Here is a 225,015-nt window from a genome sequence, read left to right on the forward strand (position 1 = left end):
GGGGCCATGACTCAATGGCACTCTGTATGTACTGTATTTGCATGCAGGTTCAAATGTGAGATCTCTCTACGTTAAAAGGGCCTTGGGTAGCAGAAATGGGAAAGGCTCCCCATGAGAGTCACATCTTGGAGAGTCACATGTGGACTGAGCCCACTGACCTTTCTAGCTCAGTAAAAGGAGCTTCATGTCTGCTTGACGGCTAGAAGCCTTATTTTCAGTGGGGAGAGGATTGCTCTTCTCCCCCATGGTACCAATGTTAAAAGGGGAATTTATGCATCCTTTGCAGGTTCTGTTGTTCATCCTGCCTCCATAGTTGTGCTTGGCCTGCTATATTGAAGGTACAGTGGTACCTCTGGTTGCGAATGGGATCTGTTCTGGAGGCCTATTCGCAACCTGAAAAGATTGCAACCTGTGTCTGCGCACGCACTGGTCGCGATTTGCCGCTTCTGCGCATGCGTGACATCATTTTGCGTGTCTGCACATGCACAAGCGGCAAAACCCAGAAGTAACCCTTTCCAGTACTTTTGGGTCACCATGGGATGCAACCTGAAAATGTGCAACCTGAAGCAAACGTAAAATGAGGTATGACTGTAGTGAGACATTGGCAGTGTCTGTTAATACCTGTGTTGTGTTGTGTTGCAGTTGCACAAAACACATTCCTGCATACTGTACCATGGAAAAGTTTGGGCACCCTGCAAAAAAGCATTTCAGATTCCTTCGTCATGTTTTGGACAGGAGCTTTTCTCTGTTCTTCCCCTAAAAGTAAAGGTAAAGGGACCCCTGACCATTAGGTCCAGTCGTGACTGACTCTGGGATTGTGGCACTCATCTCACTTTATTGGCCGAGGGAGCCGGCATACAGCTTCCGGGTCATGTGGCCAGCATGACTAAGCTGCTTCTGGCGAACCAGAGCAGCGCACGGAAACACCGTTTACCTTCCCTCTGGAGCAGTACCTATTTATCCACTTGCACTAGGTACAAAAACTCATTTCTCTTTTTTCCAAAGAGAAATTGTGTGTACACCAGGCATAGGCAAACTCGACCCTCCATATGTTTTGGGAGTACAATTCCCATCATCCCTGACCACTGGTCCTGTTAGCTAGGGATGATGGGAGTTGTACTCCCAAAACATATGGAGGGCCGAGTTCACCTATGCCTGGTGCTGGCCCTGCCACTAGCTTTCAAGCATCTTGGCTGTGTGAAGCAGCTGCAGTAAAAATAATAACCATGACGATGGTGAAGGTGGGGGCTGGGAATTCCACAGCTTAGGGGCTGCCGCAGGGAATGCCCTCACCCGATTAATAAAGCGCCTCTTCAGTTCCTGAGCATGTGCAGAATGCTGTGAGTGACCCACAAGCACCTCCCACCTCACAAGCAACAGCGAGGAGATCTTTCAGAGGCGAAACTAGGATTTCCAGAAGGAAGGACGGGGCTGTACCAATCCTATTTGGCGGGGCTTGGGCGGCAGCTGCGCAAGGAGACGCCGCCCTCCTGAGCGCAACATCCGCGGAGGGCGCGGCGATTTCGGCGCCGCGCTCCGCCCTTTCTCCTCCAGCCAGGGGGCGCGGGCACCGCACACCTCCAATAGGGGGCGCTCTTACGCCTCACAAGCGCCCCCGACGGCGCGCATGCGCTTCTACCTAGCAGGCGGCGCGCTTGTTGAATGGCGAGGCGGGGGGGGGGGCAGCAGGGGGCGGGGCTTGCGCTTGAACTGCTGAGCAGGCGGAGCCCCGCCGGAGAGAGATATATAAGGGCTCCGTGGGTGCCGGCGGCGCTGCGGCTGAGACGGGGCGGCGGAGGCTGCTCAGTGGCTCCGCCCTTCTCTGAGGAGGTCGCGCGCGGGGACCTTGCAGGTATTGCATCCCGTCCCTGGTTGGAGTTGGCGGTGGGTGAGGAAAGGGAAAGTGATGTGGCTTTTCTGGGGACTCTGGGGTGACATGAGTGCCTCTTTCCCCACATATCCCCACCCCCTTCTCCATCCCAGTCATGCTTTAGGTCAGATGTGAACGAGAGTTTGTGCCTCTCGTCACTCGCCCCCCGCCCTTCGTACTTTCCCTTTCTGTGTTTTCCCACGCGCTTTTCTCTCTCCCCCCGGCTCCCCGTGGGGCAGGAGTGTGTACTTTAGGAAGTCTCCTGGGTGCCCCCCCCCCCTGTTCTTTTTTCCATAGGGACGTCCTCTTGCCGTGGGGCTGGGGCGTGCCCCCTAGCCGTGCGTTAGCGGTGTCTCAGCGAGACTAGCGTGTTGCTCATGGCACCAGGATGTAACCGTCACCCTCGGTTTCCTGCGGCGGCTCGGAGCAGGGACGTCCCGTTTCGTGGGTGTGATGGCTGGTAGGGATCCCCTCTTGAGCATAGGGAAGGGCTGGTGCTCCCGTCGCAGTGGTGAGTCTCTCCCGGGGCTCCTCGCCGTCAAGGGTCTGAACCTGGGCATGCATGCGCCGGCACACGTCCCTCCTGCCTCCCCGCTCTTCTTCTGGACGTCTATTCTCGTCGTTCATCTAAAAGTGTCTCTGAGCTGTAACTTAATATTGCAGCATGTCCAGGAGGTCTGAATTCCAGAAGGGCTGTGAACAAGCATTGCGCCTGCGGCAGTCAGTGTCGAGATGGCACAAGTATGGCTGTTTCTTCAGTGACTTTCATAGGCTTTCTTAAAATTATGGGTCGTGTTCCTGATAAACTTTTTTTCTGTGTTATCAAGCGCAACTTCAAAAAACCCACATGAGGTGCAGTTGGCCCTTGAGCTTGGTGGCCTTGTTTGTGAAGATTTGTGGAAAGCATTCCACAATAGAAATGTTCACTGGGAGGGGCAGATTTTTCATGCTTTTTGGGCTTCCAAGTATATTTGGCTGGCTGCTGTTAGAAAGAGGATGCTGGCCTTGGTCTGATCCTGCAGGGCTGCTATCAAGACCACCTAGAAATTCTGTGAGAGTTTGCTATTAACCTCCAGACTTCTTCTGTGCATATATATGGAGCAAATGTGTTTAATAATGAAGGGGGCAGACATAACCTGTCATATTTATCGCAAATCCTTGCCTGCTTTGGATCATGGAGTAAAGACCCAGCAGCACCCGTTACTGATGTGAAGGGATGCTTCACACAAGCCAAGGAGGCAGGCACCTGACTTTATTTCACTCAAGGCTTTTATTTGATGACCCTCTTCATTGTGTGAAAGAAAAAAGTGGTGGCAGGAGGGATGGGGGGGGGGGAGCAGGAGGACTGAGGGAAAAGAACTTTTCCAGGAGTTGGGGAGAGAGTGAGTGCAGCATTTTCCCGCTGGTCTATTTATTGCTCATCCAGCTCTTTCCTTCCTTGAGGGCTGCCAGCTGAATCCACAAAAACAAAAAATAAACTTGGTCATCATCTGGTGATATGCGCACAAGGGGCAAAAGGGGAGAAATGGAGCCTGGTGCATCCTCCATTCCCATGTGACGTTATCCAGAGAGGGTGAGGACAAATATCATGAGGTTTGCCAGGTGCTGGAGGTTTTAATATGGCAGCCTCCTTGGGTGGAATTTGCTTTCCCAAAGTCCAGGAAGAGCTGTTGTGCAAAGTGAAAAAAGTTTCCGCTCAGTGTTTTTCAGCAGTGTGATGAAGTGTACTTCTGATTCCTTTTGTGCCTGGGACCAGTATTTTTCTTTTAAAACTTGCTTCCTTGTGGATAAGCGTTCTTTTAGTATTTTAATTCTGCAAGAGAATTGGCAGCTGCTTGTTAAAAATGAGAATTTGGCAAACTTTAATTTAGTGCTGGCAAATGTGTAGAAGTGTATCCGGATTTAAAACGACAACAACCGCAGCAGGTATTCTTGCTGTGCCGTTTTATTTTGCAGGGTAGTCTTCGTTTCAAGAATGCATTTATTTATTCTTGCCGCCCTGGCTGTTCAGTTGTCTTGTAATGGGCTATCTCCTTTCCTTGGTTCTTCAACTTAATGCACCTCAGCCCTGCCCTTCCCCTGTTATTCTTGCCTTCTGTCAGGCACTTCCAGGAAGTGCTTTATCAGTGCATATAGACTTATCCGGCCAGATGGGCTCCTTGCAGTCTAGTCTGGTCCCTTAGACCTGAGCTGGGTAGGGGGCATTAATAGGCAGCAGCGTGGCACACAACCTTATTCTGCTCACTAGTGATCTTCTGAATTCAGCTTGGTTTCTGTTTCTTTTTCACCATGCCTTGGCTTTTTCCAAACTTCATTTACTTATCCTGAGAGCAGCTAGCTGTTTTCCAGCCCAACGGGAATCTCTTGTGGGCCACCTTCTGAGGAGGGGGACATGCCAGTGATGGGCAGGGCTGTGGGCAAAAGTGGGCAGAGCCCAGTGGATGTTTCTCTACACTGGGCTCTGTGCCAGCCGTGCGCAAGACAGAGCGGTTTCTGCATTCCCACCCACACCATCTCTTCGTCCTGCTCCTGGGCAGCCAAGAAGCGTTGCAGCTCAAGGAGGGCGTGGAGCAGGACCAAAGGGGTGTGTGGTTTCAATGGGGGGAGGCATGGGATGGAGAAAGTCCCAAGGGCTGGATAGAGAGCCATGCAGGATTGCATTGGGACCCTGGGACTCAGGCTTACAGGCCACACAGCATGTCAGCTAAGCCTTGTTTGCTGTGTCCTCCCTGGAACTGCTTGGCTGAGGTTGCCACGGGTTTGTAGATGCTGTGTGGAAACTTCAAAGCAGGCAGAGCAACTCCTGAGCGAGCTCTCACTGTGAGAGCAGAGGCCCGAGGGGCTGTTCCTGCAGCCCTGTGGCACAAGGCTCCGTCCAGGCATGTTTTGCCGACTCAGCCTTGGGAGGAGGAGGAGGAGGAGGAGGAGGCTCCCTGCCTCTTCCTAGCCGAGCGCATTCCTTTGCCATTCCCATGGAGAAGGAGATATTAAGCTGCTGCTGAAATCCCTCCAAGCTGAAGTGTCCCATCCTGGCAGGGAGGGATGGTACAAGCTGGTACTCTGCCTGTGAGGGGCTCCACCTTTGCCGGTCTGGCAGAGGGATCTCTCTGAGAAGGCCCTGCTGCATCTCTTTCCTCTGTACTGGATGGGAAAGGGTGTCCTAGATCCCAGCCCAAAATAACACTGTCTTCCTGGGTTGTGTTTCTGTTTTTCTCTCTCTCCCTTCCCTTTCTCCTTTCCCCTCCTGAATTGTCCTGATTTCCTCTGTTTAGACCCAGCCAGGAAGTTATGTTTTCAGCACTCATTTGCATCTCTCCCTGTCCTGATGAGCAACCACTGGAATATGGCAGTGCTGTCTTGCATGCCTTATATAGACAACAAACTGCCTGGGGAGAATGGGAGGGGAGGGTGAAGGGAGTATTTTGTGTCCAGAAGGCAATTTTTGATTGCTTTTGCTATATAGTAGGGGTGCGTTGACTGGGAAATGCCAAAAGCAGTGAAGTGCCATAGCTGCACCTAACAAAAGCCATCTCTTAAGTAATTAGGAACAAATTGAAGGCTTTTCTTTTGGTGCCTTGATCAGCCAGCAGCTGCCTAAAACACAAGGCATAGGAACAGAGCAATTATTCTGTCTTTCCATCCTAATCCCTGGACCCCCCCCCCCATACTTGAATGTTCATATTATCAAGTTGGAATCTCCTATGTCAGCTGTAGGGAATGCATTTATTTTAAAAAATGGCACTTGCAGACCCTACGAGTACTTCATGAGTTGTTACTGATTGATATGAGTGGGGTCAGACTCTGTCTTGTCCAGATTAAAATTGTGCTAATGGTCTCTATTTGAGGATGGGGGGATGATAACTAATTCATATCTGTTTTTTGAGTGAGGGCTTAAATTGGGTTGGCCTGTGGGGAAGCCATTTAGACTCTGGTTGTGTGAATAGGTTTCACATGGCCATTCTAGTGGCTGGATGTGGCAAGTCCATTTACACAACTACTTCAAATGCTTATATTGATTCAAGCTAACCAAGCTCAAAATGAGCCCACCCAAAGACGAGGTGGGATTTGCCCGGAATATGCATTTCATATGTGATTCCTGCATACAGAGGTTCTCGGTTTTACATATATTGTCAAAACGAGGAAAACAAACTTTTCTGTGGTATTGGTAGGCCGAGTCCTTGGAAAGGAAATGCTTCCTCGGTATCTTTGTGTGGTGCTTCTGCCTCTGCCATTTATTGCCTGATGCACTAGGATAGCTTTTGGGAGTTTAGACTAAAGACAGCGAAACATATTCTCTGACATCTCTAGGTAGGTCTGGGAATCTGAAACCCAGTGGAGACCTGATTCCAGTCAGTGTAGACTAGATGTGGCCCTCTGGATGTTGCTGAATTACAACTCCCATCATCCCTTGCTGGGGCTGAGAGGAGTTGCTGTTCAGCAATGTGTGGAAGGCCAAAGGTTCCCCACACCTGGTGTAAACAATACTGAGCTAGATGGACCCAATAGTCTAATTTGGTATAAGGCTGCTTCCTTTGTCCCTAAAGGAAAAGCTGAAGAGCATTGCTGTGGGGAGGAGACAGGGATGGGCTGGGGTAGGATGAAGGGCAGTGCTTAGGCCTTGGTGCCAACTTCCAGGGATGGAGCTTGCACTTCCCTTTGCCCCCACTTGGGGCAGCCAAGGCTCTACTGTGTGAGGCGGATGTTTCCTGTTCTTCAGTTGTCCTCTCCCAGCTCTCCTGTCCCTCGCTGCATCACTTTTAAAGCTAATAATCTCTTCTCCTCCCCAGAAATGAGTGACATGGACTCATACAAGGTGCTGCTGGATGGGCCGGCGCCATGGGGCTTCAGGCTGCAGGGTGGCAAGGACTTCAACATGCCACTCTCCATCTCCAGGGTAAGTCATGAAGAAGCTCTTTCTCAGGGAACTATGCTAGTCCTTGCTGGTCAGCCATGGTGGTTTTCTTCCGTTGCTTCCATTCATTTCCTAGGCTCAAGCACTCTCACATCTCTGTTGTGTGCTGGTCTCTTTATCACAAAGGAAAGGAAAGGCATAAGGTCTCCCCACACCCACCCCGCCCAGAGCTGCCAGCCTTCTTTGCACTCATGATGTAATGAGAAGGTCCTCAGCATTCAGCCTGTTACTTGATCTTGGGCTCCTTGGGGCTCCTGCGCTCTATTTTTGGATCTGTGGCAATGGCTCTTGCCTGTGGCTGGGTGGAGCTAACTTGGGGTTTGTGGTAATGTGAATATGATATTCCGGCTGTTCCAAGAGTGATGCCAAGGCGTGTAACTTAGTCGATCTTAATGCCAGCTTCTAGGGGGCAGCAATCTGGCTTTGACTTGTAGTTGGCAGCTGATTCTGTTGGTACCTAATCAATCAAACCTCTCTGTCCAGATGATGCTTTCTTTAGGCTCCCCCTTCTTCTTTTTTGCATATTCATGAATCTCCTGTTTGGGTGAAGTGGGGCCGACTTCTTTAGGATGAGAAATAAGGCACACAGTCTCTCCCCTCTGGGCGGCTTCTGTGGATCTCCACCCACTCTGTGCTGGAGCAGAAATGAAATTCAACCCCACACTCCTAGCCCAGGCACCAGGGGATGCCAGCAGTGTTTGTTTCATCTTCTAAATGCCTTCTGCCAGAACGTCAAGAGCTGACCTTTAGCCCTGGATAGTGGAGGGCAGAGGACGGCCAAGCAGGCCCTACTTTTTCCTGTGCTGTCAATGAGGCTCAAGGTCATGCTGGACCACTTTCTGGTTGACACTGGTTCGAATCTCATCACATCCATAAACACACAGAACAGTTTTAAGGCTTGCGGCTGGATTAGAGCCTTGGCTTCCCACCTGCAATATAGGGGCCTACCTCACAGGGTCGCACTGAGGATGTGTGTGGAGTGCTTCCGGCACTTGAGCACCTCGTAGGCAAGCACTAAGTATTCTACTTCTGTTGTTTGAAATTGGCAACACCCTGCCGCTTAGTAGTAATAATAAGGACTCTCTTGATGCTCCCCATTCTTCTTGGAACTGGTATACCCCAAGGCTTTCCTTCTGGGCTTGAAGGAGCCCCTGCTCATCCTGGACTGCCAGCCCACGAGAGCCACTCCTGACCTGAAACTTCCCCTCTGGACTGGCTTGGGTGCTCACATGCTGGACGGCTTGCAGGCAACTCCTGCTCCGCTTGCCTTTTGCCTTATAAGCCTTGGAATGCTGAGTGCAGCCGCTGCTGCTGTTGCTGACGCTTGCAGCCGCTTGGCAAAGCGGAATGTTTCTCTATAAACGAGAAGCCCCGAGGGCTGGAGAAAGGCACCAGAAAGCCCCCTCTCCATTGCTCCACAGCCAGGCACTTTCCCCACGCACATGCAGTTATAGTCCACATCTTTTGCAGCACCATCTCTCCCCCCCCGCCCCCCCCTTATTGGTTTCCCCATCAGTTGTGTGCTGGAGGTTTTGTTTGTACTTTCTCTGCTGCTCTGTTCCTAGCTATTCTTCCCAGCCCATCTCTGGGGACGCTCTGCTTTCCTGCTTGGAGGGCTTTGTGCTGAGGCAGCCTCCGCTGTTTTTGTTCCCTCACTCTCTCCCTTTTTTTAAAAAAAAAGAGTTTCTCCTGGCTCGTGGCCAATCCTTAGCAAAGCCCCTGCCTAGACAGGGGAGAGCCTCTGCAGAGAGACCCCAGCTAGTGCCTCCCGCAAACATACCAGAGGCTAGAGCAGCAGCAGCAGCAGCAGCAGCACCCTTCCCCTCCTTTCCCCTGTGCTAGCATGCCACAGCCCATCCCTCTTGCAAGAAGTATGAGAGCTCCTTTGTGGCCAGGCCTTGAGAAAGACTTTCCTTCCTGTGCTCTTTGGGGAGGGTGGCTTGCTGCGTTTGGCTGTGGCTATCACAGCCAAGGATGGCCAGGGTCTCACTTGTTAGGCCATTGTGCTTCTGCTCAGGCAGCTACAGGTGGCTACAGTCAGCCAGTACTCCTGTGGTTTGGCTGTAGGCTCTCCCTTGGCAAGGCTCCTGGCAACTGTAGCAGCTTCAGGGGGAGTGTTGTGCAATGTTCCCTGTCCCACCAAGTGAACTGGAGCTTAGCTGTTCCGGGCTGTTGTGATGGCATTTTAGGTTCCAGCCACCACTGGCTGTCATATTTAACCTCATTTTTCTTTTGCCCAGGTGCCAAATGGCTTCTTAAACCAAGGTTGCAGTCGCCAAAATGGAATGTCTTCTTGCCATTTTGGGGGCAAGGTGGCTAAAGTCTTATTTTCTCAGTTAAACATCTTTGCTAGATCAGATGACAACCTTCAGCTAGGTTAAGAACTTTAAGAACTTAAGGAAGAAAAGTCCCTTTATCCAGGGACAGTCCACATATATACTGGCCTATTCCCACCTTTTTTTTCTTAATGGGGACACAGACCATTCATAACGTAAGAATATTCTTCACAACTGTGAGCAGGGCAGTAGGGTAAGTGAAGATAAACTACAACAATTAGCTATAACATTGGTCACTGCTCCTGCTCTGGTGGCACAGAAAAAGCATTTTGGTTCGTGCAATTCATTCTGATTGTACAAATAAAATATAACATAGAATTCTACAGGATGTGGTATTAGCATGTGAAAACAGTACAGATCCATTGATCTCCAGGTATGCACCTCCAGGTGGTGGAGATGTCAGGCATCATCCTGGCACCCAGGCATCTTCACTTGGTTGCAAGTCGCTAATAGCCAGGTGCAAAATGCACCTGATAACCTGGCTAATTTCAAACACTGCTTTTGTCCTCCACTGTCCCAGACCTTTGGGGGAGCGGCGGTTTTTTTTTTACCGTGCAATGCACTTTTCTCTTCCTGGTTGAGAGATGTGGGATTTAGCATTCCCATTAATAAGAAATGCTAAACTTTTGCAAAAGTGCTTCCTTATTTGATGCTGCATGCCAGATGTCAGCAGACAGGTGTGAGAGAAGAAGGCAGGGGCTTATAAAAGTAGTGAGAATTGGGTAGAAAGGTTTCTCTTCTGCTAAAATAATTTGCTAGGCCAAAAATAAAAACTAGTGAAGCATATGGTTGCAATCTATATGAGATATATAAGGGGGGGGAGGCAAGGAGAAAAGCTCTGGTGGTGGAGGGAGGGCTGTTGAGTAATAGGTAGGAAGCACAGCAGTGTGAAATGTCTGTCTGGGTGTCTGATACAAATGCTTCTCTCTCATGAGATGAAAGGTCTTGCATGGAAAATAAACAGGAAGTAGGGCGAAAACAGACCCTGCATTTATTGGGACTGAGCCTCCCCCAGTGCAAATATTAGTAACAGACCTTGTAGAGCTGAATACACCTTGAAACTGACTGCCATCTTCAAAACTGCCAGCAGGGTTGACTCTTAGAAGGACCTAAATAAAATAAAGTAAGCGTTTTGGAAACACTTAATACAATCTAGAGGATAGTTGATTTCATCTCCTAAAAATGGAAGATCAAATGTTTACAGCAGAATACCTAGAAGAATGTGAGCTTATGTGAGCTCATAGCTCCTTTATGCTCGTTCCTGTTAAAACATTAGATTCCTTGCAACTTGGTAATCTCAGAAGGTGCAGGGGATAAAATGGCTTCACTGTTCCTCCAGAGTTGTCTGAAGACTGCCTGGGCTGTGTGATGAGGATTGTCAACACTTGGCTTCTGTGCCAAATCTGTTCCCGTGAGGGACGATACTTGGCTCCCGCAGTTGTGAACCCAGAAGCAAAGGAGGGATGTAGAAGAGGAGGCAAAGCTGCAGCAGTGGGACTTGCCAGAAAGCCACTGTAGGGAGTTTGGGTTGGGCATTTGACTCACTGCACCCCTTGCTCAATGGAGGCCTCTGGAAAAACTAGTTGCTGTCCAGGGTTCTATGTTAAACGAATTGGTGGCATAATCTGCAGGAGTGGCTTCCCCATACCATACAGTGCACCTCTTAATAAACAGGATGTGGAACATATTTGCATGGATGGGCCACCCAGAGCTGGCGTGGGGAAACTGTGCCCCTCCAGAAGTTGCTGGACCACAGCTCCCATCATTCCTGACTTGGCCTTGCTGTCTGGGGCTGATGGGAGCTGTGGTCTAATAATCAGGAAGGCTGGTCTGGAACATCCCCCTTGGGTCGAAGCAATGGAGGAAGCTGTGGAACAGGAATAGAGAGCTTAACACTTGTCCAGCTTTAGCGCCTCAGGGTGGGTATTAAATAAACGTTGGCTAGTTGCGTTAGGAAGGAAGCTACTGGCTCATTAGCTCAATGCCTCCGAATTAACGGTTCATGGGCTGTGTGACCGCTCTGTGCTGCCAGGCTTCCTTGAGCTCATTGTGAACTTGTGACTTCTGCATACAAGAAAGATGTTCTGTGAGTCACACACTGGCAAGTAGGTGAAATATCTGGGGTGGTGATGCAATTGGGAAACCGATGTGTCAGAGTGGTCTTCCAGTTCATGTACAGCCTTAGGAACCCACATTATTTTGGTTTTATTCCTGCATATTTGGGACAGGACAAGCTGTCAGGCCTAGAGCAGTGTGGGGTGGCTGAGGACTGATGGGGAGAATGACAGTCCTTTGCTCAGGTTCCTAGCTGTGTCCATTACAGCCAGAAATGACCTGCTCCTTCTGTACCGAATGCCTGTGTCTTTAACTTTTGGAAGATCCTTTGAAGAGCCACCTAGAGAAGAGTGACAGGGAGGAGGGTATTGCAGTGGGCACACATTTCAGGTGCCTGCCGTGGTGGAAGGATGAGGCCATGATGGGTGATAGAAAAGAGCAGGTGCAGTGATTGATGCCTGGCTGGTTCAGCTGTCCCAAGGCTGAGTTCTGAAAACCAAGCAGAGCTGCTGAGGTCAGATGGAGAACAGGATAAAAATACACTCCTTGCTGTTAAAAGAGGGATGGAGCAAGGTGAGCATTGTCCAAGGAAGCCCATTGGCTGGGCCCAGAGGGGTGTCTCCCCCATGTACTGCAGCTTGGCTGTACCTTCAGAGGCACTTGTGCTAACTTGCCAGGGAACTGAGTACAAGGCTGTAATTTCCTTGGGATTTTGACGTTTTCCCAAAGGCCCCGGTTTGCTAGGATAGATTCTGAACACTCGCATTTCATTTCAGTACAGCTGTATGAAGAAGAAGAAAATGCAGGTTTCCATAATAGCTGCTGCAAAGCAGGGCTGTGTGTATTCTGTACTCAGAGCAAAATCCTTCACTTAAAAAGCAGAATTCTAAATCGGTGATGGTGAGACTCTAGCTGCCCAGATGTTGTTGGTCTACAGCTCCCATCATCCCTGACCATTGGCCATGTTGGCTGTGGCTGATGGGAGTTCGGAAGGCCACAGGTCTAAAATCATGCAAATCGTGCAATAATGCATTATCTTTGCTGCTTTGGTTAGTCATGATGGGGGATGAAGAAGTCCTTCCTGACCACTCTGCAGCTCCATGGTAGAGCTCCTCCTTTGCATTCAGAAGGTGGCAGGACCAGGTTCAGTCCCCAGCACCTCCAGTTTGGGTTTGGAAAGACTCCTGCCTGGCTTGGAACCCTTGAAAGCTGCTGCCAGTCAGTGTAGACAATACTGAGCCAGATGGACCAATGGCCTGTCTCGGAATAAGGCAGCTTGCAATGTTGACTGCAGAACACAAACTACTTTAAAGCAACGAAACTGTTTTGCAAAAGTAAGTTGTCAGCTCTCTGTGCTTGAGAGCTGGTGGCTCTGTGATTGCTGAGCGGGGGAGTCTGTGCCTTCTTGTTCCCAGCAACAGAGCTGGTTATGTTTGCTGGGAGTGAGTTGGCTCAGGTTTCTAAAACTGAGCAGCAGCAAGCAGGTGTGGGCCGCCCCAATGTGAAGGTCATTGAAATCAAGGGAAGAGGAAAGGCCAGAGGGGTGGAGATTGAAGGAAGGAAACTGCTTCCCCCCTTTGGTGAAAACCAGACCCTTTTTGATGCAAGTTGGCTCCAGGATTGAAACCCCGCCACAGGCAGGAAGTGGGGAAGACATGCCTGTTCCCACAGTGACCAGCCACCCTCATTTTTTTCTGTACTGGTGGGGTGGGCAATGGGGGTGGAGGAGGCCAGCTAAGCTTGCTGGCTGGGAATAGACTGACTGTCCTCTGGGGCCAGGGAACTGCAGAGCCCCGAACTTCCTGCCCAGCCTGGATAAATGCACACACAGCGCCAAAGGGGTGGTCGTTTTTAGACTTGCTCATGTGTAATAAGGCAGGAAGGAAGGAGGGAGTGGATTTGACTGTGCCAGAAGATGGAAATCTAGAGCATTTCTGGATTAGCTGTACTGCCCAGCCTGACGTGTTGTGTTCTCTCTTTCTGACCATATAACTGCTGTGGAATGACCTCTGTCTTTTTATCCCCTGCGATTTCAGATTTTGGGATTGTGGGGTTGTTGAAACTTGTCCTAATCTCTGGATGTGCTCTTTGTGTCATGGCACTACCATGTTAAAAAGCAAATTAAAGATGCAGGATTTTGCAAAGAAAGAAAGGAAGAAAGGAAGAAAAGAAGAAAGGAAGAAAGGAAAGGAATGAAGTGTTACATTGGTGAACCAGATTTAAAACAATAATAGTTTCGGTGTACGTGTGGAAATGAGGAAATCCTCCTTCTATTTGAATAAATCAGTTTGCCTTACCCTGGCCTTGCATTGTTCAGCCTTCTCCAACCTGGTCCCCTGGATGTTGTTGGACTACAACTCCTATCAGTCCCAATCTGGGGATGATGGGAGCTGTAGTCCAAAATGTCCAGAGGGCCGCAGGTTGGGGACTGGGCTTCTCATCCTCCTTAGGGGGAGCCATTCGCATGCCGGGCCAGACACCACCTTCACCCTGAACAGTGAAATGGCCTGATCTCTAGACTTCCCACTACCTTATGCCTGGGAAGCATTTTCCTCAGACTCCCAGGGAAAAGGATACATTGGCACCATATATAAAGTTGGTGGCATTGTGCCCGCTGGGCAAGGCCTGTCAGAATTGCCTGGTGGGGTGAACTGAACAGGTTGGGAGAAGGTATATCTTGGTGCACATCGACTCCAGCTGTCATTTCCCCCCATTTGAAAGATCAGACAAATTTATGATCTGCCTGCTCCATCCCTCGGGGGACTTGTGCATTCCACCTAAAGTTGCACACATTCCTGCGCTTCTCCCCCTGTGTATGGCTCTGTCCCTGGGATTCTTTCCATATAAAAATGAAAACACAGGAGCTGCCTGGAGCAATAGTACCATAAGCCTCTGGCCACAGCAAGTTCCTACATAAATGTCCCTTATAACATGGGAGCCATATATAGCAGCATGTGGTTTTGTTAGTAATTTATCTTTTGTTGCCGACAGCGAATTTGTACTGCTAGGGGCATACGATTCGCTCTATTCCTGCTTCACCAGGGGTAACACTTTGGCAGAGCTCCTTTCAAGTTCCACCCATTTAGGGTGCTTCTTTTCCAGCTCTCCTAGAGCATTATGTCCTCAGTATTTCACACAAGTCTCTTGCAATGGGCTGTCATGGTGTTGGTACAAAGCCCGGATTTTTCATCCGGAGCCCTGTGTCAAGGAAGCGAGAAGTTGCTGCTGGGCTTTGCAGGAGCGTTTGCCAGCCCTCTGAGTTGCCTGGAGATCTAGCAGCAGACACAGATTCTCCTTTTATGTTCATGTTGAGCTGGACTTGGAAGAATACTTGGGCTTCCTCCAAGTGCCAGCAGATCTTCATCCCAAGTGAGCAGGGATGGTTGAAAGTTGTATCACCCCTGGATGCTCTTAACCCCGGATGCAGTAGTTTTCTGCCCTTTCATACAACTAAGAGGATGTATTAGCTGAGTTGGCAAGAAGAGGGGAGAGGTTGGCTGGAGTGACACTTGAGACATTTTAGTGATGTGACTAAGTGGCTGGTCCTTATGGTGCAGCAACTTAACCTAAACCCGTGACTGTTTATTTGCCACCATCCTCAAGTCAGGAGGCAGATGGTTCCGGGGGGGGGGGGGGAGAGAATAGCTAGAGGATGTTGCCCAGAGAAATGGTTGCACTGTCCTCAGGAGTAACTGGTCCTGCCCCAGAGAAAGCTGGTAAAAAGGTAAAGGACCCCTGACAGTTAAGTCCAGTCGTGGCCGACTCTGGGGTTGTGGTGCTCATCCCGCTTTATTGGCCGAGGGAGCCGGCGTACAGCTTCTGTGTCATGTGGCCAGCATGACTAAGCCGCTTCTGGCGAAACCAGAGCAGCGCACGGAAACGCCTTTTACCTTCCCACCGGAGCGGTACCTATTTATCCACTTGCACTTTGACGTGCTTTCGAACTGCTAGGTTGGCAGGAGGGGGCACTGAACAACAGGAGCTCACCCCATCGCAGGGATTTGAACCGCTGACCTTTCGATCGGCAAGCCCTAGGCTCAGTGGTTTAGACCACAGCGCCACCCATGTCCCTGAGAAAGTTGGTATTAAACCAATAAATCAGAAGTGGGAGCACATAGTGCTTCTATTCCAAGCGGCTTCTTTTTGGTTCTGGACAAAGTCAATTTTAGCCTTTAGGGGGTTAGGCAGGCAGGCAGGCAGGCAGGCAGGCAGGCAGGCAAGCCCTTAGTGCAGCTTCTCCCTACACATTTGGTCATGGTGTTCAATTGTCCAGTGATTGTTTTAAAACATTGTTTATTCATTTGTCATTTGCTCCAAAAATGTATCTCGAAGAGGCTTACAATTTTTTAAAAAAAGCTTAGAATACCAAATTAAAAATAAAAGATAAAATACCAAATTAAAAAATGATTTGTTTTAAAAATTATCCACTAAAAGTGCTCATCTTACAGCAAAACTAAAAGGACACATCCTGCTCCACTCAACTAAAAGATGGCCATCAGTTCAGCACAAAATTATTGGGTGAACAATATCTTCACCTCGCGCCTAAAGGCTGATGATGATGGCACCAGACACATCTCTCTGGAGAGAGCATTGCACAGTCAGGGAGCCACCACAGTCATCCAGACCATCCCTGAGGCCAGGCACTGGTCTAGTGCATCCACTAGAGTACCACCTACTCCCAGCTTAGGACAGCCACTCTAGAAGAAAGCCAGATGGTATCAAGAGCTGCTAGATCAAAGGGACTCAAGAGGGTTGCACTTCCCCTGTGTCTCTCTCTCTGTTGACCAAAGGTTATCATACTGGACAGCCAAGGCAGTTTCCAGCTCCCAAAGCACTGTAAGAAGAGGGTCCCTACCCTTAGACGTACAATTTAAAAGAGAGTGGAATGGGAAGGAAGCGTTACTGTGTGGGGAGCAAGCTCCAGAACCAGTTCTCATACAGTTATTGCTCTTATAATGACCAGCTGAGATGGAAGCTGTCCAGGTCACCTGATGGAAGGGTTGCCATTAGGTAGTAGCTGAGGGAGGGCCAGAGGCTCCTGGTTTCTTAGCAGAGGCAATGGAAGAGTGTTGGGGGGGGGGGAGCCCTTTCCTTTCTCACCAGCTGCATGCTGGCCCCTGACCCACCAACCACCGTCCCATGCATTCCTTGGGGCAGAAAGGCTGGCTTCCCCTGCTTGAGCTTGTCCAGCAGTGACCATCTTTGGGGTGAGAAGGTGGGGGGGGCTGAAAGGGTCATGTGAGCCACGCTCTGCTTCCTCTAGAGGCCCCCTTCCCACTCAAGAATTGCCCTGAGGGGTCCTGCAAATTACATACTTAATTTGTTCTGGAGGTCCATTCTTAACCTGAAACTGTTCTTAACCTGAAGCACCACTTTAGCTAATGGGGCCGCCACGTTGCCAGAGCACGATTTCTGTTCTCATCCTGAAGCAAAGTTCTTAACCTGAGGTACTATTTCTGGGTTAGCGGAGTCTAACCTGAAGCGTATGTAACCTGAAGCATATGTAACCTGAGGTACCACTGTACCTGGGACAGTCTTCCATTTCCCAGTGGGGAGGGCCTCCCACAGCAGCAGAGGAGGAAAGAGCACCACTGCCTTTTGCATGCTAGCCAAGGCTTATCCTTGGCCCCTCTGGTGGTTTCCCCTCGGCCCATCCATGGGCTTCAGCATGCACCTGATGGCGCTGACACCAGGCCCATGGGCGTACGCAGCCAAGGCAGAGTGGGGAGGGGCAGCTGCCCCCCATCAAGTAAACAATAGAAATGCTTAACCAACTGACCAATCACGTTGGTTCTGGCCCCTCCTAACAAAAGTCCTCCCCCCCCCCCACAAAAACCCCTGGCTACGCCCGTGATCCAGGCCTGGTCTGGAAAATTAGTTGAATTCTCCGTGCTCTCAACAGGCTCAAGTGCTTTTTCTGTTTTAAAAATCAACCCTGCCCTAAGGAAGCCACATGGTAGCCTTCCAGTTGCCAGCATGGATTGCTGTAGCCAAAACTTCTAGCATAGCCTTCTGCTGACCCCTCCCACAGGCAGCCATGATTGCGGCTTGAGTTTCTTGGACACAGCTAGCTCCCTTTTGGCCAAACGGTGCAATCATGCTCCGCGTTCCCCCTCTGCTTCTTTCTGCTTGGGACTTGTGGAACAGGAAGACTCTGGGTTAATTAATGCCTCACTGCCCCCAGGGTGGGTATTGCGTTGCTGCTGATGAGCTAATGTCTCTGTCTGCTGACAGAGGGAGATGAATGAGATGGCTGGGAGAGGTGTTCCTGCCGAGAGAGGTGGGCTGCTTGCCTGCCCCCATCTACTCTCTAAGCAGACATACAGGCTTGAGGAATTTCTGTGGCTTTGTAGCTCCGAAGGGGCCGTGAGTGTGACACATGGATTGCGTTATGGGAAAGGCATTGATTCACTCCAGGCTCCCTCCTTCAGAGCCCTGCTCTCTAGTAAAGTCTGGAGAAACCCTTGGGGATGCTAGAGCCAGTCACCTCCTCCCTCGTCCCCCCAGTCCAGAGATGGGCTTGGGATGAGCGGTGGAGAAAAGAGCACAGGCTCCTTGGATTCCTCAAAACCTGCCTGCTTCTCTCCAGCAAAGCTCAACACTAGGTCCTTTCACCAGAAGCGGGACAGGTTTCTCTTGCATTTGGGGGCTCTGCATGCAGTTGGTGCCCAGTGCAGGGGTGCGGGGCACATGGTGGCTCTTCCCCTCTTTGCTGAGTGTCTCAGTTGGCTTACGAATAGAGAAAAGGAATGGGAGGCTGAACGGTGCTTTTGTAACGCTGGGAACAGGCTGGCCCTGTGCCATGGGGGTTTTGCAGAAGCACAACAGGATGACTGGATGGTGGGTGTGTATGGGTAGTTATTCCACAGTTAGCTCCAGCGCAAACTTGTTAAAATGGAGATTGGATGATCCAGCACGTGCAGGAGACTCATGTCGTGAAAGCTGCATGCGCATAGATGTGTGGAGATGTTCAGCTGTATGAGGAGAGGAAAAGCTTTGGTAGCGTGGATCCTCCTTTGGTTGTTTGACCCGAAAAATGCCTTTTTGAATCGTGCTGAGTTGAGAAAGAGCCTGGGAAATCAAAGTTATTTGTGGGGGACATTGTCTCCGTGAGTGGTAGGCAGGAAGGCAACATGCTTTGCATCTGGAAGACATATTCAGAGGATCAGTGAGTGCATGCAGCAACTCACAAGTAACCATCCAGCATGATCACAAAATATCCAGGCCACTGATAAGGGAACTCATATGGAGGGTGGTGATAGTGTTGTTTGTTTCTTCGGGGTGAGGGAATAGATAGGTGTATGTAAAAAAACAAACAAACAAAAGATGTAGCTGCATGCTGCACATTGAGTGTAACATGTAGTTTGGTTCTCAGCCGTAACTGAGTGGCAGAAACAAAACCTACAAGCTGCAAGACTTTTGTGCATTGTGTCAGAAGATGAATCTGCAGAAAATCCCCTAAAACTGTGTTCAGTTGCAGACCAGAATTGTGCCCCTTGGGCTGAACTCTGGAAATCTCAGCGTAATGAACGATTTTGCTCATAGTGGCCTGATGATAAGTTTATGAATAACTGGATTTCCCTACACAGTCTCGCACTCTTCTGTACTGTGTAAAGCAGGCTAGAAAGACTTCTGTGTTATCTACAGACTCCTTTGTGTTTAAACTTGTAAATATTTGACCATCCAATGCATACCAACCCCCCCCCCCAGGTTCCTGAATGTACCAGCTCTCAGGTTGATTATCTAAACAACATTTGCATTAATGCAGTGTGGAGGTTACTCAGATAAGGGTTGGCTAGGTCTTAGCTGCTTTCATCATAGGTAGTTTCATATTTGTCATTTCCTCTCCCCCACCCCCTTCTCCTTTCTTTCCAAATAAAGAATAGCACCATTTTCTATTAAGTTTCACAGGCTGTTTCATTAAGATGACCAATTGCCCTGTGGCATCTAAAATGCTATCTAATAGCAGAATGATTATTAGTAAGTTGGAGCTTGCATCATCACCTTCGCAAAACATGTGGCCCAGCGCAGACTTGCTGTTGCGCAGGGCTAAGGGGTCAAGGGTCAAGCTGCAGGATCATGTCTGCCTTCTCCATGCACTTCCCACGGTGTGGATTGTTACACCTGCCTATTCCTACCTCTGTTTTAAAAGCCACTTGGCTGATCCTAAAAGCTCATTCCCACAACAGCCTTGATCGCATGGCCCTCTTCCAGCCCACTGCATATCAGGATCAATCCCTGGTTTCTTCAGGGCTGGGAGAGACCCCTGCCTGACACCCTGGAGAGCCACTGCCAGTCAGCCTAAGCCGGGCGTAGCCAATATGATGCTATCTGGATCTTGCTGGACTGTAACTCCTATCACCCCTGACCATTGCAGATGCTGATGGGGGCTGATGGGAGTTGGAGTCCCAACAGTGTCTGCAAGGCACTACATTGGCTACCTTTGGTGTAGGTAATACTGAGGTAGGTGGACCATGGTCTGTATAAGGCAGACTCCTGTGGTCCTACCACTTTGAAGCATTTGCATCTACGCTGAGGCTATGTATATTGGGTGTCCTTTGCTTATCAGTGATTGGGGTAGGGGGAGAAGAGGTGTGCCATTTCCAAGTGGGATTGCTCATTGCATATGGACTATACCAGTGTTTCTAAAACTTGGCTCTCCAGCTGTTTTTGGACTGCAGTTCCCATCATCCCTGACCACTGGTCCTGCTAGCTAGGGGTGATGGGAGACTTAAGTTTGGGAAACACTGGACTATAACATGGGTGTGAGAGTGGGTGGTTTCAGTAAGACTGCCTTGTTGGGTGCTGCAGATTTCTAGAAGTTCACATTTGAATTAGGGTTGTCTTATTTCTTTTTGGTTTGCCTGGCAATTGTTTAAAGGCACAGTCCAACGGGTGGAGGGGGAACACACACACACACACACACACACACACACACACACACACACCACCCATTGGTAACACTCTACTTCTGAACGAATAAATGTGGCCCTCTCCCGTACTTCCAGTTTTTCATAGAGGCTTCTCAACCCTGGGGAAAGGGAGCACCTTTCTTCCTCACTGTCAAGTTTTCAGCCTATGACTGCCTGCCGTTGCTGCAAGCAACATCGTTCTTCAAAGCATCGTTCAGAACTTTCCCCTTTTCTGAGATGCTCCCAAATACCGGTAGTTTTGAAGTGGTGTGGCTTTGTGGGTGTGGGTGCTGTTCGCTTTGTGGAAGATTATGACTGTCCGGCAGTCCTGAGTGTTTCTGAGAAGATTCCAACCAGTACTAAACATATCCAAATAGGGCAGAGACAGAAGTGGGTTTGTGTGCAACAGAGAAGCCATTCCCTGCAGGCGGTCAGGGTGGGTGGGTGTTTGCTCAAAGCCTGTTAGCGCCTGGGCATCTTTAGACAGCATGTGGTATTAAGCAGCCGCTCATGCCTGCTTCTGAAACTTCTTCCCTGCAGATAACCACACCAACCTGGGGTGGGGTGGGTGAGGGCGACCAGCATGTGCATGCCGGGGGCAGGACCCCAAGCATGGCCTCAGTCCCCTCAGCAATGTCTGAGAGGGAACTAATATGCCAGGAGCCGGCCCAGCAGTAATTGCATGGGCAATGTGTGAAAGGAGTTCTAGGAGCACACTGTCCCAGATTCCCCCTCTTCACACTCAACCTTGTGTAGGGCTGTAGCTTAGTGATGGTGGTAATAATAATAATAATAATAATAATAATAATAATAATAAATAATTTATTATTTATACCCTGCCCACTCTGGGCGGCTTCCAACAGAACACTAAAATACAATAACCTATTAAACATTAAAAGCTTCCCTAAACAGGGCTGCCTCAGATGTCTTCTGAAAGTCTGGTCGTTGTCTGGTAGGGTGCATGCTGTCCTAGGTTTAATCCCCAGCATCTCTAAGTAGGGCTGGGCATTGCCCCCTCTCTGAACCTCTAGTGAACTGCTACCAGTCAGTGACTGAGCCAGACAGACCAGTTAAGTCTGAGGCAGTGCAAGCATGGCAACTTCCTCGGTTCCTAACTACCACTCAGCCTCCCCTTCTTTTCTTGTTCCACATATTAGTGCAAAGCAGCCCTGGGAAACTGCTGAAGGGTGTGGTATAATTCAAATAAATAAAAACGGGCTCCTTGTACTGCAATGCTCTTCTCCCAAGGCTCAGCAGGCAAGATGGTGCAATCAGTTGCAATGCTGCGTCTCTCTCTTACTTCATTTAGCCTTGACTAAGGTTGTTTCTTTTCTTTTTCCTTTTGTCTGATCACCAGGAGTGAATTTCAACACCCCCAGCTACTCATCTGGGGATCCCTGAACCCCCCTCATCCTGTGTTGTGTGTGTACTGTATATTACAGGTATCGCAAGAAGACAACAGTCCGGTTAAGACTGACAGTTTGGTGCCCTTTTGTAGAAGTTAATTCACCACCGTAATCTAATGGTGAGAACCTGGGCGCAGAGTTCATTCAATCAGACTTCTAATCTTGCCTGCCCAGGGAGCACTGTGCGCTTCTGTGTCCACAAACACAGCAAACATGAGAGGAACGCCAATACAAGCAGTAGGAGGGAAGTGGAGGGTGGAGGGGATGGTGGAGAGAATGCGTGTTGCTAGACAGGGCTTTTCACCACCTGCTTCTAAAAGCTGAACGACAAGAGTATCGGCAGGTGCAGCTTCACTGGCTGCTACAGCATTGTGGTGGGAATTGCCATATTCCAACTCAAAGGGCCAAGGAGTGCACTTTGGGTCAGCAGCCAGGCAACTGCAAAGTTATGTTTGGGCTGTTCTGTCTGGTCTGCTGCATTCATCAGCAAGTCTAAACTCTCCCGTAGGCCCTGGGCTCTTCCAGATAATTTGTTTTTATTGCACAATAAATGTGCAGTCGTTGCTCAACTTCTCTGCAGTGGATCCAAATACGGTGACCGGACGCAAAGCGGGACAGGGCTCCTCTATCGCCAAGCCAGGAGGGAAGGAATTTCTGCAAGATGCGGCTTGCCATGCATGGGTGAGAAAAGCTGCACCTCCCTGAAATTCCCACTTCTCTACAAGTCTTAAAGCTACAGGAGCCTGGTCATTCTGTCCTTTTTCTTCCCCTCACCCACGTGGCACATAAAATACATTCTTAACCCCTTACTGAATTAGTTTTATGCTGTTTAGGAGCTAGCTTTTGTATTGCAGGTATCAATTTCCCCCCATAATGCTTTTTTCTTTTTCTGGGAACACATATTATTCTTCCAGCTTTGCTTCCTTTTGCCCACAGGTGTGGGCTCATCTACATGGGAGTTCAATGTGGTTTTGCAACTTTTTGTGCCTCAATATTTTTTTTTTTGGTATTGCCCACATAATGGCCTCCTCACTCAAGTGACAAGCCAGATGGGCAGGGTACAAATAATAAAACTACTGCTGTTACTATTATTATGCTCCTTCCACCATAAAATTATTATATATCTCCAGCCTTGGGGATAATCTGATAATGAAAGTATATCCAATATGAAATTACATCTGGATATACTGAAGCGCATTGTGTGGGGGCGTATTTTTACATGTGTCATTACATCTCACTCATTGCTGTCTGTCACCACACCCTCTACTCCCAATTTACTTCTGTCAGCTCAAATGAAGGGGCATTAAAAAATAATAATAATAAAACTGCTAAAAAATTTTGCAGAACAGCTATATCAAATGTAAAAATGAAATTTGCTTCGTGCCTGAAAATGAGTGCCCATGGTGGTGGGCGATGAGCCATCTTACTGGCAATGATTATGCAGGTTGCAGAGATGTGACCAATTTCCAATTACTTGATTGGTGAGAGTGGCTGGGGAAACCCAGCCAGATGGGCACAGGAATGAATAATAAAATTGTTATCTAAAGATGAAGCAGGGCCCCTGCTTTCTTTGCAAACACGCACACTTTCTCAATGGAAACAGATTGGAGGTTCCTGTACACCTACCTGCCAGGCCGTTCTTTATCCTTGTACGGTGCTCTTCAGAGACCTACTGGTGGTTCTGGCCATGACATATCATTTAATAAAAAATATTTTCGCTTGCTATTTGTGCAAATCTTGCAGATCTCTCCTTCTATAAAGCATGCTTGAAGCACTGGCTTTGGCAGAAGTTTGTTGTAACACCATTCCACAGATAATTATTTTTTCTTTTCTTCTCTTTTTTAAAAGGTGCCCGTTTGCCATTGCATGCATGCCCGGAATGGATGCCAGACCTCACAGAGGGTTGGGGGATTATTATTTATATTTATGTCTCTGAATCGCTTTGCTCACGACAATGACTCAGGGTTACTGACAGACACAGGTAGGGGGGAGGGAACAACAACACACAGCAGAAATAGATTCCATCAAGCACCGCCCACTTATGCGGGTAGGAAACATCAGCATAGGTTTTGGAGACATAACATTGAAGGCACTTGGATGTGAGCAGACAGACACACGCCTGGCACCATTCATCTACAAACTCATCCATGCCCCAATCTGTGGACATAACCAATGCAAAACATGGGCAATGTGCCACTGGAGCTCAGTGAGTGATGGCAGTAATGCAGCACTAAAACTAAGAACTGGGGTTTGGAAAGGTTTTGGGTGTGTCATGATGCTCGGCAAATTTAAGCTAATCCAGCTTTGTTAAGGATGGCTGCAGGGCCTACGAGAGGAATTTTATCAGGGATCAAGCTTCCTCCTCTCCAGCGCCCTGGATGGCTGTGTTTGCTTGTGGGGTTGTTGTTTTGGGGGGGGGGGTGTTGAATGCTATGGGACAGTGTGAATCCAAACCAATCATGCATACGATTGTTGGCAATTTAAATGTGCAACTATATGGTTTTGTGGAGAGCAGCCAAGGCATGTTTCAGAGGCCTCTTTATATTACCAGAAAATGATATGCTGATCAGTGTTCGAAATTCTCCAGGCCACTTGCGACCAAGCAAACATGATGTCTCCACCATCTGGAGATGCATGCCTGGGGATCCTTGGATCTTGACTGTTTTCACACACTAACAACCATCCTGTAGAATTGTGTCCGTGATATTTTATTTGTGCAATCAGAATGAATTTCAGGAACCAAAAGGTCGTATTGAAAAATACAGCTTTCGAGCCGTCTGGCCGCTACATGGCAACTAGACATTTCGTTTTGACAACTGTAACCCTGGTTTAAGGAGCAATTTGGCACCTAGCTTATATATCTAAGTTTCTAACACTGATCATTGCTGATCAAAGCCAAAGACCATGAGTTAGGCAAGAGGAGCCTCTTTGGAGGCCAGCATGTGTGGTGTTGGTGCAAGTCGGGATCTCCTTTTAATGGCTGGAGGAGAGATGGGACAGCAAAGTCTTATGCAGTGAAATATGTCTCATTCATAAATTTGTACCTGTCTCTTCCTCTATGCATTTTGCATCATCCCTGGGAGGCAGGTTAGACTGGAAGATAGCTGAGTGGCCTTGTAGTTGCCCTACCTGCTGGGTTTGAATCTTGGTTTCCAACTTTCAGGCCCATCGGTAAATCAGTTCCAGCCACTTTGAGCATTGTTCTCTACAGTGCTATCACCTTTGGAGCACGCAACAATTATACACTTTGTTTAGCGGAAGTTGTGGTGGAAACAGAGGAAGACAGGATTGGATCTGATTCCACTACTCCAGATCTTGCTCCACTAGACATGGTGTAATGCTGAGACCCACATTGCTTGCTTCCTGCCTTTGTCTCTTCATGTGGGTAACTATTCTGTGTCACCGAGCCCTCTTCTTCCTCTCCTTGCAGCTCACCCCCGGGGGCAAGGCAGCCCAAGCAGGTGTGGGAGTAGGTGACTGGGTGCTAAGCATTGATGGAGAGAACACGAGCACCTTGACCCACATTGAAGCACAGAACAAGATCCGTGCATGCGGGGACAAGCTCTCGCTCAGCTTGAGCAGGTAAGAGGCTCTTGGTGTGAGTTAAGATACTAGGAGCATGACATGCATTATAGGATCGAGAAGTGGTTAAAGCTGACATACTCCTTGCACTCAAGCCCAGTCCTCAAAATAACAACTCACTGGTTCTCAAACTTTTTTCTCTGGGTCACACTTCCAGAATAAAAACTTGCTCACGCCACGCCATTTTTTTTATTGATAAGAAATACATTGGAAAGCAAAAAGAGAACCAACTAGCAGTGCTTGATCCAGAAAGTATAGAACAATGCAGCTACATAATAACATGTATCATTCGCAAAATATAATGATCAATGAGCCTCTTACGTATGTACTTTAAGCATGTATACAAACTGAATGAGAGGTGTGAGCTTGCTTTTGCTGGTAGCTTCATTTATATTAGGTCTAACTTGAGTCAAACTCTCATCAACACAAAGAAGCCTTTCTCTTTTCTGATCTTTTGCATTTGTCAGAGTTGAATATCCCTATTCACTACAATGTGTCGTGGGACTGCAGAATAGCCAATGCTGCTCTCCAGCACACTGTTCAAATGGCAATCCTGGATCACAACTTGATGCTCTTGCTCTTTTTGAAAATATACCTATCCATATTCTGCAATATAGATAGATACTACACTACACTGAAATATTTAAAAGTTTCTTTCTCCTTGAATCTTGGTGCCACGCTTTCCATCCTCTCCTGCCGCACCAATGTGGCATCCCACACCCTTTGAGAAGCACTGTCTTAACTCATAAACATAGCAGTAGGCTAACTAGCCTTTCACTTTGGTGAACTGGAACCGCTTCATAGCATATTTATACCCACAGTGATCTTGGCTGCATCTGAATCACTGGAGAGTGGAAGAAAGCCTCTCTGACTCTCCAGGGGTCCTTATTCAGCCAGCCAGAGTGATGCTTATGTGAGTGTGTGAATGAGTGGATATTAACACAGAGAGAGGCCAAGGGTGTGCTCTTAGGACAGAGGGCTTTTAGCCATGCCCCAGAAGAGTTTTCTCCCAGGCAACCTAGGCAGGACCAATCCAGTCACTGGATCTTCCATGGCTGAGCTGTCACCACTATCTTCCCTCATGGTGTGAAAGGGAGCAGGCTGCTTTCCTCATGTTGCTGTGGCCCTGCTCTCTGAGCATAATCTCTGCTGTGAGGTGCAGCTCTGTTGCTGCAAGTCAAAAGCACCAGCTGCCACCTCTTGCCTGTTATTGCTGCCCCAGGAGAGCCCCTGCCCGGCAGTGCCTTTCTTCTCGTTAACGGCAGCTTTTCTCTTGCAGAGTCCAGAATCTCCTCGGCAAGCCTCAGAAGGTACGTCTTCCTCCGCTTCCTCCGTGGTGGGTCTGCTCTCTCACAGACCTCGCTGGGCACCAGTTCTGCCGCTGGTCTAGGGGAGCTGTGGGATAGTTGAGGAAACACAAGTGCCTGAGCTTGTTTGACACTCCTTGAGTTAAGTGCTTGATGTAAAAGCCAAAATAAATAAATGAGACTGCAGTGGGGTGTGAAGAATCCATTCTGAATCTCAGGATAATAACAAATTCCAATGTGTTTTAGGCTGCACAGCCCTTCTCCAGGGGGCTGTTTGAGCTACACCGATTGTGCTACATCTGTGGGCCAAACTCTATGGCTATGTCTGCCATGTGCTTATAAGGCTTTCAGAGAGCTCTTTTCTTAGTCAGACATTCCTACTGCATTCACCATGCCCTCAAATAAGTGATGTGCAGCTTGCAACTCCTTGGCATTTTGATTATTTGAAGTTTCCAAGCAAGCAACTTTTGTATGCATCCATTGCTATCTTCTTCCTTTTTACACCTGGTTTTGGTGGATTCTTCCCCCCTCGGCAGCTCACTCTTGGAGCTAACCAGGCACCGTAGCCTGAACCTTGGTGTGCTGGAACTAAAGGAGCTCACTGCTGCCTTTTCCCCAGCCCTCCAAATCTATGGCAGTTTATTTTCTTGCTGTTCAGTGGAACTCCTCTTGATTGCACCCATAAACCTTCAGAAGCTAGAAACTCGAAATGGCCACCACAGTATTGAATTTGTTTGTGATCATCAGAGGTCAGGTGGAGGATGAACCGGGAGCTGCCTGCCTTAACTGGGCTGGAGCAGCAAATAGAGCCATTTGCTGCCCTTGCCTCTATGTTCCCTGTATAGGCTAACCCTGTATGAATGTTTATCCTGGAGTATGAGGCCTTGCCTCACAAAAGAAGTGCTGGGCGGGGGTGAGGGGACTTCCAGGCAGTCAGGCTGTGGAGGGAAACAGCTTCTCCAAGATTGTGGCCAGGGCTGTCTTCTAGTTTCCCTCTCTGCTTGGGCGTATCCCTCCTCTGTTTCCCTTGTGGTTGGAGGAGGCAGGGAACAAGATGGAGGGTGTAGAAATGGATATGCATGGTTCAGTTTTGCTACAACACGTGCCCACGCTGAACCGCCTCACCTGCTCTCCAAGGCTCATCCCGGGGTCAGTTCTAGAGCGACCACATTTGCCCACATAGGGTGCTCAACAAAGTTGGCTGGCAGTAGGCAACTGGGCACATACAGGGTGTGTTTGCTTGTGTCTTGGCTACTGTTAGCCAGGAATTCGGCTGGCTGGCTGGCTGGCTGTGGTTATTGCCCTGGGACTTGAGGAATGCCCTTGTGGCCAGAATCTGGCCTGGCTTCCACCTGGGGCATGGTGGCCTCTGGCGTTGCCTGGCAGCGGGGGGTGCACTTGCATGCTGCCTGCTGTGCCAGCTTGGGCGTCTGTGTGTTTTGTCTTCTGCTCAGGATGCGCTCCCTTCCTCTGAGCGCCCGAAATATAACTTCACTCCCAGCTCTGCCCTCAACAAAACGGCCCGGCCCTTTGGAGTCAGCTCTGCTCCAAACTCCCAGCCCGGGCTGGTGACGAAATCGGTGCCATACACTCCCTCTGCGTCCGTCTGCACCACACAGCACAATGGGTATGTCGCTGTGTTATTTAGACACCCTGGGGAGTTGGGGGGGGGGAGTTTAGTGGCCTCACTGTGGAGTTCTGCCCTGTGCTGTTCTGCCCACACACTCGCCTGTCTGCCCGCACTGTGCATGTTGGGCTCTGCCTGTGTGGCCTTTTTATGGGTGGGCAATGGCTGGGTGTGGGCGGCCCTCCCCCGCCCCCCTCTGTACCAGAATCTGTGCTAGAATTTAAGACATCTAGTGTTGCAGTGACCCCTGGTGGCTGGAGCTCATATTACGATGCCTAGATCTGGCAGGTCTCTTGTGTATTCTTCATTCTGGAATGCCTAATTGAAAAAGCCAGACCGTTTAGCGGCCTGCATTTCATCATCTTTCACTTCTTTCAAGCCCTGCAATCTTCTCTCCTGGGCAAAGAATAATAATAATGCTATTGTAGGTGGCAGTCAGGAGCATGGGGCTGCATTCCAGGAACCCCAGCCAGTAGTTCTCTCGACTCACCCACACAAAGGAATCGCTAGATTCTTTGGTCTGAGCAGCATTGTGCTATGGCGAGTGATCTGTATCTATAGGTACGGTGCTATCTGCTTGTGGTTTCTTCTGTGGCTGACTCACTATGGCAGGAATGAATGTCGCTTATGGATCCCAATGTAACTTTCCATCCTCACCGCCTCCCTAGCAATCTAAGCTACAGTTAGTCTCCAGACTGTTCATCATTTACTAGGTCTCAGATCCAGTATCTTCATTTATAAGATTTCTTACCTGCCCTGTACCGTAAGGTCTCATCACTGGGCACAATAATATGATATGCAAACTTAAAATTACTAAAAGAAATTATGCATAAAGCTGTCCACCCCAGATAAAATACTGAGTAGCTGACATCAAGCCTTTTGGCTGAGTTTCCAATTCTGCTCATCCCAGCATAAAATTCCCGTACTAGTGTAGCTGTTCTCAGGCATCCTTTGGAAGGGAGCAGCACTATGGTAAATCCAGATTTCTAGTTTATTAAGGAAATGACTTGGGTGAAATTGTACACCGATTAATCTATACTTGTGTCGTGACTACTTCATTTTTTCAAGCCCGAAACTGGCATCTTCTGACTGCTATCTTCCCGTGTCTATAAATGCAGCCCTAAATTAATTCTGTTTATTTTGTTTATTAATCACCTGCCATGAAACATCCCAAAATGATTTTAACAGTGCCTGGCTGCATGCAAATTGTGTCCTGACACTCTAGGCTTTGGATGCTGCTTCTTTTGAGGTGATTCCTTTCTCGTTTGGTGCATTGATGTGTCCCTGGCACCTTTGTTGGTGGGGACGGAAAAGCTTCTATCTGTGCTAGATGCGGTCCTGTACACCTCTGACCACCCCTGTGTCTCTCATTGGCCTGTGCGGGGTCCCCTGCCAGTCAGGTGCCTTAGATGGGACCAGTTGTGGGACCATGGTGAGCGTAGTCTACATGCTGGCAGAAATGCTGCTGCTGCTCATTTCTTTCATACTCCTGCATTCCTTATCCTATGACCTAGAGCACTGGACTTCAACTGGTGGGCCAGGACCTGCTAGGGGGCCGCGACCTGATCCAAGGTGGGTCATAACAGGAGCACTACCACCATACAAATATATGGTGAAATATTAAATGGGTCCCCAAATGTGTGTTTGGGTGTTCAAAGTGGGTCCAAAAGGTTGAGGATCCATGACCCAGTTAGGATAGCTGTGCATGGAATCTTGGCTATATTCACCCACAGTAGGCAGGAAGGGAACCATGTTTTTTAAAAAACTTTGTCTAATGGTTCTAACATGTCCTTCACTTTCCTGACTGTCTTTTTGCTCTTTTCCCTTCTCTCTCTCTCTCTCTCTCTCTCTTTCTCTCTTTCTCTCTTTCTCTCTCTTGCAGGTGCAGAACACTGACAAGTCAGTAAGCCTTTGCCTGTTCTGTAACTTTAATGTGTATTATTGCTAACATGCATGACCTAAACATAATTCCTTTTCAACACCTAAAAACCCTCCTCATTCCTTGCCAGTTTTTTAGTTTGGATTTTTTTTTTCTTCACTGACTTTTCTACCCCCTATCCTACTCTCCCACAGGAGTGTGTGGTTATGGTGGGTTATATCCCCTCATAAAAAGAGATGCTTGAGGGACATGTTTGCGAGTCGGGGAAGGGGGAGAACAAACGACATTAGTGTAGGAATTGGGACGTGGAGGTCCCCTTTCTTACAATATGTGGGGCAACATTATTTGTGTCCTCTTGACTTCTTGGGTTTGCGTTGGAGCCTGTCTGAAGGACTCGGTGGCCTGGATCCCATGTCATGCTAAGCTAAATCATGGCTTAGCCTGAATGTGTGGACTCTGGGAGAGGACATCACAACCTCTTTGGTCCTTCCTGGTTGTTTTTCTGCTGAGCCAAACCACACTTTGGCATAGTGTGTTAATTAAGCCTATGCTCATAGTTCAGCTCTCTCTTGGACAAACCGTGATGCGTAACCCACATGATAAACCTTGGTTACAGCTTGTGATTAGTCTGGAGACCGCTAGCTTCAGACAATATGCTAAACCAAATGATGGCTTAGCTCAGTATGACGCAGCAGCAAAAAACCAAAAAGTCCAAGATATTCTTTCCAGGAGGCCTCACATACGCACTAAACCATGGTTTGGCTAAGTGTGTCATGTGAACCAGGCCTGGGGGCTAATCTGAAGTGAAACGGCCAGTTGGGGGCATGGTGGCTGCCCTGAGGCTTTAAATGTTGGCAGTTTGGCTTCAGGGAAACTTCCTGATGCTTCCAAGGGAGTGGGATGGCCTGCTGTGACTCTTCAGGCTGTGCTGACAACTGTAGCAGTAACTGCCTGACCCAGATAAGGGAAAGGAAGTGGTGCTAAAACTGGCAGGGAGTTGTGTGTGTGTGTGTGTGTGTGTGTGTGTGTGTGTGTGTTTTCCACTGCACAGTCAAGCTGCTGTTACCTCCAGTGGCGCTGGCTGTTCCCTCAGGAGATGTGGCCTTTTATTTGTGCGGTTGTGTACTAGGGTGGCATGTCTCACCTGACCTGTCCAATCTTTTCTCTTATTCTCTCACTTTTCGTGGCTTCAGGGTTAGCGCTCACCCCCCTGAGGTGAAGGCTCCACCCCAGAGCAACCCCCCACCTGATTATGGAGATTACTACCTGGAGGACCAGTAAGACCTGGGAGAGGTGGGGGAGGGGAGGGGAGGGTAGAAACTTTCGGACAGATGTTGCTATGTCCCTTGTATGTTGTGTGCTGCTGCTGCTGCTGTCATCCTGTTATAGCGTGTGAATATCCCTTTGGTGAAGTTGGAATAGCGCTAGAAGCAGTAACAGGGCTTCCCTCAACAAGGATTCAAATTTTTCATCAGTGAAAAATCTCCTTTGAGATGTTCCCCAGAGCAGTGCTGAGGAACTGGGGGCCTTCCATGCAGCTATTTATTGTGGACTTGGTGCTGCTCATAAATGCACAGGCTTTTTGCAGCATGCATACATCGTCCTCATCCAAATGCTGTCTCGTGTGTGGTTTTAATTATCCAGGCAATTCAAATCATAGAATTGTAGAGTTGTAAGGGACTACAAAGGTCATCTAGTCCATCGCCCCTAGATGCTGGAATCTTTTGCCGAATGTGGGGCTCGAACCCACGACCTTGAGATTAAGAGTCTCATGCTCTACCGGCAGAGCTACCTCAGGCCTGGATAATTGGCCTAGATGGGGGAGAGGGAACAGAAGGGGCTTCAGGATCCGTTCTGTGTGTCTGCAGGGCAGGTTACTTGCGATCTTCAGAATTATGAAACTATGGCCATGTCCTGATTTGTGCCTCATGGTGGTTTATCCCCCCACCCTACCCCCACCCGCTTGATGCAGTTTCTTGTGTTTGTGTGTGTCATGCATGCCTGGCAGATGCTCATCTCAGTGCAGCCCTGGCTGAGTGCCCTTGTCTATTCGTAGGCATTCTCTGCGGCTGGCAAGCCTGCCGGCCTTCCTCCCCAATGACTCCAGCAAAAAGAGGCTCATTGAGGACACAGAGGACTGGCGACCGCGGACGGGCACAACCCAGTCCCGTTCTTTCCGTATCCTGGCCCATCTGACAGGCACGGAATTCAGTAAGTGCCTCCCTCCCAGGGGGAGCCACTCCAGGTTGGGGGTGTTGTTGAGAGCTGGCTAGCTGGCTGGCTCCAGCCTGGGAAGTGGCAGGGAGTCACAAGGCATTTGGTGCCACTGGCGACAAGGCAAAGGTTGCAGAGGCACCTGAGCTTGTTCTGGGACAGCTCTGGTCACCTTCCACAAGCATTCTGGACCTGGGCCAGTTTGGGAGGGCTCTGCTGGCAGATTGTCCTACAGCAAGTCCCAGGAGGATCCTCTCTCTCTCTTTCGCTCTTCCACTTGTGATGCTCTGCTGACCTCATTCAGTCTATCTCTGCTCTGCAAAGAGCTCTGCAGGCACCTCATTCTGTTTCCCGCTCATTATTGTTGATGCCCAGGCCCTGTATCCTCCAGGGAATGTTCTTATTTTGTGCCTAGTCTCTCCCTGCCCACCCCCCCTCCAAAAACAAAAAAAAATCCACTTCTCTTCTCAGAAAACTAAAACAGCTTGACTGGCTCAGACCATGATATTCTCTTTCTCCTTTTCCCGCTGCCAGTGCAAGACCCGGATGATGAGCATGTTAGGAAAGCCAGGTAAGAAGGTCCCTTTGATAGGGCCAGGAGAGTCAGTGGGTTTCCACCTGACTTCTCCCCACTCCCAAAGTGCCAGGGGCTGGGAGCTGAAAGTGCAGAGTCCAGACTCGCTCCTAAGCTTTGGCAGACACCCAGGGCCACTGTCCCATTCCCATCTGTCTGGGGCGGAGGGGATGAAAGCCTTCTTCCCACCTTGTTCTGGTTCCCTTGACCTTGCATGCCTGGTATGCCCTTCTGGTTTTCTCCTTCTCGGTCTCTGCTTTCTCCTCCCATCTCTTCCTTGTGTCTCTTTCTCTTTCTCTCTCCCCTCCCAGAGAAAAGTTTGTCTCGGAGCTTCAGAGCCCCCGTTACACTCGCCTGCGCGACTGGCACCACCAGCGATCGGCTACCTCTCTGAACGTGCTCTCCTAGGCTGCCTGCGATGGGCCGGCCTTTCTCTTCTCGACTCCGCTCTTCTCTATTGCATGCCGATGTGAATGGGAAGGGCGTGTTTCTGTCTGTCTCCTTCTAACTGGTTGAACAAAACTTTTAAAAAGCAAAACAATCCCCCTCCCCCCCCCAAACCCCCCACTAGAAATCCACAGCAACTCCTGGAAACGTAGCAACTGAACTGTGTTGGGGAACGACTTGAGCAGGGCGGAACCTGAGAATAGTCAGGAGTCTTCCACATTGGTGGCTGCTTCTCTTTGAGCTTCATGTCACACCTCCAGCTGTGGAGGGGATGGAAGAGGGTTCATGTTGTTGGGCAGGAAGCTTGACTCTCCCAACTCTAAGCAAGATGCTCTGGTACTACCAGGAAGCTGTTTCTGAACTGTGTTTTCTCTTCCCTGACTGAAGAGATGTTGGCTGTGGAGACCTCTGTATGCTCCTTTCTGGCCTTCATACTGAACCAAGGAGGCGGGGGGGGGGGGAAGGGAAGGTTCTACCCAATGCAATATGGCATTGCACTGAGACCTCTTTCCTTTGGGACCTGCCGCGTTGAATGAGCTGCCAGTGCTCTTCTTCCTGGCCGAGCATTTCAGAGAGAGGGAAGAGAGGGAAGTCGTTTCCTGACATTCATATCTGGAAGGGCTCCTTTTCAACCCTCCTTGGCTGCATGGGATTTTTTAAAAACACTGTTCTTGGTAGTGGCTGATCGTCCCCTTCCCTCCTTTGTCCACTGTTGAGTGCTGTTTCTCAACCCATAAAACTTCTTCTCCTAACAGGCCTCTCCATTTTATTTTGCCAGTGAATGGTGAATGCACATGCCCTTAGCCCCTGGTCCTTTCCCCATCATTGTTCTATGAGTGGCTGGTTGTGGCTGCCACTTTGAGGAAATGGCAAGCATTCCTCTTCTAGATGCCTGATAAGGTCATGAAGGCTTGCAGAACTTGCCCACCCACAACGCTGTGATAGAGGGATTCCTTCTCTTCCCCAACCCCTCAATGGTTATTAGACTTGTCCTCCTTGCACTTGATTAACTCCATTATACCTCAGTTTTTCCAAAGGCTCTCTGATTTGGACAAGACTTAATATGGCTGCTTGTGTTGGGCTTGGAAAAAAAACCCTAGGGACTGGGACTTCTGGCTCTTCAGGTAACCTGCTTCTACAGCAGGCAAGTCCTGTTGCTCGGTGGAGGAAATGCTGTGTGCCCCTTTCTCTAGAAAGAGTGTGTAATCATTGTTTTGACTGCAGGCATGACACTAATTCAGCTGCTATATCTGTATGGTGCTGTAATCCACCCACCCCCTGAGCTGCCTGGAGCCGATGCCCAGGCAGGGGTTTGCAATCTAGTTGGAGGCTGGCTTTACTACCTTTCATTTTGTAGTAAAATAAATGCTCCTATTCTCGTAACTGGCTCCTGTCTTTCTTTCCTTTCCTTTTTAATCTATGCACACCTGAAGTAGGGAGGCTGTGTTCTTTCTTAGAGAGACGACTTGTTTTCCAGCTGAGCATAAACCCAGCTGTCCTCTGTAAGGTTGTTTGGGAAGCTGAGCAAAGATGCAATGCCTTTGCCCACCAATGACTTTGGGGTGCTTTTGTGCCCTGGTTTTCTTCTGGGAGCAGGAGCCTGACTGGCAGGCCAGCACTGAGTTCTCTCTCCTTTTCTTAATACTCTTAATTCCTTGGGATAAATATGGGGGATTGTGAACTTCTCATCCCAGGCCCACATCACAGGACAGCAGGCAAGGACCAGGGTGGTGAGACAGGAGACTGCCTGGATCTCACCACCTCTGCCTGCATGATGCACTGAAACAGCTGTTATAGTAATTTACTATACTCTTTTTCTTCTTCTGTTGATTGCACCTTAGGAAGAGTCCTTGGATAGGTTGGATGAGATGTAACATGCACAATGGAATTAATTAATGAACACACACACACACACACACACACACACACACACACACACACACACACTCCTTTAGTCTGCAACAAGCCTTGTGTGCAGAATCCGTTTGCTCCTGTCTGGGATAATCACATAGTGCAGCTCTTGATGAGCTGTATCCTTTCTCATTGCAGGTGGAGAATCTCAGGTTAGAATATTTTCCCTGCTACCCTTGTGTCAGACACTTAGAAAATGAGCACAATGAGAAGAGAGAGCCTAGTCTACCCTTTCCCGACAAGATTGCTGCTTCCTATGTACAGGAAGGAGGTGGTGTGGGGGAATAGGTGTACCCTGTGCCCCTGCTTGGTCTCTTCTTCCAGCCTCTCAACTGGTTGTCCAAGGGGACCTCGGAAGGGGGAAGGAAGGGGTTCAACAACGGCAGGCTTTATTTCTCTTCCATTTTCAAGCTTGCACTTGGAACAGCTCAAGACACCCTTCTCCTTTATTTGCAGCTCCCCAAACCCCACACATCTCCCATTCTCCTCCCCGCCTCCTTCCTTGTACATAGGCTTCTACTCCTGAACAGACTGTAGTTTCTTGCTCTGGGCTAGGAGTGTTTGAGTCTCCTCAACTGACTGCCTACACAGCTGGGCTGCTGTTCCTGCCATATCACCAGGTTCCCCCTCTGATCTTCACACTCTTCCCCTGCCATGGATCTCATTCTTGCATCATGTGACCTTGGAAGTTATTCTGAAGCCCACACTTCTTTTGATGGTTCATCTTGAAGCCATAGGGCTCTCTCCCAAGTGAAAAGCCTTGAATATGTGGGGTGAGTAGCATGGTCCTGTTGCCCTGAGCTAGATGGCCTTGGGGCAATAGGCTCTCTCCCTGGGACCAAGTTGAGGTGTCATTTGTTGGAGCCCTATGTGAGGCGACCTGTCTGTGGGTGTGCTTCATGCCCCTAATATGACGTTGTCTACACCGCACCCCCCGACACACCACATAAACCCTTTGAAATATTTAAAAGGGTCTTGTAGAGAAGAGGACCTTCATGGTAACCTTCAGAGGAAAGAATGGGAAGCAAAATGTTTACTGCAAGAAGGTAGGGTTGGGGTTAAACATATGGAAAAGCTCCTACCTGAAGCTTTAAGGAAGTGATTTAGCAGGCAGCACAAGACGGCTAAGGAGCTGATTGGGGCACCTTGGCCTTTCCGTGCTTTCCAGCAAAGTTCCAGCAGGCCTCTGACAGCACAAAACTCTGGACTCCCATTGGAACAGGTGGTGGAATTTGGCGGATGTGAGAGAGAGAACAGCATGTCTTTCTAGTTTGCTGTCTTGTGTGAATCTTATGCCAAGAGATGAGCACACAGCCCCTCAGGTTTCTGCGGATGCCAGCTACTAGTGCTGAGCTGTGTGTCCGATTGCAAAACAGGCAAATTGCTCCCACTGTTACTCCCTGGCCACAAGTGCATTTCGTGGTTGATAACGCCTCGTGTCCTTTTTCTGCGGCATCACCTGTCTCGCCACAGGAAGCTGATCATAGAATTGTAGAGGTGGAAGGGACCACAAGGCTCACCTAGTCCAACCCCCTGCAATGCAGGGATATTTTGCCCAATGTCCACGACCCTGAGATTCTTCTGCCCAACGTGGGGCTCCAACCCATGACCCCAAGCTTAAGAGTCTCATGCTGTACTGACTTAGCTATCTCAGCTGCCTTATACTGAGGTCTAACTCTTGGTCTATTGAGCTCAGTATTATCTTTGCCGACTGGCAGCAACTCTCCAGGAGTTTCAGACAGAGAATCTTTTCTGCCCCTTGCCTGCAGATGCTGGTCAACTGAGCCTGGGACCTTGCTGCCTGCAAAGCAGATATTGTACCCCTGAGCTAAGGCCTGTTCCTCTAATGCAGACCTGCCCTGCAGCCTGGGGCTGGGAGGCTTTGAAAGGCTGTGCTGTTCCTTCATGCTGATATTATCACAGTGCTTGTCCTCACACCATTGCCCAGTTCGGGATCATAGGAACTGCCCCAGGTATGCCAGGAAAGCAGGCACTTGCTGTGCACAAGGAAAGGAACACTTCCTTAAATGAATCCTGCCTTCCGTTTTCCATCTGCCTCTGACCTGGCTATGCTGTACAGTTAACAGGAATGCTTTTGGTGCTCCTGTGCAGAACCTGCTCTGGTGTCCTACTTTTTTTTTAGGAGAGCAAACCAGGCCCAGGAGTCTTTGTTCTTTATCCTCCATCCATGCAGGTGGTGGCTGCGGTCATTGTGCTTGAGAGGACAGCATGATGCATGTCCTCTCCTCCTCCAGGACTTGTTTGAACTCCTCCTTTAGAGAAGGGAAGATGAATGCTCCCTCTGCACATAAACGAGGAGAATGTCTTTTGTGTTGGCTTGTCCTCGCATCCTCGGCAACAGGCTTTGTAGCCTGGGCTTAGCATAATAGGACCTGTTTCTTCTTAATGCTGGTCACTCTGGGCAGCAAAACCACCAGCCAATAGGGGTCACTGCTACACTGTGGGTATGGGCATATTTTGACTGCACACAATCTGCTCCAGTGATGCTCTTGTGTGTCCCCCAACTTCATTCTTCCAGTGAGCCCCTTGAGGTCTGTGAAAATATTAAAAACAGGTATCCCCAATACATTGACTTGCCATACCTGGGCCATGGTAGCAGCCTCTGCTGGAGTGGGTGGGTAATGGGCCCAGGTTGCCTGGAACTAATTGGTTATTCTGTAGCCAGGTCTCCATACCGGATCTGTCTTCTGCGCCAGCCTTGAAAGTGGAGCCTGGATATGGTAAGCTGGGAGCGCTGTGCATGCGATGAAACCTCTGGGCAGGAATGCTTGCTGGGGAAAGCTTTGCATACTGGCACCTGGTATCTTCCACAGTGTCTACAGCAAAACCTGTTGTAGCTTCTCGCTGTGAAGCTGTGTTAGCTTTAAATTTTTGAATGTATGTGTGCATGAAAATGAGCAGTGGCCAGTGGCCTTCCTTTGGGAAGGAGGGTCTGTCCACCCAAGTCCAAGGGCAGAGATTATGCCCAGTGAATTGCTCAGACCCTAGATACAGTGCCAATGCATATGTCATGCAAGCTTCAGATCTTAAGTGGGTTGCTGTTTAGAGATAAAGTGCCATTGCCTTGTGTGTGACTGTTCCAGGCTCTGCTGCTCCGAAGCCTGCACCTGTCTCCGGCTCGGCCAGCCGCCCACCCTGGGCTGTGGATCCTTCCTTTGCTGAGCGGTATGCCCCAGATAAAACCAGCACGGTCCTGAGCAAGCACAGCCAGCCGGCTACGCCAACGCCGATGCAGAACCGCAACTCCATTGTGCAGGCTGCGCAGCAAGCCCCTGAGAGTGCCGACAAAACACCCATCTGCTACCAGTGCAACAAGATAATCAGGTGAGAGTTGCAGCAGTGCAGAGGGATCGTTCTCCTCCTACCCCCCCCCAAATTATAGGAAGTGGTTTGTACACACGTACACCTGCACCTCACTTAGTCTGTTGCAGCCTGGAATACTGGCTTCTGGATGGGTGCACCGATTCCACCGATGGATATTGTGTGCAGAGGTGACCTGGAAGTTCGGTGCCTATACTTGCAGTGGCTTGTTCGCAAATGCGAGTCCCTTGCTTGATGTTGGCATGCTGCAATCATAATGTGCGGACCCACTGGCATAGCGTGAGTTGCCAGTGCCCAGGGCTGTGTGGAGGAAGGGAAATGGACGGACGACACACGGACATTCAACTGCCTAATGGCATCCGCATCACCCAGGAGTTTGCAGCTGCAGAAATAAGAAAAGAGTTGTTCTGTTGTCTGGAGAGGTCACTTCCTGGTTTGCATGGAAAATCTGTTTTCAACAGAGTGCCAGCAACAGATGTGCGAAGTTGTATTGAGGCAGCACTGGGTGCTGAAATTTTGCACCCTGGGCAACCGTCCCCCATGCTATGCCGCTGTGCAAACCAGCCCTTGGAAGTGTTCCCTTCCATGTACTGTAGACTCATGCTTCAAAACAACAGGTAGAATTGTCTTCTGGCAATGGAAGGGGAAAGACCCTGGTCACCTGTCCTTTCCCCCAATAGGCAAGAGGCCAGGCTCATCACCCACCTCAAAGCTAACCCTTCCTCTTTTTGTTTTTCCACCAGAGGGCGCTACCTGGTGGCCCTTGGACGCTACTATCACCCTGAGGAGTTCACTTGCTCGCAGTGCAGGAAGGTGCTGGACGAGGGCGGGTTTTTTGAGGAGAAGGGCTCCATCTTCTGCCCCAAGTGCTATGACATACGCTACGCCCCCAACTGTGCCAAGTGCAAGAAGAAGATCACAGGGGTGAGTTTGGTTGGAGCGCAGCCTTCGGGGAATCAGGCCTACTCTCAAGCATGCTGAGTCGGGGGGGGGGGCGGAATCTGTGCACTCCAAGTGGTTCTGAACTCCGACTCCCATCATCCTTCACTATTGGCTGTGTTGGCTGAGGCTGATGGGAGTTGGAGTCAGGCAACCTCTAGAGAGTCGCAGGTCCCACATCCCTGATGTTGAGATTTCCATTGCTTAGAAGGAGGCAGCCATTGCTGTTAGCCCTTTCCACTCAGGGGTGATCCTCTCTAGTTCCTTATGTTAACTCAAGGGCTGATGCTTTAAAGCAGGGCTGGGGGACCTCTGGCTGGCCTGTGGGGCCATTTCTCCCCAACCATGCTTGTGGGTCCCCCATGTGTGGGGCTGGTCTCTGCACAAAGCAGTTTTACCAGCCCTGTGGGTTCCTGAACTGCAACTCTGAAGTGGCAGACAACCAGCTAGCTATTAAGTGCTTGGGAAATGCTGCTCAATGGACTTTGACTGGTGTGTTGTCCTACTCACCTGTCACAGCTGACCCTTGGAGGTGTGGACAGATAAGGATCTGGACAACTGAGCCAAAAAAGTTCCCCACGCCTGCTCTTGCCATATAGTACAAGCCTGATAGACTTGTCTTGGTACTATATTTGAGGCTGGGGACTCCCAGACTCTGGCCTGCTCCAGAGAGCAAACATAGCACAGCAATGAGCACGAGCTGGAACTCTGTTTCAAATCTCATATTAGTCATGAACTCACTTGGCAGGCTAGAGCAACCTGCTCTGTATTCCGGCCTTCTTCACCCTCCCCAAATCTGTGGAGGCTAAATCCTGGCCTCCCCTACCAGGTTGTTGGGATGGTTGAAATAATGTATGGCTGGCATGTGGAAAGTTCAGTATTGCCTATGTAGTGTGCTGTCTAAATACCCTGCATTGTTGGCAAAGGACAGCCGTACAGTAGAGTGACTCGCGTTCTTGTGTTTCTTTAGGAAATTATGCATGCCCTCAAGATGACCTGGCACGTACATTGCTTTATCTGTGCTGCCTGCAAAACGCCCATTCGCAATCGTGCCTTCTACATGGAAGAAGGGCAGCCCTACTGTGAGAGAGGTATGGATAATACTTGGCTGTGGTACCCACAAAGTAGTGGGTCTTTCTTAGAAGTCTTTTAGGTAGCCTTTAATTAACATTCTGGATTTATAAAATTGGAAGCATATGGGATGTCCCAAGCTCCCCCTGGAATGGGAGCAGCAGCCAGCACCAAAGCAGCCTTCCTTGGAAGAGGTGGGGGGATACCCCACAGAAACAGTTCCTAGTACTGACCTTCAGTGGCAGGGAGAGCTTGGGCAACAAAACACTTGCAATGGCGTCCTCCTCTGACCCTGGTCTGGCTGCCCCTTGGTAATGGTTGCCGGGCAGCGCCCGTTCTGCCAGGTTGCTATGGAGATCAGTAGAGTAGTACCTGCATCACGTAAGCATGCAGCAAAGCATGCTGGGAAGTGTTGTTCTTTTCCTTTCATTCCAGTCCTGTAAACACAGCCCTCTCTTGGAATATTCCATTGGGAGGAGGTTTCTAGGGGGAGAAAGGCTTAACAAATGGAGTGGCTTCCCTCTCCACCCCCACATTATCTGATGCTGTGAAAGAATCTGGAATTCTCCCAGATGAATGAACAGCTGCCTTTCATCATAAGCCGGGTGGGGTGTGCAGGGCTCTTAACAGCATGTGCAGCTTTGCTTGACATGGCTGGGACGGTTGTCTGCCATCTCTTCACAGAGTCTTTGGTCTTCCAGCCAGCCCAACAGGCTCCAGGGCAGCATCAGAGCATCTGTTGCTTAGCTCAGGAAGGGCTCTGGTCAGAGAAAAGCAAATACTGGGGAGAGGACAGGATTGTGGGACAGAAGCAAAGCTACAGAAACAGAAGGGAACCTAGAGCAGGAGCAGAGAACTGTGGAGCAGAGGGGGGAAGGCACTGGTAGCTGAGATCACTGGGGCAGTAATCCAGACATTAGCAACCCAGTCTGTAGCTCTGTGGTAGAGTGTGTGCTTTAAATGCGAAAGGTCCCTGGTTCAATTCCTGGCATCTCCAGGTAGGGCCGGGGAGGACAGGACTCCTTGCCAGTTGATATACAGACAGGCTTGGTGTTAAGGCAAGTGCCTTTGATCCTAGCTGCTCTTTGAACATGGTTCTGCAATCAAAGCAGCCTCCCTTTGCCAAGCGGGTGAGTGGGATGGGTGGTGCTGTGGCAATGGCTCATGTAAGCAGCGGCGCTCTTCTTCCTAGCTCGGCCTCCAGATTCTGAACACCTTGGGCCTAATCTCTCCTCCCCCTTCTCTCCCTGCCTCAAGACTATGAGAAGATGTTTGGAACCAAATGCCGTGGCTGTGACTTCAAGATAGACGCTGGCGATCGATTCCTGGAGGCGCTGGGCTTCAGCTGGCATGACACTTGCTTCGTCTGTGCGGTGAGCACCTCTTTCCACCACCTACCACTGGTCTAACTAACCCTTTCCAGCCTTTGCTCCAGGAGCATTCCATGATAGAGGGACATCGCTGGCAGGCAGGGGCAGCAATTTGCTAGCATGAAGCTTGTCAGATGTAGCTTCTGAGCTTGGCTTTTTCCCTGGGGGTGGAGCTGTCTGGTTTAACCTTTCGTCCTTGCTTGCCTTTGTGGCAAGCACTCTCGGGTGCCTCCTGCTGACTGGCAATGCCTTGGGTCTAGCAGGGCAACGACTGTTGGGGGTGAAGCTGGGCAGCAGTGCATTGGGTGATTCCTGTGGCTTTGCCCTTCCTCTTTTGTCCCTGTGGATGAGCTGAAGTGGGTGGTGGGCCTGTGAGCGTGGAACTGATGCTTGCCTCACTGAGTCCTTCCTCCCTTCCTTCCCCCCACAGATCTGCCAGATCAACTTGGAAGGAAAGACATTCTACTCTAAAAAGGATAAGCCCCTGTGCAAGAGCCATGCTTTCTCGCATGTGTGAGGAGGAGGAGGAAGCGGGTGGGGAAGAGGAGATCTGACTGCCCAAGCTGCTGCTCGCCCAAGCCCTGCATTCCTCTTTCCCCCACATTTTGCCCTGTCCTGTCCTGAGAAAGCTGCCCCCACCCCCCACCCCCCACCCCAAACCCTTCACTTGACAATCATTCCCAATGGGGGAGCTGCAGTGCTCAGATTTCCCTTCAGTACTCTGCAAGGATTCAGGTACCTGGATTTAGAGTCTGAGCTTTAGGCTGCTGCTCTTTTTCAAATAGAATTCCATTCTGCACCAGCACTGAGTGACAGGGGCAGAATCACCACCCCCCTTCTCCATGCTGTGAAGCCATAGTGTCGCCATATGTCCAAAGGATTTGCCCGTGCCTCTTGTCACTTTTGTGCCAGCTGCAGCCAAAGAGGTGGAGCCCCAGAAATGTTACTTCCTAGCTGAAGGATCCCATATGTTAGTGGCTGTTGCAAAGCAGGCAGAGTTGACACTTGGTCTTACCTAGGAGGTCCGTTATCTGCCTCAGGTGTATGTGAATACTTGCTGCCTCGCCCTCTTGGGGCGATAGCTTTTCCCAATGCCAGGGTAGGGCTCCTTCTTGTGACTTCTTGCCTCCTTTGTGTTGTAACTACCAACTTTGGCTCCTTTCTGCCTTTCCTTCCTTGAGAAGGCATCACAAGTGATTTCTGTGATCCAGGCCTGGCTCTGTCCTGCCTGTTAGTATGTATTTCCACTTTCAGTGATGGAAACTCACCTCCACGTAGACATGTGGCCCTAGTGAAATTGGGAAGAACCAAGTCAAAAAGAAAAAAGAAAAAGAAAGAGCTTTCTTTCCCCTCCCAAGACTTAGCCACTCCTTTCCTAGCGCTGGAAACAGACTACCTCCAAGGTGTGTAGAGCCTTGTGCTATAAAGTTGCAACAGACCTCAAGCAAAGTAATTTTAAAATGCCATGGAGAACAGAGTTGTCACAGGATCCAGCCCTCTTCTCCACACCAGCAGAAGCTGCTTCTCCTCGCACCATGAGATGAACGTGTGATTCACTCCCCAGCCATACAACGCTGCGTTTGCTTGTAGCGCACAGCCCTGGGCTGGATGTGGCCCCAGAGCATCCCTACCAAAGAGTTATTATTTCTGATTTGCTCTAAGTGTGTTTCCCAGAACCGTGCTGTCCGGCTGGGAGTCTTCAATTCTTTGCCACCTTGGTGGTGCTTTGAATGCCTAATAAAATATGTCTTTAATTCTTTTGTCACATATGTGAGCTGTGCTGATTTCTTTAAAAGGGCAGTGTGTTTCTTTAAAAGGGCAGTGTGTGGTTCTACTGGAAGGGGGTGAAAAATGGGTGAAAAATACAGGTGCGGGTTATATGGTGTAACAGACACTCTAGAAACTAATATTAGTCCTACTTGGGAAGAAGCAACCTGAGCCCTCCTTATTATGCTCAGAGAGGGAAAGCAAAAGGGAATAGTTTCATGGAAATACTGTGCACGCAACTAAGGAACTCAGCATTGCTGAAACTCAATACGGTCTCTCTGTTGAAAAGTGACAGCTGCAGAACAACTTTCAGCCGAGTGGTAACTTTTCATTTCAGAAAATGCTAGCAACAGTGGTGCAGGGAAAGCTTATCACTGCCCAACTTAGCAGGAACTGCCTGTGATATCCTGTTGGCCGGGAGTTTGATTTCATACCTGTATTGCTACTGTAAATGTTTTAATGGAAAATCAGGCAGTCCGGGAGCAGATTGGGCGGTGTGGTGTGCAAGGCTGCCTCCAGCATAAATAAGCAAAGCCCTTTTGCGGCAGTGGCTGTTTGCAGGTTAATGTGAGTGAAGGAGAGTATGGTCACAGTGGGCCTAAACAGAGGAAGGCATCTGCATCGGCAAAACCATATATATGAAGCTTCATTGGTCTAAGTTAATGACTGGTCCCAAAGAACACGGCACCTGCTTTAGGGTAGCATAAAGATTGCCCAGAGACCTGTTGGTGACTGAGAATGGCTTGAATTCAAGGACTCATTTTCAGAGATAAACACAGTTGGCAACTTGGAGAAGTATTTTGTGCACTTCCTTATTTGCAGCCTTGATGCAGCTTATGCCTGCTGTGTGGCTGTTTCTGTTTGGCCGGCTATTCCCCCGTGCAGCTTGTAGCATTTGTGCTTTCATTCCAGCTTCTGCTTTAGTGGTTACTGATCCTATATTTGGCGAGAAACTTCCTGGATGCTTGCAGTTCTTGTTGTAGGGAACTACTTGGTTTGTGCTTCCTGCTAGCTTTGATTTGTGTCTTGCAAGGGGGCGTATGTTACACTGTCTTTGGGGTCACTTGCTTTGTTTTATGCAGGGAGAATGGTTTTTCTTCTTACGGGGATGTGGGTGTTTTCCCTTTTTTTCTTAAATGGAACAGATTTTTCCAGAGAGGCAAAGCATCATCAAAGCCACAGGCTGGATGAATTCTTAAAGGCCATAATCACAAGGAACGTAATTAGCTGATAATCTATAAGCAGAGCTTTAGGACAGATGGAAACCCCAGCTTGACTCCATTCATAAATTGCTTCTTGAAAATAGGGAGGCCTTGTGGCATGTCACGACCAGGATTTCTGTTTTGGGGAGAGGTTGCAGAGGCTTAAGCCTTTCCCATTGAATTTTGGGAGTGCCAGGCAAGTACTGGTAGACAGTGACAAAAGCAACAGGGTTTATTCTGTTGTTGTTGTTGTTGTTATAGAAAGGCTTCTCTATCACCTAGACTAGGTCACCTCCACAGTAGCTCAAGTCTGAATTGCATTTCTGCTAGAAACCACTGTGGGCTTTGCTTTGAAGTGCCAGGTGACTGAGGAAAGAAATGCAGCGCTAAGAGGAAAAAAACACCTCACACTTGAAGAATGTTGGCACCTACTTCATAAGGTGCTATGGTGGCCCAGATGCTGCCCACACTGTATGGGAGTGAGATTGCTTTTCCAGGCCACTTTCAGAGAAGACCTTAAAGTCAAGAGGCAAAGTGGGATCCAGAAATCCTTAAAGTGCTCCTCCGGATTCCCCAAAGAGCCATTTGAGTAGGGCTATAAAACAAGTGGTGGTGGTTAGGCTTGCTGAGAGGATGCTAAGTGTATATGAAGGTTCCAGACTGGCTTGTGTAGAGGCATCCTGGGTAGAATGAGATGTGCTTGAGATTACTACTACAAAACCATGAGGTTCTGTTTGGCTGGGTATTGTCAATCACTCAAAGTTTAGTCATGATTGCTATATAGCAAACAGTGTGCTAGCAACAAAATGGGATTTTTCACACGGTGCCACCAAGTGTCTCCCCCCCCCCCCCAGATCACAAGAATGTGATCTGAACTGCAGTAGGCAGCAAGACTTCGCTTTCTATTGAAGTGCATGAGATGAGGATGAGTCAGTTCTGACTGATGCTACAATATCGATGCAACTGGAGGTTTGGTGTAGATCACTGATGCTGAGCCTGAGGCTGCATCCCAGCTCAGCCGGCACCTTAGTCATTTGAATTGCCAGCTCAGCTGCCAACCGTGTAAAGTTGCAATGAACGTGAGTGCCTCTGAGCGTGCGCAGAGTGCCCCTTTCTCTGGATCTCTCTGCGCTGCCGCAGCAACTCTGAGCTTTAAAAAGTGTGAGGGAACTTCTCCTCTGTGGAGCTCAGGTTTTTGTTGCAAAAACTTGGGCCCGACGGCGCAGGTGCCTCAAGTTCTAACTTTCGGCTCTCCCCGTCCCCTCGGGCCGAATGTAAGCGGGAGCCGCCGTTGCACATACGTGGTGGTGCCTGAAGTGATCCAGCTCAAGATGGCTGATCCCAGGCAACCCACATGTGGACAAATCGAGAGGAGGTGGGCGGCGGCGGCGGCGGCGGCGCTGGAGAGGCGGCCGAGGGCGGGAGGGGGATGCTGAGCCGCGGCCGGCGCTAGGACCGGGTGCGCCAGCAGGCGGAGCCTCCTCGCCTCTCCGCGCCGCCCGGCTCCCTCCCTCGGCTGCTACTGCTGCAGTGTCTCCGAGGCAAGCAGGCAGGCGGCCTGTCTCCATCCGAGCGCGGCTCCCTCGCTGCCCCTCCGCCGACGTCCCGGAAAGCAGCATCCCTCTCTCTCCGCCGCCGGCATGGCTGGCGTGAGCTTCGGCGCCAACCGCCTGGAGCTGCTGGCCTCGTACCAGGAGGTGATCGGCGAGGACAGCCCCACCGACTGGTAAGCCCCCCCGGGGGAGCGGGCTCTTTGTCCCCGCGGTGGGGAGGGGGGCGCTGGCTGCTGTCTCTGCTTTGTGCAGGGGGGCGTGGGCGGCGTCTGCCTGCCCGCTTTTCTACGGGGAGTCACCAACACCCCCCGCCACCCTCCCGCTCCCCATAGAGGCGATCCAGGAGATTCCTCGCCTCCCGGACCTGGGACATGGCTGGGGGGCGGGGGGGGGGAGAAGCCATTAGCAACCCAAAATGGTGCATTGGCAACGCGCGGCCAGGCCCGGGATCTGGGGCGAGGCCTTTTTCTGTGGGGCGCAAGGAGGGCACAGCCCGAGGATGCTCCAGCAGCCTTTTCAGAGTCCGGGGCGGAGGGGGGATATTGAGCGGCGTCCCGCCCTGGAGCCCCACGGAGCTCTTTTGAGAAGGGGAGCAGTTCAGAGAAGTCCCGAAGGCGTTTTCCACCCCTAAAATTGGGGGGTCGGAGGCGCGCCCCAGCCCTGCGGGTGCCACCTTGGTTTCAGGACGCGCCCCCTTTCTTCCCCCCACCCTCCCGCAGTATCCTTCCCCGCACCCCATCCCCGGGCGCATCGCTTCGGATGCGGCGGGGGCGGGTCCGCGCGGTGCCTCTTCCACCTGCTCGTCCGTCCGCGGCGCCCTCCCGAGCCAGCCCGCGCCGTCCAGCTCGGCGCCCGGTGCCCATCTGTGCTTATCCCGCGCCTCCGGGTACCAGCCTCTCTTCCCCTCCAGTTTTGGGGTGAAAGTTATCTGGCAGAGACGCGCTACACAAAGGAAGGTGGGGCTGGCGAGGGGGAGGGGGAGGAGGGGGTCTGGAGGCTGGAGGGGAGGGGCTGGTGGGCTGTGAGGAGGAGAAGAGGAGGTGGGGTTGGAGGGGAGGAGAAGGAGAGAGGCAGAGAGGAGCCAAGGGGGCCCTCCGCAGGCAGCCATCCCCGCGCAAGGAGGAGGCGTCGAGGGCCCCCAAGTGCCGCATCCTTTTCTTTTGGGCTGCCGAGGCCTGGCTGTCCACAGGCCGCCTGTCTCTTTGGCAAAGGGGCTCTCCTTTCTCTTTGGAGCTGGTGGTGGCAGCGAAGGCCCATCCCTGCTCTCAGGGGCTCTTCCCAGAATAGACTTGGGGAATGTTTTCAGCACAACCCTTTATTTCCAATTTTCTGGGCCTGCTGCTATGGGGAAGCCTTGATTTGAAGGCTGCCTCCCAAGATGAAATGGGAGCCATCTCCTACAAAGCCCCAAACAATAGACATGTGCTCCATTTCTGCAGTCACCCAATTGTGTGGGGGGGTGTTGGGGGTTATTGTTAATGAGGCCTGCATACTTGGCGTTCCCAGCCAATGAACGTTCACACTTTGTGAGAAGCAGAAGGTTCTTGAGAGACTTCATGCGAGGTTCCTTTGCCTTCCTCATGCCTTGAGACTTCCCTGCAGGCGATGAAGCAGTCCACCCATGTCTGCAGCAATGGCCCAGACAACTGAAGGTTTCTCCCCGGTAGTTTAGTTTCTGGACCTTGTTTTCTGTTTGAAGCAGAATTGCACAGAGGGCTCGAGTGATGCTCCCTAAACATAAGATAGCAGGACTCAGTTGCCAGGAAGCACTTGCCACGTAGTCTCCTGTAAGATTAATTCACCCAGCAATTATGGAGCACTTAATCTGGTCCTTAATATGCACCACAAGGGGGACTAATTATTTACAAGTGCTCAGACCTAGGTTCAAAACAGTGGCCACCTATAGCCTCTGTGGGATGCTTTTGAACAAGTCACTTTCTTTCAGCATCCGTTCCCCATGTGTAAAATGGGAATGGGAGACCGCCCATACCTTGTTATGCAGATGAGCTGGTTAAAGAATAATGGAAATCACTTTGTCCTGTACATGTGCTTGTGTGTGACTGATAATAATTGGAGCCACTATAGGCTTCCTGGTTTGTTCCAGAGCAGCTCTTAGAAAATGCTTTTGCTTTTTAAAAACCTAACTGACAAGTACTTTATGCTTCTTAAAGAAACCAAGTCCATAGTGTGCTTGGAGAATTGTTGTTTTTCCCTTCTCCTTCCAGAGTTGCTAACCCAGAATTTGAATTCCTGTGAGATTTCTTCTGCCCTGATCCTCAATTTCTCAGTCTGCATTGACATGCAGTGTTTTCTCTCTCTGCAAATAGTTTCTTACATCTCCTGGGTCCACTTCATACTATCCCTACCACACCCTGCCCTTTCTGTCTGCCAGGAGCTGTGCTCTCTGTATCGGCTGTTGTGGTTTTTCTCTTCCCACTCAGGTTGCTGAAAGCTCATTTGTCTCCGGAAGGCCAAAATGAAAAAAATGAAAAAGCGCCCTGTGGATGTGAAAGTGCTCTTCTCCCCGTGAGCCACCACTTTCACTGCCAAGGGCCGTTTCTGACCCCCTTCTTTGCTAACCTGGGGTGTGCAGGTGTGTGGCATCCTTCCGAGGCAAGGTCTTTTCAAACGCTAGTGGCCTTTGGGCGGCATAAACCTCCTGGTTCAGAAGCTGAAACCCATCACAACTGCTTTCCTTTCAGCCTCTCCTTTCACAATGGTGCTGGAGCTGCCCACATCAGCAGCACATAGATTACAGGGGGACAGAGGAAGGAGGCAGTGGTCCTGGTATGCCACTTACTAGCTCCATGTCAGCTTGTGGGGAGTCGTAGAGCTCGGTTGCTCTCTTTAGATAAAGCTTCATCAGTACTCTTACCTGCTGCAGCCTGACAATTTATAACCTTGCTAGTGCAAATGGAGTAAACTCTGCACTGCTATCAGTTTTCCTCCCCAGTGCTTTATTTTGCAGTTGCTTCTTTGTAGTTTGCTCTTCCCCACCCGGTTCCTCCTCTTCCTTCTAGGCCAGAAGGTCTCCAGCTGCTCCTCTTTGCTTGCTTCCTTCTCTTTCAAAGCCCAGGCACTTCAGACACCCCTCTCTTGTTTCCAGCTTGCAAGCCAGGCCTCTTGGTCTGTTCAGCTGGAGACGTATCCCACAGATGATACACACACACGCAAACAGAAAGGAGTGTGGCTGGTTAGTGGGCACATAGTATGTGTGGTGTTTGTTGTAGAAAGTGGGACACACACACATGAGATGACAGTGTGGGTGGAGGGGTGCAGTTGTGTGCTCAGAAAGGCATGAATTTGAGAGGTGGGAGGATAGGTCACCCTCAAAGACAAAGGCAAACTAAGGAAGGCAGAGAGTGAAGAGGAAGTAATCTCCCCACTTTCAGACTTGAAAATGCCTAGAAGCAGGGGTCTGTCTTTCCTTCCTGCCCCCCCTCCCCACTGTAAAATTGTCAGTATGTCAGGGATATATTTTTGGCCCTTCAGATGTTGTTGGACTACAACTCCCATCACCCCTGGCTATAATGGCAATGCTGGTTGAGGCAGATGAGATCTGGAGTCCAAAAATGTATGGAGGGCCATAGGAGTACAATAATGGTTTGGTTATCAATGATGGTGCATAGGAGATTATTGGGGATGATTGAGAAGGAAGAGCCAAGCAAAATTAGTAGCACCCATGCTGAGGCACCCGAATCTCCAGGACAATGGACTGTCATTGTGGGATGATAGACAGTGAGCGGCAGATGTCGGCCACAGGTGATGGGAAATCAGTACTGCTGGCAGGGCCTCAAACGGGGGAGGGGGGATCTCTTGAATGGAAAATGGGGTCGCTTCTGCAGTGGTGTCTAGTGCTCTGAGTGGGCTGAGTGCTCTGGGTGTGCTAATGGATTTGTCTCCTGGGCAATGTTTTCTTGACTTAAGGAGAAGAGAGCACAAAGGGAATCCAGCCTGAGTGGAACCTAGTGCCCCCTTGGTGAACTGCTCACCAGAGGGCTGCCCTCAACTCACCTGAATCTGATCCTTTCTGAAAAGATGGTGCCTGTCTGGCAATTGCCAGGATGAGAATCTAGCCTTGCAGCCAATAAGATTCTGCGGAGTAAATGTCCCCAGCGGTTTAGCAGTTGGTCTACTAGCCTTTTATGTCTTATTTAGTCTCTAGCCCCAGTTTCTGAGCGGCTTGCAAAAGAGATATTCCGAGTGAGCAGAGAAAGGTTTAGAGGTTCAGCATATCTTGGATCCGAGTCAAAAAATATTCCTGCCAGGGAGCTCTATAGCAGTACTCTGATTTTAGTGCTCTGCCCTGTGTCAGTCTGAAGAGGAAGAAGCTAAACCACCCCCACCGCCTCCACAGATGCAGGATATAAATTACTATGCTGCAAGCTGGCCAGAGACTAGATAGAGAATCTAGCCCCCTAACCAGCTTTGACTGTTCAGACTCACTGCACCCGCTAACTTTACACCTCCCTTGTGAAAATATTACTAAAATCTCTCCTACTATGGATCCCAGATTCCCCCCTTCCTATAATTATCATTCCTTTTTGTGACTTTCCCTCTGCTCCACTGTTGTGCGACCTATCTCTATTTTATCATATTTAGGCTATTTTATCCCATGCTTCCTCCAAAAAGCTTTCTGTGGCATCCTTGGTTTTCCTTCTCCATTTTATCCTCATGACACAACCCTATAAAGTGGGTTAGAGAGAAGGTGGGGAGAAGGAGAAAGAGAGACTGGCCCAATGGCCTAGCTTAGTGGCTAGACAGGGATTCTAGTCCTGAGCTCCCTGGTCCTGTCCTGACCCAGGGAGTCAGTGTGGTGACCCCCGATGTTGCTGGACTTCTGCTGCCATCATTCCTGCCCATTGATTGTGCTGGCCGAGTCTGACAAGAGTTGGAGCAATATCTGGGGAGGATCACGTCTGCTTCCCCTCCTCTGACCGCTACACTGAATTGGTTCTTACCTCCTACTGGAGTCTCTCTCTGCCTTCCTGGCACCTTGAAATAAATTTAAAAATCGTGTGCGTGCACTCGAAAACTTATATCCAGAACAAACTTAGTTGGTCTCTTTATTTTGACTGCGTCAGACCAACACGGCTACCTACCTGAATCTAGATTCCTGGCACCTTGTGTGTGTGTGTATTTTTGCAACTCAACTACCCTGCCACCGGGATCCCGTCTCTGCTGGCTGGCCTTGCTGTGTCTGCTCCTGCTTCCTGCGCAGCAGAAGTGCTTGCATCAAGCTGGCCTTGGGAGAGAAAGGAAGTCCCTTCCGTCTGGTGTGGGGTTGAAGGGGCTTCCCACCCCCCTCCCATGCAATGTGCTCTTCCAAGGTGTTTTCTCTCTCGTTGTGGTTAGAGGTTGTCCCCACTTTGGGGGCCCAGGGCAGGCCTCTGATCCATTAGCTGTGCCCAGATCTCTCCGTGTGAAAATAATTGATGGCAAAGAGAAAGGGCAACTGCATCAGTGAGGGCCAGAGCAGAAGAAGGCTGAACTCTCAGCAGGAGAGGGTTGGGAAGGGTATTCAGTGGGACCAGGAGATGTGAGCTATGGAAGAGGGAAGGTTGGGCTGCCCTTTGGAGCAGGCCAAGTCACTGGGTGAGGTTTGGGAAGCCATGCAGCTGAGGAAATGTGTAGAGGGGACCACTGGGATTTGAGCCTAGAGTTGGGAGAACAGGATTTGAAGGGAACAAATATCAAAGGCAAACCTTGTGCAGTCGCCAGGGTCCCACTCCTGCTCTCTAAAGCATTGCAGTTGAACCCCCAGTACCTTGTCCTTAAAACCGTCTTGCAAGTGGAGATTTCTGGCTGCCTTTGACTCTCTTTTCTGGCTCCCTCTGAGTCGCTTCTTCATTTCTGAGAGAGTTTCCCCCAGCTCCAGTGTGGCTTGAGCTCGCAAGAGCTGTGGCACGTGGGTGGTCTCTGTAGGTCTAGGGTGCAATGTATGGGGGCGGGGAGCTCTGCTGCTTTGGAGAATAAAAAATCTCCAGACCATCAAAGTGGCTAACTATGATCAGACTGTGCAGAGACATAGCATGAAAAAGCTCCGCCCTGCGTTTGCCCTGTATGTAATTTCTAACAATTCAAAGCCATGCTGCTTCACTCTAAATGTGTTGTTGGGCCGAATAAGGCATAGGGACGACACATGGCATACGCACAGAGGCATGTTCCAGGATTCAGCTCTGGCACTTAAAAATGAAATCTGGGCTTGAACTTTAGCACAAAGGAAACCCTGCCCGGGCTTCTAGGAAATGGGGTGAAGGAGCCTGCTTATCCCTTCTTCTGGGTCATGTTCCCTGGCAGGAGCTGTGAGAGGCAGCTGGGGGTGAGGAGGTGGGGTGGGGCTGAACAATAACTTCTTTATGTGGGGAGCCCCACCCTGGTGGGCCAGCAGCTGTCAATGCACCAGTGCATGTGGTCTGAGAAATCCAGGCTCCAGAGAAATCCAGGGGGGCGGAGGAGGGGGGGGCACCTGGCCAGCTCCTGTAGCTCAAGGTCATTGGGGTGAGACAGCCTGCCTACCTTTGTGGGGAGCAGTAAATCCCCAGACAGGCAGCGCTTGCTTACTGGGCTGTGGGGCATCCATTCAATCACCTGGCAGGAGCGACTCCTGATTGAGAACCACCAAAAGTGCTGAACATGGCAGGAAAAAAAAAACAGCTGGTGGAGGAAGGACAAAGGCCTCTCTCCCTCTCTCTGCGCTGGGTGGGTGGGGTGGAAAGTGCTGGCTCGGCTCTGGCACTGCTGCTGCTGCTGCTGCCTCCCATCCACCTGTGACCTTCTACAGGACTGGCCCACCAGGGCGGTGGCAAAATAGCCAGCCCTTGAGGAAGCAGCCCCATCTGAATTGTGCTTTCTGGAATCGCCAGCTGTAGGGATGGCACATGTGGGCCTGCTTGGAAGCTGGCGCCCAGAGAGCTAGCAGGGAGGGGGGAGGTCCTGGGCTACGATGGGGGAAGTGTGTGTGGGGGGGAGTGCTTAGATGTGGACCTTGGATGAGAGGCAGCTGCCCACATTTTGGTTTTCCATTGCCTTGGGATTACATTAGCCCATGTGCTCTTTGTAAGGCATGCTCCCTGTTGCGCAGGTGTGGATTGCATTGGAGCGCAGACCTGCAGAGGCTGCGGCCTAATACTGGGGAATCCAGAGCAAGTTGCGCAGGAGGCGGGGTGCAGATCCAGAGCTGCGATCCGCCTGATGACAGTTAGTCCTTGCTTTCTCAGAGAATCCCTAAATGCTCTCCCCATCTTCAGGCCAAGCTTTGTTTTCCGGCCTTGCCCCTTCCACAAAAGGAGGAGGTTTCATGTGCTGCTTTCCTCCCTCCCCCTCCCCTTTGCGGAGGGTCTGGTGGTCCAAGCTGCCCCTCCCCCATGCGGAGGCTGCTGGGGCCCATTACTCGATCAGAAAGGAATTTGGTGCCGTTTTTTCTGCACACGGGTTCCCTGGGGCTCGCGGTGCATTAGAAACACATGTGCATGGACCAGGGGCTGCACAAGGGGGGTGGCGCTGGGGGTGGGGGTCTGCTCCTCTCCCTTTCCACTCTAGGGCTGGGGGGTGGGGGGCAGGCAGCAGGGATTGGTGTCTTGTTCCTGCTCTGTCTGCAGAAACCTGGTGCTATTGGTGGGCTATGCAGCAGATGCTTGCAGTGGCCCCGGCTGCGGACGGATGCTTGGTTGGTGGTTCAAACATTTTTGTTGCCTGATGCATTCAGCCCTCCCGTAACTGCAGGCACTTGGGATAAGCCAGAAGCCATAAGTACAGAAGGCTTCCTTTTGGAATTGTGGCCTGGTGGGAGAAGGTGTAGCGAGGGTGTCTCTTTAAACACAAGCTGGTCATGTTTTGAGTATTGTGTGCATGCGTGATTTATTTTTACTCAGAGACAGAAAAGTAAAATTGATGACTGCTGTGGAATAGGTGAGCTCCCCCTCCAAAGTGTGGGTGGGTGGGTGTAACTTATCTCCTTTTAGGAGAATTTCATGCCCCCTTTCACATTGCAGGCATTAGGAAACTCTGGAGTCAGTAAGGATCCAGGTGCTCTTGGGTGGAAGTTCTTCTCTGCTGCTGCCACCTCTCATTTCAGAACATCTGGCTTGGGCAGCTCCTCATTGCCCCACACTCCTCTCCTTTTGACTAGCCCATGGTGGGATGATCCAGAGCAGAGGGTTAGGGCTGGCCTTGCAGCTTCACTCGTACTAAGAAGCATGCTGCAACCCACCAGCTCTGCAGGAGGAGTGAGGACCAACACACGGATCATTGGACAAGATCATGGCACTACAAACTACAGAGCTGGCTGGGAGTGCAAGAAAAAAGGCAGCCAGGGTGGTGTAGTGGTTAGAATGTCAGGCTAGGACCTGGGAGACGAGGGTTCGAATCCCCCACTTGGCCACGATGCTCACTGGGTGCCCTTAGGAGGGCCAACCACCAACTCTTAAGCCTAACCTACCTCAGAGGGTTGTTGTGAAAGATGATAAGGGGAGAGCCATGTACATCACCTTAGGCTCCTTGCAAAGGTGGGGTATAAACACAATAATAAATAGCGGGAAGGGAAGCCTGGGCTCACCTGCTGCTTGCTGGTGGCAATGGTGGGTTGTGCCGCTGGGAGGACCTCAGTGGGGCTCTGTTTAGTGAAAGGAAAACAGCTGCTGCTGATCTCCTTCCATTCCCACCCGTGGGGAGCAATTATATTCCGGGGAGAAGTTGTACGCAGCCCCTGCTAGCAGCCTAATTGCTCGGTTTGGAGATGGGGAATTCAGAGCTTTTCTGCCCCATTCGCATGATAGGGCTGCCAGACATCCCTGTCATTTGTGAAAGGCTCTATCTCTTCCTGTCCGCTCAAATTCAGATGCCTGCAGGTGCCCTTGGAAATGTTTGACTCCAGCTGCTAGCTTGGGGCAGCTGCGGGGTGGGGTGGGGGTGGGCCAAACTAGCAGTGGCTAAAGACTACTAAAATTAGCTACCCATTGTTTGAACGGAGGTGAGTGTGGGTGACTCTGCTTTTAGTGCTAGGCTTGGCTGCTCCACAAGGTCACCTGGGAAAAGGGGACACAGAGCCGCTCTGGATTCACACAGATAGCTAACCAGTTATCCGCTCCATTCATTCCAAAGGTACCAATTGTGTTATGCGACTTCTCTGCCCAATGCAAGGCAGCCCCCCTTCCCCACCAGAGGCCATAGCTGGACAGCTCAGGCAGGAACACAACATTTTGCAGTGTGGTGGGAAGGTTAGAGTGTTGCACTGAGGCCTGGGAGACCCAGATCTTCGCTTGACTGCGATACTTTCCAGGCCATGTTCGAAATTCGCCAAGCGCATTTTGCTACTGGTGCGGGTCCAGTTGCAACTACAGTACGTGGAGATTTCTGGGCGCCAGTTTAAAATCCTCTGCCTTAGTCCACAGTCAATTCCATTTCCACTGTTTGTGTTTCTCCTCCTTGCATAGCGGGAAGAGCAGATTCTTGTAAGAGCAGAAGCTACTGTCAAGCGGACGTAGTCGAGATCATAGTATCAGTGTTGGAAGGGATCCCAAGGGTCACCTAGTCCAGCCCCCTTGCGAACAGGCATTCCATTGTGGCAACCATAGCCTAGATTGAAGGTGCAATGTGGTGCCTAGCTTATCTGAGTTTCTAACACTTTCCAGGTGACCTTGGGCCGTCTTCTAGCCAGCAGCCCAAAGTGGGAAGGAAGGGGCACATTCCCCAAGCTCCTTGTTAAAGGAAGGGATGCGTAAAAACACATTAGCTAAACTTCCACTCACTTTCTTTTGGATGCCATGATGTAGAGATCAAAGCATCCTTCCTTCTCCCCCTCCCCTCCACTTGCTTTTCTGATTTGGGCCATTTTTCTCACTGTTTTGTTTTTTAACTGCTTCCCCTGCCCCCATCTCCTTAGTGGAAGCATTGTGGCCATCCTTGATGCTGCTGCTGCTATAGCATGACAAACCCCGCTGCCGAGGATATAGACACTTTGTTAGATTCCAGAAAGTCTATTTCTGGCTCTTTCTATTTTTATTTGCTTTTTTTATATAATAAACACACACACACATAAGGATGCAAATGCATTTCAGCCCTAAGCAGAGGCAGTGTGCAGTAGTCATATCTTAAAGTGAGAAGGGGTGGGGGGACAAAACCATTCAGTTGGAAATGGTGGGTAATGTCTGCAATGGAGAGGAGAGAAGGGATACAGGTTTCCTGTTTCCTTCCTCTCAGACTGTAAAACTATAGCAAGCACTCCCTGCTGCATTGGCACAGGGCGTTTTGCATCTGTAGAAGTAAAAAGAAAAAAGAAACTACAAAACAAATAATTTGTTTTTAAAAAATAGAATACCAAGTGTTCTTGCTTGGGCTCTGAGGATGTCTCACGGTCCTTTGGCAGCTTGTCCTCAAATTCCTGTGAGCTGGTTTCTACTTCCCTGCCTCCTGTGTCAAGAAAACCCCCTTTCCCAGCTACTTAGAGGGGCAAACAAGGGACACCAGTTCTGTAAGTAGTAAGGCCATCCAAAATTGATAAGCCCGTGTCAGTCTCCCCCCCCCCCCAAGTTTCAAAAATGAATGTTTCTCTGCTAGACAGAACACTAGGCCAGATACCAGCTGGGTGAGACCATTTCTAGACAGCAGAACTGGGTAATGCCATTTTTAGAAAGTAAGCCCAGTTCAAACACTAGGCTCTACTAAAATGCTAATGCCTTCTCTGTGTCCTCATCCTCAAGATGAAGGAGACCAGAACCTGCCTTTCTCTTTGTTCCAGCGCAACCCTTCTGCTTTGTCCAGTCTTCTGAAGTTTTGATGGTTCTACCAAATTTTAGTTTCTAAACTGTTTGCCTCACTGTGTGCTAATCTTCCTCCTGCTTCTCTTCCAATACACATTTCAGCCAAGGTAAAGCGAGTGGGTTGTTAGCCCAGCCCTTCTGCCCCTAGATGTCTTTGTTGGCACTGAGATTTCCTGGATAAGGAAATAACTCATTTAATCCACTTTCCAAACTGGGTTACTGCCTGGATAACAAGGTTGGGTTTTCTCGTTTGTGTTTTGGAGGATGACATAAGTACACAATGTGGAGTCCAGCATATAATGAGGAGTGCAATAGATCATGTCATGGGCAGTAACTAATCACTTCCCCCGCTACTCCTGCAGCAGCCACCAAACGCACAGTACTTTCCAGTGCAGTCGGTGTGCTTCCCCGGGAAAAGAATCTCAGATTTGTAGCAGTTGAACTGAGTGGGTTGAGTTCTGGGGAACTACAATTCTTCCCTACCTTCAGTAAGAGATACTCTCGCTGGGGCAACATCATCTGGCAGGAGCCCAGTAAATTAGTAAGCAGAACTCGTTACCCTTCTGAAAACCACATTGTCTGGAAAGCCCCTAAATCCTCTTGCTTTCTGATGCGCTCCCACCCCGAGCTGCCCTGCCAGCCCCTGTCCGTTGTTTCTTCGTTCTGCAATGCCACATGCGTCGACATGCTCTTTGTCGGTGTTTAGCTGCCTATGTTGGTTCAGCCTCATTGTTCCCCTCAAAACGGCAGCGACTTCACGGCTGCGAGGACATTCCGCCCAACTAATCTCTGGCTTTTGATTCCATGTTTGTGTGTGTAATATATAGTATAATTTGCGGGCTATATATATCTCATTTGTAAGCTGGAGGCCAACATGAAATAATACGGCCCAGGCTGAGGTTGAAGGTGTTCTTTCCTCTTCTCGATGGGCTGTGAGGACACTCTAAGGAAGGTGAGTTGGCCCCCCCCCCCAGGTTGCCGTGGACTGTCTTTCACAGTGCTGGACCTTCCATGAGCCCTGGAACCGCAATCACGTAATGTCCCTAAGGAACCTGCTTTCACAGGGCGTGTGTCCAGATTCCAAGAGGAATCGGCAATGTGCATGCGAGCTAATGAATTCTCCAGGGACAGAATAATTCATGCTGATAAACCCTGAGCACAGATTGATGTGGTCCCCATCTCCTAAGCCATATAAATTTAGGTAAGAACCCCACAGCCATTTTCTCACTTGCTATTGACCCTGGTGAATATCCGCAGGACCACCATTAGGATGCTAGAGGTTCCTGAGCATCAGAATACCCCGATAGTTCCTTAACCAGTGAGAGATAACTACACAAGACAGATATTATACAGGAAATCAAGGACATCCTCGTTGCCTTTTCTTAGCTTCCTCAGCCCTTGTTGGCCTCCAGTCCCTGGCATGTTTGCTGGCGCTGCCTCAGCGCCTGCATGGCCTGGGCCAGTAAGACATGTGCCCACCAAGGGGACTCGAGTTCACATCCTGCCTTTGTCGCTTGCTGGGCCCAGAGGTGTGCCTGATCACAAGGTCTTCTCCGAAAGCAGCTGCGGCTATATTCCCGGAAAGAGCCTGGTTCTGAGCTGCCAATTAGCGGATTTGGCTTTTTGGATTAGAGTCAATCTCATTTGTGCCATTATCTGTGTCCGGCTCCCTGCAGTGTGGCTGTTGCCTTGCCTCGCCAGCCATGGGAAGGGTGTTGCATGGCACCATGCCTTCCCACTATGGGGATGGTGGCTGTACGACCCTTGCAGGATAAATTGGGTTTGGTGTGAGCCAGAAGCTTAGCATCCCACTATTAAGCTGCTTTATATGTTGACACCTCTTCTTCAGTCCTCTGCTATTCCCACTTGGGCAGCTTTGTTGCTCCTTTTCCATGCCAATCCCTGCCCTGGCTGTGCCACCCACAGTTCTCTCCCCAGAGTTCTTCCAGGGAGGCATGAGCTTTGCAGAGGCTGAAAAGTATGACCATGAGTGTGTTAGGTTCTCTTGCCAGTGGTTAACTCATTAGATTTTCTTGTCTTCATACATGAGGGGCTGAGAAGGGATTGTCCATAGCTTGTTTCCCTTCTATCCTGGCTTGGGCTGGGTGCAGTGCCTACCTAACACAGAAATGCTTAGCCAGCACATTCTCCTTCCAGTGCGCTAGTTGGTGCTGCTGCAGCTCTTCTGGTGCATTCACTGACGGTGGGGAGAAGAGCAATGGGGCGTTGCACCTTTTCCAACAGCACTAGCACATGCTTGTTCCTGGATGGGGGGAAGAACCCACCAACTCTGAAGGCTTTGGATCATGGATGGGGAACATGAGGGCCTTCCAAATGTTCCAGGACTCCAACTCCCATCAACCTCAGCCAGAATCACCAATGGTCATGGTTGATGAGAGTTGGAGTCCAGGAACTTCTAGGCAGCCACAGGGTGCCACCCCATGGTTCAGTTGCTACAGTTTGGGGTTAGGTCTTCTATAGCCCCCTCTCTATATAGGTTGCACCTGGAGATTTCCCTGTGAATCTGGTCAAAGGTGGAGCTTACGGACGCCACACATTACTTCAACAAAAACCTGTTTCTCAGATGTGCATTTGCAAAGGTAATGCAGAGGGAGCTACAGTGGTACTTCGGGTTACATACACTTCAGGTTACAGACTCCGCTAACCCAGAAATAGTACCTCGGGTTAAGAACTTTGCTTCAGGATGAGAACAGAAATCGTGCTCCGGTGGCGCGGCGGCAGCAGGAGGCCCCATTAGCTAAAGTGGTGCTTCAGGTTAAGAACAGTTTCAGGTTAAGAACGGACCTCCGGAACGAATTAAGTACTTAACCCGAGGTACCACTGTATTTGTAAGGGAGAAACAGCTGGGGGTGGGGGTGCCGAACGCTAACTGAAGATGCTAATTTCTCCCTATATATACCCTGGGGTGCTGGATGGGTTGTTTCTCTTCCAGCTGATTTTCTAGCCTCTGATGTGGAGGAAAAAGCAGGGGGGAAACTGTTGGGGGCAGGGGCAGAACTGGCTCGCGTCGCGTTGGCACTGAAACACCAGTTTGCAATGGAGAAGTGATGTTGGCCCCTACCAATTCTTCCCTGAAAATGCCCCTACCTCCTGAAAATGAATGTTACAGGGCAGAGACCCCAGTGTTTGCCTTGCAGTGGGTAGTTTCGCTCTAAATTGCTTTGCAGCGTCTCACGATGGATGGTGCTATGTGCACTTGATACCAAAGATGTATAAATTATATTGCGTGAAAAAATAAATTATGCAAATCAAACTATTTACATTCTTCTATTTTGCATAGTTCCCCTTCTGCAATGAGCAAGTTCTGAAAAGGATTTAGAGTCCTCGGGCAAGTGCTTGGGTGGCAGAAAACAGAAGTGGGAAGGGATCTGAGAGAAGGGGGAACAGGGGGCTTGGAGCAGGTGGGCGGAGTGCAAGGAGGTAGGTGGCGCCATTTTGATATCCTGCACACACCACTAATCAGCAGAAGTGCAGCCTGACTATGAATATCAGACTCTGCCGACGTCATTCCAAACGTGTGTCTACAATCATGAGAGCTAGAAACTTTTGTTATTCTTAAAAAGCAGCTTGCTGGCAAATTCTGCATATGTGCAGAACGCACATTATGCTCTCGTACCCAGAGTTTACAAAACCCAGTATCCCAGTGATGGGGTGGTTCTGCTAGATGAAGCAGAGCCAAGTGCTGTGCACACACATATGCCTTCTTTGTTTTGGGTCTAACATCTTAAAATGTCCTACTGATGAACCATTCATCAGTTCCTGCTTTCATCAGCCACCACCACCACCATGGCAGAAGCTGATCACCCTTCTGCATAGTAGGGTTTGCCTTGGGTACATAGATGCAGGAATGTTGAAGGGCAAACCAGAGTGCTATATAGCTCCTGGTGCATTTCCTGTTTTTTCCCGACAGATCTGAACTTACTTGCAACAATAATCCCAAGCAGGAGAGAAACTGACAAAACCATTTAAAGCTGGGTTAGGGAACCAGACTCCTGGGGATGGCGTGTGGTCCTTGCCCTGATTTCAGGCAGCATTCAGCATCCTCCAGCCCTTCTGCCTCCTGAAGCCCCTCTTCTGTTCTCCAGCACACTGTCCATCTGTCCGCCCCCATGGCATAAAAACCCTGGCATTGCTTCCACTTTGGAAAAGGTAGAGTGGGAATGGGGTGGTACAAAAAGAGTGCTATGCCTTCCTGCAGACCCCACCCACTCTTGATGATGGCTCTGCCCACCACTGGCTGTGGCCCCTGTTTGACTTTTCATGTGACCCAATGAACCGTCATCAGAAGAAGGTTCCCCACCTCTGATTTAAAGTAATGCACTGGGCAGGCAAATCATATTGGGTCTCTGCTCTCCATGTCCCCATTGCAGATGTTCCACACTGTTTGTACTACGCAGGAAGCTGGTAAAGTTTCCAGAAGGCAGACTATTGACATTCTGGCACAGGATTTAGTCAAAGAGACATGCAAATTTAGGGCACTTTCTGTTTAGAAAACAAAAAGGGTTTGTTTGTTTGTTTTAAAAAAAAATGCTGACAGTTGTATAATTTATCAAGTTTTTGTGTCCCACTTTTCCTCCAAGGAACTTTGTGTACAGCAGAGGCTGGTCCATAAGAGTGAATAGGGCTTTGCCCCACTAATCTCAGTCTGGTCTCAACCAGACCCAAAGCTCTGGTTCGATCTACTGTTGACCACCTGTCCTTTGCCCTACCCATCTCAATGGGCATCAGCCTCCATTGTCAGTGTGGTATATGGAAGGTTATCCTATTTAATCCCCTGAGGTGTATGAACAGTGGGCAACCCCAATTTGCTTAGGATAATATGGTGATAAATAACAGAACAGTGTAGTTCAGCCTTGCCAACCCTGTCACCCTCCAGATGTTGTAGACTACAATTCACATCAGCTCAAGCCACAGTGACTGATGGGAGTTTTAGTCCAAAACATCTGGAGGGTGCCAGGGTTGGCAAGGCTTGTATAGTCTCTTCTGTTTCTGAAATTCTTGTTATCTGAAGGTATAAAGTGAAAATCAATGTTGGTAGCATTGGGGGTTGAGTGCTGGGCTTGGATAAAGGAGACCTGGGTTCAGATCCATATCCAGCCAAGCAGCTCATTGGATGGGCTTTAGCCAATCATCCTTACTTGGCCTGCAGTGTCTCTACAAATTCGTTAATGAGGATAGCACCAGATAGCTCACATATAGGCTGCATGAGCTCCTTAGAGAAGAGTTGTGGAATCTGACCATTCTTGACGCACCAAGGGTTCCATTTTGATGCCAAGTCAATCTTCAGATACCACTCATTGACACTAACGGATAAGCAGAAGCATAGGGTTTAATTCTGCAATGGCTGAGCAGTTGCCCCTGCATGGCTGTGTGAAGGGGTTTGCCTTTAAATCCCTGCTAAAACAAAAAGAGGGGTAGAGAATTAGTTACATTTTGCTGCTTCCAAGGTGAAATCCTGACTTGGGTACTTCAAAGCACCAAATCACCCAATGACATACAATTGACAGGTGGGCAGCCGCATAGAGCCAAAAAGGTCATCCAGCTCTGCCTTAAGAGTTCAACCTGGGATCATCTGTGTGCAAAGCATGTACTCTACAGGAGTGTCCTTCAACCTTGGGTGCCCAGATGTTGTTGGACTACAACTCCCATCGTCCCTGGCCATTGGCTCAGCTATCTGGGGATGATGGGAGTTGGAGTCCAACAACAAATAGGCACCCAAGGTTGAAGAACACTGCTCTATATCAGAAAGCCATGGCCCCTGCCTGTTGGAATGAGACAGATAGATAAATAAATTCAGTGTATGCTTCATGTGACTCCATATCTGCATAAGCCATAGTTACCAGACGTCCTTTGTTTCAAGAGATGACCTTTATATCAGAGCATCATAGCTGTATTGAACAGCATAGCATTGGCACGACAGTCCCCAAGTCTCTTCTCTTGCCTCTTAAAAAAAATTCTTTGGCAAATCAATTGCAATACTGTTTATAACATCATTCTCATTTAATCTCATCCAAACATTTGAGTGTCCCTTCAGGTTGTTTGGGTAAAAATATGCTATTCTAAGAACCAACAGGCAGCTTACTTTTAGCTGACGTGGGTGCTTTCAGCACACAGATGAACTGTCTAACCATTTGCTGTTCGAAAGGCAGCAATAGCCAGTAATAAAAATCTGCTTATAATGCTATGAAATGCTGATGGCTTTGGAAGGCTAAAAAGACCCATAGGCAAATATTCCCTCCCAGTTTTATGAAATCCATAGGTGCCCTCTTTCATCCAGCTCCATAGATGTGTAGAAAAAGCTTAAAAATTGGGTTTCTTTTTCTGTAGGTTTCTTTTCCAACACCCCCTTATTAATATACATGTAGTATGAGCTTAAGAATAGTATTCTTCCTCTCCCCCCGCCCCCCAATCAATTTGGCTGAAGGTACAGTCAAACAACAGATGTCATGTTTTTTCCAGTTTGGTCACAGTAAAAAGTAAAGGACCCTTGGATAAGTCCAGTCAAAGGTGACTCTGGGGTTGCGGCGCTCATCTCGCTTTCAGACCGAGGGAGCTAATGTTTGTCCACAGACAGCTTTCCAGGTCATGTGGCCAGCATGACTAAACCGCTTCTGGCACAATGGAACACCGTGATGGAAGCCAGAGCAAACTGAAACGCCGTTTACTCTCCTGCTGCAACTATACCTATTTATCTACTTCCACTGGTGTGCTTCAAACTGATAGGTTGGCAGGAGTTGGGACAGAGCAATGGAAGCATACTCTATTGCAGGGATTTGAACTAGCTGACCTTCTGATCGGCAAGCCCAAGAGGCTCAGTGGTTTAGACCACAGCGCCACCTGCGTCACAGTAACCCTCCCCAAGTCATGAAATAAAAATGCTGAGCATCCTCTATTCTTACTATGGCAAAATAAAGACCTACCAATCAGCAACCTCAGCCCAGATACAAGACCAGATGTAATCAGTGGGAAAAGCCCCAGGGAGGGGCAAAGCTTACTCCAAGAAACATGGCAGCATCGTGCACAGTGATTGGGGAAAAGGAGTAAGAAGGCAGGCTTGTAGTTTCAACATTACTGAATCAGGCCACAGGCCTATCTGGACCAGCAGCCTATTCCCCACAATGGCCAACCAGATGCCTCTGGGAAGCCCTTAGCAGCCCACCCATTTTCCTCAGCAACTTTAGAGTCAATTTAGCATTAGAAATCGGGATAGCAAAGCTAGGATGGCTCCTAGAACCTGGGTTGTGGGCGCCAAAACAGAATGTCTAGTCACCTTTGGGGGGGGGCAGCAACACCTTTTATTTATTATTGTGATAAGCATGAAGTAATGCGCAAGTCACATAAGTGACAACTAGTTAATATCATATGTCTAACATAAATTGTTAATACGTTTCTAATTTGGTGTTTAAATAAAAATATTGGTACCATACTTCAGTTTTCAAAATATTCTATTCTTTATTGTTACACTCCTTATATTGTCTATCCTTAACATATACTTCAAAGCTTCAAAGCACATACATTTCAGTAATCCTTGAGTGTCAGCCAGGCACAAAAAAATGGCACCCAGACTTTTTGAGGTGCTCGCAAATGGAGAATCGCCTGGCTTCCTGCTAATTTCGAACCCTGAGAGTCATACTGCCTCTAATATGGGATCCCATTGGTAGCCTTATCACCCATGAATTTGTCTAATCCCCCTTCAAAGTTGGTGGTTGTCACCACATACTGTGAATCCCACAGTTTACCTATGCGCTGTGTGAATCAGAACTTCGCTTTTGTCTACCTGAGCCGCCTACTCTTCTGCTTCATTGGGTGGCCCCGAGTTCTAATATTACGAGAGACGGAGAAGCTCTTTCTCCACAGCATGCATGGTTGTATGCCCCTTCATCCTGTTACACACCCACCCTCTGCTTACTGCCTTGATCTAGCTAAAATGTGTGTGAACGTGAGATGGGGAGGTTCGGGCAGAGCTCCAGCCTCCCTTGGCAACTGTTCACTCCCTTCAGTCGAAGACAGTCATATGCTGTGAACAAAGTGTCATCTGGTGGGGTGTCTCTTCTGTCAGTGGGTTGGAGGTGGGGGCCTTGCCTGGTTGCAGTGGGCAGCCCAAGAGCTGCATTCTTTTCTGTGGACCCTTCCAAGGCCTACATGCCAGCAGTAGGCAGTTTACTGTGTGGAAACTACAAAAGTAAACACATCCGACGTTATTCTCCGTCCAGGCAAGCAGGAGGTGTTATCAGCACACAAAGACACATCTCTGCCAGGCAAAAAACACACTGGGGGTGCAGAAGGACCAGAAGGAGAGGCCTAGAGGGCTGCATTAGGCCCACAGGCCTGAAGTTCCTCACACCTCCTAATAGGTTGAGGGTGTTGTGGAAAACTAAAAAGGTGACTGTATTCAGGTGCTTGGTGCTGAGCCTGATAATCTTTAAGGCGAGGGCTCATAAGCAGTAATCAGGAAGAGGCCTTACCAGGCTGCTAGACCCTGGCAGGATGCCAAGTGCTGATGCCAGCCTTGCTCCCTCCTCCGATATCAAAGGACTAGACTTATCACAGAGAAACAAAGAGATAAACCGATGGTGTAAGCAACTTCTGCTAAAGCCAATATTGTGATGAGATGCGGCTGTGGAAGGTTTGGGGCCAGGGAGTAAAGACAACCAGTTCATGTTGTGAGTTGAGAACATGTGTCAGGCCTGCTGGATGAGGCCAACAGGCCCATCTAGTCCAGCACCCTGTCCTTGCATGCCTGCGAGCGGGTGCCCTCTGCCCACCTGCGATTCCCGGCAACCAGCATCCTTCCTCCTGCCAACGGAGTTCCCCTTCTGACTCTAGCAGGATTCTGGCCCAAGGAACCGAGGTCATATGGCGCCCCGGCCTTTACTGGAATGCAAACAGCCAAAGAATTTGGCAGGTCAGCAAATGGAGCACATGATGCCCAGGAAGAGACACAACTCAGCAAACTCCCACTGTAAGCTGTGGAAAGGCCGGGCAGGGAAGGCACCTACCAATTTGCCATGAGAGGATGGCGGTAGGTGCGCACGGGAGGAGCAGCATTTGGGGCCAGCTGCCAGTGAATACCTCCCCCCTCCCTCCCCCACCCCCACCCCCACCCCCACCACCCAGCCTCCCCTGTAAATCACCTCCTTCCTCCTCATATGAACTGTGTCCCAGCTGGATGGCAGTGTGGTTGCCATGGTGACACAGAGATGCTGGTTGCTTTGATAAGCTGAGGGAGTCTCCCCCCCTTTCGGTCTCTTCGCCCACACAACCTGGACCAATTCTCCGTGCTCCTTCCTTCCCCCTTCGCATGAGGTCTCGAAATGAGGTTGCGAAGAGAACAGAACCCCCATGTGCTCTCGGCTAGGGTGTGAAAGCCTTTGGTTGTGATTTCTGCTGGCTGATTGGCAAAGGATGGAGGGAATGGCTATACCCCGCCAGAGATGGAAGAGAGGGTGGTATCTTGGAGACGGTTTCCATGGAGGCCCCTTCACACAAGCCCTGATGGCTCATTGATATGCTGCTACTGCTGCTTTAATTTCACTATTTCTCCCTCTCCGCCTCTTAACACCCCACCCCACTCCACCCCTCACATTCTTATTGGGCAGCAGGCAGTTCACTGCCAGAAGCGTGAGTGGGTCTTACTCCCCAGGTGGGCAACAATTATACCATCCTGGAGGGGTGAGGCCTCTGCTGCAGCAGTGCATTCATTTCTCCCCATTTAGCAGAAGCTCCTCCCTCATCCTTTTGCATGTGGCCTGCGGGCACATGCAGCATTGAGGAGACAAGGGGATATGGGCGGAGGGGATCTCTCTCACTTGAGCACAAAGCACCTGGAACTGATACCAGCGAAGCATCTTTCTTGCGCATCAACGAGAGAAGAGGACAAAGGCAGGTGCTGATTTGCATTTTTAAAAACCGTGTTCTAATAGTTTTGTAGGGAAGCAAATTTAGAAGTAATTCAGTATAATTTGAATAGAAATACAATACAGGCGACTCCCCATTTACGCAGGGGTTACGTTCCGAGGCACCACGCATTTAAGTGCAATTGTGTAATGAGAACACAATTGAAAAAGCCTGCAAATGAACGCCACAATCGCTCCCTCCAAACCTTGCTCAAGCTCCCCACAGGCCTTGATGCAAAGGCTTGTGGGGTTGCTAAGCACTGTTTTGTGCCATTTTTGTGCTTCTTTAAGGCTATTTTTGCCCCTTTTGTGCCACTTCTGTGTTTGCGGTGATTGTGCCTGCCCAGAGGCATAGCGCAGGGGGTGGGGCACACTGGGCACCACACCGCAGGGAGTAGCACTTACCATGGAGCCTGCAGCACGCCCGAGCTACACATCTCTCCTGGGAGTGGCGCGGTGGCTCAGGCACCTGCAGGCTCCGCGCTGCCCAAAAAAGTAACACGGGCCTGCTGGGCACAGGAACAGAACATGGCTTGGGCTCTGGGATTCTGGCGCACCCTGCCCCATCCCATCCTGCGGGCACCACACCCACCCACATACCATCTTGGGGTTCTTTCGTCTTTCAATCAGGCCTAGACCTAATGACCTTTCTAGCAGAGGATCCCCTCAAACAGAAGACTGTCCCCCGTAATGTAGGAGATGTTGTACATCCTCTCTTCATCGCTCTTCCCTGCTGTTCCTCCTCTGGAAGTGAAGTTGGGGTAGATGTACCAGCTGAAACCTTGGGGAGCGCCTCTCCTTATCACAGCATTGCCAGACAGAATGTAAAACAAAAAGGGCGGGCAGGGTTGGATGGTGGCTTTCTTCTAGGCAGGCTGGAGGAGCAGCCATGTTCTAGAAATGCTTGCTCTACATCATGGGTAGGCAAACTAAGGCCCAGGGGCCGGATCCAGCCCAGCCCCAATCGCCTTCTAAATCTGGCCCACAGACAGTCCAGGAATCAGCGTGTTTTTACATGAATAGAATGTGTGCTTTTATTTAAAATTCATCTCTAGGTTATTTGTGAGGCATAGGAATTTGTTCATTTTTTTATTTCAAAATATAGTCCGGCCCCCCACAAGGTCTGAGGGACAATGGACCGGCCCCCTGCTGAAAAAGTTTGCTGACCCCTGCAGTCTACATCATGTTGCGGGGGACTGGACCCACTAGGGGCCACTTGTCTGTGGAGACTGAGCCCACCAGTGTAGGGAACTTGCCTACACTGGTGATATCAAATATGGCAGCCTGCTTGCTTTACCTACACAAGTTGACAGGAGGAACGGAGAGCCCAGTCGGATCCTGCATGCACAGGCCAGTCCTGGGTTGCATCTGTTTGGGTGAGGAACTTTAGGCCCCATGGCTAAATGCAACTCTTCTAGGCTTCTCTATGTGGCCTTCGTAGCTCTCCCTGCGCCCTCACAGGCCCTCCTTCCCACCCAAGTGCTTTTGCCTGGCTGGAATGAGTCCTTGAAGCCTGAGAATGCCTCTTGCTAGTCTGGGATGAGTGTTTGGAAACAGGCAACCAGAGTGACCAGGAGGCTGGAGAAACTCCCAAATAAGGAAAGATTACAACATTTGGGTCTGGGGCTCTTTAGCTCTTTAGTGGCAGAAAGTTCAGAACAGACAAAAGGTCTGATTCAGCAGAGCTTTTCTTAGGAAATCTACTGAAAATAGTTTAATTCAAATGACTCTATGTCTGTGCATGCACACAAACCAAATAGCCCATCTGGGAATCACACATGAGACAGGCAGTTTGCTGTTGCTCAAGGGCATTTTTAATTTCTCTGCTCCAGGCATGCTCCAGGAGGCCTGGTCCTCTGAGGGTGCCTGCTGCCCAATATACATGCTGCTTTCTATAAATAATTCTCAAATTTGTGGAATGTGCATCTTTGGGGGACAAGTGGAAGGAAGAGCAGTTTCAGGGGTGATAGAATAGGATCCTAGAGCATGCTGTGGATCTTCCCTCACTAACCAAGACACTGGTAGATGTATCACCCTATGACAGTGAACATCATCTTGGATTTGTGTGGGTGAGCCCATCATTTCTTCCCCTAGACTCCACATGTGATTTGGAAGGAAGCAAGTTTGGAAATATCTGTTGCTTTCTTTCTTTTTCCTGGGGCACGGCTTTCAGAGGGGTTGAAATATATTATGTTGTAATGCAAGGCTTTCCCTGGAATGAGGGGCATTCTCTAGACATGGCATTGTTGTCCTTTACTCAGAACTGTGATTATTGTGCATCATGTGCAAGCACCACACAAATACCAAATTCAGCATCCTGAGGGTCAACTTTCATTTTATTAAAATAGTATTTATTGTGTTGGTCCATAGACCATACCAGGAAACTTACGTTTTATTTTAAAAATCAAGTTTGTAGACCTTGGGGGCTAAGAAGAGTGTGTATGAAGGCCACCAAGATCTCTGAAGTCCTACAACTGCAGTGACTATGTGGTTGGGCTTTGTGGTTCTGTGCTGTTTGTCTCCCTGCTACTCGAGGGCTACAGGAGCAGAACCAGTTCGGCAATAAATAAGCCAACATGTGCAAATCTGCTTAATCCAAGCCCTAGCCTCCAATTTTACCTAGCACTATAACTGCATTTCCTCAGTGCAAGAGTTAGATAGTGAAGGATTTGCGCGGTCCTGCCCTTATCTGTACATGCTTCTCCGAACCTGTTTGTGTGATTCTCTGACTTGCAGGGCTTTGTACACTTACGAAGATGACTCCGATAACCTGAAACTGGCTGCTTCGGGAAGTGAGTATTCCTGTCCCTGCCCTTGCCTCCTTGCTGGGCAACCTTATGTTGCTTAGCCGATCCAGTCCTGGCAGTTCTCAGTGCTCCACCAAACTTCCCTCTCGTAAAACAAAAACAAAAAAAAATAAATCCCCTTTTTTCTTTTTAAAGTATATTTTTTATTAAGTTTTACATAACAAATTTAAATTCAAACACATCATTCACCTCTTCAATTAGGATTCTCTGAATCCCCTCCACCCTTCCATGGTTACCATTATCAGTCTTTTTCCCCCCTTCTGCTTATCTTATTTTCTTTAATTTGTTAAAAAAATTAGTAATTCATTTTTCCATAGTTTTTTGTACATTACAAGCATTACTCAAATCCCACCAAAGTTTTTAGTTGTTTACAGTGTTCTCTTAAGTACATTGTAAATTTTCCCCATTCCTTCTTAAAATTCTTCTCTTCCTGGTTTCTGATTTTCCCAGTCAGTTTCGCCATTTCGCCATAGTCCATCATCTTCATCAGCCATTCCTCTCTGGTTGGAACTTCGTCTTCTTTTCATCTCTGGGCCAGTAGTATCCTCGCTGCTGTCGTCGCATACATGAATAGACGACAACTAAAAATCCCATTTTTTTCAACAGGGTTAGAGTTGAAGTGGCATGGGGTGGGGAGGTAAATGGCCATGAGCAGTGGCAAGGGCACACCCCGTAAGTTGAGAGAGTAGTCCCTTTTATCATGTGTTCCTCTGTCTACCCACCTGAAGGGCCGAAGTTCAGTGCTGTGTCATCTGCTCTGCATGCAGAGGTTTTTGGTCCAGTCTCTGGCATCTCCAGATACCAAGATTCCCTGCTTGAAACCCAGAGAGCCTGCTCCAATCTGCACAGACCATACTGAGATAGATGAACCAGTGCGCTGGCTCTGTGAAAGGCAGTGCCCCATCAGGTCCCTAAGGGAAAGAGCAGTGTGGTCTGTGTCCCATAAAATCTGTCTCTTTGCTTCTTCAGCTGGCGGCCTACAAGAACTCTCCAGCCATTTTGAGAACCAGAAAGTGATGTACGGATTCTGCAGTGTCAAAGACCCTCAGGCCACCCTCCCTAAATATGTCCTCATTAACTGGGTAAGTCCAACAAGAGTCTGGGAGGTAGCTTGCTCTGTGCTGAAGGGGAGCAATATTAAAGTTGACTGGGCCACACAAAAAGAGGCCCTTGGTACTGCATGGGAAGGGAATGTTCCACCAGTTCAGCTTTTCCTCCCACTATGGTGAGACAAGGAGAAATTCAGCCTTCTTTATGCACAGGAATCTTCTTGGCATCTGGAGCTGGCAGCCCTGTTCAAACTAGGGTGGAGAATTCAGAAACAGCCAAGTGTTTCTCAAACCTGGGTCTCCAGCTGTTGTTGGGCTACAACTCCCATCATTGCTAGCTAGCAGGACCAGTGGTCAGGGATGATGGGAGCTGCAGTTCAACAACAGCTGGAGACCCAGGTTTGAGAAACTCTGAATGGCGAAGGCTGATGGTAGGTCCCTGGTGTCTCAACCGTAGGGCCTAATTGTGCACAGTCATTTTCTACCTAAAGATAATCTCTGTGTAGGAAAAAGCACCAGCCCATCATTTGTGAAGGCTGGCATGAGTGCTGTTTGGGCTGTGAATACAGGGGCACATAAAGCTGGCTGGCTCTGAAGAGGCCTGCAATGTGGAGGTTGATCTTTCTAGCAGAACCCTTGCTGACTGCTGGGTTTCCATTGATTTGTCTGCACTGCCCTCTAGTGGAACAAATTCCATTTCCTTAATGAATCTGAAAGGGTCGACCACTCTGACACATTGGGCTGGCTCCTTCTCCTTCCCACTTTCTGTCCAGACTTGCTTCCTATCCTACCTGACATATCCCAGCTTGTGACAATCTTTAAATACTGCTTTTGTGGACAGTTCCTTTCACTAGGCCTTTTAAAAAAATGTCTTTGTAGAAATATGGGTTTAACAGTCTGAACCAGCCGCCTTTGGCCTGATGCCCTCCAGACATTTTGAATAATAATATTATTAACAATATTTATTTATTTATTTATTTATTTATACATACATACATACATACATACATACATACATACATACCCCATCCATCTGGCTGGGTTTCCCCAGCCACTCTGGGCGGCTACTGACAGAATATTAAATACACGATAAAAATTCAGAATTCTTCTAAAAGTCAGATAGTTGTATATTTCCTTGACATTTGATGGGAGGGCATTCCACAGAGTGGGTGCCGCTACCGTGAAGGCCCTCTGCCTGCTTCCCTGTAACCTCACTTCTCGCAGTAAGGGAACCTCCAGAAGGCCCTCAGAGCTGGACCTCAGTGTCCGGGCAGAACTACAATTTCCAGCATCCCTGTGTATTGGCCATGGTGGCTAAGGCTGATGGGACTTGTAGTCCAAAAGCATCTGGAGAGAACCAGGTTGGGGAAGGGTGACTTAAAAGAAGAAACACATTACAAAGTGCTGCCCAGGGGCAGAAATGAACAACAAATATCCAGCCATTTGGAAACCACTGAATATCGCTGCTAGCCCTAGCAAGACCCCCTTCGCAAGGGTGAGATCTACTGTAAAGGAATATAAGATGTACTCTCTGTGTCATTTCCCAGTCCTTAACAAAAAGACCGCCAAAAAACCTCCTGCCAAGCATTGATGCTCCAGGACTTAGAAGAAGCTGCAGATTTAGGCATGTGGGGCAGTGTTTCTTCCCTACCTTGTTGGCACAGTGATATGTCTGGTCTACATCTCATCCAAAATTATCAAGGAAGACCTTTCTGCAGAGAAAATCCTTGCTGCTCTTGCTTTCCATTCAAAAATCCAGAGGAATATCCCGTTTTCTTGCGTGCTGGTGCCGCCCTTGTCCTCCTCCTTCTGAGCTCTCAGGATGCTCTCCCAAGTAGCCTGTGTCTCTATGTGCATGTAGAATAAGATGCTGCCTGCTGCTGTCTCACGAGAGTGGCATCTTCCAGCACTAACCTTCCCCGTCCCTGTGCACCTTTATGCCTGGCAGGTGGGAGAGGATGTTGCTGATGCCCGCAAGTGTGCCTGCGCCAGCCATGTGGCCAAAGTCGCGGAATTCTTCCAGGTCAGTGGCAAACTGTTTGGGGAAGGGTGCGCAGGTGGGAGTGCCTATGCAACAGTCCGTTCTCATCTTGTGGAAAAGGGATTTGGACTTTGTGAAAGAGGGAACATGGTTCTCCTGCAATGCAGGGGTGGAAAGACCTGTGGCCCTCCAGTTGTGGACAGAGAGTGTAGCCCAATAACATCTGGAAGGACACAGGCTCCACATCTGGGATGGGCAAGGAGTTTTGATTGTGAGCTGTTGGCAGGAGACCTGTGTCAGCTGCTGGGTCTCCGCTGTTGTCCTCCAGGGTAGCTGCCTTAAATCCTCATCTGACTTCCTGCTCAATGCAAAATGCAGTTTCAAGTGGGGTGGCAAACCTGAGGTCAGGGGGCCAGATGTGGCCCTCCAGGCCTCTCCACCCAGCCCTTGGGACTCTTCTTAGTCCTTGCCCCTCACCAGCCTAGTTTGTGGCTTTCTAAAGTGCTTTTGCCTGGCTGGTATATGTTCTTGAGCCATGATCATGCCTCCTGCTTGCCCAGTTTAGGTAGGCAGGTAGCGGGTGCACAGGTGGGTGTAAGCCTCTGGCTTTTGTGTGGCTGGAGTAGAGCCTGCTCTACAAAGGTAAATGTCACACATCCTTTGCCCTGCTTGCTTTTGCCTCTGGCGCTGCCCATCACTGGCAAGCAGCCCCCCACAAAACTACCCAAGAGGGAATGCAGGCTCTTTCTGAAAGGGGTTCCCCGCCTTTGAAGCTACAGTATCCCTGATAAATCTGCTCATCCATTGGAGGAGAGCCCACCACCTCCCAACACAGTCTTTGTCTACTGTCTAGCAGCTCTCTTCCCAATAAATAGGAAGTGTCCTCTGGTGCTGAGCTGAAATCTCTTTTCCTGGTCCTAGTCCTGCTCCCTGGAACCTCAGAGGACAGACAGGTCTATGTCATCTTCTCCAGCTTGGTGGCCGGACCTTCATTTTTCAGTGTGGTTTGAATGTCTCAACAGGGTGTGGATGTCATTGTCAACGCTAGCAGCGTGGAAGACATCGACCCAGGAGCCATTGGGCAGCGGCTCTCCAACGGCCTCGCCCGCATTGCCAGCCCCGTGCTGCACCGTCTCCGCCTGCGTGAGGATGAGAATGCACAGCCCGTGGTAATGCTCCTTCTTTGCCATGCCCCCCTTTCCCCTTGTTGGGGAGAAGCAGCACCAGCCTCTTCTGGGCTTGGGTGTGGCTGGTCTGCTGAAAGTAAATTCTACTTAGGGCAGCCTTCCCCAGATTTGGACTACAGCTCCCATCAGCCCCTGCCAGCATGGCCTGGGACTAGGGGGAGATGGGAGCTGTAGTCCAACACCATCTGCAGGCACCAGGTTTTGGAAGGCTGTTGACGCAGGGTAAGAAAGATGGTTACAGTGGAGTGGACATTTCAGTTAGCAATAACCTCAGATTAACCTCCCTGGCTGCAATGGGTGCACTGCAAATCCTCCAGCATACGTTATGAACTGCCTTGAAGAATATTCTGGTCAGTTACCCCCATGCTGTTACAAACCATTGTGAAACACACCAGGGCAGTGAGAACCTGGCAAGTTCTCTTGTTATCTGTGTGTGCTCATTCACACACATACACGTCTCTCTCCTGACCTGATTTGATTTTTTTGTTTCAGGGCACCACCTACCAGAAGACTGATGCTGCTGTGGAGATGAAGCGACTCAACCGGGAGCAGTTCTGGGAGCAGGCCAAGGTAGAAAAGTTTTACCAAGGAAGCCCTGTCCCTGGGCAGGTCAAGTCTGTGATTAGCTATGACTATCTATATATCTCTATCTATCTATCTATCTATCTATCTATCTATCTATCTATCATCTATCTATCTATCTATCTATCATCTATCTATCATCTATCTATCATCTATCTATCTATCTATCTATCTATCTATCTATCTATCTATCTATCTATCTATCATCTATCTATCTATCTATCTATCTATCTATCTCTATCATCTATCTATCTATCTATCTATCTATCTATCTATCTATCATCATCTATCACCTATCATCCATCTATCTATCTATCTAGCTATCTATCTAGCTATCTATCTAGCTATCTATCTAGCTATCTATCTATCATCTCTATCTATCATCTATCATCTATCTCTATTATCTATCTATCTATCTATCTATCTATCTATCTAATCCATCATATCTCTCTCTCTCTCTCTCTCTCTCTCTCTCTCTCTCTCTCTCTCTCACACACACACACACACACGTATGTCTTTCCTTACCTTCATCCCTGTTCCAGCCCTTCTGTGTGAGGTGCAGCACCTACCCTCTCCCTCTTTTCTGTCCCTTGCAGAAAGAAGAGGAGCTGCGCAAGGAGGAGGAGCGGAAGAAGGCCCTAGACGAGCGGCTGCGTTTTGAGCAAGAGCGCATGGAGCAGGAGAGGCAGGAGCAGGAGGAGCGAGAGAAGCGCTACCGGGAGCGCGAGGAGCAGATTGAGGAACACAGGCAAGGGGCAGCCGGGAGGGTCTGGCCGTGGTGTTGTCTGTCTGGAAAGGGAGCCAAGGAGGCAACACGGGTGGTTCCTTAGCAAGCCAAGATGGGCAAATATCGGTTCGTCCAACAGGTGGGAGAGGGCTCTTGTGCTCTAATCCTGCTTGCAGGCAAGGATGCCTCTTCCACGTTGCTTCCTTGTGGGAAGCAAAAGTGGCCCTGTTTCATTGGCTGCCCTGTTGCTCCTCCCTCTGTTTGTATAGGCCTAAGTGCCTCTTGGTCCTTCCTGAATGTTATGCTGCCAGTACTGATGGTGGTGAGAGTCTGCTTGAACTCAGCATGATTATTTAGTGCGGTTGGAGGTATATATCAGCCTCACCTCTTGCTGTTTTCAATTTAATTGCTCACAGAGTCATATACAGTCATACCTCGGGTTACAGACGCTTCAGGTTGCGGTTTTTTTGGGTTACGGATCGCCGAAACCCGGAAGTACCAGAATGGGTTGCTTCTGGGTTTTGGCGGTCGCGCATGCGCAGACGCGCCAAATCACAACCCATGCATGCACAGACACGCCACTGTGGGTTGCAAACGCTGCGGATTGCAAACGTGCATCCCGCCCGGATCACGTTCGCAACCCAAGCATCCACTGTACATGTTTATTGAATGTATTGCGCTGGTAATAGCTGTTTCCTCCAAAACATTCCTAGGAGGTAGGTTCAGCTGGGAGGTAGCGGCTGACCTAAAGTCATTCAGAGTGCTTCATGGGTGAGTGGGAATTGGAACCTCCCCAATCCACATTCTACTTCCTCTCTATAATACCAGTGGTTTTCAAGCTGTGTTCCATGGCATCTTGGGGCTCTTTGAAAGCCAGTGAAGACCATTAATGGCAGGCAATTCTCCCTGAAAAATGGCTTGCCCACCACTGCTGATTGTTCTCTGCCATGTTATGTTGGAGCACAGTCTGGCACTTCACACTGAATAGAGATGAGACCCCAAAGTCCTGGCAGAAACCTGAGTGTGTTCTTCGGAAAGATTTCATGGCAGATTTGGGGGGGGGTGGCTAAGCAGTTGAGTTTGGAAAGAGCTCTTTCCTGCAGTCATGTGTGGTTGAAAGCCACTGCACAGCAGCACCCTGGCACAGTGCCCTTTCCCAGTTGTTTGTTCTCCCTTGTTGTTGTAGGATAATCCAAAGCTTTCAATTTACAACAACAACAACAACAATTTATTTATACCCCACCCATCTGGCTGGGTTTCCCCAGCCACTCTGGGCAGCTTCCAACAAAATATTAAAATACAATAGTCTGTTAAACATTAAAAGCTTCCCTAAACAGGGCTACCTTCAGATGTCTTCTAAAAGTCTGGTAGTTGTTTTTCTCTTTGACATCTGGTGGGAAGGCGTTCCACAGGGCAAGTGCCACTACCGAGAAGGCCCTCTGCCTGATTCCCTGTAACTTGGCTTCTCGCAGCAAGGGAACTGCCAGAAGGCCCTCAGCGCTGGACCTCAGTGTCCAGGCTGAACGATGTTTACTTCTTCTGATGACAGAAGGATTGGCTGCTTTGGTCAAAGCCATACCACTTGCCCTGTGTCTTACCAGAATAGATTGAAGAAACATCTGAAATTATAGGTCTTTCCCACCTCCTGCATATTCATTTGGGAGCAGAGGGAACCATGCAACAGTAGCCAATGTGCCTTTAATGGTTTCATATTCCATATGTGCAATAAACAGTCCCTGTTCTGTGATTTCCCAGGTTTATCCGGACTTCTGCAGCTCTTTGAAGGGCTGTGTGTGTCGGATGGCAGTGCTGTTTCATAACCGCTGAACGATTATGGTCTCTGAAGTGAAGCACTTAAATCATTTTGCATTTGCATGAGTGGCAGTGATGAAATTTTAATAGAGAGATAGATTGGACCCAGCCTGGGCAGGACATATTTGGGCATACTTTCTCGTGTTGTGGTTTATATCCAAACAGCTATGGTAGGCTGGATTAAGAGTACAAACACATTGTCGTTTTCATACACAACAGTGGTTCCTAGGTAGGTGAACATGCAGCAGACAGAATGCCAAGTGGTAGGATAAGAACTTGGAACACCTTGGTGAGCTGACAAGGTATGAAATGCAATAGGCTAACATGTCAAGTGTAACACCTAAGAAAGGAAGCTCAGAAGGTAACCGTTTAAAGGTGGGAGGCAGAAACAGGATGGGATTTGGAATGGGACACACTTGCAAAACGCGGAGCGACAGGAGGCATTTAGCAGAGGGGCTCCCAGAACAGAAGGCATAATAGCCCCTCCAAATGTTCTTTTTATCACACAAGCATGATGATCTGTGCTCAAGATGGTATCAGGGCAGCTATACGTGATTCCGCTTTCAATGTGGTTTGGGCCTGCGAAAGTTCAGAGGTGGATCTGCTGCTTCCTTTCCAGCTGGTGCATGCCCCACCGCTTCCTGCTGAAATCCTGCAGCTTCTGGGATGGGTGGGTTGTCCTGCTTTGGCTGTGCTATAGCAAAAGGGTGCCCCTCCCTCCCAATGGCAATAGTGCAGCAGCACATGCAGTAGCATTGCCAAACAACCCAGAAAGCGGGATGAGGTGTGGGCTGTCCAGTGTAAATCCACGGCTAATGCGTTATTATTGCATCAAAGACACATTGCAGAAAATACCCGCAGGAAACAAAAAAAGGCCATGCTATCTGGAGGTGCCCAAGAGATTTTCCTGCTTGCTGGCAAAATAGGCACAGAACAAGCTTTAGAGTGGGCTCTAGAGACCAGTGAAAATGATTTAAGAGGCCTTGAAATAAGAGCTAATGGGGGAAATGGTGCATAATAAGGATTAAGTGAAGGTGCAACAGAAAATTTCAAATATACACAACTTTGGAATAAAGTTGGAAGTCAGACGGTTCTCCATGGTTCCTGAATGGAGAAGGCTATCTTTTGACTGATTGGCTACTTCCTGCTGCTTTGCAAGGAAGGGTGGGGTATTATTATTATTATTATTATTATTATTATTATTATTATTATTGATGTTAAATGTTAGAAAGCCAAGACAGCCTGCGGCCTGTCCTACCCAGGCCCTAGCATTCCAGTACCAGGATCTCTCAAGCCTTCTTTTCCTCCTCCTTCTCCTCCTTTCCCTTCCCACCAGGCGAAAGCAGCAGACCCTGGAGGCGGAGGAGGCCAAGCAGCGGTTGAAGGAGCAGTCCATCTTTGTAAGTGATGCTTCAAGAGCTTGGGGGAGGATTGTCCAGTTGTGCCACTGGCTCCCCCAAGGAGGTTGGCAGAGGTAGGGATTCAGCACCAAGGCTGGCTGGTGACATTGGGGACCCACTCTGCAGCCAGGGTGAGGACGCCTTGCTGCCCAAGAGCTCTTCCTCTCTCCAGCTTTGTGCTAGGCCAGGAGAATAACAGTAAAGCAAACAGACAGACAGACAGACAGACAAATGTAGGTCTTCTGGTGTGGTTGAGGTGCCCTGGGGCTGACGCTGACCTCTCTCCCTAGGGGGAGCAGGAGGACGACGAAGACAGGCAGCAGCCCAAAAAGTCTGAGTCAGAGGTGGAGGTGAGTGCGGCCCCGGGGCACAGCATGCGTTGTGTAGGCAGCAGGACTCTTGCTGCATGAGGGTTGTCGCGTTTGTGTGTGGAGAGTTTTGGCGGGGAGGGGGGGCCTTCAATTCTGGCGACTGTTGTCCTGTGGAGAAGCTGGAGTGTGCTGTTGATGAGCGGAAGTCTGTGCTTAAGCAAGGCTGGGCATCAGTTCTCTCTCTGGGGAGCAAGGCGGGATCCCGGCTGTCCTCGTCTCTCCTTTGCTTACATACATGTTCCATTTTGTCAGAAGAGGAAGACAGATTGTAGTGCTGTCACTTTTCTTCTCCCCCCCCCCCCGTCACTGTGTGCCATTGCTGCTGCTGGGGGTGGGGTTGGGGCATGGGGTGAGGGACACTGTTTGTGTGTGGCACGTATCATGTTTTGTCACTGTTGCCCTGGCAACTGCATGGGGAGGTGCAGCACTGGGTGTGAGGGGGTTCGGGCTGGGTTTATGACGGGGTCTGTGTGGGCCTGTGGACTGGGCTGCCCTTGACCGTCCTCTCTTGCCTCTTCCCCTCGCATCCTGACAGGAGGCGGCTGCCATCATTGCTCAGAGGCCCGAGAACCCCCGCGAGTTCTTCAGGCAGCAAGAGCGAGTGGCTTCGGCCAGTTCAGAGACAGCCCCGCCCATCAACAGAACAGGTAGAGAGCCCTCGCCGGCACTGCTTCAGGCAGGGAGTACAGAAAATGGGGGAATGAGGGTTGGTGGGGAAGCGGTCAGGAAGATTTCAGCAACCTGGTTTTTGTTTTGTTTTTGTTTTTGAATGGAAGGTGGGGAAGTATAAATCTCAGGGCAAGGCAGTGGGCATCCAGACACTTGGAAATGTCTGCTACGGATGATATGAGCAGATGGGGGGGTTGTTTAAGGAAGCAAAGGCAAAACTCAAAAACATGACCAGAGGTCAGTTGAACACAGAATGAGGTGCAGAGAAGAGACATTCCCTGCTGCTGAGTCTCACCATAAGGAAAACAGCCAGCATCCTATGAAAGCCTGAAAAGTGGCAAATACCTAACTATAACAAAAGACTTATGTCCTTTCTTATCACATATAACCAAGTTTTGCGTCCAATAATTTGATTAGGTGTTGTTGTTGGATATATATACAGTGGTACCTCAGGTTACATACGCTTCAGGTTACAGACTCCGCTAACCCAGAAATAGTGCTTCAGGTTAAGAACTTTGCTTCAGGATGAGAACAGAAATCATGCTCCGGCGGCGCGACAGCAGCAGGAGGCCCCATTAGCTAAAGTGGTGCTTCAGGTTAAGAGCGGAGCTCCGGAACAAATTAAGTACTTAACCCAAGATACCACTGTGTTCTAGTTCATATCTATTTCATTGTCCAAAACAGCAACAGTTTCATCAGTTTTGGAGAACAGTAGAAATGAGATCTTCAGGGTTATACTACATCATTATCCAGCACATGGGGCTTAGAGTGAGACATCTGTGGCCCAGGTTGTCCTGCCTTTCTCTTGCTCAAGGCTCACAATATCACTCCTGGATCAGAGGTTGCTGCTGATGCCAACGCCACACAAGGCGTGTGTTTCTGGGCTGTGGATCAAATCTAGCATAGCTTGATTTTCAAGACAGGGTCTGGGGGATCATCTGTCTTTGAGGACACTATAGTGAACCTCTCACCCTTTGAGAAATTAAGGTGGAAGCAAAATATCATTTATCATGTAGTCATTGATGTAGAAAACGTTCCATTCTGGGCTAAATCTGAATTGGCAGCCCGTCATCACCACACCCTGCTTTCATGGTGTCTGGATCTTGCAGACAATTGGCTTCCCTGATGGGAAGTTTCCAAGTGGTGTCCATGCAGCAAAGTGGTCCTCCATCACCTCAGTTGCATCATCCCAGTATGCGAATGGGTCTGATGTTAGCTAGGCAGCAGGAGCTCTCAGCTGTTATTTATCGAATTGGCCAGCCTTGGGGGGATGCTCCGGCCTAGCAGCCTGTTTCTGCCCTTGACAGTGCTGTCTGAAGAATGGTACTGCTGGGGTGGGCAGGTGAGCAAAGGGACACTAGGAATAAGCCAATGTAAACAAGACAGAAATCCTGCCACAGTTTTTATTTCATCAAGCAAGACTGTGTCTCTGTAGCTAGGAGGGAGAACCTATGACCCTCCAGGAGGCGCTGGGCTCCTTCAGCCTCATCCAGCATGGCTGATGATCAGAGGAGATGGGATGTGTAGCCTGATATTGTCTGGGAGGCCACAGGTTTCCCTATGGAAGGAACTGGACAAAAGAAAGCAGGGGCAGCAGCGGGTGAGATTTTCTCTTGTGCTCTCTCCCACCTCAATTCCTGGCTGCTGCTTAGGACACACTTCTTGGCTGCGTGTGAGTTTTGTACAGCCCACCAGACCTGAGTAGGCTGCAGAACCTCCAGGCATTGTTTTGGCAAAGAGGCGCAGAGACTCAGCGCTTTATTTGCAGCAGCCTCCATGGGTGGTTCATGCTAGAGAACTCCTTTGCACCTCTGCTGTGGCTTTTTCTGGCTCCTTGGGCTGCCCACCACAGAGGATGGCGCAGCTGTGACTATCCCTGCCTCAGGGCTAAGGCATGAACTCTGCTCTCTGGAGCCCTCTGCATTACGGCTTTGGGTTCACACTTCTATGTGATAGTTTAGGTCGACTCTCTATTGGGGACCAGTTTACGTAGGGACCTTGGCATGAACTCGTCTTCCCCGGCACCACTTGCGTATCCTGCCTCCGAGCTTCCTCTTTCTCTCCCGCTTCACTTTCTTGCACTGCCCAGCCTTCCTGATGCCATCCTGCCCCCTCCACACTGCTCCAGCCTGGCCCTCATGCCCCCCAGCCACTGCCTTTGCTTTTCCCCAGCCCCCCACCCTGCACTGCTGCCCCCAGGAGCCTCCTCCCACCCTCCTCCTTGCCTTTGCAGAGACCCGCCTCCCTCACAGTCTTCCCCTGCCTCCCCAGCCCCTCACGTGGGCCTTGCTTGCCCAGTGGCATGAGCAGGGGGGCGGGCGGGAGATGGAGTGGGCAGCTGGAGGGGAGACTGATCATTCTCTTCTGCTTTCTCTGTCTCCGTCCGTCTGTCTTGTCTTTCTCTCAGCAGGTCGTCTGCACTGTCCTTTCATAAAGACACCTGACAGTGGGCCGCCTTCCTTCTCCTCCTCCTCCTCCTCCCCTCCACGGACTCCCTTCCCCTATATCTCTTGCCACCGCACACCAAACCTCTCCTCCTTCTTCCCATGTAGGTAGCCAGGCCCCAGCCGGGCTTTGGGGAGTCGGTTGGGGAGGCAGCTGCTTCGGGGGCCTTGCCCACCCGCCCCGCACCTTGTATCTTTGGTCACGCACATTCTCACTCTGCAGGCATCTCTGAAAGGAAGGACTAAGAGTCCATGAGTGTCCAAGAAACACTGGCCCCACAGACTGGACCAGGGAAGACTCAGGGCACGGTCTGCTCTCTCTCGTGTTCACTGCATGGCAGGAGTGTAGCCCCAGAAGAGCGGAGAGGGGCCTAGCGTTATGCTTCAGCAGCTACCACCCTCGGGAGGGCTGGCTTTTATATAAGACGGAAACTTCCCCTTTGGCACCCCACATCTATGCCCCCGTCTGGTTCACCTTTTAAAAAACAGCTTCGGTTAGGTATGCCGCAACAGGGACTTCTCAACATCAGTAGCTACACCGTAAATCCAAGCATGGATTTGCAGGCCAGTGTATTGATGCCCTACAGGCAGGGTGGAGGCAGTGAACAGAGAGCCTCAAATGAAAACCAGTTAGGCTGATTGTGACTGTAGAACAGAGCATCTGTTTCGCCAGATTAGAAAAGGGGGAGCCAAAATCTATGCAAACAGAAGATGAACCACACACACATATACACACACAGAGAGAGACAAACAGTATGCACACGGGCACACACACCATGCTGCAGGGGGCAGTTGCACTACAGAACAGGGGATGTCCCTGAACCAGGGTGTAGGGTGGATATACTGAGCGAACTGGGTTTGTGATGGAAGTACTAAGTCTGGGACAGAGACGACCTTCTAAAGTTGTCCCTTCACCTGATGTTTGCAGTGGGGAGGAGTGTTATTTTTTCCTGTAGACTCTGCTTCCAAAGATAGTAAAAAGGGGAGGATATGTCTTACTCTATAAAGGAGGGGGTGGTGAAAGCGGCCTCCCAGTGTTGCTGGATTACAACTCCCATCATCCCTGACCCTTGGCCATGATGGCTGTGGACAATGGGAGCTGGGAGAGCCACGGTTTCCTCATTCCTAATTTTAAGTGCCATTTGACATAGAGAACTTCAGGGCCCCCATGGTTGTACATGACACAAGAGTTCTGCCTCCACCCACCACAAAAGAGGGCTTTTTTCCCTTCTTCACTCCTTCAGTTTCCAACACATTTGTCCGCAAAAAGCAAAGCGAAACCTTTATGCCATATAACTTGCTGTAGGGTTAGGGTCGCTTAAGGGCAGCCGGTTAATTTTGTCGACTGGGTAAGTTGGGGAAATGGCACATTTCAGGAGGAGTCGGATCTTGGTGCCTTGTTGCCGTCGCTGTTGTTCAAACGAAGCTGCCCTGCGTCCTTGGGAGCGCAACTGGCGGGCCCTGTGGCTAGGGGGGTGTCGTGGCCTTTGACTTGTGGGCTCCCCACCTGAGTGCCCATGTGGCTCCTTCACAGGCAGCCAGTCGGAAACGCACAGAAAGGTCTCTGCCTCCGCCAGTAGCCCCTGCGACTCCAGCACAGCCTCGACGCCTGTTGGGGAGCAGATTGAGCGGGCCCTGGATGAGGTAACGCAGCAGGGTGCATTGAAAGGTACGTGCAGCCCCCTCGCCCCTATGGCTTGCCCCTCTCCCGGGTCCTCGGGCTGCGGGCTCCCTCCCTCCAGGTCTGCTGAGGAACCTCCTCTCTCGCTTCCTCCCCTCTGCAGACTCCTCCAGCCCCAGCAGCGACGAGACAGCGGTGGCATCCGCAATGAGCTGGGCCCCTGCCAGCGTGGAGCCTCCGATGGAGAAGGCCGAGGAGCCCCCTGTGGGGGCCACAGCCTGGCAGGCAGCAGACTGGGCAGAGCCGCAGCAAGGCGGGGCTGGCCCCACGGAAGACCTGGGGTTTCCAGAGCCCAAAGACGAGCCTCTGTTCCCAGATGCCCCGCCTCCCAAAGAAGAGCCTCTGTTCCCAGCAGCCCCTCTGCCCATGCAGAGCGAAGGCGCCCTGGATCTGGGCGAGGCCTTTGGGTTCTCCCAGCCCCCCGCCCCGCCGTCAGAGAACATCCTCGACCTGTGGCAGAACGACAGCGCCGCTGCCGAGCCCACCCCTCCCGACGCCTGGGAGCTCCAGGGCGGGCCCCCCACCCCAGCCCCGTGGGACCTTCACGACGGGCCGCCCGCCGCCGCCCCCATGCTGGTCGAGGTGGATGCCCCCCCAGGGGCAGTGGAGCCCCCACCCTCCGCCAGCCTCCTGGAAGACAACCTGTTGAACTTCAACGACCTGCCCGAGCCCCCGGCCACCTTCTGTGATGCTGAGCAGGATGAAGAGCCAGCCAGCATCATTGCCATTGAGGGGCTGCACCAGATGACCCTCAGCTACCAGCACGCCCTGCAGGAAGCTTCCGGGGTGCACCAAGAGCCCCAGCTGCTCACCAACGGGGAGACTGCCCAAAAGGAAAGCACGCAGGTGAGGAGGGGGGTGCTCAGGCTGGCAGCAGGGCCTGGGGAGCACTTCTGAAAGCTCCTGGCCCTGCCTTGCAGATCAAAACAGGATCATGAGGTACCACAGCTTGCTGCTTCGTGTTCATTTAAAGTGTGTCTCCTTTGGGCCCTGCCACTGGAGAAGTAATAATAATAATAATTTTGTTATTTATGTGCTGCCCAACTGACTGGGTTGCCCCAGCCACCCTGGGTGGCTTGCAACAAATTAAAACACCAAGCACAGTAAAACATCAAACATCAAACATTAAAAATTTCCCTATGCAGGACACATCTTCTTTCATGTCTTATTTATACACACACAGACAAAATATTCCTTTATTTATTAATGTTGAAGAATGATGATGAACAACTTAATATGTGCACCTTGCTGCAGTCTTTAGACCATGCATGTTCCACAAACTTTTGGACCCTTTCACACGTGCTAGCTCATGGGTAGCTTGAGCATTTTACTCCTCAAGCCTTCGTTGTCTGAGAGTACAAAACCAGAAAGTGATTGTTGCTCTGGGTTAACTGGGAAGGGAAAGAATAGGGACACCTTCCAAAGCACAGCACATGCCACGTTTTGCTTTTCTCTTCCAGACCAGCGAGGGTTATTTCAGCCAATCACAAGATGAAGACTTTAACCAATCAGAAGAACCATCTGCTAAAGCTCCTCCTCCAGTGTTCTACAATAAGCCTCCAGGTGAGGATCAGGGATGGATGGGCAGGTGGGAGGGAGGATGGGAAGATCCACCTTTGCGCTTCCTCTTCTGGGGACCCCTAGAAGAGCGGGCTTTGGGGACCACCCCTTTTCAAAGGGGGGAAAAGAGCCAGCCACCCTCCCTCACAGGTCATGCATTTGATTCCCCCCTCAGAGATTGATATCACCTGCTGGGATGCGGACCCAGTGCCAGAAGACGAGGAGAACTTTGGGGGCAGCGTTTAAGGCCAGCTCCCCTGCCCGACTCCTGTATCCTGCACCCAGCGAGCCCAGCGAGTGCAAGCCTGGAGCAGCCGCAGTGAGGGCCTGGTGCCTGCTTGCTCCGTATTGTAGCCCTGCGGTCCAGGGCCTAAGATTGTGCCCCAGCCAGACAGGATATTCTCCATGGTACTCCGGGGTAACTTTTTCCAGCTCTCTTTCTCTTTCTCTCTCTCTCTCTTCTCCCTGTTTTTCTAATGTTGTCAAATAGGAAACGTGTAAATCTGCCTGGTCCCCCTCTTTGTTGGTAGCTTCCCTGCAGATCCTTCCCCCTTCCAATTGCCTCTTAGCCCATTGGGTTTTTTCTGACACTCCCCCAAATGCCATGTATACCATCTGGGTTGATCTCCTGTGAGTGCTGCTCTTGGGGGTGGGTGGGGAGGGTCGCTTCCTCCTCTCAGACTCTGCCCAGAGTTTTGAGTATTTTGCACGAATTTAAAATAAAATATGGCAATAAAATGGCCCTTGTCTGGGCAAGGCTCTGGCTCCCATCCCCCCACTTCTCTGTTTGGTCCCCCCAACACACACCTGAGGCACCCAGGGAAGCAAAGGAGAGCCCCGTCCATCTCTGGGCTCTAGCAGCAAGGAACTTTCCCCCCTCCAGAGTTCTGTGCCCCAATGCCCCTCTTGTTTCAGAAATAAGCCCATTTCAGACCCTTCTCCTTAGGCCTTTATTTGCCCTGAGAGCCTGGGACAAGGGGAGACTCTGGGTGGGCTCTTCCCCCCTCCAAAAAAAACCCTTTCCTCTTTCCCTACCCTCTTTCCTCTTTCATTCCATGCTTGGTTTCCTTTCTCTCACGTACAGTAATTGTTTTTTTGAAAGCACAAATTCTGTAACAGCAATGTGCTTATGTATGTTAATAAATAAATTGATTCCAAGCAGGGCAGCTGGCTTTGTAGTACAGGGTGCCTTTTTTTGCTTTCAAAGGTGGGGCAGGATTAATGAGGCAACGCAAGACCACCGGGTGGTCGGGTGGGCATATTCCACAGGCACAAAACGGCTGATCTCTTATTCAGAGTTTTTTCAGTAGCTGCTTTTAAGGGCCAAAAATGTACTTTGATGGGGTAGGGGTATGAAAGCTGAGGGGAATTATTATTTTAAGCAATTGGAACACTTTGAACGTGGCATTGTGTGGTCTGTAGTGGGCCCTGCATGAAGTCATAGCCTGAGCAGGAGAACTCACCACTAGATGTCGCTGCCAACAAAGGTATGTGTTTCTGGAACATGCCTAGGCCTCCATCCTCCTAATTCTGTGGCATTATTTAGGAATGGGCTTGCTTCACTTCCTTCCACAGTGCACATGGGAATCTTTAAAAGCACAGCACACCCACCATTTTCGCAGCACCGACTCATCAACCACCCAGCACCAGGTTTGTAATAAATCAGGTTCCACAAACTTTTATTATTTTCAAAATGTAACAAACAAAAAATAGGAAACGAACCCAAAGGCCCCCTTGCAGTCAGCACCAACAGAGCCTGTAGCGGGCCCAGAAAAAGGGAAGTGGGCGAGATGGGGAGACCAGCCCCAATCTCACCCTGGCCAGGAGGTCAAAGAGCAACTGGGGGGGGGATCTTTGCACTGCGAGGGCTCATGGCCCAGACATGGCTGGAAGGCTCGGACTGAGAGGCTTGGTGGCTCCCGCAGACCAAGGGAACAAACAGGCTGCCGGGATCCTCCAGCTTGTGTGCAGCAGCAGCCACAGTCCACCCTAAACTGCAGTAGTCCTGCCAAACAAAGGCATTGAGACCGGCAGGTGCCAGGGCCCCGGCTCATAGCTGTCTCTGGCGCTGAATTCTGAGTCTGTCCAGCTGGGGAAGATGCGCTGCGAGTGCTCAGCCTCCAAGTAGAGGTTGGTGCAGGTGGGGCCCCGGCTGGCTGTGCTGGGCAGGTGGAGCGCTGAGCTGTAGCCCCGGTCCAGGAAGAGGGGCTTGTAGCTGGGCGGCTGCTCCTGCTTCTCCGGCTGCTCGTGGCTCAGGAAGGGGGTGGTGATCTTGCGGTACAAGCCGCGCGTGTCCGTCAGCACTTCGCTGTAAGGCGGCGGCGGCTCGGCCATCAGCACTGCTTCCTCGTAGCAAGGTGGCTTGGATGGATCTGGTTCTGCAAGCAAAGCAATCACAGTGACCGAGTGCAAGGAACTGATACAGTTAAGCGTGCCATCAATCCATTGCCTGCTCTCTTCCCCCCAGGCATACAAAATACAAGCTCATCTGTCCCGAGCAAGGTTTGGGGAGAGACAGAGACCCAAACACCCTAAGCTCTATTATCACAACCCAAGAGCTGGCTACAACCACAGACCTACACTTCACAGACAAGCAAATGGGATCAGGGATGGTGCAAGACTTTGGATACACAGAATGGGCATTCTGACCCCACCTTCCTCTTAAATAAGCCTCCTGAGATCCTGCCCACTTCCTCCCTGCTTCTCCACCCCCATCATTCAGCCCAGACACAGGTCCAGCTCTAAGGGCCTTCTGGCAGTTCCCTCACTGCGAGATGTGAATTTACAGGGAACCAGGCAGAGGGCCATTTCTGCAGTGGCACCCACCCTGTGGAACACTCTCGTGTCAGATGTCAAGGAAATAAACAACTATCTGACTTTTAGAAGACTTTGCCCAAAGCAATGTTTTCTTTCATTCCTTCATATTTTGTTCGAAGCTGCCATTAAGCTGAAACTTTGCAAGCTCTGAGTGAATAGCAGTTTGGTCTAAAGGCTGAACCCTTAAGCCTGCTGGAGGCAGCTTTGGCTCCCTTAGCTGTAGCTCAGGGGTGGGGCATCTGCCTTGCATGCAGAAGGTTGCAGGTTCAATCCCCAGCATCTCCAGAGAGGGCGGGGAGACTCCTGCGTGAAACCCTGGGGAGCCCCTGCCAGCCAGTGCAGCCCGTCCTATGCTAGATGAAACAACGGCCTGACTTCCTGTTCTCGCCAGCCAGCTACCCACCTGCAGAAGCAGCGCTCCTCCCAAACGCGACCGTATTCTGCACCAGGAGTGGGCTCAGTCCCCTTCGGGTGCCCTTACCATGCCTGCAGCTCCACGGCCTCGGGGGTGGGAGGTGAGGGCGATGGGGCTCGATCCGGAGTCGGTGAGGTACCGCGATGCCCGGCGGGTTCCTGATGTACCCGCCCCCGTAGCCGGAGCCCCCATAGGCAGGGCCCCCATAGCCCTCGTAGTGGAGGGGCTCCATCTCCAGGGTGCGCAGGTGCTGCTCTCGCAGCCGCTCCTCCTGCCGCCGCTTCATGCGCCGCCGCAGGTAGCTGCAGAAGCAACATAGCAACACAATGAGCCCCCAGATCAGCCAGAAGCCGGCAAAGCAGGTGAGGAAGGTGTAGGTGCCGTGGGACATCACCATCTTCGCTCCGGAGGACTGGCAGAGATTTCGCCCTACGAGCTTTGAAGCCAAGGAGTTTATTCAGTTCCAGCTATGGGGGTGGCGGGTGGGCAGGAGACTTTTTCTCTCTTTCCCCCACTTTTGGGTCTTCTGCAAAAAGGCAGGGACTAGGCTTAGTTCTGCGGGTGCCTTTGCCTGCTCTGCTTCCTCCCTTGCTGCCCAGTCATGTTGAGGGGATCACAAGCTTCCCCTCAGCTCTCCTTGTACGTCCAGTTTCACCTTTTCCCCAAAGATTGTGTAGGGTGCTCTCTTTCAGCCACAGTACAATCCAGGGGCCACCACCAACAAGGCCCTGCTTCAGTCAAGGCAGTGGAAGCAAGGTCTGCAGCAGCTCAGCCCCTTGTGAGTTACGCGGCCTCCTGGAGGTGCTCCACAACTGCAGCCATGGAAGAGGTTGGCCGGAGACTGGGGCGCAGGCTTGGGCCTTTCACGGAGAGGGGGGAGTTCTGGCTCCTAAAGGAGCCCAAGGGAGGAAAGGAGAGTGCTGGGAAGGCTCATGGGCACGGCCTGTGCTCTCTTCTTCAAACGCCTGAGTTCTTGGATACTTGGGGTAACACGACCAGTAACACCAGCACCCAGCCCAACTTCTTCCCATTGCTGGCTCGGGGCTTTGCAGGGCCAACAGCACTTCCGACAGGAGCTTGCTCCCTGCAAACAGACAGACAATGCCATTGATTGGAGGAGGGGACAGACAAGTGCTATTTTGCAGAACCCACCCTGCCTGCTCTAAGCCCCTCCCCAGCTAACGAGCACAAGCCACTGGTGGTCCAATGAAGGGGTGTAGAGCTTAGACCCTGACTGCAAACACTGCCCCTCCCCTTGAGCACAAAAGCCTGCGGCTTGGCTTGGCTTCCCACCAGTTGCAACTGCAAAGTAGAGGGGAGGAAAGCTTTTGGTTAAATTGGGTGTATTGTACAGCCTCCGACCCCTGTCCAGCAATCTAAGCCTGTGACTACCAAGTGAGCATGTGCCCCCTTTCATGCGGCCACAGTACCGCCCACACACTCACCATCACATGCACCCACTCTCATTCATGCACTGAACACTCACAGATCAGGCTGGGCTTATGGCATTCAGGCATGCTCCTTGCACAGGTTGCAACCAAAGCTGTGGGCCGCCATTGCCCTGGCCATTTCCGACTGAGGCAATAAACTGCCAGGGATGGAGCGAACCCAAATTCCAGACCTGCTGCTGCTGCTGTGGCAGTGAAAGGGAGAACTCACAAAACAGCAGGGCACAAAAGCACCAGGAGAGGCCAAGAGAAGACAAGTACCAGAGCACTACCTCACTTCTCCTCTTGATGGCACTGCTAGCCCAACAGCACTCCTCTGCTCATCCACAAACCATCACAGAAGCCTCCTGCCCACACATGTCACAGCTTCACCCCTCAAGGGACTGCTCTCCACATGGCACATCACACACCACTGCCAAGATGTGTGCTGATTCCTCCTTCTCTGCCTCCGCTTACCCCCTACCCCCAGGTAATGGATGCCAACCAACAACCTCCCATTCATAGCAAAGCTGTTTCCAATGCAGCTTAGGGACCACTAAGCGTGAAGCAGGTCGCCCTGAGCTAAAACTGAACTTTGACACTTGCATCAGGTAAAGGCCCCACCATCAGCTACACCTCCACCCTCCTCCCGCCTGCTTAGTTCATTGCTTGTTAGTTCTGAGGTCTGCCAGTAGCTAGGCCACCATAAACCAAGGCAAGTAAGTACGCTATTCCCAGGATATTTCATAAATGGACTCATCCTAGAACCCCATTTCAGGAAATCACAATCACTTGAGAGGGAGAATTCCTCCTGCATGTATACTGCAGTGGATCACAAGCTGTGGGGATGAGGTGATCTGAATCTTGCCTTTGTACACTTAGGCTGCATTCTGGACAGGCACACATGCAGCAAGAGGTATTCCACATTCCACCCAGGCAAACACACTTAAGGAGGCTGCAGAACAGGGCAGCAGGGGGCGTGGCCTAGGCAGGGAGGCTGCAACCAAGGGCCAGGTAGAGAGGCCTGTTGTTGCCCACTTTTAGCTAGTGTGCACCCTATTATTTAACTTGGGAATCTCTGTAAGCACCATTCATAGAATGGCCTTTCAAAGTGTCATCATAACTTCCCCAAATGTTAACAGGACCTATTTGGGATTAGACCTTTCTGAGTAACTCTGTACTGAGGAACAACTCCATTTCTCCTTTAAAAGTATCTCACTGTCACCTCAAACACAGCTGAGAGGGTATTCCCCACCATATCAAGGCGTTAAGAGATAAGCCTGCAAGCTTTTATTATTGCTTACACTAAGCCAGCCTTCTTATCAGAGCCCAAACCAGCCGCTAAAACTTAAGAAGTGGGCTGAGCTTCAGCCTCCTGTCAGCTGCCAACCCTGTTGGTGTGTTTTAAATGTACAGAGCCAGAGTGCATGATCAGCAGCCATTAACAGTTAAGGTTAACAGCTAGCAACTAAGCTGTGTTCCTGGATCTGTTCTCTTGCTTCACATCAGGTCAGATCAAGGCCAAGCGTTCTTTGTAAGAAGCCCATCAGTCAACAAGCACTGAGTGCTCTGTCAGAAACAGGGACCCTGGTCTGAGTAGGCTGCTGTTTACCTTCCACCTGCCTGCCATACATCATAAGGCAGGTGCAAATCAATACCAGTAAGCATTAAACTATTTAGTTAGAAGAGACACCACAGGCCAGCCAATCACAGAAAATGCTTGAAATGTCAGTCTTCTAGCCTCAATACAGTTGGCCACTGCTTAACGTCTTCCTCATAATGGCCCTATACTAAAGTTTTGGGTTTGAATGCCACCTGTGTGGTGCTTGTCTGGATCCTTTCATTTGTTATTATCCATATAGTCCCAAAATATTCCATCTGGGACTTAGCCAACTGAACTATATATTACCTTGAGCTATAGGCCTTCTGAATGTTTGACAAGGCACATAAATAAGCCTTTCTACTTATCTATGTGCAGGCCCATTATTAAAAACACAAGTTACATTACGACTGTCAAGTTTACATTCAGAAGTGGTGGCCACAAGTTAGAAAAGGAAGTGTAACTGGGTAAGCAGGTGGGTGGCTGAATCCACACAGGAAATGAAGCAGCCCGTGAAACATGGGTTGAGTGGGAATGTCCTTTGTCCCTTCTTTGAATGCACGTGTCCCAGTTGGTGGCTCCATCAAGGAAGTGTGACTGAGCTAAAACAAGCCCAGGAAGAACAACTTTGCAGCTGCCAATATGGCAGCAACAGGGGAGATTGCCAAGATGAAGTCAAGCTCCCCCCCTTCCTCCCAGTTTACTCTCCCCCAAAATCTGCTAATTAAAAACAGGATTTTCTAAGGAACTACAAAATTTCTGCGTGATTAGGTCAACAGCAAGCTGACATTAACTAAATGCCCACAAAAAAGGCTGCAAGGGTGAAATTTGTTAATAGGCACTGAATTCAGCTTTCCGGGAAGACCAGATTTTATGTTTAAAATATGTTTCTAACCTTTATTGCCATGAAGGCAGGCTTGTAAGGTTAAGCAATGTGTCATGACAGACTGGTTAAGTGGTTAGAGTACTGGGATAGGATCAGGGAAACCAGGGTTCAAATCCACACTCAGTCATGAAACTCGCTGAGTGATCTTGGTTCAGTTACTATCCTATAGCCTAGCCCAGCCCACTGGGTTGTTGTGAAGAAAAAATAGCAGAGGGGCAAGGTATGTGGTTCTGAGTAACACGGAGGAAAGCAGGGAAATAAATGTAATGAATAGACGGGGGGGGGGGGAATCTGAGAAATTTCAAAAGCCACAGTGGGAGATGAACAGGATATTCAGTTGCCAGGGAGAAGATTTACAGGGTTGTGCATAGCTCTCTGCACCTTCCCATTGGTTAGAAGAAAGTATAATGCAAAATGACCCAAAAAAATCTCCCAGGATATCTAAAAAAAGAAAAATGGTAATAAGAAAACCACTGACAATTTGGTTCCCCTTGATGGTACCTCAAAATATGCCATCTGAGAGAGCCTACCTCATCTTATCCAATTTTGGCTCACCTGGGTGCTTGCTTTGATTTGCCTAATTGTACAAAGCTTCAGCTTTCCTAGAATTAACTGAGTGCAAAAACACATACACACACACACAACCTGTGTCCGAAGAAGTATAGAATTGCAGACACTTTCTAAATGCAGAGCACAGAGAACTCTGTAACAAAGACAAGGTCACAGTGCCAGACCTCCACCTGGGACAACCTTGGTACTCGGTGAGATTGCTGGCTGCTGGCCAGAAGGAAGAGGTCACAGAGCTGCCTCGATCTCCCTGAATATTCTGCTGTACATGAGAACAGTATAATCCCAGCAGAGACCAGTGCAATATTCATACATCTGCAGGACAAAAAGCTCCAGTTACAGGTGGCCATAAACCAGTGACCAATAAATGCCTCTGCTGGGAGGCAACAGCGGGAGAGGGGTCTTGCCCTGATGTTGTGAGCTTCCCAAAAACAACTGGGTGGCTACTGTGAGAACAGGAAGCTAGAGTAGCTAGGCCTCTGGTCTGATCCAGCAGGGATCTACTTGTGTTCCAAGTGAACCTACTATATGACCCTGTCTTACTGATCCCACGGTCCTCAGTACCAAGGTCTTCTCAAGGCAATGCCTCCACCAGCAGCCTTAACATCCTGTTTAAGATACTTAATAAAAATCGTCCATTCCAGCAGAGAAGGCAAGGATGGTTCTTGCAAATGTAGCTCATCTTTACCTATAAATATCCTTTCTGTGTGTGTTTTTAGAAGTCCCTAATAAGATGAGGATGGGTATGGAGACATGCACTTCAGTATGTGATTGAGGGTTTCTGCATAGAAAGCATTGCAACTGGTGATGCGGGAGGGAATTGCAACAGGGCCTGTGCACGGCTCCCTGAGACTCCAGTGCCTCCCCTCCTCCTCAAATAGGAGAGAACAGCTACGCCTGTGCTGGGCAATGCAGATCCCAGCCTCAAATCACGACAATAAATGTCAAAGTAAAGACTTAGCAGCACCTTGGCAAGGACTCCTCCACAGCATGAATCTGGCCTCGTGCAAGGCTGGCATCTACGGGACACTGAGATGACTGGTGTGCTGTGTTGGCTACGGCTGCTGGAGGGTTGGGGGTTGGGAGGGAGGGAGGGAGGAGCACTGCATCAAAAGGACTAGTCCACCTTAAAAGCACAGGCAGCCAATCCATCCGGAACAGGGACTGCTCTGGCCTGCAGCTGGAACCTCTGGCGATTCTGGAGCACTGGGCTTCCTTGCCTCTCCAATGTCAGATCCACCATTTGTGGGCATGAGGCCTTCCCTTCCCCATTCATCTTCAGACATATGCTCAGGACACATGTTGGCTTCTGAAGATAGGGTGCCTTTACAGGTAATAAGTCCCTACCAGGACTGTTACAGGCTGTGGCTTCTTCTTGCACACCAGCTTTGCTCATCCATGCAGATGACACCAACAGCCCTTGTGCACAAGTAGGCTACATACATTCCTGGGCAGCAGAGTGTGTGTGTGTGTGTGTGTGTGTGTGTGTGTGTGTCCACATTGAATGGGAAACTGAACAAGCTCTCAATTATTTTCTCTGATAGCACAGAGGGCACCTCAAATTCAAGGCAAGCACTTCTTACAAAGACATTTTCCTACCTAGCCACCACTACAGAAGCTCCCAAGCTTAATTTAAATTAAAACTGATACACATGAAGTCAAACAGACCACTGAGCATGTCCATCTGACCCTCTGGCAATCCACAGCCATGCACGCATCCACTCCTAAAGTGGGAGTCCAGGAACCACTATGGCTTCCAGGGGCACTTAATTTCTGCTGTCTCCTGCCTGATAAGCTTTACCTGTTGCCCTAAAAGACCTGACTCCTGATAGTGACCACGTGAGGCAGCCTGCAAAGGTTAATAATGTCCTGCTTTTCCATCTTATGGTCCAGGATCAAGATGCAGCCTAGAAAGCAAATTCCAGGGCTGAGCCCAGGCATAAATTAAACCCTGGAGGTCAGGTTTAACACACTGACATCTTTTTAGCCACTGCCTGTCACCCAAAGGAAGCTGCCTTATACTAAAATCAGACCACTGATCTGGCTCAGTGTTGCCTTCGCAGACTGACAGTAGCTAAAGTTCCTTGGCCAAGTGTTTTGGTGGGGCACAGAAATTAGTATCAGAGCAAGAATAACTGGGGAACAAGGACCATGGCCTGATCTCTCAACTGAGCTATGGTGCCTCCTTCTCTTGAAGGATGGGGAGGGGGGCCATTTATCTGGGGTTTTTTTTTTTCTAAAAGGCCGATTAACCCTGTCCACTCAAAACACTTAAGCAACCTTCTGACGCTGCTTGCATTTGGGGAAACCCAGTGGGCCTATGCAAGGCCCTCCCACTCTCCCCCGTCTTGGTGCATGATGATCTCCGGTGCTTACAGCTAGCTTAAGATGCTTCCCACCTCTCGGAATAGCGTCTCTCCCGTGGCAGTGCCCATTATCATCCTCCCTACCCCGCAAACACAGCGACTCCAGCCAACAGGAGAGGCACCGATCCTGAGCTGAATGCACCTACCAAGCTGGCGTTGCGAAGAGGCGGCTTTTGCGCGCGCGCGCACACACACACACCAAGCGCACACACGCACACCCCACAGCGCAGAGATGGGTGCGCGCTCAACCCAGGCAGGCGAGAGCGCGCAGGACTTCTCTCCTGCCCCCCCCCCCCGCCTTCCTTCCCCAACCTGCCAACCGCCTCCTAGCAAGTCCATTGCCAGCGCCGGCTGACGCCGCCACGTTCCCCAGCTATGCCAAGTCCCCAGGTGCCCAAGCAACAGGAGGCGTCGAAGCTGCAACCCCGGAGGGTCTTCCCTGGGGTCGCCCCGCTCGCTTGGGGGCGAGCAGACCATCAGTCCTGTCTGCTGGCACCTTAAGGGGCAGCTGCACGTGGGGAGAGGGGCGGCCGGCCGGGCCCCTTCCACCAGTTGTGGGCAGCTGTGGGGTGGGGAGAAGAGAGGAGGAGACAGGCAGCTAAGCGCAGAGGAGCCTCGGTTGGCAGGTGGCTGGTGCTGCCGCCGCCTCCTCGCCTCGATGGGCCCCCGGTGACTCCCACAGGGTCTCTCGCCTTTTTCGTCCTCACCGTCACTTCCAGCGCCGAGATCAGGGATCGCCCGCAGGAGCCCCATCTCGAGAAGCCGGCAGAGCCATCCCTTCGGCTTCGGTGTGGCGTGGAGCGGGGCTGGGGCTGGGGCAGGCGCGGCCAGGAGAGCGCGGCGTCAGGCGGGTGGGCTGCCTCTCGCCTTGCCCATTGCCCGACGCGGCAGCTCCACGCGGGCGGTGCCGGGCTCTCCCTTTGTCTCCGCCGCCGCCGCCGCCGCCAGCGCTCGCGCGTCTCTTCCTTTCTTCTTCCCTCTCTCTCCAGCTCCTGCCTCGCTCGCTCCCTCGCTTGCTTGCTCTGCCGGCCCCGCCCTCTGGCTCCTCCCTCCGGCGGCGGCGGCGGCGGCCCTCGCCAGCCTCTTCCTGCCCACTTCGGGGGGCCTGCAGCCTCGTGGGGACGGCGCGCGGGTCTTTCCTAGGAGAAACCCCGGGACTCCAAGGCCGTCCGGAGTGGGGTGCAGTGGGGGTCGTCGGGAGGGCGACCTAACTAGCGTCAAACAGCAGTGGCAGCAGCGCCTGGGGCTCGCTGATCTTGGGGGCTCCTTTGCTTGCTTGCTTGCTTGCTTTTTTTTGCTCCTCGTTGGAATTTCCTGCCGGGATTCGCTTGGCTCCCTCGCTGTCCTTTCCGATCCGGGCGGGCTTCTCCCTCTCCTCCCGACGTCACGACTGTAGCCTCGGCACGTCAGGGCCAAAGCGGAGGGCGCAGAGGTGGGGAGAACGCCAGGCAGCAGGGAAAATCCGGCAAAAGCACCTCCGAGGCCCCCCCAGCCCTCCGAAGAGAAATCCGTGATCTCTCCCTCCTCGCTTCCCGAGCCAAGAATAGTCCCTGGAACCGAGGCCTTGATTCATAGCCTCCTTCCCCCCACCTCCGCCACCCTAAGGCACACAGACGCAAGAGGAAATCTATTCCTAGGCTCTTGTCTTGGTGAGCAGCAACACAGCAAAGCCTCAAGAAAGCAGAAAAGGCTTGGGTCGGGGGAGACCCCCCCCCCCGGGTTACCTAAAACCGCACGTGCCGCGCTGAGGTGTGTGCTGGGAAGACACGCATGCTGCAGATCCCCTGCTATTCTCAGATCTGGGTTCTGGAGGCCCCCTGTGGATAGGCAGATGCCTTCTTAATGTGGCATGGCCTTTCCTTCCTCTTCTGGAATGCCCAGTGCAGGTGTCCCCCAGGGGACCCAGTTAAGTGAGGCATATGTCGAAAGGCTCTCCTTAAAATGGTGCAAGATAAGGGTTAACAATGGAAAGCCCATGCCCAAATTTGCCCTTACCCTACCTGGCCCCCTCTCCTTCTTAACCCAAATGTGAAGGGTGGGTATGAAAGGAGGGGTGGGTGTAGCCAAGGGAGGCCTCCAGGGGAATGTGGCATGGCTTGGCCAGCAATCCGACACCTTGTTCAAGAGAGGGTGCTTCCCAACTGCTGACGGCTTTTGCGGTGGGATAATCACACACTGTACTGGCACAAATCCCAGGTCATACATGGAGGTCTTGTACAACAGATCCACTCCCCGCAAAGCTGGTGACTTATTGCTATAAAGAACAAGTCAGGAATTTCAATAACCCTTGCTTTGTGGTTTTCAGCCACCATTTCTGCCCATTGTCTAACCTCCCTGCAGATCGTCTGGGAGGTGTGAGGGATATTTACCAACTAGGGGTTGTAAAGTCTCTCATCACCCCTTACAAACACCCAACCTGCCAGCATGGCAGATCCTGGCCTTTAACCACTTGCACACCATCAAGCACAGAGGTTTTTAAATGTTTGTAAAGACCCAATTAGCTGTTTGGAAGGATCACTGCACCACACTCCCTGGGTGCTCTGTTCCTCATTTCTGATGCCGGCTGTGTTTTGTGCTAGGCGCTTTCACCTCATGAACCAGAGAGGGCTGGCAATAGTGCCTGGAAGGGCTGCCTGGGTCATTGTTACTGGAGGATTTGCAAGGAGCCCTGCGGAAGAGCCTGGGGCTGGTCAGCAATGCCTCCTCCCCTCAGCCATGTGCTCTCTGCAGAGCTGACAGTTGTCATTCCTGACTGCAGAGAAGCAAGCAGGGTGGGGTGCGGGGGGCGCACACACACCATGGCAGCAATAATGCAGCCTGCAGGCCTCTCTGTGCTGCTGTCATGGTGACAGAGCCGGGAGAAACACGAAGCTGCCACTCAGTAGTAGTTAATGAAAAGTGTCGTGCCAGCCTGGCGAAGCCTGGGGAAGGGGAGCTGTGAGGAGTCCTGTCAGGGAAATGTAAGTGGACAGATAACCTTGTCACCTCACTACAGGGTAGGGGCAAAGCAAGGGTATTGGGACTTGGGGATGGATCGCCCTAAAGGAAATGGCGAGGAAGGGAGACAGTGGACACACATAGGAAGCTGGCTTGAAACTTGAGTCAGGCCATTGTTGCTCACTGTTGACTGGCAGTGGCTCTCCAGGCTTTTAGATGAGGGACAGTCCCTCAGGATGCGAGGAATTGAACCTGGGGCCTTCTGCATGCACAGCAGATGCTCTTCCACTGAGCTGCATCCTCAAAGTGGCATGACCACTTGACAGACCCACAGGATGTGCCTAGGCAAGCATGCTGTCACATCACCCAGGTGGCCACATTGTCCCAGTCTGAGAGAGCTCACCCCAGGGCACCTTGGGCACCAATCTGAAATCTCTCTAATGTCCTGCTTTCTGGTGCTGAGAATGTTACCACCTCCCTGCTGCCCAAGGTGTCTGGACAACATGGGTGTGACAAAAAAAATAATCCCTTGCCACCTAGCAAGACGGCATTGGCAAGCAGCTTACCAAGTGCAGCATACCGGGCAAAGTCAGCAGCCATGTTGGGCATGGGAAGCTGTGTGATGCAAGAAATAGATGTCAAGTGTTCTCAGTTGCTAAGGGTCCTGATGTACCTACTTGACTGCTCCCTTTGCTACAGCAGAATGAACACTCCTTGCCATCACTGAGTTGTCCAGCAATCTTCACTTGCATCATGGGATAGACTCCGAGAGAGCAAACAGTTACATGTCGTGAGTCAGCTCTGTTGTGCTGTGGCTGTTGCCCCCTGTGGAATGTGACCCAGAATGGCACTTCCTGTGTGTGGGTAGGAACTGGGACTTACTCAGCGTTGTGCATGGAACATTGTATTCCTACTGGAACAGGCCACTTGCGGATGCCCATTCTTCAGCAAAAATCTACTGAACACCGGAGCCTTCTAGCATATTTCCCTGGTTTTACTAGCATACTTTAGTTATGTTAGACCCTGCATCATATCGGAATCAAAAATAAAATTGCCAGTATCATAATGCCGTTATACAAATCTATGGTGTGACCATATTTGGAATAATGTGTACATTTCTGGTTGCCTCACCTCAAAAAGGATATTGTAGAACTGGAAACAGTTGAAAAAAGGGCAACCCAAATGACCAAGGGAATGAAATGGGGGGGGGGGTCATGGCAAAGGTTGCAGCATTTGGAACTTTTTAGTTGAGTGAAAAAGCGAGTAAGAGAGGCGACATGACAGAAGTTTATAAAATTACGCATGGCTTAGAGAAAGTGGATAGAGAAAAAACTTTTTCTCCCTTTCTCACAGCACTAAAACTCATCAAATCCAGTAAAGCTAGATGTTTGACAATTCAGGAGAGATAAAATAAATTACTTCTTCACATATCACAGGCCACCAACTTGGATGGTTTAAAAAGAGGACTGGACAAATTCATGGAAGAGAAGGCTATCAATGGCTGCTCCTCGGTCAGAGGCAGTAATGCAACTAAATACCAGTTGCTTGAAAGCCACTGGAAGGGAGAGTGCTCTTGTCTTCAGGTTTTGCTTGCAGGTTTCCCACAGGTGGGAATGGGATGCTCCCCACCATGCCTCTCAAAATATTTTTATTCACCTGCAATTTCTTCCCTGTTACACTTGTACTATATCTGCCACTCTTTCATTCCCTGTCCTTTTACATTCACTTTTTCCCTCATAAGTTTTTTATGTCCCCATTCTTTCGACCCCCCCCCCATTTCGTATTATTCTTAAACAGAAATTAACCTTTTATCTCTCTTAATTTTGTTCAACAACATCTCTGGCCTTCACCCCTTAAAAGAGGGGCCCTCCCTTCCTCACCTCTACACAGTATGTGGGGAACTGCTGGTGCTGATATTGCTCCAGGTCTTCAGCCAAAATATTACACCACAAGGAATGGGCAAGTGAGGGAGGCACCGAGTAGATGGTGGCACTGAGGCCTACCTGGAAGTGGGCAGATCTCCACTTGGCCCTGGCCTACTGTTTGAGAAACACTGACACTGAGGGAAGATCACACTAAGGGCTTATCCAGACTTCTACGTGTCCCAACATTTTCCCACAGGGAAACTCGATTTTTACCACTCAGTCGGAGCAAATGTCAATCCGGTTTTCTGTGGAATGACATTTGCTCCAATTCAGCACCAAAGAGTGGATTTTAATGGGAAAAGTGGCAATGCAAACAGAAAACTGCTTGGATGGACCCCAGCTTCCTCGAAGTGTGCACAAGCCCCAAGACTTTGGGAGCCTGCAGATGTGCCATACTGTAGGGTAGCACAGTCTCATAATGCTCTGGACTTGGGCACACAACACTTGCAACTGCAACTCCACCACAACCCAGTTAAAAAATCAGGTTTGCTGCTAGATTCTTAACTGAACAGGTCATGGCTAGAATTGAGAGAAAGGAGGGAGTATCCAAAAAAGCTGCTGCCATCAGCCGCGTGTTGTGCCGAGTGAGGAGCTGTTTCCTAGCAACAGCTAAGAGCGCTGCTCACCCTGAAAAGAAGCCTCCCACAGTTCATCCCAGGAAAAGAAGCAGGACATCAGGTTGCTGCAGGGATAAGAGGGTAGCATAGGCCCAGTTTAATTGAGAGTCAAGGGAAGGGGAGCTTGGTTTTAAAATACCTTTATGGGAACCATATTGCCAGGCCAGCAGTGAACAGTTGGGGGGGGGAGTCCATTGGCTGGGCTTGGAATAAAGCAGATTTGGGATCTGGGGGACATTTTGAACTCTCCAGATTTCCAGTTTTAGCATTGGGATTCTAACTGCAGTTTTCTGCCTCAACATTTAAAGCGTGGCAGATTGTAAGAGCTTTCAACTGTTGAGCAGTCTCTTTAAATGGTTGTTGTCAGACATTTAATAGGCTATTTTGTAAGTGGCAATCTAATCAATAAATGGTAAACCCTCTGGCTATGGATGTGGAAGAGCTTGCATGTATCACCCCGTCTGTGGTAAAGAGAGGTGTAGCCTTTTCTATGCTTTGCCATCATGTTTACACCTATGGCTGCAACAATAAAAAGATAGGCTTCTCCACATTTGGTGCATTCAGTTAAGAAGTAGCTTGTTTCCAAACAGGACCCACCCACCCATGAGGCAAGGTGAGGGGACCGCATCAGGCGGCAGGATCCAAAGGGGCAGAGAATCCTGATGTAGATCTTTATTCCCCCTTTGTTCCTGATGTCAATCTTCACTCCCAGTTTCTACCCTGGTGGGGAGCAGGGTGCCATTTTGTGGTTCACCTCAGGTACAAAAATGTCTTGGGCTGGCCCTCTTTCACAATTACCACTGCTATGTTGACAGCACATTGTTCTTCATAGGGCAGGGATGGGCAACCTGTGGCCCACAGCCTAATTTCAAATGCTCTTTGCAAGTGAACACTTCAGACCTCAGGCGCATGACAAAGGGGTGACAGAAATAAAAGGGGCTGCTCGGTTGTGGCTCTGTCCCTATCCACAAATTATCTCTGAGGGAATGTATCTTGTGTCCTAGGGCTTTTGAGTGAGACTTGTACTTATTCCATTTTCAGGCAGTTTTAGTTTTCTAAGTGTACTGTGTCAAGAGCTTGTCTCATTTTTGCACATGTTGCTATCTCCAGGTGTCTTGTTAAAGAGAAAGCTGTTGCAGCACTCCAACCCAGGTCATTAAAATATCTATTTGTTTATTAAATTTATATCCCACCCTTCCTACCAAAGAAGTTCAGATAATTTTTTTCTCCATAGTGAACTATATATTTTGGACAGAAAAAGTATGTGATCTGCATGGAACTGCCTGGGAGAATAGCAACTTAAGGGGCAATTATATCATATTGGAACTTTCTAGTGCCTGCTAAGTAGGACAAATTTACTTTTATTCCTCTCTTTTTTTTGTTGATCAGTCGTTTGCCTTTATGAATTCATGAACCTTGTAGAAAATGTATCTTAGTAAACAATTCATGTCAAGAACAGATAAAAAAATGATTGCAATATTGCAAAGAATTAACTGAACTCCTTTGGAATGTAGATTTTAAATATGAACGTATGTAGATAATTGTCAACTGATGTTGACTATCAGCTATCAAATGATGAACATATAAATAGATATATTAATAGTGGAGAAAATTATACAAAATTCTTATTTAGATATCATATACAGATCTATATCATACATAGATATAGATTTATATATATCAGATACCACTGATAATGTCTCATAGGCTATGTTAGTGAAAGTGAAATCTTAAGCAGTCTTCTGCAATGTGTCCAATAGTTGGAATCAACTATACTGTCAAATCCTGACATCCAGTGTTAGATATCAAAAATCTAGCGGATATCAAAGCACACCGAGTTGCTTCTTGGTACAGTTTATGAGGACAATTTTATTTTAGCTCTAGCTTTCACCTCTGTTAGACTGGTCCTGGTTAGGTTCATGTACGAGAGCTGAAGGATAGTTTCCTCTAGAATTAGGAGCAAGTAGTTAATGCAATATCACACTTGGCTATTCTTTTCAGGATTCACTGCTAGATGCTGCCCTCTTTTCATCTCATGAATTCATAGGCTAACCGTGATCTCCAGCATTTCTCACCATTATTTTGAGACCTTCTGAGGAGGTACTGTTCCCTTCAAAAAGAAGGCTTAGGCCAATGAGGAGCAGGGCCCATTCCCTGAAAGTAGAAACCTCATTGGGGAATGATTTGCCTAAAGAAACTCACTTGGTCAGTTGACTGAGCCAATTTAAACCATTTAAGAGGATGACATTTGGATGAATCGCCCATTGGATAAATGGTCCATTGCTACTTCTGTGATTTCCTTTTATTGCTGTCAAGGTTTTGTGATTCTTGTGTGTTATTTACGTTGAATTTTTTGTGTGTTTTAACTTGGTGTCTATTAGCTGACACAAGAGCCTTTTGCCTGAGTAGCAACATTTGTTGGAAAAAATGACCAGTTCAATGCATACTTGACATCATTTGTAGAACTGGGATCAAAAAGAGAAGATCAAGGCTTGGGGAGGAGGGGGGACATGTCCCTCTCTAAGGCCATAGAGAACTGCCAGTCAAGGTAGACAATATCAGTCCTACTGGTTTGCATCAGTACAAAGCAGCTTCATATATTTTACCCCATCAAGTATTAAGGCTAGTGCAGGTGTGATATTATGGCTGTCCAGGGAGTGGGAATAAGTCTATAGAGAATGAATAACAATGACTGATGGAACACAAAGATTGCCGTGACCCCATTTGCAGGCAACTCCCTTCCCTATTTTTGCTCCTGCTGTGGATGCATTGTGCTTCTCCAGGAGACCAAACATCCAGTGTTGGACCTCCTCTCTAGGACTGAGAGTTTGGTTCTGCTGAGTTTCCTCAGTTAAAATATTCGAAGGGATTTTACCCTAAAATGCCCCCTTTTCCTGCTGGCTGGGGAAAAAAATCCATCCACCTCCGCCTGTTTCTATGGCAACTGTTCCCAAGATAACAAACGGCACTCACCAGTTTCATGCAAAGCACTGCAGAAAATGTAGCTGGGACATGGTTCTTAGAATTGGGATCAATCTCTCCACCCCCCCACCCAATCTCAGACAATTGTTTGCAAGGAGTTTCAGAACTTCAATGGCCCCATCCTCAAAAGGAAGCCCAGTTTAGGTGTCAGCTCATAAGGCACACTCCAGCAAAGGTTCAGCTCATCTAAACCCAATTGTGTTGAACTCAGCTGTTTCTCTCCCATTAACTACAGTGGAACTAATAGCTTGACCTGCTCTGTTCCTTGAGCAAAGTGTGTTTTTTGGGGTGCCATCCTTGCAAACTGGGGTATTTTTGTTTAGTTGCAATTTGAAACATGTGTACTCATGTGAGGTAGATACCAGGTAAGAACTCTGGCAGAAGTAAAATCAGCTAGGTGAGAAGCTGTTGGGATTTACTTGAGGGGCAGGGGGGAAGACAGTGGACAGCAGAAGGATTAAACACTCCCTGCCATTCACATTGCAAAGCATCTCCTCCTGAAGCTGCTTTGGAATGCAGAAGATGTCTTAGAGCTTCTTTACCTGTACTTGCAGTGAATGAGGTAGCTCCATGAACATTGACAGCCTAAATAATTGGACCTACAGCCTTCAAGTGTCCCTACACCTGTGCCTTTTTGAAGCTCATCAAATTTTGGAACACCCTTTAAAAATGGCAATCTGAAACCAAAATTCCCACTTAACAATGCTCAACGAAAGGGGAGGTGACAGTGAGCTTCTGTTTCGTTCAGAAACATTTGTGATTGAAAGCACCATGCTATTTCTCCTCTCCCCCCCCCCCCCGCAGCACTCCTCTAGAGCAGAAGTAGGCAACTACAGCTCCCCTCATCCCTGACCATTGACCATGCTGGCTGGGTGCTGTTGGGAGTTGGAGTCAAACAAGCACAGGAGAGTCATAGCCTGGTTAGCCACTACCTTAGAGGTTCAAGTACGGTACTCTTCACTCAGCTATAAAAGGGAGCTGGTTTTTGTTTTGCCTTTGTGTAAATTACAGAGCAAGAATGGCAAAGGGGCCTTCATCTTTTTCTCTTCTCTCCCACAGCGCCCCCCCTCCCCGTCCTTTTGCAGCCGCAGTTGGCAGATCTGAAGTCAGTGTAAATGATTCCAGAATTAGGCAGACAGCCTTCCACCCCACATACTGTTCCCGATCGGAGAGGCGGAGCTGTCACTGGGAAGGAAGCGGAGTTGCTAAGCGCCGAGGTAGAGAGATGTCTTCAAATGACCCAGCCAGCGCCAGCCTCTTCCTCCTCCTCTTCCTAACCTCACTTCACCCTCCACTTTCCCTTACAGCAGGGGCAACCCACAATCACCACGTATAAAGGTACAGTTAAGGAAAAGACAAGCAACACCACGAGGCACTCTCCAAAGAAGCAAAAAGGGAAAATAAAAGGCTCTTCCTGTTCCATCCTGGTTGGATAGATCGGGGTGGGGGTGGGGGTGGGGGTAGAAACACAATGGTTTTTATCACCGTTTCCAAAAGACAGGAAGCTAGATTCTGAGTCAAGATTAGGAAGAACTTCGTCAGGACAAGGGCATTTCAACAATGGAACAACAACGGCCTTTGTGAGCTTGCGAAATGCCCTTCTTTGGAGATTTCCAAGACAAGGCTGGGCGGGCGTCGACCGTGTGGAGCCCCGTCCGTCGGAGGTACAGGACGTCCCGTCGCCAAGGCAGGGGGCGGGGCAAGAAAGGGGAAGGAGCCCCCCGCCCCAGCTCCGGCAGTGGCGCGCCAATCGGCAAGGAGGAAAGCACTCCTCCGCAGCCGAGGCTGCTTCCTCTCCTCCTTTTTAACGCATTTCAGCCTCCCACGTGTTTACTTCCCACCCTTCCCCTTGTGCAAGCAAAACCCGAGTTAAGGGGCCTGTCATGTCGAGACGACGAATCTCGTGTAAACAAGATGAGCCTCCGAAAGAGCAGACAGAGCCAGCGCTGCGCAGGTGCTGGAAGTGCCGCTTGCAAGGATTTGAGGTGAAAAGACTGGGTGGTTGTGCGTGTTAAAGCAGATTTTCCAAAGGCACCAATTCCCCCCTCCCACCGGCACCGCACAATCAAAGCAACAAAAAATGAATACGAAGCATGCTTTGCTCCGTGTGGTCGTTTCTCCACAGGAGTTAGGAGATCTTACCTACTATGGTCACTGACAAGACAAATCTAAGGGCCCTTGCATCATCCTGAAAGTTATCCATTCCTGCCCCCTCATCAAACTTGTGCTGCCAGAACTGATACCTCTCAAACACTGGGCTTCTTCAGCAACACTGCCTGCTAAGCACAACTCAGCTTGTGGTCCATTTTACACTGTGGTCAGTAGTGCCTGCAGTGCAGACTTTCAGTATGGACTGCAGTTAGCTTAGGGAAGAAGCAGGACACCACATGCTATTATTGTTTGAGTGTTTGTAGTCTCAGGGATGAGGGCATAGCTGTCAACCGTCCCTTATTTGGAGGGAAACTCCCTTATCCCAGCGCCGTTTCCCACTGCTGTCCCGGATTGATGATGTCCCTTAAATTTCCCGGGTTTCATGCTCACCCGGCTCAGGAGGGAAGCAGCGGCTCGGGGTCCTCCACCTCGAGAGAGCGTGCGCATGAGCTGCCGTGTCTTCATCTCTCCCTTTTCCCCCTCAGGGGCGCGTCGTGAGGAGATGGGTGGCGGCGGGTGGGCAGGCAGCCCCTCTCTTGCGAGACTTCTGCTGCGCTGCCATGGGAAGCCGGAGGCAGTGGCGGCGGCGGCGGCTGAGGCGGTGGCCTGAGGGAGGAGGAAGAGGGGGGGAGGGACGCAGAAGGGCGGCGCTTCAGCGGCCGCAGCAGCGCCGCAACTGCCTCATGCCGGGCCCGCGGGCGAGAGTCTCTCTCGGTTGGGGAAGGGCCGATGGAACTCCTCGCGCCAGGACGACGGCAGCCCCAACGTGCATAAGCTAAGCAAAATCCCTTATTTTGGCTGCTGATCCCTTATTTTCAAACCCCATGCTTTTTAATATCTATATGAAGCCGCTGGGAGAGATCATCAGGGGGTTTGGACTGGGTGTTCATCAGTATGCAGATGACACCCAGCTCTACCTCTCCTTTAAATCAGAACCAGTGAAGGCGGTGAAGGTCCTGTGTGAGTGCCTGGAGGCGGTTGGAGGTTGGATGGCGGCTAACAGATTGAGGTTGAATCCTGACAAGACAGAAGTACTGTTTTTGGGGGACAGGAGGCGGGCAGGTGTGGAGGATTCCCTGGTCCTGAATGGGGTAACTGTGCCCCTGAAGGACCAGGTGCGCAGCCTGGGAGTCATTTTGGACTCACAGCTGTCCATGGAGGCGCAGATTAACTCTGTGTCCAGGGCAGCTGTCTACCAGCTCCACCTGGTACGCAGGCTAAGACCCTACCTCCCCGCGGACTGTCTCGCCAGAGTGGTGCATGCTCTAGTTATCTCACGCTTGGACTACTGCAATGCGCTCTACGTGGGGCTACCTTTGAAGGTGACCCGGAAACTGCAATTAATCCAGAATGCGGCAGCTAGACTGGTGACTGGGAGTGGCCGCCGGGACCACATAACACCGGTTCTGAGAGATCTGCATTGGCTCCCAGTACGTTTCCAAGCACGATTCAAAGTGTTGGTGCTGACTTTTAAAGCCCTAAACGGCCTCGGTCCTGTATACCTGAAGGAGCGTCTCCACCCCCATCGTTCAGCCTGGACACTGAGATCCAGCGCCGAGGGCCTTCTGGCGGTTCCCTCATTGCGAGAAGTGAGGCTACAGGGAACCAGACAGAGGGCCTTCTCGGTAGTGGCGCCCGCCCTGTGGAACGCCCTCCCATCAGATGTCAAAGAGATAAAGAATTACCTGACGTTCAGAAGACATCTTAAGGCAGCCCTGTTCAGGGATGTTTTTAATATGTAATGTTGTATTGTTTTTAATACTGATTGGGAGCCGCCCAGAGTGGCTGGGGAAACTCAGCCAGATGGGCGGGGTATAAATAATAAATAATAATAATAAATCTGTAAGTTGACAGCTATGGATGAGGGGCATATATATGGGGGGCGGGGGGCAGGATATATCCCCCTGCTAAATATGTCCCCTTATAGTTTCAAACAGAGATCTTGGTTTGAGCATATCCTAGCCAGCAAGGAACTCAAAACCTATCTCCAGCAGCTACAGTTCCCCTCTGCCCTTGAGCGCTTTCTTGCTCAGCTCTTCAGCCCCAGCTCTGCTAAGTTCTAACAGAGATCATTAACTGCTAGTTCTCTCAGTTTTAAATATATATATATATATATATATATGCAGGTTTTGGTGTCCTCGGGTGTCTTCCCGTGTAAAAGTTGGGGTGTCTAGGCGACGTTTCGACGAGGTCTCACTCGTCATCTTCAGGCTGGTGCTTTCGGCTTCTTGTTACTGGAACAGAGCAGGATCTCAGTGTTTGAGTTCCTATAAATACTGTAGAGGGGGTGTGGTGTATAGCCTCCAATGTTCTGGGCAGAGAGGAAGTTCCCAGGCTAGTGTGCCTTTTCTTCTTTTGTTCCTTAATTACGTCGCCTAGACACCCCAACTTTTACACGGGAAGACACCCGAGGACACCAAAACCTGCATTCCTGTACCCGTGAAAATCTACGAAAGCATATATATATATATATATATATATATATATATAAACTCTTTACAGGGCCCAACTCTTTCTTCAGGCCTGCAGATTCCTCCTCCCTCCTTCTCTCAATTTACAGCACCTGCATCACCAGCTCAGAGAAACCCCCATACTGACAGCTACTAGGCCCAACAGGCTGAACTAGCTAGGCCGAGGCACAGAGAGCCCCCAAAACGAAGGATATAACTTTATTGCCACGTCTGCTATAACCTCAACAGATCTACTGAAACATAGACCAACCTGCTGCTTGAAAAACACCTTCAAATGAGGCAAATCTACTGATAGTTGATCTTACACGACTCTTTAAAAGTTTTATAATCCGCAACAATGTAGCAAAACTCTTAAAAGACTGAGGTGTGTGGCCCAAAAATAAAGCAACCCCTTTTTGTTCCATTCGATCCCAGCCACAAAGGAAAGCTAAGCATGTTTCCTGCATAGCGACGTAGAATACGACGCACGCTGCCGAAGCCCTCAGGAATCCCATGTGCTATCAGACTACCTCGCGTGCTGCGCACCACCGACCTCCTTCCCCCCTCAAAATAGCCCTCAGCCGCAGTTTCCGCTCAACCCCCATCTGCCTCCATCCGCGGCGCAACCCTTGCAAGCAACAGGAGGCTCGAGCGGGAAAGAATCACGCGCCCCCTAGCGAGAGCGCCGACTGCTTCTGCTTGCTCAGCTCACCCCTTGCTCCGCCATTCTCATCGCCTTGGAAACGTCGTCGGGGAGAAACAGCAGCACGGAGATCGTGTCTCGCTCCTTCTTGGCAGGGTGAAAGAACAGGGAAGAGATCTCTCTCTCCCCCCCGCTCCCAGCCGCTTACAGTGAGGATTCTTGATAACAGCTATTTAACCAAAACCTTGGGCCATCCTTAGTCTCTTCTGGGAAGAGCTCCCACCTCCAAGAACTGTCAAGACCAGAGCCCTCAACTAATAGTTGACTGGCATACATGCCCTGGAAATACTTTTTTGGGGGTGGGGTTCATAATTAGGCAGCTGCATAAACCTCCTCCTCCTCCTATCTCATTATCTGTGCTCCATTGCCCACCCCATCCCTGCCAATCCCATTTTTGCCAAATTAATCTGAACCTTGCATATACCAAAAATAGTGCAATACTGACATTATGCAAATTAATTAGTTTCAGGATTGACGTAATTTGTTTTAAGCACAAAATGCAAGTTTCCCTGGCACAGAACGTTGATTTTTCTCTTCTTATTTTTAGCTACAGTCAGCCCAACAGAGAGCACTATTACACACCCTCACAATGACTTGTTTTAACATAAACTAAATGTTACCCTGTTAAGTGATTATGTTATATATGGCAGCAGGCTTACATGCCCATCATCAACCTCTCTTCTGAAGCTGAAATGTCAAAAGCTAGGCCTGTCGGGGAAATACAGTGTAAGATGTTTTACCTGCTAATCCAGGTATGAAGGTATGAGGTATGAGAACAAGCATCTGTTGCAGCATAGCTGTACAGACACCCAATGGTATTAGATGCTAAGCTCTGCAGAGGATTAGAAAATGTAAAGTGAACCCAGACTTTAAACACAATAAATGTAGACAAATTATGCAGTGATTGCAAAAGGGTGCAGGTTATGTTCATCAAGAGCACAGGCTATCCAGGCTGAATCCGAGAACATTCAAACTTGGGGTACTATTGATTAAAGGAACCGCAGACTCAGTCATACAAATCACAATTTTAGCAGTTAAGTCTGCAAAAGATTGGTTCTGAGAAAAAATAGTTCTGCAGAAAAGATTAGCTTGTTTTTAGATGTGTCGCAGGAGGCATCATCTTAAACGAGGCAGTTCATTTTCTCTCACCTACAAGGCAATACCTCTTCTAAAGTGTTGCTTGCCATATGCAGTTTCAATTAACACTGTTAGACACTTCTTTTAAAAAAAGAAGAGAGATAACATCTGCCAACTGATTAAATGGGGATCTCATTTTAAGCCATCAAAATGGTTTCCTTCTGATCAATTGGCCACACATTGCAGCCCTAATTAGAAGTTATGCTCCTGCAGCTGTAGTGAGTGAATAAACTGTCTTGGGCAGAAAGGGCCTGGGTATTAAAGGCCTATCTATTGTGGGTGTCTTTCAGCTCCAAAGCTGCTGCTTTCTCAACAGCTTGCTACTCCTTCAGTTGCAGCCTGGAGGTATTTCCAATGGATTCTTTTTGCTAGCTAAACAAAGAAAGCTGAATCAACATGTACGATTTATCCAATTTTAATTTCAGAGAACCTTATAAGTTCAGTGGCTCACTCTTACCAAGAAGAGTGACAACACACCATAAATCGCATGGGCCCCAATTCAATTAACCCAGTGTCTGTGCAAGGAATCCTGCTAGTGAAGAGTGCAATGCTGAATTCCCACCCTGGATTAGTGCTGTTAAGTGCAAAACACCAGTTCTCCTGTTAGGCAAGAACTGGTTTTGAGCAGCTTCGGCTCCTTTCAGTTATTTCACACCTTCTATGCTGACCCAAGTAATATGCTTTAATAGGTGCCTCCAAGTCAGGGGTCAGCAACCTTTTCCAGCTGTGGGCCGGTCCACCGTCCCTCAGACCATGTGGTGGGCTGGACTATTTTTTTGCGGGGGGATGAACAAATTCCTATGCCCCACAAATAACACAGAACTGCATTTTAAATAAAAGGACACATTCTACTCATGTAAAAACATGCTGATTCCCGGACTGTCCACGGGCCGGATTGAGAAGGCGAATGGGCTGCATCCGGCCCCTGGGCCTTAGGTTGCCTACCCCTGCTCCAAGTAGTGACGGGCTGGATGAGGGCCACAAAGCACATGCAAGTCCTTGGCTACAGCAAGTGGGCCTGCCTGCATTGCATTACAAAGAATTCAGGGGCTGCTCAGGGCCAGCCCACCAGAGGCTCAAAGAAGCGACCACAAGGGCAGCGAATCCCAACGTTGTTCTTTATTCCCTCCTCCCCTTGTTCCTGATGTCATGCTTCTTGCCTGGTGAGGAGGGGCACCACTTTGTGGTTCGCCTCAGGTGCTAAAATATATTGGGTCAGCTATGGGGATTCCCCTTGTGGTTGAGCAACAGATTCCCACACATCCCTGATGGTAGGGCTAAGAAATCAAAGCTCAGCCCAAAGACAGACTGGTTGTGAGTAATTGATCTGACATTGATTAGATGCTTACCCTATTCAAGGTCAGCTCAGGCTTCCAAGAGTAAGCTTGCTGCCTCCTGTACTTTGGTACCGGCACAATCAGGGCAGTTACAATTTAGACACCGTGATACATGCCATAATAATCTCTGGATTAGGTTACTGAAATGTATTCTACATAGGGCTGCCTCTGAAAAGTTTTCACTAGTGCAAACTGTGACTGTTCCCAATACCTGTTGTCAGCAGAGAGAAGGCTGCATATATTTTGTAATATTTGCCATGGGTGTCTGTGTCTTCTGGTTCAAGTCCCAAATCAAAGGGTCTGGGTCCCATAGTAGTTGAAGGAATCCCTGATCTTAAATATACATCCCTCTTGTCTCTTTAACTATTCAAATCTCCAGAGATACCGTCTTTCTTAGGAAGGCCTTTGAATCGTAGAAACAAATGGCACACTCTTTTTAAACCAGGTTGATTTGGGTTTTCTAATTTGCATATTCTAGAGTATATCCTTTTATATTTTTACTGTTTAAGTATTTTATGTGAATCTGAGACATTCAGAAGCCTCTGGGTTAAGTGTTTCACGAATAGCAGGGATGCTTTCTTCTATCCATACTATTTATTGAATTTTAAGGCATTAGGGTTTTAAGGAAAGTTAAGCCAGCCCTAATTTTAATACACAACAATAAATTGATACTTTATCAAACTTACTCCATTCAGTGCCTTAAAAAGAGGGGAAGGTAAAAAAAATAAAATTACTAGGCTATCCCCTCAATAATAGCCTGTCATTTCCCCCCTCCCCGCCACAATTTTCTGAATAGTATACACTGCTCTTCTCCAGCACATCTGTTGTTTAAAAGATGAGGGAAGGCCAGCAACAAGTTATTCCTCCACAAGCACTATGACTTCTCTTCCTGGTCCACTGCCAATAGCAAAACTACTTCTACCCTGCCATTTTTCATAGGAAATGCAATAGTGTGCTTACTGAAGAGGCCCAGGGCTCATGAAGTCCTACAAGGCTAAATATTTGAGGGGGGGGCAGGGGGTAGTGCAGATGCCAACTTGCACTGGAATCACAACACTGTGTAAAACTGTTCTAATGTGTTCTATAGGCTTCAGCAATGCCAAGCACATTCAGTGCTATCTTTAATCTACAGCTTCTAAAATATGTGCGGTCGCATAAAATGTGGCAGTTGAACTCTTGTGCATTTCACACATACATATCTGTGAAGTTATATCTTACAGATGAAGGAAAGATATCAGACCCCCTGATACAGCTACATCTCAGTTAAGATGGCATGTACACTAGAAGACCCTGGAGGTGATGCATTTCTACCACAAATACTGTGGGATGAAAGTTGCAATAGTACATTTTGAGCCATATTCACAAATCATGTTTCTGAGTGCTATTGCAGTTATGAATGAGGCACACAGCAGTAATTTTGAAGGAGGTCCTTTTATTCCTGGATTTCCATAGGGTAAGGGGAGACAGAGACACCCCCCTAAAAAAACAATTCCAGAAACACTCTTGCCTAGGCAACGGCAGTACATAGTAGCATGTCCAATTTTCAACTCTTTTAGTGGGCGTATCTCCAGCATATACATTTTATAATATCACAATTTTATATCTTTCATACATAAGTTCACTGCCGCTATGGAAAAACAAATCAGACAGGAGTTAGGCTAGAGAAGAATTGCTAACAGACTGTAGCACAGACCTGTTAAGACAGAAGAGAAACAAGCAAAGGCACAAACTTAAATTTTAACAGGGATGGGGTGGAAGAAAGAGTCAAGGCAGAAGCCTATCCTCAAGAGGCAGGGAGAATGGAGAACAGACCCAGGCCAACACGTCAGACCAGGGTTTTGGCAGACACAAAGGACAATTCTGAAGTGCTCATAGAACTGAGCCCAGATGCTCCTGACCTTAGAAGTATATTGCTACAGCCATAGTTTTGAATTTGAAGCCAGAATAAAAGGAGGAACACTCAGTTCTTACACATAAAACTAGGGATGAAAGTCACCTAATGAGTCCCATAAGCATAAGTCCTGCATGAGGGTTCTGGTTTGCATAACAGGGCTTTCCCCCCTGCCTTCCTCCCATGCTCCTCAAAATTGGCTTGGGAGTTGGGAGAACCCCCACAGCAGCACTGGTGTGCAGGACAAGAGGCGGAATTGTTCTGTCTCACAAGCTACAATACTTGCACTGATGAGACATTCACCATAGTACAACCCTGAATTCTACCCTAGGCCTTGATTTAGGCTGCAATCTTCACCCTACTTACCTGGGAATAAGCTCCATGAAATAGGACTTACTTCTGAGTAGACATGATTAGAACTGCACTGCTAATCAAGCAAGCTTTTAAAATACGGGGGGGGGGGGGAGATTCTTAATTAGATTAGTTGCCAACAAGGGAAGATCTGTTTCTAATTGGTATGCTGGAAGTCCCAGGCCCATTATCTAGCAGGTCTCATGAAAAACAATTGAGTAGCAGGTGCTGGGAAGTTCAGGGACACCTTTCTCTGCCTGAGAACCTAAGAAAGTCACTAGCCAATCAGAGTAGACAATACTGGTCTAGATGGACCATAATCTGACCTGATGCAAGGTAACCTACCACCATACAGATAACTGGAGACAATTAACTCCTTCTTCCAGATTTGATGAAGAAAAGATACTTGAAACTTACATTTCTTTCTCTCCACTACTTCAATTCAAAAACCAGAACACAAAATTTGCCACTGTGTTTTAACAACAATAACTACACTTAAATATATATTTATAACACTGATGGAACATGAACTTTTACTTCTTCTTTTTTTAAAGGGTGTTGTTTTTGTTAAGGAGAGAATATTCTATATTCCCAAATTTGATTAAATGTAAAATATTAAGATGACATTTTCTACTGGCAATAAGTAGCAGATTTTATTAAATCATATAATCTTACACCTAAGGGAAACTGTCCTTTTTATTAGTCTTTTGCATTATGTACCTATAACAAGTCTTAGGGATGTCATGCTTAAACATTACAAAAAAGACTCAAGTTTAAATGACAGAACTACAGGTTTCCCTGTCAATTGTGAACAGCGCACAGGAGTTTAAAAAACATGGATTCCCTGCAGTAACATCTGGAACTGGGACTGACATCCATATTTATTGCACTGAAATCTGCCCATGTTCTATTTACAGTTGCAGTCCACTTTCCATTTTTAAACTCTGCCTTTCAGGTTGCGTCTACAAATGTACATCAGCTCTAAGATATTATGTGGGATGAAGTGACTAATGATATTCTCAGACAAATTTTCAGATGATCAGAAATATTTTTCAAAAGTATTTGAAAGAGGCAGAATACAATCAAAAGATAGGGAAGACAGGGGAAAGACACAATGAAGAAGTCTGTAAATAAAATATCACGTTCAACTGGAGTTTCTAAGGAAAGGAATGAGAAAGGCTCACTGAATTGCTAGCTGGATGTTAACTGACAGGCTGCAAGAGGCACGTGAGAGTGTGTAGAGCAGACAAGGATGGAAGGCAGTAACAAAAGATCTATTTGCCACGCAGAAAACAATGAAGAGAAGCTGCTCTTTTCTAATTCAGGGACATGCTGACTGATGCTCCACATTCAGGAGCATCAGCATGAAACTGCCCAGCACCTGGCAATGTGTTCACTGCATCCACTTCTGTACCACAGCAATGAATCATCAGGACATACAGTTAGCAAACAAGTTCAAAATAGTTCCAATATAAACTGGCAGATGAGGTTAACTGCCCAGGAGCAAGGCAGATATCACACACACACACACACACACACACACACACACACACACACACCACTCACCCACAATCTCCAGGTTAGAAATAACTGCTGGGAGACTGAAGAAGTGCACACTAGATATAGAATAAGGGGAATTATTTGAGATTGGAAATCTTTAGTCCAGGCAATAAATAGGTCTACTTATCAGAGCTTCATGAAGGCACAAATGCTGCTCTGTGGGTGCCTTGGGCTCCCAGCCATGGAAGACTGTGGAAGAGATTCCTATGGAGAAAGATGACTAGGACTTTCAGCCCAGTTACACCAGACAGAAAACATATACACTTGAATCTCCTAATGTTTTCTGAGCTCTTCACCAAAAGAGCCAAGCTTTACCTGGACAAAGCTGCTTTTTTTCTACTCTAAGGCTAACAAGCAGCTTTGAGGTATGATGTGATTAGGAAAATTGTGCAAGGGAAAAAGGTGAACCCTACACTTTCAATGCTGCTGTTCCAAAATCAGAGAACTAGCACCTGCTTTACATTAAAAATGAAGACACCAGGAGGTTTTATTAGAGACCTCTCACTTTTCATGACGTTTAACCCTTTGAAAAAAGTGCAGAGGGCTCAAGATTCTAGGCTCGAATCCATGCATGCTCCCACATTGGCACAGTTGGCAGGTGAACTCTTTAGAAAACATTACTAGGACAAACAACAGAATCACATCATTTCTTGGGGGAGAAAAATAGGGCACAGTGGTCCAGAAAATAAAATAAATAAAAATACAGACTCAACTTTTATAGGTTCCCAAGGTAAATGACAAACCCTCCCCAGCTTTCCTTGTCAACTCATACTGGCCTTATTGGAGTTTCAAGAAAGAAATTAAAGCTAGAAACCAGTATGCTGCCACCAGCTTCCATTTAACTTGTGTGATCACAGCTTTATGTGCTTGGCCAAAGAAAAGGGGGCAGCAGGGATAAATGTCAGAAGGTGGTGGAGAGGAAACATTGGCAATCCCATCAACCATTGCACCCACCCTGGGAGATTGTTTGGAGGTGCGGGGAGAGTCTGTAGCAACCTTGGGAGAGAGTGTGCAGGCTTTAGATAGAATGTAGAGGTGGTTGGAGAGTGCTGGGACATGCCTTTTACTGTTTTTAAAGGGTTGTTTTGATTATACATTATTTTGGCTTTATGCGATATCCCCGGAATGAAACCCCTGTGTAAGCTGAGAGTCAACTGTAATGCTACTCTAGTGTTTGAAAACTTCCTTACTTCAATTAAGCCATGTTAAAAACAAACCAACCAAAAACCCACAGCCTGTCATCTCAGAAAAACCTGCAGGTATTATCTTGACATGTCTACAAGCCTTAGCATCTCTCCATCACTCTCATTGTGCATTATGGGAACAAAGCAAGGCATCTGGGGGAAGTCCTGGACACACACAGGTTATCCCAATTGTGTCCCTGCAGACTAGATATGCCAGTGGAGGCTGCTCTTGCATTGCAGCTGCCATTCCTGAGCTTCTCCTACTACCCATTTCCACCAGCAGAACAGATTGGTGGATATTCCACAAGGAACATTAAAAGGATCCATTGCTTGGGGAACAGAGCTGCTTACTTGTTTCTTAGAAGTTACTGGTGCACAGTGTTCACGAGGGTGAAGCAAGGATGCTAGGGTAAGGAAGAGAGAGAGAGATACAGAAGGACCTCCATCCCCAACAATTAAAAATGTACATATGCTATATACATACATTCATAGATATATCAATATAAATATATAAAACAAACTCCAGCAGGTGAGCAGATGGGAGGCCAAAGACCAGGATCAGGGCCAGCCCTGGAATGTTTCACTAGTTCCTGCCATCATCTCTCCACTATGGAAAAGGTGTGGCAGGATGATCCCTCGGCAGTACACTGAAGACCTTTGCAGAGGTGTCTTCTTTTCCCCGTCCTGGAGCATTTCCTCTGTAGGGTGGAGTCTGCTGCCACCCTGAAACGATGATTCCCACACTCATACAGCTAGCATGTGCGCTGGGTTGTAAGCCAAGCCAGTGCTAAGCCAGTACCATCTCTTTTGTTGAGTCAGCTCGCTGCTTGGCCAGGCTCATAGAAATAATAGGCTGGCGGGACCTATAGGCGAGTGGGTTCCTCTTCACTTTCACTGCAGTTCCCACAACAGTCCTGGAGAATGAAGGAAGGAGGAGGCGGCAGGAGGAGGGGGGAAGGGTGGGGGAAAGCAAGGGGAAAAGGGAGAGCACACAGCAAGCACAGAGTGAGTACAGTTATTATTCAACACGCAGACATGCCACAGGATTCTATTCCCAGTCCCCACAGAAAAAGAAACCATCGCTTAGAAAAGAACTTTGGGGCTCAGCACCCAAACCAAATCTGCTGGTGGAGCTGCTTGCAGTCAGTGCTCTCTGGCAGCCAACCTGCAGGACTAGAGAGGGAGAGAGAGAATATCATGCTGGACCTCCTACCACACTCCCTTATTCACAACCAGACTGTGCCTTTTCCATACCCTTTCCATGCCTATTTATGGGCTGTGAGGAATCTAATTGTACTTGGCCATGGCCAAGCACAGAAGCAGGAACGGAAATTATTCTATGTTAGTGAGCCCAGGACAACAGTGGGGTCTTACGTAGGCCTAGTAAAACCACAGCAGGAAACAGATAAACACAGAAAGATGAACCATTACTTCAATGGAACAACTGCAATAAGATAGGAGCATGGCCTAACTGTAGAAAGCAGGACATGTCTAGAACATCAGCAAGCTCTCAAAAAGTGTGCGGGATTCTTGGGTACGTGAGGGAGAGAGAGAAAACTTCCATTCTTAATAGCAAGGCCACATAAAGAAGGCATGGGAGCTGGAGAAAAGGGATTTTTAAATAATAATCCAGCTGCTTCCATGGCAAGGGAACAAGGCAAGACATTCATGATGCTTTGCAGGAAGCAGGATTAGTGGCTTGAAGAACTATTAATGAACAAACAGCATATTTTGGAGAGGGGGGAGAGGGGGAAGGAGAGGGAGGCACTGAAGAGGTAGAGTCCTCATCTCCTTGTCTTGTCATGTCCGCCAAGGGAGTTTGGGGCACCAGGTAGTCATTTTCCTGAGCAGAGAAGAGGTTGCTCACCTCTGGAAAGAGAAAACATGCTGTGAGAGCCCGGCCAGAAATAGCCATGCCCTCTCCTAAGGCCTCTCCCGGCCTACAGGGATAACTACCACCAAACACAGCAGCCAGAGCAAGACCCAGAGGAACTGCCAAGGTGAGGGATACTGAAAAATGATGAGCCCACAGAAAGGAGGGAAGATGCCAATTCAAATGGGCTCTCATTCACACACACCACACCACAATAAGGTCAAGCTCCTAGCACTGGGAGTGAACACTTTTTTCTAAGCAAAAAGCACCGCAAACACATGTGCTGTGCAAGAAGCTATATTTCTAAATCATGAAGACATAAGGGGGTTCAGGGACTAGTTTCTGAGAACAAATGACACTTTATCAAGTCTTTCTCTCCCACAGCTGTCTTAGAAGTTTTGGGATGGGAAACAGCCAGGCCATGACAAGAGGCATTTGGGTACATGGGGGACTACATTGCTTTCCAACTATTTGTCCAGAGCCAAAAGCAGCAAGGCTGTCTAAAGCCAAGAATTATTAGACTTTGCTTCCAGCCACCCACAAATCCATGTCAAGTATCACACATACAAAGCTAGGGACTCTTGGGTACCAAACCCCAAGACGTCCTTCTGGTTATTCAGAAAGAAAGTTGCTCTGAAGTGGGAAGTTACATCTGGATAGTTTATGGAGCTTATGTTAGTAAACCGAACTAGCTGAGCTCGAGTGCCACTACAGGAGCTGGCCTGCTAATGGGTCTGAGGTGTAGAGGTAGAGAAAGATCTGTGGTGCTAGGACTGGCATAAGACATGGTACCACTTGAGGAAAGCTGCTACCCTCTCCTCTCACACCTTCACCCCTCCTCCACCACCTCTTCTCCTCTTCTCTCTCTTTTAATGTTTTGCTGGTGGTAATACAGCAGCAGCAGCAGCAGCATGCCTCCACCTCCTCTCTGCCTCAGGAAAACAAGGAGGCCCTTCCTCAGAGCAAGACATACTGAGAGAGGTGGCATAGGAAAGTGCCTGTACCACTGCTGTGCTTAAACTTTTAAATAATGTTAAAAGACCACCCCAGGAAAGTGGCAGTGGTGCAGGCACTCTCCTGGGTTGCTCGGAGGAAGGACTCCCCTACCCTTCCTAAATGCAAAGCAGAGAGGAGGGAGATGCTGAGCATGCTGCCACCATGTAAGGAACAGCAAAACATGGAAAGCCTGGGAAGTGGGGGCAAAGAAAGAAGGGCAGATGAAGCAAGCAGGAGGCACTCATTTACTGCCCCATCATCAGACAATGCTTCCTGAGAAAATTCCTTCATTTTGCCCCATGGATGGGCCAGCCCTGTGCAGTGCAAAGAGAGGGCAGAGAGCATCCCAGAACTGGTTTCCGATCCCCATGTCAAGACAAACCTGCTTCCCACATTTCAGGCAAGTTACCTGTCTGCTGAAGAGACGTTGGAGGAGACCCTTTTTGGGCTGGATGGGTTGCTGTCCCTTCCAGTCCAGATCAGGCGGTATGGCTCCATCTGAACCAAAAACATTCAGCTCTTTGAAACACTCTGTGTCTATCATCTAGGGGAGAATAAAAAGATGACGAGCTCACTATTGGTCTTCCCTGCTCAGGTCCTCATTGACAGGGTGTCTCCATGACACTTGTCCCAAATTAGCTACTTATACAATACCTCAGCCAGTCAGTTATGGAACAGCTTTGCACCCCACCCCCAGCAAGTGCAGATGACTCAGCGTGTCTTCCCATCAGAAGCAGAAATTCTCCTGAAGAGTAGAAGAGCACCTACCTCATTCTGCCAGGGAATAGGGACGCTTCCTGTTGCAAACTTATGGTAGAAGTCATGGTCGGTGGGCTCCAGCTCTACCCCCTTGACTGTAGAGAATTGTTCAATGTCCAATACATCCTTGCAATAAATAGCCTGGGGCTAAGAATGCAGAAAAAGGAGAGCAATGAAAGGGCTATTCTCCTACACCTGAACACAACCAACAGATGGTACGAGGAAGACTCTGCTACACACGTGCATTCTGAACTCACATCGGGTTTGAATGGTGGGTCGAGCATCCCTGCTTCCAACCGCTTGAAATTCAAGTGTTTAAAGAGAGAGTGCTCTTTCACTTCCTGAGCACCAGCACCTCGACATCCCAGCCGTTCCAGTGGGTCTTTACACAGGAGCTGTAACATAGCACAGGGTGTCACACCAAAGCCTCTGTACTGCCAGAAGGCTTTAGCTACAAAGGGCAACAGGCCCAGCTTCCAGGAAGATGAAACAAAACCTAAGCTGAAAATTGCTTAAAATGTTACTTTTGAACAATATTCTGGAACAGAACTTGAACCATTATTGGTAGAATGGGGTTCTTTTCAACTGAACCCGAAACACAGCTTAAGTTACTGGTTATGAATAAATGAATAAAAGCTGATAGAACATCAGCTCTTGACTGCACTATGGCCTTCTAAATCCCCACATATGACAACTCTAAAGTAAAAAGACATCAAAATAATCTGGGAGGACTTGTTTTAATATTATGCTCAGGTTTCTCAGCCCTTTCAAAGGTAGTAAACAGCAAGAAGGATCCCTGTTGCTTTATTTCTGAGACTTATACCCTGTTTTCCACTAGCCTGTCAGAAATCCCATGGCTTTAAGACAACAATCCACAGAAATTACAATACAGAATGAATGTATCTTGTCCACTGATAGACAAAAGAAGGTCGCTGGAGGGGAAGGGTCTAGTCCAATAGCTGCATTCTAGGGTATCCTGGATAATCACAGGAAGCATGGATTATTTTAAACATCAATCTGCATATTGAAGGACATAAAAGTTTCTTACATGAGCAAGCAACCTCCCTCCCAACCATTGCTTATTCAAGCCTCTTGCAAGATGCAAAAACTCTTAGCTATGTAAAGTGAGTTATAGTGTGGAGGAAAGAAGTAAATAAGGCTTGCTAATTCTTCCAAACATCTGAGACTGTTATGTATGCAACAAGATTGATGACTGGGACACAGCACTCACATGATTTCATACCCCACCCTTAGTTCTTCTACCAATCTCTTTACATTTACTCAAAAACGAGAAAGGGTTTTTGAAACTATTGATGTGTATTTAATGAGACCTTCAGAGACCTCCTGCTTGAATGAAACCCTCTGCACTGGTTATGATTGAGGTTTCCTTCAATTGCTTAAGCTTCAATAAGCTAACAGAGAATAAATTAACAGGATGGGACAAGGAAAAGCTTAAAATATTAAACTGCTTGATGCCAGGTAGGTAGGTAATCTAGGAAGGGATCTAGGATCATGTCACAGTTGCAGCTAGGCCATACTGCACCATACCCTACTCTTATTGCAAATACAAATGTTCCAGGAGCCAGGTTGAAGAGGAATGAAGAACTAGTGAGTACAGATGAGACGATGTTTTCTGAGTCTGACACTAAACTGCTACCAAGCTACAACTGCACTGAAGAGAAGTATTTTTACAATTTTCGTTCATTTCACAAAGGTACATTGCCTTGATTTCCTGGCTGCACCTGGCTCTGGAGAAGTCATACACACAAAATGAGATCTAGTAGCAAAACAAAAGTTATGGTGTACTGCACTACTCTGAAGTTAGTTTCCAGTGAGCAGGTACAGCTTTCTCAACGTACACAGAGCCCACTTAGAAGTGAGCAGGCACCCCTTTTAAATGCTAAAAGGAGGGTAACTAGCTTAAGGATGAGACAATATATGTACCATAGAACAGAGAGAACGGGAAGCAGGTGAGAACTTCTCAGAGTACTCTTCCTGCACATCCTTCACCAGGCGTTCTACTTCTTCGCGCTTAATCTTCTTCCTGCGCTGCTGAAATGGAGACTGGCCTTCAATCATCTCATATAGCAAGCATCCTAAGGCCCACCAGTCAGGGCTGAATGTGTACCGCTCATTCTTCACAACTTCAGGAGCTGCAAAAGTAAGAACCATTTGAACAGGCCTGTGGATATTCTTCAAATGCATGGTGCTGAGTGTTAAGGGAAAGTTTGTAGCTCAGTGAAGGCGAACACAATTTGCACACAACAGGTCCCAGATTCAGATCCTAGTATCTCCAAGTACAGCTGGAAAAATCTAACTCTAGTGAGCCACTGCCCGTCAACATAGATAATATTGAGCTAGGTGGACCAACGTTCAGGCTGCTAGCTATGAGCTCAATAGAACTGGTCAGACTTATGCTTGTGTTGCCAAGTGCAATTCCAAATCTCATGTTTAATATAGTGGCAGTGTAAAGTACAGTACTTGCAACTGCTTTAAGAAGCAGCAGCAGCAGGAAAGGGAATGCTTAACAGTCCCCAAGCTAGGGTTCAGTGATGTGCCACAAAGAGGAGCCATCTCATCATGTACACCTTTGTAATATACTTTAGTCTTTGGCAGGATTCACCTAATGATTCCCCATAAGCAGAAGCCCTGTGCAAGGTCTTCCACTGGGTAAAAGTGCTCCCCCCCCAAAAAAAAAGAATCAAGAGTCGTAGCTATGGCGTGGTGGCGGTGGCTAGCCAGGTTTTTGCCCCAGGTGAAGCCTCCAGAGAGGCGCCACCGAGGCTTCCAGTGTTGTGTGTGTGTGTGTGTGTGTGTGTGTGTGTGTGTGTGTTTTCACGCGCGCAAATGCATGTGGGTGTGCCAAACTGGGTCTTTGACCTGGGTGAAATAAAGCCTAGTTTTATCCCTGCCCAGGCACTCTTCAAACTTGGTGGGAGGAGGAGATGGGAGAACCCCCAGAACAGAGGAGGTTGTTCCATCTGGCAAACTTAAAAGGTTGTGCAGATGGAAAGTTCAACAGAGCATGATGTTTAATTCCTCCCTTCATCCTTCCACACTGCCCAACAATGTCTCAAATACCATCCTTTTTTCCCCTCCAGCCAAACAATGCAAGGAAGAGTCAATGTCTGTAGAACATCTACCAAGATATACTAATTAAGTGAACGTAGGCTAACTGGCACCATACCAATACTGTACTTTAACCACCACCAGGTTTTTGGCTTGCAGTAACAGGAAATAATTTGTACAGAACATGGCACCACAAGTCAACAGCAACACTGAACTCTGCTTGCTTTGCCAGTTCTACCCAATCTAAAGCATCCTTGTTCTGACACCTTGAAAGGGGTGCCAATTCTTGCACAATTTTGTTATCTAGACTGCTGCTCTTTGGACACCAGGAAAATGTTAGTCCCAAAGAGTACAAAATTACAGCTTTGCAGAAACAATAGGAGCTTGTTTGTTTTATAAGCACTGTAAATTCACCTCCATCTAATTTCCTACAAAACTTAGGGCCCAAATGTAATTGAAGAGAAGGAATGCTTAGGATCAAGTAAGGTATTGCCAAAATAGAAGTAGTGAAATGGATTACACAGCAATGAAGACAAATGCACTTTCTGAGTCAAACTTAAAGATTTAACTGATAATTTAACTTCTTAGGAGACTAATATCTTACCAGAATGTCAAACTTAGGGTTTAAGTCTCACTGGATTTCCAACATACTACAATAGCACCCACCATTGTTCTGAACTGCAAACTTTGACAAGATATTGCTTTTACCCAGTGTCCTTGGCTGCTGCATTTCATGGTCTCCATGTTGAACCCAGTCAATTCAACAGGACATTTCTTGCATACTCACCCATGTAGCCAACTGTTCCCACCCGACCTTTTATCGTCTGTCCCTCCGGAACATAAACTGCGAGGCCCAGGTCAGAAATGCGGATGTGACCTTATCAAAGGAAAGTGAGTCATGCAAGTGTGCAGTTTGCAGATTTCCCTCAACCCAGAACAAAATCTGATATAAAAACTGCAGATAGCAGTGAAGCCAGAGTGTTTAGAACAGACATTTACTCACCATGGTCATCCAACAATATATTTTCTGGCTTCAGGTCCCTGATGGAGGAAAATAGATTGTGTAAGACATAAACCTCAATGGGTTGCTTCTCCAGGACTAGCAGAGGAGAAGCACCATAAAACATATAAGCAAGAATTAGTGATGCCAATATCACAGGCAAATATGAACTATATAGCCATACCTTTCACATATGGGAAATTTGTGAGGCAGGGCCACTTTCCCAGTACCAATTTTTCCCCTTCTTTCTTCCACTTGGGCATTAATGAGAATCTGATATGTTTTGGATTCTCAGCTTGGAAGGAGAATGAAAACCTGTGCTGGAGAGTTCTTGGAAACTAGTCCTGCCTCAGGTTTCCTTGCTAAATTCTGAACAACTGCTTTTACAATATAGTAGCAGTGCTTAAGATACTACACAAATCCTTGTTAATATAAAACCCCAGTGTGAACCCCAGCTACACCTGGGAGAAAAGACTGTTCTCACCTGTACACTATCCTCTCATGGTGGAGGTCTTCCAAGCCACAGCAGATTTCAGCAGCGTAGAAAACAGCCCGTGGCTCCTCAAAACCGGCTTCTCCCATGTGGTAAATGTGGAACTTCAGGTCCCCTCCATTCATGAGAGTCAGGACCAAGCACAAGGCATCTTTTGTTTCATATGCATAGGCCAGACTCACCTACAACACAAGCAAGCCAAGTCAACCACTAGAAAAGCAGAACAGCCTCGCACAGCGTAGCACCTACACACACCTGGCACAATTCTGCACCAGCTATACACAACAAAATAGATGCTCAAAGGAAGATGCAGGATAATTTCTGTATCCTGTACAGGAAGAGTTAACTTTGCATGAAGCTTTTTGGGTAAGAGGTGAGGAGGAGCTGAAAAGTATGGAGGGAGTAGGGTTAATAGCGATGGGACTCGACATGATAGTGAGTTGCAGATGGAGAGAACAAAGAATGGCAGAGCTACAACTGCTGCCAGGGCACTTTTCAGCCATTGGAGCAGCCTTCCCCGACTCAGTAACCATCAAATATTTTGGGCTACAATTCCCAGCATTCCTGATTAGCAAAGGGCTGATGGGAGTTGTAGCTGAAAAAATATGGAGGCCACCAGGCTGGGGGGATATGCACTAAATGAAGCACTATTCCCTTATTACTCTCGTCCCCTTCAGTGAGACAGACAAATCCAGCCAGACCCCAGAGTAATGTACTTTTATTATATCATCTCAATCCTTTCATAGACGGGTTTCCCATTGTTTCATGCCATACAATAGGAATATTTTGACAGGCCAGCATTATGTGAGCAAAGCCAACTGTGTAGGTTCCTCCCTCCTGATAGCTGCCTGGCTAGAAGAGGCAGACAACTGAGTGGGAAAGGCCCACAAAACTGACCCTGCTCATATGACTATAATTTTCAAGTGTTGCAGTGGCAGTGTGAGACAAAGCCATGGAAAAGCAGCTATGGCACATTTGTGGTCATGCATTAAAGCTTAAAAGGGAGAGAAAGTTTTCTGCATAATATTGTATGAAAAAGAAAGATTCCCTGTATCTTCCCCACAACATCCCTGGTAAGTGAAGAACCTGCATGAGCTGGTTATTACTAAAGGGATCTCCATACAGCCAGATCCTAGTCTGCTTATGTGTGTGGTACGGAAGCTGTACTACCCAGGACAGGATGGGGTTGTGCAGAGTTGTGAAGGCAGCAGAGAGCATTGTTGGCTGCCCACTCTCCACCTTAGAGCAGATTTATGCCACAAGGTGCCATAGGAAGGCACTGGACATAGTAAAAGATCCATCGCATCCTGGTCACTGTCTCTTCGAGCTCCTGCAGTCAGGAAGGAGATACAGGACGATGAAGACAAGAACGAGCCGTCTCAAGAACAGCTTCTTCTCCAGAGCGATCTCGGCCCTGAATGGGAAACCTGGACTTTGAAAGTTATCTAATCTTCCTTGCTGTATTATACTGTATTGTTTTAATTAGTGTTTTTATAGTTGTTCTGATTTTGTGTGGAGTGCCCTACCTGGGTGGATGGAGCAGCCAAGTAAATTTCGTTGTCCCTGAGAGGGAGCAATGACAATAAAGATATTATTATTATTATTATTATTATTATTAAATGCAGTAATGCAGACTTATGGCCCAGAAATGTAAGTCCAACAGCCGTATGCTTTTCTTGCCATCTGGGTAAGATTCCACATACTGCAGTCCTCTCCTGAATTAGTCAAGATTGCTTCACCAGGGTGAGACAGTCAAAGACATGGCCACGTTCTGTCTCAGCCTCAGTGCAGAAGTAAAGCAGTTCCTATGTACTTACTACAAACCTACTGTTCACTTTCTCCAGTATTTGCTTCTCATTCAAGGCCATGGCTTCCCCCTTCCGCTTTTTTATCCGCTTTTTCTCAAGCTTCTTGCAGGCGTACATCTTTCCAGTGGCCCGCACCTGGCAAGCACAAACCTTGAGGGAAGGGGAAAAAAACAAATAAATGACAATAGGGCAGGTAACTTTTGGAGTATATAAGTTCTGATAAGGGGGTTATTGGATCCCGAAATCATTACTCTCACTTTGAGATACTGAAAGCAAAAGTGATGTGGTACCATAGAGATTAAGTAAATGGTTTATTGCGGCACACCATGAAAGCCCCAACTTTCACTGGAAAAATTGGTTCACAGTCATGTTGCTGTAACAAGAAGGTGACAAACTCAGAGCTCAGAATCAATTCCAAAATGAATGGTTGAAGGACTCAGTCCTGTTGAATCACTCCCAAGTCACACCTAGTATTCTCCTGCTTGTGAAGCGCTGCATGTAAAACCTAGGAGCATAAAACATACTTAACACAGCAGTGAGCAACATGCCACCCAACATTCAGCTAATATTTCTAGATATCAGCATCTTAGGTGACCAAGAGTCCCTTCTTATAGGACTCATTCTGTGAGAGAAAAATATGCCATGCTCTATAGATTCTTGAAAGCAGACGTGGGGCTACCTTCTCTGCATTGCTCAGACTACATACCTCTCCAAAGCCGCCCTTTCCTAGTACGCGATACTGGCGGAAAGTGTTCTTGGTCACATGCCGCCTAAGAAGAGAACAGAGGAAATGAGAATGAACTGAAAGTAGTCCACTAAAAACAGTAAAATGGTTATCCTGTTCCCCCATGCACTCAGTGTAAAACTGCTTTTGGGCAGAATCCAATGTGGTGTGAGCAGACTTCTGTCAACCCTCTGGAGCAGATTCTGGGGGCCTGCAAAGGAGAGGAGTCAAGAAAGAGCAGAGGAAAGTGAAGTCTCAGTACACAAGCATATATGTTTCACTCACACATGGAAAGTGCTGGATTCAGCCCGTTGTTCTGCAGTTTATGCAAGGCATAGCATACACACAAGCTTGACAAACTAGAATACAGCATGGGTTAAGACTACATGGTCAGCAAGTTTCAAGGCTGACAAAATGAAAAGCAAAAACTGATCTTGAAGAGGACTTGTTCTCACTATATGACCAGGAGTCACCGGCTAGCATTTTCTCTTTCACTTATCAGTGAAAGTATCAAGGGCATGAAATGTGTTCTTTACAATGTGCAAAAGGGTATTAGGTTGAAAAGCAAAGCTACACCTATCTCTGACCCCATAGCAAAGTGGAGGTTTACCTTTCCAGATATTTCCATTGCAGGAAACGGTTGAAGTAGATGCTGTCAAGGTAGTCAGCAAAAGGCGCCACACTAAGGTAGTCATGGATGAGCCTAGAGGAAGGAAGCGGAACCCATCAGAAACAGTGAGGTTTCCCTATGCCACCAAATAAAGAGAACAGAACCTGAGGCACCTCTGGGAGAGAAAAAAGCTGAAAGGAACATCAAGTTTTAAAGCTTGAGACGCTTCAAGGGATTTGACAAGCTCTTGGATCATAAGGCGAGGAGACTGCCAGAGACAGCAGACATTGAGAAGGCTCAGGCAACATACTATCCAATCTGGAGAGCAACAGGAAGGAATATGATGGTTACTTCCCTTTTCAGAGGCTGCCAGAGAAAGCAGGGCTCCAGATCAGAGGCTCTTTGTTCATACACCGCAGCCACGTAGGTCACTGCCAGAGCTTTTTGCACAGCTGCAGCAGCAAGACTTGGGGCCAGAAATCTGAATTATATGGGCAAGTGCAGCAAGATGAAGAGCACAAAGGCAGGGAACTCTAGGCAAGGCTCACTTTTAAGAAAATTCCTTTTGATACTGCCACAGCTTCCAAGCACCACCACTGCCATTAGTACAAAGTGCCACCACAATGTTATCTGCAATCATCCAAGCCTGGTCTGATATTTGCTGCCAAGCTAGTGAGAGATGTTTTCAAGGTAGGTCTTACTTATTTAAACCCTGCCTTTCTTCCACTGAAATCAAGATGGCATACATATGGCTCTCAGGCAGCCAGTCTTCCATCTAAGTATTGACCAGATAATACCTGCTTGGCTTCAGCAAAGGCTACTGCATCATGTGCCTTCAGACTATGCCCTGGGACTTCTAATGAAAGTACATTGTTCCCAAGGGAGATAGAATACAAGCCAAAAGGAGCATCACAGGCTGGGGTGACTCCTTTTCCATTCACCATCAAGGGCAGCGTAAGCGATCTAGCAACTCAAATATTAATATTTATTAAGCCTTATAAGCCACCTATACACAACATGGCACCCACTGGCTCTCCTACAGCAGGGAAATAAACAGTACATGAATTCCAAGCAATGAATTCCAAGGCTTGCTGGTGACAACCCACTTACAGATGCAACAGGTTGTATGCAAAGTTAGCCCCTACTAGATAATCAGTGACTACTGTCCTGGGAAATGTGCACATCATGAAACAAATTCCTCCCAATCCCCCCACTCACTTGGTAGATTCCTTAAAGAGCTCTTTACCCGGTTCCTGCTCCAGTCGCTTAGAACACAGATTTACTAGCTCTGAGGGCACTTCAGGCACATGATCCACACCCTGAGGATAGACAGGATCAGACAGGAAAATCAGAGTTCTGTTGTTTTTAATACCTATGAATTTATATCCTGCCCTTCCCATAAATCCCAGAGCAGGTAACAACATTATTAAGCCAACCAACAATACAAGAAAACAATGAATAGTGAGAACAGATAATCAGATCCAACCACAATAATTACACATTCATTATTGCAGCAACTAAGTATTCATTAATAATAATAATAATAATAATAATAATAATAATAATAATAATAATAATTTTTTATTTATACCCCGCCCTCCCCAGCCAAGGCCGGACTCAGAGCGGCTTACAAGCAATAATAAAAACAAGTTGAATGATTACAACTTAAAAACAAAAATAAAATACAACATTAAAATAATGGAATATTAAAGTATTAAAATGTAGCCTCGTCACAGGAGGAGAAGGAAAAGAAAAGAAAAAAGAGAGAGAGAGAGAGAGAGGGAGGGAGGGAGGGAGGGAATCAAATTGGCTCCAAGGCAAAGGCCAGGCGGAACAACTCTGTCTTACAGGCCCTGCGGAAAGAAATCAGATCCTGCAGGGCCCTGGTCTCATGACGCAGAGCGTTCCACCAGGCCGGAGCCAGAGTTGAAAAGGCCCTGGCTCTGGTTGAAGCCAATCTAACTTCCTTAGGGCCCGGGACCACTAGGGTGTTGTTATTTATGGACCTTGAGGCTCTCCGTGGGGCATACCGGGAGAGGCGGTCCCGTAGGTACGAGGGTCCTAGGCCGTGAAGGGCTTTAAAGGTCAAAAGCAGCACCTTAAATCTGACCCTGTACTCCACCGGGAGCCAGTGCAGCTTGAAAAGCACTGGGTGAATATGCTCCCATGGCAGAGACCCCGTGAGGAGCCTCGCTGCAGCATTCTGTACCCGCTGGAGTTTCTGGGACAGCTTCAAGGGCAGCCCCGCGTAGAGCAAATTACAGTAGTCAAGCCTGGAGATGACCGTCGCATGGATCACTGTGGCCAGGCCGGGGCGGGAAAGGTAAGGGACCAACTGCTTGATGCGATGCGGCGAAGGTGGAAAAATGTCGCCTTGGCTGTTGCTGTAACCTGCGCCTCCATGGAAAGGGAGGCGTCAAGGATTACACCCAAACTCTTAACGGAAGGCAATGGCACTAATTGGGCCCCCGCAAGAGAAGGGAGTTGGTCTGGAGAAACCAGGAAGGCCAGAGTCTGACCCTGGAAAGTCAATGAAGTTAGCACCAAGTGCCCCTCATGAAAGAAGCTGTTCCAAATTTGGGGCATCACCATGGAGAAGGTACTACTAATGGACTGGTAGAGTCAAATTCAGCACCAGGTTTGAAGGAGGTCCTGGGCAAGGTGACCCCCAGTGAGCTTACAGAGTGGCGTGGGTGGACAGCACCAGGGGAAAGTGGCATGGTGTGGCTATGGCAGCTGCCCGGCCTTGTGCTTCTCCTTCATCACCAGGCCCTTAAAATTTAAAAAGATTGTAATAATGCCAAGCTTCCTGGGGGGTCAGGTTAGCACTTTGGGGAGGCAGCAGTGCTGGCACAAATAATTTGTTTCTTCCGAGTACCTGGCAGTGAAAAGACAAGTGCTGGACAGATGCTGCCACTACTACCTTTCCTCCCAAATGCCTCTGGCTCCAGACATAGTATTGCTTTATTATGGGGAGAGCCTGTGGGGCATGGTGGATGCTTCTTCTTCTTGGTATTAGCTCTTGGAGTGCCAGGCACTTAAAATTAAACCTGGTGTAAGTCCTAGGAGGTCCTCGGCCCCCCACGCCTGCTGGGAGCTAATGCCAGACCTAGGTACCAATGTTTACTCCCTGTTGGTAATATTTAGGCATATCCTTGACCCAGTTTAGTCTAGGGCAAGTGCAGCTCTCATTAAGGCAACTTTCCCTCTTTTTAGCTAATGCAAATCTCACCTTAGGGGTCAAATACGTCTCAATCAGGAGCTGACCACACTCTTTTAGTTTTTCATCAGGGGTCACTTCATACTCTGCCTATGAGGATAAGAAAGCAGTATTCAATTATTCTACATACTACATACCTCTCCCAAGAATAAAAATGCAGAAATGATGCAAACCAACCAAATATTCTTGTATAGTCCAAGAACCACCACCACCTATTCCAGACTCCACTATGAGCAGAATATGAGTACTGTGAAAGTAATGAGGCAAGAATAAAACCACCTCCATACACTCGAATTTGCAACAGGCCACGTGCCAGGATCCCTTCCTTCAAAACTTACAGTTAATCAGCTCCCATGCTTAACCCCCAGGAAGGGGTTCTCACATAGGTGTGCTTACCACAGCATCCAGGAACTTGACGCAGCGCATAAGCTCAAGCCGTGTTTCACAAAACAGTCTGAAAAGCAAACGGCCAATGGGCTGCTTCTCACACAAACTGTGGTAGTCCCGCTCTGGAAAGAAAAGAAAAGAAGCATTAGTCAACGGCTACTAACCCATACCACAATCAGGGAACATTTAAGAGAGGAGGACACTAAATCCATTTTCAGAAGAATTTACTTGATCTGAAGCAACCCCTTTAGCAATCAAAGATAATAATAATAATAATAATAATAATAATAATAATAATAATAATAATAATAATTTTTATTTATATCCCGCCCTCCCCAGCCGAAGCTGGGCTCAGAGCGACTAACAAGATTAGGAGAAGGGTCCATTCCAAGTCCTGAAAGCTATTCAATGGAGCAGATAACCTGTGTGTCTGACTCATTTTAATTCCCAGCCATAAGATCTTCATGTTAAATCTTTATCTTCAAGAATTTAAGTGCTCTCTTGAGTAACTGACATTTCCTTCTGGCCACTGCACAGAACTATTTTTGCAAAGTCACTCAGCTGTTTATCTGAAAGTTTAGGAACCTGCATGGCCACAGCTGAATCATGGAGCAGAGAGTGAATTTCCAAGCAATATATCTGGTAACTCATATGGCAGGAATGGGGAACTTGTCGCCCTCCTGATGATGTTGGACGCCAAACCCCCATCAGCCACAGCCAGCATGGCCAGTACCAGAAATTATGGAAGTTGTGGCCCAGCAACATCTGGAGAGCCACAGGTTCCCCACAACTATACAAGGGAATATTAAATCTCTTTGAAGCAGGATGGAAACATCCACGGACGCATATCTTCTCTAGCAGGATATCAATAAACCTTTTTTTTTTCTTTTTCTATGTGACAGAATCACCACAACTCATTGCTCCCTAGGAAAGTGCTGCTGGTATTTTAAATCAAAGTACAGACTATTTAACACTTGTTCAGAAGAGGAGGGGAGATCTTATCAGGCGCCAGCTTAAGGCTTGCTTCTTTTCATGTTTTTGCCTTTTGGGGCGTCATAGGTTTGTTTGAGTGGATGAGGGTGTGTGTGTGTTCCCCCATTTTGGCTATAACAATAAAGACAGGTCAACTTGTCCACCAGAGGAGTTACTTGGCACAACCACAAGTCAGACATATCAAGTCCCCAAATTTAGGTTAATTTTTCATGGCTTGATTTTATGCTCTCAACCTGAAGTCTATATACCAGAGGTGTTGTTCCCTCTCCTTCACATTGCTGACATAATTGGAGGGAGTAGAGAGAAGAGGAGTGACATTATTTTTGAAATTTACATTTTATTGCTTTCAATTATTCATACAGAAAGACAATGATCAACAATTTTACTCTCTCTTTCTCACCACAGGAGGAACGACATTATTAAATAATGTTAAAAGGATTCTGCCCTCTTCCCCTGATCTGGGCATGTCTTCTAATCTGAAGGGGACAAAGCTAGAGAAGTGACATCAACAGCAAAGCAACAGGTCAGCCTCCTCAGGGTAACTTAATTCAGCTGTATTAGGTATAACTGAATGATTAGTTCACACAAGATGCAGAGCTATGGCAGAATTAATGAGCAGAGGCTAATAGAAGGCAGCGAGGCCAGAACAGCAATATCATGCGGAGAAGCAGTAGGCCGTCTCCATCTGTAGGCAAGTGCTTTGGGTTCGCAGAATCCTTTAATTATTAATTTCTTGAAGCACACAGAAAAACCACAATAGTTATGGAGAGGTAGGTTATGGCTGTGGGGTACAGGCTGACTAGTGTAGCTAATGATCCCTTTCCAGGGCCCCCAATTCTCCTTCTAATCAAGATTCATGCTCAGATCAAGAGGCGTGTGCAGAAATCCAGGAACTTGTAACTTTGCAAGAAAGAAACAAGCCAGCTATGCTTCCATGCCTATGTTGGAGGTGAGGAACCTCAAGCCCAGGTGCCAATACAGCCTACCAAGCGTCTACCCTGCCCTCAAGATTCTCCCCGTGTCATGCCCCTTCCCCATCGCTGCTCCACACCGTCCTGGAGTGCTTTTGCCTGGCTGATTGATGTCTCTGAACTGTGATGATGCTTCTTGCAGTTTATGGGTTTGTTTATCTTCCACAGCTGGCAATATTTTGAATGAACCTGGCAGTACTTTGTAGCTCCACCCATAGGTGTAGCCAGGATTTGGGGGGGGGGCAGGCCTTTTGTTAGGGGGGCAGAACCTCAGTTAGCTATGTATTTTTATTGATTTTTATTGATGGGGGGCAACTGCCCCTCACTGCCCCCCCCCCAGCTATGCCCACGGCCCCACTCACTGTGGTGGAATTAAGTTTAATTATCACTTCCCAGGAAGCCGTTCTTCTGTAAATCACCCCACCCCAACTCTCTTACGGAGCATGTTGTAAGTGTTCTCTTCTGTGCAGCAGTTGCTCTAAGGAAGCTGTGGTTTCCTGATGTAAGAATACAGTCGAAGAAAACAAAGCCAATGCAGAAAGTGTGGAGAGGGGGGGGGAAGGGGCCATATGCAAACTGCACCATTTCCTTCTCTTGCAGGAAATGAGTGTATTGAATGAAGGAAGGTGAAGGGGTCAGAGCCTGGCAGGATTAGAGGATTCTTCATAGCTCTGTTGGATAATGGACACTTTTTGCAGAAAAATTATTTTCTACCCAGGCCACATAGAGGCAAGAGCTTTGCTCTAGGCTAGCAGCTCTGTGTTAAACCAACCTGGTCCAATGTCTCCATAATGGGAGGGAGGAAAGGAAATTAACGCACAAGAAGTATAAAAGAGTAGGGAATCTCAAGTTTCCCCCATTCTTTCAAAGGGAAAGAAAGTCCATAGGCAGGGATGGAGAACCTACCATCCAATTAATATTGTACTTTAACTCCCAGAAGCACAAGTCAGCAACATGAATGGTCAGGGTTGATGGAAACCATCGTTTAATAGCATCTAGAGGGCCACAGACTCCCCTGGAATAGGACTTCTTCATACAGTTACTAAGAATTACAGACACACAAAATACACCAGACAACCAGCAGCTCCCTAGTCAATGTACCATGTCCAAAGTTATTTTGCTCAAACTATGACAGAAGAACGTTCTGGCAAGCTGCAAAGTAGACACTATAAGGAGATAGAAGGAGGACAGGGAAATACAGTGGTGCCTCGCAAGACGAAATTAATCCGTTCCGTGAGGCTCTTCGTATAGCGGTTTTTTCGTCTTGTGAAGCAAGCCCATTGACAGCTTAGCGGATTAGCGCTATTAGCGGTTTAGCGGTTTTAGCGGATCAGCTGATAAGCGGCTTATCAGCAGATCAGCTGATAAGTGGCTTAGGGCTTAGGAAAAGGGGGGGGAGGGGAAAAAACCCGCAGGAACTCGCAATACATTTCGTCTTGCGAAGCAAGCCCATAGGGAAATTCGTTTTGCAAAGAGCCTCCAAAACGGAAAACCCTTTCGTCTAGCGGGTTTTCCGTCTTGCGAGGCGTTCGTCTTGCGGGGCACCACTGTAACAGGGACTTTTCCCAGAGCAAAGATAGTGAAAGAGAAAAATGTTATCCAAACAAAGCCAGGCCAACTGAGTTCAAAGTGGAAAAATGGCTAGGCTATAAAGGAAGAATGCGAGTTTCAAGAGTCAGCACTAGAATACTGGCAGATAACCAGCAGTGATTTTTATCTTCAATCGAACACAAGATAATGAACATTGTAAGGAAATGGAATATTAAAGTGAAACCACTTCACAACTGGGCATTATTGTGGACAACACAAGGAAACCCTGACATGGTCCAGCTTGGATCAACAAGGGGGAGGGGAAGTATACAGGGAGAGAAACTGAAAAGGAATTGAGCTGAAGGGACACATTAAGCTCTTTCAGGGAAAGGATCATAGTGAAGCGGTAAAGCACATGTTTTTCATGCAGGGGGTTCCAGGTTCAATCCCTGATATCTCCAGGCAGAGTTGGGAAAGTGAAACCCCAAAGAGCTGCTAAGTCTGTGTAGTCTAGACAATGCTGAGTTTGATGGACCAATAGTCTGAATAAGATCCAGAAATCAGTATTCAGAGTCTTATAAATAGTAGCCCAGAAATCAGCATGACCAGGGTGTAAGCAAATCATCGAGTTTTTAATGGAATGAGTTTCTCTCACTCATCTCAGTAACCTTTTATGGTAAACCCATAACCTGATGTTATAAATTTGAAAAGTAACAATGTTACTATTCAATGTTTATTAGAATTAAGGAACATCCTTCTACAAAAAACCCCCACAAAAAACAGTACCACGTAAGACCTATTCAAATTGCCAGTTCTTCTTTAAAGAATCTATAGTGCTAGAAAATAATTTACACCATTAGTCCATAATAAAATAATAATAATAATAATTTATTTATAGCCCACCCATCTGGCTGGGCTTCCAGAAATAATCACCACCAAAAGAAATCCAAATCTAACAGATAAATCTTGATTTAGAGTAGCATTCAAGTCATCTATAAAAGGCCTCTTTTTAAATAATTAATGGTACTGCTGTATCAAGGCACATGATCTTGGGAACAAGAACCACTGTTGTCAACTGCAAGGAAATCTGTACAGCTACCATACACCCGATAGCAAAGAGCTTCTAATGCAGCCAGGCTGAGCAAGTTCTGTCAGTAACAAGAAACTCTGTGCAGCATTCTTTTCTGCACCTTGGGCTATTTTCACAATTTTGTCACTCCCAAGAATTTCTCTGTCACCAATAATTTGAAGCATGTCTGGAGAACATGTGCCTCTCCAACTTCCATTAGCCCTGGTCAGCATGGTCAACAGTTAAAGAGCAGAAACATCTGGAGAGTTGCAAGCGCCCCAGGCTTGATTTGAAGGGATGCTCTACAGAGAAAGTCAACAACTTTCCCCTTGGATAGGTCTGTGGGCTGGCATCCTGATAGTGAAAGAGGTCCCAGCTAGCATTTAAGAAGAAATTGCTTTAATTGCAATTCAGAAACCAAGCTTAAGCTAGAAGGCTGCATGATTTCAACTTGCCAGGCAACAGTTCAAGTTTTCCCATACCACATCTAACTGCTCACAGCCTTCTCAATGAGCATTTTTTCTTCACTATAATTAGAGATGAAGAGCTGTACAGTTAATAGGTGGAAGAAAAGAAGCAAGCAGGCCAACTTGGAGCAGGAATACAGACTCTAAAGCAGGGGTAGGCAACCTAAGGCCCGGGAGCTGGATGTGGCCCAATCGCCTTCTCAATCCGGCCCACGGATGGTCCGGGAATCAGCGTGTTTTTACATGAGTAGAATGTGCCCTTTTATTTAAAATGCATCTCTGGGTTATTTGTGGGGAATAGGAATTTGTTCATTCCCCCCCCCCAAAAAAATAGTACGCCCCACCACATGGTCTGAGGGACAGTGGACCGGCCCATGGCTGAAAAAGGTTGCTGACCCCTGTTCTAAACTAACATGCAGTTTTCCCCAATAATTCATAAGCACTTTAAAGGGATCAGGGAAGACATGGCTGGAGTGCCCCAGGAATGATTAAGCCAGTAGAAGTGGGAGAGGAGACTGCTTGGATTTTGACACAGCTGGAATAAAATCACTGGTTCCCAGGGGAAAGCAAGTGGAATTAAGGAGAGCAGTAAAGTAGCTGCTTAAAATGAGATCAGGTAAACTTTATAAGAGGAGAAAGGCATCCCTGAACTTATGCAGATGCCTTGTACCAAGTCTGATCACCGGTCCATCTAGCCCAATACTGCCTACTCTTGAGTAGCAGCTGCTCTACAACATCTGAAGCAGAGGCAGTTCCCAGTTCAGATACCCAAGACTGCATCTGGGACTTAATGCATATAAAGTAGATGCTCTATTACTGAACTAGAACCTCTGACAATGCTGCCAGAGGGTCATGGTGATGCAATACTAAGGCAAAATAATTGCACAGGAGTGTTTGGTAATGACAATGCTACCACCACAAAATCCTGCATCATCAGGCAATCATATGAACAAGCATAGCTTACCATAGGGTGAATGTACAAGATCTTATGCCAAGCACTCAAGGCTTCTTTGTAACCCAGCCACTTCCACTCCACACACAAGAAAGCAGGGAAGACAGCATCTCTCCAATGCAAGCATGCTCCTTACCCAAAGTATGCCGAAGATCTTCACATTGGCTGATGTGTGGGAACTGTAGCATTTGGCGCCATTTTTTACTCTTGCCTTTTCGGTTTCCTCCTCCACCTGCATGACACAGAATTGGGGGGGGGGGGGAATCAGCAGGAAAACCAAGAACAGAAGCTGATCAGTATGTTCACCCTCTGATGTTCTGTAATTAACATTTCAGTCATATCAGAATTCCTTTTAAAGGTGGCCAGGAAATAATTGGCCAAATTTGCTCCAAGGTTTTTCTGAGCACTGTCCACATCACCATTTCAGAAAAGTTCATATATTCAGGTTAAGAACTTGGTTAAGGTCACAGATTGTCTCCCTGTAACTAACCTTCAGTTGGCTGGATATACAATGCATTGAAATATGATAATTCAGAGTGTCTTCCATACCACAGTTACAGGTATGCATTACAGTCAAGTAACCAAATGCCAAGAAAGAAGAATTTTTTAAAAAAACTTTATTCCAAAACTGAAAAAATTACAAAATTATAAACATCAAATTCAAAATCCATATTCATTTTGTAACATAAGCCTATTACATAATTGACTAAATTAAAATATACCTAATTGCCAAGAAGGAAGAATTTATTGACACAGCCATTCCTAAATTTCAACTTAAGTGCTGAAACTGATTCAAAAGTTAGCCATAAGTTAACCACTTCAGTCTGAAACAGTGCATAAGGATATCTATCGCTTTAGTTCTTTCTTCCAATGAATAAAGGGATAATTAATTAGCATTTTGAACGAAGGAGGCTAACTGGCACTGCAGATTTTACCATGATAATAGGAGGTATTAGGGCTAATTGCCCAGGCCTTCTAGCTTGCCTTCAGGCACTATTGTGCTTGATAAGATTTAAGGATTGAAAATACTGCTTGTTCTATACATACCACCTACTTCTATACACACCACATACCATCAGAAGAAAAAGCGAGCCTACGGGGAAGCCACCTCCTTCCCACCCAGCAAGGTCACATAATTAGGCCTTTTTAACAGCCCTGAGCAAAGACTTCCAGACTGCATGAGACTACTTAGGTCTCTTTCCCACACTAACAAAACTGAATTGGACAAGCATAGTTCTAAAATCTGCAGAGCAAAGGGTCTAGAGGCCTAGAAACAGTGACATGCCAGACTACCCATTAACTTCCTAACTGAAGAAAGATTTAAATCTGCATTTGCCACATACAATTCCAGCATTGACTCACACTTCTTACTACGATTACTGCTCATATATGAGCAGGACTGAAGTTTGCTAAGCTGTTCAATCTACAGTATACATACCTGTCAGCAGTACAACTAAAACAAGCCAGCCCTCAGCAACATGGTTAAACTACAAGTTGCCAGCCTGGTTTATTGTGTCTACTTACTGCCACTACAACAGACTATTCAAATAAGGGTAGGGGAAGTAGCCAGCTGCATATAATATAGTGCCTACTACATCTTAGTACTGTACACGGGTTACTAGCCTCCTAAAGGGTTAGTAATCTGTATTTCCATGCTTATGTGCGTGGGGGCCCAGAACGTAACCCCTATGTAAGGGGGGGGGCACCTGTATTCGCCTGAATGGAATTCTTGATAGCCTAGACTGAGGGAGGGGGTGTTTTTCAATGCAAGGGACACCTACCTGTGTGGTGAATGGCAGCTATGGTCAGACAAACAACCCTCTCCATCCAAGCAAGCAAGCAAGAGGTATTGTTGCAGTTCAAGGACACAAAACCACTATAGGAAGATGAAGTGCAAGGCCAGTGAGGGGTGTGACCTGGGGAGGAGGCACTGCATTGGCACAGACGTGAAGGCTAGATAGAGGTCTGAGGGCAACTTTTGGCACCTGGGTCTGAGGTTACCCACCCTCAGCCAACTTATTAAATAAAGGCTATATTCACTACAGCTCCATTATAATCAACAGAAACTGGCTGAATGGGAGGAGATAAGCACTTCTAAGAAACATGGCTCCAACATAACATTATTATATGGAAATAATTGCCTGAGTGCTGTCCATTAGGCATATCATTTAAGACAGAAGGGACAGTGGCTTTGAGACAAGTTCTACTCTAAAATATTTTACATTGGCATTCTGCTGTGGGGAAGATAGGGGCAGAAAGAACACACATGCATGGTCCATAGCAATTCTTGTCTATGTCCCCTACCCCTCATAAGAAAAGACGCATTGCCTAAAAGAAGCTAAGAGTTGTGCCATATTATTGACGGTACAAATCTAGGAAGGAAGTGAATCAAGGCAGTGGGCTGCACAATACTTTCTCACTGAAGGAAGGTAGGTGGGGCATTGAGAGATCTCTGCTGCAAAAAAAGTCCCCAGCTTCACATCTCAACAAGGCCAGAGCTGAAAGTCCACCCCCCCCCAATTACAACTCAGTACAAAGGGAAAGAAATAAAACAGTATCTCAACCACCACTCCATGCAATTTTATCTCTGCTGGTCAGCGCTACTGCAGCAAAAGCATTTTTAAAGAGAAAAGGCAGAGGGAGTACAGTATCTTCTCCTGAATCTTCTCTTCTCCTTTATCACCAGTAAATATAGCCAGCCCCTTTCACAAGTATTTGAACATGGGATCCACTATGTATATAATTCATCCTCCTAAGAATTTCAGCATTTAAAATATAAATAAAAGAAATGGTTAGATGCTGAATTATTCCTTATGGTTTAAGACTGGCTTCCAAGGTTTTATGTCATTTTTAAACCAGAAGCGGCTTAGCAGGATTTCCAGTTGCCCATGGGGGCTGCCTCGGGGTCATATCTGGTTGCTTCTTCCTTTGACTAGCAGAAGCAAAATGATGTAGCATCAGTAAACATTAATTACTGACATAGGTTGTTGAAGTCAGAATTTTCTTGGTATAGTTTTTTTGGCTAGCTTAGAACGGTATGTTCATTTACATGACAGTACATACAGCTCTGCACGTAAGCTTACCATCTCATAGGGATCTGTACAATTTAAGTGAATAATATATTCAATTCCCTCCTAATTCTGCTGTTATTACCATAAGAGGATTGCCCTAAAAAGTATGAGAATCTGTTAGTCACAGCCCCATAAGTCAGCAGTGAGCCTGCAGCCTGAACCAGAATATAGTTGTTTTAGCAAGCAGTAATAATAATAATTATTATTATTATTAACGCGGGTGGCGCTGTGGGTAAAAGCCTCAGCGCCTAGGGCTTGCCAATCGAAAGGTCGGCGGTTCGAATCCCCGCGGCGGGGTGCGCTCCCGTTGCTCAGTCCCAGCGCCTGCCAACCTAGCAGCTCGAAAGCACCTCCGGGTGCAAGTAGATAAATAGGGACCGCTTACTGGCGGGAAGGTAAACAGCGTTTCCGTGTGCTGCGCTGGCTCGCCAGATGCAGCTTTGTCACGCTGGCCACGTGACCCGGAAGTGTCTCCAGACAGCGCTGGCCCCCGGCCTCTTGAGTGAGATGGGCGCACAACCCTAGAGTCTGTCAAGACTGGCCCGTATGGGCAGGGGTACCTTTACCTTTAATAATTATTATTGTTATTTATTAAATTTGTATTCTGCTATACCCGTGGATTTCAGGGCAGTTCACAACATTTGAGTTGCAGAACATTTCAGTTTGGAATAAGCCAAGGCTAGAAGTACATGAAGAGGCAATATACTGTGGTGTGAGGTGCTGCTTCTCCTGTAAGTAGCTCTGAACAAAGGAAGATTGGGCAACTTGTTCAGCATCAAAGGCTATTTCAAATGAATAGTTCCTAGTCACAGTACTCCTATGTAAGACCACACAAACAACCAAGTGTATATCTTTTTGTACACAAGTTGCTAAGTGGGTTTCAGTGCATGTACTGAAATATTTGCGTGCTAATAAATGCATGTGTAGCACATCTTCTGTAGCAGATCTCATCTACCCATGCCTCCATTTCCCTTCCTCCATTGCTTCCCTATGTTTATTTTAGATTGTAAGTCCAACTAGGGACCTTGTTATCTATTTTTTGTGAAGTGTTCATATGGTGCTAGGTTAATCATCATCATCATCTTGAATGTGTACAGGCACTTTCCTTTCTGTTTTCCTGAACAGAAGTGTTTTCTATATAGAAAAATTGTCACATTTGGCTTTAAGAGGGCATGCTGGAAATGTACAATGAGCTCAACGGCTTCATCTAATTTACATAACTACCGTACTTAAACTCTATTACAAAACAGTGCATAAAAAATTCATGGAAATGGTAGTTCTTAGTGGCTATTGTATATAAAGCAACTTCTCAAATGCTACCATAGCCATTTCTGGGTAGTTACATTTCCTTCGATGAGATAGAACAACAATCTATACATGGCAAACTTTTATATGCCTACTTAAAATCAAATGACTTTTCTTATTGATTTTAGTCTTCACAGGCTCACCTTCCTTGAGGCTGTATACCCAAGAAATAATTCCTGACAAGCTAAAAGGTCAGGGGGAGGGAGAGAACTGAAGTTTTACACAAGCTAAGCTTTTCAGCCACCTAGCACAATCAAAAACTCCAGCCTGCTTAGCTTCATATGTTCACAATTATGAGCAAGCCCATCACTTATTATATGGATTCAGAGAGACCCAATTCACAAGATCTAAAATTGTATATCTTATTGTTCGCACATTGAAGACCTAATGCCATTAAATTTTCAAGGTATATAGAAACTTACTTTTAAGAGTTAAAGCAGATGTCTTCAGGACCTTAGAGCCCATGTACAATACAGAAATGTCTGGTCATCTTCTATTGCCCAGCCAAATGTGAAACATTTAATGGATATTTAAATTGGACCCAATTCCATTTGGACAAAAACTGAATAGAAGAAATGATGGGGAACCCTAAACTCTTGCCAGAAAGCCTTTCAGGCCTAATAGCCTGGCAGCTTCTCTTAAAAACAAAGGTCAGCAATTCATGGCAAGGAATACTTAGGCCTCAGTATCATATACAGATTTCATACAGCCTTACGTTTATCAATGCTGAACTCAATTTTTATTTCTCATAAAAAAAAAAACATTCCTCAATTCTCTCATCCTAATCTGATGAGAGAAAGAAGCTGCCAATGTTATTTTTGCTTCACAACCTACTTCATAAAACTTCGTATAAATCAAGAACTCCAATTTTAATCTTTCACCATATTCTTACTCTTGGCTTCCCATGATTCAGTATATGAATGCTTTAATCCATGGCAGTACAAAACCCTGTGAATTAAGTACTTTGAATATACCAGGGGTCAGCAAACTTTTTCAGCAGGGTGCCAGTCCACTGTCCCTCAGACCTTAGGGGGGGCAGACTATATTTTGGGGAAAAAATGAATTCCTATGCCCCAAAATTAACCCAGAGATGCATTTTAAATAAAAGCACACATTCTACTCATGTAAAAACACGCTGATTCACGGACCATTCGTGGGCCAGATTTAGAAGGCGACTGGCCCGGATCCAGCCCCTGGGCCTTAGTTTGCCTACCCATGGAACGTACATTTGCTGTAATTCTAAGGTTTAGGGTTTGTTTCTTTTTTTTAACAAGGCCTTTAACAAGACCAGTTCTTAGAAATTCTAACTTTATACAGTTTCTGTCTGTTGAAGTTACCAAATGATCAAGAAACACCTGTTTCTCTGGATGAAAGGAACCCAGATTCATTGCCAAAGAGCCAGAGAGTACAAAGCTCTTAAAATCTCTTTTGATTAGCATTATGTTGTAGCTCTTTCATGCTTGGGCCACTTCCACTATAAAACGTTCTACATTTAAGACTCGCACGACAGTTTGGTTGATTTACTTTCATTTCACACAAATTATGCATTTAGATGTCTGGTGTGGGGATGTACGGTATATACCTGTATAATGAAAAAGCTTTTAGGAGAATGACATGTATGGCTGAAAAACCTAGGGTGGCAAGCTAAGAATGGACGGTGATGGTTTTAATATTCACTGTCTTTAGAGTGAAATAAATGCCAGGACAACTTAGGCAGCCAAAACCTTCAGCAACACAACCTCAGCTAGCAATAATTTTGCATTAAAGGCTGAGTATCGTCTGGCTGGAATGAAGATATTAATTAGGCAGTGTGTTTATAGCATACTGTGAAGTAGGCTAATTGAAAACTATGGGGTAGGTATAATCTACTGTGCTGCCATAACATTACACAGAATTTGGTTCTGAGTTGAGAACTGAGCAACTGAAGGCACCCAGTTTTCATTTACAAGACATAAGTGCTTGGAAGTCTCAAGAACTAAACCAGAGGGGGATAGGACTTCCACATTCAGGTGGTGTGACTTCAGTATTCTCATGCCCCTTCTTACTGACTAGCAAAAAGAGGACATATACAATGGTACCTCGGGTTACAGACGCTTCAGGTTAGACTCCGCTAACCCAGAAATAGTACCTTGGGTTAAGAACTTTGCTTCAGGATGAGAACAGAAATCGTGCAGCGGCAGCGGGAGGCCCCATTAGCTAAAGTGGTACCTCAGGTTAAGAACAGTTTCAGGTTAAGAATGGACCTCCAAAACGAATTAAGTTCTTAACCCGAGGTACCACTGTAATTCAAAATAAGCGGCTCTATAGAGATTCATATGCAGCTACAAAGACAGTTCTACCAAGTCCTGCTGTAAAGGTAAAGGACCCCTGACAGTTAAGTCCAGTCGCAGGCGACTCTGGGGTTGAGGCGCTCATCTCGCTTTACGGGCCATGGGAGCCGGCATTTGTCTGCAGTTTTTCTGGGTCATGTGGCCAGCATGACTAAGCCGCTTCTAGCGCAACAGAACACCAAAACCAGAGCAGCGCACAGAAACGCTGTTTAGCCCAAGTGGCTCAGTGGATTAGACCACAGCGCCACCCCTATGAGTCCCCAGATCCTGTTGATCTACAGCTCCCTTCACCCTCAGCCAGTATAGCCAACAGTCACAGATTATGAAAGCTGTAGTCCAACAATATCTGAAGACCCAAAGTTGGGAAAGCTGCCTTAAAGACTATCATTTTTACTATGGAACAAGCTTTTGGGGACTAGAATATAGTCCACAGAAGCTTATGCCATAATACGTGGTATTTAAGGTGCTACAATACTTTATTTTTTGTTGCAACAGGTGGTTGTCCCTCTGGAAATTGTCAAGTGGGGTTCTACTTGCTAAGATCTGCAACTTTTCAAAATAAAATAGTGGAAACAAGAGTAAAGAAATCAGAGTTGAGGAGCAAACTAAACTGACACTTGTGCTCCAGGATGGTATCTAAGACTGTGGAAAGAATGTATTCTGCAGTAAGGGAAAAGGTTGCTTCATCTTCTTCCTCATTCATTTTCTTCTCCATGTGCAGATGATCAAAAGAAAGACCCTGATAAAAGTTGCTTTCACATTTTACATTACCTCATTAGTGAGATGTGAACCCTCTGTTTTTCAGACTCTTAAATATAAGCCTGTGTCTGGTTATACACAAAAATGACTCACTACTACAAAGCCAAATTGTTCCCTTAAATTTAAGGCTTACAATTTTGACACAGAGGAAAATATCTAGTAGCAGAGTATCCCAATAAAAAGCATTGCCAAAGTCTGCTAAAGAAAGTGGGAGAAGATTCCAGCACTCAGACCTGTGTTTTTTAATGCAGCAGTCCCTTATGGAATCTCATGCACATATGCCAAGTCAGAAGCCAATTCTAGAACATCTCTGCTGCTCTATGGCAAGAGAACATTGTTCCTGTGAGGAAACCCATTCAAGAGAGGCACTACTACTACAATATTTTTTAAAAACCCAACAACTTCTGATGCTCCACCTAGAGTTAAGTAGTACAATGCGTAGCATGCCTCTGACTCTACTAGCATCCAGAATCCTGAAGACTTCCAAATCGTGTCAATTTATCAGCTCCTCTCAGTCTAGGGAGGTGAGATAGCAGCCCTATATTTGGGCGAGTGCTTCTTATGAGCGTTTTTGGAGAAGAGTGCAAACTTTCACTGATCTCTACATCGGTTCCGGGGAACAAGAACAGTTCAAAGCCTTTATCAAGAGGAAGCTGCCAGATACAGTAAAAGCAACGAACCGTGTCTGCAGAAAGCATCATTCGGCCACAACCCACGTCACTACGTTCCTCGGTCTTTTGTGAGGCCTCTATAAGCATGTGCTGGCTGGTCCTTAACTCCAAAGCTCCGCAGTTTTTCTACTTTCGGATATACACCCCCCCCCAGCACACAGGGAGGGAGGAAAGAGGGGTGGGGTGGCGGGGGGAGGAAGAAGAAGGAGAAAGAGCTGGCGGGCCGGGTCATAACACGCAACGCCGCCTCTCCGCCTCCCTCCCGCGCCTTTGACAGCGGCCACCCATCCCCACCCCACCGCTGCCGGGCACTCAGCGCCGGGCTCCGAAGGGCTCCCTTTCAGCAAGGGGAGCGCGCTTCTCGCCTCGCCCAGCCCGCGAACCTCTCTCGCTGCCTCAGGCGCCGCCGCTCCACGCGCAGCTCGGCTGCTCGTGCGAAAGGGGTGACCCCAAGCAGGAGGGGAGATGCCCGGGCCGGGAGGGCGCCGCCATGCCCTCGCTCGCCCAATGGCACCGGGGGGCTTCCTGGGTTCCTTCTTCCCTCGGTTTCCCTCACGCGCTCGCCCCCTGCGACCCCAGGCCGGCTCCTCACCCTCTCGCGCCTTGAGCAGCACCGTATTGGCCACGATATTCTCGAGCTCCATCGGGGCCCGCCCGCCCGCGGCGCTTCAGCCGTTCCTGCTGCTGCTGCCGCTGCCGCTGCCGCCGCCGTCACCTCTTACCACTCAGGCTCGGATCCCCCCCGTTCCCACCCCTCGCTCCGCCCGCTGGGTCCGGCACCTCAGCAACCTCCAACGCCTACCTCCAGCATAGCTCCGCCCACTGCCTGCAGGCCCCGGCCAATCCCCGCTCCAGCACGGCCCGCATCGGCTCCCGGTTGGCCGGGCGGGCCCCCCTCCGCCTCCTCTCTGCCCTTCTTTTTCATTGGAGGGGCAGGAGGGGCGGGCCGGGAGCGCGGAGACCCTCCCTCGCGGGGCGATTGGCTCCAACGGCCTTTTTGGAGGTGGGGTGTGGCGCGGGGGCGGGGGGAGTCTTGAAAAAAGGAGCGGCCAATCGGGTCGCTTGCAGGGAGGAATTGGACGGGCTCGAGTGGGGCGCTCGGCTCCACGCGCTCGCCCGCCCTCCCTCGGCTGGAAGCTTTGCCCGTGCAAATGTGTGATTGGGCAAGAAGTTGTTCGTCAGTTATGGTGGGAGGTGCCACGGGCACTTTCGGAGGGCGTGAAGTCCTACATGTGGTGCGCGTGCAGAGTGCAGAGGAACAAGGATGGGCTCTTTTGGGTTGTCGTTAGGAATAAGGTTGCAGGTGAAACGTATAGGTAGGCCAGGAACGGCCCGATGCTTTATACGTTCCTTGGAAGTAAAAGCCCCATTGAATCCAGTGAGAATTACTTAAACCAGAATGGATGTGTATTTAAGTCTTCCAAAGAGAAGGAATGGAAAATCTCCCAAAGAGAAGGAATGGAAAAACTATCTCCCACACCTCCTTGAACTCTGAACCAATCTTCATTAACTAGTCCTCATTATAGCTAGGCATTAGCATTCTCACAGGGCAGGCTATTTAATTTAATTATTTAGATAATACTTCACCATGCCATCATAGTAAAACAGAATACATTAACAAAAAATAAAAAGTAAAGTAAAAGAGCTCCAGTGTGGTGTAGTGGGTAGAGTGTCAAACAAGAACCTGGGAGATCAGTGTTCAAATACCTACACAGCCATGAACTTGGGTGAAGTTGGGCCAGTGGCTGCCTCTCAACCTACCTCTCAGTTTTTGTGAACAGACCTCACAACCCTCCTGAAGGACTGCCCATTATTTTTTGCCCAGTCCCAGAACTCCAGCCAATTGCCACACTAATGCTGTGCCCACTCCACTCTTCAAAAAGGAGGCCCAGAGGGCATAGCTTTTGTTGGATCAACTTCTTATTTTGTGTTTAGCCATGTATTTATGCCTCTTATATACTTGCTGCACTGTGTAACCTTGCCCATGAACAGTTCTGAATTATGCATTAAAACCTTTGGCAGAAACCAATATGGGAACTCTTCATCCAGCAGTGAGGGCTAGGACACATTCTGGGGTTCAGTTGACTTATGGAGGCTGCAGTCCTACACCTGCTTATCTGGGAGTAAACCCTATTGAATTCAGTGAGCTTTCGTTCTGAGTTGTCTGTGAATTGTAGGGACAGCTAACAGTTTGTTTGGCATGTGGATGAAGGAAGTGTTAGTGTGGAATGCTAATACATAAATCGCCTACAGGTGAACACTTTCTGACTTGACATATATAATGGCAAGAGATGAGGATGTCAGAAATCCTGTGGGTAAAAATTCAGGAATTGGAGAAGCTTTCACTAAATGAGAGTCCCCTGAAATCAGCCCTGAGTGCTCAGTGGAAGGACAGATTGTGAAGCTGAGGCTCCAATACTTTGGCCACCTCATGAGAAGAGAAGACTCCCTGGAAAAGACCTTGATGTTGGGAAAGATTGAGGGCACAAGACGAAGGAGACGACAGAGGATGAGATGGTTGGACAGTGTTCTAGAAGCTACCAGCATGAGTTTGACCAAACGGTGGGAGGCAGTGGAAGACAGAAGTGCCTGGCGTGCTCAAGTCCATGGGGTCATGAAGAGTTGGACACAACTAAACGACTAAACAACAACAAAAAGGAAGAATCAGGGCATGATGAAAAGGTGAAGGAAAGGAAGAATGATCACAGATGGTTGAATGATGTGGATAGAGACATAAGGAGTTCTGGGATTCCATTGACCTTGCATTGAACAGACCTTTCAGCATGAGGGCTGATTCATACTTTGATTTTGACAGATGAAAAACATTTTACATATGCAAAAATGTAATGTGTGTGTACAAGAAATACAAGTACATAAGTAGGAAACTGGGTCTCCACCTGGGTATCCAGGAACAATCTCAGAATGAGAAGTACCCTCAAGATAAAAAGGAGAAATGTAACACACACAAAAACCACCGCCCCACATCAAGAGCAGGCAAGTCTATTCTAATCCCACATCATTAACTTCTCTGTTGTATTCAACTGAATTCAGTGGGACATATTTTAAGTAGGCAGTTGCCACAGACGTTTTGGGAAATAATGGGCTCCCATTACAATGTGAATTTACCCAATGCATAATGCAGAAATATGTTACTAGGCAAGCTCCTTTGTCCCTGAAAAGGGTGTTCTGATCATAATTTAATCAGCATGTGACGAGTTTTATGTGCCTGCGCAATCTGTATTGCCAGGACTAGTTGCTCAATAAGGCAGTTGCTGTGCTGGTGATTGGCACAGGTTCCTTGATGACTGAAACCGACTTGAACTTCTTTAAAATGCGTATGTAATTTGCAAAACAATACTTTGGCTTCTGAGTTCTGGACTTGAGCAATTGTTATGCCCCAAAGGGCAGGGCATGCATCATGTAAATGCTACATTTACAAAAGCAAATCACAAGTCCAATTGTTGTGGAAACAGACCTCTGAGTCTTACCATTTGGATGAGAGGGGAAACTTGCCTAATTAACAATAAATCTACCAACGTTGGTTTTTTTTAAAAGCAAGACAAACAGATAAAATGGTTTGCATTCCAATTGGTATAGGTGACATGCAACCAAGTGCGGGATCATACAATCAAACTGTAGAGTTGGAAGGAATCCCAGAGAGTCATCTAGTCCAATCCCCTGCAATGCAGGAATCTCAACTAGATCATACATGACAGATGGCCATCCAATCTCTGCTTTAAAATCTCCAAGGAAGGAGAGTCCACCGCCTGTAGTGGGAGTCTGTTCCACAGCTCTTACTATCAGAAAGTTATTTCTGATGTTTAGTGTAATCTCCTTTCTTGTAACTTGAATCCATTGGTTCAGGTCCTAGCCTCCGGAGCAGGAATAAACAGGACAGCCCTTGAGATGTTTGAGGATGGCTATCATATGACCTCTTAGTCTCCTCTCTACCAGGCTAAATATACATAGAGCAAGCTGACAAATTTCAAAATCTTGCATCATAGAATGATAAGGAGTTGGAAGGGGCTTTGTAAAGTAGACCTTTAGTCTCTATCTCTGATTGAGGTAGAAAATCATGCTAGAGCATCTTTGTCCAGCTCCTGCTTAAAGACCTCCAAGTGAAGAAGAGCCCTCACCCCTCTAGGTAATTGAGCCTGTTATTAAACCCGTTATTAGCATCAATATGTGTCTCCTAATGTTCAGCTGAAATCTACCTTCTTGTAACTTAAGCCTATTAAATCTAGTCATTCCTTCTGGAACAGGAGAGAACAAGACTTTGCCCTCCTGTATGCGGCAGCCCTTTGGGTATTTGAAGAGTGCCAGCATGTCCTCCCTATGCTTGCTCTTCTCCATACCAAATTATTTCTCCTCTCAAAGGACTTGTTTTCCATATTCCTCACCATCTCCATTACCCTCCTCTGAACCTGTTCCAATTTGTCTACAGTATCCTTCTTCAAGTGTATTTACAACTGGATTCATGAGATCTGAACTGCGTAGGATTGAAGAGCAATCATTACACTCCATGACTTGGAACCATGGATCTAACAATTCAGCCTAAAAGCACATTAGCCATTTTTGCAGCTGCATCCCTCTGCTGACTAGTGTTCAGTTAGTGATTGACTGCAGCTCTGAGATCATTGCCACAATTGCACACTTGTGTTCCACTGGTTTTTGTTTTTTTTTTGGGGGGGGATTTACACAGCACCAAAGCTGTGTGTGCTCATTCTCAGTCCTTGGATTTTCTGACTTAAGTGCACCTTGCAGGTGAAGGTGGGGCTGAAAGGTGGGGCTTACCATATCATCAATCTGCAGTACGGTCTGGTATTTTTGTTATTGCCATATTGCAATTGGAGTGTGCCAGGAGTTCCTTGCAACAGCTGTGCACCATAGCCATCAATTTATTCTAGTCACAGCCCACCCACAGTACAGATCTCAAGGTATTTCAAATCAGGTATCCCACCCATATAACTCCTGTGCTTCTGGAAACCCGCCTTGCCTATAAGTTCTGGCTCCACTTCTGGTTGGGAAGAGAACTCGTGGAGAAGTGCAGCAAAGGAATGGTGTCACAGCAACCACTTCTCAGTGGCACCCACTACCCATAAGGCTGGTGACACTGCTGCCAATCACGTCTCTGCCGCCTGTGGATCCACTGCATCCTCATGCCTACGGACATGTAGCAAGTACCAGCAGCCAATAATGGCACAAGTGACAGTGCAAGTGGAATGGAAGGGGGCTTTGCACAATTGCCTAGGAAACATGTTTCTTTCCCTGCCCTCACTGCAACACTTGAGCATCAGCACACGAATACACACAAACCAATATGCAGACTGATTTTGAGCTCTTGGAGAAAGAGAGATTTTCCTAAGCATTCTCAGGCTACACTTGTAATTAGAATCATAGAATTCTAGGATGGTAGAGTTGGAAGAGATCCTGAGGATCATGTTGTCCAACCCCATGCAGTGCAGGAAATGGATGAGTCAATTGTCATTTGAATTGATCCATCACTACTAGGATTGGACCACACATTTGTTTCCTCTCATTTGGTCATAATTCTCTGCAAAAACCTGTCCAGTAAATTCACTGGACAGTTAAGCAAAGCACTGAACTCCACGTCTGAGCCCTGGCCATGAGATGCAACTTAGGGCTTATCCACACTTACCTTGCTCAGCATTTCTAGGCACATATCCAGGCTTTCCGGGTTAGTATCACTTTTTCTCCCTTTCCCCCATCCCATGAAAACCTGCTCTTTACCACTGAATCAGAACAAATGGCAATCTGCAGAAAACTCAAATTGCCATTTGCTCCAATACAATGGTAAAGATTGGGTTTTCCAGGGCAAAAAAAGAGAAAAAAGTGTGTGGACACACACTGGGAAAGTGCAGACCTGTGCCTAGAAAGCACAGGGCAAAAAGTATACGTGGATAAGCCATAAGTATAAATATGGGACATGGCTGTTGTTAACAGGCCACACGTGGGAAGTGGTTTTGCTACCTGCATCTGCTTTATACTGGGTGAATCGGTACACATACCTATATTCCCACTTATAATTGCATAAAGCCTTAACAGTAGGCTTGGTCTCATATCTCCAGATGAATCTAGATGTGATAATGGAGATGTGTGAACGACTCTCCATATTTTAAAACTGAATATGTTGGATCTGGATTCAGGACAGAGGTGTGGGGTTAACCCTTTTTTTCAATGAAAATCAGACCTCTAGGTCTGCTATTTACCCCCAGTTTAGGGAGGGGGGTGTACAAATATGTTTTTCCTGCTTGAGTAAACAGCACCTTTAGGAGGAAAATTTATCTTTGGGGGCAGGGAGCACAATAGTGCAATGGGAAAGGGCTAAGCATACCACCACCACTGTTGTAATCTGGGTTCTCTCAACCACAGCTGCTACTTGCACAATGTTTCTAAAGTAAGGTTACCAGACATCCCTGTTTCCCGGGGACAGTCCCCGGATTTACAAATCAGTCCCCATACAAAATCTACTGAAGTTGAAAAGTGTCCCCGGATTCATTGAAAAAAATATATATCTGGTAACCTTATTTTAAAGACTGAGATGCATCCAAGTATCTGCATGGTCACGCCATGTAGAGTCATGAGCTTCAGAGAATGAGACTTCTCAGGGATAAAAGTCAATGAACTATGGTGTTGTTTCATGCTCTGGCATAGCCAGAGCAGCAGGTGGCACTGCAGGAAAACAAAAAAGGCTGCTCCAAGTGGTTGGCATATCCTTTTCTTGGAACTCCAGAGCCTCCTGCCTTCTCTATGTTTAGTTCCCATGTATGCAGCTGGGATCAGCTGTTTGCTAACTATATGCTCAGCATTATTGGTCATGGCTTATCAGAGGCCCTGCAGAAGGGCTGATGTGGCAGGAACAGGAAGTATTTCCTTTTCAGACAAAGGTTCCTCTTGAGAGATAAAAACTTTTTTACAGAGGTGCTGGCAAAAAGGAAGATGATATGTGATTATTTTAATTCTTAAACAAAAGGCATCACTGAACAGGAGTACAGGGTGAGGCAAGGCAATATGATGAAGTATATTATACTACTAGGGAAACCAAAACGATGTTACAGTGCTGAACCCAAACTATATTTCTCTCTAGCATGGGTGTTAGCATGGGTGGAGCAGGAAGCAAAATGGGGCTTTTTGCCTTGGACTCACATTCCCCTCCTCCTTGAGAGATTTTCACGTTGATTATACATTCTGGTATCTGATCTGAGGGCTGGAGGAAATGTGGGCCAGCCAGGAAAGGGGTGAAGAGGCCATGCTCTTGCTTACGGAAGTGCTTGTCACACAGATAGCATGCTAGGGTCTGGGCAGAGCACTCTGGGAAGTGGTGCTTTTCCAGGGACTTGTCTAGCAGGACTTGTCACTTGGCTTCAACGTAGCCAGAAGTCACACACACAAGTCATGCGTACAAGCATGGTTTTATAAGAACAGAATTCAAAAGAACAGCTAACCACCAGGGCAGGCCCACCCATGAGGTGATGTGAGGTGATTGTTTCGGGCGGCAGGATTCACTGGGGCAACAAATCCCACTTTTGATATTTCTTCCCCCCTTGTTCCTGATGTAGATCTTCCCACACCCCTTCTTCCCTGGCAGGGAGAACAGGAGCCATTTTGGGTTCTGCTTCAGGTGCCAAAATGTCTTGGGCCAGCCCTGTTAACCACACAATTCTTTCCTCAAAAAGCCCACCCACAACTGGCCAGCACAGGAACCCATGCATATACTGTCACTTTGATAAAAAAGCAACCAATAAATTTAATTTATAAATAAAACAAACAAAATGCAAACATTGCACTAGTATCTTGCACACTGCTCAGTCTTGTGGATATTCTTTCTGATCTAATTTGCTGAATCCAGAAGATCAGAGGCCTTACTCTGTGTAAATATGGGTGAAGCTGAGTGTGAACATTAGAATGAACTCTAAAAAATGAAGGTCCAAGGCTCCAAGCTGAGTCTTAAGACAGCAGAGGCAACAGTATTCAAGGGCTAGACCAGGAGCATACTGCCACCCCTGACGTCATGAGCCTCATAACCATGGGCACCCAAAATAAAAATTAATTCTTAAACTGCGCAAGTCTAGGCCAAGAACAGGAAAAAAGGACAGGCTGATAGGGGCACCCACACTTTCCTTCCTGAGCAATTTCAACTACATCTCTCTCAAGTTCCACAGAACCACCAGAGGAGCAAGCATGTCTCTGGATGTCTGACACACAGAAGGTATGAATGACATAGATTTCTGGGGCTAGCCATATTTGGATTTTTGGTGTTCTGAACAGCAAATAACAGGACCGGCCCTACCATTAGGCAGAGTGAGGTAAGTGTTTTGGGTGGCAAATACTGGGAGGGAGTGGGGGGCACCCTACATTTGTTTCTCCTCAGCCTCCTGATCATACCCTTCTGTTGGAGCTGTGTTTGCCATTTGGTCTGTCCTGAGCCCCCGGAACTAGCCTGTTGCCCTCAAGTACAGTGCAGGATACTAACCCATTGTCCGTACTGAAATAAGACTTAATCACTAGTCCAGCTGACTTCCAAACATGGAATGTTGGGTGTATATTCTTGGCCTTTGCTCCAGGCAGCAAAATATATTGAGCCAGAGTTCCTGGGGCTGATGAGCAGCATGGGAGCAATAGCACTAGCAAAAAAGATTCCCTAGCACTCAGCACAAAGGGATACTGAACTCTGCAAAGGCCTAAAGTACCTACCCAGAAGTAGGATGTCAATGGGTTGTGTAGGAAGGAGGGCTGGAATATAGTTTGCTGGATGAGATGGAGGCTAAGGATGAGAGCAGCCAGAAGATATCCTTGAGGAGGACATCTAGGTCCCCCAATGGATCAGGTGATTCCCTTTTGAATCCTTGGGATGTGCAGATTCCTTAGAATGTCAGTCACTGAGGGTGTAGTGCTGCACACAGGGGCAAATGGTGCCCTTATCAAATAGCTGATCCCATCATCTTTCCCTTGGGACAGCACTGCCACATGTCTGAGTGTTCTCCAAGATGTAAACTTAGGGGCTTCCTGAAAGGGTTCCAAGAATAGCTGACACATGCAGGATTAATCTGACCCATGGATCTTCTCTTCGCTTTGCAGATGTGGGCAAATGGCACGAATCCCCTAGGTGAGGCCTTCCCTAACCATTCAGCCTCTTTGCAGTGTGCTGCTGAAGCCCAGTTCCAGCACCTGCTCCTGCCCATCACGTACAGCCTGGTTTGCGCCCTGAGCTTGGCCTCCAACACTGTAGCCTTGTGGAGCAGCTGGGCCACCCGGGCCCAGGCACCCCCGATCATGATTTTCACCTACAACCTCATTGTCATCGACCTGCTGTTTGCCCTGTCGCTGCCATTACAGGCTGTGTACCACGCCAGGCGCAACGACTGGCCCTTTGGCGAAGGCCTGTGCAAGGCCACCAACGCCCTCTTTCTGGCCAACATGTTCAGCTGTACGCTTTTCCTGGCCTGCATTTGCCTGGAGCGCTACCTGGCCGTCATCCACCCCATCCTCTACCTGCGCCTGCGGTGGCCCCTCTACCGTGTGCTGATCTCTATGGCTATCTGGTCCGTGGTAGGGATCGGGCTGCTGACCCTCTTCTCCAAGAGCACCGTGACCTATCGCTTCCCCAACGGGAATACAGCCTGCATGGAGCACTTCCCAGCTCGTGTCTGGAGCGAAGGCCTGGCCGCCATGGTTTTGGCCTCCTCAGTGCTGGGCTTCTTCCTGCCTTTCCTCACCATCGTCATCTGCTCCGTCGTGATTGCCCGGCGCATCGTGAACCTGAGACGTGGCTCAGCCCAAGGTTCTTTGCTGCGGAGGAACCCGCTGCATACCCTCCTGATGGTGACCACCCTGCTCACCGTCTGCTTCCTGCCCTTCCATATCATCCACATTCTGCACACACTGGGCCGGATTGGGGTTCTGCCTGCTCCGCAGCTGCTGCGCTTCACTTGTTCAGCCCAGCGGGCTGCCATGGCCCTGGCTAGCATCAACAGTGCTCTTGACCCTCTCGTTTACTACTTCAACATGAAGCCTGCCAACTGGAGGCTGCCCTGCTGTGGCGCAAGCAGCCAGAACCTCGTGGATGCAGGCAATCTTGCGGTAGAGGGCCTCAGGAGCATGAGCTAGCTGGAGGTCCTACCTAGGATCCACAGCATTGTCCAATTTCTTGTGGAGTGCTCAACACCAGCACCATCAGATGATATTGCCCATTGCCTTTTGAAGAACATCAACTAATAGAATGGCCTCCTGGTCTGAATAAGGCAAAAGGATAGAATAATCTTAATGACAAGACACCCTAAGCTGGTTGGGGGTTTTTTTTTGGGGGGGGTTCAGTGGCAGATGGTACAGTATGCCTGTAATTTGGATGTGGCTGTTCCAAGCCAAGTTATGGGGGAATGAGCCCAGACTGAAATAATAATAATAATAATAATAATAATAATAATAATAATACGGTAATAATAATATTTATTACTTATACCCTGCCCACTCTGGGCGGCTCCTAACAGAATATTAAAAACATGATAAAACATCAGACATCAATAACTTCCCTAAACAGGGCTGCCTTCAGATGAAACAGCATGTAATGGAGTTCATCAGGTCCTTGCAATATTTGTTTGGCTAAATTCCTGCTCAAAATCAGGAGGACCTGAGGTAGAAATAGGTAAGCCCTTCCGAGGCTGGTCTGGAAATTATATTGAGGTACAATTTGCTGGATTGTCCACTGGGACATGAAGAACCTTAGGGCAAACCTTAATCCCTGGGCACTGCTGTACATATGTGGTACATTCAAAGAAGCTGGGAGCCATAGGAAGTCACTCACCCCATGGTTCCCAGCTTTCCTTGAAACACTGTAAACAAGTAGCAACAGCTTGGCTCTCAGAAACCACTGTGGTATACCTGGCCCAAATGGAATTGTCCACCTCTGCAACCAATGTTTTTTTTTTTTTTTAAGAATATTTATTAACATTTCCAGAATAATACAAAAACAAAAGAAACACAAAAAATAACAAAAATACAAAAATACAAAATTGAAAACAATTAAAAACAAATACAATTTCCATTACTTATTTTCTATTAACTTGTTTCCCAGACCTCCTCTCACCTCCCCTTTTCGTATTCCAGTTCAAATTATTAGCTCAGCAAATCCTTATTGTAACTTATTATAACTTATTATAGCTTATTTCTCAGTCTTTACATTACAGCTGGTAACCACTTAATTTCTTTCTGTCCAACATCATTCTAACATCCATTAATTTTACAGTGCTTCTGCAAATAGTCTTTAAATTTCTTCCAGTTTTCTTCCGCCGACTCTCACCTCTGCAACCTATAGGGTTTGTCCTGACTGTGTTAAATTAGAAAACTTCTAAGTTTTCTCTGTGATTACTGTGAATGGATCTACAGCACTTTGTTTTGCCAAAAGTTACTTAGGCTGTGATCCTGTATTCACTGAAGAGTAAGCCCCATTGAAATTAATAGACTTAGTTTTTGGTAGACGGTTTTAAGATTGTACCATCGGGGTAGGAATTGGGGATTGAGCAAATGAACCTGATGACTGGATGTTTCTTGAATCAACAGTTCACCTGCAGGTCTGTTATGAGGAGGGGTTGGCAGATTTTGTGTAAGTATGAGAAACAGCAGATTTGAAGCTGGGGAGACAGAGGGAGTGGTGGCCTGGCAAACACCAGAAACTCTCTGATGTGGATGGGGAAACTTCTTCCTTATGTGAGTGCCTGTTTGTCTCCACTTATGTGCCACTTTTGTATTAGTAAATAAAGCTAATATTACAACGACAATAAAAGATTCCAGTGCTTTCTGCGTGGCTCTGGGGGCTTCTCACTACTTCGGAAAGTGGGGAGATGATAATGATACCAACAGGAGCCCCAAAGACACACCCTTACTTTGAACCTGCATACTACCACTTCCACTTTTGCATGTGCCCTCTTCTTGTTTTGCACACAAAATAGTCTGTCTTTCATTCATTCATTCATTCATTCATTCATTCATTCATTCTCACCTTTCCATACATAACATCTCAAAGGCTACAGTTCTGAACAGGTATACCTGCAAATCCTATGTGCAATTAAGATCCTGTGTGCAATTACTGAGAAGTAAATTCCACTGTTAGATAAATACAGAATTACAATTGCTTCAGTAGGCAGAAAAATAATTACCGTATTTTTCGCACCATAGGACGCACCGGACAATAGGACGCACCTTGTTTTAGAGGGGGGAGAACAAGGAAAAAAAATTCTTCTGCTCTCTGCCCAGCGCCCCTTCAGCGAAGCGGCAGGAAGCGCTGCGCAGAGAGTGGGAGAATTTTCCCCCTTTTGTTTTCCCGCTCTAAAACAAGGTGCCGTTTAAGGTGCGTTCAGGCGGCTACCTTGGAAGCTTGGAGAGCGAGAGGGGTCGGTGCGCACCGACCCCTCTCGCTTCCCAGGCTTCAGGTTCCTTTCGACCTGCTCTTTGGGGCTGGCGGGGGAAGCCCACCACCAGCCCCAAAGAGCAGGTCAGGGAGCAGCAGCCATAGGCGCGCGTCACCTCTCCAGCCGGGAGAGGGTCGTGGGGGGCTGCTTTAGCCCCGTGCGTGCTCTCCCGGCTGGAGAGGTGACGCGCGCACCTCTCCAGCCGGGAGAGTGCGCGCGGGGCTAAAGCAGCCCCCCACGACCCTCTCCCGGCTGGAGAGGTGACGCGCGCCTATGGCAGGAGCCTCCATAGCCGAGCGTGACCTCTCCAGCCGGGAGAGCGCGCGCGGGGCTAAAGCAGTCCCTCGCGACCCTCTCCCGGCTGGAGACGCGGGGCTGGGGCGGGGGAAGCCCGAGCTTCCCCCTCCCCCAGAACGGGACCCAGAGCCATGCCAAAGCTGCGCGCAGCTTTGGCATCGCTCTGGGAGCTTGCGGGGCTGGGGGAGGAGGAAGCCCTCCGCCAGCCTCCAAACCATGTCAGGAGACAGCGGGAGGGCGCGCTGCGCCTCTCCCGCTGTCTCCCGAGTTTGCGGGGCTGGCGACGGGGAGGAGCAGGCTTCTCCCCCCGCCAGCCTTCTAACCAAGTCGGGGGACAGCGGGATGGCGGCGTTCCGCCTCCCCGCTGTCCCCCGAGCTTGTGGGGCTGGCGGTGGGGCTCTCCTGAAGCCTGGAGAGCGAGAGGATTCGGTGCGCACCGACCCCTCTCGCTCTCCAACTTCAGCGAAAGCCTGCATTCGCACCATAGGACGCACACACATTTCCCCTTCATTTTTGGAGGGGAAAAAGTGCGTCCTATGGTGCGAAAAATACGGTAAGTGGACTGCCCAGAACCTCAGCAATTTCTAAGTGGCCCATTGGAGGAAGAGAAAAGTATGGGAACCACTGAACAAGAAAAATTAAAGACAATAAACTCCTACACAGCAGTGTAAACATGCCATATAATTTAAACTTTTTTTAAAAAAAAAGCTTGCATCCCATTCTGTGCAGGCCATGAGGGTGATTCATCCCATGTTTAGTAGCTGTGATGCTCTAAGGAGGTTCCTGCACCCTTGCACGCTCCATGATAGACGGCTATACAATAGATGGTGGTGTCCCTACGTATGTCTACTTAGAAGTAAACCTCAGTGAGTTTAATGGATCGTTCTGTATGCTTTTATAAGGTTATCGCCAAGCATCCCCTCATCCCCAGGGACTGGGTACTTTCAAAACAAATATGCAGCTCCAGCCAGATTGAGTAAATAATGAATAATCACCCACAGAAAGCTCACAGCTTTCGAGTCACTACAGATTTTGCATGAGCAGGGCAAAAGGAAGGATCAAAGGATCACATGTTCCTGACTATGTACCCTTGAAATATGCTGGATGAAGCTGGCTGTTTTGCTAAGTTACAAAACCAGGCGATCAGCTGAGAGCAAGACCCCAGTGGGAAGATGTTGCTGCTGCAAACAAGGCATCTGTGATGTTTAGTGGAAAGAGCTCAGAGGCTGGAGCCCTTGCTAACTGATTGCAGCACCACTGTTTGTATCCAAAACAGCTGCAGCCAGAGTGAACCTGTCAGACCTGTTCTCATTGCACTGCTTATTTTGTATTAAAGGCCCATCAAGTCTGAAAGGTAGCTAAAAGCCCATTATGCTTGGAAGATGGGGAAGTATGGCGAGTTCCTGTTCTTTCCCCCCAAATGTGCCCCACTCCCCACAAAATGCTCACTGTCCCTACAAAAGCATGATGTGAATGAAAGATCACCACAACAAACAAGTAGCTATTGAGCATCTTTTATATGAAAAGGCCAATCAACCTCTAGTATCCTCAATAATGCTCAGTTCTCACCAACAAGCCCTGCATGTGTTACTTTGGAGAGATCTGTAGAGATGCAAAGATTGCAAGAGAGAGAGGCTCTTGCTGTTCAAGTGGGGGTTTAATAAGAACTGAAGAATGTCCCCAAATGCTCTTTTAATGGGTTCAGGGCCATTCCTCTTTGCCTTCCTGATGCAACACCACCAACTGGTACTGCTCTTCTTTTAATAGATATTCTATTATATATGGTACTTTTGTATTTAATTGTTCTTGTAAACCGCTTTGGGATTCCTTCTGGTTCTGTGAAGTGATATATAAATCTACTAAACTAATTAGCCACAGAGGAGGAAACACATTCAGGCATGATATGGCTAGATGGGGTAAAGGCCAAGGAGAGAGTGAGCCAGATAAAATCTTTGGCCAATGTAACTTCCACAGTGATGTCCCCTTCAGTAACTGAAATTTCAGCAGACCCACTTGCAAGCTTTCCTTTGCAATAGTATGTTTTTCTCCACCCCACCCCTAGAAAAAAAGGGAATCAATTAATATTCTCACCATACTTGCCATCTGGTTTTTGTGCTGGCTGAAGAGATGTGGACACAGAAAACAGACACATGGGTCCGTTGGGGGGAGTCAAACCATTTTTTAATTTTCTGGCTCCCAGCCCTATCCTATTTTAGTCTAGTCTAGTCTAGTATAGTCTAGTGTTTGTTTCCATGCTACAATCCCTACACTGCTGATTAAATCCCACCCAAAGACCTTTGCTTTGAGCTGCATCGATCTGGGGCTGTTTGCTTTGCCTGAAGCAAAGGAACAAAGATCACCATTTTGTCCTTCCCTAGGTGCCGCCATGACATCCCTGCTGCTCCTGTTGCTGCTGCTGATCTTTGTGGTTCTTATTCCAGGGCAACCATTCTGGGTGAGACTCCTGGGGCATCCATTTAACACCCATTTGATTTCTCTTTCCTCCCCACCCCCTGGCTTTTTGCTTATGTCTCCCTCCTAGGCCCATGATAATTTATCCCCAAAATCTCATTCCCATTTTAACATTTCTACAGCTTGCCCAATAAGAGTGATAATACATTTGTCCCTGTGTCCCTATTTTCCAGGGACAGTCCCGGATTTACAGAGGCCACCCCGGTTTCTGATTTGATCTCATAATGTCCCACTCTTCCTTAGGATGTCCCTATTTTCATCAGAAAAAATGCTGGAGGGTATGGTAGGGTGTCTCTTTTTTCATTAGCAAAATGTTGGAGGGTATGGAGTTATCCAACACCAGAGCCATCAGAAGGCAGTCCTGTATAGGGAATTTTTTAAAAATCTAATGTTGCATTATGTTTTTATATGTGTTGGAAGCCACACAGAATGGCTGGGGTAATTCAGTCAGAGGGATGGGGGTATGAATAGTAAAATGATGATGGAATAGGACGTCCCAATTTTCATCAGAGAAATGTTGGAGGGTATGTGAGGGCCTCCAGCAAGGAAGCGAAGCAGGAGGTAGTCTTGGTTGGTAAACTATTCAGGGTGAGATAGGCTTCAGGAAGGGCCCAGTCATGGAGGCCAATGTGCAGTGCTAGCACCCCACCACCACCTCAGACCCATCCTAATAGTTTGGGCCTAACCCTCTGCATTTGTGGGGCTTGTGAGTTGCCACTGTCTGGACTAAGATGCAAATGCCTAGGCAACTCAAGCACGGTGTGGGGAAGGAACTGTGATGCCTGATTCATTTCAGTGGCTTTTCTGGTGTATTGCTTTATTACACAACGAGTGCATAGCTGCTTCTCAATTGTTCCAGGGAACCCCACATGCCCACCGGGTAGGAACTCTGCTTCCTCAGCACTCAGACCATTGTATCTTGTTGAGTGGGATATGTGGTTCACCCACCCACTGCTTGAAGTCAATTTGCGAAACCATGGGAGCTCTGTGGGTTAGTGGCAAGCAACATATTCCATTCCCTTCCCAATGCCTGCGCAAAATGATGTGAAAGATTTTAAGAGCTTCATGTTTATTTTTCTGGCTTTAGAGGACGAGCAGTCCCCCTTTACTGCTCCCAAGGGAGTCCCAGTGTAGCCATGGGGGTGAAGGACCACACATATCTGCTATTTGGGTCCCTGAAGCACAGATTCACACAAAGCGGCAAAACGCTCTTGCAGGTTATTAACAGGATTTTTATTTGAAGTGCATATGCAGAACAAAGGCACAGGGCAATCAGTACGCAACCTGTACACAGTAGTCAGGGTGCGCCCCTTTATATAGATTTGCAAAATAGAATACCACCTGATCTCTTGTAAGTCACCTGATTTCTGGGAAATCGAAACTTATAATAAGTTCCTATATTACCATATAAGGTCTTGGTCTTCTCTCCCTGCTTCCTGCAACCTCCCTCATCCTGGTGTGACAATAAATCCTTGTTCTTGATCTCTATCTGCCCAGGCTAGACATTCTAACGAGGGGCCCATTTGCAATGTAACATTTAAGCATGTCCTACAATAATATAACAATTATATTGTAATATGCTCCTTCAGGGGGAGAGGAAATCTCCCCTATGCGCCCCCCAACCCCCAACCCCTAAAATCTGGGAAACTTGTGCAAGGCTGCTTCCTCCCTCACAGAATTGCCCAGTAGCGTAGCGTGGGGGGTGCAGGGGGGGCCAGCCGCACCGGGCGCAACATCTGGGGGTTAGGGTTAGGGGGCGCAAATCCACGGGTTAGGGGGTGCAAATTACTTGCCTTGCCCCGGGTGCTGACAATCCACGCTACGCCACTGGAACTGCCTCAGCCATTTTTGCACTACCTCCTCCCCCCAAAATGTATACATAGGGTATGTGTTTCCTTCTACACAGGAAACATGTCTATTGTGCCATTTAAAACAGAAAGCAGCTGACAAGCCGTCCTTCAGGGTTGCTGCAACCCCCCATCTCACACATGCTTTATGGTGCATACTCATAAGAGTGAGAGGGCTCCCAGTCACTCCTGTCATCCCTCCTGTGGGCTGTGTGTGTATCAATACATCAGGGTAACCAATGCTGATTCCACCTCCCAGCATTCCTAGCAAGCGAGGCAAATGGTTAGGGATGCTGGGAATTGTACCTGCAAGCAACATGCTGGCAACCCAGATGCATACATTATGTAAGACTAGAAGCCATTCCTTTTGCCTTCATTCCCATTCCACCTTCAAGTTACCATTTCGTCATGGGTCTCGGCCCTCAGCTGGAAGGAAGAGGAAATTTCCCACCACCTTGTAATATTACAATTGGCTGTGCACGAGTTTTAAATTCCCTCCCCGACCCTCTCTCTCACACTCAACTTTTATACCTCCAGTTTACAGGCATCCCTAAGGATTTTAAGACAAATTTTACTTATTTGCTAAGGCATGACAGCTTCCAAAACAATGACACAATCAGTCAAAACACACTGAAAATTTAAAAATGCAGAATAAGTATGAAAACTAAGGCTTCATTTGAATTGATTAACTGATTAAATAACTTTAAAAAAATAAAACAAATTATTTTCTAAGCACAAGTCCTTATAAAAGCTGCATATGGCAAGCACCCCACCTTTCATACACAGGAGAAGATACCCGTATTTTTCGCACCATTGGACGCACTTTTTTACTCTTAAAAAGTAAGGGGAAATGTCTGTGCATCCTATGGAGCGAATGTGTGGTCCCTGGAGCCAAATTGCCGGAGTGCGGCACACTCTTGGACTGGTCTTTGGTAGTGGTGGTGGAGCCACGCTCATCTACCGGCAGCCTCGGCTTCCCCCTGCAGCCCCGGGAAGCTTTGGAGCAACGGGAGGGCTGTGCGCCCATCCCCCACGCTTCTGGGCTGTTGAATGGGGGAGGTGGTGGGAAGCTTTGGAGCAACGGGAAGGCTGTGCACCCATGCCCCACGCTCCAGGGCTGCTGAATGAGGAGAGGAGGGGGACCAAGAAGCTGGATGAAGGGAGATGAGGTACCATAGGTTGCCGTGAGTGGAGAGTCATGGTAGAGGGCAAAGGAGAGGGAGCAGTGAAGGGGAGAAATTGTAGACGTCACCTGAGGAGTTTGGGTGAAAGGGATGGGGAGGAGGAGGCTGGAAAAGGGGACTGTTCTGCTTGGGGGGGGGGGAGAAAAAAGTGGGGAAAAGGAAAGCCTCCCAAGCCTGCCGCTGAGAAGCTCTGCTTGGCTGTTTCTTGACTGTAATTCAAGTAAAGGGAATGTTTGCGAGCAGCTGGCAGGCTGTTCGCTGAGAGAGGGGAGGAAGAGGATTGAGAGGAAAAATGTGGCATTAGCCATGCTTTGGATGGATACGAAGATGGTATTTTACATGAAGATAGCAAAGAAAGTGATGTCAGTGATTGTGAGCAACTGAGCTTCATAAATTCTGACTTTAGCAGTGATGAGTTATTGGGGTTCACAGAAGACTAGAAGAGTACTCAAACCTTAAAGTCTCTCTTCATTTGTTAATGACAGTGATGATGGTTCTTAATGCCATTGTTGACTGCTGTTCACTTTACATGGCTGTAATGTGATACTGATATACCGGTTGTTTATTAAATACAGTAGTTTATACAACATTTGATTCAGAATATCCTTGTTTTCCTCCTCTAAAAACTAGATGCGCCCTATGGTCGGGTGTGTCCAATGGAGTGAAAAATACGGTACCTTTCCTAAGACGATGCTTCTTACAAAACACATGAATATAATCTAAAAACAAAAAAGTGGAAGCTTTTGGCTTCAGAGCCATGATTCATATATAAATTTAGGCTATAAACACTTAGCTGGGATTAAGTTGCACTGACCTCTGGGGCTTACTTCTGAATAGACCTATCAAGCACCTCACTGTTAATTGATTAATCAACTAACCCAAAATTATGATGAATAAACAGAGATTTCTTTAATCAGATGACTGCTCTGATTAAACAAACAAAATACGGGCCAGTCGTGTCTGACTCTAGGGTTGCGTGCTCATCTTGCTCTAGAGGCCGTGAGCCAGCGCCGTCCGAAGACACTTCCGGGTCACGTGGCCAGTGTGATGAAGCTGCAGCTGGCGAGCCAGCACCAGCGCAGCACATGGAAACGCCGTTTACCTTCCCGCTATAAAGCGGTACCTATTTATCTACTTGCACTTAAGAGTGCTTTCGAACTGCTAGGTGGGCAGGAGCTGGGACCGAAAATTACAAAAATTACAAATCACAAATAAAATACATTAAAAGGGTAGCCTGCCTCTCACACTATCCCTTTACATTTTAGAGGTGTTGTAGAATGGAAAAGGACAGATAATTTATAAATTATTTATATTACTTTCAAAAATGGTCTAAAAGCTTTCAAGGATGCATATGCTATACAGAATATATGTATATGTAGAATAGAGAGGCTCACTTGAGCCTTCTGGGGCCAGTTGAATGCAAGCCCCAAAAGGGCCTTTGAGGTGTTTATGTCCCAGAACAGAAAATGGTATGTTTAAACTATGCTGCAACACATCTGTTTTCTTTTCCGGGTAGGATCTGCATGGCCGGCCATTTAGGAGGATGCATGAAGGTGAGTTTCAACTTTGTGCTTGTGCCAGTGAAAGGAACAGTAGCCACAACATGAGCTATACTTTCCAAGCACATTCAAAGCATTCCCTGCCCCCAAGAATAGTGGAACTTTAGTATGTTAAGGACACTTGGTTGTAGCTCTGTGAGATCCCAGGATTAATTTTATGTGGTTTTTTTCTTTAAAAATGTTTAGGGGTACTCTCATTTTGACTCAAGAAAATCACCATTTTATAGTTCAAATTGGGGGAAATAAATACAGTAAATGGACAAAAGTACAAAGATTCACAAAATGTTTAGGGATATGTGTCCCCCCTGCATCCCCCCAGAAAAAGCACTGTTTTTATGTGTTTTGAATGTGCTGTAAAAGTATGCTGTGTACACAGCCTAGGATTCCAAGATTGGGATCCTACGGTCCTATCCAGATCACCAAAGAAAGGAGGCATTATCCCCTCTCTCCCTGCCTTCTATTGTGAGGTGAAAGACTATTGCACTACTTAAGTGCAAAGTAGTTCAATAGTCTTTCACCTCGCAATAGAAGTGAAGGAATGGGAGGCTGGTTTCAGGATTAATAACCATGCCTGGGATGGAAGAGAATTGGTTATTTCCCTGCAACAGAAGTGCTCATTTGAGGAAAGAAGCCTATGTCCATGGCACAATTGCATGAAAAGCGTAGGTGTCTTCTATCAGCTTAGAAGGCACATGGATGTGACCAGAAGCAGGGGCAACTCCCGCCAGGTGGCCAGGCAGGACAGAAGTGTGATTTGCCAGCATTTATATTATTGCACACCACCTCAATCTCCAAGTGGTGCAAGAGCTCAGGGATCCCAGGGTTCGTGTTTCCTTTTGGGAGTGAGGCACAGCAGGGACAGTGCCGCCTTTATGATACATGGTTTATTTACACATATATACAACCTGAGCCTACAATGGAGGGGTTCATAACATCAACACCCAAAAGGGTCTTGTTTCTCCCACAGTCGCAGCCTTGGATTCAAACAGAAAGTAAACATGGCTCTGAAGCATTCCTCTGACTTTCTCTCCAACTTATGCTTTACCTCTCAGTCACATCGCTGCAAAACTCAGCCTTTGGCCACCTTGCCATCTTACACAGAGACGCTTTTCCTTTGTTCTCTTAATGGTCCACCCAGGTAATCACCTCAACACAGGAAGTCAGCCTGACTTATAATTTAACAATTGCTGGTTCCAGGGGTTAGAAGGGTCTCCGCTCCCCCCATCCAAACTCATAACAATATTTCTGAGCCTGTATCCTCAGTGGAAGCAGCCCATTTATTTTTTGCCTTGCAGAGACAGACCTCAGTGAGCACGAGCCCTGCCATTTCCCTTTCCGCTTCCAACGTGAAATGCACCATTCTTGCATCGCGAGTCATTCCATATTTCATAAGCACTGGTAAGCTTCTCTTCTTCACGAGAAAGAGTCATATGGGGAGTACAAACAGTAGAACACGCTAGGGAAATGGGGACGGCGGACTTTGAGGTGATATGTGGGGAAAGGCATGATAGCCTGCAGCTTCCTGCTTTGGATTAGGCCCAGCTTCTAGGTTTTCCTTCCATGACTCAAAACGTTTCTCCATCAGGTGTGCCACCACAGAGAACTACGACCGAGATGGGAAATGGAGGTACTGTGGGAAAGAGGAGAGGCCAAGAGGTGAGTCGGTAGGGGGAAGTGGGAATGAAAGAATCCGTTCGAACCACAGCAGGCAGTGAGGGGAGAAGCTTCACCAGGGTGTGCAAGTGCCCCCACCCCCGGTTGTTTAGCCTAAAGTGATGCTGGTCCTCAAGAAAGCAAGAAATAAATTTGTACAGCCTCCAGCGCTGCCAGTCTTTACAACCAGCAGCATGCAGCACCCAGGCCTTACTCCAATATCCATGTAGCTCACAGGTTGAAAAGCTCAGGCCCACTGGCCAAACACAGAATTATTCTCAGGCCTCAGGGCTCTTCCTGGGCTAAGCCACACCTGCTCTCCCTAAGACAAACCCCTTCACACTCTGTGTTTTTGCCTGGCTTAAATGTGCCCTTGAACTCCAAGAACGCCTCTTGCTTGTCTGGATGGAGGATAGCGAGGGGTGTGTGAATGTGTGTAGAAATCAACCTACTATACTAAGGGCAAAATTCATTTGTTCCAGCCACTTTTCCCACTCACCATTGGCATGTGACCTTCAGAGAATCACAGAATTATAGAATTGGCAGGGACCCTGAGGATCATCTAGTTCAACCCTCTGAAGAGAACATAACTCTTGGACTGAAAAAAATTATCTATCCCCGACATAGCCCAAAGCCTGAGACTTCCAGCCATTACTGACTATTGGATTTATTTATTTTTTGGCAGGACACTGTGACCCTAACCCATGCCAGAACGGTGGGGACTGTGAAGCTAGGCGAATGGGATTCCATTGTATCTGTGCAGCTGGCTTCCATGGGAAACACTGTGAGAAAGGTATCTGAGGCTGGTTCCTGGAACTATAGCACATGGAGACCTGGCCTTGGATATCTGCCCTCTCTCCCCGGCACCCTGGTCAACTTAAAAAGGTCTTTACTCTGGGGCAAACCTGATCTTATGTCTTCTGCCTGAGACTGAGAACCGGCAGCACATCAATCAACATGGCTGATAGTCATGCCTCCATTATGAAAGGGGCTGGTGGACCTCCAGAACCTCACAGTGTTAGGTTGGGTAGCTCTTTTTATTCCTGGTACATAAAAACTCAGTATGGAGATTATTAAGGACCATGACATCATATTGGCACATATGGTGACCTGGCTGTTTTCACACCCCATGAATCAACCTTTGCCAACTTGATGCCCTTCAGATGTTTTGAACCACAGCTCCTATCAGTCCCAGTCAACTGTGCTCTGGTCCATATCATCCCATCACTTTATTTTTCAGAAGACTGCTTTGGAACTAAAGGACTGCTGCACATTGGCAGGAAGGACACCTGGGTGCGGCACCGGCCTACTGGACCAGAGGAGTGTCATTGCGCAAGGAAGAAGCTTGTCTGCAAGCCCATGCATGCAAAGGGTCAGAGCTGAGCAGAAGTTGACATAAAGTGGGGATGGGTGGGTGGGGCAAAACAAGGCAGACAGGTGGGATAAGACTACCCTGTGTGGTCACTACATTGCCTGGGCTTCATTTGAAATAACTACAGTATTAACAAAGGTAATAGTTTCTAATTCACTTCCCCGACAAAGACAACACAAAGTGTAATCACTGAGTATCGCTCACTATATCATATCTAGATTTCTGATTTTTCACTGGATAAAATTAAGCATTGCACACAAGTGCATGTAACAAATCTTCAATAATTAAAAACCAAACGAAACCAGAAAAGCTGCTTGTGGAAACTTTGATTTGGAGTGGGGGGGGGGTTGCAGGGAGATGCATAAACTTTTCTTTGCCTGCCTGTTATTTTTCTGTCCCAGGGGCTCCGGGAGCACCTTTTCCTTTAGAAAAATAAAAAAAGGCTGCTAGCATTTTGTTACATGCATCTGTATGTAATGTTTAGTTAGGTACTTTGTATTCCAGTGATGCTGCATCTAAAAGGCTTGAGAAGAAGTCTTTTCATGCCCTTCCTTGGCTGAACCTCATCAAAACAAAATATAAACTCCTCCAAGAAGGTATATTTGTATTGTTGTAATGAAGGTTCTTACTCCAATATCCTCATCATCCCTAGAGCCTGTAATATAGTAATGGTACATGAGATGGATCCAGTCTATGTTAAGAGTGCATTCCTATATATGCCTACACAGATGTAATTTTCATTGATTTCCAGTGAGGCTTACTTCCCAGGAAAGTTGGTACAGGACTGCAACCTTGGTTGAACTTAGGTTCCATTGAAATCAATAGAATGAATGACGGTTGACTATTTGCCAATGGATTTCAATGGGAACTAAGTTCAACTAACATGTTCTGGCTCCAACCCATAAAGATCATAGTCCTGCATTTTAAGCCCAACACAATATGTATTATTTTAATCAAAACACAATTTTAAAGAAATCATAACACATTAGAGCCATGGCTCACAGGGAATTTATACCAGAGACTGTTTTCAATGCGAGACTTGAGTCTGAGGGCTCATCCATGCCTCCTCTGGTCCTGCTGCTTCCCTCCCCCCAAAATTCCACTCTTTAGAAAAACATGTTCCCTCCTGCCTCTGTGACTATAAAAGCTGCTTGATATTCATATCTCTACCACTGAATCCTTTCACAGCTTGGAAATAAGCAGTGTCTCATGCTAACATCTGCAGATGAAACAACTTTTAAAGGCATGGACAGAAGCAGAGGCCAGTCATTAGACCTGGAACGTTAAAACTAAAACAAATGTGCCGTATGGATGGCCCAAACCAAAGCCAACTCCCATGCATCTGGAATTAGGAAGAATGGCTTCTGGGGACCCAGCAATGCTGGTGCCTGCATTATAGGTGGTGGACTTGTCTCATAATGCACAAGGCAAAGATGAAAGATGGGCATAGAGAGGTAATCTTGTCATGACAGAGCACAAGGAATGCAGCTGTCACACTGTATATGGAACGAGGAGAGATAGGATTATTCCTTAGTTGATGGGTCAGCAGGTCAAAAACATCATAGCAGGGAAGGGAAGGAGTAGGCAGTTAAGCAGATACTAGATTGATGGAGTCTCAACTGCACTGTTAATTCTTGAGCCAGACCTTGCTCTCAGTTGTCTCTGAGGGTCAATAGCTCATCGGCAGAGCAGATGCATTGTATGCAGAGGGTTCCAGGTTCAATCCCTGGCGTTGTTGTTGTTCAGTCGTTTAGTTTGGTCCGACTCTTTGTGACCCCATGGACCAGAGCACGCCAGGCACTCCAGTCTGATATAAAAGATCCCTGCTTAAAGAGCCTAGACTGGTGCTGCTGCCAGTCAGAGCAGAGTAAGGCAATACTGGGCTACATGGGGCAAAACAGTCTGACCTCATACAAGGCAACTTCCTGTGATCTATATCACTTTCTCTGACCCACAGCATGCGCAACAAACACTTGTATGAATGGAGGCCGCTGCCTAGAAGTGAAGCACGGCTCGGTGTGCAGCTGCCCTGAAGGGTTTTCTGGCCCACTGTGCGATATAGGTATGTCACACTTACAAATCTTACAGTTGTAAGTGGTTTACAACAGAATAAAATGCACCATGAATACCATATTAAAAATAGTAAAGTAGGAAAATATATCAATTTGCATGTATGCATGTTTAAAACTGCCCAGCTTTGAAAACCAGTGTTGGCTAATGAAATGGAAAATGGGAACTGCTGCTGTTGGCAAAAAAATAATAAAAAGATGTAAAGTTACTTCAGTCACATACTTAATGTCCTATTCTTCAATTCTGAACATTGTATCTGGCCCCTGAACTGAAGCATAGATTCCTCACCCCTGATGCAACAGTGAGAAGGGGCTGTTCTCTTTGGAGAGGGTAGACAGGGGCATAAAAATATTACCTTATTCAAGGCCTAACCTTTTTTTCCAAAGCACCTGAGGGTCCCTAGTCTTTTTATTCCCTAGAGCACACTCAGACCTGCTACAGAGAGAATGGGCGGCTATACCGAGGCATGGCCCACTACACTGTCTCAGGGGCACCGTGCCTCCCCTGGGACTCCCCACTCCTGTTAAATGAGTTCTCCAGCAGTATGAACAACTCATCCATCTTTGGCCTGGGGCCACACGCCTTTTGCAGGTGAGATATATTTTAGCATGGGAAATAGGGATGCTTGTGACAGAACACAGGAAAAGTTAGTGAGAGGCAGCACCGGCTCTATCAATTGACAAAGTAAGGCAGCTGCCTCAGGCAGCAGATGTTGGGGGTGGGAGTCAGGGAGTGGTGGCATGGGATTGAAGGACAGAGTAGTCTGTGCCACATACAGTCTGCCCTGTGCCTCCTACACTATGCTGAACCCCTTAGGTGCAGCAGCAGATACTGTCCTGTTGTAAGCGCTGAAGTATAATTCAGCAGCTGTGATTCCAGATGGCTTTTGGAAGTGGGAGAGGAGCACCATATTGGCTTTTGCCTCAGGCAGCAAAATGCCTTGGTCTGGCACTAGTTCAGAGGGCATCTGGGGGAAAGTGTCCAGGTATGGAAAGGGCCACAACTAACATCCAAGGAGTAGAGCAGATGAAAGGAAATTGAAATGCTGGGGGGTGAGGTGAGGTAAAGGAATGCAGCTGGCACATGGACAGGGGACAGATGGGAGATACACACAATAAAATTATTATTATTATTATTATTATTATTATTATTATTATTATTATTAAAGCAAGGTTGCTGAGCATTGCCCTTGCTTAAGAGAGGACTGGGCCTTTTCTTTGTGCAGAAACCCAGATGGTGACAGCCGCCCATGGTGTTATGTGCTGCGCAATATGCAGCTCAGCTGGGAATTCTGCAATATCACCAGCTGCCATCCCCAATATACAGGTGAGGCATACCATTTGCTCTGGAAGAAATGGCGTGTGTGGCTGAACCTGACATGAATGAGAGCTAAACTGTTTTCTCCCCAGATACTATGGCACCAACGGCAGTAGTACCTCTGGCATCTTTGGAAAGAGAGTCAATGGCTCCGAAGAAGCCTGAGAGCATCAGGCCAACAGCTGGACCAAGCCAAACTGTCCCCATCCCAGCTCCAGTGTGTGGGCTGCGCTTTCCCAAGACCACCACCTCCTCACGCAGTCGTGTAGTGAGAGGCATGGTGGCACTTCGTGGCTCCCACCCCTACATGGCTGCCATCTACATAGGGGATCAGTTCTGTGGAGGAAGCCTCATTGCTTCCTGCTGGGTCCTAACAGCTGCACACTGCCTAGAGTTCAGGTAAGTCTTACCATCCACCCCAAAGTCCACTGACACTGGGCTGCATCCAGGCTACTTGAACATAGTGCACAATGAAATCAGTGAAAGTTAGGTTGTGGCTAGCTTGCCCCACTGAGGTACATTAGGCCAGAGTTTGGAATGATGGTAGAAATCCTTATCAGCTTGATGGAGATGACAGACATGTTAATTTATTGATGGTCACTTGTTAAAGCTCTCTCCCCCCACTGCATCCCATGTTATGTGGCCCAATCCTATGCCTGTTCAATGAGACATGTCTCACTAAGTTCAGTGAGATATACTACCAAGTTAATGTGCATAGGATTGTTGGGAAACCTGCGTCCCTCCACATGTTGTTTGACCACCACTTTCATCCTCCCTGGCCGTTGGACATGCTGGCTGGAGCTGATAGGAATTGGGAGTCCAACAACATCTGGAGAAAACCATGTTGGCTACACCAAAATCTGGAGAATCCTGTTCTGAAAGACTCTGCTGACCACAGATCTTTTACCACAGGCCAGATGTTTCCAAGATTTCAGTGGTGCTGGGCCAGACCCAATACAACAGAAGCACAGATGGCTCCGTGAAGTTCCAAGTACAGAATTATCTACTGCATGAGCATTATTCTGAGATCACCAAACGCCATGACATTGGTGAGAGCCTCTTTTTTATGTCCTGCACCCCCTCACCACCACAAGGTAGCCGGACTTGCCTGAGCCCTCATTGGCCACAACAACCAGTCCAATCTCCTTAGCCCAAGTTGCTCATGAAACATTTTGGGGGCTCTATACGACATTCAACCTCACCAAGACCCACCCAGAAGAGCCCCTAGTTAGTCTTTCCAGACTTGTGTGTATCTCTCAAGGACATGAACTGCAAGGCCCTAATCTGGTGCTGGGGGACCTGAGGCCCTCCAAATGTTGTTGGACTCCATCTCCCATCATCCCTGAGCATTGGCTGGAGCTGGTGGGAGTTGGGAGCCCAGCAATATTTGAAAGGCCACAGGTTGACCATTTCTGCCATGATCCATGCCATGCTGCCCCAGGAGGGAGTGGAAAATGTGATATTGGATTATGGTGGGCCAGGAGTCTGCTCACCTGCCCTGTTGGTGGGACTCTTCATTCTAAGTTTCTTTTCCCAGCCCCAGTCCAGAGTCAATCAAGGAAGACAAGGCTTTCATCCACTCCTACTTGTCTGCCCGCCCACCCATGCAAACCTCATCCCTGAGCCCCAATTCTAACCTGCTCTCTTGTACTCTCCCCAGCACTGGTGCGATTGAAGGAGAAGACGCCAGGACACTGTGCTGAGTTGTCACACTCCATCTTGCCAGTGTGCCTACCAAATTCAACAGAGACATTTGACACCAGCAAGCCATGCCAGATCGCAGGATGGGGACATATGTATGAAGGTGAGAAGGGAGTGGTTAGATGAAGACCTGAAGTTTAAGCAGGCCTTATTATCCTTCCCTTAAACATCCACGCCTGCTGGCTGGCCACCTGTTCCCACAGAGAGGGAGGGCATGATGCTGTCTCATATTCTTCCCTGCCCCTCCCTTATCAGCCATTTTTGAAATCCCCACTCATGTTGGAGGAGGATAAACAAGGTGCCAGATGGTGCCTACAATTCCTTAGCATCTTTTGCATCTTGATCTACCATATTGAGCAGGGTTTTTTTCACTGATCAGCAAAGGCAGCCCACAGCTAAACTCTTCCTTACAAGAGGGATTGTTTGGGATTGTCAGTGGATTGTTTGGGATTGTCAGCGGACTCGTGAGGTCTCAGGATGCCCAGTTTTTTCAATGGCCACAAGGCCAAACTTGGATTGTGCGTTCGGATGGATTGGTTCACTGGGGTCCTCTTCTTTCCCTGCAGGAGCCGACAAACTCTCTGTGTACCTGCAGGAGGCAGATATGCCTATCATTCCTCATGAGCAGTGTCGTTCTGAAGAGGTCCATGGGACCCACATTGCAGAAGACATGTTGTGTGCTGGGTACATGGATGGAAGAGCTGATGCTTGTCAGGTGAGACTATTTTGAATTACCGGCAGCACAGGGAGATCTCTGGCACACAGAACAGAGCAGGCTTTGTGGTGGAGACAAGCATTCATGTTTACAAATTCATTCATTTATTGCATTTATATCCCACCCATAGAAGCCAACTCCTAGGGGCCAAGGTCCCTTTACACCCCCCCCCATAAAATATTTGAGGAGGCATTGCCATTCAAAAGGTGTGCGTGCGCAGCATCCTGTGATTGATTATGCAGGGTGGGGCATGTACCACTGATCCCACCTTTTTCTCCAAGGAGTTCAAAGTGGCATACATCAGAAGGCAGATACCGGCCCATTAGGCTAGGAGCCAGTGTGAAGGCTAAAACCTTGAATTTATGTTCTGTTCCTCCTACCCCCATGCTCTTCCTATGCTCTGCTATTAATCTCTGTACCTTCCCTGTATGAAGTGCCAGAGGCATTTGTAACAAGATCGGACTCCCTTGGAAGGTGGTGGACTCTCCTTCCTTGGAGTTTTTTAAGCAGAGAGTGAATGGTCATCTGTCACGGATGTTTCAGCTGAGATTCCTGCATCGCAACAGTTGGACGGATGAGCCTTGTGGTCCCTTCTAACTCTACAATTCTATGATTCTATTATTCTAAGTGTTGATCTCAATAACAAAACGTGAAGTGGGATGGGGATGGGTTTGATTCTGGACTCTGCCTGTGTATTCACACTCCTGCTTTCTGTGTTGCAGGGAGATTCTGGTGGACCCCTGGTGTGTGATGAGCAAGGCAAGGCCACGCTATATGGCATCATCAGCTGGGGCACAGGCTGTGCGCTGGAGAACAAGCCTGGGGTCTATACCAGAGTCACTCACTATCTTGACTGGATCCAAAACCACATGCGTTAGCAAGCCTGAGATGGTAGTTTCACAAAGCCAAAACCTATGCCTTTTGTGGGGGTGGGGGGATGGATGGGGGTACAGTGTCTTTCTCTGCAGCTATTGATCTGCTCTGTGTATGTGTGTAAGTGTGTGTGTGTGTGTGTGTGTGTGTGTGTGTGTGTGTGCAAGTCTGCTAGACTAGACAGTGAGTATTTCAGAGATATTTTTTTTAAAGTCAGATATGTCTGTGTCATTTACCCACCATAAAATAAATCAAATTTCCAACAAAGGGAAATTGTCAATTGTCCAATATGGGCACTATCATTTCTGAGGAAATGCTACCTGGGATTTTAGTGCTACCTGACATTGATTGGTCTAGCTGATTACCCCTCATCTCCACTAAGACTGTTTTCATGTTCTTTGTCTTGCCTTCTCCCCTCCCTTCTCACATTTCTCCTAATCACTTCCATCTTCCTCACAGAACACTGGCATGTTTCTCCCACCCCCACCCTACAGCCCATCTTCTTCAGCTCCAGGCAACACCCTCTGCATTATTCTTGAGGGGGAAGGTGTGGTTTTGAATGCTCACAGAGCTATGGAAGCTGTTGTCCTGTGGCCAAGCCCATGGCCGCTCAAAACCGGCTCTCAGCAAAAGAGCTTGTAGAAAAGGAGTGCCAAGATCACAGGCCTGATTTGAGCATGTTAGTATCTTGTGCATGCTCCCCCAAGAGGAAAAAATACACAAAAACGTGTTGAAGCGGGAGGGGGGGCGCGGAATAGAAGATTTATTAATTTCTGAACACCAGAGGGCAGCCCGTGTCCACACTATCTCCAGTAAGAGACTCCAGAGCATGGACGGCAAATTTGCATTGACTGAGACTAGGAAACTCATTGAACATAATTTTTATCACCACTTTATGACATATACTAGGTAAGAAAGCCCAGAGATTGGTGGGATGACAAGCAAGGGTATGCCCAGCCTACCAGGATTCAAGCAGCACAGAAATTGGGACACAGTGACAGAGACCAGCTGGAAAAAGAAACCTGCAAGTGCTATGTGCACGATGCGGAAGGACCAAAGAGTTTGTTACAGAACTTATATTCTCAGAAGAAAGTACATAGTATACTGCACTGTGCCCTTTTCAAGTACATGTTCATACCCTGGCAGAGAACCACAGCATTATACAGGGCAGGGCAAAGCACGTGTCTCAGGGCTCATCTCATCTCATCATTTTATTTGTATGCTGCCTTTCCATAGTTAAAACCATGCTCAAGACAGCTCACAACATGGAAAAAACCCACCTAATTACAAACATAATAAAAGTAGTTGTAAACAATAAAAAGGGCACTAATGAAATTAAAGTTTCCACAAAAATCATAAGATCTAAAAAATGTCATTGTTGTTGGCATTCCTGTATCTAAAATAAAACTGTAAGAAATGAAGATCAATAACAGCAACAACCTCCCTCCCCCTCACAAAACTCTCTAAACAAAACCCCAGCGCAACAGTCTGCTTGGCAGCCTCAGCTTTTGTAGCTGGGGTCAGTCAGGGCCCTCCCCTCCCAGGCCAGGTGGAAAAAGACCTGCAAGGCAGGGGGCAGGTCTTCCAGGACTCACAGCCAGGATGAGCTGGCTCATTCTCCTTAACGTAGGGATGTTAAGACATGTAAGAGCTGTTCGACAGTGGAATTTGCTGCCAAGGAGTGTGGTGGAGTCTCCTTCTTTGGAGGTCTTTAAGCAGAGGCTTGACAACCATATGTCAGGAGTGCTCTGATGGTGTTTCCTGCTTGGCAGGGGGTTGGACTCGATGGCCCTTGTGGTCTCTTCCAACTCTATGATTCTATGATTCTATGTAGCACTTCAGATGTTGCTGCACTACAAGTCTCTTCATCCTTGATCATGGGCAATGCAAGCTGGGCCTGATGGGAGTTGGAGTCCATCAATATCTGGACAGCCATAGGTTCCTCATCCCTGACTTCATGTCTCCTTGAGAAATGTGTGTGTTACAAGGAACCAGGCTGCCAAGGGACCCATGTTTTACACATAACTCTGTGTACAAATCACCATTAATTGAGGCTCATGTATTTCTTTGACACAACAGTAACTGAAAACTTACATTTCTGACTAGCAAATAATCCTAACCTATATGTACAAGATATGCCTGCACAATCTTGCATGATGTTCAAGCCTGTGATAAGACAGACCTCTGGTAACCAGCTCTGAATATATCTGTCTGTCAATCCCTGAAAGTTTTTAACAGAAAGCCAGACTATGTGCCATAGAATTTGGGGTGCCTAGTCTTCAGGTTCTGCCTAAGGCATCCTAAATCCCTGCATTACAAGGAGTTGGACTAGACAAACTCTACAATTCTGATTCTATGAAAACTCTATAAAGATGTGGCAGTGCTACTCTATGCCAAGACAGGCTATGCTGGGCTTGCCAACAAATCAGATCAATATTGTGAAAGCAAAGTTCACACAGAGCCATCCCATCAAGGCATAAGTCTGCTGTCTTTTGTCTAAACATGTGGAGGAGGTCCAAAGTTTCTTTACAGACACAATGATAGGACAGTCTGTTTTCAACACCTTCCAGGGATCTGTCTAGCATTAAAATCAACTCAGCTGCTTTGACAATACCTCTCCACCTATGACTTTGTGGCTGTTTTGCCCCCTGAATCCCTGGTACTGCCAGCATTATCCTGTGTTGCTCAAGGTACCCTAGGTGGACTAGCTAGGAGACCATGAGTAGCCAGGGCTTACAATTTTGCCCATACTTTACTACGTACAGTACTGAGCTGTAGTCCTCCTGCAAAGATTTGGAAGCAGCATGAAAGATGCATCGTTTTCCATGGATAGATCCGCCCCACTCCTGTGCTGCTCCAACCCAACGGGCTTTAAAAACAGGGGAAAAACTCTTCAGAACCTATTTTCAGGGGCAACAAATCAGCAGCAGCAACCCATTTTTCAAGCCACTTCCAACTCTTGGGTCAGGGTGGGGGCGGGAAACCGCAGCCTGCCTCCAGCCTCGATCACTGTTCCTGAGCGCTGGAAATGTTACCGAGGAATGCTGGTTGCAGATTCTATTCAGAGCCACAGGAAGAGAGTGGAGACCATCGGACCTGCTCCCCCACCCCCTACGAGCCTGTGCCAGACCACAGCTATGATGGATGTTTGGCCCAACGTCTCCTTGAGAACTGGTGCCTGATGGTTCTGGGCCTGGCTCCTTATCGCACAGCATCACTGGGCTTGGAAGCTAAAGGGAGTGCAGAAGTTTGGACCTGGGCCCTGGGCCTTGTGGAATCCAGCTCCCATGGCGCCAACAGCTGTTTTTAGATGGGTGAAGGGTCAATGTTTCAAGTTTTTCTATTTTGAGCCACAAAGCTGGGGAAATTAGTCAGCCTCTGGCCTCTGCGTGTCTGAGCCAAGCAGCCCGGCCAGCCTGGCTTGAGATTCCCATCCTAGCTCATGAGCAGACTCACCCTCCTCTGTCCCCTAATCCTCTCAGCGCGCCCCCCCCCACCTTCCCCCATCTCCAAGGCCTTAGTTGCAGCTTGGCTACATTCATCTGCTGAGCCAGGATGGAAATTTTGCACAAACAGGTTCCGTATCAGCTCAGCTCCTGCTCCCTCAGAGTCCACACTTCCGCTGGTCCTGTGCCTAGAAAGCGCGGGTCCAAGTAGTTTTCAGCTTCTCCTGTGCTTTCTAGGCATAAGTGTGAGCGGTTTTGCATTTGCCCTGCCACTTTCCCCCCATAAACTGCTCTTTAGCTCTAAATCAGGGCAGAGAAAACTTGATTGATGTTTGCTCTGACTTGGCAGCAAGCACCAGGTTTCCCCAGGGAAAGTGGAAATGTGGATGAGCCCTCAGTTTTGGGTTACCTTTTGTCACCCCTGTACAAATAGGGACATACCGCATCCATGGCAAAGCTGCTACAGTAGGTGTACGGAACATTTGGCCTTCCGGATGTTGCTGCACAACAATTCCCATCAGCCCCAGCAAGCATGGTGAATGGCCAAGGATGATTAGTAACATCTGAGGGAGCAAAGTTTCCCCTCTGTACTACAGCCTGTCCCTTTGCACATCCAGCAGCAAAATGCAACACCAAAATCTTCCCCCCCCCCGCCTTCCGTTGGACTTCGTAGTTGTGGCGCTCATGAAGCCCTGCACCCAGTGCGACCAAACAGGTTGCGCTCCCCTATATCCACCTTTGATGTTGCAATTACCCTTCTGAAAAGGAGTTTTGCTCTGGACTTGACCTGCTCCTCTCAGGTGGGCGTCATTGCCATTCTAAGAGAATGAGGAAGGAGTTCGTGGTGAGTTCTGGCACCTCTTTTTCTAGAAAAATAACACTGCCTACTACAGTGCATTTTTATAAGTTATTTTCATTAATGCAAGCATTTCTGTTCACATATCACCCTACTACATGCATTTCTTTACACACTACTTGGCTAAAGAACAGCACTGCAAAATTTGGAGAAGTGTGAATTTTCTTCTGGTGTGTGAACTGCTTCAGAAAGTGCACATCTGATAGGTTCACCTTTAAGTGCAAACTGAATCCAGTTTCTCCCCCATCCCAAATGGAGGCATTAAACTTTCAGAACTTTTGGAAACATAGGACTGGGCTAGACTTGGGTCTTTCGAATTTCAGTGGCACCCTGTGTCAGGCCAGAATTCAGCGCGCTTTGCCTCTCGCCTTCCGTTCTGCTCAATTCACTATGTCACATTTATGGTACCCTGTAGCATCCCCTAGGCTCAGTGCCCAGTGCAGTGCAACCAGTCGCGATCCCCTAAATCCACCTCTGCCTGGGAATGAAGTCCAAAGAAGAGCTCAGTTAGTGCAGTGAAATTTTCCTGTCTCCAGCTTTGAGACAGCAGGAAGGCTCAGCTCAGGACATCCTTTTCTCCAAACTGACACCTCTACAGGGAAATTGCAGAGAGTAAGGAGGGGGTGTGAGAATAACAAGAGGGTCAAGGGGCATCCAAGAAACATCCTGAGAACATATTGCTCTTCCTACCTCCTTGCACAATCATTAACTATACAGCTCCCTGGGGGCCCATCCCTCCATTCAGACATCAAAGCCATTTCCAGTCCTATTGTCCCCTAGGGCAGCTGGCTGCCGCTCAGAGATGCAGAGTGGGAGGGGCTTACTGACACAAGAATTTGAATGCAACCCCATTGAGGCCCTCCCCTAGTGCCTGGGATGTAGGGTCATTTATTCCCAACACACCAGGCTTCAAAGAGGAAGCGGATCTTGGCCAAACACTGCTTTTGAGGGGCACTCAAAACCCTCAGAGCAGAGCAGTTGGTCTGGATCTATTTTTTCTTCAGTGACAGAACTTCCTGCAACAGAAAGATACATAAATATCCTCGGAGAGGGAAAAATAGAATAGGCAGCCATTGCTGGTGGGAGGCATGTTGTGCTCTTTCTGGGGTAGTTTGTCCATCTTTGGTCCCCACCCTGCACTGTGGCTCCTAGAAGCAGTCAGCATGTGACAGCGATCACACCCTGGGAAATAGCTTTGACTGGTTAGCTAAAACAGGTGAGGGTAGCCGATGGGTCTCAAAACCTTGGTGAGTTAAGTTCCTACATACGAAGACAGCCTCTAGCAAATTGAGTGAACGAGACCAATAGTGGGAACAACAATCAAGATGGCGGTTTCTGCACATGCTGTAGTAGAGGGAAGCAAGAGGCAGATGGGGCTCATCAATCTGGGAAGACAGCCCATCTAGGAAACGGAAAATTCTGTTCCTAAACCTCCACTGCCTTGTGGAATATCTTCAAGAGAAGGAAAGGCTGAGGAGTAAACCCTACACAAATTCAGAGTGGAGTCCCTAAGGCGGTTGGATGGAGCCTTGTATGCCTCCTTCCAGAAACTCCTGCAGCCAAGCTGGTGCCAAATGTATTGCTGTGCTTTCCTTTGGACCACATCAGTGAGTCTGAGAGGGGGGTCTCCCCACATCAACTAACCTGCTGTGCAGCACACCTGGAATCTTTGTTTGCTACGCAGGTGGTTGTGGTGGATGGTTGCTTAGAGTACGAACAGTCAAGGGAAGCTATAGCTGCTGCAGTGCCTGCTTTATTGGTGGTAATCTAAAATCAGTGTAAAAAGTCAAAGCAATTTTTTGAATGCCAGCATCATACTCTACCTTATTTGCCTTCTGTTGTGGTGTGACCTGCTTCATACGACATGCTTGTGAAGATGCCCAAGATGCCTCGAAAGGATCACCCATGATGTTCAGTACAAGGAACAATCCCCATTTTCCAACCCTGTGGAATCAGGGCGGGGGGTTAATTGGGAAAGAAGATCCTTCAGGTATGGCTACATGGGTTTGGCCCATATCTAGGGCAGATCTTTGACACTTGGGGGACGTTGCATGTCCAACATATACACAGAAGATGAGCCACTGGCACCTTTCAGCACCGCTTGGAAGGTGGAAGTGAAAGATGAAAACTGGGAGATATTTCCAATCTACTCCTGTGTCCTGACTAGAAACATCAGGAAATTTTGATCTGTGCACATGGAAGATGCTTGCGACAGATAAACTGATGTAAAATGGGGAGGCTGACCCATGGTGCCAGGTACATTGCAGTTTTAGAGACAAACATTTTATTATTAGGCCTTTCTGCACCGTGGTACCCAAGTGGGCAGTCAGTACATGAGAACAGAACCCACCAAGGCTCTGTCAGGGGGGAAAGTGCCAAGCTGATAACAGCCAGGCACCAGCTGCCCCCTTCTAAGCTGCTGGAACTGGGGTAGATTACTAACAGGATTAATAGGGCCTGTCTCCATGGAAACCTTCCTGCCTTGCCACCACCCTTGAGTTGCTGTATTCTGGGAAGATGTTTTTGTGTGAGCTATTAATTTGTTTGTCTGTATAGTTAGATAATAGGTAAAGTTAGGGGGACTAACTATGCAGTCCCATTCCCGCATTGATTGTATGTATGTGTGGTAACAGAGTGGTGTTCATCATTGTTAATTCATATCTGCTGGGAATTTGAGGCTTGGTTCTTACGTTAGCCAATCATAAGATCACTTGAAAACATGGAAGAGGCAGATTGATAGGAAAGCAATTTACACATGTAAAACTTTAAAATACACACCAGGCACCCAGTTAAGGGGAATCACAAAAACCCCCACCAACAACGTTTTCCCCAACCTGAAATACTGGATCCTCTCCTGACTACAACTCTAAATAGTGGAGGAAACACAGCTGGGGGAGCAACACAAACACCCAATAACTGTCATTTCATGCAGGAAACAAGGGATTTCACCCCCTCAAAGCCAAATATCCCCAGAGCTTTGCTCCCTGTGGCTGGCCAGCGGAAACCCACTTTTCAGTGGCTGGCATCTGACCAGCAGTGGGATCAGGGGTAAATATCTGTTTCCCAGAGCCAGATGGCTGATTCAGCATCCGGCCTCCCTCTTGGCTTTGCCCAGCTCCCCTCGGATCAGCAAAACAGACTAACCGAGGCAGAGGCAGACATCCCAAAACTAAAACATGTGATTGCTGAACAAAGGGGGCAGGCAGAGGAGACACAGCAATTCCATGGGTCCCACCAGCACCAACCTTGACCTTGCTGGAAGGAAACTCCGCACTGTGCACAACTGAGAGAAAAGTCTTCTTTTCTGCAAAGTCACTCTTGGAGGGGGGACACAGAGAGGGGAGAGGGAACTAGAACACGCTGATCCTTTGCTCAAATACTTCAGCTCCAGTACATGGTGCCCTCGGGTCACCAGTGACTTTGCCTGGCGTCTCTTTATTGCTGCTCTCTCTGGGGAAGGTGTAGGCCCAAACCCCAGCCTCTCAGGCCCAAAGGTGACAGAGAAACATTCAGAGGCAGTGGTAATGCCTCTGGCTACTAGATACTGAGGCCAAATGGGCTGGACTATCGCCATCATGGCCTGTTTGCAAGCTTCTCAAGGGCATCGGGATGGCCAAGGTTTACAGACAGAGGACTGGTCCACTAAATCAAGGGTGGGCGATCTAGGAAAATGGCGGCCGGGGGGGGGGGGCTCAGTCTAATTTCAAAAGCCCTCTGCAAATGACCCATTGTAAACTCCTGCATGGGCTATCTATCCCTTCCTCAACAGGCCCCTGATTAGGCTGGGAGGAGATGGAAAGCGGTGAAAGAGAGAGAGACGGCCCCATCCACATTTCACTCTGGTCCTGCCTACCACTGACATGCAGTCCCCAACGGATTACCCCTGAGGGAACGTGGCCCTGGCAGAACAAACACTATCTACTCCCTGCACTAAATGGATATTTAGCCTGATTCAGAAAGACCATTTTTACGTTATTACTTATGCCCATGATTCCCTCAAAATGTCACTGACCTGAGGCAGGAAAAGCATTTGAGAGGGATCCGTTGTATGTCTCCATCCCCAATACAGAAGCAAGTCACCTCACGGAATCTCCTCCAAGGCAGACCTTACCCTTTTCCTCACCTCAGAGCAGCTGGGAGAAAGGCGTGCAGCAAAGCTTTTGTGGGCTAGAACTCTTTTGGGAATAGAGAGCGTATTTCAGGGATTCATGAACAACTCTATGGTTGTCGGGATCTGTAACTTGGCAGTCCTAAACCAAGGTAGCAGAATGCAGAGCTCACATCTGCTTAATTTACTGTGATGATGGGCAAATGTTTTAGCAGGTCTGCCATAAGGTAAGTTGAAAGTAGTAGTACCACTGTTTCGGAGCAGTGCAGCAGGGATGGGCAAATATGAAGTCTACGCCCCTTATGCCATTGCCAGAATGATGATGTCATCGCTGGGGTGCCATTTGCCAATCTTCTGTGTACACTCCCCCTGCCTCCCACAAAATGCAGCTATCTATTAAATAAACCAAGCAGAGGAAGAGGTAGATTTCATTTCAAATGCATGATTAAGAGTTAAGCCAACACTTTTATTTTTGAAAAAAGTCAAAGTCCCTTTTTTAAATAACCAACCAAATGTCACAAGATGATAAGCAAGCTCTTGAGTCCACTAGAACCCTTCATCAGACTGGATATCTTAAACGAAGGAGCAGATGGAGAGGTTGAAGAAGCTGGCGAGGTAGAGGCCAAAATGTCAGCCTCGGCCAAAAATTAATTTCTGTTATACAGCGTTGTGCATGGCTGTGAGGGGTTGCCAGGAACAGCACACCTGCACTTCAGAAGTTACCACTACTCCACTGCCCCATAAGCAGTCTACTCCTGTCCCTCAATGCACCAGTGCTTGGCCTCTGGCCTATTGGACTGGTAAGCAGGCTAGCAGCACAGTACAGGAGAGGTAGGCAGGTCATGTGTAAGCCTCACTCTCTGTGCCATAACCAGGCCCACCAGCCCTTCATGTCACAAATGTCTGGCTGCCTGTGCCACTCATGCCACAGATTTACCACTTTAACAGGAGCTTTTTCAGCACAAAAGCAGCAGCGATATTATCCTGCTCATCAGCCTCAACCTGTTGCCTCAGGATGATGTTTTGTACACAGGCCCCAGAACCCCAGCCTGCACGCCAACACCTCTCTCCACCTCCCCAAACAGCCCTCTAGCAGAAGAGTCCTCACTTCCTGCATGTAAGTGGGTCGGCACGGGAGAGAAGTTGCTGGAAGGCCCTCCGGAAATCCCGGTTGAAGACGGTGTAGATGATGGGGTTGAAGCTGCTGTTGCAGTAGCCAATCCAGAAGAAGAACTTGAAGAGAGGCTTGGAGATGCAGCAGCCTTCCCCGAGCACGGACTCGAGGCTGTACGTGAAGAAGAACGGGAACCAGCAGAGCACGAAAGCCCCAATGATGAAAGCCAGGACAAAGGTGAACCGGCGTTCTCTTGCCTGCACCAGCCGGTTGGTGGAGACAGACATGTCCCTGCTCCTGCGCTGCTGCCGGCTAGAGGGAACTGACCAGGAAAGCCTGGGGGTCCTCTGTGACCTGGCACTGTTGCCAATCTCTTCTGCCCTCCACTGCCGAGAGAGCCGGGGCAAGCTAGGCTGGGGGTGGGGAAGCTGGCCGTTCTCGGAGCCTGCATTCTGCGCTTCCCCAGGGTGCTGAGTGCTCACTCTGCGGGCGTCACACTTGGCTGCAGTGATAAGGTTGGGGTAGGAGACACGTCTTGCAGCAATGACCACCGAGTTCCTATGCCTGGCCACGTGGTAGATCCGGCAGTAGACAGCAACCATGATGAGGCAGGGGGCATAGAAGGAGGCAGTGCAAGAGGCCAGCACGTACCAGGTGTCGTCGTGCAGCAAGCACAGCTGGTCCTGGTGCGTTGACTTGAAAAGCGGTGGCAAGGACACCAAGGCAGAAATGGCCCAGACAGCCCCAATCATGCACTTGACCCTCCGGGGACTCCTTTTAAGGTTGTACCGGGCAGCGCGGGTGACGGCCCAGTACCGATCCAGGCTGATGGCGCAGAGGTGCATGATGGAGGCGGTGCAGAAGAGAACGTCCAGCGACAGGTAGAGGCTGCACCAAAAGCCGCCAAAGCACCAGTAGCCCATGACCTCATTGGCCAAGGAAAAGGGGATGACAAGGGTGGCCACCAGGATGTCTGCCACAGCCAGAGACACCAGGAAGAGGTTCTGCGGGGCCCGAAGGGCCCGGCTGGTGTACACAGCCAGCACTACCAACACATTCCCCAGTAGGGTCACAAGTGCCATGACCAGCACGGCCACCAGGATGAGTGCCATGCCAAGAGGCGAGTGCGGGAGCTCAGCGGGTGCCTGGTCACTCTGATTGCCAGATCCATTTTGCTGTGGCTCCATACCATGCATCCCCAGACCAGGCCATGGGGGTGCCCAAAGCTACCTGTGCAAGGTTCACAGGCTCCCAAGTCTCACCCGGGCCTACTCACAAAGCTCTGTTTCATGGTCACAGGTCCAGAAAAGAACAGGCCCAGCAGCCTTCCTCTCACCTGGCACCATCCTACCTTGTGGGGCTCAACAGCACAGCAGTGGGAAGGCCCAACAGATCCTGGCGCAGCACATCAGACACTAAAGCAAAACGACAAGTTCCAGTGAGGCAGATCTCACTGGTAGATCTCAAAGTGTGATGTCCCATGGAACACTATAGTGGATTTCAGCGCAGTTCGGGGCAGATAGGTAAATCTAGTGCCCCCAGGCAGCAGATCTAGAAGATGCACAGTTCCCTCAGAGAACAGTCCACAGATGGCCTCAATCCCTTGGCTTCCACTTGATACTAAGCATGTCCAAGGCAAAGCGGTGGGTATGTGCAGAGTACACCCCTTTCTTCTTGCCTGCTGATTCTTCCCTCTCCCTGCAGTGGTGTGAAGCCCGGCAGAGCTGCTCCAGCTCTGAGCCTCTTTGCATCCGGCCTCTGAGCAGATCCCTTGGGGGGAGGGAAGGGAGGGGCAGGCAGTGCTGACTGGCTGGCCTACAGGCACCCAGCCAGCTCCAGCTGGTGGGAGAGGCTGCTTGCTGCCAACACTAAGAGCCCAGGAGGGGGAGCTTGCTTCCCTCACCCAGGATCAGAGCACCTGGCAGGCGTGCACACACACAAGGAGGAAAGGGCTGGGGAAGGGCTGTGCCTAGCTGCCTACAACCCAGATCCTAAACTTTTTAAACTCAGGCATATATCCAGCTGATCTGGTGTGACTTACCTCTGAGTCTACTGACTGAGAGAGGGGCCCAGCTTTTTCCATGAGCCACCAGAGGGGAAGTTCCTTGTAGAGGTTCCACCAGTGATAGTGGACAACCATCCAGTAAAGCTCTCACCTGTGCCAGGGCAGATGACGTTTCTCTTGCTTCTTTACTGTCCCAATACAGCCTTCCCAATCTTGGTGGCTTCTGGCTGCTGTTGAACGACAACTCCCCAACCAACCCCAGCCAGCATGGGCAATGGCCAGGGAAGAAGGGAGTTGTAGTTCCCTACCCCAGATGTTGTTGGACTCCAACTCCCATCAGTCCCAGCCAGCTTAGCCAGTGGTCAGGGGTGATAGCTGGAGAAAAGTCCCAAGTGATGTCTATTTTTAACAAGATAACAAGGACCAGGTTTGCAGAGGCTTGGGAACTGTAAGTTATGGGAGCAGGTGACAAGCAGGCAAGAATGGAAAGAAATATGGAAATTACAAAGAAAGTAGTGGTTGTGTAACAATGGTGAATTGTGAAAAAGAGGATTTGGGATAGCTGGGAATGGAGCAGATGACATTATAATGAAGCCTAAGCAAATGTAAGAAAGGATAAAGTAAAATAATTTACTATTTATAATGTCTCCATCACAGGTGTATGAATGGCTTATTTTTTTTAAATGTATAGTGTGGATATGTTATTGTACACGGTGAATATATTATTGTACACAGAGATTTAATGAAGAAGAATTCCCAGTCAATAGCTCTTCACACACCACTGTCTTTTCTTTTAGAACCACCATAGAATGCAAACTAACCCTTATATCCAGCACTGGAAACCAACCCTGAACCTGCAGTTAGTGTGTCTCTCCATTTGTGGCTGCGGTTACTCAGTAATGAGAAAAAGAAACTCCAAACATGCTCAGATGCACCATTTTAATTAGTCTACCACATACTCCTATGTTTACCTATGAAATGGTTCGTTAAAAGGCTCCAGGTACAGAGGTTCCTGATGATCAGCCACTAGCTGAAGTTAAGTAGACATGGAAATCTTTCTCTCCTAAATTCTGCTGGAACGCCATTGTTCTTCCGAGCCAATGCTTTTCCATCTTTATAAAGAAAGGACAGGGACCTGAAACGGCCACCTGGGCTCTTCTGGGAGTCACGCCATGAATCCCAAGTCTTTTTGCCTGCTCAATGAGGAGCTAAAACTCCGTTCCAAGCTCTGTTCAGCTCAGCATTGCCATCCAGTGGCCATGTCTGTTCCTGGTTCCCAAAAAATGCAGTCTGGGGCATTGTAAACTATGCACGATCAGCCCCAAATAAGGGATTTTTAAGTTAAAACTTAAAATATGACACACATAAGCACACAGGTAAGCATTTTAAAGAGCTGTCTGCCAAGAGTCTGAGCAATTTATAGCAACTGTTCCATGGAGTATCTGCAGGCAGAAGATCTCATGGAATTATTCATACTCTGCATTAAATATTGATTTTCCCAGAACTGCTCCACAAGCAATTAATAATACTGGCATGGATCCTATGGTAAGGAAGCTCATGGAAGGAAACTTTCATGCCCTCTTTCTGCATCTTCCTGAAAAACTGCTTGGAGAATCTGGGAACCTCTTAAACATTATGGGCTGGGGTGCAGGTGGAACTGCTGAGAAATGGAGGCACTGCTCAGACTCAAATCCTATGATAAATTAAACAAGGGAATTCAAAGAAGCAAAGTTTCCCACCACCACTATGCCTTAGCCAGCACTATTTTTCTAGAAAAAGCTGTGCCTAAACTCACCATGAACACCTCCCTTGTTCTCTTATAATGGCAATGGTGCCTACCTGAGAGGTGCCAGAACTGAGTTCTGGCAAGTTCCAGCTGCAAAAAGCCCTGGTCTTAGCCCATACTGACCAAGGAGGGACCCTTGCCCTTCAAAAGCGGTTACAAGGGTGAGAAGGGGATGGGAAATTTTCCTTAGGTAAACTTCCCTAGGTTATTTTAGGGATTTAAGTCAAGCAAACAAACAAGCAACCAAGTGGTAAGCCAAGAACAAACCTTGGTTACAGCTCATCATTTGTCTGAAGTGAGACAAACAACAAGCCTGGGTTCAGACATAATACTAAGCCAAACCATAGCTTAGTTTTTGACGGTGCACCACTTTACCTCCACTTATTATCTGCTTGCATATTTATAAATAAAGCAAATATTATAAAGGCATCATGGCCTAGTTTGGACATGAACAAGTGGAGGCGAGCTTCTGCAGACTTTCCTCTTTCCTTTCCTCCTTTTCTGTGACTGAAGAGATCAGAAGTTTCCACTTTCTAAAACTAACTGCAATACCGAATGACTTCCAAATTAAAAAAGCAAATTTACGATTTGTCACAAACCGCATTATGATCTTGGCTTGTTCTCACTGACCATAGTTTAAACAAACTACAGTTTCCCAAGTTCAGACAGGAAACTGTGGTTAGTTTTAAACTGGAAGCAGACTTTTCTTATCTCCCTATGGGAATGAGAGGAGATAGAGAGCACAAAAGTGTGATACATACTGTGGCTCATTCACATATTTTCTCATTCTGCCTGAACCAGCCCCCAAAGTGCTCTCTCTCCTCCAAAGGAAACCAAATCGAGTAATGACACCCTTGGAACATCCCATCAGTTGGGGGAGTGGGGACACATAAGATTATAATAGATGTTCCTTTTACTATGGCACTCATAGTCATAGCTGTCATAAAGAGCAAACACAAAAGCTACACCTCCAAAGCATCCTTTATTTTTGACATTTACCTTTGGAAACCCTACCTGAACAATCAAATGGAACAACAGGAAAATGCATTTCTGAATCATAGGACTGCAGTTCAAATGTGCTGCCAGTGCCAGAGACCGCAAAAAGAGAAGGAACCTTGGCTATTCGGTGGTGATATAAGGGTATGTGATGAAGTGGGTAGGTGGCTTAGACTGATTCTGTTGAGGAGAGCACATGGTACGTGTGAAAAAGGAGCATGGGAACATCTAAAGAAGAAAAAATGCAGGTGCCTGGAACAACTCAAATTAGTCTAAAAGACACTCATAGGCGCCAACTCCATGGGGCCTGAGGGGGCCCGAGCCCCCTCAAAAATTCGTTTGGGGGGGCTCAGCCCCCCCCCCAATAATTTAAGAAAATTATTAGTTATATTATGCTTTGTAAAATCACAAAATTATGTTGGTATTTTTTATTTTCCTTGTTTGACGATAGTTACCTTTTAAAATACATTCAGTAATGAGTTAAAACAAAGCCACTCCCGATCTCGACCCATCAACAATCTCGCGGGGCTGGCGTCAGCCCCGCAAGAAGCGGGGATTCCCCCTAGCTCATTAATATTCACCGCCCACGGCGGCAGCCAATCGGCTGCCGCAAAGGGCAGGCCCTCACAGGTTCACTTAAGGTCGGGGCAGCCCGGGGCTCGCCCCTTTCGTTCCCCCAGCAGCAGCGGTTTGGAGGTCTTGGGCCCCCCCAATATTTTTTATAAGTCGGTATGGGCCCCCGCCCCCCCAATATTTTTTATAAGTCGGCGCCCCTGAAGACACTCAACCACACAATCAGTTCTGGAACTTCAATGAAAAGAAATTTATTTAGTGAGATATAGAACAATTAGAAGCATTAAAAAAAACCACAGGCATTCCTAATTTATCCTTGTGTGTACATTTTCCTAAGGCAGTATGGGTCAGGCTTCAGAACTCAAAAGAAGCATTTTGATGACAGCCTCAAACAGAGAATTTGCCCACATCACATGCCAGGTTCCTCATCCAAGGCAGCGCTTTCTTAAGTGTTCATATTCTCTTTAACAACACAGGACTTGGTTTTTTTCCAAAAATATGTAAGAAATGGCTACTGTTTTATGTGCAATTTCTTTTTGCTGACTGCTAGCTGTTGATCTGCATTATACACCTTTGCTGTACATTGGGTGAGTTGGGGTGTGTGTGTGTGTGACAAAGATAATAGTGCACCAAATTTTGTAAATAATAAACATCAAGCTCTTCCCAATCTGGATTTTTATTTGAACCACGAAACTCTGGTTTGCACTTTGACTGAAAGCAAGAAGTCGTACAACAAAAGATACATGGAAAGAAGCCCCTTCAAGCCACTTATCTCATCCCATTCCCATCCTACTGAACCTTGATAGTCCACCTAGAAAATTGTTCGGAACTCATCTGCAGATATAAAAGCAATGTGAATGGGGAGATAGCAATACTTTTCTTTAAACTTCTAAACAATTTTTAAAAATTAAAGATGATATTTACTAAAGCAGTGTCTAGAACCCCCGTCATAGAGAGACAAGAGGTCACAAAGAGGCTATTGGCACCATATTGTCAAGGAAAGGAGGGTGGAGAATGATCTCCAAGCACCACTACATAATTATGTTTAATATATTGCAAATGTGTGGCACATCCTGAAAAATACTTCACAGCATAATCCCCAGTGCTGCTACAGGAAGAACTTCCCTGCTGTCTCCATGCAGAACATCCCAAGCTTAGACCTTGCTCAACTTCCCAAACCAACTCATGGCAGGGCATCTAATGTACTGCACATAAAACACCCTCACCTTGAGAGACACAAACACAGTTGCAAAGGCTGAATTTTGCACTCATGGATGCAAGCCACACACACTGATGTTTAAAGCAACAGTTGAATGCACATTTATAGACACACACACACACACACACACACACACTCAATACTGGGTCATACACAGTGGCAGAAGAATCCACAATGGCTGGAAGACAGGTACACACATGGCAGTCATACAGCTAGAGTCACACATGAAGCCACCAGCACTGCAGCTCAACACACACACACACACACACACACACACACACACACACACCCTTCCCTACACAGTGGCAGGTAACTTTGTTTTCAGAGGTCAGGTCTACCATTCCTTTTCTGCTGAGCACCACTATCTGCAGGCAGCAATGGGGCTATGTTCCAACACAGGTTACAGGTGGGTAGCATTTTGCACTGCTGGTAAATTTAGTCGGGGAGAGGGCCTTGGTGGTAGTGACAATTCCTTTAAGGAAGTGATTGAGAGACTGGCTTTAATCTGAGGAGATAAATCACTCTGTTCCTCTTGGCTGCTTGAGCGACGACCAGCACAACACAGTGTGGCCCTAGTGATCAGCTCATCCATGGGTTGCAAGGAGTGCATCCAGTACGGCAGGAAGTCCCAGCTCTGGAGCCACCGGGGCAGTCGGCCAGGACTTCGTGACTGCATGACGTTGACAAAGGCCACACAAGCCAGGAGGCATAGGAAAGGGGCTGCCACGCCCACCAGGACCTGCCATCCTGCCATGGAGAGTCCAAAAACCAGCAATGGCAACAGCAGGAAGCAGGTGAGTAGGTAGAAGACGGCAAACCAGCGGTATTTGGCCGTCTGCTCACCTAGCGCTCTGGCCATCTGAATGGGCAGACGGGTGCAAGGCAAGGGATACCACAGTAAGATTCCAGAGATGTTGAAGAAGAAATGGCAAAGAGCAATCTGAGGAGGGGAAACCAGAAATATAGCAACCATCCTGGAGCAAGACTGAGAAATGATGGCATGACAGGCTGAAACAGCTAGGGCATGTAAAGAAGATAATCCCACTTTCCCCATGGGCCACTTCATGTTTTAAGAGCCAGTGTGGTGCAGCGGTCAGAGTGCTGGATTGACATCTGACAGACAAGAGTGGAAATTCACATTCAACCATGAAGGTCAATGGTTGACCTTGGGTTGGCCACAGTCTCTCAGTCTAACTGACCTCACAGGGTTGTTGTGAGGGTAAATGGGGTGGGGGAAAACTACATATGCCACCCTGAACTCCTTGGAAGAAAGGTGGGATATACAGTATTTTTTGCTCTATAAGACTCACTTTTTCCTTCCTAAAAAGTAACGGGAAATGTTTGTGCGTCTTATGGAGCGAACGCAGGCTGCGCAGCTATCCCAGAAGCCAGAGCAGCAAGCGGGATTGCTGCTTTCACTGCGCAGCACTCCCTCTTGCTGTTCTGGCTTCTGAGATTCAGAATATTTTTTTTCTTGTTTTCCTCCTCCAAAAACTAGGTGCGTCTTGTGGTCTGGTGCATCTTATAGAGCGAAAAATACAGTAAATGTAATACATAATAATAACCCTTGACCTTCCAAGATCAATGCGGTCATGACAAACTGTTTGTTTGTTTGTTTGTTTGTTTGCTTGCTTGCTTGCTTGCTTGCTTGCTTGCTTGCTTGCTTGCTTGCTTCTCTATACTGCCTTTTTCCCAAACAGAGATTCATTGCACTTGCATTTGCAGTAAACAGAAATACATAAAAGACCAGATGGGTATTGCTGAAATCAGCTATATTTGACCTGGGATGCGCAAACTGTGCAAGGTGGATTCTGTTTGGCAGCATTTGTGTATATAATGCATATGTGTGTGTATGTATGTATACATAACACACACACACACCCTTTGGCTTGGAAGGTATGCTCTTCTAAAGTAATTCCACCCTAACCAAGTAGGGAGAGGACATCTGCTCACCTGGAAGGCACTGGCCATCTTGTCTCCTGGACTTGCCAGGGCAGCTAGGATAGCTGTGGTGGTTGTTCCAATGTTGGAACCAAGAGTGAGTGGATAAGCACGTTCCAAGCTAATCAGCTCAAGGCCTGTCCCGCAGAAGAAGAAGAAGAAAAAAGAGAAAACCATCAGGAAAACAGCACTTTCTTTCTCCTCAAGAGTCACTCAAGATAACAGGCAATGGGGAACATTCCTTTTTAAAGACCTGGCCTTTATGCCACTGCAAGAGCGCCTCAAGACATATTCTGCTATTACTCATGACATCTTCCTGAGGGATTCCAGAGCTAGCTATGCTTCACAGCACAATCACTTACTGTTTAGCTGAAGCTACAGCAACACCTTGGTCTTTCTAAATGCTTATATTGGGTTAGTGATATTCAGGAATCCGAAGACCCACTTCCTCATAAGAGGCCGAGTGGGAGAGACTTTATTATAGGCTTTATTGTCAGTCTGGCCATTTTAGTTTCCTTTTGTGTAAACACACACATCCCTTCTATCTTGCCCATGGAACCAGAGTAAGTGCTGACTTACCGATAAGTGGCGTGATTGCTGAAGTGAAGACTGAGCTGCTCTGTACAATAAAGGTCATTCCAGCGCCAACAAGCATGGCGAAGTAGCCAGCAACCCAGCCAAAAGGGGATGGCAGATCTGCCCAGGAACAAGGAGGAAAGACTGAGATCCACAGATAGCTTCAGCCATGAGAACCCAGTTAGTGAACTTCTGGTGGCCTGGAACCCAGAGAGTCTCCACTAGAATCCACACCCTTTGGCTCACGGCTGGGTATCCACTGAGGGAGCCAGGAGTTCTCTCTCGGCCTGGTTTCAGCCAGCCTACCTGTGTTGATGACCTTCTGGATTGCTTTGGCCACATGGCCTTTGAGCACAGAGTTGAGCATCTTGACCAGCATGATCAGGCAGGTGCACAGCATAATCAGTGAGGCAGCCAGCAGCAGGAGGCCCACAGCCAAGTCTGGCAGAGTGGTGTCCACAAATAGGTGATGGCCTAGGTGAAGGAGCAAGGTGCAGAGAGTGCATTAGGAACAATCCAATTCCTCTTGCCCTAAGTCATGATTCTCCCTTGCCACCTTCACAGGAACGGCACAGGTACAGCTGCCATTTCTAACAGGGTCCTGCTGCCTGGGGTTGGCAGTTCTTACATTTCTCTTTCACAGCCCTGCTGAGGTTCCCAGCACTGTCCAAGCTACATAGGGCACGGGAGCTGCAGTTCAGGAAGCTTCCTCTAGAGCTCAAGGAAGAAATCTGTAGAAAAAGGGAGGGAGGCATCAGCCACATGCAGGTGCTTTGTGGACCTTGGGAAAGAGTCACCCATGCTGAGACAGAAAGGGCCTTGTTGTTCTATAGTTAATATTTGGTGTCTCTGTTTAGCCATTTCAGTTAGCCATCCTAAATTACTTCCTTTGTGCATTCCGACTTATTTCAAGCAGGCAAAAGAATACTAAAATGCTAATTCCAACACCAATCATCCTTCTTTTGTCAGGTTTCCACCACAGTACAGTACTTGCCTTATTTCAAAGAATCTCTAGATAACCCACTAGTAAAACCTCTAAATGCTGTCAACCTTGCATCAGTGATCAATTAATCCTTAAAATGGCACTTAATTGTTCATGGCTCTTAATGGATAGCAACGCATAATGCTCATTTTAATGCATTGTCTCCCATGCCTGTCCATAATGATTCTGTGTGCTTGCGTTAACATCTCATACAAGTCCAGTCTTTTTGGCTAAGCACGGTGACCATAGTCCTTGGGCTGAAGCCTAATCTGGCCCGCTGGTCGGTTTAATCCAGCCCCTGTGGTGGCATTTTATTTTATTTCCTGGGGTAAAATCCTAAAAAAAACACCTCCACAACTTCAATCTTAAAAAAGCTCAACAACTTGGTTGGCCCTCTTTGAATAAAGTTTGGACACCACTGGCTTAAGACAACATGACAAGTCAAATCATGGCTTGATTCCTGGGCACAGTAGCAGCAGGAGCAGGGGAGAAGTGAAGCTCCTGTGATTTCAGCACTGTGAACCAGCACATTAAACCATGGCTTAATTTTAATGGTGGTTTAATAGGATCTGCGAACCGGGTCAATGTCATCTCTCACACCCCAACATTCCTGCTTTGTTGTCTCCAAAAAGCACAATTGTGCCCTAGGATCTGTGCAACCTTGCTTTCCAACCCTGCACAGAAATGGAAATTGTTCACACTCCGTTCTCCAAAATGCCCAAAGGTGTCTCACTGATCAATTTCTGGACTGTGTAGTTAAATGTTGAGTCGCTGACTTGAAGTCTTCTGCCAGGACCATCAGCACATTCTGATACTCAGCCCCTACTGCTTCTAGCCCTCCCATCGCATCACCCCGGCCACACACACCCGGAACTCTCACCTGTGGAGCTGATGCTTTACACCACACCTTGATCAGACTCTTGTTTTGCAAACTCTCGTCACCTGTAGCAATGCCGGTGATCACTGACTTATCCAGCTGTGGGAACAGGGGGAAAGATAATGGATATGCTGTCAGGGATGGGAGACAGAGAGCCCAAAGTTTCCCATAAAAGGAAGAGAAGGAGAAGCAGACCCCTGGCATAGAGTGTCTGGAAATTTATGTTCTCTTTAGAAATCCTGGACAAACAGACTAGCAATTTTTATATCAGCTTGAAGCTATGGAATTGAGCTGGGTTCTTAGGGAACTGACTGCAACACCTGCCTGGGTTTCCCCCTGCCAAGGCTGTCCCCATCACAATATCTTGCACCATAAGAGAATAACATTTCTCCCATTGCATGAGTTGTGACCTGAAGTGAGTAAAGCAAGACTTGCTTGACTCCCCATTTCCCCCTCAACTATTGGCTACCAAATCCCTTTTCCTACTTTGCTTTACAGCATCTTGGACATAGACCCTTTACCAGCAGCCAAATAATGATCTTTCAGTAGCCCCACAATTTATTGAAGGTATGAACTTCACAGAGACCAACAGATCCACAGTCCTTAGATGTAGACAAAGGCTAGGCTCCTGACACTCAACACCTAGAGAAAGAACTGGAAGGTAGAATGGAGGATAAGGACATGGCCAGGGTCCCAAGCATGGGGAGGTGGCTATTTCTCTTGTGACAAAGCCCAAAGAGACCATGCACGACTTGCCAACAACACACACCTGGATAATAAGGCTAGTGAAGGGCTTTGTGATTACTTTCAGAAGCTCTGGAGCGTCCTGTCCACTGGGGAAGTTGAGAGTTGCCACAGTCACCGTGGTGAGGTAGTGCAGATAGCCACTGGCCACTTCAAGAGGCAGCAAAACCAGCACTGACAACCAGTTGAAGCAGTCATGTAAGGTGGCCCCTGCAAAAGCTCTGAAAGGCAGTAGAGAAGCCATCATTGATGTGAACTGTAGCAGTGCGGGGATGAGAATGATGGGGATGGTCTCAACTGGGCAATGGTCCAAATATCAGATACTTCATATTACCATTGTGTTGCCAAACAATTTCCCTCTGCATGGCCAAATCTCTCTCCAATCCATCCATCCACTCCATCTCTTTGTCTGTCTACTCGGCCTACCCAGTCAGTTGAAGGTACGGTTACTCCCTTGTTAAGATGGTCTTGTTCCTCACTGCCCCAGTCAGTTCCTATGGGCCTCAGGAGCTCCAGTCACCGTAAAGTTTCCAAGCGCCTCTGATCCCCTCCTAATTCTTGGTCTTCACCCATCTCTATCAGCTGCACTACAACTGGCTTTCTCTCTAAAATACCCCATAGATGCAGCCCACACCAATCTCACTTTTCAACAGCCCCACTGGTTGCTCCCGTCGCATGCCCACCACAACACTCACCTCTTAAATTCATCTCTGTCACCGGACTGCATCAGTGCCACAATGGTGTTGGTGACTGAAGTGCCAATGTTGGAACCCATGATGATGGGGATGGCGGAACGTACCTCCAGCACTAGGAAGGAAAGGGCAAGGGCAGTGCCTTCTGGGTACTCTGACTCCGTACCCCATCTGGGGCACTAGAAACAGAGTGAGGTTTCAAGCAAACAACCTCTCTATGGTGCCCCAACATGTGCTGTCTTCTTCTCCCTTCCTCCTCAGCCCTGCACACATCCCATTCAGATTTCATCCGTCTCCCACTCCCAGCCAAATTCAAAGATACCTTGTGATAACAGCAAAGTATGAAAATGCTGCCAAGGCAAATTGATGGCTACAGTGATGCCAGTAGACATACAAGAATCAAATGTGGGAACGGAGTAGCGGGGAGCATGCAACCTAATTTCTCCTGCACCCACATGAAGCCACACCTCCAGAAACATCCCCTCCCTTCTACATTGATGTTTGCCAGAATGACTCACGCCCCGAGGAGACCATGCTGACGATGATGGAGCTGGAGGTGCTGGAGCTCTGAACCAGGACGGTGACCAGGATTCCCACCACAAGCCCTGCCACTGGGTTGGAGAGGATGGCGTTGTCATTGATAATGTCACCGGCTACTTTACCTATGGGGCAGAAGACAGAAGTCTCTGTGTGAGCACTTGGTAAGACCCAAATGTTTCCACATTTGCTCACAAATTGGGGAAGGGGTTTCTAGCAGCAACAAGCTGGCTGGAATTGAAATCCTTAAGCAAGTTCCTCCTCCCCAGCATTCTTCCACTCCCAACTTTAGCTGCTTTTCACTAAGGAAGGAAACATGTAAGTGGAAGGTTGTTTATGCTTCTCTAGATTGACCATGAATGGGAACCTTCTGCAGACCAAGGGCCACATTCCCTTGTGGGGGACCTTCCAGAGGCCACACGCCAGTGGTTGGTGGGGCCAGAGGCCAAAGTGGGTAGAGCAGTGGATGTGACTCTTGACTTTGTACAGTAGGTTACATAGCAGCCATGCAAAAGTAAGAGCTTTCTGCCTGCTCCACACATCTTTCTCCATTCTCCACCCAGGCAAGCAGTGCCTCACCAACTTAAGTCTGCCCCTCAGCCAGCCCCCGCCTGCCTGCCTTCTTGATTACATCCAGCCAGGGGGTGCCCTTGGCTGTCAGCTGCCTCCTCCTTTGTCCCAGTGTTGCCCTTGCATAATTCAGCAGGGAGGAGGAGGAGGAGGAGGAGGAGGAGGCAAAAGTAGAATTAGTTGCTCCACCTACCGTTGGCCACCCAGCCTTCCACCCTATGAGTCCACATGGGTCCCCCTCCCTGCAACTGAATGGGATACAAATGTAACCTGATTCAAAACCAGATTTCTACTCCCCCATGCCCAGCCCTGCCAACAGCATAGATTGGAAGGCAAGCACAAAGGAGCCAACTATAGAGAGCCAGTGAAATGAGGTAGTGGAAAGGAGAATATGATGCTATCCAGTAGTATTTGGTAGCAGGTCCCTGATATAGAAGGAAACCTAAGTGACTTGATTAGAAGGCCAAGCAAGATAACCCTTCTCAAGAGAGGGCCTCTCCTGTGAAATGCAAATTGATCAAGAACAAGGGATAACAGGACCCAAAAATCAGGAAGAAGTAGAGATATGGGAGGCACAAGCAGGAGCTGTGCAGAGAACAAAAGCCGTGCTTGGTCATTGGAGGCCTCTTGCAATATGTTTTTGGGGGTCTGAGTCTCTAGCATTCTGCTGCGAGCACATTTTGAAATATCACTAACTCCATAACCATGAAATGTGGTATAATGCAATATAGAAGGTCTAAAACCATTTTGGGATTCAGGTGTCTCAAAAAAAAATTTACTATCACTTGGTAAGACAGGCGAATTAATGTCAGTGTATCGGAAGAAGCAAAGATCACCAGTGTCAAAGCAATGATTCTTCAACATTCGTTGGACTGGTCATGTTGTTTGGTTGCCTGATTATCGTCCTCCAAAGCAGCTACTGTATTCCCAACTTAGGAATGGAAAGTGTAATGCCGGTGAACAACACAAGAGGTTTAAAGACGCTCTCAAGGCAAATCTAAAAAATGTAGTATAAACACTGACAACTGGGAAACACTGGCCTGCGAGCGCTCCAATTGGAGAATAGCCTCTACCAAAGGTGTCATGGACTTTGAAGAAGCACTTACTCAGGCTGAAAGAGAGAAACAAGCTAAGAGGAAGGCACATTTGGCAAACTCTCACTTTGATCAACTCCTGCCTGAAAACCTATGTCCCCACTGTGGAAGGATGTGCAGATTCAGAATTAGCCTCCTCAGTCACCTATGGACACACTGTTAAGACCATATTCATGGAAGACAATCTTACTTGGCTACGAGTGATCGCCAAAGAAGAAGAGAATGCAGTACAAGGATAATGAGATATTGCGCTGCCCCCGATAGACGCTGAACTGAGAACACAAAGTGGTATGACAATACATTTCAGGACTAAGAGGTGGGGTTGACTGTTGGAAATAAAATCCTGGGGTGCCCCTGCAGCCCCCAAACTCTGAGCGTTCCTACGGTATGCGCAGCTCTGGAAAAGGCATTCCCCTTCTTCTCCAGTGCGCTTCAGCGACATACATCAACTGATATATGCACACTAATCTTCTGGCGTAACACAGCAAGAAGAACAAGACATTGTAGAGCTAATCTATGTATTTATTTACACGCTACATACCAACAAAAGAATCATTGCATGCTTTCCAGCTCAGAGGGAACAGACAGAACAAAAGCAAAAGTATAGTGTAACAGTACACATAGCAGAAGAAATAAGACTGTCTTCCGTTCCCACACTCTTCCCAGACAGGCATGTGAATTACACCAATCACATCTGCAGCATTGGAGGCATGAAATACTAACATTGACAAGTAGGGCCTACAAAGCAAGACAGAATTTTCCTTGAGCCACTTCCAAAATGTAGCAGATGTACCTACCACAATTTAAATGCAGCTTGTAAAGCAGCAAGACAAAGCAAACCAGAAATGCTTCCTATTTGGATGAGTCATTTTCTAGTTGCGCTAGAAAACTAAATAAATGTTCCAAGCAAAATGGCTTGTTTTTGAAAGAGATTCTGAGGATTCTGGACTCCCCATCAAGAAAAGCACATCTGGATGAAGGGGTCCAGAACTGGCAATCTTTAGCCATGGGAGCAATGAGAAAACAGTTCTCCCTCTCCATGCTGTTGACCTCAGGCTCTTTTGCAATAGCCTGGATTCAGCAGGACCTACTCCAGTTCCAGAGAAAGGCAGGAAGTGGAAGCAATAAGACCAAAGGGAAGGGGATCAAGCAGCTTCATTCCCATGGACCCTATAGAGAAAGGAAGGGAGGAAGGGGAGACAGGCATACATTGTGACCCTCACCTCCTGCCAACTGGAAAGCAGAGCTCAGCAGATCAAGGGAGCACACAAACAGGTACAAAAAGCCAAACATCAGAGGCACCTTGAGAATGGAGATGAGGATGGATTTGGTCCTTGCCCATCTTCCAAGCGCTACAGTGGAACAATAGACATTAGGTTAGAGATTATCTTGGTCAATTGAAGCCTCTCAAGTCCCCTGCACCCACCAATTATTCCCTTGTTTCCCCACACTTAGGGCTTCTCCATACTTCCTCTTGTCCAGCTCCTTTCGAAGGGCAATTCAGGTATTCCCCGGATTGCCATTTGTTCTGATATATTGCTAAAGAGTGAGTTTTTTCTTGGAAAGCAGAATAGCACAGGAAACCCGCTCGGACACATGCTTTCTAGGCACAAGATAAACAGAAGTGTGGGTGAGACTTGAGCTTCCACTGAGGATTGCCAATTGCTCCGATTCACCGGTAAAATGTGAGTTTTCCCAGGGAAAGTGTCGAGGGGAAAAGAAAAGCCAAACACATGGACATGGAGATTTAAATTCCGGACCTGAGCGTGGAAAACATGGTGCAACAGGAAGTCTGGATGAGCCCTGAATCTCTGCAGGGAGATTTTTTTTCAGTCCCTGTAACCAGAATACAAAAAAAAAAACCGAGGAAAGGTACAAAGCAAAAGCACAAAATGACCACGAGGTCAGCTTGTGCCCCAATCTGCACTAAGAGGGAGGTGGAGGAGAGGCATCATTTAGTCAGACTGGCATTCCAGTTCTAAAAACAAACCCATTTCATTTCAACTCCAGTGTGGGTTGCTTAGTAACAGTAAGGAACCTGCCAATCATCTTTCTATAAATGCTGAGTGCTTCGCAGCAGGGAAATGGACAGAAGTGGGAACTGCAATCCTTCAGGCACCCACACAGCCAGCTTGGGCAACTGAGAACAATGCAAAGGAAGTGCGTCCTAACACAACATGAGCACCTTAACTCTGACCGAAGGGCAGTGTGAGAGAGATGGGGGTCAGCAAACGTTTGAGCTAGTTTGCACAATCCTATGCCTCAGCTGTTTCTCTCAAGGGAGACTTCTCTGTGGGAAATGTTCTCTCTCAATATTTATCAGCTGGAAACAGATTGTGTGTCGTTGTCACTGTTACACAGCCTTGATGTCTCACATCAAGTCTAACAAGCAGGGAATCATTACTGATTCATGATGAAGTTGTATCTATGGTTTTGCACACAATACCCTTCAGGCATTCTGACCCTGGTTTTGACTTTTACAAATGCTCACATCTTCTGTTTATTTTGGGTTTAATGGTGAATGTTAGGATATTCGTTAGGCCAGAGTTAAGGGTGATGGTGAAAGTCCTTATCAGCTTGATTAAGATAACAGACATAACGGTAGCTAGTTGAACTTATTTATTTCCTCAGCTGCATCCTATAATATGCAACCCTATTGTACGCCAGTTTACTCAGAAGTGACTCACTGACTTCAGTGGGACATGCTCCGAATTAAAATTGCTTTCTTGAAAGAGGGATGGAGAAGTTGTGGCTATCTAGATGTTGTTTGACTACAACTCCCATAATCCCTGTGGCTATTAGCCGTGCTGTTTGGGACTGATGGGAGTTGAGAGTCCAACAGCATTTAGAAGGCCACAGAATCCCATCACTGTCTTAAAAGAAGTAATAGTCAACATTAAAGTATTGACTCATTGCACACACTGTGTTATCTAGCAGGTTGGAACGACCCACAGATTTTATAATTTGAAATGAAAGTTCACACACATAAGCAGTTGGCAGTTTGGTCATACTGGCTGAGGAAAAAAGCTTAAGACTTAACATACAGTACATGGAGGAACAGTATGTGATTGTGAAAATGTCCCCCACTGCTTTGTTTGTATCTAGGGAGTTTCTCAGATATTCTGTGCTATTTTTTGTTCTTCAGTCTCACTTCTCCTGATACTAGAACACAAAAAATCAAGTTGTGTCCACATTTCTAATTATATAGTGATTAAATGCTAAATAGCCAATGAGCTACAAGGCAAACTGCAACAGCAAGATAAATGACATGCTATTATAAGGGAAGCTGAAGTATTGGGGGAAAGGAGGGAACTGGGCTAGTTCCTAGAAACAGGGTTGGGGAACCTGTGGCTCTTCAAAGGTTGCTCCCATCATCCCTGACTATTGACAATGCCAGCTGGGACTGGTGGGAATTGAAATCCAACAACATCTTAGAGGACCACAAGTTCTCCATCCCTGCCCTAGAATCATGCTTTAAACTGGCCATGTAAGTAATGATAATTTCACCAGCAGCTGTGGATGAAGCTTATGCCAGGTATTCAGCCAGTACCAGCAGTACCAGTATTCAAGGCACAAGATGGCTGAGCTAGATACAAAATGGGAGGATGGGGGGGATGACACTCCTCTACTTATGTTCTAAAATATTTGATGGCTAAAGCTGGGAAGGAGCTAGAAGAGACAGCAAATGCAGGGCTGGGTCAGCAAAGCTGGGCGAGAAGCTGTTGCACCAGCAATTCATAGGCAGAGACTGAGACCCCAGCTGCCCCACCTTCTTCCACCACCATGATCCAGAGCATGTGCTAGTGACTAGTCTTTGTCTCCTCCTCTACCCAAGCCTTGAGGGAAGCGAGGCCTTAGGCTTCCAAATGAGCTCTGGGCTTATCATTATTTCTGCTCCTGCAGTCCTGGAACTGATGGTAGAAGGGCCAGAAATCAAGGATGGGTGAGTCACTGGTCCCTTGGTATCACAACTTTCTGGGGGAAGGGGCTTATTTGGGGTGGTAGCCTTAGGCTGTTCCTCGAAGAAAATTAAGCCCCTGTGAACACAGTTGTATCTTTGGGCTATGGTTTATGGTCATCCTAATCCTGAAAAACCTGGTACAGAGTGGCTGGGGCAACCCAGCCAGATGGGTGGATTACAAATAATAAAATTATTATTACAGGTAACAATTTTGCCCAAGTAGCATAGTATGCCTAGCCCACCAGAAGTGGTCACTGCCCTCTTGCCCAAGGGTAGGGCTGGGGAACCGAAGGCCCTCCTGATATTGGGAACCTCCCATCAGCCCCAGCCAGCAAGACCCATAGTCAGGGAATAGGTGGAACTGTAGTCCAACTGTCTCTGGACGGCCACAGGTTCCCTGAGTCTGCCCATGGATGTGGCTCTCCCCCTGGCCCAAGGCCTCAGCTCCAGAACAGAACCTGTTTACAGCACCCTCCTCCTGCGCTGCTGGTCTGCACGTTAGTTCCCATGTCAGGAGCCACCAGGGAGGGCTCCTTGGCGGTCTCCTCCCCGTCCTCTCCTCAGAAAGGCCCCTGGCAGACATGGCAGGAGTGCTGCTTCCATGTCACATGACACCCGGGCCCTCTCTCTGACAGGAAGACGTGGCACGGTCTCCATAGCAACTTGCCACACCTCCCTCCCATTGCACCTTGCCCTGGTACCACTGAGGTGATGGCTGCAGTCCGTTCTGGTTATACATAAATGGGAGGGCCTCCTCTTTGAAGCTTTGTCTGTTAAGGACAGGGGCCTGTGGTCAGGGTGAACACACAGAATCCAAGATGCAACCCATTTACTGAAAAAGGATGTAAACAAGACTTCTTTTTTTCTGCCTGTTGTTTGAAACTCAAAGCATAATGGTGGCTACCACACTTGGGCTCTTGAGTGCTGTTGAGGCATTGCTTTTCTGCACTTCACTACAAGGGAAATTAAAAGGGAGGTGTGCACAAGCACTTATTACAGCTCTATATTACTCATTGGTGCCGTATCTTATGGCCAAGAGACCTTCTTATAATGTTTACTCACAGCTAATTCCCGTTCAGCAGAGATTGCCACTACTGTTAATTAAAAGTTTGCTGCTTGTGTAGAGTCAGCCTGTTTTATTGCTAGAGGTGTGGATTAGCAACAAATACTTTGTTTATTGCCCCTTAAATAATTTCTCTTAATTGCCTCAATATCAGTTTCTGTACCTGGGGACTAGTGAGGGAGGCTTTGATTACTGATTTCTCCATTATTTCTTTAGAGAAATAGCACTGTTTCACAACAGAAAATTTAAATTGAAAAAGGTATTAATAATTTAAGCCTTCTTTCTACCCTCCACCTCAGGAATGTAGGGCAGTATTGGGGCAATTAAGATAAGCAAGGGGGAAAAAAAGGATATTCATTGCTGAGAGCTTTACTGGGTACACCTGGAATTAATAATTCATGCTGAGCCTGTCAGCAGGAAGTTTTCAGTTAAATTTATCCCTAAAAAGCTCTAGACAGGCTGATGCTTAATAATAATAATAATAATATTAATAATAATAATAATAATAGCAGCAAAAACAAATCAAGTGAGAAACACTGGAATGCAATGAGCTGACAATTTCACCATCTGGATACTTCATAAAAACTGAGTGACTGGACAGCAATGCTGGAAAAAGCTAGTGTGGAAGCAACCAAACCACTAATCTTCTGCAAAACAGCAATAGTGCACGCCAGAGATGGAGAGACCTGCAGGTATTATAGGACTCCAGTTTTCATCAGTCAGCATGGCCAGTGGTCAGGGATGATGGGTGTTGTAGTCCAAAGCATGGGAAAGAACACAACTTATCCATCCCTGCTGTACAAGGTGCATCGTCTTCTTCATTGTTGTCTTCTTCATGTCCAACATTCATATTCCACCTATCTTCCATCATGGCATCATGGCCACCCAAGGTGGCTCCCAGGCAGCCACATCTCTAGGTACTAACCAGACCTAGATCTGCTTAGCATCAGTAAGGTGGTGACCTCAAGTGAGGCAGGTGCTGTGTGAAACATCTGCCTAAGACTCTTTGAAAGCTATCGCAGGTAAGAGTAGAGTCCACTGGAATTCAAGTGGTAGTCAGGACCCACTCGTACAATATGGGTCACAACAGGAGCACTAGCACCATGTAAATTCTTGTTTGGGTTAAAAGTGGGTCCTGGATGAAGATACCTGGAATACTAGGCTAAACAGAGAAACAGTCTGATCTGGTATAAGGAAGATTCCCATATTTCTATATTCTGACCAGGCAGTGAAGACTAAGTGAAAGATCATGGAAACGCAAGGAAGAATGTGGCTGTGGCTTATCGGGAGGGGTTCACAAAGTTCCCTTTGTGAATGCACAAGCATCCTGCAGCTCACTCTGAAAGCAAATGTTTGCAACAGGTCAAACTTTTTGTGAACTTCTAGTGAAGCCTAGGGAGCAGCAGTCACTGCCCTTGCCCCGAGGTCAATTTCTGGTATCTTGAGCAGGGCAAGGGAGCTGCAGCAGTAGCTCACAGGATCAAAGCACATGGAACTCATTCCCCCTCAATCCTGCACACAAGCATTTAAGCAGGGACATTCAGTTTTGCCAGCGCCCTTACTTGAACGCACGCAACAGCTCTCATTCCCTTTTCACAGACTTCTTAAACATTGTGGGTTTAGCAACAATGGACTTTGCAAAGGCAGCTGGGCAATTATCTGTGCTTGTAAGATGGGTTCACTTACACTGCATACGTGCAGCAAAAAAAGAATGCCTTTGAACATTTGTAGCAAAAGGAATAATTAAAATTCAATCAATGACAAAATAGCAAGGCATTGCCGTAGGGAAGCCATGCTGGTGATTGTCTATAATGTGTGTTCTACATAAGTACTCTCATGCTGGATTTGCATTGTGGAGGAGGACGCAGCATCTAAAGCACTTTTAAGGTTATGGAATGGCAGAGGCATGGGCGGAAAGAGCTGTTGCCAATGATGTTATAGGCAGCATTCAACAGGAACCCATGTTATTTGTGCAACAGCTACAAACACTTTACATACAGCAGTGCCATTTGCCTACCGTAGGGTTGTCCAGGAAAACCAGGACATGTCCTCTTTTGGCGGGGGGCAACATGCCCATCTGGGCAGATTTTTACATTTTAAAGGAAATGTCTGGGTTTGAGAGGGTATTTGGGGGTTGGGGGGGGCATGTGCATGCCCAGGAAGGCACTGTGCCTGGAAGTCAAAGTGCCACAGTGGAGCGAGGGCATAGCAGATAAGCTCAGAGCTGGGGTCCTGCCTCCACTTGGGCTGGCAGCAGCTTGGGCTTGGGCTGCTCTGCAATCTGTGGCCACTGCCAGCCTGAGCCAGAGAAAGAGGTGTGTGGGTGCAGCAGCAGCCCTGTGCACCTCTTTCCACGGCTTGGGCTGGCAGCAGCTCTTTTTTGCTCTTCAAGATATGGCAACCCTAGCGTACGGAGACTGTAGCTGTGGGGACAGGGGACCCTCTATGTGAAACAATTCTGCTTGAATCTCAGGATAACGTCCTATCACACTGCAACAATACTAGCTTGAAGGAAGAGCTCTGGATCCCGCCCAATAAATCAGAATACATTCGCTGAATAACAGAACATTGTTTGACGAGGCCCTTAATTTCTCCCTAGGAAAACAAACCTCTCCCCTCCACCCCACCTTCACTACCACATACTGGATTTAGAGAGGTTCCCCATGATGGAATTTGATAGCTACCCTTGAGCTAGTTCAGAAGTTAACATGGTGACCTCTGGATGTTGCTGGACTTCAGTTCCCATCACCTCTGATGGCCGGGGCTGATGAGAGCTGGAGTCCAACAATATCTGGAGGGTGCTATGTTTGCTACCCCTGATCTAGTTGATACCTTCTTGGAAAGATACAGTGGTACCACGGGTTAAGAACTTAATTCGTTCTGGAGGTCCGTTCTTAACCTGAAACTGTTCTTAACCTGAAGCACCACTTTAGCTAATGGGGCCTCCCACTGCTGCCGCGCTGCTGCTGCACGATTTCTCTTCTCATCCTGAAGCAAAGTTCTTAACCCGAGGTACTATTTCTGGGTTAGCAGAGTCTGTAACCTGAAGTGTCTGTAACCCAAGGTACCACTGTACATGGAGAAGTTGTGACTTTCGCAATCCTGACTTTGCATCTCAGTGCCCTTTGGCAACTTGGCTAGCTCTCCTCTTTTGTACTATTTCTCAGATGTGCCCTGCTGGAGCATGCCCTCCAGGTAGATAAAAGGGCAGGGATAGCTTTTGGACCGCATCTGCCTATGTGAACTCACCCAGGTTATGAGACATACAGATACTCAAAGGGCCTTAGTAATGGTGGAATCGTAGTTGCGGAATACACTGCCTGGGGAGGTCTGCAATGCTTCCTCTTAATTTCTACCCCCTTTATGCTGTCTTCTTTGGTTTGAATGTTAACAGGATGTAACGTTATACAGAATACATTTTGTATTTAATCAGTTTTACTCCTTCTAAACTGCTTTGGAGAAAAAGGTTGTTTTTAAAATTGGGCATACATATTTAAAACAAGGTTGGGGAACCCTTGGCACTCCAGCTGGTGTTGTACTCTGAATCCCAACAGCCTCAGCCAAGATGAACCACCCTGAGACCTCCAGGTATATGGCTGTATCTAAATTCAATTTTAAAAATATAAAAAATAAATAAGATGGCCAACAATCACGGGTGATGTGAGATGTTTTGGGATTTTTACAATTATTTTTGCAAATATAGGGAGTTGTAGTTTTACAACATCTGGAGGGCCCCATGTTCCCTACTTACAATAATAAATAAACAGACTGAATAATGGAGGGAGCTCCAGTACAGCTGCTTATGTCTAGCAGGGCCCTGTGCGTATTTCTCTTACCTGGTTTCTGCCCTTCATCCAAGCCTGCTTGGGGGCCCTTCCATGGCTTGGAGGAATGAGTGTCCAGTTCATACTTCTCCATGGTTTCAGACAACTTCCCAGGAGAACCTGGGCAAAGGTACTCATGGTCCAGATGACTCACAGTACTGACTGTGGGGAACAGATATGCTCTAGGGTCAGGGATCCTCTGTAGAGCTATGGAGAAAGATGTGGATTACTAACTTGTGTCCCAAGTCAGGATATCCTGTTGTGAGTAAAGCAGTTCACAGAGAAACTAGTAGCATCTCTGGAGACTATCCTTAGAACTAATCAACGAAAAAGGATCCAGCAGAAAAAAATCCTGCTGTACCATCCCATGATAGGCCAGCATCTCCCCCCCCCCCAAAAGGCCATCTTCAGTGCCATATTTAAGCGCCCCAATACCTCCCCAGGAAAATGTAATACCCAAAGTAACAGACTATCCTACTGTCCTCCAGATTTTGTAGGATTGTAACTCTCATTACCCCTGACCACTGGCCATGTTGACCGGGGTGGTTGGGAGTTGGAGTCTAACAAATATCTGGAGGACACAAGGTTGTGGAAGTACCATATTTATCCCTTCCCACAGGTGAGCTGCTGTCGTCCTTGCACCTGCTGTGGCTTCTGCCTGGAGTCCTTTTGTTTTAGCAATAAGTAGACTAGACACAGCTCTATTTGAGAGCTAACTGTACAGAAAACAAGCAAACCCCCAGTACTTCCAGAAGAGAGAGGGAAGACAAGAAGAAGGCAGAGTGAATAAGAGGGTGAATAAGAGGTCAGGCTCATCAAGTGTGCTGTACGATGAACAGTCAGGTGCAGGAGTAGGCACCCGTGCTAAGTACCTTGGGGGCTGGGGCAGTAGGAATACGGTGGTGCCCGCAAGACCCTTCCTCCTCCTGTAGGTCGGCGGCATTGGACTGGACTCTCTCTTCCATAAGGTAACATCATTGCCTGCCAATCTGAACAGACATAGGTCATAAACAAGGGTCTTGCTTGCAAGTAAGTGCCAGCTGCTTCACCCACATGCAGCAAGAAGGCATGGCTCTTGTTCAAATAGGTTCCCCCCCCCCAGGGGCCCAGAATACTCTTGCAATCATTGGAATAGCATTTGCTTCAGGCTAGTTCCATATTACTTTCAAGGCTAACAGAAAAGAGTCCCTACCTGAGGTTTCAGCAGTTTGAGAGAGAAACCACACTATCCAAAAGGTCAGGTGGGTTCAGCCTGGTATGGATATAACTAGTGAAGTCCTGCCTGGCATTGTGCTGGTCATCCTATGAGACATTCTGGGTTTCAGTGTATCAGAGGGCCAAGAGCCTGTTTTAGAGTGGCTTGGATTCAGCTGCCAAATCCATGCCTGGTGAAGGTGCCCTTCTTGGTTGGCTGGTTGTCCCAGGTTGCCTCAGCCTTGGTCCCTTAGTGCTTCCCTAGACTCTTGTCCCTACTTGTTCCCTTACCTGCTTCAGGTAGGCCACCCAGGGCTCAAGGTCACTCCCTACATCCACGCTTCCCTCGAAGGCAAAGTGGCTGGTGAAACACAAGGTGTCCTTTATACACGGGATAGGAGCAAAGTCTAAAGAGTCTTGTGCTGCCCCTCAGAGCCATCCTGCACTCCCCTCCTCCTCAGAAATTCCTTTAGTTAATTGCTAACTTCTGCATGAGCCTGTGTTGTGGAACAAGACGACTTGTGCTGTGTTTAAGAGACATGGATACAAGCAGACTCTAGGGCTGCCCTAGATACTAACCTGCTCCTGGCCCCATTATGGACACACGATGATGACACGCCTCCCATGCTGGGATCTCAAAGTGACATTCAGTCACAGCTTCTCAAGAAAAATCACATCATCCTTTTATATTGGAAAATGTTCCCAGGGCAGGTAGCACTAGTAGCTTCATATTCAGTTGGGATCTAGAAACCAACACCAGCATTTCAATTATATTTCAGATGAAAATATGGAGCATCAGGCATATATAATCATAAATAGGAACAGCTGATTTAACATACAGAGTGTCTGGCCTAGCCGCAGAAAACAAGCAGACGTGGAATCTACTAAAACATCATCCAGATCTACAGAAAAAAAATCATCCATCCATTCATTTGCAAGCTGCCTTTCCAAAGTTAGAACCATGGTCAAGGTGGCTTGCAACATACAAAAAATTACATAATTATAAGTAGCCATAAACAATAACATATCAAAAATTTCACAACCAAATTTAACTAATTCCACATAAATCATGAGAAAAATCTAAAATAAGGACACAAAGAATTAATATCAATAACCTACCCCCCCCCAAGCTGGAGTCAGTCAGGGCCCCACTCTCGCCTGCAAGGCAGGCAGGAGATCTTCCACGACTCAGTCAACAAAAGCACTCTGCCATGATGAAAAAAGCTGTAGTTTCCTATCACACAGCTTTGAAGACTCATAAAGGAGATTATTTTGGATCAGAAATAGGAAATTGGATAGTATAGAAGTTCTAATGTCTCATTCTATGGTAAATCAAACAAGCTGTGGATGTGTTCAGCTAAGACAGAGTGAGAGTTGGCTAAGAAAATACAATTCAAGCATATTTCTCACCATAGCCAATATGGAACTATATTTTTATCATGGCTGGGATTCCACTTTGGAATGAAGCTCCTTTGTCTTTAAGTGGTGTGATAGGGAACTACAGAACTTTTCATCACTGCAGTGCTGTGATCCGAGTTACTGTTGGTTCAAAAGAAAAATGATATAGAAAGGAAAATTCCCTGGAGATCCAAGATCCAGGATTGGGGTAAGTACTCATTGGTGAGTGAACCCCAGCAGAGATTTAAAATCACAAAATATGCATCAAGGTAAAGTTCTTTCCAGAGCTTCCCTCTCCCTCAGCATAGAAAAATACCACACATGAGGTAAATTAAAACAAGGGTTAATGTAGAAGCCTTAAAAAAGGTTTAAAACAAGGGTTGACTTACAAACTCTCCAAAGGTCAGATTCATGTGGTTCAGAATAGGTTGCACAGGCAGTAAAACTTAGCAGTTACAAAGTAGTGAAAGTTCCTACATTATTGGTATAGAAACTTAAGAATGGCTTGTGAGAGCCATGCAACTAAGCAAGAACAAGCTTAGCCTCTCTACATGCTTCTCAGGCAGACTGAAGGTGAACAATAGGATTGATAACCTTCCTCCCAAGGTTTTTTTTTTTAATATTTTTTATTAAGGATTTTCTTGTTTTACAGAAGTGTAGTGCCTCGTTGTTGTTTTTTTTCCTTCTTCTTCCATGTAACATTTTTACAAACCTTCCTCCCAAGGTGAGGGGGAGTTACTTAGCTAAGCCTGGCAGGACAGTTTACTCTATGGTGTTAACCCATTCATGCATCAATTAGACTTAAGCATGTTGGTTCTATGTGGCTGGTTATCCCACAGTTACCTCACCCACTGAAGTACTCTCTAGCCCAACCCAGCCCAGAGAAGACAGGAAAAGAACATCATAACCACAAGGAGCTCTGTTTGGATCAGGAACTGGCAATCTTATTACCCATACCCCTACACCATTACAAAGGAATGGCCTGCTGGAATTGTGGTAAAGTTATTAAATTTTGGGACCGTCCCGCCCACCACACACATAAGAAATCCTGAACATAACAGGGCAACAACTCAAGGAAACCCTAGAGCTAGCATTACTAAATTTGTTCATGGGAGAAAATCTGGAATGACAAAATAAGAATTTAATTGGATATTTACTTGTAGTGGCAAGAGCTATTATTATCAGGTTCTGGAAGGATCTAAAGGGTATTAGCTTGGCTAGGTGGCGTAACGAGGTCTGGGAAATTGCCCTTATTGAGAAACTTACACAAAAGTTATGCATGGCCAAAGGGAAGAAATGGAAATACATGTTTGCTGCTGACTGGTTGAGATTTATTGCTTTTACAAATAGAACTGAATATAACAGAACAGTCCAAAAAGTATTTTCAGATCTGTGGGTTGCATAGTAACAACTGTTCTTTCTTTGTAAAGATTTTTTCTTGGACTGGAGTTTCATTTATATTTTCTACACGAAACTATGTGAGAGTTTTGTTATATTTTTGTATTGTTTTCGGGGGGGGGGGAGAATAAAAAAGAGAGGAATTGTCTGCTTGGCATCATATTTGCTAGCAAACTCTGACTGAGGCTGCATGCAAACCATACATTTAATGCATCTTTTCTCACCCCACCCACCCAAATAATCCTGGGAGAATTTCAGTTTATCTCCGACTGAGCTATAGTTCCCAGAATTTTCGGGGGGAGGAGAGAATGTGCTTTAAAAGTATGATGTGTATGCAACATATGATCTGCTGCTCCTAGCAAGATCATAATTAGGCTGAGTCACTACCTATTTTTATTGGTTTACTTATTGGAGCTTTTCTTTTCACATAAAAGCTTCCGGGCCCAACACCTTGCTCCCCTACACTCAATGAAGGGAGGACATGGTAGATCTCAATGGCAATTCTGACACAGCCTCAATTTCATGGTGTTATTAAGTTTAGCTGAACTGCACATAGACCTCACTCCCAGCATCAGTACCCAGCCAAGGAACAATATGCCCTGTAGCATCAGACTGATCATCCTCAATAATACCGATGATGCAAAAACTAGGTGCTGCACATAAAATGAAAATAAAACACAGACCCTTTTATTGGGGCTTCATAAATGGGCCACGAGGTATACAGGGAACCAGGGCTGGGGAACCTCATGACTGGCCTTGCTATTTGCCCTCCGAACTCTCTGTTAAGTTGTGGGCGAACATATCAGACGACACAGCAATTCTTCAACAGCTCTTGTTTATTCAGAGGCCAGAATAGAACTGAACTGAAGAGCTCAGTCAGCCTGCTTATATAGAGCTCCAGAACAACATAACTGTTGCAACTTTCTAAAACTATCCAATCACTGAACGTCACTTTCGATCCTTCATTTGCATAACTATCTACAGTATCCCCCTGCTGGCCCAGGGTGAGAACTTCAGTAAATAACACTCTCCCCAGGCCACCACCTCTCTTCCGAGGCCACACCCCCTCGCTGACCTTGCATTGCACCCTGAGTGTTTTTGTCTGACAGGAATACGTTCTTGGACTCTTGACTGTGCCTCTTGCTTGACTGAATGTGTTCAGAAACTATCCTATTGGACAAAGATAAAAATTGCATTTGTTGCTCTGCCCACTTCTGCATCTGGCCCTTTTATGACTGGCATGTGGCCCCCAGAAGGTTTTGCCCAGAAGGAAATGGAGCCCTCAGGCTGAAAAAAGACCCCCACCCCTGCTATGGACCATCTACTGGGCCAGGAAAAAATGGCGGCTCAGACTGGACAGAAAAGGTGACTGTAGTACAGCCTAGCTAGCACCTGTATCTGACCAACCATTTAAGGCAGGCACCCTGATACCATCAAAATATGTCGCAAACATCCTTGCAGACCTGAAAGGCTTGTTTATAGCATTAAAACAATGATGTCAATGGAAGAAAATAACAGTATGATATGGGGATTGTGTGTGTGTGTGTGTTTACATATGGAAATGAGAGAGGGAGGGGTGTTCACTAAGGGTCTTATGTGTTTTGTGTAGCACTGCAACTATAGATGGGTTGAATGTGCATGGACATGGGAACAGCTACGAAATTCCCAAGCCAAAATTCTGTTTACGAAAGAGCCGAAAGTCACAGGACTGTAATAGATGGACTATTATAGTAAAGGCAGAATCATATTTATACTAACCCCTTGCCAATGGGAGTGGAAAGAATAAAGCGGAACATTCCAGACTAATCCTGGCTGGGAACTTACCCAGGTAACCAATGTATCAAGGTGGCAGGTAACACCTGCCTGCAGCCCTTGAAAGCTAAACCAACATAGGGTGGGGAAGGATGTTTATCTTTTAATCTCTGGGCCACACAAAATTAGTTTGTGCTGATAGGAGTAACACTTGCCTTGTTTGCACAGCACAGGCTTTCCTGAACAACAAGTACAAGGGCTGCAACATCAGTTCCACCTCATTGGGCAAGGAGAAGAGAGACGTCATCTATCCACAAGGCAAAGGCAACAGTAATCCATTTCCTAACCTTCCGGTTTCCTGGCTACCTACATCTGTGAAAGTTTTCAGACATAAGCGAGGCCACCATATAAGATAGGGATGGGGACTGTGTATCTTGGTCTATAGCTCCCATAATCCCAGACCACTGGCCATGTTGGCTGGGACTGATGGAAGCTGCAGTCTTACAGCATCTGGAGTGCCACATGTTCCCTGTCACTGCTGTAAGGACTTTAGGGTGGAGGTCAGGAACAAGTAGCCTCAGGAGGCTCAGGAGGAGTGCTAATTTTGCAGGTGAGTGCTGACAGGCAGCCCAGTAGGGACCAGGTACACTACCGAGTTTCTGGGAATTCTGTAGTGCAACCAATCCCTGCCCAAAATGGGGCTTGCTGTGGGTGATAATCAGCTAAGCCCCACTGTGAAATGTATCATTAGCCTTCATGGTTTGATTTTAATCTGCCAGCCCTGCTACCTTTGCCTGTGTGGTTTGAAATCAAACCAGGAATATAAGTGGCCCCACCTACCTGCCAAAGTGGCCTCTGGATCCACCCTCCTGTCCAGATTTTGTCCCTCACCTGCTTTTAAAGGAGGGACGCTGCCATTGTCACATGAATGGAGCAGCAGTCAGCCAGCAAGCTTGAACTAAGTAGGGTGCAATGAAGGAGGCCCTCCTGCACTTTCAATAGTTGTGTAGAAGGGGGAATTTGGGCAGGTGTAGCCTACAGAAGTTGCTGTCCTTGCTATTGAAATCCCCCCTGCTACACAGTTGTTGAAAGCGCAGGAACCCTCTGCTCTTCTGCATTTGGCCACCCTAATGCTATGTGATACCCTGGTGGGTCTGAACCGGCAACGACTAAGCAGGAAAAAGATCCAGACGTGGTGATGGACAACTCAACGAAAGCACCAACCAATGGCGGTCATGGGGGGGGGGGAGAGAGACTGATTCAGTGCTGGGTCTTGTTTATCTCGTACTGGGTCAAAAAGCATCATATCCCTCCCCCAGGATGTAAATGGCTAACACAGAGCTAGGAAAGGGCAGAAAGGGACAGCTAAATGATGGAGTTGGAGCGCTATCCCTTTCCCATAATCTAATTAGATATGTTGATTGGCAGTCGATGTTGTCATTGTTTCTTCATCACTTATCTTATGCCCTCCCTCCTTTCCTTCTTTAATAGATTCAGAAAAGGCAAAAGAAGGTCTTCTTCACACAATGCGTAATTAATTCATGAAATTCATTGCCTCAGTTGGGCTCTGGGATCCCATAAGTTTCCATCCTCATTCATTTCTATATGAAGCCACTGGGAGTGATCATAAGGGGACTGGAGGCGCATTGGCATCAATGTGCAGGTGACGCCCAACTCTGCTGCTCCTTGTCACCTGAAGCAGGTGAGGCGGTGCAAGTGCTGGACCAGTTTTCTATGCAGAGTAATGAGCTGAATCCTGATAAGATGGCACTTTGTGGGTTGGTGGTTCCTGTGTTAGGAACTGAGTAGATGGTCTGTTCTAGATGGGACTGCATTCCCCTTGAAGGAGCAGGTTTGTAGCTGGGAGTGCTCCTTGATCCAGCATTGTCAACTGAGGTCTAAGTGGCATCAGCAGCATGGAATACCGGTACCTATTTCCAGCTACAGGCAGCTACATCAGTTCCCGGACCAGGTAGCTTAGCCACAGTAATTCATGCTTTGGTAACTTCCTGGTTAGATTGCTATAGTGTATTCTACATGGGACTACCCTTGAAGATATGGCAATTTCCGCTGGCTTAAGTGGCTTTAAAGGGTCTTGGACAAACCAATGGAGAATAGGTTTTAACCATGAGGGCTAAATGGAACTTCCCTGTCCAGAGGCAGTGTATCTCTTGAATACCACATACTGGAAACAAAAGAAGAAAGGAGAGTAGTTAGCTCCATACACTGCTTGTGGATTTCCTGGTGGCAATTGACTGGCCGCTGCAAGAAACAGGATACTGAACTAGACAGGCTGTTGGTCTGATCCAGCAGAGTTATTTTTGTGGTATCCAGCCTCTTTCTTGTCCACCCTCTTATTTACTCACTGTATTTACCAAGGCTTGGTAAATTCTTAGATCCCAGGACTTCTATCTGACTAAACTAGATTAATGGTTAGACCAGAGAAGCTGTAGAGCAGCTACAGATGCCCTCCAAATGCCCTCCAGATGACACTGGACTTCAGCTCCCATCCTCCTTGACCAGTAACCACGTTGGCTGGGGCTGAGGTGAGATGGCGTCTGATCACATCTGGAGGCACCACATTGGCTACCCCTGACATAGAGTATGAGTCTCTGCTGTTGTGTAGATGTTTTGCCCAATGAATGGAGAACCAGCATATTACTCCTGAGTCCTCAAAAGCACTCGGGAATACCCAGAAAGGTAGTAGGGGAAGCCTTTTCTGACAAGGAGGTGAATGGCGAGAATGAAAAGCTTCACCTAATTCAGTTTTGCATACTTGGCTGCTGTTGCAGCACGGGTGGAGGGGCCAGTTAAAAAATGGGCTGGTGGCAACTCTTAACCGCAGGAGGGATCTTTTGTATCTTCTAATCCAACAGCATCATTGTGTACATTTGTCTTAGAACTGCCAACTCTTGAAATTAAAATAAATAAATCTCTGAGGCCTGGGTAGGATTTGGATACTGCTTTCTGGCATGCCCAGGGTGGTGTAGCTCACCATTTTTGGAGATCTAAGACTGGAGCACAGTAGTTTGTTTGTCTGTCTGTCTGTCTGTCAGACCTAGGAGCAGATCCTGGTGGAGCTTATGCCAGACCCTGGGACACAGGCTATTCACTTATGGTGTACAGCTTGAAAAAGAAAATGCTGAAGTGGGAAGAAAATGACCTTTCCCTTTGTTTTCCAGACAGCTGGCCAGAAAGCAAAAAACAAGAATATGCATACAGACCTACCCGGGCTATTATGTCATAAGGCTGACTTGAAATTTCTGAGACGTTTCTGAAAAAAATTCTGAGGGGGGGTTGGGGGGGGGTGTTTCATCCTAGAAAAAGGCTACTTTGCAGAATTTTCTCTGGATATTATGCACCCACCGCAAAAACACTCCACTAACTCTGGGGCATTGTGGAAGATGCAAAATTGTGGGCAGGCTGCCCACACCATTACTGCTGCTGGCATTTACAATGGCAGTGGGTGACGAAAACGGTTAGAAAGACAGTCCACAGCTGTGATCCTGCCACTGCGAATGGTGAGTCCTCACCCCTGAGAAACTGTTGGAGAATTTCTCAGTCCACAAACAGGGCAGCGCTGAGCTCTAGTTCTGTGTTTTCCCTCCTGGTTGTCTGGCAACCCTAGTGTCTCCTGCCTAGGATACTCTCTCAGCATAGCCACCAAGAGGTTAAACCCAAGTCACCTCAACCACAGTTCCTTCACCCCAACCTTCCTGCTATTTATCATTACCTGCTATTCACGGCCAATTTCCCACCCACCTGAAAGGATCTAGAATCTTGACCAGCCAAGAGAATACAGTTGGGCGGTGCAGGGGGCAGGGGAGGAGTTTCTGACTAACCAAGTTTCAAATTAAACTAAAGTCCAGGCCTGACTCTTCCCCGTGTATATAGTTGTCTTGTGTGCAGATGCATGTTTCTGGCATATAGCAAGGGACAGAAACAGCTCCATCTCTCCATATAGTTTTCCTATAGAGGTTTGGGTGAAATATTGTCAATATTCCAGCTAAAATAAAGGGTGGGAAGAAACAATGCCTTTTTTTTTTTTTTTTACAAAGCAAACTAGAAAAGGAACACTGATCACATGGGCATATGATACTCAATATTTTGACAAATATTTTATTATCTTTTATCAATGGCAATTTATTATGATTTTAATGTAAGACACTTTGAAGGGTCCATTGGATGAAACAGAGCCTTAGAAATCTCAATCAATGAACAAATTGCCACTTGATATACAGTTAGTGATTCAGTAAAGCTAGCAACTTATGCACATTTAACTTGTGTTCATTCAGCTTTACACGCTTGGCAAAAATAAAAAATATTTTAAAAATTAAAGGGACGGGCCTCTGGGGGGGAAAAGACTTTGGCAATCCAAATCCAATGTGCTTTGCCTATACACAATTTTGTCTTTTGGCATGATCCCTGGAATGTAATCCCTGCATAAATTGTGGGTTTACTGTGCTGTGCTTTGGCTTTTATTTATTTTGCTTTTACACATTATTTCTTGGTTCCTCTTGTGACCTTCATACACAATCTACAACATACTTTCTTCCTACCTCTAGGATAACTAAGCGACTGTGTGAATATAAAATACAGTTTTAGCTGTTTAGTTTGTTTTAAAATGCAATACAGATGTGCCTAGCAAGGTATCTTGGTTCTCTGCTTTCTTTATTGTGCTAGGCAGCATCCGAAAAAGAGCAGGAAAATAACCTTGAAAAGTCCTATTTTTCAGGATCTACAAACTATGCAGCTGTATTCAAAATCAGAAACAAAAGAAAGCAGTTTCAGAAAGTCGTCTCTAGCAAAGACTGGTAAAAAGATAGACAGCGATGACATACATACAGCCCTTCCTCCTATTAGCCAGACTGCGGTTAATGCAGCTGCCTCATTCACCTCTCCCTGTGTCTCCTAAGCTAGCCTCATCTGACCTGGAAGCCTTCTGCTGCCTCAGGGCTGGTGGAGGATGCTGTCCCATCATCCATGTTAAAGCAAGACTTAACTGCCTGGGATCATGTCCTGTGTCTCAGGCAGCAAGATTTCTTGGGCCAGCACTACATATGACTAGATTAAGAAGAAAACTTAAAACCCTTTGTAGGCACTGATTGGTATGGTCCGTATCCATGGTGCCCTCGTCCCTCTCAGGTGTTAGTCTAGGCATGCCTTGCAAGGAACTGTGCCCAATGGGTAGGACAGGCTGCCCAGACAAGTGTTGGTTAGGAATAATTGGTTTGTGGCATCCTTCCAAGCCCAGTCCGTTTTATGTTGTGAGTTTTCAACAGTCAATGTACCATCCATGGAATAACCACAAACCAAAATTATGTAAGTCGTGTCTGACTTCCAAGGAGTACAGTGATCGTCACACTAATATTTAAATGTAATTTATGTTTGCAGAGTTGTCAGGAATCTGGCATGAGATGGAGCACTTATAGAACAGCGGAATGAGGATGGCCAAAAGAACTGCGTCTGAAATGCACCAACTCTTCAACAATCCTCTCTTCAGAATGACTCGCAATCATTAATTTCCTCTGCGCTGGTCTATCACTCATTGACCGTGCTAGGCCAAAGTCCTTGCCCAGCATGCAATGTGATGTTCCATTGACGCTGCAGCCCAATAGGCATTGCCTCCCACCTCCCCAGCATGCCAAGTGAAGGGTTTCTGCAAGGGGAGATGGGGACTATGCCAGAACTTGCTGCATAAACACATACACACACACACACACACACACACACACACACACACAAAGAGACACATTTCTTTGGGCGCAGGGTGAATCATCTCTCTTTTGTGGTCTGTGACTTTCAATTACCTGAAAACATTTTGGTATTTTTCTCTCCAGCAAGAGCCTTTTGTCCCACAGACACCTGACACCCTACGCAGAGACAGTTTCTCCATTTGTATTTGCCTTACAGAGGATGTTTGAAGGCTGATTCATATGTAAAGGTAGGGCGTTCGACACTGCCTTTTCATGGGATAGTATCACCTTGAACATCTGCTGAAGTCACCCAACACATGGAAAGGTATGTGTAGTCTTTCTGCATACAAAGAGGCTTTCAAGTGGAGCTAGGTGACCCACATGCATTGACTGAACATGAGCCTCTTTCAACAAGAGAACAAGACTTCTGGATTTTCAATCAATTTTAGCAGATAACAAAGACATGAAACGAGGAGCCCTGACTGCCCATGAAGTGGAGTTGCCAGCAAGTAAACCAACAGAAAGATCAACCAGAGCTTATTCTCATGGAGGTGGTAGATTCTTTGGCAAGAACTGAGCCACATAAGAAGGTCCTCAGGCCAGAAATCTGGCGTGCTGATAGAATCTAAGGACATCTCTGTATGACCTGCCCAGTAACACCTCAACTTAGTCTTCTTAAGAGAGAGTTGTGCAGGTTTCTCTGCAGAGACAATGTCATGATATCCGTATGCACAGAACACATGGGAAGCAAGGTCTTTCAGCAAGTTTGGTCTCCAGTTCTGCTCTTGCGCCCTTCAGGGCTCTGGTGATACAAACGGCACCTGTATAAATGTGACAGAGGAGAGTAAAAGATGTTCCAACTAACTTTATTTACCCAGATCTCATTCCACAGAGAGGACAGACAGTCAGACAGCAACAGCTGGACAGACAGGACCACAGCGACATCCACGAGGGCATGAAGACTGAGCAACAGGGCCAAGCCATAGAGCAGAACAAGGAATGGTCACGACTCCACTCCTTGCAACCAGCAGTCTAGCAGCTCCTGTTCCTCAGGTCTGCTGCTGCTGCTGCTGAATAGTATTGGGTGCCGAGACAGGACAGGAACCCTGAGGAGTGCAGCAGAATGGAACACATTCAGAGGCAGGGAGAGAAACCCAGGAATCTCTATGATCACACCTTCAGTGAAGTTCATCCAGGCAAATGGGCTGTTTTCTATCTGTGTATGGCACCTTGTTGGTTCCATGGAACCTCTGCTAACATGGGAACCTGCAACACAATTTCCCACACAACTCCCTAGACTTCTTCCTCCCATCCTCTCCCAGTCACACTCCTGGGGTACCCATCCTCTTAAGAAACACACTGAGTGCTCAAAAGATCCTCATCTTGAGGGGAAAGGGAATCCCTCCTGGGAGCTAAGCTAAGACACATGTCCTCATCTGCATCAGGGTCATATTCCAAAATGCAGCAGGAGGATATCATGGCTTGGGACCTCTGGAAGAGGCAAATAAGTTGTTCTTTGTCGATGGACTTCTGGTCTGGTTGAGACAAGCTGATCCTGACATGTCAGTGAACATACCTTGGACTCATCTCCATCCATCTGGTTGGGCAAGGACTTCTGGGGAGTGTGGAAAGCCTGCAATGAGAGCCAGGACGGAGTTTAATCAAGTGGCCTGGGTTGTTCCAAAGCCCAGAGTGTAGCTTGCAATCTATTGACATTACACAGAACACTGGGAACCCCTTCCCACCAGATACATAAGAGAGCAAAGCCATCCAACAGACCATCTGTGAATATGACCATACATTGGGGACTCTTCGCCCAAGTGGAGCTGGGGTGGAGCAGTTACCTTCTTGGCAGGCTGGATCTCCTCTGTGGATTTGGACCGAGCTTTCACTCCCTGCTTCTGAGGGGAGCTGGATTGCTCCTGCAGCACAGGAAGTACACATCAGTTGGGGAAATGTGCCCTTCGTTAAGCCATTTCTCTCCCTTGGAATCTTTCATAACCTCTGTTTTCCTGCAGACACTTCAGGAAGGGAAGCTCATGATTGATACCCCATTCATATACACTGCAAGTGGTGTAGGGACCACTTCTGGGTTGCAAGATGCAGCCCCAGGGCACTGCAGTCTACAGCGGTCTCAGCTCTCTTCATCACTGGGCTGGGAGCTGGGATGGATCCATGCAACTGGCTGCATGCAGATGCATAACCACAGTGGCATAAGGTCGAGGCACAGAGAAGCATCTCCCATGCCACCACCAGCAGGTGTGAACAGGGCCGTCTTAAGTATATCCGGCGCCGTGGTGCAAAGATCCCTCCGCCCCCCCCCCTTTTCCCAGAGTTGCTGACCTTTTTAGGGCGCTGCTGGCAGCTTTGCAGGGCTGGAGGGCGGCTCCTCTGGTGGGGAAGAGGCGGAGGCTCCGGACGCGGTGCTGCTTCAGCAAGGTGGACGAGGGCGGTGAGCTGATGCCAGGAGGTGCCACATCCAGCCTCCGCCTTTTCCCTGGCGCCCTCCAGAACTTGGCACCCTGGTGCCCCACACCACTTGCCTCTATGGGCAAGACACCCCTGAGTGTGAATGGGGCTAGCAGGGCTGTCCCATTCCAAGTGGAAGCTGCATAGCTGTCACACCACTGTATACAGCCCACCTACTGCAAGGTGACTCCTGGCACTGGCCTTTCAGTACAATGTGGATGCAGGAAGAAGATACAAACTGCAAGGTAAGTGGCATGATTGCACCTGACACTACAGAACATCCTCAGCTCTCAGCGTGCATGATGTTTTCACTGACGGGTGCTAAGTGCAAGCTGAGAAAAACGGTCTAGGATCTCCACTGATCAACTCTGTTTGAGGCTGGCTGTACACAGAGAGAATGCACACATTTGCCTCCTTGGTCTGTCTTAGTGGTGCCCTCCAGGGGTGGTTGAACTACAGTTCCTATCTGCCCTAAGAAGCATAACCAATGGTCAGGGATGATGGGCATTGTAGTCCTAAAGCATCTTGAAGGCACCATGTTGGCTATTCCTGGTGCAGCCCATATTGTTTATAAACTGACTATAGAGTGGTTCGCAAAAGTCCCAGGCAGTGGTCCTTCCCAGCCCCCACATCTGAGATACTGCAGGCTCTTGAGACTAAAACCTGGGATCTGTGAAGAAGAGGCTCTTCCCCTGAGCTGTAGCCCCATCCAAAACTGCATTAATGCAACTATGCCATTCTGTGCAGCACTGTGAGTCTCTGCTGGATTAGAGAGACGTGCGACACACTTGGTGGCACTCAACCTCCTTCATGCTTGGAAGAACTCTGTGCACCGTTGCCATCACTGAGTGACACCCTGTGACACTTCCTCAGAGGTGCCGAGCATCGGCAGCAGGGATGGGGAAACTGGCCCTTCAGGGGCCATTGACATCCACCAGCCCTAGCCGAGGAGAATGGGAATTATAGTCAACAACATCTGGAGAGTTACAGGATCCCTGGTGCTTATTTATAGTGTCTTCAGGAATAAGAGAGTGGCAGTTGTGGGAAGCTTCCCCTTTTTTGGCCTCCTTAGTGTAAAGCATTTCCATGCAGTACCTTTGAGTTCAGCTCCATGGCTATTTCCTGGTGGGTATTTCTTAAATCCTTCTCTGGCCAGACAGAAGTTTCTGCAAGGAAGATGCACATCATCTGAGAAACCACCAGTCTCCTCCCGCTCCTTGTGGCTGCGATACACATGAGGAGGGTAGTCATGGCTAATAGTACTACTAACCTCAAGGGAAATAAGGGCTAAATCCCCTGTTTCCTAGTGACAATAAAATGGACAGGCCTTACAAAGGAGGGGTGTAAACAGGGCTCCCCCCTCCCTCCAGGATCTGTATTGGGGCCAGCTCTTCTAAACTTGTTCATAAATGACCTGAAGTTAGAGGTGACCAAAGTGGTGGCCTAGTTTGTTGATGGCAATAAATTACAAAGGGTGGTAAGAACAACAACCAAAAAAGGGGGGGGGATAGCAAAGGACTCCAAGGGTATCTCTTCAAATAGTTGAATGGGCATTAAAATGGCAAAAGTGGTTCAATGCTAATAAGTGCCTAGTGGTGCACACTGGGGCATAAGGGGGGGCGGGAATCCGAACTTCACATTTGTTTTATGCCATGGGAACTACTTGACAGTGACTGAGCAGGAAAGAGACCACTGGGCTGAGATAGACAGCTCAACAAAAAGCACCGGTCAAATTGCAGCAGCTGTGGATAAGGCAAATTCCATGTTGATCATCAAGGAAAGGAATAAAAAGCAACACTTACTGACATCATAATGCCATTATACAAATCTATGATGTGCCTGTGCTTGGAAATATCCTGTGCAATTCTGGTCACCCTACCTCCCAAAGAAAAATGTAGAGCTGAAAGAGGCGCAGAAAGGGGCAACCAAAATGACCAGGCTAATATATGTCCCACTGGTTTTTTAAAAATACTTTTATTGACTAGACTGATTCTGATGGCAAAGCTAAGCACATAAAGATCTTCCAGTGAAGTGAATGTGGGGGGAGGGAAAGAGAACTTAATTTGGGCTGGACTATGGCCAACGGGTTGTACGGCGGGTAAAATACCAGGCAACAGTCCCGATACTTTGCTTCCCTTCTTCCACTCCCTTCCCCACTGAGCATGTTGGTGTTGGGGGACCTGACTTGAATGGAAGTGCAAAGAAGCACATGCTGCTGTTTGGATGGTCTTCCACTCTGTACTCTGCCCATCAGCCTCACAGCGAAAACCGCAGCCTTCTCTAGCCCCTTCACCCAACAAATAAGGCTGTTTGTCAGTTCAGAGTGGGGAGCACACCTGATACCAAGTCCTCAAAGGAAAAGTCACGGAAAGCCCAAGACCAAGCAGCCAGCAGAAACCACTCCTTCCCCTTGTTTAAAAAAGCAGCAACAACAACAACAGAACAATTACCTGCCCTGTCCCCATTTTCAGAGTGCTCAAGGGCGAGGAGGAGGAAGCTGAACAGCCTTCTTTGCCTATGACCTTGTCTCTGCTTACCTGTTCTTAGCCTTATGGAGCATTGGCCAAATGTGGATTTTGTAAATGTTGTGCCCTTTGATGTTTCCAGGTAGATGCTCACTGTAGGGTCAATGCTCATCATGCATACAATTTCTTTCATTTTTATTTTGCAGAGTCCATATAGACCCGTCATGAGCATAAAAATACCAGCCTGTGTTTCCCCTCTGTTTAACTACCCTTTCCAAGGAAAGCCTTATCTTGTTGCCAGTGACCTGTTTGCAATATCTCAGTGACCCATTTGCGAATTAAACCCCTATCTGGAAGCACCTGGATATGGATTTTGGAATTTCCCTTGCCCAAGTGCTTCTTGCTCCGAGAAGGCTGGAGATATGCTTCAAATCCCATGTACTCTGCAGTTCGAAAACATTGTTCATTTTGACAGGCATCTCCATGCTAAGGATATCTCACGCACCTCCACAGCTGCCTCCAGCCTGGAATCCCCAGGTCTCCTGCAGAGAGAGCGCAGACTGGGCAAGCTGTAAACTGCCCTGTGATTTTCGAATGAAGAGTGGTATATA

General features: G+C 47.8%; 8 protein-coding genes and 2 long non-coding RNA genes across 31 annotated transcripts; 4 read left to right on the forward strand and 6 right to left on the reverse strand.

Moving 5' to 3' along the window:
- Nucleotides 1-1,724: 1,724 nt before the first annotated feature.
- On the forward strand, nt 1,725-43,519 carry PDLIM7 (PDZ and LIM domain 7). Of its 5 annotated transcripts, XM_081850238.1 has the most exons (14): nt 1,725-1,852; nt 6,658-6,764; nt 24,922-25,073; nt 26,353-26,383; nt 29,890-29,906; nt 31,080-31,163; nt 31,943-32,097; nt 32,635-32,671; nt 37,715-37,773; nt 38,137-38,377; nt 39,118-39,298; nt 40,284-40,404; nt 41,642-41,757; nt 42,185-43,519. In XM_081850238.1, the coding sequence occupies exons 2-14, from the start codon at nt 6,660-6,662 to the stop codon at nt 42,269-42,271; spliced, it is 1,386 nt and encodes a 461-aa protein (XP_081706364.1). In that variant the 5' UTR covers nt 1,725-1,852; nt 6,658-6,659; the 3' UTR covers nt 42,272-43,519. The 5 variants fall into 5 exon arrangements, with proteins under 5 accessions (XP_081706364.1, XP_081706362.1, XP_081706365.1 ...); XM_081850236.1 differs by lacking the exon at nt 29,890-29,906 and having other exon boundaries at nt 26,353-26,406; nt 31,086-31,163; XM_081850237.1 differs by lacking the exon at nt 29,890-29,906 and having other exon boundaries at nt 1,783-1,871; nt 26,353-26,406; nt 31,086-31,163.
- Nucleotides 43,520-46,220: 2,701 nt separating this feature from the next.
- Nucleotides 46,221-86,389, forward strand: DBN1 (drebrin 1). Of its 6 annotated transcripts, none has more exons than XM_081850207.1 (15): nt 46,222-46,449; nt 69,690-69,745; nt 70,730-70,842; nt 72,758-72,832; nt 73,813-73,959; nt 74,470-74,547; nt 75,156-75,307; nt 78,435-78,498; nt 78,789-78,848; nt 79,405-79,516; nt 81,946-82,086; nt 83,517-83,651; nt 83,767-84,509; nt 85,124-85,226; nt 85,399-86,389. In XM_081850207.1, exons 1-15 carry the CDS (start codon nt 46,364-46,366, stop codon nt 85,467-85,469), a joined length of 2,136 nt encoding a protein of 711 aa, XP_081706333.1. In that variant the 5' UTR covers nt 46,222-46,363; the 3' UTR covers nt 85,470-86,389. The 6 variants fall into 6 exon arrangements, with proteins under 6 accessions (XP_081706336.1, XP_081706333.1, XP_081706334.1 ...); XM_081850208.1 differs by having other exon boundaries at nt 81,949-82,086; XM_081850209.1 differs by lacking the exon at nt 46,222-46,449 and adding an exon at nt 65,996-66,019.
- Nucleotides 86,390-86,874: 485 nt separating this feature from the next.
- PRR7 (proline rich 7, synaptic) lies at nt 86,875-97,259 on the reverse strand. 4 transcript variants are annotated; one of them, XM_081850260.1, is made up of 3 exons: nt 97,026-97,259; nt 88,444-89,539; nt 86,875-87,601 (listed from the first exon to the last, which is right to left on the reverse strand). In XM_081850260.1, the coding sequence occupies exons 2-3, from the start codon at nt 88,850-88,852 to the stop codon at nt 87,213-87,215; spliced, it is 798 nt and encodes a 265-aa protein (XP_081706386.1). In that variant the 5' UTR covers nt 88,853-89,539; nt 97,026-97,259; the 3' UTR covers nt 86,875-87,212. The 4 variants fall into 4 exon arrangements, with proteins under 4 accessions (XP_081706386.1, XP_081706388.1, XP_081706385.1 ...); XM_081850262.1 differs by lacking the exon at nt 97,026-97,259 and adding an exon at nt 96,009-96,754 and having other exon boundaries at nt 88,444-88,757; XM_081850259.1 differs by lacking the exon at nt 97,026-97,259 and adding an exon at nt 96,009-96,749.
- A 15,693-nt stretch (nt 97,260-112,952) lies between these two features.
- GRK6 (G protein-coupled receptor kinase 6) lies at nt 112,953-146,343 on the reverse strand. Of its 3 annotated transcripts, none has more exons than XM_081850231.1 (16): nt 146,176-146,343; nt 137,584-137,679; nt 131,475-131,587; nt 131,091-131,168; nt 129,077-129,177; nt 127,859-127,951; nt 127,231-127,294; nt 126,534-126,674; nt 124,708-124,898; nt 124,227-124,264; nt 124,011-124,100; nt 122,099-122,307; nt 120,412-120,549; nt 120,164-120,301; nt 119,805-119,939; nt 112,953-117,440 (listed from the first exon to the last, which is right to left on the reverse strand). In XM_081850231.1, the coding sequence occupies exons 1-16, from the start codon at nt 146,225-146,227 to the stop codon at nt 117,390-117,392; spliced, it is 1,728 nt and encodes a 575-aa protein (XP_081706357.1). In that variant the 5' UTR covers nt 146,228-146,343; the 3' UTR covers nt 112,953-117,389. The 3 variants fall into 3 exon arrangements, with proteins under 3 accessions (XP_081706357.1, XP_081706359.1, XP_081706358.1); XM_081850233.1 differs by lacking the exon at nt 146,176-146,343 and adding an exon at nt 145,146-145,164; XM_081850232.1 differs by lacking the exon at nt 112,953-117,440 and adding an exon at nt 117,448-118,395.
- A 6,438-nt stretch (nt 146,344-152,781) lies between these two features.
- LOC309335306 (uracil nucleotide/cysteinyl leukotriene receptor-like) lies at nt 152,782-155,887 on the forward strand. 2 transcript variants are annotated; one of them, XM_081850246.1, is made up of 2 exons: nt 152,782-153,910; nt 154,683-155,887. In XM_081850246.1, the coding sequence occupies exon 2, from the start codon at nt 154,683-154,685 to the stop codon at nt 155,709-155,711; it is 1,029 nt and encodes a 342-aa protein (XP_081706372.1). In that variant the 5' UTR covers nt 152,782-153,910; the 3' UTR covers nt 155,712-155,887. The 2 variants fall into 2 exon arrangements, with proteins under 2 accessions (XP_081706372.1, XP_081706371.1); XM_081850245.1 differs by having other exon boundaries at nt 152,782-153,813.
- Nucleotides 155,888-160,640: 4,753 nt separating this feature from the next.
- On the forward strand, nt 160,641-175,335 carry F12 (coagulation factor XII). Of its 2 annotated transcripts, XM_081850609.1 has the most exons (14): nt 160,641-160,760; nt 165,325-165,361; nt 166,663-166,765; nt 166,953-167,023; nt 167,706-167,813; nt 168,261-168,392; nt 170,350-170,454; nt 170,882-171,053; nt 171,688-171,788; nt 171,872-172,178; nt 172,692-172,828; nt 173,440-173,583; nt 174,047-174,195; nt 174,918-175,335. In XM_081850609.1, the coding sequence occupies exons 1-14, from the start codon at nt 160,692-160,694 to the stop codon at nt 175,071-175,073; spliced, it is 1,791 nt and encodes a 596-aa protein (XP_081706735.1). In that variant the 5' UTR covers nt 160,641-160,691; the 3' UTR covers nt 175,074-175,335. The 2 variants fall into 2 exon arrangements, with proteins under 2 accessions (XP_081706735.1, XP_081706736.1); XM_081850610.1 differs by lacking the exon at nt 170,350-170,454.
- A 478-nt stretch (nt 175,336-175,813) lies between these two features.
- On the reverse strand, nt 175,814-178,522 carry LOC309334843. The gene is made up of 2 exons (XR_014153293.1): nt 176,906-178,522; nt 175,814-176,719 (listed from the first exon to the last, which is right to left on the reverse strand). It is a non-coding gene; the product is annotated as an uncharacterized lncRNA (long non-coding RNA).
- Nucleotides 178,523-183,923: 5,401 nt separating this feature from the next.
- Nucleotides 183,924-186,355, reverse strand: LOC309335543 (alpha-2Da adrenergic receptor-like). Its single transcript, XM_081850611.1, has one exon. It carries the CDS (start codon nt 185,786-185,788, stop codon nt 184,583-184,585), a length of 1,206 nt encoding a protein of 401 aa, XP_081706737.1. The 5' UTR covers nt 185,789-186,355; the 3' UTR covers nt 183,924-184,582.
- Nucleotides 186,356-190,610: 4,255 nt separating this feature from the next.
- Nucleotides 190,611-209,612, reverse strand: SLC34A1 (solute carrier family 34 member 1). 6 transcript variants are annotated; one of them, XM_081850222.1, is made up of 14 exons: nt 209,518-209,582; nt 209,225-209,334; nt 208,905-209,021; nt 208,045-208,239; nt 200,408-200,536; nt 197,502-197,645; nt 196,987-197,098; nt 196,317-196,512; nt 195,551-195,646; nt 194,317-194,419; nt 193,995-194,162; nt 193,692-193,808; nt 193,125-193,249; nt 190,611-192,111 (listed from the first exon to the last, which is right to left on the reverse strand). In XM_081850222.1, exons 3-14 carry the CDS (start codon nt 209,008-209,010, stop codon nt 191,572-191,574), a joined length of 2,031 nt encoding a protein of 676 aa, XP_081706348.1. In that variant the 5' UTR covers nt 209,011-209,021; nt 209,225-209,334; nt 209,518-209,582; the 3' UTR covers nt 190,611-191,571. The 6 variants fall into 6 exon arrangements, with proteins under 6 accessions (XP_081706348.1, XP_081706347.1, XP_081706352.1 ...); XM_081850221.1 differs by lacking the exon at nt 209,225-209,334 and having other exon boundaries at nt 209,518-209,612; XM_081850226.1 differs by lacking the exons at nt 208,045-208,239; nt 208,905-209,021; nt 209,225-209,334; nt 209,518-209,582 and adding an exon at nt 203,834-204,508.
- An 8,903-nt stretch (nt 209,613-218,515) lies between these two features.
- Nucleotides 218,516-221,392, reverse strand: LOC309335477. The gene is made up of 3 exons (XR_014153535.1): nt 221,315-221,392; nt 221,047-221,103; nt 218,516-220,291 (listed from the first exon to the last, which is right to left on the reverse strand). It is a non-coding gene; the product is annotated as an uncharacterized lncRNA (long non-coding RNA).
- Nucleotides 221,393-225,015: the final 3,623 nt, after the last annotated feature.

This window comes from Podarcis erhardii (assembly GCF_964252035.2).
Source record: "Podarcis erhardii genome assembly, chromosome: 2".
Classification (NCBI taxonomy): domain Eukaryota; kingdom Metazoa; phylum Chordata; class Lepidosauria; order Squamata; family Lacertidae; genus Podarcis; species Podarcis erhardii.

Bases quoted from the DNA above. Each gene is read 5' to 3' on its own strand.
- PDLIM7 (XM_081850236.1), top strand. From the start codon at position 6,660: ATGAGTGACATGGACTCATACAAGGTGCTGCTGGATGGGCCGGCGCCA. The intron at 6,765-24,921 runs GTAAGTCATGAA...CTCTCCTTGCAG, and splicing joins TGCCACTCTCCATCTCCAGG to CTCACCCCCGGGGGCAAGGC. The intron at 39,299-40,283 runs GTGAGTTTGGTT...GTGTTTCTTTAG, and splicing joins GCAAGAAGAAGATCACAGGG to GAAATTATGCATGCCCTCAA.
- DBN1 (XM_081850207.1), top strand. From the start codon at position 46,364: ATGGCTGGCGTGAGCTTCGGCGCCAACCGCCTGGAGCTGCTGGCCTCG. The intron at 46,450-69,689 runs GTAAGCCCCCCC...TCTGACTTGCAG, and splicing joins GAGGACAGCCCCACCGACTG to GGCTTTGTACACTTACGAAG. The intron at 78,849-79,404 runs GTGAGTGCGGCC...GCATCCTGACAG, and splicing joins AGTCTGAGTCAGAGGTGGAG to GAGGCGGCTGCCATCATTGC.
- PRR7 (XM_081850260.1), bottom strand. From the start codon at position 88,852: ATGGTGATGTCCCACGGCACCTACACCTTCCTCACCTGCTTTGCCGGC. The intron at 87,602-88,443 runs GTGGGTAGCTGG...CTTTGCTTGCAG, and splicing joins GAGGAGCGCTGCTTCTGCAG to AACCAGATCCATCCAAGCCA.
- GRK6 (XM_081850231.1), bottom strand. From the start codon at position 146,227: ATGGAGCTCGAGAATATCGTGGCCAATACGGTGCTGCTCAAGGCGCGA. The intron at 126,675-127,230 runs GTATGTAGTCTG...CCTTCCCTCAAG, and splicing joins GAAAGGGCGGCTTTGGAGAG to GTTTGTGCTTGCCAGGTGCG. The intron at 124,899-126,533 runs GTAAGTACATAG...CTTGTGTTGTAG, and splicing joins AAGTGAACAGTAGGTTTGTA to GTGAGTCTGGCCTATGCATA.
- F12 (XM_081850609.1), top strand. From the start codon at position 160,692: ATGACATCCCTGCTGCTCCTGTTGCTGCTGCTGATCTTTGTGGTTCTT. The intron at 160,761-165,324 runs GTGAGACTCCTG...TTTTCCGGGTAG, and splicing joins TTCCAGGGCAACCATTCTGG to GATCTGCATGGCCGGCCATT. The intron at 172,179-172,691 runs GTAAGTCTTACC...CTTTTACCACAG, and splicing joins GCACACTGCCTAGAGTTCAG to GCCAGATGTTTCCAAGATTT.
- LOC309335543 (XM_081850611.1), bottom strand. From the start codon at position 185,788: ATGCATGGTATGGAGCCACAGCAAAATGGATCTGGCAATCAGAGTGAC.
- SLC34A1 (XM_081850221.1), bottom strand. From the start codon at position 209,010: ATGATGTTACCTTATGGAAGAGAGAGTCCAGTCCAATGCCGCCGACCT. The intron at 195,647-196,316 runs GTGTGTGTTGTT...CTGTTCCCACAG, and splicing joins TCACTAGCCTTATTATCCAG to CTGGATAAGTCAGTGATCAC. The intron at 192,112-193,124 runs GTGAGCAGATGT...TCCCCTCCTCAG, and splicing joins AGATGGCCAGTGCCTTCCAG to ATTGCTCTTTGCCATTTCTT.